At 45.8% G+C, this 288358-nt stretch overlaps 2 protein-coding genes across 2 annotated transcripts; both read right to left on the reverse strand.

The window, feature by feature from the left end:
• Window positions 1–4425: 4425 nt before the first annotated feature.
• On the reverse strand, window positions 4426–101135 carry LOC141111430 (uncharacterized). The gene is made up of 24 exons (XM_073603728.1): window positions 94799–101135; window positions 92891–93006; window positions 88431–88498; window positions 87875–88071; window positions 83175–83337; window positions 71462–80721; window positions 68684–68805; window positions 67624–67691; window positions 63432–63616; window positions 61188–61353; window positions 46364–59886; window positions 43350–43471; window positions 42288–42355; window positions 30716–30900; window positions 27300–27465; window positions 24455–25998; window positions 23202–23326; window positions 19401–19465; window positions 16472–16665; window positions 13967–14132; window positions 10941–11105; window positions 8204–8277; window positions 6605–6744; window positions 4426–5423 (listed from the first exon to the last, which is right to left on the reverse strand). Exons 1-24 carry the CDS (start codon window positions 101100–101102, stop codon window positions 5373–5375), a joined length of 33237 nt encoding a protein of 11078 aa, XP_073459829.1. The 5' UTR covers window positions 101103–101135; the 3' UTR covers window positions 4426–5372.
• Window positions 101136–101176: 41 nt separating this feature from the next.
• Window positions 101177–150240, reverse strand: LOC141109931 (uncharacterized). Its single transcript, XM_073601184.1, has 3 exons — window positions 149807–150240; window positions 101334–111757; window positions 101177–101218 (listed from the first exon to the last, which is right to left on the reverse strand). Exons 1-3 carry the CDS (start codon window positions 149886–149888, stop codon window positions 101177–101179), a joined length of 10548 nt encoding a protein of 3515 aa, XP_073457285.1. The 5' UTR covers window positions 149889–150240.
• Window positions 150241–288358: the final 138118 nt, after the last annotated feature.

Below are 288358 nucleotides of genomic sequence, written 5' to 3' on the forward strand. Positions count from 1 at the left end.
TTGGTGTCAGTGGGAGGAATATTGCCCCATTATTGGTGTCAGTGGGAGGAATAGTGCCCCACCATTGGTATCGGTGGGAGGAATATTGCCCCATTATTGGTGTCAGTGGGAGGAATAGTGCCCCACCATTGGTATCGGTGGGAGGAATATTGCCCCATTATTGGTGTCAGTGGGAGGAATAGTGCCCCATCATTGATGTCAGTGGGAGGAATAGTGTCCCATCATTGGTGTCAGTGGGAGGTATAGTGCCCCATCATTGGTGTCAGTGGGAGGAATAGTGCCCCATCATTGGTGTCAGTGGGAGGAATAGTGTCCCATCATTGGTGTCAGTGGGAGGTATAGTGCCCCATCATTGGTGTCAGTGGGAGGAATAGTGCCCCATCATTGGTGTCAGTGGGAGGAATAGTGCCCCATCATTGGTATCAGTGGGAGGAATAGTGCCCCATCGTTGGTGTCAGTGGGAGGAATATTGCCCCATTATTGGTGTCAGTGGGAGGAATAGTGTCCCATCATTGGTATCAGTGGAAGGAATAGTGCCCCATCATTGATGTCAGTGGGAGGAATAGTGTCCCATCATTGGTGTCAGTGGGAGGTATAGTGCCCCATCATTGGTGTCAGTGGGAGGAATAGTGCCCCATCATTGGTGTCAGTGGGAGGAATAGTGCCCCATCATTGGTATCAGTGGGAGGAATAGTGCCCCATCATTGGTATCAGTGGGAGGAATAGTGCCCCATCATTGGTGTCAGTGGGAGGAATAGTGCCCCATCATTGGTGTCAGTGGGAGGAATAGTGCCCCATCATTGGTGTCAGTGGGAGGAATAGTGCCCCATCATTGGTGTCAGTGGGAGGAATAGTGCCCCATCATTGGTATCACTGGGAGGAATAGTGCCCCATCATTGGTGTCAGTGGGAGGAATAGTGCCCCATCATTGGTGTCAGTGGGAGGTATAGTGCCCCATCATTGGTGTCAGTGGAAGGAATAGTGTCCCATCATTGGTATCAGTGGGAGGAATAGTGCCCCATCATTGGTATCAGTGGGAGGAATAGTGCCCCATCATTGGTGTCAGTGGGAGGAATAGTGCCCCATCATTGGTGTCAGTGGGAGGAATAGTGCCCCATCATTGGTGTCAGTGGGAGGAATAGTGCCCCATCATTGGTGTCAGTGGGAGGAATAGTGCCCCATCATTGGTATCACTGGGAGGAATAGTGCCCCATCATTGGTGTCAGTGGGAGGAATAGTGCCCCATCATTTGTGTCAGTGGGAGGAATAGTGCCCCATCATTGGTGTCAGTGGGAGGAATAGTGCCCCATCATTGGTGTCAGTGGGAGGAATAGTGCCCCATCATTGGTATCAGTGGGAGGAATAGTGCCCCATCATTGGTGTCAGTGGGAGGAATAGTGTCCCATCATTGGTGTCAGTGGGAGGAATAGTGTCCCATCATTGGTATCAGTGGGAGGAATAGTGCCCCATCATTGGTGTCAGTGGGAGGAATAGTGTCCCATCATTGGTATCAGTGAGAGGAATAGTGTCCCATCATTGGTGTCAGTGGGAGGAATAGTGCCCCATCATTGGTGTCAGTGGGAGGAATAGTGTCCCATCATTGGTATCAGTGGGAGGAATAGTGTCCCATCATTGGTGTCAGTGGGAGGAATAGTGCCCCATCATTGGGAGGAACTGTGCCCCATCATTTGGAGGAACTGTGCCCCATCATTGGGGGGAACTGTGTCCCATCATTGGGAGGAACTGTGCCCCATCATTGGTATCAGTGGGAGGAATAGTGCCCCATCATTGGTATCACTGGGAGGAATAGTGCCCCATCATTGGTGTCAGTGGGAGGAATAGTGCCCCATCATTGGTGTCAGTGGGAGGTATAGTGCCCCATCATTGGTGTCAGTGGAAGGAATAGTGTCCCATCATTGGTATCAGTGGGAGGAATAGTGCCCCATCATTGGTATCAGTGGGAGGAATAGTGCCCCATCATTGGTGTCAGTGGGAGGAATAGTGCCCCATCATTGGTGTCAGTGGGAGGAATAGTGCCCCATCATTGGTGTCAGTGGGAGGAATAGTGCCCCATCATTGGTGTCAGTGGGAGGAATAGTGCCCCATCATTGGTATCACTGGGAGGAATAGTGCCCCATCATTGGTATCAGTGGGAAGAATAGTGTCCCATTATTGGTGTCAGTGGGAGGAATAGTGTCCCATCATTGGTGTCAGTGGGAGGAATAGTGCCCCATCATTGGTGTCAGTGGGAGGAATAGTGCCCCATCATTGTTATCAGTGGGAGGAATAGTGTCCCATCATTGGTATCAGTGGGAGGAATAGTGTCCCATCATTGGTATCAGCGGGAGGAATAGTGTCCCATCATTGGTGTCAGTGGGAGGAATAGTGTCCCATCATTGGTGTCAGTGGGAGGAATAGTGTCCCATCATTGGTGTCAGTGGGGGGAATAGTGTCCTATCATTGGTATCAGTGGGAGGAATAGTGTCCCATCATTGGTGTCAGTGGGAGGAATAGTGTCCCATCATTGGTATCAGTGGGAGGAATAGTGTCCCATCATTGGTATCAGTGGGAGGAATAGTGTCCCATCATTGGTGTCAGTGGGAGGAATAGTGTCCCATCATTGGTGTCAGTGGGAGGAATAGTGTCCCATCATTGGTATCAGTGGGAGGAATAGTGCCCCATCATTGGTATCAGTGGGAGGAATAGTGTCCCATCATTGGTATCAGTGGGAGGAATAGTGTCCCATCATTGGTATCAGTGGGAGGAATAGTGTCCCATCATTGGTGTCAGTGGGAGGAACTGTGCCCCATCATTGGTGTCAGTGGGAGGAACTGTGCCCCATTATTGGTGTCAGTGGGAGGAACTGTGCCCCATTATTGGTGTCAGTGGGAGGAATAGTGCCCCATTATTGGTGTCAGTGGGAGGAACTGTGCCCCATTATTGGTGTCAGTGGGAGGAACTGTGCCCCATTATTGGTGTCAGTGGGAGGAATAGTGCCCCATCATTGGTGTCAGTGGGAGGAACTGTGCCCCATTATTGGTGTCAGTGGGAGGAACTGTGTCCCATTATTGGTGTCAGTGGGGGGGGAGTGTAAGTTCTTTTACCACCAATAATTACATTTTATGCTGACACTATAGATAATAATTTCAGCCACTTTGTAATATTTGCTGGTTACTATGAGATAAGTCCAACAAGGTTCATACCACCTCCTGGACTTACCTCTTTAGTTTACATCTGGCAGTTTTACAGAGCTCCGGAAGTATAGCTATCATTATACTCCCAGCACTCTAGCCGCAGAGACCCTGCCTTCTCACACACAGCGTTTCTGCTTGCCTTTCCCTTCCACTGTCCATTCACAGAAGGCTTTGTATTTTCTGAATAGGTCATACAAAGCACTCCGTGATTGGGAGGAGGAGGGGCGGGGCACAGCAGCTGCTGAAGCTGAACCTGGAAGGCTCACCGTAAGAGTGCTGAGAGTAAAGTGATAGCTACACTCCCAGCGCTCATTAAAAATGTAAATTAAAGAGATAAGTCCAGGAGGGGGCATGCATCTCGTTGGAATTGCCCCTAGTAATCCAGAACATTTTCCAAAGTAGTTAAATTCCTGGAGTTCAGCTTTAAATAAGACATTTTTATAGAGATCCATTCATCAGAACAAAAAAAAAAAGGGACAACTGAGGAGGAAGGAGGGAGATCGATTCCCACAGATAGATCGCTCCTCCAAATGAGGAAGAGTCGGTGTGCCGCCATGAGCTGGAATTTCATCACATTACCAATGCTATGGGTTATTATGGAGCTCCAGGAGTACAGCTATCACTACACTCCCTGCCTTCTAATACAGAACATCTCTGCCCTCCCCTCCCCGCTCCATTCACAGAAGGCTTTGTATTTTGTAAATGGGTTCACATCATACAACGTACAAAGCGCTCTGTGATTGGGCAGGAGGAGGGGCGGGCACAGTGGCTTCATGTGACTCTGCAGCTGCTGGACTGAGCCTGGAAGGTCCCTCATGGGCAGGGCCTCCAAATGAGGAAGAGTCGCTGTGCCGCCGTGAGCTGGAATTTCATCACATTACTAATGCTATGGGTTATTATGGAGCTCCAGCAGTACAGCTATCACTACACTCCCTGCCTTCTAATACAGAACATCTCTGCCCTCCCCTCCCCGGTCCATTCACAGAAGGCTTTGTATTTTGTAAATGGGTTCACATCATACAACGTACAAAGCGCTCTGTGATTGGGCAGGAGGAGGGGCGGGCACAGTGGCTTCATGTGACTCTGCAGCTGCTGGAGCTGAGCCTGGAAGGTCCCTTATGGGCGGGGCCTCCATATAAGGAAGAGTCGCTGTGCCGCCGTGAGCTGGAATTTCCTCGCTTGTTCATCACCTTGTTATAAGTAAGGACTCGGCACTCTGCTTGTATGAGGTATTTGGATTTATTTCAGTTATATAAATAATTTTCATTCAAGCATTCTTCTCCAGTGTAAACCTCTAACCACATTATACCAATATACAGTATATAGAATATATATCGCAATCATATGACACAAATTCCGCATAGTTCTCCCGGGAACTACACCTCATGTCTGTTACATAATATAAAAGTTTGAATGTTCACCTTCGATCACAGAACAGAGTGCTTAGGGAACACGCTTTGTTCATTATAACAATGTATCACATATAAAAGTATCATCTATTCTTATGAAAAATACATTTCAATAAAAGAATTAGGAGTAAAAAATGTGCAAATCAGTGCTTTCAATTTAATATATAATGAAGACGTTCGTCAGGAAAGTGCTTAGTTTAATTTTTTTTTATGGCTTCAATAAAACTCCCAATATAGAAAAGTGCTAGCGATTAACGAGGGACATTATTTCCTTTTTCTGATTTGTTATATCAGTTTGTTATTTCTTGTTTCAGAGGCTGCCTGCATGTATATTTTTGCTGAATGATTTCTGGAGGTGAACCACCTACAGGGTGGGCCCCACTATGTGGGTGACTATGGATGTAGATTTAATAGAGATGAGAGGAGCAGTAAAGTGCAATCACTGTATGAAGCATGGAGTCCAGCATGTATACTGGGAGAAGGAAATATGGCAACCTCTGCAGATATTTATAGTTCTGTATAACAATAAGTGCGTTTTACACCCGGACAGGTGGAGATCAGAGACGTTTGAAGTCGGGGATTGGCTGAGGGCAGTGATACAGGAAGTGTGCAGCGTATAGCAGAACATCTTCAGTTCAGAGACGGTCCGGAGACTCGAAGGAGAACCCCTTCCCCTTTAAAGCGACATTTGTAGAAGTGCGGTACAATACGACTGGACTTTGCTGCTGAGCCCCACGTGGCGCGGCGACATTCGTAGGACGAATTCCGATCACCTGTCCCCTGTGGGGGTCATCACCACCTCCGGCCTTTTAATCTTGAACTGTGAAGGAAAAGAACAAACTGTTAGATACTTCAGTTTAAACCCTATCTACTTGTTTATTGGAGCTGTAAGGCAGGGCTGGGGCAAGGGGTGGGCAAAAGGGGAAGCTGCCCTGGGCGCAGCGTGTATTGTAGGGATGAGGGCGCTTCAACTATAAGGCTGACAGGCATAGTGACAGCGGCATCACTACTTCTGTCAGCCCAGCGCTGGAAGCGGGAAGGAAAGGAGAAGAGAGTCAGGAGGAGGTGCAGACTCTCTCCCCCTCCTCCTCATACGCTCGCACATAATTAGGGGAGGGGGGGCATAATTTGGCATTGATGATCTGAGCTTGCCCAGACCACATCATCGGACTGTGCCTGGACCATGTGATCTGACCTCGCCTGGACCATGTTATCGGACTGCGCCCGGACCATGTGGCTGGACTGCACCTGGATCATGTGATCTGACTGCGCCCGGACCATAGGATTGGACTGCGCCCGGACCATGTGATCTGACTGCGCCCGGACCATGTGATCTGACTGCGCCCGGACCATGTGATCTGACTGCGCCCGGACCATGTGATCTGACTGCGCCCGGACCATGTGATCTGACTGCGCCCGGACCATGTGATCTGACTGCGCTTGGACCATGTGATCTGACTGTGCCCGGACCATGTGGCTGGACTGCACCTGGATCATGTGATTGGACTGTGCCCGGACCATGTGATTGGACTGCGCCTGGACCATGTGATCTGACTGCGACCGGACCATGTGATCTGACTGCGACCGGACCATGTGATCTGACTGCGCCTGGACCATGTGATCGGACTGTGCCCGGACCATGTGATTGGACTGCACCTGGATCATGTGATTGGACTGCGCCTGGACCATGTGATTGGACTGCGCCCGGACCATGTGATTGGACTGCGCCCGGACCATGTGATTGGACTGCGCCTGGACCATGTGATTGGACTGCGCCTGGACCATGTGATTGGACTGCGCCCGGACCATGTGATTGGACTGCGCCCGGACCATGTGATTGGACTGCGCCCGGACCATGTGACTGGGCCACGCCTAGACTATGTGATCCAAAAGTGATCCCACCAAAATTGTGACCAAATTATAAAGAGCATTTCGGTGTTCATATTCCACCAGCAAGAGACAAAACACGACTGACACAAGTTCACAGGAGATCATATTTACCGATTGGGTGGTGTCCACTTGATCAAGTTTGGGCACATACTTCCCTGAAGGCAAGGTCGCATAGGGGTTCTCCTTTAAGGTATATTTTCCAGTTTTGGGTGAAAACGCCGCCATGCTGGCTCTAGCCAACGCGTCCAGATCTGCAATAATCCAACAAAAAACGATCGTTAGTAATGGTTGTGTGGTGGTGGATGGGGGACAATGGTGAGCTCCTCAGACCATGGAGCTTTGTAGGACAGCCCATAGAGGAGTCAGTAGAGGGAGGTTTTGGCATCTTTTACCTTCAATAGTACTCAGTGTAGTCAGTCTAACGTATAGATGTGTAAGCGGGAGGACTAACCTCAGAGATCAGCAATACAATTATAACTCTCGGCCAATCAGAATTAGAGGGGTGAGGTCATTGTATCCAGGCGGACCAGAAATCAGCCTTCTGAAGGGAACATGCAGAATAGGAAGGGTCAATTTTAAATCTTCCCTCCGCCCGCCCCCCTTCAGTCTTGCACAGGTGTACCGGCTCCTCCCCTTCAGTCTTGCACAGGTATGCCGGCTCCTCCCCTTCAGTCTTGCACAGGTGTACCGGCTCCTCCCCTTCAGTCTTGCACAGGTGTGCCGGCTCCTCCCCTTCAGTCTTGCACAGGTGTGCCGGCTCCTCCCCTTCAGTCTTGCACAGGTGTGCCGGCTCCTCCCCTTCAGTCTTGCACAGGTGTGCCGGCTCCTCCCCTTCAGTCTTGCACAGGCGTACCGGCTCCTCCCCCTCAGTCTTGCACAGGTGTGCCGGCTCCTCCCCTTCAGTCTTGCACAGGTGTGCCGGCTCCTCCCCTTCCGTCTTGCACAGGTGTAGCGGCTCCTCCCCTTCAGTCTTGCACACTGTGAGCTTCTCACCATGTGCATTAGAAGCTGCACCAAGTCAGATAGAGCCCCGCCTCCTTTCCTGGCTGGAGGACGTCCAGCATCATCTAGCACTTTCCTCCCCAGCCTGAGTGTCCCTGACCCCGCCCCTTTGCTTCATTGGATTCAGCTCTTTCAATAATGGAGGTTCAGCATCACATGTGGGTGTTAACTATGCAAATACAGCCTGCCTAGGAACGCCCACTCCTCCAGACTGACACCCACCCATCAAGGCATTGTGATATTTGCATAACTCCTCCCACTGCTTCACGACTGAAGGCTCTGAAGAGGAGTACTGAGGCCGGGGCTGGGATTTCACAAAGTTATTTACCACCCCCCTGCCAGCCCCTCCCCCATCAGCCATAATCTGCCTGCATTGCATAGAGAAGTTCAGAGACCTGGTGATGACGTGACGGTCTAATATAAAGTATATAATGAAAACACAAAGGTTGTATTTAAACATTTCATTATCAATTTCATGATGGGGGGGAGGCAAAATATAAGCAGATTAACCACTTCCTTACTGGGCTATAGCCAAAAGACGGCTGCAGTGCGGCCCCATTGTTCTGGGTGGGCACATACGGGCATCTTCCCGGAACCACGCCCCCTGCGGGCGCCCCGCATCGCCCCGCATTGCCTTGTATTTCCCTTATGAACAGATAACATGAAATGTTCTGACTGGACAGGAGCGGGTCACATGACTTTTCTTACCGGTGTGCTGGAAGTTCGTTCGTTCTTCATCATATGTGAACCACGTCTTGGACTCGCGTCTCTCCGCCTTCCAACTGAAGAACAAAAAAAAACGCTTTACTACTAAATCAGCCGATCGTTCCTCCAGTCTTCAGAAATCTAATGTTGGGAGGATGCTAAAGTTAAATCACTATTAAGGTGGAGAAGAATTCCTGTGGGGGGCGTGGCCAGAATGTCCAGGTATGTACAACAACGTGATCACATGATGACACTTACCTCTGACTGTGCCCCTCCCAACCTCAACCCCTCCCCACTCAATCCCCGCCAGTCACTCATTGGGCAGACACTGATGATGTCACTCTGCACACTGGAGTGACATCATCCCAGCACTTGGCTCCTGCAGATGCTCGGACTGCACACCAGACTGCACACTGGACTGCTCATGTGCTGCATTCGGTGTGCAGATTGCAAAAAAAAAATTGCTAGCAAGAAAGTAAGAGTTTTTTGGCAGAAGAGGCTTATAAAGACTTCTACCTGAAGACCCGACCCGGCCCAACCTGACCTGAAGACTCGGCCTGAAGACCCAACTTAAAGACCCGACCTGAAGACCTGACCTGAAGACCCGACCCGACCTGAAGACCCGACCCGGCCTGAAAACCCTGCCTGAAGACCCGACACGACCCGACCCGACACGACCTGAAGACCCAACCCAACCTGAAGACCTGACCTGAAGACCCAACCCGACCTGAAGACCCGACCCGGCCTGAAAACCCTGCCTGAAGACCCGACACGACCCAACCCGACACGACCTGAAGACCCAACCCAACCTGAAGACCTGACCTGAAGACCCAACCCGACCTGAAGACCCGACCCGGCCTGAAAACCCTGCCTGAAGACCCGACAAGACCTGACCCGACACGACCTGAAGACCCAACCCAACCTGAAGATCTGACCCGAAGACCCGACCTGCTGGCAATTTTTAGTTTTGAAACGTATTTCCACTTTTACAGTCAAATTTGAGAAGACCTCACTATGTGATTGTTATGTGTTCCCATTCACACCATGCCTTAAAAACATATACCATTTTTAAATATTTCTTAATTATTAGCTGTTTCTCTGGAGGAGGTTCTGAACACTCTTATGCCCCGTACACACGGTCGGATTTTCCGATGGAAAATGTCCGATCGGAGCGTGTTGTCGGAAATTCCGACCGTGTGTGGGCTCCATCGGACATTTTCCGTCGGATTTTCCGACACACAAAGTTGGAGAGCAGGAGATAAAATTTTCCGACAACAAAATCCGTTGTCGGAAATTCCGATCGTGTGTACACAAATCCGACGGACAAAGTGCCATGCATGCTCAGAATAAATAAAGAGATGAAAGCTATTGGCTACTGCCCCGTTTATAGTCCCGACGTACGTGTTTTACGTCACCGCGTTCAGAATGATCGGATTTTCCGACAACTTTGTGTGACCGTGTGTATGCAAGACAAGTTTGAGCCAACATCCGTCGGAAAAAATCCTAGGATTTTGTTGTCGGAATGTCCGAACAAAGTCCGACCGTGTGTACGCCCTATTAGAATGAGCCTGTCCCAAGTCTGTCCTCATTAGCATACAATGCAAGAAGCCCCACCCCTACACCATTAACCCTTTGTTAGGACAGACAGTGTTCAAATCGAATTACAATTGGTAATGAAGATCTGCTAGCGCAGTACAGAGGGGGTTAGTTATGACAAACACAGCCGCCCCGCCTCCTTATAGACAAAGGGAACTATGTGGGATTTTTCCTTTTTGGAGGATCCAGAATAGAACATCGGTGATCGGCAATCTTTCATTTCTGCCATATGAATGGGAATATGTAAGAAATATAGAGTGGGTGTTGGGCTCCATTCACACTTGTGCAGCTTGTCATGTGACTTTGGACATATAAAGTCGCATGACAAGTGGCCACCCATTTATTTCAATGGAAGCCGTTCAAATCTATGCGACTTAAAAAGGTTCCTGCACTACTTTTATGTGACTTTCGTACAACTTGAGTGCCATAGACTGCAATGTAAACTCTCAAAAGTCGCATCAATACGACAGTAGTGCAACAGCCAAAGACACACCCATCCAAAGTCACACCCACCCAAAGTCACACCCACCCAAAGACACACCCACCCAAAGTTGCAATGGAAATCGCAGGACTTTGGAGTCGCATAGATGCCTTATACCATTTTGGCTGCAAAAGTGGAAATATACTTTTCGGGTTTACTTCTGCTTTAAGTTTCTGGTCCCAGCTCCGCCCTGATGGCCGTTACCATGGAGATCTTCTGTTATACTTTATGTGGAGTTCAGAAGAAGGAGGAAGACTTCCGTCGTGCGTTTTAGCACAATTTTCACGCGTTTTGTCACACAGAAATTCTGATTTTAAAAATGGCAAAAAAATGTTTGAAGTTCTTTTGGTGCCGTTCTTTCTTAATAGCAGACCAAACACGGTGCAAATTTTGCCACAATTGTCAGGCGTTGCCTAACGCTCGTGGCTCAGTGCCAAAATTTGCTGGGGGAGGGGCCTATTCAAATTTATGGTGCTGCTCCAAAATCACGCCACAATAACGTGCGACAAGACACGCAGGTCGCTCAGGTGTGAGCGGGCCTAAAGCAGAGAGTACAAAATCTGCGTTTTATTATTGTGACTTTTATCGGAATGTTTTCATTTTCTATATAAATAATAAAGATGGCTCCCCTCCCCCACCATGGTGTCATTGCTTCATACATACATGAACATCATCTTCTTCCGGACAAATATGGCGGTGAAGATCAGAACGATGAGAAGAAGGATCACTCCACCGATGAGGCCAAAGATCAGTCCATAGAATCCCGCACTCTGACTGTACAATTCGCACTGCTGGCCGCTGTACTGGTAGAAGTTATAATTGTAACACCTGAAGAAGAGAAATCCGTCATCAGAACATCAGTCCAGAGACTTCTCCACCACACTCAGCCCCCCGGGTCCCGGGTCAATGTATCCCTTGAAGGGCCGCTGTGGACAAACTTTGTGCATCTATGACATCATCGTGAGACACTTCTGACATCATTGAGAATTCATTGGCAGGAGGATTCGACCTGCTGGTCACCTCCACCTGACCTGCTATTGGCTTCCTTCTAGTGGGTTCTGCATCCCCATAGACTTGTATGGAAATGGGAACAAAAGTCAGTCCACACAGAGCCCACTAAAAGTCCACACAGAGCCCACAGATTCCACACACAGATCCCACAGAGTCCACACACAGAGCCCACAGATTCCACACACAGAGCCCACAGATTCCACACACAGATCCCACAGATTCCACACACAGATCCCACAGAGTCCACACACAGATCCCACAGATTCCACACACAGAGCCCACAGATTCCACGCACAGAGCCCACAGATTCCACACACAGATCCCACAGAGTCCACACACAGAGCCCACAGATTCCACACACAGAGCCCACAGATTCCACACACAGATCCCACAGATTCCACACACAGATCCCACAGATTCCACACACAGATCCCACAGAGTCCACACACAGATCCCACAGATTCCACACACAGAGCCCACAGATTCCACGCACAGAGCCCACAGATTCCACGCACAGAGCCCACAGATTCCACGCACAGAGCCCACAGATTCCACGCACAGATCCCACAGATTCCACACACAGATCCCACAGAGTCCACACAGATCCCACAGAGTCCACACAGATCCCACAGAGTCCACACAGATCCCACAGAGTCCACACAGATCCCACAGATTCCACACAGATCCCACTAAAAGTCTACACAGAGCCCACGCACAGATCCCACAGAGTCCACACACAGAGCCCACAGATTCCACACACAGATCCCACAGAGTCCACACACAGAGCCCACAGATTCCACACACAGATCCCACAGAGTCCACACACAGAGCCCACAGATTCCACACACAGATCCCACAGAGTCCACACACAGAGCCCACAGATTCCACACACAGAGCCCACAGATTCCACACACAGAGCCCACAGAGTCCACACACAGATCCCACAGATTCCACACACAGAGCCCACAGATTCCACACACAGATCCCACAGAGTCCACACACAGATCCCACAGAGTCCACACACAGATCCCACAGAGTCCACACACAGAGCCCACAGATTCCACACACAGAGCCCACAGATTCCACACACAGAGCCCACAGATTCCACACACAGATCCCACAGATTCCACACACAGATCCCACAGAGTCCACACACAGATCCCACAGAGTCCACACACAGAGCCCACAGATTCCACGCACAGAGCCCACAGATTCCACGCACAGATCCCACAGATTCCACACACAGATCCCACAGAGTCCACACAGATCCCACAGAGTCCACACAGATCCCACAGATTCCACACAGATCCCACTAAAAGTCTACACAGAGCCCACGCACAGATCCCACAGAGTCCACACACAGAGCCCACAGATTCCACACACAGATCCCACAGAGTCCACACACAGAGCCCACAGATTCCACACACAGAGCCCACAGATTCCACACACAGAGCCCACAGAGTCCACACACAGAGCCCACAGAGTCCACACACAGAGCCCACAGATTCCACACACAGATCCCACAGAGTCCACACACAGAGCCCACAGATTCCACACACAGAGCCCACAGATTCCACACACAGATCCCACAGAGTCCACACACAGAGCCCACAGAGTCCACACACAGAGCCCACAGAGTCCACACACAGAGCCCACAGATTCCACACACAGATCCCACAGAGTCCACACAGATCCCACAGATTCCACACAGATCCCACTAAAAGTCTACACAGAGCCCACGCACAGATCCCACAGATTCCACACACAGATCCCACAGAGTCCACACACAGATCCCACAGATTCCACACACAGAGCCCACAGATTCCACACACAGAGCTCACAGAGTCCACACACAGATCCCACAGATTCCACACACAGAGCCCACAGATTCCACACACAGAGCTCACAGAGTCCACACACAGAGCCCACAGATTCCACACACAGATTCCACACACAGATCCCACAGATTCCACACACAGATTCCACAGATTCCACACACATCCCAGAGATTCCACACACAGATCCCACACACAGAATCCACACAGAAATAACACTTTTTTTGGGGACTGAAATCTATGATAAGAATTGGGAGGGCTCATTAGATTCCTTGAGATAAGAAGTGTGCACAGGACCAGGGATCTGAAAACACAGCTACCCTCTTTCTGCCTACATAACGTATTGGTACCTCCCTGAGCAGCAGAGTGTTGTGAGTGTGAACACCCCTCACAATGGAGTCGGCACAGCGGAGGGCAGATAAGGGCTCAGACCTCACACAGCCCTTCCCTGTCCACACTGCTAACAAATGATGATCGGCCCGATTTATTCCTCATGTATTTCAATGCAAATAAAATGCCCTTCAATGTAAGAGGAAAGATTGTAACTCTTCAGTAGAGAACAGATGTGTTACCGACATATGGAGCCATAATACTTACTGACATATAGAGCCATAATACTTACTGACATATGGAGCCATAATACTTACTGACATATAGAGCCATAATACTTACTGACATATAGAGCCATAATACTGACATATAGAGCCATAATACTTACTGACATATAGAGCCATAATACTTACTGACATATGGAGCCATAATACTTACTGACATATACAGCCATAATACTTACTGACATATAGAGCCATAATACTTACTGACATATAGAGCCATAATACTTACTGACATATGGAGCCATTGGGCGCATTGTAGCAGTCTCCACGGTGATTGCAGTAGGCGGGGTCATTGAAGCACGGCCCGGTACAGAAGCAGGTCGTGTTGTCACATGTGACTTTGTACCCGGAGTAGCCCAAACTACAATTCACATATTCCTTCAGCTGGTCGACCTCTGAGAAGTGAGGGACACAATATTAGGAACACTTCCATGCATTGCACTTTAGCGCCAAACATATTAATATACTGTTTATATTGAACTATGACACATTGCACATATATACTGTATATAAAGGAGAGAGAGAGGCCTGATCATCATATAAGGTCCTCTGCACAGCTGGGACTAATAATGAGCTGAGATTTGGACCCAGGAATGGAGGCGTTATCCCACCCAAAGCTCTACAAAGTCTCTGGGCTCCAGGATCCAGGATAGAATGTATAGATATGAGAAAACAAAAAGTTTGCTTCCTCTATAACAAAAAGAATCAAGACCTACAAGTCAGTGTAAGAGGAACTGTTAGCATGGAAATCTTTATATCTTTATTATTTCACCCCCCCCCCCCAGGTACTGCAATGGTGAGATCTTCCCAAACAGAGTTCCAGCACTCCCCTCCCCCCATCCTCCCAAACTCCTCTGGCTGCACTTTTTACAATGTAATATAATGGAAACTCAACTCCAGAATTGTGTGAGAGACCCCCAACCCAATGGCTGCAGACGGGTGCCGGATCTCCCAGGCTTGGAGACCTTCCTCCCGGAGGACTCAAGGTATACAGTATCTCACAAAAGTAAGTACACCCCTCAGTGACATTTGTGTAAATCTTTTCTTCTATCTTTTCATGTGACAACACTGAAGAAATGACACTTGTCTACAATGTAAAGTAGTGAGTGTACAGCTTGTATAACAGTGTAAATTTGCTGTCCCCTCAAAAAAACTTAACACACAGCCATTAATGTCTAAACCGCTGGCAACAAAAGTCAGTACACCCCTAAGTGAAAATGTCCAAATTGGGCCCAATTAGCCATTTTCCCTCCCCGGTGTCATGTGACTCGTTAGTGTTACAAGGTCTCAGGTGTGAATGGGGAGCAGGTGTGTTAAATTTGGTGTTATCGCTCTCACTCTCTCATACTGGTCACTGGAAGTACAACATGGCACCTCATGGCAAAGAACTCTCTGAGGATCTGAAAAAAAGAATTGTTGCTCTACATAAAGATGGTCTAGGCTATTAGAAGATTGCTGAGACCCTGAAACTGAGCTGCAGCACGGTGGCCAAGACCATACAGTGGTATAACAGGACAGGTTCCACTCAGAACAGGCCTCGCCATGGTCCACCAAAGAACTTGAGGTCACGTGCTCAGCGTCATATCCAGAGGTTGTCTTTGGGAAATAGACGTATGAGTGCTGCCAGCATTGCTGCAGAGGTTGTAGGGGTGGGGGGGTCAGCCTGTCAGTGCTCAGACCATACGCCGCACACTGCATCAAATTGGTCTACATGGCTGTCGTCCCAGAAGGAAGCCTCTTCTAAAGATGATGTACAAGAAAGTCCACAAAGTTTGCTGAAGACAAGCAGACTAAGGACATGGATTACTGGAACCATGTCCTGTGGTCTGATGAGACCAAGATAAACTTATTTGGTTCAGATGGTGACAAGCGTGTGTGGGGGCAACCAGGTGAGGAGGACAAAGACAAGTGTGTCTTGTCTACAGTCAAGCATGGTGGTGGGAGTGTCATGGTCTGGGGCTGCATGAGTGCTGCCGGCACTGGGGGGCTACAGATCATTGAGGGGACCATGAATGCCAACATGTACTGTGATATACTGAAGCAGAGCATGATCCCCTCCCTTCAGAGACTGGACCGCAGGGCAGTATTCCAACATGATAACCACCCCAAACACGCCTCGAAGACCACCACTGCCTTGCTAAAGAAGCTGAGGGTAAAGGTGATGGACTGGCCAAGCATGTCTCCAGACCTAAACCCTATTGATCATCTGTGGGACATCCTCAAACGGAAGGTGGAGGAGCGCAAGGTCTCTAACATCCACCAGCTCTGTGATGTCATCATGGAGGAGGGGAAGAGGACTCCAGTGACAACCTGTGAAGCTCTGGTGACCTCCATGCCCAAGAGGGTTAAGGCAGTGCTGGAAAATAATGGTGGCCACACAAAATATTGACACTTTGGGCCCAATTTGGAGATTTTCACTTAGGGGTGTACTGACTTTTGTTGCCAGCGGTTTAGACATTAATGGCTGTGTGTTGAGTTATTTTGAGGGGACAGTAAATTTACACTGTTATACAAGCTGTACACTCACTACTTTACATTGTAGACAAGTGTCATTTCTTCAGTGTTGTCACATGAAAAGATAGAAGAAAAGATTTATAAAAATGTCACTGAGGGGTGTACTTACTTTTGTCAGATACTGTATATCTGAGAAAGCAACATCTGACTTGAAGCTCTGGCTTTACCATAACAAATACAAAAGCCACCATTTATTATTTCCAGTAACAATGACACTTACGTGTTACAGTTGTTGGAGTAGCGGACAGATTGCGCAAAGAGGCACTGGCGTTCACCGCTTGGCTGATGTCTGGTAATGAGCTGACCAGCGAGGAGTTCAGAGCTCCCTCCAGGCCGTTGTTGATGAAGTTAATTCCGGTCTGGTTATTGGGGTACGCATAGACTGCACTGCTATTCACAATCACACTTCCTTCACTGGGAAAACAAATAGAAAGTTCAGAGTCATTCACAGATGTGAAAACAAAACCCAATATAATACTTCAGGTAAAATAAAAATGGTTGGGTCATTTCTAGCTTAGTCAGTAAACAAGCCAAAGGTGGGTAACAAGTGGTGGCAGATTGGGATCAAGCAGAAGTGTAGTCAAGGAACAAGCCAAGGGTCGGCAACAAATGGCAGTGGCGATATGGACAGCTGCAGAAGTGACAAAGCGAGATACTGGCTGGAGACGAGCACAATAATCTGGCAAACAGGAAGTGCCAAGGCATGGCTTGCAAAGCGAGTTCATGGGAGGAGCAAAGAGTTCAAGCTTCACTAGAAACAAGAGACATGGAAAAGTTGTCTAAGGAATCAGGCAAGGTGATGTCCAGCAGCTCAGGTGGCACAATGAGAACAGATATAGCCAGACACTGCAGAGGTTACAGGTTCAGGGGCATTCTTCTCACTGATCACCAATGTAAGGAACATTCTTCCCACTGATCACCAATGTAAGGAACATTCTTCTCACTGATCACCAATGTAAGGAACATTCTTCTCACTGATCACCAATGTAAGGAACATTCTTCCCACTGATCACCAATGTAAGGAACATTCTTCCCACTGATCACCAATGTAAGGAACATTCTTCTCACTGACCACCAATGTAAGGGACATTCTTCTCACTGATCACCAATGTAAGGAACATTCTTCCCACTGATCACCAATGTAAGGAACATTCTTCTCACTGATCACCAATGTAAGGAACATTCTTCTCACTGATCACCAATGTAAGGAACATTCTTCTCACTGATCACCAATGTAAGGAACATTCTTCTCACTGATCACCAATGTAAGGGACATTCTTCTCACTGATCACCAATGTAAGGAACATTCTTCTCACTGACCACCAATGTAAGGGACATTCTTCTCACTGATCACCAATGTAAGGAACATTCTTCCCACTGATCACCAATGTAAGGAACATTCTTCCCACTGACCACCAATGTAAGGAACATTCTTCTCACTGATCACCAATGTAAGGAACATTCTTCTCACTGACCACCAATGTAAGGGACATTCTTCTCACTGATCACCAATGTAAGGAACATTCTTCTCACTGATCACCAATGTAAGGAACATTTTTCTCACTGATCACCAATGTAAGGGACATTCTTCTCACTGATCACCAATGTAAGGAACATTCTTCTCACTGATCACCAATGTAAGGAACATTCTTCTCACTGATCACCAATGTAAGGAGCATTCTTCTCACTGATCACCAATGTAAGGAACATTCTTCTCACTGATCACCAATGTAAGGAACATTCTTCTCACTGATCACCAATGTAAGGAACATTCTTCTCACTGATCACCAATGTAAGGAACATTCTTCTCACTGATCACCAATGTAAGGAACATTCTTCTCACTGATCACCAATGTAAGGGACATTCTTCTCACTGATCACCAATGTAAGGGACATTCTTCCCACTGATCACCAATGTAAGGAGCATTCTTCTCACTGATCACCAATGTAAGGAACATTCTTCTCACTGATCACCAATGTAAGGAACATTCTTCTCACTGATCACCAATGTAAGGAACATTCTTCTCACTGATCACCAATGTAAGGAACATTCTTCTCACTGATCACCAATGTAAGGAACATTCTTCCCACTGATCACCAATGTAAGGAACATTCTTCCCACTGATCACCAATGTAAGGAACATTCTTCTCACTGATCACCAATGTAAGGAACATTCTTCTCACTGATCACCAATGTAAGGAACATTCTTCTCACTGACCACCAATGTAAGGGACATTCTTCCCACTGATCACCAATGTAAGGAGCATTCTTCTCACTGATCACCAATGTAAGGGACATTCTTCTCCACTGATCACCAATGTAAGGAACATTCTTCTCACTGATCACCAATGTAAGGAACATTCTTCTCACTGACCACCAATGTAAGGGACATTCTTCTCACTGATCACCAATGTAAGGAACATTCTTCTCACTGATCACCAATGTAAGGGACATTCTTCTCACTGATCACCAATGTAAGGAACATTCTTCCCACTGATCACCAATGTAAGGAACATTCTTCTCACTGATCATTAATGTAAGGAACATTCTTCTCACTGATCACCAATGTAAGGAACATTCTTCTCACTGATCACCAATGTAAGGAACATTCTTCCCACTGATCACCAATGTAAGGAACATTCTTCTCACTGATCACCAATGTAAGGACATTCTTCTCACTGATCACCAATGTAAGGAACATTCTTCTCACTGATCACCAATGTAAGGGACATTCTTCTCACTGATCACCAATGTAAGGAACATTCTTCTCACTGATCACCAATGTAAGGAACATTCTTCTCACTGATCACCAATGTAAGGAACATTCTTCTCACTGATCACCAATGTAAGGAGCATTCTTCTCACTGATCACCAATGTAAGGAACATTCTTCCCACTGATCACCAATGTAAGGAACATTCTTCTCACTGATCACCAATGTAAGGAACATTCTTCTCACTGATCACCAATCTAAGGAGCATTCTCCTAATGGCCCCCCATGTATTTGTAGCTGGGGTTCTCTGAGACCTGAAACTTTTTACAGGTTCCTCCAGGGTGAGAAGGCTGAGAAAAGCTGTAGAAGGACTCATTGAAATGATGTAAATTCAAGAAAATGTTTTCAAAAGCCATCCTTAGCTGATGATTTTTACCTGAAACCGAAGATGATCACGTTCACAAAAAAATCAGGAGCGACTTTCCGGAAAATGCTGGTGAGCTGTGAAAACAGACAACAGAATGTGTGAGAAGACACTCCAGACAAGGCGTTTTCTTGTTTCTGGTGCTCAGATACAGTGTAGTTCTACTTCCAGCTGTCTGTGTGTAGACAGGTGCCTACAAATGTTGAGTTATTGTTTAGTTAGTTCTGGACTGTCCAGGTAGAGAGAGAGTTTATATGGGATTTGCATTTTCCTGGGCTTTTTGGGGCTTTGCCCTCTACCCTGTTCTGTAGATAAATAAGGGGAAGGCTGGGCTCGAGCAGTGACGGCTGGTGAGGTTTTTTTTTGGGGGGGGGGGTCGGCAAACAACCCCCCCTCCACGGCATGGCACACTTCCCCACCACCACTCGTTGTCCTTACCGTGGATGTGGGCGGTGAAAGCGTGGCGGGCTCGGGGAAAGCTGATCCGGTGCCCTCTCCTGGAGCAGCTTCCACGATGTCTCTTTCCTCCCGGCGCTAGGCATTCAATAGAATCACCAGACATTTTGGCCAATCGGGAAACAGGTTTCATACCTGCTTCCCGAATGGCGGGGAGGAGGATCAGTGTTGCCACAGCAAATTTTCATTCGCTGTGGCAACACACCGGGTAGGTTCCAGATGCAATGCTCTGCGTCCCGGGCCCACACTATTTTGAAACCTATTAGAGCCCATGGCTCTAATCATCGCTTCAAAAAAAAAAAAAACCCTGGCAGCTCTAATTCATAAGCTGGTGACCCGAAAGGGGCCAGACACATGAAAAAGGGCGGCCCTATTTATGCTATGCATGAATTTATCCATTGCATATAGGGGGTAGGGTTGCCACATCATCCCTTTAATCCAGGACACACATTAATTACATGGGGTTCTGTGGCTGATTAAGGAGGTAAATAAACTCACTTGGTGTCTTATCTGCATTAAATGAGCCTCAGAACCCGAGTAATTCATATGTGTCCTGGAGTAAAGGGATGAAGTGGCAACCCTAAGGGGGGTGGCGAGGAAAGAGGGGGTGCCCCTAATAGACGGACCGCCCCTGCTCAAGTGCCTCCAGGACTGCATGGGAAAGCGAGAAGGTCCAGTCCAAGGAGAAGATGTAGCCTGGAGCAACACTCAACTACCACCCTAGGGAATCTGCCTACAAGGACTTTACCAATGAAGGATCTCTACCTGCACCTGATTTTTGCACTATGAGAGCTTCAGTAAAGATTTTAAACTGTTCTAAGCCTGGTCTGAAGTTATTAAAAGGGGTGAATGGTGGTACTTGGTGTATCAGAAGAACAGGGCCCTTTAAAGCACACATGGGGTGCAAGAGAAAGGCCACCACAAAAGGGTGAGGAAGTCAGAGGAAGAGGATAGTTGCCACAGGTAACTATAGACTGGTGGAATGTGTAACAGCTAGTCCACAAAGCGTGGCATCTGGCGTATGTGACAGGTCTTCCGGTAAAGAAGGGGCCGGTGCTCTGGATCCCTCCCCAGTGGTTGGTCCCCTCCCGAAATATTTGGGACTGAACCTGCAGTATGGAGATCCCACATACCTGAGCACATGGTATGGGAGAATAGAAGGAGTTAATGAAGTGCACAGATGAGGTTCACCCTGGGTATACGGTGGGACCCCATTCTGTTCCTGGGAGTGAGGTGGCAGAAGTACGATGGACTGGTGGAGGGGGTACGGGCTCAGCAGGGACAGTGCGTTTTTACAAAGAGACTCTGTATATTGCCCTACTGTACACAGAGTACGGCTCATCTCTAAGCCGGGGTGCCACCATAATACTGACTTTCACATGAACGTGATCCCCGCCTGGTCCCGGGCATTAATGAGCGTTCACACAAGGAAGGTGCCCCCGGATGCAGGGAAAGTGGTCTCTGCCCACATGTGGAAGGTACTTATTCATTAGGTGACCCTACAGGGCAGATGGACCGAGGTCTATAGGAGATTTGTCATTGTATAAAGCGGTACTTGAGACAGAACATTGTTTTTGGCTTAGATACAAAATTAGCGAATCTGGAGTTGATTTACTAAAGGCAGAGAGGGAATTCTCCCAGAGCTTAGTGAATGAGGTGAAAAGTTACTTTGCAAACAACAAGTATTTTTGCTTGCACATGATTGGATGATGGAAGTCAGCAGATCTCATTCACTAAGTTAAGGGAAAATTCCCTCACAAAGTCTATTTAGGACTCCCTTTCAGGTGGCTTAACCCCTCCAGGACCAAAGTCCCTGTAATCAGGGATTGGGGGCTCTTTCCCACCCAAAAGTCTTTTGGAGCCTCTCCATTCCGGGTCCCAAATGAGGAATTACTAATCCAGAGTGTTCTGTAAATCAGTCGTTTCCCCCTGTTCTGCCTTCAGCGGGATATTAAAGAGGAACTGCAGTCTGCTCACATCATTTGTAATACAAACAGCTTTGCCATTCTGAAGCTTCCCTCCAACCACTTTGCATATTATTTTATATATACTGGGATTCTGTATTGCCAAATATGCTGCAGAAATCTCCCTCCGCTGAGTCTGGCTGCAGCCATTGTAACTGTGGGCAGCTGAAGCTGCTGCCTGTTCACTTCCTGGATGTACCCAGACACACAGAGGCACGCCTCCAGCTCTGCAGATCTCATTGGCCAGCCTATGACTCCCCCCCCCCCTCCATTCCTGGAAAACTCTCAGGAGAGTGAGAGAGAGAGAGCTGTGCATGATGTCATAAGCCTAGGCCAGACAAGAAACAGGAAGTGGGCTGTATAAGGGATTTACTGGCAGAAAAAAAAAATGTTTAACTATCCAAAGTTAAAACAACAACAACATGGGGATAAGATTTAATAGATGGAAAGATGAAAAAATGACTGAAGTTCCTCATTAAGTTGTTTTGCCAGCAATATCAAATTTGACCACAAGATGGAGCCAGTGGTACATTTACTGTTTTTGCAGAAGCTAGAAACTGTTCACCTTTAACAAAAGTTCCCATCATTCTTCAGTCTAAGGAAGGGGAACAGGTGCATCCTGGGAGCTCAGACTCCATCTTAGAGACTGAACGAAGGAACCCGCTATCAGATCAAACATTGGACTAAAACTTACACCTCCTAAATGCAGCATCGCTGGTGAGAATTACTTATCGCCATCTACAGCCTTGCTTATTCATTGTATTTCTGTATACTTCATATACTGATTATATGTATCTGTATTTGTTTTTTCTCAATAGTTTCACCCCGCTCTATTTTGTTAATAAAGCTTCAAAATGACAGTCTGGCTTATTGCAGGGTAGGAGGGTTTAGCCGCATGTTGAGCTGCACACAGGGAAACGTGTAGTGGGGACAGAACACCCCCGATCACCAGGCATGGGTGAGAACTACATAGAACTACAAGTACTATAAATGTCTCTTGAATTCTCCTTTAAAGGGACCACAACCCAAATAGTGGGGAAATATATGTCCCATCCAGGACCCATCCCCCGACATCTTGTACAAGGGACACAGACGGAATTAGAAATCTAACAAGGGTTCTGCATTTCCTCCACTCTACTAAAGAAAAGCATTTTTCTCATTTCTGTCTGGGTCTCAGGGATTTCCTTTCACTTCCTGTCTGGTAAAATGTTGTCAGAAGAACAGGAAGTGAAGGTAAATCTCTTTAAATGAGTCCATGATAGCAGAAAAAAACAACATAACTCTTAATTCTTCTGCAGTTTGCTGAAAACTAGAAAAAAACATAAAAATACTAGAAAAATACGCTTTACAGCAACAGTACATCCCGTCCTAAAAATAATAATGCCGTACTTACAACATTCAGCAATTTCTTTTCAAGGTTTATGTAATCTGTGGACGATGGGTCTAATAATTCTTTTTGGAAGGGCGTTTGTAAGGAGATGACTACATAGACGTCTCTTTTTGGTGCACGTTGTTTATCTAGAAAATATGTAGAAGAGAGATAAGGATCGTATTTTATTGTACAGAGATACAAAGTAATGCAACAATTTGAATGGCTCCCCAAAGCGCTGAAGTGTGGTCATTGGTGTGTTGGGGTGTGATAGTTCTGCCTCAACAAAATGAATGGCCCGCCTCAACACAACGCACAGTAACACATAACATAGCATGCATTAACGCGCCAAGTAGCTTGAACCCGGCTTACCAGGGATCAAATCAGAAATGAAAACCTAACAGGGGCTCTAATCCTTCCCAGCTCTATCCAAAGCAAAGAAAAAGGGTTTGACTAAATCTAGCTTTAATAGCTCTTATTTCTTTAGTACTCATTAGCCAAGTTCCTCACTGTTTTCAGTCCAGCCCTATGTAGGAGGGTTGGCAGAGGACTCCCTAATTCGGCACCCCTGTAGAGTATAAAAACTAGCATGATTGGGCATAGAGGAGAAGTTAGTGAGCACTGCAGGATGGGACGGAGCAGGTTCTGGCTGTGTTTGCCCCTGTGGGACTGTTGAGGGCCTACTTCATTTACTATGTAGCCAGTGAGAGGCTGGGGAATACCTGCTAAGGGGCTGTGGCCCCTGAGGAAAGAATAGGGACAGGACAGGTATGACTCGCAAGTAGGAAAATGCTGAGGAACCGCCATTGGAGCCAAATCATGCCCCTGAAATGTCTTCCCGGAGATTTATAATACTTCTGTATTACCTCCATGAAGTTTGTTAAGTAAAAGATTGGATAACGCATCAGCTGGTGTTTCCTTCCTCTAAGGCCTATCCAACAATCTGCTTCTGCTAGGAGGATAATGTGCAAGCACGCGATGTGATGGTAACTGTACGTCAATATGCTTCCTATGGGAACAGAGATCCACCTAGACATGGAAACCGTAGATTTGGTCGGTCTGTGGTGCCAGTAAGATCACACTGTACCCGTATCGGGCTGCACCCGCTAACACCTACACATGTGCACCTAAACTGGCACCAACTCAAGCAATGGCTGATAATGAGCCCATACAGCTCTACATTGCACGTAGCATTCAATGTGAACGTAGTTTTAGGTTTTAAGCAAAATACAATGTGTGAATATTATTGAAAAAAATAATTGATTTCCACAACTTACCGATAGTGGCAGCAGTCTCATTATTTCCGTATTCACATTTGTTGCCTACGTAATCTTTATTACAAGTACAGGAACACACACCATTGACATAAGAACATTGCTGACTCTCATCACTTATACACGGTGCAGCTGTAGAACCCGTAACATGTGCAGACGTCTTCAGAGTGGTTGTAATTGTTGTGTTTGTAGTCATTGTGGCTCTAGATGTTGTAGTTGTAGTCTTTGTGGTTGAAGGTGTCGTGGTTGTAGTCGTTGGGCTAGTTACTGTAGATGTAGAGGAATGCTGTGTATTTGGGGTTCTGGAGGTTTGTGTTGAGGTGGAAGTAGTAACTAATGTTGATGTAGGCCCTGATAACGAAGTCTGGCTTGTTGCTGATGTTGTAGGACTGGACATTTCCAAGTGAGGGGTTGTAGAAGATTGCCTTGTGATGCTTGAGCTTGTCCTTTGAACGGTATTAGTTTGGAAAGGCGCAGAAGTTTGTAATGTGGCAATTGACCCTTTGGTAGTGCTTTGTGCTTGAGAAGTAGGAAGACCTGTATTAGTAGTCAACATAGTGGAAACTGTCCCTGAAGTTGGTTTTGTTGAGTGTGGTGCATTGGAGGAGGGGGAGGTCACCTCAGATGTAGATGGTCTTGAAGACAATACAGTTTCCTCATTTGTGTTCAATGATGTTGCATGGGTAGAAACCCCTGAGGTAGAAGGACTTTGAGATTCTGGAAGCAAAGATGTTGGCTGCTTTGTAGTTGTTGAGAAGTTTCTTAATGGTGTAGAGGTGACTTCCTGAAAGGGTGTTGTTGTCACTGAGACTGTGGACAATGCTGATGTTCTTTCTGTCTCAGGAGTAGTCGCAGTATTCGTGGCCAGTCTTGTAGAAGATACACTTGTAAGTGAGGAATGTAATTCAGTTGTGGCCGCTGTTGTAGGAATGATGCCGGTTTCTTTAGTTATGTTAGGAGAAATGTGTGTAGGCAATGTAGACAATGGCTGGGTGGTAGTAGATTGCTGAGCTGCATTTGATAGGCTTGTAGTAACATCATGGGCAGGCAACGTTGATTGACCCGGTGTGCTTTGCATTGTGACTTTTGCTATCCCGGTAGTTCCTGGTGTCTGATATGTGTTAGCTGAAGAACTGATGAGCTGCTTTGTAGTTTCTATCTCTGAAGTTGGCTGTGTGGATCCTGTTTGTGGCTGCCTCGTACTCTGAGGCTCAGATGGGTTTGGTGTAGATTTTGTAACTGTTGAAGATGATGTTTCTGAGGTCGTCATTATGGATACTCTGCTGGTTTCTCCAGTTATTTCAGGAGATGTCATTAGCGAAGAAACCACAGGAGTGGAAGCTCTCTCAGATGATGGTTCTGTAGAAGTGGAATGTTGTGCTGATGTAGAAAGGTTTGTCACTCCAACAGTGCTGGTCTCATGCTCAGATGTGCTCTGTACAGTGGTTGTGGTTGGCTCAGTTGTACCTTCGGTTTCATGTTGTGTTACAGTTGAGGGGGTTGTTGCAGGAGACTCACATCTCTCTCCTGTATATGAACTGTTGCATCTGTAAAATAAACCGTTAAATGAAAGTTTTGTGTGTATCAAAGTCTAAGGCATGTGTTTCACAGTTAAGTGGCCATTAAAGCAGTATACAGAGTGTGCAAAATATTCATAACCATGTAAGCAGGGGTTAGTACCCTTTTTATAGGGACCCTTCTCCTGAGAGGGTATTGAGAGTGGGGCTAGATTAGATTTTGGAGCCGGTGGAGCTTGGGGCACAGGGTGATGGAGAAAGGCTACCGCTAGTATATTGCCATGTAAGCTTTTGGCCTTAGGAAGTGAACCCTTTGGGGTAGGCTTGGGACAGGCTCTGTTGGAGAACCCACCAACAGGGACCTACAGTGTAGACCATGGTAGGGCAGGGTGGACATCCTATGTTAATGTTGGACTTGCACTGCACAGAATTATTGATGTTGGGACAGAACTGGTGGAGGTGAAGGCTGTGGTTTCCAAAAATTGTTCATTTTGCTTCTGCTACAGTAAAACCTGTAAAGGCTGAATGTGTGGGCATTTCTTATTTCTGGAGGTGGGCCTTAGGCCTGGAGGATATGGGTGATCAAAAATGGTGGATTTCTTCACATTAGAGGTGTGCGTGTACCATATCTTGTTTCTAAGCAGGAGGACAGTGGGAGGGGCCCTTGGCCAGTGTGGTCATTGTTGGTGGCAAATTGGGGCCCTGCTAACAAACAAAAGCGTTCAAAAATTGTAGAGTTTAGGACTCAGTAATCCGGTTATGGAGGCAGAGGGCACATGTCAAATGTACCTTTGAAATAAGTAAGCTGCCATTGTTGATTTGTTTTTGGAGGTGCAGACCCTGGAGATGTCATCCTGGTCCTGGCTTTACAACTTAGTGGCTTAATAATTTGGAAGAAGTATACAGGATTAGAGGTCAGACTTTTCAGATTTCACCAGCTACATGTTGGCCAGTGACTTAAATAGTGGTAAAGCCAGTATGAGGATGAAAACCCTACAGACTGCACTCTTACAAAGAGTAAGCAGTGACAATTTCCATAGAATTATCTTACCAGGTTCAGTGTAATAACTAAAGAAAAGGCTCATTTTCAAGGAAATTGCTCTGGCAAGTGGCAACCCAATCTAATGTACTGCCATTCCACCCATAACTGATAAATAACATTTGGCAGATTTTGGCAGACACCTTTTATGTCTCTAGGGGACTCTGCACTGGGTTCTCAAATGTTATTATAACACTTTGTGGATATTACAATTTCCTCTTAGAAGTAAACAATATATGTTGACTAATTACATTTGCCCAATAAAAAATAGAAATGAGGTGAAAATACTTACACGCACACAGGTCCTTTCTCTTGGTTATAGCAGGTGCCGTTATTATAGCAGTACTCAGGATTCTGAGCACATGGTCCGATACACGTGCAAGATTCATTTCCACAGCTAAGATTGTAACCCGAAAAATTCAGATTGCAGGTCATGTACTCTTTAAGCTGTGCTACATCTGAAATGGGGGAAATGACATATATGGACATATTAATAATGATAACATTTTATAATTCAGCATATTGGTTCTTTCTGCACAGAAAATGTTGACCAATTTGGTCTCAATCACGTTCTTCTACTAGTGGCTCTATATATGGCCTTGGGAAGAGTGGAGTCTGAGCTGAGGACGAGGCTGCAGAGAGCACTCAGAGACCAAGCTTTCCAGTATTCTAATATGATGCCAAAGATATTTCTATAAGATGTATGTGTGTGTGAGGTTATCTCAGATGGCTTCCAGGTGGTTGCATGAAATGGGTGGTCACCAACCTCCCATTGTCTCTTCCACATACCTCAGGAATGAGTACGGTAATGGAGGTCACATGCTCTGGAGCTTCTCCACCACACCTTTCAGTCATTGGAATTTTTGTATAGTAATTGGAGAAAGAACCCATGTGACCCCGCCGCAGTCAGCCTATGTGTTCAAGAGGAAGCAGCTGCTTGGCTGCCACCATGGCATGAAGGAGATGGGACATAGTATTACAATGGGGACATGAAGGGTTCATCCACTCTGGACCCTCCCTAGACACCTTACATCTGGGAAAAGAAAAAACGCTTGATGCTGGTAAAAGTGTGTACCGTGTTTAGCAACATCAATTGCTTGGACGTTAATTCATTTCATTGGCCAGAATAAATTGGCCATTGAAATGAATTAACACTCAAGTGCTAAACACGCCTAGCGTTAACGCGCAATTAGAGGTGTTTCTACGCGTTTTTCCTGCGTCAAGCATCTTTCTGCCAAAACTCTCCCCTCCTAAATGCACTTCTTCTGCATTCAGGAGAGGAGCAGTTACTGCCTGTAAACGCTGCTTCTCCTAAACTCTGGTAAATGCCCGTGTGTCTGCATGGACTCATAGGCTTTTATTGAGTCACCAAAAAAATTACAGCTTCTTCTCACAAAGCAAGTCTACTGACTGTATGCATGTCAAAATGTAAAAGTCCAATGACTTCAAGATACACAATACGTGTCATAGCCCTCTCCTCTTCTGGGAGTGTCTGTGCTGGTCCAGCTCCTCCACTCCTCCCCTCATCTCCCTTCTCCCTCACCTTTCGTATAATTGATTAGCAATGTGTCTCTGAACCTGCTATAAAATGTGACCACTCCAGGAACAGACAATTCTTTATCATAGCCCTCTTCTCTTCTGGGAGGGTCTAATTCAGGGGTGGCCGGTCCATTAAGGGCGCTGCGGTGCCACCCCCCTAGTTTGCATGCAAGATGCATGCGGGGCACCGGACTCATATGTTTGTATGAGGTTTTTTTTTTCCAAGCACATGATTAGAGCCTGAGGCTCTAATTGGCTTGAAAAGGGTTGGGCTCGGAGTGCAGAGCACTGCGCCCCGAACCCACCCACTTGTGACAAAAGCAAATCAATTTTCGCTATTGTCTTCCGGCTTCTTCTCCTGGCCAATCAGGACATGAGGCAGATCAGGTTGGCCAGGAGGAGAAGCCGTGGAAGCAGCAGGGGGGACGTGCTGTGGAGCGAGTGCAAGGACCGTGGATTGGTGAGGGCAAGGACTGTGGTATTGGTGAGTGTGGTAGTCGTGGAGTGGTAAATGTGGGGATCGTGGAGGGGTGAGTGCGGGGACCGTGGATTGGTGTGTGGGGGGGCTGTGGAGTGGTAAATGTGGGGACCGTGGAGCGGTGAGTGCAAGGACCGTGGAGGGGTGAGTGCGGGGGCCGTGGATCAGTGAGTGCGTGGACCATAGATCGGTGAGTGCGGGGACCGTGGAGGGGTGAGTGAGAGGACCGTGGAGCGATTAATGCGGGGACCGTGGAGGGGTGAGTGCAAGGACTGTGGATCGGTGAGTGCGAAGACCGTGGATCAGTGAGTGCGAGGACTAAGGTAAGTGTGGGGGCCGTGGAGTGGTAAATGTGGGGACCGTAGAGCGGTGAGTGCAAGGACCGTGGAGGGGTGAGTGCGGTTTCCGTGGATCAGTGAGTGCGAGGACTGTGGATCGGTGAGTGCGGGGACCGTGGAGGGGTGAGTGAGAGGACCGTGGAGCGGTAAGTGCGAGGACCGTGGAGCGATGAATGCGGGGACCATGAAGGGGTGAGTGCGAGGACCGTGGATCGGTGAGTGCGTGGATCGGTGAGTGCGAGGACCGTGGAGCGGTGAGTGCGAGGACCGTGGATCGGTGAGTGCGAGGACTGTGGATCGGTGAGTGCGAGGACCGTGGAGGGGTGAGTGTGAGGAAGCAGCTGAGGAAGCAGCAGGGGGACCGTGCTGTGGAGCAGTGAGTGCAAGGACTGTGGTATTGGTGAGTGTGGGGGCCATGGAGTGGTAAATTTGGGGACCGTGGAGGGGTGAGTGTGGGGACCGTGGATCATGAGTGTGGGGGCCACGGAGTGGTAAATGTGAGGAACGTGGAGCGGTGAGTGCAAGGACTGTGGAGGGGTGAGTACGAGGACCGTGGATCGGTGAGTGCGAGGACCGTGGATCGGTGAGTGAGAGGACCGTGGAGGGGTGAGTGCGGGGACTGTGGAGCGGTGAGTGCGGGGGCCGTGGAGTGGTGAGTGCGGGGACCGTGGAGCGGTGAGTGCGAGGACCGTGGAGGGGTGAGTGCGAGGACCGTGGATCGGTGAGTGCGAGGACCGTGGAGCAATGAGTGCGGGGACCGTGGAGGGGTGAGTGCGAGGACCGTGGATCGGTGAGTGCGGGGGCCGTGGAGTGGTAAATGTGGGGACTGTGGATCGGTGAGTGCGAGGACTGTGAAGCACTGAGTGTGAGGACCATGGAGGAGTGAGTGCAGGGACCATGGAGGGGTCCGTGGGGGAGGTGTGGGGACCGTGGAGGGGTCCGTGGGGGAGGTGTGGGGACCGTGGAGCGACGAGTGTTGCCCTGGGGGGTTTGTTTGCCGCCCCCCCAAAAAAGTTTAGCACCGGCCACCACTGGTCTAATTATTGTCTGTGCTGGTCCAGCTCCTCCACACCTCCCCTCACCTCCGTACATAACCTTTTATGTAGCTGCCACTTGCGTCTGCTGACATCTCATCCATGATGACGTCAGCCGGCCGCAGTCTTGGTGTTTTTGGATGTCCACAGAAGGGGGGACGGGGATATTACAGGAAATAACATGAATAAAACACATTCTATGCACATATCATCTTATAGGAGGATGGTTGATGAAATGAATGGCTTGATGACGGGGTCTCTGATTCCTGTACACATCTTTCCATTAAATAATGAGGAATATTAAAGCTTTAAAGCTCACCCAATACGGGAGAAGAGTCGGAAGTCACATTCAGGACGGTCGCCGTGGCGTTCAGGTCTGTCGGGTCGATATAAGAAAATTCTTCTATAACATCATCTGTCAGATTGTAGTTGATATAATTGATTCCCGTCTGATTATTGGGGTAACTGTAGATCCCGGAGGTGTTCACTATGATGCTCCCTTTACTGAAGAGAGATAAGAATTAGCAAATGTTACAGGAAAGAAGAACATATGATAATAGATTTATTATTATAGTAATATGTGACAATGGACAGTTGTTTAATTTTTGGATTACAATTTCTATAAGGGTTTCTTTCTATTTCGGTCAGTGACCCCATTGGGGAGATTTTTCTCACTTCCTGCCCATCGCTCCAAGTCCTAAACTTAAGAAGGAGCTCATCCAGCTCAGTAAGTACAGCAAGGATAAAATACAAACCCGTTCTCCATGCAAGTCATTCCATGATATTCAATGAAAATAACCAACTTTGTCCCTTCCATAAGCCACGCCCTGCTGATGCATTTTACCCCCATTGGGCCTGTATGAATAAGCCCGATTGGGGTGAAACGCGTAAAAGGGGGCACAGATTACGGCAGGAACTGTGTTGCAGTTAGCTACTTTTATTAAATCTAATGGGATTGTGGGAAGGCGCAGCATGGTGCGGCGGCAGTAATCACAGAGAACAGAACTTGTATTAATGCAGAATCCGGTATTTTCAAACAAACCGGCAGGAATGTCATGGTTATACAATAGAGTTTCGTCTGTCAGCTTACCTGTCTCCATGTGTTCATCTCTAAAGACCAGCTGACTCTCACATGACTGCTTTTATAAACTCTCCTCTAGCATGGCTCCACCCCAGCTTCTATCAGAGAACTCTATATTGACCTCTGCACTGCAGGCCAGCCCTGCTGATCAACCTTTGTGTGTTTTGGCTTCCTGTTCCTGCCTGCCGTGTGCTCTACGTTTGTGTCTGTTACCGACCTTGGCGTGTTCTCAACTCTTCCTGTCTGCTCGTGACCCTGACCTTTGGCATGTCCCCGACTATCCCTGTTTGCCTGTGACCCTGAACCTTGGCGTGAACTCTGTTGTCCTTGTCTGCTTGTGGCCCTGACCTTGACTTAATCCCTTACTAACCCTATCCTCCTGTTGCCTACTGTGGGTGTGAGCTGGGGGACCCTGGGGGTCGCGACCTGGAGCTAGTTGCAGCCCAGTCCATCCTCACCACTAGAGGCTCTGGTGAACACCTGCTGGCTCTTAGACTCCGCGCCCCGGGGAATCCTACGCTCTAACCCCGGCGGGATCCGTGTTGGTGTTCCAGCGGCCCTGCCTTCCTTAAACCCGGACTCCCATCTGCAGCAGTCAGCCGTAGGGTCCACTGCCTTGTGGTGCACTCCTGATCCCAACGGTGTGCATCTGTCACCCAGCCTCTAGGTGACCTGACAGTTTGATCAGCCATGGACCCGGCTAACATGCTGCTTCCTGCAGCCGATCCATTACAGGGCATAGTTCGCAGACTCAAGACCCAGGAATCTAATCAGACTCTGGTGATGCGATTCCTTCAGGATCTGGCTTCCCGCTTTGAGCAGCTCCAGGCCTCCTTGGGAAACCCGAACTTACAGCCTCAAGTATAATCAGCAGCTGCACCTATCGCACCAGTCGCAGCCACACATTCATATTTACTGCCAGCTCCGTCCCGTTTCTCTGGGGATTCCAAGTCCTGCAGGGGCTTCCTCAGCCAATGCACCATTCATTTTGAGCTCCAGCCTCAAAACTTTCTGTCTGATCGGGCTAAGGTAGCCTATATCATTTCCCTCCTCTCTGGTGAAGCTTTAGCTTGGGCTGCCCCCCTGTGGGAGAAGAATGACCCGGTGGTTTCCAGCCTGTGCGACTTCTTGAAGCTGTTTCGTAATATATTCAAGGAGCCAGCTCGGGTTTCTTCAGCGGCTAGTGCCCTTTTATACCTTCGCCAAGAATCTTGTCCAGTGGGACAATATGTGCTTCAGTTCCGTATCCTCACAGCTGAATTGAGCTGCAACAATGAGGCTCTGGTCGCAACCTTTTTACATGGCCTCTCTGACCGAAGGACGAATTAGCAGGAAGAGCCATCCCCGCCGGTCTGGACGATGTAATTTCCTTGTGCAATCAGATTGACATTCCTTTCCAGGAGAGGTCCCTAGAAAAAAGATGCCAGCACCCCCTAGGTCCTAGTCAGCCAGAACTCTTCCCCCGTCGCCCTGTGGAACATCCTCTGCCTGCTGAGGAACCTATGCACCTGGGCCGGACCAGACTAACCCCCCGAAGAATGTGCTAGACGCAGAACTCTGGACTTGTGTCTTTATTGTGGGGGCAAGGGTCATTTTCGTGACTCCTGCTCGCTTCGTCTGGGAAACGCTCGGGTCTAATACATTTAGAAGGTGGAGTATTGGACCCAGAAACATCACCTTCTCGTCTTCTTCTTCCGGTGTTCCTTCATGTAGGCCCTTCTCCCCAATCGGTCCTAGCATATCTGGACTCCGGGGCTGCCGGCAATTTTATGGACTGGAGAACTGCTTCTTCTATGAAGCTTACCCTTTCTCCCCTCGCTACACCACTGGTAGTCTCGGCAATTGATGGCACTGTGCTCCCAGGGGGCCCTATCCCTTTCCAGACGCTACCTATTAGGATGTCGGTAGGGATACTCCACCAGGAGTGGATTTCCTTCCTCATTCTACCCAAGGCCTCTACCCCCATTGTATTGGGCCTTCCTTGGCTACAGCTCCACTCTCCGGACTGGTCTCTGGGAAGATCCTGGCTTGGGGTCCTTCGTGTTTCTCGTCCTGTCTTGGGGTGGCCCCCAAGGAGAGACTTCCCATTGCTACCACATCCGTATCTTCTGATCTTCCCGCGGCATACAGCGATTACCGGGATGTGTTCTGTAAGAAGTCTGCTGAGGTGCTTCCTCCCCACAGATCTTTTGACTGTGCCATTGACCTTGTCCCTGAAGCAACTCTGCCCAGGGGTCGTGTGACGGGAGGGCCCGTGGAACTCAGAATCCCTTGGAAAGTAGGGGATGTCCTTGTTTCAGCTCCCCATATACCTCTTATGTCTAAGTCACCCTGTGCTATCCTAGCACAGGGTGAGTGAGAAAATATATCTTGGACTACTTAAAATGGGACAGTAATATTTGTCCACAATATCTCCCAGGATGTATGTAGAGACTATTATTGGTTTGTTTGATTCTGAACTCAACCTGTTAATTGAGTGAGCTGATCACATTAGCCTCCAGGATTGGCTAGGAGACGAACTGTTGATGACTAGGCTGAGGAGGAGCGGGGAGATTGTTGTTTGTATTGTTAATTGTAATTAGCTCCAGCTATTGTGTTTATACTACTATGTGAAGCTCGGTGCCCACAAGTCTGTGTCCTACAGGTCATGTCTCTAAATCATCTGGTCTAGATAAATTTTTTAGTAAATTAGCTCATGTTAATTAGGTTAGCTTTGAGTCAGCCTGCTGTATAAATTTGTGTGAGATCTCAAATAAAGAGTTAGTCCTGATGTACTCCAAGACTGGTGTTGTCTAGTTCTTGGGGGTTCCTATAGCCAGATCCATTGGACTAGTGTTCCAAAACTTAGGAATCAGCATACTGACGGAGGCACTCAAGCGGAGTGTGGGACGTTCTGTGACATTGGTGGCAAGCAGCGGGAAGCTTCCTGCAGTCTGGGAAATCTAAACCTCCACCTGGATCCAAAATCAGGATAGCAGACTTCAGTCACCCCAGCGGAGATATGGACCTGGCATCAGAGTTCCCGGGGCTGCTGCGGATCATCCTTTCAACATACACCAGGACTGTGTCTGAGGATGAATACCTGGAGCTTAGGCAGCAAATTCGGGTGGAGCTCTGGATTGGAGCCCTCCAGCTCGCTGGTATAAAACAGGGCAAGTGCTTTCCAACCCAAGAGCAATGGGCCAGTAACCAACGGGCATTGCGGATGGCATTCCTGGGAGAGCGGCCCCAGGAGCAATGGGTGACTGAGTTGGACAGGCTGGTCCAGCAGGAGATAGAGCTAGACAATCATTATCGGGCTCTGCAATGGCACGCAGAGGAGGGATATTTAGGGGAGACAACAGAATGCTCTCCGGAGGGATATGACTTTGGAGGCCCTGGATTGCTGTGGGAGAGCCTTACAGATCATTTTATGTTTGGCGATGAAGGGAAGCCTACCCTTGAGGACCTGCAAGAATATAGAGAGGCTATGCTCGGTCTTGCAGGGGTCTCAGAGCTCAAACCTGATCTGGACCATTTGCTAAGGAAGGAACAGCATCTGGAAAGGGCATACAGGAAACTGCTAGAACACGTTCAGCAGCATGCCAGAGAATCGGCAATGGAAAATCTGAAGATTGCCGTCCCCAAACCTGAAGTGCTGACCACAGGGCAGAGCTCTGCTAACCTCTGCCCAGAAATGATAGTATCTTCTGGGTTCCATGGTCAGGAGATGGTGAACCTCTATCCCCAGACACCAGTTACAGAGATAGGGGATTTAATCGACTTTTCTGCTGAGGAAGAACAACCTGATGAGCCTCCAGCAGAAGAGCTGGTATTAGGGACAAACTTCACTGTGCTTTGCCCAGCACCAACAGCAGTATCTGTGGAGTTACAACAAACTTCTCCAGCTGAAGATCTGGTAACTGAACAGAGGGTCCAAGAACTGTGCCCCACACTTTTGCAATTCCAGAGACTGGGGATTTAATAGACGTTTGTGTAGAGGAGGAACCGCCTAGCAAACCCCCAGCAGAAGTGCTGGCAACCGGACAGAGGGTCCAAGACCTCTGCCCCACACCTGTGGCAGTTTCGGAGGCCCAGGGTGAGAAGGTGGCAATCACTTCCCAGCAGCAGATACAGGGGGAGAAGGGAGAGGAGGTGTGTGTTGTTCCTCCCCAACAGTTGGCCAGGGTGGAGGAAGCGACCTTCCCTCCCCAACAGCATGACAGAGTGAGCCCAGTCACCCTGTCTTCTCTCCAGCGGCAGAAAGGACTTCAGGGAGAAGGGCCAGTCCAGGCCTCTCCCCAGCAGCAGATATGTTCTCTGAGAGAGGCAGAGGTTGGCTGGGTGAGTAATGCTTTGTTTGGAACAATTTATTTGGGGTACTGTGTGGGTACAGGCATTAGAGGACTGGAACTACTTACTAACTTCGGAGTCAACCCGTCTGGGGTCTCCTCCTGTGTTAGTCTTCTGTCGAAAGGGGAGAGATGTGACGAGAGGTCCCATGGAACTCAGAATCCCTTGGAAAGTAGGGGATGTCCTTGTTTCAGCTCCCCATATACCTCTTATGTCCAAGTCACCCTGTGCTATCATGGCACAGGGTGAGTGAGAAAATATATCTTGGACTACTTAAAATGGGACAGTAATATTTGTCCACAATATCTCCCAGGATGTATGTAGAGACTATTATTGGTTTGTTTGATTCTGAACTCAACCTGTTAAACAGTTCAATCTCTGTATTTGCAGACGATACTAAGCTAAGCAGGGCAATAACTTCTCCGCAGGATGTGGAAATCTTGCAAAAAGACCTGAACAAATTAATGGGGTTGGCGACTACATGGCAAATGAGGTTCAATGTAGAAAAATGTAAAATAATGCATTTGGGTGGCAAAAATATGAATGCAATCTATAGATTGGGGGGAGAACCTCTGGGGGAATCTAGGATAGAAAAGGACCTGGGGGTCCTAGTAGATGATAGGCTCAGCAATGGCATGCAATGCCAAGCTGCTGCTAATAAGGCAAACAGAATATTGGCATGTATTAAAAGGGGGATCAACTCCAGAGATAAAACGATAATTCTCCCGCTCTACAAGACTCTGGTCCGGCCGCACCTGGAGTATGCTGTCCAGTTCTGGGCACAAGTCCTCAGGAAGGATGTACTGGAAATGGAGCGAGTACAAAGATGGGCAACAAAGCTAATAAAGGGTCTGGAGGATCTTAGTTATGAGGAAAGGTTGTGAGCTCTGAACTTATTCTCTCTGGAGAAGAGACGCTTGAGAGGGGATATGATTTCAATTTACAAATACTGTACTGGTGACCCCACAATAGGGATAAAACTTTTTCGAAGAAGAGAGTTTAATAAGACTCGGGGCCACTCATTAAAATTAGAAGAAAAGAGGTTTAACCTTAAACTACATAGAGGGTTCTTTACTGTAAGAGCGGCAAGGATGTGGAATTCCCTTCCACAGGCGGTGGTCTCAGCGGGGAGCATTGATAGCTTCAAGAAACTATTAGATAATCACCTGAATGACCGCAACATACAGGGATATGTAAGGTAATACTGACACATAATCACACACATAGGTTGGACTTGATGGACGTGTGTCTTTTTTCAACCTCACCTACTATGTAACTATGGAACTATGTAACTATGTAATTGAGTGAGCTGATCACATTAGCCTCCAGGACTGGCTAGGAGACGAACTGTTGATGACTAGGCTGAGGAGGGGGGAGATTGTTGTTTGTATTGTTAATTGTAATTAGCTATTGTGTTTATACTACTGTGTGAAGCTCGGTGCCCACAAGTCTGTGTCCTACAGGTCATGTCTCTGAGTCATCTGGTCTGGGTAAATTTTTTAGTAAATTAGCTCATGTTAATTAGGTTAGCTTTGAGTCATCCTGCTGTATAAATTTGTGTGAGATCTCAAATAAAGAGTTAGTCCTGATGTACTCCAAGACTGGTGTTGTCTAGTTCTTGGGGGTTCCTATAGCCAGATCCATTGGACTCGTGTTCCAAAACTTAGGAAGCAGTATACTGACGGAAGCACTCAAGCGGAGTGTGGGACGTTCCGTGACAGGTCGTAACTACCCTCTGTCCATTCCAGAGACCCAGGCCATGTCTGAATATGTCGCAGAGAATCTGGAGAAAGGTTTCATCTGGAAATCCTCGTCGCCTGCAGGAGCAGGGTTCTTTTTCGTTGCTAAAAAGGATGGTACCCTCAGACCCTGCATCGACTATCGAGGGTTAAACGCAGTGACTATCAAAAACCAATACCCCTTACCTCTAATATCTGAGCTATTCGACAGGTTGAAGGGGGCTTCCATTTTCATCAAGTTGGATCTCAGAGGTGTATACAATCTCATTAGAATATGGGAAGGTGACGAATGGAAGACTGCGTTTAACACTAGGGACGGGCATTACGAATACCTGGTTATGCCTTTTGGTTTGTGTAATGCTCCAGCTGTGTTCCAGAACTTTGTCAATGAAATCTTCAGGGATCTACTGTACCAGTTCCTTGTCATCTGTCTGGATGACATTCTCATCTTTTCCGAAAATCTGCTTGCTCAGAGAAACCATGTCCACACCGTACTTCAGCGCCTTAGAGAGAATAATCTCTATGCCGAGCTGGAGAAATGTTCCTTTGAATGTCCTGAGGTCCTGTTTCTGGGATGTTTTGTTTCTAGTTTGGGTCTTCACATGGATCCCGGAAAGATCTCGGCCATTACCAACTGGCCCCTTCCTGCTAGCCTCAAGGCCACACAGCGCTTCCTTGGCTTCACAAATTATTATAGGCAGTTCATAAGGAATTACTCTTCCATTGCCGCGCCTATTATCGCTTTAACCAAGAAGGGTGCGAATGCCAAAGACTGGCCTCCTGAGGCTGTCTCTGCGTTTCACGATCTGAAACAGGCCTTTGTTTCTGGACCTCTCTTGAGGAGACCAAATCCTGGGGACCCATTTTTTATTGAAGTAGACGCTTCTTCGATGGGGTGGGAGTTGTGCTTCTTCAGTTCTTTGAGAAGAGACGTCAACCATGTGCATTCTTCTCTAAAAATTTTGCTCAGGCAGAGGGAAATTATGCCATTGGTGATCGGGAACTTCTCGCAATTAAATTGGCGTTGGAAGAGTGGCGTCATCTCTTGGAGGGTTCCCCTCACTCCATTACGATCTTTACTGATCACAAGAATCTACACTACCTACAGAATGCTAAATGTCTGAACCCCAGACAGGCCAAGTGGAGTCTCTTCTTTTCTCGTTTTAAATTCACGATTACGTACAAACCTGGTTCCTGCAACGGTCGGGCTGATGCACTCTCTAGGTCATTTGACACTTTGGATGAGGAGTCCACCCCTGATCCTGAGCCGATCATTCCGACCTCATGCATTGTTGCCCATTCTACCACCCTGGAATCAAAAATTCCTCCAAGACCTTTGTTCCCACAGAGCTAAGAGCTAAGATCCTTCGTTGGGGACATGATTCCAAGGTCGTCTCTACTGGTGGCCTAATCTCCGCTCGGATGTTAAAGATTACGTTAAGGCTTGTCAGGTCTGTGCTCAAATCTTCCACACAAGCCCCTGCTGGTCTTCTCATGCCCTTGCCCATTCCTAAGGAGCCCTGGTCTCACATCGCCATGGATTTTATCACCGATCTTCCACTGTCGGAGAATAATACGGCCATTTGGGTGGTAATCGATCGGTTCTCCAATATGGCTCATTTTGTTCCTCTTCCTGGTCTCCCTTCTGCCCCTGCCTTGGTTCCCATTTTTGTACGAGAGATTTTCCGCCTTCATAGTGTTCCTTCCCATGTCGTTTCGCACAGGGGTGTTCAGTTTACGTCCCGTTTTTGGAGAGCCTTTTGCAAGTCCCTCAACATTACCTTGGATTTTACCTCTTCCTACCATCCCCAATCCAATGGCCAGACTGAGAGGGTTAATCAGGAGTTGGAGGTCTTTCTCTGTACCTTGGTCTCGGCTCATCACGATGATTGGGCATCACTACTCCTGTGGGCAGAGTTCTCCCATAATAATTATGTCAACGTCAGTTCTCAGAAAACACCCTTTATCACTGTTTATGGAAGACATCCTCAATTCCCTCTTCCTATGACCTGTTCTTCTGACATTCCAGCCTTGGCTACTGTTCAGGAATCATTCAATTCCATGTGGGCTGACGTTCATGATTCCCTCCAGAAAGCTGCCAACAGATTCAAGAGTTTTGCTGACCGTCGCAGGCGTAAGCTGCCTTCTCTTCAGCCAGGAGACAAAGTCTGTCTCTCCACCAGGAACATCAAACTCCGGATTCCTTCTCTCAAATTTGCCCCAAGATTCATTGGTCCGTACACCATAACTTCTAAACTGAATCCAGTTTGTTTCAAGCTCCAGATTCCCAAAAGCCTCAAAATCTCTAACTCCTTCCATGTTGCCCTTCTAAAGCCTTTAGTCCTCAATAAGTTCTCTCGTCCTCTATCTACCGCAGTGCCGGTCTCTGAGGGTAATCAGGAATATGAGGTTAGCCAAATTTTGCATTCCAGTACCTCGTGCATTGGAAGGGGTTTGGTCCTGAGGAGAGGTCGTTGGATCAAGGCTTCTGAGGTCTTTGCACCTTGTCTGTTGAGGAAGTTTCATTTGAAGTTCCCCTCTAAACCTGGTCCCAGGCGGGGAAGGGGGAGGCTTCGTAAGAGGAGGGGTACTGTCATGATTATGCAATAGAGTTTTGTCTGTCAGCTTACCTATCTCCATGTGTTCATCTCTAAAGACCAGCGTGTCCCCGACTATCCCTGTTTGCCCGTGACCCTGAACCTTGGTGTGAACTCTGTTGTTCTTGTCTGCTTGTGGCCCTGACCTTGGCTTATTCCCCTACTATCCCTATCCTCCTGTTGCCTACTGTGGGTGTGAGCTGGGGGACCCTGGGGGTCTCGATCTGGAGCCAGTTGCAGCCCAGTCCATCCTCACCACTAGAGGCTCTGGTGAACACCTGCTGGCTCTTAGACTCCGTGCCCCAGGGAATCTTATGCTCTAACCCCGGTGGGATCCGTGTTGGTGTTCCAGCGGTCCTGCCTTCCTTATACCCAGACTCCCATCTGCAGCAGTACGCCGTAGGGTCCACTACCTTGCGGCGCACTCCTGATCCCAACGGTGTGCATTTGTCACCTAGCCTCAAGGTGACCTGACAAGGAAGGCACCCAACTGGGACCACTAATGGCAAAACCGGCAACGTGTAGCAGAGCAGGTCTCAGATGTGCCGACAGAGTCTGTCTTGAGAGGCGGAATGCAGGATGGCCGGTCCGAGCTCAAGTTGGGAGATCTCCAGAAGGATGGAGATCTCCAGAAGGACTTCTCCCTGCTGCTAATCACTGTCCCTTTAAGACAGGTGATCTGTCCCTACCCTACACAAATGCAAAATGCGTGCCAGACAAAGGAGCCAGAGCCTGACCCAAGAAATTATACTGCACCTACCTACAGGATGACTTTCATGGAGTGCGGTTTTGTACTCTTCCCCACTTTACTGATATGGAGTCCTGTTTTTGTAGTGATCCCCCCTGGAAAGATGTCCAATCACTTCCTTTCTTTACAGGAAGAGATGGAGAAATCACCCCAACAGGGACACAGATGGCAATAAAAAAAGGAAACCACCCCCTGCTCCTCTATCCAAGATTAGAGAAACCGCTGTCACTGGAGTTGGGCTAAAAGACATGGAACACATCAGGGTGTCGGCTTATTACAATGTAACCTTAAGAGGGAAGTGATGGCAGCTGAATGATAAATCATTACAGAGCAAAGAGGCATTTATTAGATTTATGGAGCAAAATAAAAGTAATGACACCTCAGATCATCCGCATCCCATAATAATGTTCCATTCAGCCCATTGATCTCCCCGGAGGTTATATTGATATTTATTAGAGCCCATTGATCTCCCTGGAAATGATATTGATATTTATTAGAGCCCATTGATCTCCCTGGAGGTTATATTGATATTTCTTAGAGCCCATTGATCTCCCCGGAGGTTATATTGATATTTATTAGAGCCCATTGATCTCCCCGGAGGTTATATTGATATTTATTAGAGCCCATTGATCTCCCCGGAGGTTATATTGATATTTATTGGAGCCCATTGATCTCCCCGGAGGTTATATTGATATTTATTAGAGCCCATTGATCTCCCCGGAGGTTATATTGATATTTATTGGAGCCCATTGATCTCCCCGGAGGTTATATTGATATTTATTAGAGCCCATTGATCTCCCCGGAGGTTATATTGATATTTATTAGAGCCCATTGATCTCCCTGGAGGTTATATTGATATTTATTAGAGCCCATTGATCTCCCTGGAGGCTATATGTATATTTATTAGAGCCCATTGATCTCCCCGGAGGTTATATTGATATTTATTAGAGCCCATTGATCTCCCTGGAAATGATATTGATATTTATTAGAGCCCATTGATCTCCCTGGAGGCTATATGTATATTTATTAGAGCCCATTGATCTCTCCGGAGGTTATATTGATATTTCTTAGAGCCCATTGATGTCCCCGGAGGTTATATTGATATTTATTAGAGCCCATTGATCTCCCCGGAGGTTATATTGATATTTATTAGAGCCCATTGATCTCCTCGAAGGTTTTATTGATATTTATTAGAGCCCATTGATCTCCCTGGAGGTTATATTGATATTTATTAGAGCCCATTGATCTCCCCGGAGGTTATATTGACATTTATTAGAGCCCATTGATCTCTCCGGAGGTTATATTGATATTTATTAGAGCCCATTGATCTCTCCTGACCTTCAGACCCAGAAATCAGAGACTGCAGGTAAGTGTGCTATAAATCTGGGAAGTACCTGAATCCATGGACTACCATCCCCACGTAGTATGTTGGAGCCACCTTCTTGTATTTTCCATTGAATTCCTAAAACAAACCAGAGATGAAGAGTTAAAGTATGTGAACCCCAACCATCAACACCTCTTTTTTTTACAGTTAAAAAACACCTTTTATCTAAAGCTATTACCAGTTTTAAAGTTACAATGTAACAAAAAACAGAGACAAACAGTAACACAAATTATAGCCAACAAACAGAAAATAGTATGGAAAGAAGTCCAAAATCTGTATAGTCCTCACAGAAACCATAGATCAAGACATCTTGTAGGCCCAAATTAAAGGAGCCTCATCAACAATCTAGACATTTTAAAACCTGAAGAAATAGAAGAGGGAGGGAAAGGGGGGGGGGGACCAATCACCAGTAATTATAGGATGGTGGTGAGGAATTTCTATTTGGAAGAATTTCTCTTCCAGCATAAAAAAATGTGTAATTTAGCATGGTTTTTTTGAATGGAGAGATAAATGCCCAACAATCGTACAATAGGATATGTTGTTAGTACCTTGGACAGTCTGATTGCAATTTGATTCCAGTATTTAAGAACCTGGGGTCACCTCCACACCATACAATAGAAAGTGGAACATCTTTTTTTGGTCTATCATTCTATCGGTCTGTACATTGTAAATGAAAACCGGTACGATCCCCGTGCTGCCCCGGTGACCGTGTAATGTATGGACAATTGTATGAATGTCATTGGTCCCAATTGGAAGTCCTCACCCTGCTTTCCTCACATATGTACTGTACCGCCCTTCTGTTCCCGGGACGTTTCTCACAATAGTCGGTGTCACAAATAATTCTACTCATGGAATAAAACCCATCAGCACAGTGCTTACTTATTTCATTTGTATTCTCTTTTGATTTTAGTAGGCTGGCCTGAATGTGAACATTGGAAATATGATATAAAATGTGTTTATCTGGAAGACGTTATTTGATTCAGAAGCACAGATATCGACCGTTCCTTCATACAATGGGATCAGAACGTTTTCTATTCTCCGACTTTAAATAGAAATGTGAGTGGAGTCTTACCCGTGTAACAGCGGCGGATAGATTGGCGTACTCCGGGGACGTCTTATCTTCCAGTTCTGAAGTAAACATCATATTCAATGATACCCGCACATTTATAATCTTTGATGGCGCCCTTTTTTCGTCTGGAGGGATAAAATATACAGATAAGTCAAAGAGAAGACCTCCCATTCCTCCTCCGATCATAGAATGCAGGTAAAGGGCATGGCAACCTTTTATCTGGAATAGCGCCTGTATACGAGTACCACCAAATACCCACGTCCTGTGCCTTTCATTACACATTTCCCTGGTGCACTTGTGTGGTGAACCCTTCAAATTCCTGGTACTTATTTGCTGGCAGGTATCAGACCAGCACCCGGCCATTGCAAACAGCCATGAGAGCCGATGTCTTGCCGAGAAAGTACCCTCAGCGGATAAGGACTCCCCCTGTACTGCGCAGGCGAACTACTATCAGCCGCCGGAGATAGCCGAAGCTCAAAATCTTCAATCAGCTGTACACGGCGCCTGCGCCCTACGTCCAGGTTCCTTCCCCACCATCCAAGTGGACCTAGAGGGGGAATAAGAGCCAAGCGAAGCGAGGCCGTGCCCGAAGCGTGGCGAGTGAAGCGAGCCCGCGAGGGGCCCTCTTACAGGCGCCATCTACAGCTGTTTTTCACCTATTCACCTTTGGCTATTTCCGCCGGATCCTACTGCGCAGGCGCAGCGCCTGCGCAGTAGAGGGGGGTCCTTATCCGCCGATCGGAACTTTCTCGGCAGTACACCGACATCCACCTGGAGCACCATGTCTGAGTTACATAGTCAGGATGAAAAAGTCCTTCTAGTTCAACCAATAGAAAACCTCCATATACACCATCATGTACCTACAGTTGATCCAGAGGAAGGCAAAAAAACCCCACTAAAGCATGATCTAATCTTCTCCAACGGGGGAAAAAAATCCCTTCCTGACCCCTCAAAAGGCAATCAGATATTCCCTGGATTACCTTTACCTATAAATACAGTGCCTTGAAAAAGTATTCATACCCCTTGAAATTTCCCACATTTTGTTACAACCAAAAAACGTAAATGTATTTTATTGGGATTTTATGTGATAGACCAACACAAAGTGGCACATAATTGTGAAGAGGAAGGAAAATGATAAATGATACAAATAAATATGTGAAAAGTGTGGGGGGGAGGACATTTGTATTCAGCCCCCTTTACTCTGATACCCCTAACTAAAATCTAGGGGAACCAATTGCCTTCAGAAGTCACCTAATTAGTAAATAGAGTCCACATGTGTGTCATTTAATCTCGGTATAAATACAGCTGTTCTGTGAAGCCCTCAGAGGTCTGTTAGAGAACCTTAGTGAACAAATAGCATCATGAAGGCCAAGGAACACACCAGACAGGTCAGGGATAAAGTTGTGGAGAAGTATAAAGCAGGGTTAGGTTATAAAAAAATCTCCCAAGCTTTGACCATCTCACAGAGCTCTGTTTAATCCATCATCGGAAAATGGAAAGAGTATGGCACAACTGCAAACCTACCAAGACATGGCCGTCCACCTAAACTGACCGGCCGGGCAAGGAGAGCATTCATCAGAGAAGAGCCAAGAGGTCCATGGTAACTCTGGAGGAGCTGCAGAGATCCACAGCTCAGGTGGGAGAATCTGTCCACAGGACAACTATTAGTCGTGTTCTCCACAAATCTGCCCTTTATGGAAGAGTGACAAGAAGAAAGACATTGGTGAAAGAAAGTCATAAGAAGTCCTGTTTGTAGTTTGTGAGAAGCCATGTGGAGGACACAGCAAACATGTGGAAGAAGGTGATCTGGTCAGATGAGACCAAAATTCAACTTCATGGCCTAAAAGCAAAACGCTATGTGTGGGGAAAACTAACACTGTACATCACCCTGAACACACCATCCCCACCGTGAAACATGGTGGTGGCAGCATCATGTGGTGGGGATGGTTTTCTTCAGCAGGGACAGGGAAGCTGGTCAGAGTTGATGGGAAGATGGATGGAGACAAATACAGGACAATCTTAGAAGAAAACCTGTTAGAGTCTACAAAAGACTTGAGACTGGGGCGGAGGTTCACCTTCCAGCAGGACAACGACCCGAAACATCCAGCCAGAGCTACAATGGAATGGTTTAGATCAAAGCATATTCATGTGTTAGAATGGCCCAGTCACAGTCCAGACCTAAATCACATTGAGAATCTGTGGCAAGACTTGAAAATTGCTGTTAACAGATGCTCTCCATCCAATCTGACAGAGCTTGAGATATTTTACAAAGAAGAATGGGCAGAAATGTCCTCTCTAGATGTGCAAAGCTGGTAGAGACACCCCCAAAAAGACTTGTAGAGAAAGGGGGTTCTACAAAGTATTGACTCCGGGGGGCGCCATACAAATGCCCCCCCCCCCCACACTTTTCACATATTTATTTGTATCATTTATCATTTTCCTTCCACTTCACAATTATGTGACACTTTGTGTTGGTCTATCACATAAAATCCCAATAAAATACATTTATGTTTTTGTTGTAACAAAATGTGGAACATTTCAAGGGGTATGAATACTTTTTCAAGGCATTGTACATGGCTTTATAATTTTACCATAGCCCTACTTCAGATTTCTAGTGATGACCTAATAATAAAAATACTTAATTCTCAACATAGATGGCCTCAGTTTTGGATCTGCTCAGGAAAAAAAAGGTCAAGAATCTGATGCTTCTATGAGCTGTATAAACATTTTCATCCCTAGTCACATATCACCTACCACATCGAACGTATCAGATGTACCCATCTTCAATGTATTTTATTAGGAAAGCTGATAGACACAAAAGGCTTCACTTGCTGACCACCAGCTTCTCTTGCTTGTTATTCTAAAAGCTATCCTAATTATTTCCTATATTTTTTCCCCAGTCATATAAAATTATAATTTAAAACAACATTTAAATAATCATATAAATATATACTATAATCACTTTAATATCATATCTATCGATCTACTATATATGTAAAAATGAAACAACATTGTACCTATTGTGACATTGATTTGGTTCATTCCATCTTCACAGTTATCTCCGAACACAAACTCAGAACATTGCTTTACGGAGGTTTTGGGTATTGAAGAAGTCAAAGGTGTAGTTTTTGCTGATGATTGGAATGTACTCGTCTTCCTATGTGTTGTAAATTGAAGAGGAGACGTATCTACAACTTGGGATGATGTTCCAGATTCTGTTGCTCTAGAAGTTTCTGATGCTGGAACTGTTATTGATGTTTGAGATAATGTTGTTTCTTTTACTGCGGAAGTGTAAAGTGGAGACGTTTGCAAATTCAAAGAGGTAGGTGATATTTCTGAGAATGTTGATGGTTGTACGGTTGCAGTAAAAGTTGATGACTCGGATGTAGATAATGGTTTGGATGGAAGAGAAGTTATACTTGTACCAGAAACATGGGTTTCCTTCGTTGTTGAAAATACAGTTGAAAGAGCTGATTGAGATGTTTCAAACACAGCTGAGGATTTTGTTGTTGATGATGAGGATTTTATTGATGGTGAAGCTTCTGAAAGAGTTGATGGCTCATTAGAAAGACTTGTTACTTCCATTGGTGTGGACTTTCTTGATGGAACTAATTGTGATGTGTCCAGCACAGTGGAAGATGTCTCTGTTTGAGAAGCAGTAGATGATAAACTCACAGAGATTGGAGAGGATGTGCTAGGAGAGGCTGATAACTCTGCAGATTTTGGAGTTTCTGATTGACCAGTTGGTGGAAATGTCTTGGATGGACTTGAAGGTTCAGTTTCCTGAGAAGTGTGAAGTGTTTGGGTGTGAGGTGATGTTCTGTAAGTTGTTGATGCACTTGGTATCTCTGAGAATGCTGATGTTTCTATTGTTGCAGTAGAAATTGATGATTGAAATGAAGTTTGTGCCTCAGTTGTGTGAGACAAGGTTGACACTTCACTTTCTGATGTACCTAAAGAACTTGTTGGAAACACTGTTGTAGACATTGGTGAGTAAACCGATTGTGAAGTCTCCATCACAGTGGAAGACCCCGTTGTAGATAAAGAGGTCACGGAAATTGGAGGTAAAGTTTGTGAAAAAGTTACTTTCGATGTAGAAGCTTCTGATGTTGAAGTGAACAATGATATCTCAGATGGTGATGAGGTTTCTCTTGCTGGGGAAGTGTGAAGTGTTTGGACATTGACAGATGTTTCAGAAGTAAGACTTACACTTGATGTTTCCAAAAAAGTTGATGACTGCACAGAAGTAGTAGAAGCAGATAATCCCAATGAGGTTGATGCCTCCGTTGTATAAGGATTTGAGACTGTTCTCTCTGTAGTAGAAGCGAAACCTGTTTCTTTCATAGTTGAAAACTCTGTTGGTAGAGATGTTTGTGATGTTTCCAATGTACTGGAGGCTTCTGTTATTAGATAAGTAGTGGACGGTGTGGTAGAAGAAACTGGGTGCGATGTGCTAGGGAAGGATACTGATTCAGTTGATGTAGCAGTCTCTGATGTTACAGGTGACCGTGAAGTTTCAGATAAAGGTGAGGTTTCTGTTGCGGAGGAAGTATGCAATGTTACAGAATGGGGTGAGGTTTGTGAAATGAAAGAAGTCCTTGATATTTCTGTGAATGTTGATGGTTGGACTGTTCCAGGAGCAGTAGAGGACTCATGTGAGGTTGGTGCCTCGGTTGTGTAAGACAGAGGAGATGGTGTTGATGTTGAAGCAATACTGCTGGTTTCTTCACTTTTGGAGGTTGAAAATCTCTGTGTGTAAAATACAGAGGGGGAAACCCTTTCAGTTACTGGTTGGGTAGAAGCCGATCCCTCCGTTGATGGTGATACGATTGTTGTTCCAGCAGTGCTGGTCTCATGTAGAGATACACTTTGTGTTGTGACTGATGCTGGCTCAGTGGTACTTTCTGTCTCTAATGCAGTAGGTATAGTATTTGTGGTCTCTCTTGTAGATGATGATGTTTTTGAAGTTGCCAATGTTGATTCTGACAGACTAGGAGAAAAGGAAGTCAGTGAAGATGTGGCTACTGTTGGGGTGGAGACACCTTCAGATGTTGGCTGTGTGGAAGTGGAGATGCTCTGCATAGTAGATGTGTGTAGTTCTGTAGTACTCTGTGGTTCAGATGGGTTTGGTGTAGATTTTGTAAGTGTTGAAGATGATATTTCTGAGGTTGTCGCTATGGATACTCTGCTGGTTTCTCTGGTTATTTCAGGAGATGTCACTAGTGAGGAAACCACAGGAGTGGAAGCTAGCTCAGATGATGATTCTGTAGAAGTGGAATGTTGTGCTGATGTAGAAAGGTTTGTCACTCCAACAGAGCTGGTCTCATGCTCAGATGTGCTCTGTACGGTGGTTGTGGTTGGCTTAGTTGTACCTTCAGTTTCATATGTACTTATTGAAGTATTAGTGGTGGTAACTCTTGTAGATAACACTTCTGAAGTTGTCACTATGGATTCTGGTAGACTAGGAGAGAAGGAGGTAAATGGGGAGGGTGTTGAAGCAATACTGCTGGTTTCTTCATATTTGGAGGTTGATAATATCTGTGTGGAAAATACAGAGGGGGAAACCCTTTCAGTTACTGGTTGTGTAGAAGCCGATCCCTCCGTTGATGGTGATACGATTGTTGTTCCAGCAGTGCTGGTCTCATGTAGAGATACACTTTGTGTTGTGACTGATGCTGGCTCAGTGGTACTTTCTGTCTCTAATGCAGTAGGTATAGTACTTGTGGTCTCTCTTGTAGATGATGATGTTTCTGAAGTTGCCAATGTTGATTTTGACAGACTAGGAGAAAAGGAAGTCAATGAAGATGTGGCTACTGTTGGGATGGATATACCCTCAGACGTTGGCTGTGTGGAAGTGGAGATGCTCTGCATAGTAGATGTGTATCGTTCTGTAGTACTCTGTGGTTCAGATGGGTTTAGTGTAGATTTTGTAACTGTTGAAGATGATGTTTCTGAGGTTGTCGCTATGGATACCCTGCTGGTTTCTCTGGTTATTTCAGAAGATGTCACTAGTGAGGACACCACAGGAGTGGAAGCTATCTCAGATGTTGGTTCTATAGAAGTGGAATGTTGTGCTGATGTAGAAAGGTTTGTCACTCCAACAGTGCTGGTCTCATGCTCAGATGTGCTCTGTACGGTGGTTGTGGTTGGCTTAGTTGTACCTTCGGTTTCATATGTACTTATTGCAGTATTAGTGATGGTCACTCTTGTAGATAATACTTCTGAAGTTGTCATTATGGATTCTGGAAGACTAGGAGAGAAGGAAGTGAATGGCGATGGTGTTGATGTTGGAGGAATAGTGCTGGTTTCTTCAGTTTTGGAGGTTGAAAATGTCTGTGTGGAAAATACAGAGGGGGAAACCCTTTCAGTTACTGATTGTGTAGAAGCCGATTCCTCCGTAAATGGTGATACGATTGTTGTTCCAGCAGTGCTGGTCTCATGTAGAGATACACTGTGTGTTGTGACTGATGCTGGCTCAGTGGTACTTTCTGTCTCTAATGCAGTAGGTATAGTATTTGTGGTCTCTCTTGTAGATGATGATGTTTCTGAAGTTGCCACTGTTGATTCTGACAGACTAGGAGAAAAGGAAGTCAGTGAAGATGTGGCCACTGTTGGGGTGGAGACACCTTCAGATGTTGGCTGTGTGGAAGTGGAGATGCTCTGCATGGTGGATGTGTGTAGTTCTGTAGTACTCTGTGGTTCAGATGGGTTTGGTGTAGATTTTGTAAATGTTGAAGATGATGTTTCTGAGGTTGTCACTATGGATGCTCTGCTGGTTTCTCTGGTTATTTCAGGAGATGTCACTAGTAAGGAAACCACAGGAGTGGAAGCTCTCTCAGATGATGGTTCTGTAGAAGTGGAATGTTGTGCTAATGTAGAAATGTTTGTCACTCCAACAGTGCTGGTCTCATGCTCAGATGTGCTCTGTACGGTGGATGTGGTTGGCTTAGTTGTACCTTCAGTTTCATATGTACTTGTTGAAGTATTAGTGGTGGTAACTCTTGTAGATAATACTTCTGAAGTTGTCACTATGGATTCTGGTAGACTAGGAGAGAAGGAGGTGAATGGGGAGGGTGTTGAAGCAATACTGCTGGTTTCTTCATATTTGGAGGTTGATAATATCTGTGTGGAAAATACAGAGGGAGAAACCCTTTCAGTTACTGGTTGTGTAGAAGCCGATCCCTCTGTTGATGGTGATACGATTGTTGTTCCAGCAGTGCTGGTCTCATGTAGAGATACACTTTGTGTTGTGACTGATGCTGGCTCAGTGGTACTTTCTGTCTCTAATGCAGTAGGTATAGTATTTGTGGCCTCTCTTGTAGATGATGATGTTTCTGAAGATGCCAAAGTTGATTTTGACAGACTAGGAGAAAAGGAAGCCAGCGAAGATGTGGCTACTGTTGGGGTGGAGACACCTTCAGATGTTGGCTGTGTGGAAGTGGAGATGCTCTGCATAGTAGATGTGTGTAGTTCTGTAGTACTCTGTGGTTCAGATGGGTTTGGTGTAGATTTTGTAAGTGTTGAAGATGATATTTCTGAGGTTGTCGCTATGGATACTCTGCTGGTTTCTCTGGTTATTTCAGGAGATGTCACTAGTGAGGAAACCACAGGAGTGGAAGCTCTCTCAGATGATGGTTCTGTAGAAGTGGAATGTTGTGCTGATGTAGAAAGGTTTGTCACTCCAACAGAGCTGGTCTCATGCTCAGATGTGCTCTGTACGGTGGTTGTGGTTGGCTTAGTTGTACCTTCAGTTTCATATGTACTTATTGAAGTATTAGTGGTGGTAACTCTTGTAGATAATACTTCTGAAGTTGTCACTATGGATTCTGGTAGACTAGGAGAGAAGGAGGTAAATGGGGAGGGTGTTGAAGCAATACTGCTGGTTTCTTCATATTTGGAGGTTGATAATATCTGTGTGGAAAATACAGAGGGGGAAACCCTTTCAGTTACTGGTTGTGTAGAAGCCGATCCCTCCGTTGATGGTGATACGATTGTTGTTCCAGCAGTGCTGGTCTCATGTAGAGATACACTTTGTGTTGTGACTGATGCTGGCTCAGTGGTACTTTCTGTCTCTAATGCAGTAGGTATAGTACTTGTGGTCTCTCTTGTAGATGATGATGTTTCTGAAGTTGCCAATGTTGATTTTGACAGACTAGGAGAAAAGGAAGTCAATGAAGATGTGGCTACTGTTGGGATGGATATACCCTCAGACGTTGGCTGTGTGGAAGTGGAGATGCTCTGCATAGTAGATGTGTATCGTTCTGTAGTACTCTGTGGTTCAGATGGGTTTGGTGTAGATTTTGTAACTGTTGAAGATGATGTTTCTGAGGTTGTCGCTATGGATACCCTGCTGGTTTCTCTGGTTATTTCAGAAGATGTCACTAGTGAGGACACCACAGGAGTGGAAGCTATCTCAGATGTTGGTTCTATAGAAGTGGAATGTTGTGCTGATGTAGAAAGGTTTGTCACTCCAACAGTGCTGGTCTCATGCTCAGATGTGCTCTGTACGGTGGTTGTGGTTGGCTTAGTTGTACCTTCGGTTTCATATGTACTTATTGCAGTATTAGTGATGGTCACTCTTGTAGATAATACTTCTGAAGTTGTCATTATGGATTCTGGAAGACTAGGAGAGAAGGAAGTGAATGGCGATGGTGTTGATGTTGGAGGAATAGTGCTGGTTTCTTCAGTTTTGGAGGTTGAAAATGTCTGTGTGGAAAATACAGAGGGGGAAACCCTTTCAGTTACTGATTGTGTAGAAGCCGATTCCTCCGTAAATGGTGATACGATTGTTGTTCCAGCAGTGCTGGTCTCATGTAGAGATACACTGTGTGTTGTCACTGATGCTGGCTCAGTGGTACTTTCTGTCTCTAATGCAGTAGGTATAGTATTTGTGGTCTCTCTTGTAGATGATGATGTTTCTGAAGTTGCCACTGTTGATTCTGACAGACTAGGAGAAAAGGAAGTCAGTGAAGATGTGGCCACTGTTGGGGTGGAGACACCTTCAGATGTTGGCTGTGTGGAAGTGGAGATGCTCTGCATGGTGGATGTGTGTAGTTCTGTAGTACTCTGTGGTTCAGATGGGTTTGGTGTAGATTTTGTAAATGTTGAAGATGATGTTTCTGAGGTTGTCACTATGGATGCTCTGCTGGTTTCTCTGGTTATTTCAGGAGATGTCACTAGTGAGGAAACCACAGGAGTGGAAGCTCTCTCAGATGATGGTTCTGTAGAAGTGGAATGTTGTGCTAATGTAGAAAGGTTTGTCACTCCAACAGTGCTGGTCTCATGCTCAGATGTGCTCTGTAAGGTGGATGTGGTTGGCTTAGTTGTACCTTCAGTTTCATATGTACTTATTGAAGTATTAGTGGTGGTAACTCTTGTAGATAATACTTCTGAAGTTGTCACTATGGATTCTGGTAGACTAGGAGAGAAGGAGGTGAATGGGGAGGGTGTTGAAGCAATACTGCTGGTTTCTTCATATTTGGAGGTTGATAATATCTGTGTGGAAAATACAGAGGGAGAAACCCTTTCAGTTACTGGTTGTGTAGAAGCCGATCCCTCCGTTGATGGTGATACGATTGTTGTTCCAGCAGTGCTGGTCTCATGTAGAGATACACTTTGTGTTGTGACTGATGCTGGCTCAGTGGTACTTTCTGTCTCTAATGCAGTAGGTATAGTATTTGTGGCCTCTCTTGTAGATGATGATGTTTCTGAAGATGCCAATGTTGATTTTGACAGACTAGGAGAAAAGGAAGCCAGCGAAGATGTGGCTACTGTTGGGGTGGAGACACCTTCAGATGTTGGCTGTGTGGAAGTGGAGATGCTCTGCATAGTAGATGTGTGTAGTTCTGTAGTACTCTGTGGTTCAGATGGGTTTGGTGTAGATTTTGTAAGTGTTGAAGATGATATTTCTGAGGCTGTCACTATGGATACTCTGCTGGTTTCTCTGGTTATTTCAGGAGATGTCACTAGTGAGGAAACCACAGGAGTGGAAGCTCTCTCAGATGATGGTTCTGTAGAAGCGGAATGTTGTGCTGATGTAGAAAGGTTTGTCACTCCAACAGTGCTGGTCTCATGCTCAGATGTGCTCTGTACGGTAGTTGTGGTTGCCTCAGTTGTACCTTCGGTTTTATATGTACTTATTGCATTATTATTGATGGTCACTCTTGTAGATAATACTTCTGAAGTTGTCATTATGGATTGTGATAGACTAGGAGAGAAGGAGGTGAATAGCGATGGTGTTGATGTTGGAGGAATAGTGCTGGTTTCTTCAGTTTTGGAGGTTGAAAATGTCTGTGTGAAAAATGCAGAGGGGGAAACCTTTTCAGTTACTGATTGTGTAAAAGCCGATTCCCCCGTTGATGGTGATACAATTGTTGTTCCAGCAGTGCTGGTCTCATGTAGAGATACACTTTGTGTTGTGACTGATGCTGGCTCAGTGGTACTTTCTGTCTCTAATGCAGTAGGTATAGTATTTGTGGTCTCTCTTGTAGATGATGATGTTTTTAAAGTTGCCAATGTTGATTCTGACAGACTAGGAGAAAAGGAAGTCAGAGAAGATGTGGCCACTGTTGGGGTGGAGACACCTTCAGATGTTGGCTGTGTGGAAGTGGAGATGCTCTGCATAGTAGATGTGTATCGTTCTGTAGTACTCTGTGGTTCAGATGGGTTTGGTGTAGATTTTGTATGTGTTGAAGATGATATTTCTGAGGCTGTCACTATGGATACTCTGCTGGTTTCTCTGGTCATTTCAGGAGATGTCACTAGTGAGGAAACCACAGGAGTGGAAGCTATCTCAGATGATGGTTCTGTAGAAGTGGAATGTTGTGCTAATGTAGAAAGGTTTGTCACTCCAACAGTGCTGGTCTCATGCTCAGATGTGCTCTGTATGGTGGTTGTGGTTGGCTTAGTTGTACCTTCAGTTTCATATGTACTTATTGAAGTATTAGTGGTGGTAACTCTTGTAGATAACACTTCTGAAGTTGTCACTATGGATTCTGGTAGACTAGGAGAGAAGGAGGTGAATGGGGAGGGTGTTGAAGCAATACTGCTGGTTTCTTCATATTTGGAGGTTGATAATATCTGTGTGGAAAATACAGAGGGGGAAACCCTTTCAGTTACTGGTTGTGTAGAGGCCGATCCCTCCGTTGATGGTGATACGATTGTTGTTCCAGCAGTGCTGGTCTCATGTAGAGATACACTTTGTGTTGTGACTGATGCTGGCTCAGTGGTACTTTCTGTCTCTAATGCAGTAGGTATAGTATTTGTGGTCTCTCTTGTAGATGATGATGTTTCTGAAGTTACCAATGTTGATTCTGACAGACTAGGAGAAAAGGAAGGCAGTGAAGATGTGGCCACTGTTGGGGTGGAGACACCTTCAGATGTTGGCTGTGTGGAAGTGGAGATGCTCTGCATAGTAGATGTGTATCGTTCTGTAGTACTCTGTGGTTCAGATGGGTTTGGTGTAGATTTTGTAACTGTTGAAGATGATGTTTCTGAGGTTGTCGCTATGGATACCCTGCTGGTTTCTCTGGTTATTTCAGAAGATGTCACTAGTGAGGACACCACAGGAGTGGAAGCTCTCTCAGATGATGGTTCTGTAGAAGCCGAATGTTGTGCTGATGTAGAAAGGTTTGTCACTCCAACAGTCCTGGTCTTATGCTCAGATGTGCTCTGTACGGTGGTTGTGGTTGGCTTAGTTGTACCTTCGGTTTCATATGTACTTATTGCAGTATTAGTGATGGTCACTCTTGTAGATAATACTTCTGAAGTTGTCATTATGGATTCTGGAAGACTAGGAGAGAAGGAAGTGAATGGCGATGGTGTTGGAGGAATAGTGCTGGTTTCTTCAGTTTTGGAGGTTGAAAATGTCTGTGTAGAAAATACAGAGGGGGAAACCTTTTCAGTTACTGATTGTGTAGAAGCCGATTCCTCCGTAAATGGTGATACGATTGTTGTTCCAGCAGTGCTGGTCTCATGTGGAGATACACTGTGTGTTGTGACTGATGCTGGCTCAGTGGTACTTTCTGTCTCTAATGCAGTAGGTATAGTATTTGTGGCCTCTCTTGTAGATGATGATGTTTCTGAAGTTGCCAATGTTGATTCTGACAGACTAGGAGAAAAGGAAGTCAGTGAAGATGTGGCCACTGTTGGGGTGGAGACACCTTCAGATGTTGGCTGTGTGGAAGTGGAGATGCTCTGCATAGTAGATGTGTGTAGTTCTGTAGTACTCTGTGGTTCAGATGGGTTTGGTGTAGATTTTGTAAGTGCTGAAGATGATATTTCTGAGGTTGTCACTATGGATACACTGCTGGTTTCTCTGGTTATTTCAGGAGATGTCACTAGTGAGGAAACCACAGGAGTGGAAGCTATCTCAGATGATGGTTCTGTAGAAGCGGAATGTTGTACTGATGTAGAAAGGTTTGTCACTCCAACAGAGCTGGTCTCATGCTCAGATGTGCTCTGTACGGTGGTTGTGGTTGGCTTAGTTGTACCTTCAGTTTCATATGTACTTATTGAAGTATTAGTGGTGGTAACTCTTGTAGATAATACTTCTGAAGTTGTCACTATGGATTCTGGTAGACTAGGAGAGAAGGAGGTAAATGGGGAGGGTGTTGAAGCAATACTGCTGGTTTCTTCATATTTGGAGGTTGATAATATCTGTGTGGAAAATACAGAGGGGGAAACCCTTTCAGTTACTGGTTGTGTAGAAGCCGATCCCTCCGTTGATGGTGATACGATTGTTGTTCCAGCAGTGCTGGTCTCATGTAGAGATACACTTTGTGTTGTGATTGATGCTGGCTCAGTGGTACTTTCTGTCTCTAATGCAGTAGGTATAGTACTTGTGGTCTCTCTTGTAGATGATGATGTTTCTGAAGTTGCCAATGTTGATTTTGACAGACTAGGAGAAAAGGAAGTCAGTGAAGATGTGGCTACTGTTGGGGTGGAGACACCTTCAGACGTTGGCTGTGTGGAAGTGGAGATGCTCTGCATAGTAGATGTGTATCGTTCTGTAGTACTCTGTGGTTCAGATGGGTTTGGTGTAGATTTTGTAACTGTTGAAGATGATGTTTCTGAGGTTGTCGCTATGGATACTTTGCTGGTTTCTCTGGTTATTTCAGAAGATGTCACTAGTGAGGACACCACAGGAGTGGAAGCTCTCTCAGATGATGGTTCTGTAGAAGCGGAATGTTGTGCTGATGTAGAAAGGTTTGTCACTCCAACAGTGCTGGTCTTATGCTCAGATGTGCTCTGTACGGTGGTTGTGGTTGGCTCAGTTGTACCTTCGGTTTCATATGTACTTATTGCAGTATTAGTGATGGTCACTCTTGTAGATAATACTTCTGAAGTTGTCATTATGGATTCTGGAAGACTAGGAGAGAAGGAAGTGAATGGCGATGGTGTTGATGTTGGAGGAATAGTGCTGGTTTCTTCAGTTTTGGAGGTTGAAAATGTCTGTGTGGAAAATACAGAGGGGGAAACCCTTTCAGTTACTGATTGTGTAGAAGCCGATCCCTCCGTAAATGGTGATACGATTGTTGTTCCAGCAGTGCTTGTCTCATGTAGAGATACACTGTGTGTTGTGACTGATGCTGGCTCAGTGGTACTTTCTGTCTCTAATGCAGTAGGTATAGTATTTGTGGTCTCTCTTGTAGATGATGATGTTTCTGAAGTTGCCAATGTTGATTCTGACAGACTAGGAGAAAAGGAAGTCAGAGAAGATGTGGCCACTGTTGGGGTGGAGACACCTTCAGATGTTGGCTGTGTGGAAGTGGAGATGCTCTGCATGGTGGATGTGTGTAGTTCTATAGTACTCTGTGGTTCAGATGGGTTTGGTGTAGATTTTGTAAGTGTTGAAGATGATGTTTCTGAGGTTGTCACTATGGATACTCTGCTGGTTTCTCTGGTTATTTCAGGAGATGTCACTAGTGAAGAAACCACAGGAGTGGAAGCTCTCTCAGATGATGGTTCTGTAGAAGTGGAATGTTGTGCTAATGTAGAAATGTTTGTCACTCCAACAGTGCTGATCTCATGCTCAGATGTGCTTTGTACGGTGGTTGTGGTTGGCTTAGTTGTACCTTCGGTTTCATATGTGCTTATTGCAGTATTAGTGGTAGTCACTCTTGTAGATAATACTTCTGAAGTTTTCATTATGGATTCTGATAGACTAGGAGAGAAGGAGGTGAATAGCAATGATGTTGATGTTGGAGGAATAGTGCTGGTTTCTTCAGTTTTGGAGGTTGAAAATGTCTGTGTGGAAAATGCAGAGGGGGAAACCCTTTCAGTTACTGATTGTGTAGAAGCCAATCCCTCCGTTGATGGTGATACGATTGTTGTTCCAGCAGTGCTGGTCTCATGTAGAGATACACTTTGTGTTGTGACTGATGCTGGCTCAGTGGTACTTTCTGTCTCTAATGCAGTAGGTATAGTACTTGTGGTCTCTCTTGTAGATGATGATGTTTCTGAAGTTGCCAATGTTGATTTTGACAGACTAGGAGAAAAGGAAGTCAGTGAAGATGTGGCTACTGTTGGGGTGGAGACACCTTCAGACGTTGGCTGTGTGGAAGTGGAGATGCTCTGCATAGTAGATGTGTATCGTTCTGTAGTACTCTGTGGTTCAGATGGGTTTGGTGTAGATTTTGTAACTGTTGAAGATGATGTTTCTGAGGTTGTCGCTATGGATACTTTGCTGGTTTCTCTGGTTATTTCAGAAGATGTCACTAGTGAGGACACCACAGGAGTGGAAGCTCTCTCAGATGATGGTTCTGTAGAAGCGGAATGTTGTGCTGATGTAGAAAGGTTTGTCACTCCAACAGTGCTGGTCTTATGCTCAGATGTGCTCTGTACGGTGGTTGTGGTTGGCTCAGTTGTACCTTCGGTTTCATATGTACTTATTGCAGTATTAGTGATGGTCACTCTTGTAGATAATACTTCTGAAGTTGTCATTATGGATTCTGGAAGACTAGGAGAGAAGGAAGTGAATGGCGATGGTGTTGATGTTGGAGGAATAGTGCTGGTTTCTTCAGTTTTGGAGGTTGAAAATGTCTGTGTGGAAAATACAGAGGGGGAAACCCTTTCAGTTACTGATTGTGTAGAAGCCGATCCCTCCGTAAATGGTGATACGATTGTTGTTCCAGCAGTGCTTGTCTCATGTAGAGATACACTGTGTGTTGTGACTGATGCTGGCTCAGTGGTACTTTCTGTCTCTAATGCAGTAGGTATAGTATTTGTGGTCTCTCTTGTAGATGATGATGTTTCTGAAGTTGCCAATGTTGATTCTGACAGACTAGGAGAAAAGGAAGTCAGAGAAGATGTGGCCACTGTTGGGGTGGAGACACCTTCAGATGTTGGCTGTGTGGAAGTGGAGATGCTCTGCATGGTGGATGTGTGTAGTTCTATAGTACTCTGTGGTTCAGATGGGTTTGGTGTAGATTTTGTAAGTGTTGAAGATGATGTTTCTGAGGCTGTCACTATGGATACTCTGCTGGTTTCTCTGGTTATTTCAGGAGATGTCACTAGTGAAGAAACCACAGGAGTGGAAGCTCTCTCAGATGATGGTTCTGTAGAAGTGGAATGTTGTGCTAATGTAGAAATGTTTGTCACTCCAACAGTGCTGATCTCATGCTCAGATGTGCTTTGTACGGTGGTTGTGGTTGGCTTAGTTGTACCTTCGGTTTCATATGTGCTTATTGCAGTATTAGTGGTAGTCACTCTTGTAGATAATACTTCTGAAGTTTTCATTATGGATTCTGATAGACTAGGAGAGAAGGAGGTGAATAGCAATGATGTTGATGTTGGAGGAATAGTGCTGGTTTCTTCAGTTTTGGAGGTTGAAAATGTCTGTGTGGAAAATGCAGAGGGGGAAACCCTTTCAGTTACTGATTGTGTAGAAGCCAATCCCTCCGTTGATGGTGATACGATTGTTGTTCCAGCAGTGCTGGTCTCATGTAGAGATACACTTTGTGTTGTGACTGATGCTGGCTCAGTGGTACTTTCTGTGTCTAATGCAGTAGGTATAGTATTTGTGGTCTTTCTTGTAAATGATGATGTTTCTGAAGTTGCCAATGTTGGTTCTGACAGACTAGGAGAAAAGGATGTCAGTGAAGATGTGGCCACTGTTGGGGTGGAGACACCTTCAGATGTTGGCTGTGTGGAAGTGGAGATGCTCTGCATGGTGGATGTGTGTAGTTCTGTAGTACTCTGTGGTTCAGATGGGTTTGGTGTAGATTTTGTAACTGTTGAAGGTGATGTTTCTGAGGTCGTCATTATGGATACTCTGCTGGTTTCTCCAGTTATTTCAGGAGATGTCAATAGTGAAGAAACCACAGGAGTGGAAGCTCTCTCTGATGTTGGTTCTGTAGAAGTGGAATGTTGTGTTGATGTAGAAAGGTTTGTCACTCCAACAGTGCTGGTCTCATGCTCAGATGTGCTTTGTACGGTGGTTGTGGTTGGCTCAGTTGTACCTTCAGTTTCATGTTGTGTTACAGTTGAGGGGGTTGTTGCAGGAGACTCACATCTCTCTCCTGTATATGAACTTTTGCATCTGTAAAATAAACCGTTAAATGAAAGTTTTGTGTGTATCAAAGTCTAAGGCATGTGTTTCACAGTTAAGTGGCCATTAAAGCAGTATACAGAGTGTGCAAAATATTCATAACCATGTAAGCAGGGGTTAGTACCGTTTTTATAGGGACCCTTCCCCTGAGAGGGTATTGAGAGTGGGGCTAGATTAGATTCTGGAGCCGGTGGAGCTTGGGGCACAGGGTGATGGAGAAAGGCTACCGCTAGTATATTGCCATGTAAGCTTTTGGCCTTAGGAAGTGAACCCTTTGGGGTAGGCTTGGGACAGGCTCTGTTGGTGAACCCACCAACGGGGACCTAAAGTGTAGACCACGGTAGGGCAGGGTGGGCATCCTATGTTAATGTTGGACTTGCACTGCACAGAATTATTGATGTTGGGACAGAACTGGTGGAGGTGAAGGCTGTGGTTTCCAAAAATTGTTCATTTTGCTTCTGCTACAGTAAAACCTGTAAAGGCTGAATGTGTGGGCATTTCTTATTTCTGGAGGTGGGCCTTAAGCCTGGAGGATATGGGTGATCAAAAATGGTGGATTTCTTCACATTAGAGGTGTGCGTGTACCATATCTTGTTTCTAAGCAGGAAGACAGTGGGAGGAGCCCTTGGCCAGTGTGGTCATTGTTGGTGGCAAATTTGGGACCTGCTAACAAACAAAAGCATTCAAAAATTGTAGAGTTTAGGACTCAGCAATCCGGTTATGGAGGCAGAAGGCACATGTCAAATGAACCTTTGAAATAAGTAAGCTGCCATTGTTGATTTGTTTTTGGAGGTGCAGACCCTGGAGATGTCATCCTGGTCCTGGCTTTACAACTTAGTGGCTTAATAATTTGGAAGAAGTATACAGGATTAGAGGTCAGACTTTTCAGATTTCACCAGCTACATGTTGGCCAGTGACTTAAATAGTGGTAAAGCCAGTATGAGGATGAAAACCCTACAGACTGCACTCTTACAAAGAGTAAGCAGTGACAATTTCCATAGAATTATCTTACCAGGTTCAGTGTAATAACTAAAGAAAAGGCTAATTTTCAAGGAAATTGCTCTGGCAAGTGGCAACCCAATCTAATGTACTGCCATTCCACCCATAACTGATAAATAACATTTGGCAGATTTTGGCAGACACCTTTTATGTCTCTAGGGGACTCTGCACTGGGTTCTCAAATGTTATTATAACACTTTGTGGATATTACAATTTCCTCTTAGAAGTAAACAATATATGTTGACTAATTACATTTGCCCAATAAAAAATAGAAATGAGGTGAAAATACTTACATGCACACAGGTCCTTTCTCTTGGTTATAGCAGGTGCCGTTATTATAGCAGTACTCAGGATTCCGAGCACATGGTCCGCTACACGTGCAAGATTCATTTCCACAGCTAAGATTGTAACCCGAAAAATTCAGATTGCAGGTCATGTACTCTTTAAGCTGTGCTACATCTGAAATGGGGGAATGACATATATGGACATATTAATAATGATACCATTTTATAATTCAGCATATTGGTTCTTTCTGCACAGAAAATGTTGACCAATTTGGTCCCAATCACGTTCTTCTACTAGTGGCTCTATATATGGCCTTGGAGCGGAGTCTGAGCTGAGGATGAGGCTGCAGAGAGCACTCAGAGACCAAGCTTTCCAGTATTCTAATATGATGCCAAAGATATTTCTATAAGATGTATGCGTGTGTGAGGTTATCTCAGATGGCTTCCAGGTGGTTGCATGAAATGGGTGGTCACCAACCTCCCATTGTCTCTTCCACATACCTCAGGAATGAGTACGGTAATGGAGGTCCCATGCTCTGGAGCTTCTCCACCACACCTTTCAGTCATTGGAATTTTTGTATAGTAATTGGAGAAAGAACCCATGTGACCCCGCCGCAGTCAGCCAATGTGTTCAAGAGGAAGTAGCTGCTTGGCTGCCACCATGGCATGAAGGAGATGGGACATAGTATTACAATGGGGACATTAAGGGTTCATCCACTCTGGACCCTCCCTAGACACCTTACATCTGGGAAAAGAAAAAACGCTTGATGCTGGTAAAAGTGTGTACCGTGTTTAGCAACATCAATCGCTTGGGCGTTAATTCATTTCATTGGCCAGAATAAATTGGCCATTATAATGAATTAACACTCAAGTGCTAAACACGCCTAGCGTTAACGCGCATTTAGAGGTGTTTCTACGCGTTTTTCCTGCGTCAAGCATCTTTCTGCCAAAACTCTCCCCTCCTAAATGCACTTCTTCTGCATTCAGGAGAGGAGCAGTTACTGCCTGTAAACGCTGCTTCTCCTAAACTCTGGTAAATGCCCGTGTGTCTGCATGGACTCATAGGCTTTTACTGAGTCACCAAAAAAATCACCCAACCTAGGACACCCCCTGACCTAAAGGGAATGGATTGTATAGTCTGCTGGAATATTTTATATACAGGTAGATATAAAGGGTTGATCTTGATGTTTATTTGGTCAGTATATTCTTAAGTCTTAAAAATGTTCTTTCTATCATCAGCTTGTAATGATTCTGATGTATGGGGGCGGCCATGTTTTCTCTTTACATGCTCATGATCTGCATCCTCTTTACAATGCTACAAGTTCTACTCTATGTACTTACAGCTTCTTCTCACAAAGCAAGTCTACTGACTGTATGCATGTCAAAATGTAAAAGTCCAACCAATGACTTCAAGATACACAATGCGTGTCATAGCCCTCTCCTCTTCTGGGAGTGTCTGTGCTGGTCCAGCTCCTCCACTCCTCCCCTCATCTCCCTTCTCCCTCACCTTTCGTATAATCGACTAGCAATGTGTCTCTGAACCTGCTATAAAATGTGACCACTCCAGGAACAGACAATTCTTTATCATAGCCCTCTTCTCTTCTGGGAGGGTCTAATTCAGGGGTGGCCGGTCCATTAAGGGCACTGCGGTGCCGCCCCCCCTAGTTTACATGCGAGATGCATGCGGGGTGCCGGACTGTGGAGGGGTGAGTGCAGGGACCGTGGAGGGGTGAGTGCGGAGGTACCGTGGAGTGGTGAGTGCGGAGGGACCGTGGAGTGGTGAGTGCGGGGACCATGGAGTGGTGAGTGCGGGGACTGTGGAGAACCCACCAACAGGGATCTACAGTGAAGACCACGGTAGGGTGAGGTGGAATAAAGTTTAGCACCAGCTGGAGGTCTGGTCTAATTATTGTCTGTGCTGGTCCAGCTCCTCTGCACCTCCCCTCACCTCCCTACATAACCTTTTATGTAGCTGCCCGGGGAGGAGTGAAGGGGAATACTATAGAGTGCCGCTTGTGTCTGCTGACATCTCATCCATGATGACGTCACCTCGCAGCAGTCTTGGCGTTTTTGGATGTCCACAGAAGGGGGGAGGGGGATTTTACAGGAAATAACATGAATAAAACACATTCTATACACATATCATCTTATAGGAGGATGGTTGATGAAATGAATGGCTTGATGACGGGGTCTCTGATTCCTGTACACATCTTTCCATTAAATAATGAGGAATATTAAAGCTTTAAAGCTCACCCAATACGGGAGAAGAGTCGGAAGTCACATTCAGGACGGTCGCCGTGGCGTTCAGGTCTGTCGGGTCGATATAAGAAAATTCTTCTATAACATCATCTGTCAGATTGTAGTTGATATAATTGATTCCCGTCTGATTATTGGGGTAACTGTAGATCCCGGAGGTGTTCACTATGATGCTCCCTTTACTGAAGAGAGATAAGAATTAGCAAATGTTACAGGAAAGAAGAACATATGATAATAGATTTATTATTATAGTAATATGTGACAATGGACAGTTGTTTAATTTTTGGACAGTTATTTTATTTCTGTAAGGGTTTCTTTCTATTTCGGTCAGTGACCCCATTGGGAAGATTTTTCTCACTTCCTGCCCATCGCTCCAAGTCCTAAACTTAAGAAGGAGCTCATCCAGCTCAGTAAGTACAGCAAGGATAAAATACAAACCCGTTCTCCATGCAAGTCATTCCATGATATTCAATGAAAATAACCAACTTTGTCCCTTCCATAAGCCACGCCCTGCTGATGCATTTTACCCCCATTGGGCCTGTATGAATAAGCCCAATTGGGGTGAAACGCGTAAAAGGGGGCACAGCTTACGGCAGGAACTGTGTTGAAGTTGGCCACTTATATTAAATCTAATGGGATTTTGGGGAGGCGCAGCATGGTGCGGCGGCAGTAATCACAGAGAACGGTACTTCTATTAATGCAGAATCCGTTATTTCTAAACAAACCGCCAGGAAGGCACCCAACTGGGACCACTCATGGCAAAACCGGCAACGTGTAGCAGAGCAGGTCTCAGATGTGCCGACAGAGTCTGTCCTGAGAGGCGGAATGCAGGATGGCCGGTCCGAGCTCAAGTTGGGAGATCTCCAGAAGGACCTCTCCCTGCTGCTAATCACTGTCCCTTTAAGACAGGTGATCTGTCCCTACCCTACACAAACGCAAAATGTGTGCTGGACCAAGGAGCCAGGGCCTGACTCAAGATGGCTGCTAGGGTCACATGGGGTGGCAGCATCAAATGGGATAGATTCCCCGGTGACACTGGAAACCATAGAAGCACCAAGATCCTCTCGAATTCCTCTTCCCCTGCTACGCTGCTGCGGTTGAGCGCCATCTGCAGTGGAGAAAGTAGACTGCACCTGCCTACAGGATGATTTTCATGGAGTGCGGTTTTGTACTCTTTCCCACTTTTACATAGTTACATAGTAGGTGAGGTTGAAAAAAGACACAAGTCCATCAAGTCCAACCTGTGTGTGTGATTATGTGTCATATTACATTATATATCCCTTATGTTGCGGTCATTCGGGTGATTATCTAATAGTTTCTTGAAGCTATCAATGCTCCCCGCTGAAACCACCGCCTGTGGAAGGGAATTCCACATCCTTGCCGCTCTTACAGTAAAGAACCCTCTACGTAGTTTAAGGTTAAACCTCTTTTCTTCTAATTGTAATGAGTGGCCACGAGTCTTATTAAACTCTCTTCTGCGAAAATTTTTTTTCCCTATTGTGGGGTCACTAGTACAGTATTTGTAAATTGAAATCATATCCCCTCTCAAGCGTCTCTTCTCCAGAGAGAATAAGTTCAGAGCTCACAACCTTTCCTCATAACTAAGATCCTCCAGACCCTTTATTAGCTTTGTTGCCCTTCTTTGTACTCGCTCCATTTCCAGTACATCCTTCCTGAGGACTGGTGCCCAGAACTGGACAGCATACTCCAGGTGCGGCCGGACCAGAGTCTGTAGAGCGGGAGAATTATCGTTTTATCTCTGGAGTTGATCCCCTTTTTAATGGCAATATTCTGTTTGCTTTATTAGCAGCAGCTTGGCATTGCATGTCATTGCTGAGCCTATCATCTACTAGGACCCCCAGGTCCTTTTCCATCCTAGATTCCCCCAGAGGTTCTCCCCCCAGTCTATAGATTGCATTCAGATTTTTGCCACCCAAATGCATTATTTTACATTTTTCTACATTGAACCTCATTTGCCATGTAGTTGCCCCTCCCCCATTCATTTGTTCAGGTCTTTTTGCAAGGTTTCCACATCCTGTGGAGAAGTTATTGCCCTGCTTAGCTTAGTATCGTCCACAAATACAGAGATTGAACTTATTTATCCCATCCTCCAGATCGTTTATGAACAAATTAAATAGGATTGGTCCCAGCACAGAACCCTGGGGGACCCCACTACCCACCCCTGACCATTCTGAGTACTCCCCATTTATCACCACCCTCTGAACTCGCCCTTGTAGCCAGTTTTCAATCCATGTACTCACCCTATGGTCCATGCCAACGCACCTTATTTTGTACAGTAAACGTTTATGGGGAACTGTGTCAAATGCTTTTGTAAAATCCAGATACACCACGTCTACGGGCCTTCCTTTATCTAGATGGCAACTCACCTCCTCATAGAAGGTTAATAGATTGGTTTGGCAAGAACGATTCTTCATGAATCCATGCTGATTACTGCTAATGATATCGTTCTTATTACTAAAATCTTGTATATAGTCCCTTATCATCCCCTCCAAGAGTTTACATACTATTGATGTTAGGCTAACTGGTCTGTAATTCCCAGGGATGTATTTTGGGCCCTTTTTAAATATTAGTGCTACATTGGCTTTTCTCCAATCAGCTGGCACCATTCCAGTCAATAGACTGTCTGTAAAAATTAGGAACAACGGTCTGGCAATCACCTGACTGAGTTCCCTAAGTACCCTCGGATGCAAGCCATCTGGTCCCGGTAAATTATTAATGTTAAGTTTCTCGAGTCTAATTTTAATTCCGTAACCATGGAGGTGCTTCCTGTGTTGTGTCATGAGGATAAACACTGCAGTTTTGGTTACTAAAGCCCCCCGATTCACTCGTGAAGACTGAGGAGAAGAATAAATTCAGTACCTTCGCCATCTCCCCATCCTTTGTAACCAGATGTCCTTCCTCATTCTTTATGGGGCCAATATGGTCTGTCCTCCCTTTTTTACTGTTTACATACTTAAAGAATTTCTTGGGATTTTTTTTGCTCTCCTCCGCTATGTGTCTTTCATGTTCTATCTTAGCCGTCCTAATTGCACCCTTACATTTCTTGTTGCATTCTTTATAAAGTCTGAATGCTGAGGATGATCCCTCAACCTTGTATTTTTTGAAGCCTTCTCCTTTGCTTTTATATGCATTTTTATATTGGAGTTAAGCCATCCAGGACTTTTGTTCGCTCTTTTAAATTTATTACCCAATGGGATACATTGGCTAATGCCCTTATTTAATATGCTCTTAAAGCAAACCCATCTCTCCTCCGTATTCTTTGTTCCTAATATTTTATCCCAATTTATGCCTTTTAGCAAGGTTTGTAGTTTAGGGAAGTTGGCTCTTTTGAAATTCAGTGTCTTTGTGTTCCCTTCATGTTTCCTATTTGTGTGATTTATACTGAAACTAATTGACCTGTGATCGCTGTAATTGCCCCGTATTTCCGTATTTCCACATCCATGATCAGGTCTTTACTGATATGGAGTCCTGTTTTTGTATGTGACCCCCCCCCACCCCCCCCCCGGAAAGATGTCCAATCACTTCCTTTCTTTACTTTTCTTTACATTGATCTCCCCGGAGGTTAAATTGATATTTATTAGAGCCCAATGATGTCCCCGGAGGTTATATTGATATTTATTAGAGCCCATTGATCTCCCCGGAGGTTATATTGATATTTATTAGAGCCCATTGATCTCCCCGGAGGTTATATTGATATTTATTAAAGCCCATTGATCTCCCTGGAGGTTATATTGATATTTATTAGAGCCTATTGATCTCTCTGGAGGTTATATTGATATTTATTGGAGCCCATTGATCTCCCCGGAGGTTATATTGATATTTTTTAGAGCCCATTGATCTCTCCGGAGGTTATATTGATATTTATTGGAGCCCATTGATCTCCCCGGAGGTTATATGGATATTTATTGGAGCCCATAGATCTCCCTGGAGGTTATATTGATATTTATTAGAGCCCATTGATCTCCCTGGAGGTTATATTGATATTTCTTAGAGCCCATTGATGTCCCCGGAGGTTATATTGATATTTAATAGAGCCCATTGATCTCCCCGGAGGTTATATTGATATCGGAGTCTCATGCTGGGTCACACTTTGTTCTCAGCGTTTTCCTGACCTTCAGACCCAGAAATCAGAGACTGCAGGTAAGTGTGCTATAAATCTGGGAAGTACCTGAATCCATGGACTACCATCCCCACGTAGTATGTTGGAGCCACCTTCTTGTATTTTCCATTGAATTCCTAAAACAAACAGAGATGAAGAGTTAAAGTATGTGAACCCCAACCATCAACACCTCTTTTTTTTACAGTTAAAAAACTCCTTTTATTTAAAGCTATTACTAGTTTTAAAGTTACAATGCAACAAAAACAGAGACAAACAGTACCAAAAATTATAGGCAACGTATAGAAAATATCATGGAAAGAAGTACAAAATCTGTATAGTCCTCACAGAGACCATAGTTTAAGACATTTGTAGGCCCATATTAAAGGAGCCTCATCAACAATCTAGACATTTTAAACCCTGGAGAAATAGAAGAGGGAGGGAAAGGGGGGGGGGACCAATCACCAGTAATTATAGGATGGTGGTGAGGAATTTCTATTTGGAAGAATTTCTCTTCCAGCATAAAAAAATGTGTAATTTAGCATGGTTTTTTTTTGAATGGGGAGATAAATACCCAACAATCGTACAATATTATATGTTGTTAGTACCTTGGACAGTCTGATTGCAATTTGATTCCAGTATTTAAGAACCTGGGGTCACCTCCACACCATACAATAGAAAGTGGAACATCTTTTTTTGGTCTATCATTCTATCGGTCTGTACATTGTAAATGAAAACCCGTACGATCCCCGTGCTGCCCCGGTGACCGTGTAATGTATGGACAATTGTATGAATGTCATTGGTCCCAATTGGAAGTCCTCACCCTGCTCTCCTCACATATGTACTGTACCGCCCTTCTGTTCCCGGGACGTTTCTCACAATAGTCGGTGTCACAAATAATTCTACTCATGGATTATAACCCATCAGCACAGTGCTTACTTATTTCATTTGTATTCTCTTTTGATTTTAGTAGGCTGGCTTGAATGTGAACATTGGAAATGTGATATAAAATGTGTTCATCTGGAAGACGTTATTTGATACAGAAGCACAGATATCGACCGTTCCTTCATACAATGGGATCAGAACGTTTTCTATTCCCCCACTTTAAATAGAAATGTGAGTGGAGTCTTACCCGTGTAACAGCGGCGGATAGATTGGCGTACTCCGGGGACGTCTTATCTTCCAGTTCTGAAGTAAACATCATATTCAATGATACCCGCACATTTATAATCTTTGATGGCGCCCTTTTTTCGTCTGGAGGGATAAAATATACAGATAAGTCAAAGAGAAGACCTCCCATTCCTCCTCCGATCATAGAATGCAGGTAAAGGGCATGGCAACCTTTTATCTGGAATAGCGCCTGTATACGAGTACCACCAAATACCCACGTCCTGTGCCTTTCATTACACATTTCCCTGGTGCACTTGTGTGGTGAACCCTTCAAATTCCTGGTACTTATTTGCTGGCAGGTATCAGACCAGCACCCGGCCATTGTGAACAGCCATGAGAGCCGACATCCACCTGGAGCACCATGTCTGAGTTACATAGGTTGAAAAATGACACAAGTCCTTCTAGTTCAACCAATAGAAAACCTCCATATACACCATCATGTACCTACAGTTGATCCAGAGGAAGACAAAAAAAAGCCACTAAAGCATGATCTAATCTTCTCCAGCGGGGGAAAAAAATCCTTCCTGACCCCTCAAAAGGCAATCAGATATTCCCTGGATTATCTTTACCTATAAATACAGTGCCTTAAAAAATAATTCATACCCCTTGAAATTCTCCACATTTTCTCATGTTACAACCTAAAACGTAAATGTATTTTATTGGGATTTTATGTGATCGACCAACACAAAGTGTCACATAATTGTGACGTGGAAGGAAAATGATAAATGATACAAATAAATATGTGAAAAGTGTGGGGGGGGACATTTGTATTCAGCCCCCTTTACTCTGATAACTAAAATCTAGTGGAACCAATTGCCTTCAGAAGTCACCTAATTAGTAAATAGAGTCCACCTGTGTGTCATTTAATCTCAGTATAAATACAGCTGTTCTGTGAAGCCCTCAGTGCCGGTTCACACTACAGCAACCTGAAAGTCGGCACGACTTTGCCAGGCAACTTCGAGGCAACTTCAAGGAATTCCTGGGTAATCTTCCTGTAATGTTGGTTCCAAATCACATCAATTAAGATAAGGATCCGACTTGGAGGCAACTTCCATTGAAATCTATGGGTACAAGTCGGCTAGAAGTCGCCTAGAAGTAGTACAGGAACCTTTTCCGAAGTCGGAGCGACTTCAGTAGTGTGCATTAAGACAGCTCTCGTTCACTTCAATGGAATTTCTTATGTCGAGCGACTTGGGGCGACTTGAGGTCTGACAAGTCAGATCCCAAGTCGCTGTAGTGTGAACCGGAACTCAGAGGTTGGTTAGAGAACCTTAGTGAACAAACAGCATCATGAAGGCCAAGGAACACACCAGACAGGTCAGGGATAAAGTTGTGGAGAAGTATAAAGCAGGGTTAGGTTATAAAAAAATCTCCCAAGCTTTGAACATCTCACAGAACTCTGTTCAATCCATCATCGGAAAATGGAAAGAGTATGGCACAACTGCAAACCTACCAAGACATGGCCGTCCACCTAAACTGACCGGCCGGGCAAGGAGAGCATTCATCAGAGAAGAGCCAAGAGGTCCATGGTAACTCTGGAGGAGCTGCAGAGATCCACAGCTCAGGTGGGAGAATCTGTCCACAGGACAACTATTAGTCGTGTTCTCCACAAATCTGCCCTTTATGGAAGAGTGACAAGAAGAAAGACATTGGTGAAAGAAAGTCATAAGAAGTCCTGTTTGTAGTTTGTGAGAAGCCATGTGGAGGACACAGCAAACATGTGGAAGAAGGTGATCTGGTCACATGAGACCAAAATTCAACTTTATGGCCTAAAAGCAAAACACTATGTGTGGGGAAAACTAACACTACACATCACCCTGAACACACCATCCCCACCGTGAAACATGATGGTGGCAGCATCATGTGGTGGGGATGTTTTCTTCAGCAGGGAAGCAGGTCAGAGTTGTTAAACATACAGCCAAAGCATATTCATGTGTTAGAATGGCCCAGTCACAGTCCAGACCTAAATCTAATAGAGAATCTGTGGCAAGACTTGAAAATTGCTGTTCATCCAATCTGACAGAGGTTGAGATATTTTACAAAGAAGAATGTGCAAAAATGTCCTCTCTAGATGTGCAAAGCTGGTAGAGACATCCCCAAAAAGACTTGCAGAGAAAGGGGGTTCTACAAAGTATTGACTCCGGGGGGCGCCATACAAATGCCCCCCCCCCCACACACTTTTCACATATTTATTTGTATCATTTATCATTTTCCTTCCACTTCACAATTATGTGACACTTTGTGTTGGTCTATCACATAAAATCCCAATAAAATACATTTATGTTTTTGGTTGTAACATGACAAATTGTGGGGAATTTCAAGGGGTATGAATACTTTTTCAAGGCACTTTATATGGCTTTATAGATGTGGATGGCCAGATGGCCTCAGTTTTGGATCTACGCAAGAAAAAAAGGTCAAGAATCTGATGCTTCTATGAGCTGTTCAAACATTTTCATCCCTAATCACATATCACCTACCGCATCGAACGTATCAGATGTACCCATCTTCAATGTATTTTATTAGGAAAGCTGATAGACACAAAAGGCTTCACTTGCTGACCAACAGCTTCTCTTGCTTGTTATTCTAAAAGCTATCCTAATTATTTCCTATATTATTTCCCCAGTCATATAAAATTATAATTTAAAACAACATTTAAATAATCATATAAATATATACTATAATCACTTTAATATCATATCTATTGATCTACTGTATATGTAAAAATGAAACAACATTGTACCTATTGTGACATTGATTTGGTTCATTCCATCTTCACAGTTATCTCCGAACACAAACTCAGAACATTGCTTTACGGAGGTTTTGGGTATTGAAGAAGTCAAAGGTGTAGTTTTTGCTGATGATTGGAATGTACTCGTCTTCCTATGTGTTGTAAATTGAAGAGGAGACGTATCTACAACTTGGGATGATGTTCCAGATTCTGTTGCTCTAGAAGTTTCTGATGCTGGAACTGTTATTGATGTTTGAGATAATGTTGTTTCTTTTACTGCGGAAGTGTAAAGTGGAGACGTTTGCAAATTCAAAGAGGTAGGTGATATTTCTGAGAATGTTGATGGTTGTATGGTTGCAGTAAAAGTTGATGACTCGGATGTAGATAATGGTTTGGATGGAAGAGAAGTTATACTTGTAATTGTACCAGAAACATGGGTTTCCTTCGTTGTTGAAAACCCAGTTGAAAGAGCTGATTGAGATGTTTCAAACACAGCTGAGGATTTTGTTGATGATGATGAGGATTTTATTGATGGTGAAGCTTCTGAAAGAGTTGATGGCTCATTAGAAGGACTTGTTACTTCCATTGGTGTGGACTCTCTTGATGGAACTAATTGTGATGTGTCCAGCACAGTGGAAGATGTTTCTGTTTGAGAAGCAGTAGATGATAAACTCACAGAGATTGGAGAGGATGTGATAGGAGAGGCTGATAACTCTGTAGATTTTGGAGTTTCTGATTGACCAGTTGATGGAAATGTCTTGGATGGAGTTGAAGTTTCAGTTTCCTGAGAAATGTGAAGTGTTTGGGTGTGAGGTGATGTTCTATAAGTTGTTGATGCACTTGGTATCTCTGATAATGTTGATGGTTCTATTGTTGCAGTAGAAGTTGATGATTGAAATGAAGTTTGTGCCTCAGTTGTGTGAGACAAGGTTGACACTTTACTTTCTGATGTACCTAAAGAACTTGTTGGAAACATTGTTGTGGACATTGGTAAGTGAACTGATTGTGATGTCTCCATCACAGTGGAAGACCCCGTTGTAGATAAAGAGGTCACAGAAATTGGAGGTAAAGTTTGTGAAGAAGTTACTCTCGATGTAGAAGCTTCTGATGTTGAAGTGGACAATGATATCTCAGATGGTGATGAGGTTTCTGTTGCTGGGGAAGTGTGCAGTGTTTGCACATGGGCAGATGTTTCAGAAGTAAGACTTATACTTGATGTTTCTAAAAAGGTTGTTGGCTGTACTGATGTTGTAGAAGCAGATAATCCCAATGAGGTTGATGACTCCGTTGTATGAGGATTTGAAGCTGTTCTTTCTGTGGTAGAAGCAAAACCTGTGTCTTTCATAGTTGAAAACTCTGTTGGTAGAGATGTTTGTGATGTTTCCAAAGTACTGGAGGCTTCTGTTGGTAGATAAGTAGTGAATGGTGTGGAAAAAGAAACTGCATATGATGTGCTAGGAAAGGATGATGGTTCTGCAGTAGTCTCTGATGATACAGGTGCTTGGGATGTTTCAGATACAGGTGATCGCTCTGTCACAGAGGAAGTCTGCAGTGTTACAGAGTGAGGTGAAGTATGTGAAATTACAGATGTACTTAATGTTTCTGAGAATGTTAATGGCTGTACTGTTCCAGATGAAGCAGAAGATTCTGATATCAATATCTCACTTGTGTGGGGTAAAGTTGATGAATCGCTGTATGTTGTGCTGGAAGAACCTTTTACTTCCATTGGTGTGGTCTCTCTTGATGGAACTGATTGTGATGTTTCCAACACAGTGGAAGATGCCTCTGTTTGAGAAGCAGTAGATGATAAACTCACAGAGATTGGAGAGGATGTGATAGGAGAGGCTGATGACTCTGCAGATGTTGGATTTTCTGAATGAGCAGTTGGTGGAAATGTCTCGGATGGAGTTGAAGTTTCAGTTTCCTGAGAAGTGTGAAGTGTTTGGGTGTGAGGTGATGTTCTATAAGTTGTTGATGCACTTGGTATCTCTGAGAATGTTGATGGTTCTATTGTTGCAGTAGAAGTTGCTGATTGAAATGAAGTTTGCGCCTCAGTTGTGCGAGACAAGGTTGGCGCTTCACTTTCTGATGTACCTAAAGAACTTGTTGGAAACATTGTTGTGGACATTGGTGAGTGAACTGATTGTGAAGTCTCCATCACAGTGGAAGACCCTGTTGTAGATGAAGAGGTCACAGAAATTGGAGGTAAAGTTTGTGTAGAAGTTACTCTTGATGTAGAAGCTTCTGATGTTGAAGTGGACAATGATATCTCAGATGGTGATGAGGTTTCGGTTGCTGGGGAAGTGTGCAGTGTTTGGGCATGGGCAGATGTTTCAGAAGTAAGAATTACACTTGATGTTTCCAAAAAGGTTGATGGCTGTACTGATGTAGTAGAAGCAGATAACCCCAATGAGGTTGATGCCTCTGTTGTATGAGGATTTGAGGCTGTTCTCTCTGTGGTAGAAGAAAAACCTGTTTCTTTCATAGTTGAAAACTCTGTTGGTAGAGATGTTTGCGATGTTTCCAATGTACTGGAGGCTTCTGTTATTAGATAAGTAGTGGACGGTGTGGTAGAAGAAACTGGGTGCGATGTGCTAGGGAAGGATACTGATTCAGTTGATGTAGTAGTCTCTGATGATACAGGTGACTGTGAAGTTTCAGATGAAGGTGAGGTTTCTGTTGCGGAGGAAGTATGCAATGTTACAGAATGAGGTGAGGTTTGTGAGATGAAAGAAGTCCTTGATATTTCTGTGAATGTTGATGTTTGGACTGTTCCAGGAGAAGTAGAGGACTCATGTGAGGTTGGTGCCTCAGTTGTGTAAGACAGAGTTGGAACCTCAACTTCTGTTGTAGTCAATAAACTTGTTTGAACCATTGATGAGTGAACTGGTTGTGAAGTGTCCATCACAGTGGAAGACTCTATTGTAGGAAAAGAGCTAATTGGAACTGGAAGTAATGTACTGGAAGAAGTTACAGATTTTGTTGAAGCTTCTGAAGTTGACAATGATATCTCAGATGGTGATGAGGATTCTGTCATTGGGGAAGTTTCTGATATTTTTGAGTAAGGAGATGTCTGTGATATTTCAGAGGATGTTGATGGCTGTCCTGATGTAGTAGAAGTTGGTGACTCCAATGAGGTTGATGCCTCCATTGTATGAGGATTTGAAGCTGTCACAGAGATTGGAGAGGATGTGATAGGAGAGGCTGATGACTCTGCAGATGTTTGAGCTACTGAATGAGCAGTTGATGGAAATGTCTCGGATGGAGTTGAAGTTTCAGTTTCCTGAGAAGTGTGAAGTGTTTGGGTGTGAGGTGATGTTCTATAAGTTGTCGATGCACTTGCTATCTCTGAGAAAGTTGATGGTTCTTTTGTTGCAGTAGAAGTTGATGACTGAAAGGAAGTTTGTGCCTCAGTTGTGTGAGACAAGGTTGACACTTCACTTTCTGATGTACCTAAAGAACTTGTCGGAAACACTGTTGTGGACATTGGTGAGTGAACTGATTGTGAAGTCTCCATCACAGTGGAAGACTCTGTTGTAGATGAAGAGGTCAAAGAAATTGGAGGTAAAGTTTGTGAAGAAGTTACTCTTGATGTAGAAGGTTCTGATGTTGAAGTGGACAATGATATCTCAGATGGTGATGAGGTTTCTGTTGCTGGGGAAGTGTGCAGTGTTTGGGCATGGGCAGATGTTTCAGAAGTAAGAATTACACTTGATGTTTGCAAAAAGGTTGATGGCTGTACTGATGTAGTAGAAGCAGATAACCCCAATGAGGTTGATGCCTTCGTTGTATGAGGATTTGAGGCTGTTCTCTCTGTGGTAGAAGAAAAACCTGTTTCTTTCATAGTTGAAAACTCTGTTGGTAGAGATGTTTGTGATGTTTCCAATGTACTGGAGGCTTCTGTTGGTAGATAAGTAGTGGATGGTGTGGTAGAAGAAACTGGATGTGACGTGCTAGGGAAGGATGATGGTTCTGCAGTAGTCTTTGATGATACAGGTGCTTGGGATGTTTCAGATACAGGTGATCGCTCTGTTGTAGAGGAAATCTGGAGTGTTACAGAATGAGGTGAAGTTTGTGTAATTACAGATGTACTTAATGTTTCTGAGAATGTTAGTGGCTGTACTGTTCCAGATGAAGCAGAAGATTCTGATATCAATATCTCACTTGTGTGGGACAGAGTTGCTGCCTCGCTGTATGTTGTGCTGGAAGAACCTGTTACTTCAATTGGTGTGGTCTCTCTTGATGGAACTGACTGTGATGTGTCCAACGCAGTGGAAGATGCCTCTGTCTGGGAAGCAGTAGAGGATAAACCCACAGAGATTGGAGGGGATGTGCTAAGAGAGGCTGATGACTCTGCAGATGTTGGAGCTTCTGAATGAACAGTTGGTGGAAATGTCTCGGATGGAGTTGAAGTTTCAGTTTCCTGGGAAGTGTGAAGTGTTTGGGTGTGAGGTGATGTTCTATAAGTTGTTGATGCACTTGCTATCTCTGAGAAAGTTGATGGTTCTTTTGTTGCAGTAGAAGTTGATGATTGAAATGAAGTTTGTGCCTCAGTTGTGTGAGACAAGGTTGGCGCTTCACTTTCTGATGTACCTAAAGAACTTGTCGAAAACATTGTTGTGGACATTGGTGAGTGAACTAATTGTGAAGTCTCCATCACAGTGGAAGACCCTGTTGTAGATAAAGAGGTCACAGAAATTGGAGGTAAAGTTTGTGAAGAAGTTACTCTTGATGTAGAAGGTTCTGATGTTGAAGTGGACAATGATATCTCAGATGGTGATGAGGTTTCTGTTGCTGGGGAAGTGTGCAGTGTTTGGGCATGGGCAGATGTTTCAGAAGTAAGAATTACACTTGATGTTTGCAAAAAGGTTGATGGCTGTACTGATGTAGTAGAAGCAGATAACCCCAATGAGGTTGATGCCTTCGTTGTATGAGGATTTGAGGCTGTTCTCTCTGTGGTAGAAGAAAAACCTGTTTCTTTCATAGTTGAAAACTCTGTTGGTAGAGATGTTTGTGATGTTTCCAATGTACTGGAGGCTTCTGTTGGTAGATAAGTAGTGGATGGTGTGGTAGAAGAAACTGGATGTGACGTGCTAGGGAAGGATGGTGGTTCTGTAGTAGTCTTTGATGACACAGATGCTTGGGATGTTTCAGATACAGGTGATCGCTCTGTTGTAGAGGAAATCTGGAGTGTTACAGAATGAGGTGAAGTTTGTGTAATTACAGATGTACTTAATGTTTCTGAGAATGTTAGTGGCTGTACTGTTCCAGATGAAGCAGAAGATTCTGATATCAATATCTCACTTGTGTGGGACAGAGTTGCTGCCTCGCTGTATGTTGTGCTGGAAGAACCTGTTACTTCCATTGGTGTGGTCTCTCTTGATGGAACTGACTGTGATGTGTCCAACGCAGTGGAAGATGCCTCTGTCTGGGAAGCAGTAGAGGATAAACCAACAGAGATTGGAGGGGATGTGCTAAGAGAGGCTGATGACTCTGCAGATGTTGGAGCTTCTGAATGAACAGTTGGTGGAAATGTCTCGGATGGAGTTGAAGTTTCAGTTTCCTGGGAAGTGTGAAGTGTTTGGGTGTGAGGTGATGTTCTATAAGTTGTTGATGCACTTGCTATCTCTGAGAAAGTTGATGGTTCTTTTGTTGCAGTAGAAGTTGATGATTGAAATGAAGTTTGTGCCTCAGTTGTGTGAGACAAGGTTGGCGCTTCACTTTCTGATGTACCTAAAGAACTTGTCGGAAACATTGTTGTGGACATTGGTGAGTGAACTAATTGTGAAGTCTCCATCACAGTGGAAGACCCTGTTGTAGATAAAGAGGTCACAGAAATTGGAGGTAAAGTTTGTGAAGAAGTTACTCTCGATGTAGAAGCTTCTGACGTTGAAGTGGACAATGATATCTCAGATGGTGATGAAGTTTCTGTTGCTGGGGAAGTGTGCAGTGTTTGGGCATGGGCAGATGTTTCAGACGTAAGACTTACACTTGTTGTTTCCAAAAAGGTTGATGGCTGCACTGAAGTAGTAGAAGCAGATAACCCCAATGAGGTTGATGCCTCCGTTGTAGGAGGATTTGAGGCTGTTCTCTCTGTGGTAGAAGAAAAACCTGTTTCTTTCATAGTTGAAAACTCTGTTGGTAGAGATGTTTGTGATGTTTCCAATGTACTGGAGGCTTCTGTTATTAGATAAGTAGTGGACGGTGTGGTAGAAGAAACTGGGTGCGATGTGCTAGGGAAGGATACTGATTCAGTTGCTGTAGCAGTCTCTGATGATACAGGTGACTGTGAAGTTTCAGATGAAGGTGAGGTTTCTGTTGCGGAGGAAGTATGCAATGGTACAGAAAGAGGTGAGGTTTGTGAGATGAAAGAAGTCCTTGATATTTCTGAGAATGTCGATGGTTGTACTGTTCCAGGAGAAGTAGAAGACTCATGTGAGGTTAGTGACTCGGTTGTGTAAGACGGAGTTGGAATCTCAACTTTTGCTGTAGTCAAAGAACTTGTTTGAGCCATTGATGAGTGAACTGGTTGTGAAGTCTCCATCACAGTGGAAGACTCTGTTGTAGGGAAGGAGCTAATTGGAACTGGAAGTAATGTACTGGAAGAAGTTACAGATTTTGTTGAAGCTTCTGAAGTTGACAATGATATCTCAGATGGTGATGAGGATTCTGTCATTGGGGAAGTTTCTGATATTTTAGAATGAGGAGATGTCTGTGATAGTTCAGAGGATGACTGTCCTGATGTAGTAGAAGTTGGTGACTCCAATGAGGTTGATGTCTCCATTGTATGAGGATTTGAAGCTGTTTTCTCTGTGGGAGAAGAAAAACCTGTTTCTTTCATAGTTGAAAACTCTGTTGGTAGAGATGTTTGTGATGTTTCCAATGTACTGGAGGCTTCTGTTGGTAGATAAGTAGTGGTCGATGTAGTAAGAGAAACTGGGTGTGAAGTGCTAGGGAAGGATGATGGTTCTGCAGTAGTCTCTGATGATACAGGTGCTTGGGATGTTTCAGATACAGGTGATCGCTCTGTTGTAGAGGAAGTCTGGAGTGTTACAGAATGAGGTGAGGTTTGTAAAATTACAGATGTACTTAATGTTTCTGAGAATGTTAATGGCTGCACTGTTCCAGATGAAGCAGAAGATTCTGATATCAATATCTCACTTGTGTGGGACAGAGTTGCTGCCTCGCTGTATGTTGTGCTGGAAGAACCTGTTACTTCCATTGGTGTGGTCTCTCTTGATGGAACTGATTGTGATGTTTCCAACACAGTGGAAGATGCCTCTGTTTGAGAAGCAGTAGATGATAAACTCACAGAAATTGAAGAGGATGTGATAGGAGAGGCTGATGACTCTGCAGATGTTGGAGCTTCTGACTGAACAGTTGGTGGAAATGTCTTGGATGGAGTTGAAGGTTCAGTTTCCTGAGAAGTGTGAAGTGTTTGGGTGTGAGGTGATGTTCTATAAGTTGTTGATGCACTTGGTATCTCTGAGAATGTTGATGGTTCTATTGTTGCAGTAGAAGTTGATGATTGAAATGAAGTTTGTGCCTCAGTTGTGTGAGACAAGGTTGACACTTCACTTTCTGATGTACCTAAAGAACTTGTTGGAAACATTGTTGTGGACATTGGTGAGTGAACTGATTGTGAAGTCTCCATCACAGTGGAAGATCCTGTTGTAGATAAAGAGGTCACAGAAATTGGAGGTAAAGTTTGTGAAGAAGTTACTCTTGATGTAGAAGCTTCTGATGTTGAAGTGGACAATGATATCTCAGATGGTGATGAGATTTCTTTTGCTGGGGAAGTGTGCAGTGTTTGGGCATGGGCAGATGTTTCAGAAGTAAGACTTACACTTGATGTTTCAAAAAAGGTTGATGGCTGTACTGATGTAGTAGAAGCAGATAATGCCAATGAGGTTGATGCCTCCGTTGTATGAGGATTTGAGGCTGTTCTCTCTGTGGTAGAAGAAAAACCTGTTTCTTTCATAGTTGAAAACTCTGTTGGTAAAGATGTTTGTGATGTTTCCAATATACTGGATGCTTCTGTTATTAGATAAGTAGTGGATGGTGTGGTAGAAGAAACTGGGTGCGATGTGCTAGGGAAGGATACTGATTCAGTTGATGTAGCAGTCTCTGATGATACAGGTGACTGTGAAGTTTCAGATGAAGGTGAGGTTTCTGTTGCGGAGGAAGTATGCAATGTTACAGAATGAGGTGAGGTTTGTGAGATGAAAGAAGTCCTTGATATTTCTCCGAATGTTGATGTTTGGACTGTTCCAGGAGAAGTAGAGGACTCATGTGAGGTTGGTGCCTCAGTTGTGTAAGACAGAGTTGGAACCTCAACTTCTGCTGTAGTCAATAAACTTGTTTGAGCCATTGATGAGTGAACCTGTTGTGAAGTCTCCATCACAGTGGAAGACTCTGTTGTAGGCAAGGAGCTAACTGGAACTGGAAGTAATGTACTGGAAGAAGTTACAGATTTTGTTGAAGCTTCTGAAGTTGACAATGATATCTCAGATGGTGATGAGGATTCTGTCATTGGGGAAATGTCTGGTGTTTTAGAATGAGGAGATGTTTGTGAAATGACAGATGTACTTATTGTTTCTGAGAATGTTAATGGCTGTACTGTTCCAGATGAAGCAGAAGATTCTGATGTCAATACCTCGCTAGTGCGGGGTAAAGTTGGTGCCTCGCTGTATGTTGTACTGGAAGAACCTGTGACTTCCATTGGTGTGGTCTCTCTGGATGGAACTGATTGTGATGTTTCCAACACAGTGGAAGATGCCTCTGTTTGGGAAGCAGTAGATGATAAACTCAGAGAGATTGGAGAGGATATGCTAGGAGAGGCTGATGACTCTGCAGATGTTGGAGCTTCTGATTGACCAGTTGGTGGAAATGTCTCAGATCGAGTTGAAGTTTCAGTTTCCTGGGAAGTGTGAAGTGTTTGGCTGTGAGGTGATGTTATAAAAGTTGTTAATGTACTTAATATTTCTGAGAATGTTGATGGTTGTATTGTTTCAGTAAAAGTCGATGATTCAAATGAAGTATGAGCCTCAGTTGTGTGAGACAAAGTTGACACCTGATTTACAGATGTACCAGAAGAACTTGTTTCCAACATTGTTGATGAATCTGTTGTGTGGACTGATCGTGAAGTGTCCATTATAGTGGAAGACTCTGTTCTTGTAAAAGAGCTTTCAGAAATTGACGATGACTCTGTTGATGCAGCAGTCCCAGATGTTTCAGATTGGGTCACAGTTTCTGTAGTTGTCGAAGGTGTTCTAAATGAAAAAAGAGAGTTTAGTTATTCATGTATCAGACCCCTCCTGGAAGAAATACAGAAGTTGTTATTGACAACCTCATTCTGAAATTGCTTGTTGGTTATCTGTTATACTAACCCTTTGGATTCACTATTTTCTAATTGACTTATTAAGAACAATTATGTAGATCATTGTTAGTGTTACGTCAGAAATCCTTCTCTGTATGCTGATTCAAAATACTTTAGCAGTAGGGTCAGCATGAGAGCCAGGCAAATAGCAGCTACAGGATAAGTAGTTATCAATAGCAGCCTCCATTATTGTCTCAGAAAAGGTTTTTTTTTTTAAGCATTAATAAAGATAATATTTTTAATATGGTTTGCGGCATATGTGACAGTATTCCCTGGAACTGCTTTCAAGCCCCTCAATGCCCCTACTTCTCCAGCCACCCAGTGGTACAGGTCTCTCTCTGGGATAAGAAAACAGACTTCAAACAATAAGCCCTTACACCATATCCTCTGGAATTCCTCAGAAGACGAAGGTTTTGTGAAGACGGCATGGTATGTGGCCTTATTGCTTGAAGAAATGGGTCACAGCATGTTTATTGAACTATCTACTGGCCTCTTGCATTGTGCATGGAGTAGCAAGGCATGACCCTCTGACCAGAGTATTTTGTTATGCCTCCTCCATTGGGCATTGGATCACCCTTCTCCCATTACGTATAACAAATACCATAGTAAACATAAGAGGCCTTTAAGTGCTGAAGGAGATTTGAACAGGGAATTCAGTAGTAGAAGGATTCTTAGACCATTGAATACTCTTCAGTTTCATACAAATGTTGCTAATCTTTAGTTCTAAAGGGCCACCTACAGTTCATGTTTTATGCTTTATCATGAGCACATCTGCATAAATAGAAGACCATTATAAGAGCACCCCCCTCTGATCCTGAGAAGATAACTGAGAGATAGAAATGGTTGGTGGCCTTTGAGAAATGAGGTTGTACACCATTGCTCTATGTGTAACTTCAGAATGCTTAGTAAAGGTCAATCACAGTTATAAAGTTAGAGCGTAACCCTAGGCAGATATACCCCACCACCACCACCACCATCACCATTACCTCTTTAGTAAAGCTGTAATAAGCTTGTTAAGTCTAGGGGGCTATAACAAAGACTATAGATACTTAAATGACTCCTGGCTCTCATGCAGGTTTCTTCCCCACCGAATGACCAGTACCACAGAGCAGCTCCTCTTCACTGGTCTCCCAGCTGCCCCCTCACCAACGTTATCCTGTACAATGCTGGACCAGTGGGCCTGCACTGTATGTGAGGTCAAGAGCCCACCCACATTGTGGGAGCAAGGATGTTCTTCGGTTTCAGCACCCTAGACTTAATGAGCATTAGAGCCTTAATAGAGGAGAGGGGAGCCTACCAATAAGGAATTTTTACAAGCTGTTTGTTGTTTGACTTTAACATTATCAGATTATTATAGTACATGCAGCACCTACTTAGTGCAGAGCAGGCTGCCAGGTACATTTAGTTAGCTCCACAGTTATCAGAGGAGAGGGGGTTGATTATTTAGGGCTGTTCATTGTCTCACAGGCTGGTGCTCTGTTTCATTCCCCTGTCTTCTAGAGGATTCTAGAATCAGAGTGAGACTCCAGGGTGATGTGCCCACTAGATAGTTGGAGAGCCTATAAGTAGTCTGAGGCCTGAGGCAGCATGTGCAGATTTCCTGGGTCCAGTCCTCCTGGAGGAGACTCCTGGCTGGGCAAGGGGCTCTGCCTCGGGGGAATTTTCTTGAAGAAACCATCAGGAAGGCGCCAAGGTCCCAGCTAGGCTTAGCTCGAGGGCCTATTCGCAAGCTTAAGTCAAGTTGGGTCCGGAGAAGCTCACCGGAGAAAGCCAGGAGGAAGTTGGTGAGGAATAGTCCATCTATCCTATGGTGGTGAGTCTACAGCTCCCTCATTAGGAAGAGCCTCGTGGATATCAGCAGGAGGCAACCAGAGATCCCGTGCCTGTGTGAGTAAATGACCCCAGTGCTGAAGAGTTAGGGACTGTGTGGAGCTTTTAAACTCTGGAAGGAGTACTAGTCACTGTCAGCATAGAGATCCTGTAAGACTTTCCCTTTTGTACAGTGCAGCCAGAAAACTAAGGAGCCCTCAAGTTATTTGGTTCTGCAGTTTATTGGGGTATCTCATGCTCCCCTTATCCCTATCCAAGTACAACGTCCCAGAGAAAAAACCCAAAAAAGAAACCCCTAGATTTTTCTATGGAGCCAGGAGTAAAGAAGATTCTGTGTGCCTGTAGGAGCCGCTAGGGAATGTAGTCCTATTTCCTCACTGACAGTGCGCACAGTGCTACATTCACAAGCGGCTCCTATAGAGGTGTGTCACATCCATAAAAGATAGTGATATTAGATATACCAATCAATGAACCTAGTTGAATTAAACATATATTTTCAACAAAAAGTTCTCTTACATGCAAACTGATCCGTTGACTTGGTTGAAGCACTGCTGACCGGCTGCACAATTGCCGTTATTTTGAACGCACGGCCCGAGACACGCGCAGGACTCATTGCATTCCACCATGTAACCACTGAAGTTTGTGCTGCAATTTATATACAGCTTCATCTGATTTACATCTGAAAAGAGAAACAGAAGACTTTTTAGTTTTCTTTAAAAATGTGTGTCGCCTATTTTTGGGTTGCTGGTAGTCGGCACCAATGTGTAACGAGATATAATGAGAGATGACCTGTGTGCAGATATATGTTATATATGATATATGTTATATACTAATGTGCCATTCTAAGCTCACAAATATTGGTTTGGATCTGTTTGGGTGTGAAAAGGCAAAGATAAACTGAAAGGATGAAGATACACACAGGGTTTTATGATGTTTTTTATGGTGGTACCCATCTTTTGTAGTTGTGTTAGGCAAAGGCCTGCAGGTGCCGTATGGTAAATATCGCTTTAGTGAAAATCATAAACAGAATGAAAAAAGGAGAAATGGGGAAAAAAAATGGTCACTAGGACAACCCTTTACTTTCATTTAAAAAAAAAAAAAATTTCCCCAAAGGATAAGTGCCGTGGTTGTGTCTGTTTACAGAACTAGCATTGAAAAAATTCAGATACATGGCAGGAGCGGGGCCTGACTGGGAGGACATTGAAGAAGGGGCTATGTCACTGGTGGGCAGGAGCGGGGCCTGACTGGGAGGACATTGAAGAAGGGGCTATGTCAATGGTGTGCAGGAGAGCGGCCTTACTGGGAGGACATTGAAGAAGGGGCTATGTCACTGGTGGGCAGGAGCGGGGCCTGACTGGGAGGACATTGAAGAAGGGGCTATGTCACTGGTGGGCAGGAGCGGGGCCTGACTGGGAGGACATTGAAGAAGGGGCTATGTCACTGGTGGGCAGGAGCGGGGCCTGACTGGGAGGACATTGAAGAAGGGGCTATGTCACTGGTGGGCAGGAGCGGGGCCTGACTGGGAGGACATTGAAGAAGGGGCTATGTCACTGGTGGGCAGGAGCGGGGCCTTAGATCTCAATGGAGCTCTGACAGAAGGCGTGGGGTTACTATCTGTCAGGTTAAATCATTCAGAAGAGGTTGTAAAAACGTCCCGTGTACGTGAAGCCTTAAAGTATTCCTTGCCAGTTTCCGGAGGGCATCAGGACCAACTAAGGCTGAATTCACCATGAAATTACAGCTGGATCTCCCAATCACCCCATCTTTGGCACTATTGGGTATCATGAATGACGAACAAAGGTCTCCCCATACTAAGGTACTGATAGCATATCTCCTTTTATTAATGCGAAAAAAAAAATAAATTATGAAATGGTTGTCCCCATCTACCCCTGTAGTATCCTCCTAGGAGGACATGGTGGATGCTGCCCTCCCTATGTACAAAATGACATATATCAATCAGGGAAAAGTATGGTCCCTATGGATCTCTGATTAGCTGGCCAACATAAGGGACAAGGATGGTGCAGATGGTCTGGGTGAGGAGTTTTGCTCTATGTGAGTCCTTTGAGAACGTCCCCGGAGGACGGGACTTCTGTGTTGTTTCTATTGATGATGTAATACATTGTATATATCTTCTTTATGTTTCTTCTGTATAATGGTGAAATAAAGCCACCCCTGTTTGTGTAAGGCTGAATTCACTGGAAGCACAATTACTATTGTTTTTACTGCCACCACCACATACCTAATGTTGTTGGGGGCGGGGCAAATTTCATAAGCCGACTGTCAGAAGGAAGTGATCCGGCGGCTGTGCAGCCACTAGATTGCTTCCACTCACCCCTGTAAGTGTCAATCCCCTCCCCCCATGCATCACATGGAGGACTTTTTGTCCCCCTATAGAATGATAGAATGAAAAATAAAGTTTAGTGAAAGAAGTGTGAAAAATGAAAGTTCCATCCAAGCACGTAACCCCCCCTCCCCCCCAAAAGAATGCCCCCCTCACCCCCCCATATACGCACAAGAATGAATGTAATTTACACATGTCGAGGGTGCCTATGCACAAAAACGTTGCTTGTGATACACGTTACATATTACCCCGCATGCCAGACTGAGGTCAATAATTCTTGGCCTATTATTCACCGTTATTTCTAAACTGATGACCTGGAGGGGCTTTTAAAAACGTCCCCCATAGAAAATATAGTGTACCAAAGTTTGTCGCTGTTTCTTGGGAGTACAATTTTAAAGTTTGACACGTTCGGTATCTATTTGCTCTGCAACATCATCTTTTATATATTTTTTTACCAAAAACTTGGATAATATAATGGGGATGATTTACTAATAACAAATATACTGCGCACTGCGAGTGTACTCGCTTCTTAGCTTAGTAAATCAGATGAAGCTTCACATCCAAGGAAAATAAAAATAAAAACAGCATCTTTCAGTAGCGGCTGGTGGGCTCCCCCCCCCCCCCTCCAGGCAGCGCGGCACTGTCACCCAGCACCCCCTAACCCCCCCGGGAGGTCCGTCACTTACTATGTGGATGTGGCGGACTGCGTCCTCCTCTCCTGCTGTGTCCTCCTCTCCTCCTGTGTCCTCCTCTCCTCCTGTGTCCTCCTCTCCTGCTGTGTCCTCCTCTCCTGCTGTGTCCTCCTCTCCTCTTGTGTCCTCCTCTCCTTCTGTGTCCTCCTCTCCTTCTGTGTCCTCCTCTCCTCTTGTGTCCTATTCTCCTCCTGTGTCCTCCTCTCCTTCTGTGTACCCCTTTCCTCCTGTGTCCTCCTCTCCTCCTGTGTCCTCCTCTCCTTCTGTGTCCTCCTCTCCTCTTGTGTCCTCCTCTCCTCCTGTGTCCTCCTCTCCTCCTGTGTCCTCCTCTCCTTCTGTGTACCCCTTTCCTCCTGTGTCCTCCTCTCCTTCTGTGTCCTCCTCTCCTCTTGTGTCCTCCTCTCCTCTTGTGTCCTCCTCTCCTCCTGTGTCCTATTCTCCTCCTGTGTCCTCCTCTCCTTCTGTGTACCCCTTTCCTCCTGTGTTCTCCTCTCCTTCTGTGTCCTCCTCTCCTCTTGTGTCCTCCTCTCCTCCTGTGTCCTCCTCTCCTCCTGTGTCCTCCTCTCCTTCTGTGTCCTCCTCTCCTTCTGTGTCCTCCTCTCCTCCTGTGTCTTCCTCTCCTGCAGTGTCCTCCTCTCCTCCTATGTCCTCCTCTCCTCCTATGTCCTCCTCTCCTTCTGTGTCCTCCTGTCCTCTCCTCCTGTGTCCTATTCTCCTTCTGTGTCCTCCTCTCCTCCTGTGTCTTCCTCTCCTGCTGTGTCCTCCTCTCCTCCTATGTCCTCCTCTCCTCCTATGTCCTCCTCTCCTTCTGTGTCCTCCTGTCCTCTCCTCCTGTGTCCTCCTCTCCTCCTGTGTCCTCCTCTCCTCCTGTGTCCTATTCTCCTCCTGTGTCCTCCTCTCCTTCTGTGTCCTCCTCTCCTCCTGTGTCCTCCTCTCCTCCTATGTCCTCCTCTCCTCCTATGTCCTCCTCTCCTTCTGTGTCCTCCTCTCCTCTACTCCTCTGACCTCCTCTTCTGCTGTGTCCTCCTCTCCTCCTGTGTCCTCCTCTCCTTCTGTGTCCTCCTCTCCTCCTGTGTCCTCCTCTCCTCCTATGTCCTCCTCTCCTTCTGTGTCCTCCTCTCCTCTACTCCTCTGACCTCCTCTTCTGCTGTGTCCTCCTCTCCTCCTGTGTCCTCCTCTCCTTCTGTGTCCTCCTCTCCTTCTGTGTCCTCCTCTCCTCCTATGTCCTCCTCTCCTTCTGTGTCCTCCTCTCCTTCTGTGTCCTCCTCTCCTCTACTCCTCTGACCTCCTCTTCTGCTGTGTCCTCCTCTCCTCCTGTGTCCTCCTCTCCTCCTGTGTCCTCCTCTCCTCCTTCTGTGTTCTCTCCTCTTCTGCTGTGTCCTCCTCTTCTGCTGTGTCCTCTGGGCGGTGGCAGCGGTGGGTCCGGCTCCAGCGTGTCTCCTCTTCCACAGCGCTAAGCATCCAATAGGATTGCCCGGCACTTTGGCCAATCAGAAATCAGGTCTCACTGCCCTGTCTCCTGATTGGCGGGGAGTAACTGTAGTGTGAAAATAGCAAAAATTTGTTTGCTATGGTCACACAATTGGGTGGGATTGGAGCGCACTCTCTGCACCCAGAGCCCACCCTATTTTGAAGCCTATTAGGGCATCTGGCTCTAATCAGGGGCTTAAAAAAACACTCCCCCGACTATCCCCGCCATAGGAATGAATGTGTCCGGCATCCTGAAAGGGGCCGGGCACATGGACAGGGAGGGCAGAGGAGGTGCTTGGGGGGGCGGCACCCGTGTGCCCACAATGTACGGGCAGCCCCTGGCATTTTTGCTTGTAGATGATGATCAGCAGTGATCCCCCTCATTTCTGAGCTGCCCCTCAGATCACAGCAGTTGCAGTATACGGCATACTTGCCTTCAGTAAATCCACCTCATTGTGTTTGTGAGCCCTAAAATTGCCTTTAGCATATATTTTACTGAAATTTTGTGTTTTGTAAACTGCTGTGCTGATATCATGTAACATAAAACATTGGAACTAGCACTACTTTATTCTCCAGGGTCTCTGCTTTCAGAAAATATATCATGTTTGGGGGTTTTAATTAATCTTCAGGCCTAAAATGTTTTTTTGAAGCATGTGAGGAAAGAAAACCATGAAGAGGTCTCTGGCGGTGAGCGGGTTAATGTGAAGACATACCTGTTATGGGGGAGGGGCCGGGCGTGACGCTCACGTCCTTCACACTGGAGTTGAGGCTCGTGGTGTTCAGTTCTGTCAGATCGTTTGTAAAGATTGTATTGAGGTTGGTTGTCAGGTTGTTATTGATGAAGTTGATGTCCGTCTGGTTGTTGGGGTAGGTATAGTCACCGGTGGTGTTCACAATGGTGCTTCCATTTCTGGAAGAAGATTTATGAGAAAAGTGATCAGTAAATGTGCAATCCTACGGAGCTACAGAAACCTCGAGGGGGGAGGGGAGGGGGGAGGGGCAAATACCAATCCAGGGGCGGCTCTAATCCGATCAATATATCAACATTTGAAGATGTCAGGGGGGACCTTCACTAGTTCTTCTCCCACTTACCACCAATGTAAGTCCCTTCCGTCCAACAAACTTCATTCAAATGAAGGACACAGGCTGCCAGTCCCCGCCCAGGAACCTCCCCCAACTGACGCATTTCACTCTCATGGGCCTAATCCTAGAAATCTCTTCTTTTCTTTTTTATTGTTACATTTTATGAACATTGATGAGTCCACTTACCGGACGGAGATCACTCTCATCCCTGAAAAGTATTGCGGTGCCGCCTTCTTATATAACGGTGAGAAGACCTGAGAAGGGAAGCAGAGAATCTCTGACACAGAACACGATATTTTCTACTGATTGACAATGAAGGTCGTTCGTCCTCATTACTCGGCACTGATCCTCGCCAAAAAGTCTCAGTGCTCAAATCATTGGACACGTTTTTTGTTTTTTTTTATTTAAATCAAATGATTTTTATTCATTTTTTTTGTTGTAATACATATAATCAAAATATATCAGATTATTCCATTAGATATTTTTGTTGTAATCTATATATAAACAAATAATATATCAAGTTAATCCATAAAGTATTATAAAGTAAGAGAACACACAAAACAAACATCTTCCTTCTTAAAGTGTCTTTCCACTTGTGCAGTCCAATTAGAGAGAACCTCATTCTATGTATCTTTGTGTTCCCATTCATACAGAATACATTTAAAAAATATATAAAAAGTATCTCCTAACGTGTTGTAGCAACACTGTGTGCCATGGCGTCCCATCGCAAAAATCCATCTGTACCTTTTGTACGGATTAAAGCCAGAATCAATGCTATCAGCGGCATCCCGTCCATTAGGGGCACACGGGCGCCGCCCCCTCTATCCTGCCACCCCCTATATGGTTAAAGGATAGATTCATGCATAGCCACCCCCTATTCATGGATCCGCCCCCTTTCAGGATGCCGGGCGCGTGAATTACAGCGGCGGGGGTGTTTTTTTTGAAGGAGCCAGAGGCTCTAATAGGCTTCAAAATCAGGTGGACTTGGATCATTGGACATTGCGCTCGGAGCCCACCCAGGTGTGTTAGAAAAGCAAATGAATATTCACTCTTCTAACACTGAATTGCCTCTCCGCCAATCATGAAGCGCGGGTCTGTTACCTGTTTTCCGATTGGCTGAAAGGTCAGGCGATCTTTTTGGACGCCTAGGAGGAGGGGGGAGACACAGGCGGAAGCCGCCGTGATCTCAGAAGGAAAGATGACACAGGAGACGCTGCCAGATGCCTGTCGCAGCCTGTTTCCCTGCTCGATGTGCCCGCCGATCCTCGATGTGCTGCCGATCCCTGATGTGCCCACTGATCCCCAATGTGCCCGCCGATCCCCGATGTGCCTGCAGATCCCAGATGTCCCCGCCAATCCCCGATGTGCCCGCCGATCCCAGATGTGCCCGCCGATCCCCGATGTGCCTGCCGATCCCCGATGTGCCCGCCAATCCCCGATGTGCCTGCCGATCCCCGATGTGCCTGTGGATCCCCGATGTGCCTGCGGATCCCCGATGTGCCTGCCGATCCCCGATGTGCCCGCCGATCCCCGATGTGCCTGCGGATCCCCGATGTGCCCGCCGATCCCCGATGTGCCTGCGGATCCCCGATGTGCCCGCCGATCCCCGATGTGCCCGCCGATCCCCGATGTGCCTGCCAATCCCCGATGTGCCTGCCGATCCCCGATGTGCCCGCCGATCCCCGATGTGCCTACCGATCCCCGATGTGCCTGCCGATCCCCGATGTGCCCGCCGATCCCCGATGTGCCTGCGGATCCCCGATGTGCCTGCGGATCCCCGATGTGCCTGCCGATCCCCGATGTGCCCGCCGATCCCCGATGTGCCTGCGGATCCCCGATGTGCCCGCCGATCCCCGATGTGCCCGCCGATCCCCAATGTGCCTGCCGATCCCCGATGTGCCTGCCAATCCCTGATGTACCTGCCAGTCCCTGATGTGCCCGCCGATCCCCGATGTGCCCGCTGATCCCTAATGTGCCTGCCGATCCCCGATGTCCCCGCCAATCCCCGATGTGCCCGCTGATCCCCGATGTGCCCACCGATCCCCGATGTGCCTTCCCATCCCCACTGCCAATAGGGTAAGTGCCGGTGGACCGGCAGACAGGGTGATGGGGTTTGAAGTGCTGCCCCCCCCCCCCCAAACAAAAAAGCACCAGCCTCCACTGAATGCTATTATTTTTCACACTCATTCTGATTCCAATGCACCCCTTTCATGCATAATGGGATATCTGCTCTTCTATTTTCAATACAATAGCGGACTGATGTTTTTTATTACTTTCTGTTTATGTAAATGACCTATTATGGCATTGCTGACATGATGACGACTGATCTGTCTTATGTACCCTTTTTTTTAAATTTTTTTTGTATATTTTTTTATTTACATTTTATTTCGTGTTTGTTATTGAACATATTCTAGAACAAAAAAAAAAAATGCTTTCTCCGTTTGATCTACATTTATAATAACATTGTAATCTTATTGGCTCTTATACCTACTAAAGTTATACAACTTTTGTAAACATGGAAGTTTATATTTTGGAATCGTATCTAACATGCGATATTTTTCAATAAACAGTCTGTAAACAAAAAAGATTAAAAAAAGACCTCATGGCAGATTGCAAACATTTCTGAACAGTTTTATGCCGTGTACACACGATCGGACATTGATCGGACATTGATCGGACATTGATCGGACATTCCGACGACAAAATCCATGTTTTTTTTCCTTCGGATGTTGGCTCAAACTTGTCTTGCATACACACGGTCACACAAATCTTGTCGGAAATTCCGATCGCCAAGAACGCGGTGCTGTACAATACGTAAGACGAGCCGAGAAAAATGAAGTTCAATATCCAGTGCGGCTCTTCTGCTTCATTCCGAACATGTGTGGAACTTTGTGCGTCGGAATTGTGTACACACGATAGGAATTTACAACAACGGATTTTTTTGTCGGAAAATTTAAGATCCAGATCTCAAATTTTGTTTGTCAAAAATTCTGACGTAAAATGTCCGATGGAGCCTACACACGATCGGAATTTCTGACAACAAGCTCCCATTGAACATTTGTTGTCGGAAGTTCAGACCGCATGTACGGGGCATAACAGTGTCTTTGTCCCCACACGGCCTGGGGACACGCTGAGCCCTCCCTCCTTACCATACAATGCAGGTGGCCAGCTTCTAAATCTTTAACTCTTTGTGTCTAGTTTACAACTGATAATTAGCATGCATTAAAAAGGGAATTTACTCCAGAGATAAAACGATTATAAAACTCTGGTCCAGCCACACCTGGAGTATTCCATCCAGTTCTTGTCACCAGTCCTCAGAAGGGATGTGCTGGAACTGGAGAGAGTCTAGAGAAGGGCAACAAAACTAATATGGGGACTGGAGGATCTCAATTATGAGGAACGACTACAAGTGCTACATTTGTTCTTCTTGTAGAAGAGACGTTGAGAGGAGATATGATAGTGATATACAAATATCTCAATGGCGATCCCAGCGTAAGTATGAAACTTTCCAGTCTCAGGGAGTATAAGAAGACACGGGGCCACATGATGAGACTGGAGGGGAAGAGGTATAAGCTGTGTCGGGGGTTTGTCACTGTCAGGGCAGTAAGGATGTGGAACTCTCTTCCACAATCGGTGGTGTCAGCAGGAAGTATGGATAGTTTTAAAAGACTCTTGGACAGGCATTAATGAAAACAATATACGGGGATATGGGAAATAATTTTTCTACACATACACACCTACCAGTGGCGGCTGGTGGTAATTTTTTTTTGGGGGGGGGGGGGCAACCAGTACCACCCCTCGGCGGTTGGACGGTCAGTCGGCGGGCGGATCAGGTGCACTCACCCCTTTCCCTGCTGTCCACGGGCATCGTGGCGGCTTCTGTTTCCTCCCTCTACCTCGGCGGCCAATTGGGACTCTTTTCGGCAAATTGGAGAACGGGTCTCAGACCTGTTTCTGATTGGCTGGATTGAGGATCAGTGTTACAACAGTGAATATTCATTTGCTATTGTAACACCTGGGTGGGCTCATGGCTCAATGCTCTGTATCACGAGCCGCCCACCCTATTTTGAAGCCTTTTGTTAGGTGCTTCAAAAAAACACCCCCGCCGCTGTAATTCAGGCGCCCGCGGTCCTGAATGACGCCTGAATTGGGGGTGGATAGATGTGCTAAGCATGAATCTATCCATTATTCATATACGGGGGTGGTGTGGAGAGAGGGGGCGGCGCCCGTGCGCCTTTAATGGACGGGCCGCCGCTGACACCGACACAGACTGGACGGGATGGACTGTTGTCTCTATTCAACCTTACAACTATGTAACTACATGATTATGATAAGAAGATTTGCAGACAAGACGGGGTTAATTATGAACCCCCCCAATGCCCCACACACACATTCCTCAGGAGAATTCACTTCAGGGGTAAGCAAGTAGCAAATTTGAAACACTTTTTTAAGTTCTGCTATGTGAATGAGAAGATGTAACAAATATACAGTAGAGTAGATATTGTCTCAATTTGGCTACAAAAGTGGAAATGCTCTTTGAATCTCCATCTCTGATTTACCATTTGGATATATTTGGGGAAATGCTGGAAGACATTGAAAATGATCGATTCTTCTCTTCATTACAGGATGTCCTGACATTTACTCACCTCAATAATTAACGTTTCAAACTCTTTGTATTGTGGAGATGAATTGTTTTTCAGTTCTTCGGTGAATTCCCGACCTAATGAAATCACTGCATGGATTTCTTTTTTGGGAACATTTCCTGCAATATAAAGGCATACTCGTCACCCCAATGTGATCGTCCAGTGCACACCGTCACATGGCCAGCATAGTCATTCCGGGGGACCTGAACTCAGGTAGTCTTATAGGGAACATCTAGACATGGTAACTGTGCCTAAGAAGTACCCCGAAAGATTTACCCCCCTTCATCTTAGGTCAATGCTGTCTCTGACTCTCAGGGGATTTACAGCAGAATTTGGGTTGTCTCTTCTGTGCTGCTCACCGTTCTCCTTGCTGGAGGGGAAGCTGTTCCTGCCATTCTACAGTGCAAGGATCTCCCTGCTTCTGCTTCATTCTATCTATGGATCTGTGCTGACTGAATCTCTTCTGTCGTGGGGCAGCAATAGCGTGAGGAAGCAAATACCAAGATGGCCACCTCCAGGCAGAGGGACAGTGCGGAACAGGTGAGGACTGGGGAAAAGATAAGCTGCACGCAGATTAAACGCAATAATAATGAATAGTCTTTTGCCCTCTGCCCCTGATTTTTTTTTTACATAGATTCCACAGTTCATGTCCTCTTTAACCACTTCAGCTCCGGAAGGTTTTACCTCCTTCATGACCAGGCCATATTTTGATATTCAGCACTGCGCTACTTTAACTGACAATTGCACAGGCATGTAACGCTGTACCCAAACAAAATTTATTTCATTTTTTTTCACACAAATAGAGCTTTCTTTTGGTGGTATTTGATCACCTCTGCGTTTATTTTTTTTTTTTATATAAACGAACAATTCCTAAAATTTTGAAAAAAAAAATAACAATATTTTTTTACTATCTGCTATAAAACATATTCAATAAAAAATATAAAAAAACAAAATCAAATTTCTTCAAAATTTTTGACCAATATGTATTCTGCTACGTGTCTTTGGAAAAAAAATCCCAATAAGTGTATATTGATTGGTTTGCGTTAAAGTTATCACATCTACAAACTATGGGATGTTTACTAGAATTTTGCTTTTTTTTAATATTACTGATCAGTGACTTATAATGGGACTGCGATGAGCTATCTGACACTAACTTACACTTTGTGGGAACTGACATTGATGTCACCAGTGACACTAATACAGTGATTAGTGATAATACTATGCACTGTCACTGTACTAATGACACTGGCTGGGGAGGGGTTAACTTCTCGGGTGACCAAGGGGTTAACTTTGTGTCTAACAATGTTTAATCTGTGTACCTCCCTGCTGGCAGTAGAGAGCTCTGTGTTATTTTACAGACACAGGTATCTCTTCTGTGATTCGCTCAGCCATTTAGAGGGTCCTGGACCTGCTGATCGGCTTGTGCTGTAGCGAATGACAGCACAGCCGGGGTGGCGGGCATGTGCAGTCGCGTTCCCTCTAACCGGAAATGCATTACACGTATGAATCTGCACTTTATAAGTAAAGCTTGAAAAGTGGTTAAAGAATCTCAAATCTAATGGAAAACTTGTTGTTTTAAAATAACCATAATAAATATGGCCAGTCACTAGGTCTTAAAATGATCTGTAGGACAACCATTCTAGGTCTAGTCTGATATTTTCACTGAATATCTGCTGTGCTATGAACGTATACCTCCATAGCAGGATCTTCATCCATGAACAGCCTAATGAGTTAGGCAACAAAATCAGAAGAAAGTTATACCCCCCCCCCCCTCCCCCTCCTAATAGAGCCAGTGCTGTCTAGACTCCCAGGCTACAAGTCCAAAGCTAGAAGTGGGATTTCTTGGAAAGCGATAACAATAGTTTTATGTGATTTCACCCCATACATATCACTCACATCCCCAGCTCATACCTAAAACAACGCCAACTTCATCTTCTCCATTTTCACAGTTTTGACCAGTAGTGTGAGGAGGACATAATGTTGATGACCTGGATGTTGAAACCTTTAATCCAGTAGAACTTATTCTTCCTGTAATAAACTCTGAAGTGCTGGATTGTGAGGCTAATGTGACCTGGCCAGTCTGTTTATCATTTGAAAAAGATCTTTCAGTAGATGAACTTGGAATGATTTCCGATATTGCAGAAGTCGGCAAAGTTGGTATTGAATGTGAAGTCTCAGCCGGTATTGTTAGTTTTGATTCCACTGAAGAACTTGGTGTGCCTATTTCAGTTGTCAAGAATTCTGATAATGTTGTTTGAGGAATATTTGACGTTTGGACAATTGGCCTGGTTGAGGTAGACTTAGCAATACTTGACATCTCCAAAACTGTTGAGGAGTGCAGTGTTGGTTCAGAATGTAATGAAGTCCCTGATGTTGGTGTTGTCTGTAAAGTTCTGGATGGTGTTGAAGTACCCAGAGATATTTTTCGTTCTGTTGATGGAGAAACTTCTGATGTTGGAGATGAATGTGATGTTTCAGATGATAATGAGGTTTGTGATGCTGGGGTGGTGTGCGTTAGAACAAGAGGTGAAGTTGATGGAGATACTTCTTCAGTAGAAGCAGATAATTTAGTTAAAGTTGATGCCCCAGTTGTTTGAGAACTAGTCACTGATTCCATCTTCAATGTACTAGAAGGACTTGTGTCGGTCATTGTTGGAGACATTGTTGGTACAATTGACTGTGAGGTTTTCAGTGCAGTGGAGGATTCTGATGGTGTCTGAGTAGAGGATGTGGAGCTCACAGACATGCTGTGTGATGTGCCCATAGAGGGCGTTGATTCTGTTGATGCAGAAACTTCTGATGTTGGAGATGAATGTGATGTTTCGGGTGACATTGATGTTTGTGTTGCTGGGGAGGTGTGCGATGGAACAAGAGATGAAGATGATGGAGATACTTCTTCAGTAGAAGCAGATGCTTTGGATACAGTTGATCCCTCAGATGTCTGATAAACAGTAGATGTATCACTTTTCAATGTACTAGAAGGACTTGTGTCTGTCATTGTTGGTACAATTGATTGTGTGTTTTCTAGTGGAGTTGTGGACTCTGATGGTTGATGAGTAGAGGATGTGGAGCTCACAGACATGCTGTGTGATGTGCCCACAGAGGGTGTTGATTCTGTTGATGCAGAAACTTCTGATGTTGGAGATGAATGTGATGTTTCGGGTGACGTTGATGTTTGTGTTGCTGGGGAAGTGTGCGATGGAACAAGAGATGAAGTTGGTGAAGATACCTCTTCAGTAGAAGCAGATGCTTTGGATACAGTTGATCCCTCAGATGTCTGAAAAACAGTAGATGTATCACTTTTCAATGTACTAGAAGGACTTGTGTCGGTCATAGTTGGAGACATTGTTGGTGCAATTGATTGTGAGGTTTTCAGTGCAGTGGAGGATCCTGAAAGTTGATGAGTAGAAGATATAGAGCTCACAGACATTGTGTGTGATACAGCGGAAGAGGGTGTTGATTCTGTTGATGCAGAAACTTCTGATGTTGGAGATGAATGTGATGTTTCGGGAGACGTTGATGTTTGTGTTGCTGGGGGTGTGTGCGATGGAACAAGAGGTGAAGTTGATGGAGATACTTTTTCAGTAGAGGCAGATGGTTTGGCTACAGTTGATCCCTCTAATGTCTGATTAACAGTAGATGTATCACTTTTCAATGTACTAGAAGGACTTTTGTCTGTTGTTGGAGACATTGTTGCTACAATGGATTGTGAGGTTTCCAGTGGAGTGAAGGACTCTGATGGTTTCTGAGTAGAGGATGTAGAGCTCACAAACATGGTGTGTGATATAGCCGAAGAGGGTGTTGATTCTGTTGATGCAGAACCTTCTGATGTTGGAGATGAACGTGATGTTTCAGGTAACGTTGATGTTTGTGTTGCTCGGGAAGTGTGCGATGGAACAAGAGGTGAAGTTGGTGAAGATATCTCTTCAGTAGAAGCAGATGCTTTGGATACAGTTGATCCCTCAGATGTCTGATAAACAGTGGATGTATCACTTTTCAATGTAATAGAAGGACTTGTGTCTGTCATTGTTGAAGACATTGTTGGTACAATTGATTGTGAGGTTTCTAGTGGAGTGGAGGACTCTGATGATTGATGAGTAGAGGATGTGGAGGTCACAGACATTGTGTGTGATACAGCAGAAGAGGGTGTTGATTCTGTTGATGCAGAAACTTCTGATGTTGGAGATGAATGTGATGTTTTGGGTGACGTTGATGTTTGTGTTGCTGGCGAGGTGTGCAATGGAACAAGAGGTGAAGTTGATGAAGATACTTCTTCAGTAGAAGAAGATGCTTTGGATACAGTTGATGCCTCAGATGTCTGAAAAACAGTAGATTTATCAATTTTCAATGTACTAGAAGGACCTGTGTCTGTCATTGTTGAAGACATTGTTGGTACAATTGATTGTGAGGTTTCTGGTGGAGAGGATGACTCTGATGATTGATGATTAGAGGATGTAGAGCTCAGAGACATGGTGTGTGTTATAGCCAAAGAGGGTGTTGATTCTGTTGATGCAGAAACTTCTGATGTTGGAGATGAATGTGATGTTTCAGGTGATGTTGATATTTGTGTTGCTGGGGAGGTGTGCGATGGAACAAGAGGTGAAGTTGATGGAGATACTTCTTTAGTAGAAGCAGATGCTTTGGATTCAGTTGATGCCTCAGATGTCTGATAAACAGTTGATGTATCACTTTTCATTGTATTAGACGGACTTGTGTCTGTCATAGTTGAAAACAATGTAGGTACAATTGATTGTGAGGTTTCTAGTGGAGTGGAGGACTCGGATGGTTGAAGAGTAGAAGATGTGGAGTTTACAGACATGCTGTGTGATGTGCCCACAGAGGGTGTTGATTCTGTTGATGCAGAACCTTCTGATGTTGGAGATGAATGTGATGTTTCAGGTGACGTTGATGTTAGTGATGCTGGAGAGGTGTGCGATGGAACAAGAGGTGAAGTTGATGGAGATACTTCTTCAGTAGAGGCAGATGGTTTGGCTGCAGATGATCCCTCAGATTTCTGATGAACAGTAGATACATCACTTTTCAATGTACTAAAAGGACTTGTGTCTTTCATTGTTGAAGACATTGTTGGTACAATTGATTGTGAGGTTTCCAGTGGAGTGGAGGACTCTGATGGTTTCTGAGTAGAGGATGTAGAACTCACAAACATGGTGTGTGATATAGCCGAAGAGGGTGTTGATTCTGATAATGCAGAAACTGCTGATGTTGGAGATGAATGTGATGTTTCGGGTTGTGTTGATGTTTGTGTTCCTGGAGAAGTGTGCGATGGAACAAGAGGTGAAGTTGATGGAGATACTTCTTCAGTAGAAGCAGATGCTTTTGATACAGTTGATCCTTCAGATGTCTGAAAAACAGTAGATGTATTACTTTTCAGTGTACTAGAAGGACTTCTGTCGGTCATTGTTGGAGACATTGTTGGTACAATTGACTGTGAGGTTTCCAGTGCAGTGGAGGATTCTGATGGTTGGTGAGTAGAGGATGTAGAGCTCACAGACATGGCGTGTGATATAGCTAAAGAGGGTGTTGATTCTGTTGATGCAGAAGCTTCTGATGTTGGAGATGAATGTGATGTTTCAGGTTGTGTTGATGTTTGCATTATTGGGGAGGTATGCGATGGAACTAGAGGGGAAGTCGATGGAGATACTTCTTCAGTAGAGGCAGACGGTTTGGCTACAGTTGATCTCTCAGATGTCTGATAAACAGTTGATGTATCACTTTTCAATGTACTGGAAGGACTTGTGTCGGTCATTGTTGGAGACATTGTTGGTACATTTGATTGTGAGGTTTCAAGTGCAGTGGAGGATTCTGATGATTGATGAGTAGAGGATGTAGAGCTCACAGACATCGTGTGTGATACAGCGGAAGAGGTTGTTGATTCTGTTGATGCAGAAACTTCTGATGTTGGAGATGAATGTGATGTTTTGGGTGGTGTTGATGTTTGTGTTGCTGGGGAGGTGTGCGATGGAACAAGAGGTGAAGTTGATGGAGATACTTTTTCAGTAGAGGCAGATGGTTTGGCTACAGTTGATCTCTCAGATGTCAGATAAACAGTAGATGTATCACTTTTCAATGTACTAGAAGGACTTGTGTCTGTCAGTGTTGAAGACATTGTTGATACAATTGATTGTGTGTTTTCTAGTGGAGTTGTGGACTCTGATGGTTGATGAGTAGAGGATGTGGAGCTTACAGACATGCTGTGTGATGTGCCCACAGAGGGTGTTGATTCTGTTGATGCAGAAACTTCTGATGTTGGAGATGAATGTGATGTTTCAGGTGACGTTGATGTTTGTGTTGCTGGGAAAGTGTGCGATGGAACAAGAGGTGAAGTTGATGAAGATACATCTTCAGTAGAAGCAGATGCTTTGGATACAGTTGATCCCTCAGATGTCTGAAAAACAGTAGATGTATCACTTTTCAATGTACTAGAAGCACTTGTGTCAGTCATTGTTGGAGACATTGTTGGTACAATTGATTGTGAGGTTTCTAGTGGAGTAGTGGACTCTGATGGTTGATGAGTAGAGGATGTGGAGATCACAGACATGCTGTGTGATGTGCCCACAGAGGGTGTTGATCCTGTTGATGCAGAACCTTCTGATGTTGGAGATGAATGTGATGTTTCAGGTGACGTTGATGTTTGTGTTGCTGGGAAGGTGTGCGATGGAACAAGAGGTAAAGTTGATGAAGATACATCTTCAGTAGAAGCAGATGCTTTGGATACAGTTGATCCCTCTGATGTCTGAAAAACAGTAGATGTATCACTTTTCAATGTACTAGAAAGACTTGTGTCGGTCATTGTTGGAGACATTGTTGGTACAATTGATTGTGAGGTTTCCAGTGGAGTAGAGGATTCTGATGGTTGATGAGTAGAGGATGTAGAGCTCACAGACATGGCGTGTGATATAGCTAAAGAGGGTGTTGATTCTGTTGATGCAGAAGCTTCTGATGTTGGAGATGAATGTGATGTTTCAGGTTGTGTTGATGTTTGCATTATTGGGGAGGTATGCGATGGAACTAGAGGGGAAGTCGATGGAGATACTTCTTCAGTAGAGGCAGATGATTTGGCTACAGTTGATCTCTCAGATGTCAGATAAACAGTAGATGTATCACTTTTCAATGTACTAGAAGGACTTGTGTCTGTCAGTGTTGAAGACATTGTTGATACAATTGATTGTGTGTTTTCTAGTGGAGTTGTGGACTCTGATGGTTGATGAGTAGAGGATGTAGAGATCACAGACATGCTGTGTGATGTGCCCACAGAGGGTGTTGATTCTGTTGATGCAGAAACTTTTGATGTTGGAGATGAATGTGATGTTTCAGGTGACGTTGATGTTTGTGTTGCTGGGAAAGTGTGCGATGGAACAAGAGGTGAAGTTGATGAAGATACATCTTCAGTAGAAGCAGATGCTTTGGATACAGTTGATCCCTCAGATGTCTGAAAAACAGTAGATGTATCACTTTTCAATGTACTAGAAGCAGTTGTGTCAGTCATTGTTGGAGACATTGTTGGTACAATTGATTGTGAGGTTTCTAGTGGAGTGGTGGACTCTGATGGTTGATGAGTAGAGGATGTGGAGATCACAGACATGCTGTGTGATGTGCCCACAGAGGGTGTTGATTCTGTTGATGCAGAACCTTCTGATGTTGGAGATGAATGTGATGTTTCAGGTGACGTTGATGTTTGTGTTGCTGGGAAGGTGTGCGATGGAACAAGAGGTGAAGTTGATGAAGATACATCTTCAGTAGAAGCAGATGCTTTGGATACAGTTGATCCCTCTGATGTCTGAAAAACAGTAGATGTATCACTTTTCAATGTACTAGAAGGACTTGTGTCAGTCATTGTTGGAGACATTGTTGGTACAATTGATTGTGAGGTTTCTAGTGGAGTGGTGGACTCTGATGGTTGATGAGTAGAGGATGTGGAGCTCACAGACATGCTGTGTGATGTGCCCACAGAGGGTGTTGATTCTGTTGATGCAGAAAATTCTGATGTTGGAGATGAATGTGATGTTTCAGGTGACGTTGATGTTTGTGTTGCTGGGGAAGTGTGCAATGGAACAAGAGGTGAAGCTGATGAAGATACATCTTCAGTAGAAGCAGATGCTTTGGATACAGTTGATCCCTCAGATGTCTGAAAAACAGTAGATGTATCACTTTTCAATGTACTAGAAGCACTTGTGTCAGTCATTGTTGGAGACATTGTTGGTACAATTGATTGTGAGGTTTCTAGTGGAGTGGTGGACTCTGATGGTTGATGAGTAGAGGATGTGGAGATCACAGACAAGCTGTGTGATGTGCCCACAGAGGGTGTTGATTCTGTTGATGCAGAAACTTCTGATGTTGGAAATGAATGTGATGTTTCAGGTGACGTTGATGTTTGTGTTGCATGGGAAGTGTGCGATGGAACAAGAGGTGAAGTTGATGAAGATACATCTTCAGTAGAAGCAGATGCTTTGGATACAGTTGATCCCTCTGATGTCTGAAAAACAGTAGATGTATCACTTTTCAATGTACTAGAAAGACTTGTGTCGGTCATTGTTGGAGACATTGTTTGTACAATTGATTGTGAGGTTTCCAGTGGAGTAGAGGATTCTGATGGTTGATGAGTGGAGGATGTGGAGCTCACAGACATGCTGTGTGATGTGCCCACAGAGGGTGTTGATTCTGTTGATGCAGAAACTTCTGATGTTGGAGATGAATGTGATGTTTCAGGTGACGTTGATGTTTGTGTTGCTGGGGAAGTGTGCAATGGAACAAGAGGTGAAGCTGATGAAGATACATCTTCAGTAGAAGCAGATGCTTTGGATACAGTTGATCCCTCAGATGTCTGAAAAACAGTAGATGTATCACTTTTCAATGTACTAGAAGCACTTGTGTCAGTCATTGTTGGAGACATTGTTGGTACAATTGATTGTGAGGTTTCTAGTGGAGTGGTGGACTCTGATGGTTGATGAGTAGAGGATGTGGAGATCACAGACATGCTGTGTGATGTGCCCACAGAGGGTGTTGATTCTGTTGATGCAGAACCTTCTGATGTTGGAGATGAATGTGATGTTTCAGGTGACGTTGATGTTTGTGTTGCTGGGAAGGTGTGCGATGGAACAAGAGGTGAAGTTGATGAAGATACATCTTCAGTAGAAGCAGATGCTTTGGATACAGTTGATCCCTCTGATGTCTGAAAAACAGTAGATGTATCACTTTTCAATGTACTAGAAGGACTTGTGTCAGTCATTGTTGGAGACATTGTTGGTACAATTGATTGTGAGGTTTCTAGTGGAGTGGTGGACTCTGATGGTTGATGAGTAGAGGATGTGGAGCTCACAGACATGCTGTGTGATGTGCCCACAGAGGGTGTTGATTCTGTTGATGCAGAAACTTCTGATGTTGGAAATGAATGTGATGTTTCAGGTGACGTTGATGTTTGTGTTGCATGGGAAGTGTGCGATGGAACAAGAGGTGAAGTTGATGAAGATACATCTTCAGTAGAAGCAGATGCTTTGGATACAGTTGATCCCTCTGATGTCTGAAAAACAGTAGATGTATCACTTTTCAATGTACTAGAAAGACTTGTGTCGGTCATTGTTGGAGACATTGTTTGTACAATTGATTGTGAGGTTTCCAGTGGAGTAGAGGATTCTGATGGTTGATGAGTGGAGGATGTGGAGCTCACAGACATGCTGTGTGATGTGCCCACAGAGGGTGTTGATTCTGTTGATGCAGAAACTTCTGATGTTGGAGATGAATGTGATGTTTCAGGTGACGTTGATGTTTGTGTTGCTGGGGAAGTGTGCAATGGAACAAGAGGTGAAGCTGATGAAGATACATCTTCAGTAGAAGCAGATGCTTTGGATACAGTTGATCCCTCAGATGTCTGAAAAACAGTAGATGTATCACTTTTCAATGTACTAGAAGGACTTGTGTCAGTCATTGTTGGAGACATTGTTGGTACAATTGATTGTGAGGTTTCTAGTGGAGTGGTGGACTCTGATGGTTGATGAGTAGAGGATGTGGAGCTCACAGACATGCTGTGTGATGTGCCCACAGAGGGTGTTGATTCTGTTGATGCAGAAACTTCTGATGTTGGAGATGAATGTGATGTTTCAGGTGACGTTGATGTTTGTGTTGCTGGGGAAGTGTGCAATGGAACAAGAGGTGAAGCTGATGAAGATACATCTTCAGTAGAAGCAGATGCTTTGGATACAGTTGATCCCTCAGATGTCTGAAAAACAGTAGATGTATCACTTTTCAATGTACTAGAAGCACTTGTGTCAGTCATTGTTGGAGACATTGTTGGTACAATTGATTGTGAGGTTTCTAGTGGAGTGGTGGACTCTGATGGTTGATGAGTAGAGGATGTGGAGATCACAGACATGCTGTGTGATGTGCCCACAGAGGGTGTTGATTCTGTTGATGCAGAACCTTCTGATGTTGGAGATGAATGTGATGTTTCAGGTGACGTGGATGTTTGTGTTGCTGGGAAGGTGTGCGATGGAACAAGAGGTGAAGTTGATGAAGATACATCTTCAGTAGAAGCAGATGCTTTGGATACAGTTGATCCCTCTGATGTCTGAAAAACAGTAGATGTATCACTTTTCAATGTACTAGAAGGACTTGTGTCAGTCATTGTTGGAGACATTGTTGGTACAATTGATTGTGAGGTTTCTAGTGGAGTGGTGGACTCTGATGGTTGATGAGTAGAGGATGTGGAGCTCACAGACATGCTGTGTGATGTGCCCACAGAGGGTGTTGATTCTGTTGATGCAGAAACTTCTGATGTTGGAGATGAATGTGATGTTTCAGGTGACGTTGATGTTTGTGTTGCTGGGGAAGTGTGCAATGGAACAAGAGGTGAAGCTGATGAAGATACATCTTCAGTAGAAGCAGATGCTTTGGATACAGTTGATCCCTCAGATGTCTGAAAAACAGTAGATGTATCACTTTTCAATGTACTAGAAGCACTTGTGTCAGTCATTGTTGGAGACATTGTTGGTACAATTGATTGTGAGGTTTCTAGTGGAGTGGTGGACTCTGATGGTTGATGAGTAGAGGATGTGGAGCTCACAGACATGCTGTGTGATGTGCCCACAGAGGGTGTTGATTCTGTTGATGCAGAAACTTCTGATGTTGGAGATGAATGTGATGTTTCAGGTGACGTTGATGTTTGTGTTGCTGGGAAGGTGTGCGATGGAACAAGAGGTGAAGTTGATGAAGATACATCTTCAGTAGAAGCAGATGCTTTGGATACAGTTGATCCCTCTGATGTCTGAAAAACAGTAGATGTATCACTTTTCAATGTACTAGAAGCACTTGTGTCAGTCATTGTTGGAGACATTGTTGGTACAATTGATTGTGAGGTTTCTAGTGGAGTGGTGGACTCTGATGGTTGATGAGTAGAGGATGTGGAGATCACAGACATGCTGTGTGATGTGCCCACAGAGGGTGTTGATTCTGTTGATGCAGAACCTTCTGATGTTGGAGATGAATGTGATGTTTCAGGTGACGTGGATGTTTGTGTTGCTGGGAAGGTGTGCGATGGAACAAGAGGTGAAGTTGATGAAGATACATCTTCAGTAGAAGCAGATGCTTTGGATACAGTTGATCCCTCTGATGTCTGAAAAACAGTAGATGTATCACTTTTCATTGTACTAGAAGGACTTGTGTCAGTCATTGTTGGAGACATTGTTGGTACAATTGATTGTGAGGTTTCTAGTGGAGTGGTGGACTCTGATGGTTGATGAGTAGAGGATGTGGAGCTCACAGACATGCTGTGTGATGTGCCCACAGAGGGTGTTGATTCTGTTGATGCAGAAACTTCTGATGTTGGAGATGAATGTGATGTTTCAGGTGACGTTGATGTTTGTGTTGCTGGGGAAGTGTGCAATGGAACAAGAGGTGAAGCTGATGAAGATACATCTTCAGTAGAAGCAGATGCTTTGGATACAGTTGATCCCTCAGATGTCTGAAAAACAGTAGATGTATCACTTTTCAATGTACTAGAAGCACTTGTGTCAGTCATTGTTGGAGACATTGTTGGTACAATTGATTGTGAGGTTTCTAGTGGAGTGGTGGACTCTGATGGTTGATGAGTAGAGAATGTGGAGATCACAGACATGCTGTGTGATGTGCCCACAGAGGGTGTTGATTCTGTTGATGCAGAAACTTCTGATGTTGGAGATGAATGTGATGTTTCAGGTGACGTTGATGTTTGTGTTGCATGGGAAGTGTGCGATGGAACAAGAGGGGAAGTTGATGAAGATACATCTTCAGTAGAAGCAGATGCTTTGGATACAGTTGATCCCTCTGATGTCTGAAAAACAGTAGATGTATCACTTTTCAATGTACTAGAAAGACTTGTGTCGGTCATTGTTGGAGACATTGTTTGTACAATTGATTGTGAGGTTTCCAGTGGAGTAGAGGATTCTGATGGTTGATGAGTGGAGGATGTAGAGCTCACAGACATTGTGTGTGATATAGCCAAAGAGGGTGTTGATTCTGTAGATGCAGAAACTTCTGATGTTGGAGATGAATGTGATGTTTCAGGTGATGTTGATGTTTGTGTTGCTGGAGAAGTGTGTGATGGAACAAGAGGTGAAGTTGATGAAGATACATCTTCAGTAGAAGCAGATGCTTTTGATACAGTTGATCCTTCAGATGTCTGAAAAACAGTAGATGTATCACTTTTCAGTGTACTAGAAGGACTTGTGTCTGTCATTGTTGAAGACATTGTTGGTACAATTGATTGTGAGGTTTCCAGTGGAGTGGAAGACTCTGATGGTTTCTGAGTAGAGGATGTAGAGCTCACAAACATGGTGTGTGATATAGCCGAAGAGGGTGTTGATTCTGATAATGCAGAAACTGCTGATGTTGGAGATGAATGTGATGTTTCGGGTTGTGTTGATGTTTGTGTTGCTGGGAAGGTGTGCGATGGAACAAGAGGTGAAGTTGATGAAGATACATCTTCAGTAGAAGCAGATGCTTTGGATACAGTTGATCCCTCAGATGTCTGAAAAACAGTAGATGTATCACTTTTCAATGTACTAGAAGCACTTGTGTCGGTCATTGTTGGAGACATTGTTGGTACAATTGATTGTGAGGTTTCCAGTGGAGTAGAGGATTCTGATGGTTGATGAGTAGAGGATGTAGAGCTCACAGACATGGCGTGTGATATAGCTAAAGAGGGTGTTGATTCTGTTGATGCAGAAGCTTCTGATGTTGGAGATGAATGTGATGTTTCAGGTTGTGTTGATGTTTGCATTATTGGGGAGGTATGCGATGGAACTAGAGGGGAAGTCGATGGAGATACTTCTTCAGTAGAGGCAGACGGTTTGGCTACAGTTGATCTCTCAGATGTCTGATAAACAGTGGATGTTTCACTTTTCAATGTACTGGAAGGACTTGTGTTGGTCATTGTTGGAGACATTGTTGGTACATTTGATTGTGAGGTTTCAAGTGCAGTGGAGGATTCTGATGATTGATGAGTAGAGGATGTAGAGCTCACAGACATCGTGTGTGATACAGCGGAAGAGGTTGTTGATTCTGTTGATGCAGAAACTTCTGATGTTGGAGATGAATGTGATGTTTTGGGTGGTGTTGATGTTTGTGTTGCTGGGGAGGTGTGCGATGGAACAAGAGGTGAAGTTGATGGAGATACTTCTTCAGTAGAGGCAGATGATTTGGCTACAGTTGATCTCTCAGATGTCAGATAAACAGTAGATGTATCACTTTTCAATGTACTAGAAGGACTTGTGTCTGTCAGTGTTGAAGACATTGTTGATACAATTGATTGTGTGTTTTCTAGTGGAGTTGTGGACTCTGATGGTTGATGAGTAGAGGATGTGGAGCTCACAGACATGCTGTGTGATGTGCCCACAGAGGGTGTTGATTCTGTTGATGCAGAACCTTCTGATGTTGGAGATGAATGTGATGTTTCAGGTGACGTTGATGTTTGTGTTGCTGGGAAGGTGTGCGATGGAACAAGAGGTGAAGTTGATGAAGATACATCTTCAGTAGAAGCAGATGCTTTGGATACAGTTGATCCCTCTGATGTCTGAAAAACAGTAGATGTATCACTTTTCAATGTACTAGAAGGACTTGTGTTGGTCATTGTTGGAGACATTGTTGGTACAATTGATTGTGAGGTTTCTAGTGGAGTGGTGGACTCTGATGGTTGATGAGTAGAGGATGTGGAGATCACAGACATGCTGTGTGATGTGCCCACAGAGGGTGTTGATTCTGTTGATGCAGAAACTTCTGATGTTGGAGATGAATGTGATGCTTCAGGTGACGTTGATGTTTGTGTTGCACGGGAAGTGTGCGATGGAACAAGAGGTGAAGTTGATGAAGATACATCTTCAGTAGAAGCAGATGCTTTGGATACAGTTGATCCCTCTGATGTCTGAAAAACAGTAGATGTATCACTTTTCAATGTACTAGAAAGACTTGTGTCGGTCATTGTTGGAGACATTGTTTGTACAATTGATTGTGAGGTTTCCAGTGGAGTAGAGGATTCTGATGGTTGATGAGTGGAGGATGTAGAGCTCACAGACATTGTGTGTGATATAGCCAAAGAGGGTGTTGATTCTGTAGATGCAGAAACTTCTGATGTTGGAGATGAATGTGATGTTTCAGGTGATGTTGATGTTTGTGTTGCTGGAGAAGTGTGTGATGGAACAAGAGGTGAAGTTGATGGAGATGCTTCTTCAGTAGAAGTAGATGCTTTTGATACAGTTGATCCTTCAGATGTCTGAAAAACAGTAGATGTATCACTTTTCAGTGTACTAGAAGGACTTGTGTCTGTCATTGTTGAAGACATTGTTGGTACAATTGATTGTGAGGTTTCCAGTGGAGTAGAGGATTCTGATGGTTGATGAATAGAGGATGTAGAGCTCACAGACATGCTGTGTGATGTGCCCACAGAGGTTGTTGATTCTGTTGATGCAGAACCTTCTGATGTTGGAGATGAATGTGATGTTTCAGGTGACGATGATATTTGTTTTGGGGAAGTGTGCGATGGAACAAGAGGTGAAGTTGATAAAGATACATCTTCAGTAGAAGCAGATGCTTTGGATACAGTTGATCCCTCAGATGTCTGAAAAACAGTAGATGTATCACTTTTCAATGTACTAGAAGCACTTGTGTCAGTCATTGTTGGAGACATTGTTGGTACAATTGATTGTGAGGTTTCTAGTGGAGTGGTGGACTCTGATGGTTGATGAGTAGAGGATGTGGAGCTCACAGACATGCTGTGTGATATAGCTAAAGAGGGTGTTGATTCTGTTGATGCAGAAACTTCTGATGTTGGAGATGAATGTGATGTTTCAGGTTGTGTTGATGTTTGTATTATTGGGGAGGTATGTGATGGAACTAGAGGGGAAGTTGATGGAGATACTTCTTCAGTAGAGGCAGACGGTTTGGCTACAGTTGATCTCTCAGATGTCTGATAAACAGTGGATGTATTACTTTTCAATGTACTAGAAGGACTTGTGTCGGTCATTGTTGGAGACATTGTTGGTACATTTGATTGTGAGGTTTCAAGTGCAGTGGAGGATTCTGATGATTGATGAGTAGAGGATGTAGAGCTCACAGACATCGTGTGTGATACAGCGGAAGAAGTTGTTGATTCTGTTGATGCAGAAACTTCTGATGTTGGAGATGAATGTGATGTTTCGGGTGGTGTTGATGTTTGTGTTGCTGGGTAGGTGTGAGATGGAACAAGAGGTGAAGTTGATGGAGATACTTCTTCAGTAGAGGTAGATGGTTTGGCTACAGTTGATCCCTCAGATGTCAGATAAACAGTAGATGTATCACTTTTCAATGTACTAGAAGGACTTGTGTCTGTCAGTGTTGAAGACATTGTTGGTACAATTGATTGTGTGTTTTCTAGTGGAGTTGTGGACTCTGATGGTTGATGAGTAGAGGATGTGGAGCTCACAGACATGCTGTGTGATGTGCCCACAGAGGGTGTTGATTCTGTTGATGCAGAACCTTCTGATGTTGGAGATGAATGTGATGTTTCAGGTGACGTTGATGTTTGTGTTGCTGGGGAAGTGTGCGATGGAACAAGAGGTGAAGTTGATGAAGATACATCTTCAGTAGAAGCAGATGCTTTGGATACAGTTGATCCCTCAGATGTCTGAAAAACAGTAGATGTATCACTTTTCAGTGTACTAGAAGGACTTGTGTCTGTCATTGTTGAAGACATTGTTGGTACAATTGATTGTGAGGTTTCCAGTGGAGTGGTGGACTCTGATGGTTGATGAGTAGAGGATGTGGAGCTCACAGACATGCTGTGTGATGTGCCCACAGAGGGTGTTGATTCTGTTGATGCAGAAACTTCTGATGTTGGAGATGAATGTGATGTTTCAGGTGACGTTGATTTTTGTGTTGCACGGGAAGTGTGCGATGGAACAAGAGGTGAAGTTGATGAAGATACATCTTCAGTAGAAGCAGATGCTTTGGATACAGTTGATCCCTCTGATGTCTGAAAAACAGTAGATGTATCACTTTTCAATGTACTAGAAGCAGTCGTGTCAGTCATTGTTGGAGACATTGTTGGTACAATTGATTGTGAGGTTTCTAGTGGAGTGGTGGACTCTGATGGTTGATGAGTAGAGGATGTGGAGATCACAGACATGCTGTGTGATGTGCCCACAGAGGGTGTTGATTCTGTTGATGCAGAACCTTCTGATGTTGGAGATGAATGTGATGTTTCAGGTGATGTTGATGTTTGTGTTGCTGGAGAAGTGTGTGATGGAACAAGAGGTGAAGTTGATGAAGATACATCTTCAGTAGAAGCAGATGCTTTGGATACAGTTGATCCCTCTGATGTCTGAAAAACAGTAGATGTATCACTTTTCAATGTACTAGAAGGACTTGTGTCAGTCATTGTTGGAGACATTGTTGGTACAATTGATTGTGAGGTTTCCAGTGGAGTAGAGGATTCTGATGGTTGATGAGTAGAGGATGTAGAGCTCACAGACATGCTGTGTGATGTGCCCACAGAGGGTGTTGATTCTGTTGATGCAGAACCTTCTGATGTTGGAGATGAATGTGATGTTTCAGGTGACGTTGATGTTTGTGTTGGGGAAGTGTGCGATGGAACAAGAGGTGAAGTTGATGAATTTACATCTTCAGTAGAAACAGATGCTTTGGATACAGTTGATCCCTCAGATGTCTGAAAAACAGTAGATGTATCACTTTTCAATGTACTAGAAGCACTTGTGTCTGTCGTTGTTGGAGACATTGTTGGTACAATTGATTGTGAGGTTTCTAGTGGAGTGGTGGACTCTGATGGTTGATGAGTAGAGGATGTGGAGCTCACAGACATGCTATGTGATGTGCCCACAGAGGGTGTTGATTCTGTTGATGCAGAACCTTCTGATGTTGGAGATGAATGTGATGTTTCAGGTGACGTTGATGTTTGTGTTGGGGAAGTGTGCGATGGAACAAGAGGTGAAGTTGATGAATTTACATCTTCAGTAGAAACAGATGCTTTGGATACAGTTGATCCCTCAGATGTCTGAAAAACAGTAGATGTATCACTTTTCAATGTACTAGAAGCACTTGTGTCTGTCGTTGTTGGAGACATTGTTGGTACAATTGATTGTGAGGTTTCTAGTGGAGTGGTGGACTCTGATGGTTGATGAGTAGAGGATGTGGAGCTCACAGACATGCTATGTGATGTGCCCACAGAGGGTGTTGATTCTGTTGATGCAGAACCTTCTGATGTTGGAGATGAATGTGATGTTTCAGGTGACGTTGATGTTTGTGTTGCTGGGGAAGTGTGCGATGGAACAAGAGGTGAAGTTGATGAAGATACATCTTCAGTAGAAGCAGATGATTTGGCTACAGTTGATCCCTCAGATGTCTGATAAACAGTAGATGTATCACTTTTCAATGTACTAGAAGGACTTGTGTCTGTCGTTGTTGGAGACATTGTAGGTACAATTGATTGTGTGTTTTCCAGTGGAGTGGAGGATTCTGATGGTTGATGATTAGAGGATGTAGAGCTCACAGACATGGTATGTGATATAGCTAAAGAGGGTGTTGATTCTGTTGATGCAGAAACTTCTGATGTTGAAGATGAATGTGATGTTTCGGGTGACGTTGATGTTTGTGTTGCTGGGAAGGTGTGCGATGGAACAAGAGGTGAAGTTGATGAAGATATTTCTTCAGTAGAAGCAGATGCTTTGGATACAACTGATCCCTCAGATGTCTGAAAAACAGTAGATGTATCACTTTTCAATGTACTAGAAGGACTTGTGTCGGTCATTGTTGGAGACATTGTTGGTACATTTGATTGTAAGGTTTCCAGCGCAGTGGAGGATTCTGAGGTTTGATGAGTAGAGGACGTAGAACTCACAGACATGGTGTTTGTCATATTGTCTTCAGTGTAACTATTCTTTGTAGACTGGAATGCAGACGAAAGGGGTAATGAGGTAGATAGCTCCTGAGAAGTGCTCAGAACATTTGTAACCGCAGAAGTTGACACTGAGGAGTCACTGCGACTTAATGTGACCTCAGAAAGCGATGAAATTGTTGAGTCTGTCTGTTCTGAGTTGTGGACGGTTGTCTCTGATGAAAATGTTGGACTCTGAGTGGAAAGCGTTAAAGTCTCATTAGTTGTCACAGTAATAGATGAAGTATTATAATTTGTAATCCCAGTAGTGGCACCCTGAGAGGTAGGTGTCCAAGAATATGAACTCGTTACATCTGTAGATGACTTCATTTGAGTTGTTTCTGCAGAACTGGGAGAAGTCATTACAGTAGTAGAGTTTGTCGTAGAAGGTTTTGTCGTATTTGTAGCAGTGCTTCTACTAGTAGTAAGTTCTGATTGCGTTGTGGTAGCTTGTGTTCCTGCAGAGAGAAATTAAAGATATATAATTATATACATTGCAATATTTATGCTTAAAATGTATTTGAGAGTATAATATGTTAAAACAGAAGATTCCAACAATAGAATTTGGTGTGAATTACACCAAAAAATTATTTAAAAAGGACTTGAGACTCAATTTATGATAATTATAGTATGGCCACCATATCATGGGGAATGTATTATCATCCCTTATAAAACGTTTGTACATACCATTGCTCATATCACCTAGATCAGGACTATATCGGTACCTTAACCATTCTAAATGGTCAAAATTTACTTCGTATAAAAAAAAACATATTTTTTTTTTTAATTTCCAGTTGAAACAGCACAAATCTTGCATCGAAATTTGGGCCTGTGCAATATATACAGTATAACCGATTTAGAGGGCGCGTCCGTTACAAGTAGTCTTTTATATGTACGGGGGGTCTTCGAAAAGTTTCTGCACCTTTTTTATATTTACTAGAGTTAAGAAAACGTGTGGGAACTTTTTGAAGAACCCGTGTTTTTTTTTTTTCATGGGACAGTTGCTGGACTAATTGGTATATACAGTGACCACCATTACTAAGCTGTGGAGGATTCTTTGATGACCCCCTCTTATGCCCTATCTGTTGTGGGATAACGATGGCTTTTCGGGGACATCAAGTAAAGCGTGTGTTATACATAAACCAAGAGGGGCAATAAAAGACGAATTGTTGCTAGTTGTGATTCTACCTCTTGATATATTCCACTCGTAGCACTGTGATTGAGACTGATGAAGGAAGCAATTGGCTCTTTGGAAACGCATTCCGTGTCCACGCTGTGTTCATCCACTTCTGGTGTCTGCTCTGGGCAACCGGGTCCCCCCCCCCACGGCAGCTACCCCTGGCAGCAGGGCCAGCCCTGCCATGCTACTGTGACCACTGGACCCAGGCGGCACTTTAAGAGGGGCAGCAAATTAATGCCCAAGAACAGGAGCAGCCTGACCACTCGGGCATCTACTAGGGGACCCATGAGAGGCCCCTGTGCTGGACACTCCTACTAGTTCGTACAGAAAGAAACGAGTAGGAGCAGGGGAGGGCTGACATGGAATGGGGGATGGTGTGAACATGGAGGCATCCTGATGATTTCACTGCAGAGCTCCCTGTAGACAGGGGGTGGGGGGGCAGGGGACCTGCAAGCACCGGCACACTGGACAGGTACTAAACTGGTGCCCTGGAAGCCAGCTGGCTGGCCAGGTTGCTTTGCACTTTGCAGCTGGTGAACGGGGAGGCAGAGGTGATATGTCCATATACTACCATACACTGTCCATATACTACCCTAGCCTGTCTATATACTACCCTAGCCTGTCTATATACTACCCTAGCCTGTCTATATACTACCCCAGCCTGTCTATATACTACCCCAGCCTGTCTATATACCCTGTTTCCCCGAAAATAAGACCTAGCGTGATTGTTAGTGATGGCTGCAATATAAGCCCTACCCCCCATATAAGCCCTACCCTGTTTCCACGAAAATAAGCCCTACCCTGAAAATAAAACCTACAAGGACTTTATCTAGGGCTTATTTGGGGGGTAGGGCTTATATTGCAGCCATCACCGACAATCACACTAGGTCTTATTTTCGGGGAAACAGGGTACTACCCTAGCCTGCCCATTAGGGTTGCACTGATACCACTTTTTTAAGACTGCTCGAGAATGCCGATTACCAATACTTTTTTTTGTCAAGTGACAGTAGCACTGATGGGCACTCATAGGTGGCACTGATATGCAGCACTGATATGTGGCACTGACTGATTGGCACTGATATGCTGGCACTGATGGCTGGCACTGACTAATAGGCACTGATAAGCTGGCCCTGATAGGTGGCATTTATGGGCAATGATAATGATTTATGGGAAATAATAATAATATGTAATAATACATAAACATAATATTAATCAACCCCTAACCAAAAAAAACAAATTATTACTAATAATAATAATACTTAAACACCCAAACCCAAACAAAAAAAAATACTAATAATAATTATTATTATTTATTTATTTATTTTGTGTTAGGGTGTTTAGTTATTTAATATTATTTTTTTTAATTATATTTATTTATTTATTATTACTTAGTATTCATTTATTGAATGTATTTATCATTTATTTATGATTATTTTTATTTATTTGTATATTTATTTTACATTTATTTACTCATTTATTATTATTATTATTATTATTATTATTATTATTATTATTATTATTATTATTATTATTATTATCATGTATTAATACATAAATAAATACTAATCAACCCCCCAACCTTAAAAAAATATTAAATAAATTATTATTATATATTTATTATACATTTATTTACTCATTTGTTATTATTATTATTATGTATTAATACATAAATAAATACTAATCAACCCCTAACCTTAAAAAAATATATAAATTATTATTATTATTTTAATTATTAATAATAATAATAATACATAAACACCCAAACCCCCCAAAAAATACTACTAATAATAATTATTTATTTATTTGTTTTGTTAGGGTTAGGATGTTTAGTTATTTATTATTTTTTTAAATTATATTTATTTTTTTTTTATTACTTAGTATTCATTTATTGAATTTATTTATCATTTATTTATAATTCTTTTTATTTGTGTATTTATTTTACAATTATTTATTAATTTATTATTATTAGTAGTAGTAATAGTAGTAGTATTAATAACACCCTAACCCTAACTAAAAAATAAAAAATAAATAAATAACCCTAATCCCTAATCCTAACTCCAACCCTGACCTTAACTCTAACCCCTTACCCTAACGAAAAAAATAATAATTGATAATAATAATTGATAATAATTGATAATTGATAATATTGATACTAATAATAAAAAAATAGATAAAAAAAGAACATGAAAAAGCTAAAAAAGTTGAATGACCCAGCAACAAATGATGCAACAGATTCTAGTTTCCTCTATTGGCTAATAAAAAAAATGGTAAAGCTCAAAAAAATTTATAAAAAAACGTGCAAACCGCACACATGACCGTGCCAAAATTGTGCATAAAAACGCGCAAACCCCCCCTCCCCCGCCGGAGAAACACACATAGATGCTACGCTCAAGTGTGAATGCAGCCTAACGGCACAGCGATCAGTGACAATGGGGGCCGAGGTCATTAATGAAGGTGGAATTCCACTTTAAGGTTCTGGTGTTGTGCCAAGCAAAGCGATGTAAAATTGTATTTAAAGTAATAAATCCCCCCCCCCCGAGTGTCTTCTCACAAATTCGGTGATCTTCCCTCTTACATGGTACCAGCCGGACCCCCTTCATGCTGTGCACCGCTCCCCATTCATTCCTATAGCTGTACTCTGCGTGTCCCCCGGAGTACAAACCCCCCCCATAGAAATAAATGGGGAGGGGAACAGATCAATGCATCAATGGAGGAGAGGGCTAGGACCATGTCCCAGGAAAGATTGCTGTATCGGGAGGGGGGTATTATCCCAGGTGGGGGGAGTCAGAGGGGGGTATTATCCCAGGTGGGGGGTCTCAGAGGGGGGTATTATCCCAGGTGGGGGGACTCAGGGGGGTATTATCTCAGGTGGGGGGACTCAGAGGGGGGTATTATCCCAGGTGGGGAGACTCAGAGGGGGTATTATCCCAAGTGGGGGGACTAAGAGGGGGGTATTATCCCAGGTGGGGGGACTCAGAGGGGGGTATTATCCCAGGTGGGGAGACTGAGAGGGGGGTATTATCCCAGGTGGGGGGACTCAGAGGGGGGTATTATCCCAGGTGGGGGGACTCAGAGGGGGGTATTATCCCAGGTAAGGGGAACTCAGGAGGGTATTATCCCAGGTGGGGAGACTCAGAGGGGGGTATTATCCCAGGTGGGGGGACTCAGAGGGGGGTATTATCCCTGGTGGGGGGACTCAGAGGGGGGTATTATCCCTGGTGGGGGAACTCAGAGGGGGGTATTATCCCAGGTAAGGGGAACTCAGGGGGGGTATTATCCCAGGTGGGGAGACTCAGAGGGGGTATTATCCCAGGTGGGGGGACTCAAGGGGGGTATTATCCCAGGTGGGGAGACTCGGAGGGGGGTATTATCCCAGGTGGGGAGACTCAGAGGGGGGTATTATCCCAGGTGGGGGGGACTCAGAGGGGGGTATTATCCCAGGTGGGGGAAGTCAAAGGGGGGGTATTATCCCAGGTGGGGAGACTCAGAGGGGGGTATTATCCCAGGTGGGGAGACTCAGAGGGGGGTATTATCCCAGGTGGGGGGGACTCAGAGGGGGGGTATTATCCCAAGTGGGGGGACTAAGAGGAAGGGTATTATCCCAGGTGGGGGGACTCAGAGGGGGGTATCATCCCAGGCGGGGCAAGTCAGAGGGGGGTATTATCCCAGGTGGGAAGACTCAGAGGGGGGTATTATCCCAGGTGGGGAGACGCAGAGGGGGGTATTATCCCAGGTGGGGAAAGTCAGGGGGGGTATTATCCCAGGTGGGGGGACTCAGAGGGGGGTATTATCCCAGGTGGGGAGACGCAGAGGGGGGTATTATCCCAGGTGGGGGACTCAGAGGGGGGTATTATCCCAGGTGGGGAGACTCAGAGGGGGGTATTATCCCAGGTGGGGGGACTCAGAGGGGGATATTATCCCAGGTGGGGGGGACTCAGGGGGGGTATTATCCCAGGTGGGGGGACTCAGAGGGGGGATATTATCCCAGGTGGGGGGGACTCAGAGGGGGTATTATCCCAGGTGGGGAGACTCAGAGGGGGTATTATCCCAGATGGGGAGACTCAGAGGGGGGTATTATCCCAGGTGGGGGGGACTCAGAGGGGGTATTATCCCAGATGGGGAGACTCAGAGGGGGGTATTATCCCAGGTGGGGGGGACTCAGAGGGGGTATTATCCCAGGTGGGGGGACTCAGAGGGGGGTATTATCCCTGGTGGGGGACTCAGAGGGGGGGTATTATCCCAGGTGGGGGGACTCAGAGGGGGGTATTATCCCTGGTGGGGGACTCAGAGGGGGGTATTATCCCTGGTGGGGGACTCAGAGGGGGGGTATTATCCCAGGTGGGGGACTCAGAGGGGGGGTATTATCCCTGGTGGGGGACTCAGAGGGGGGGTATTATCCCAGGTGGGGAGACTCAGACAACTAAAGGCAAATCGTCCTTTAAACCCCCCCCCCACTGGAGGAAGTTTTTGGAGGTCGGGGGTTCCGCTTTTCCCATATTACGGTTCCGCACCTTTCAGAAGTCGGTGAAATCTCCCCAATCAGGATGTGATAAAATTCGCACCCGGGTTCTTTCCCTTCTCTGCCTTTTCAAAAGAGAAAAAAAAGACATTTGCCCGGAATTGGGTTCTAAAGCAGAACTAGCAACGCATTTCATTCCGATCCTTAAAGGTCATCGATTGATTTTCTGCACCTTTGTTTCCAGTGAAAGCAGTCCAGGAAAAGTGACAGGAAATAGGAACAAATATAACATTGTCAGGGGGGGGTTCGAGCAATTGTAGTAATAGTTCTATTCCAGTTGTTAAAAGGATTTTGTCCATGGAAAAATGGTGACAGTTGTTACCCCCCCCACCCCCCATCCCCCATCCTCCCTCATCCCTCCATCTGTCACCCCCCACTCAGAGCAGCATCTGCAGTGCAGGAAGAGATACAATGTTATTATTATTATTATTATTATTATTATTATTATTATTATTATTATACAATGTTATTATTATTATTATACAATGTTATTATTATTATTATTATTATTATTATACAATGTTATTATTATTATTATACAATGTTATTATTATTATTATTATTATTATTATACAATGTTATTATTGCTTCATTGTAACTTCTCTATTTATATATCATATATAACAAAGTATATTTAACTCCTTAGTAACTCTGGTCAGCTGAATATTCTCTTTGGTCCTCGTCGTCTCCTTAGCTATTTTTTTTTGCTGATTTTTTTATTACACAATATTGCCAGGAGAAAGCCTTGTTTCTACTGAAAAAACAATATATGTATTATTTTGTAAAATTAGGTAATGATAAAGCTATTAGCCAATCATGAGGCCCATAGTGAAATGCTTCATTGTGAGAGCTGAACCGGTTAAGGCCGCAATACCCCCAACAGTCCTCTAGGTGTCGTATGTGTCATTGATTTGGTAAAAGAGATGATTGCAGGTGTCTGGGCTCAGAGGAAGTCATTGCTGATCTCTAATCTGTATGAATTGATTAGGAAATACTACGAATATTGATAATATAACTAGTGCCAATGTGCCACCCCCCCCCCCCCACCATACAGAGGATTATTATTATACAGGATTTATATATTATTATTATTATTATTATACAGGATTTATATATTATTATTATTATTATTATTATTATTATTATTATAATACAGGATTTATATATTATTATTATTATTATTATACAGGATTTATATATTATTATTATTATTATTATACAGGGTTTATATTATTATTATTATTATTATTATTATTATTATTATTATTATTATACAGGATTTATATATTATTATTATTATTATTATTATACAGGATTTATATTATTATTATTATTATTATTATTATTATTATTATTATACAGGGTTTATATATTATTATTCAGGATTTATATATTATTATTCATTATTTAACGGATTTATACGGAATCAATCGATGGGAGAACGGCAATCAGCTGACAATCGATTTCCCTGGAAAACATTCTGTAGCGGGAGGGCAGAACGATCGATATAAAGATCACAGAGACCTCAGACACGGAGGAGGGAAATCCAATCATAGAAAGTGTTTCCATTTGGGATTAATAAAGTATTTGGAATGGGAATTTGTAGCATTTTTCTCCCAATCTTCTAGATGAAGAGATAAGAAGTGATTTATATCTGGAGGAAGGTGCGGCATCCCTGCGGGGTTTTATGGTCCTTCCTCAGGTATATAAATGGAAGGATATTATTGGTGGGATCGCCGATCCCCTCCCGTCATCCCCGGGTCCGGAGATAATCTACATGGAGATCCGGGTCCATCACAGAGGTGGGAAGAATGATGAATACGGTCCCCGGTATTGTTGGAGGGTTTATAGATATCACCATACAATGTAACATCAAAGAAAGATCGGACCTGGAAGGGAGATGGTGAAAGGAACGATCGATCGCTCACAAGATATGAAAGTATATAGAAAAAAAGGGGGGGATGAAAGTTGGAGAAAGGGAAGTTGGGGGGGGTACCTCTGGGGTGACAGGAGAAGGGTGGGGTGGTAGGAGGGATGGGGGGATATTGGGATACAATGTATGGAATACAGAAGAGCATTGGACGGGGAGAACATTTGGTGCATTCATGGTTTTGTACAGTGGCGTCCATAAGGGCCGCCCCCTCTCTCCAGCCACCCCCTCTGTGTAGAATGGATAGATTTATGCATGGCCACTGTAGACACCCCATTTTCGGGCGCCTGAATTCCAGCGGCAGGGGGTGTTTTTGATGCACCTGATTGGAGCCATAGGCTCTAATAGGGTTCAAAAAAGGAGACCTGCGAGCGCAGAGCATTGCACTCAGGTGGGTTAGCAAAGCGGCTGACCTGGGCACCGTGGTATCATTTGAAGTGGGGGGGCACCAGACTGGGGGGGGGGACTTGGTGGGAGAGGGAATTGGGTAGGGGGGGCGTCAGGGGGTAAGAATTGTTCTAGGAGGCAAAATTTGGGAAGGTGTGCTAGGAGTGGTGATTTAGGGATATGTGCTAGGAGGGGTAATTGGAGGGGTAGAGGGGATTTGTAATGGGGGCATTTGTGAAGAGAGAGGATTTGAGAATGGGGGGGGCAAAGATCTGTGCCAGGAGGGCGGATTTCAGTAGGGGGGTGTACTGAGAGGAAGGGGGATTAATGCTTAGGGGGGAGCATGCAGATTAGTGCTCAATTTTATTTGGGGGGGGTTTGCTGACACATAATGCATGGGGGGGGGGCACAATTTGGCATGTTTGCCCTGAGCCCCAGATGACCTTGGAGGATGTACCTTGTGTGGCATTGGCCCCCTTTTATTGCTCCGGTGCCTGCTCAGGGGGCCTCCTACTCATCCTCCATATACAAGGTGCGACCCACACGTCATTGATTTAAGCCCCGGTTCACACTGGAAGCAGCTTTGGAATCGCGCTACTTTGGAGTGATTTCAAAGCCGCCGGTCAGTGTGATTTTATGTGCGGCTTGCCGACATCTGTGCGACTTCATGCACAGACATCAATGCAAGTCACACATGAAATCGCCAAAAATAGTGCAGGAATCTTTTTCAAATCAGTGCAAGTCGGAGTCGCACCGATTTGAACAGTTCCATAGGCACAAATAGGGTGCGACTTGTCATGCGATTTTGAACTGTCAAATTTCACATGACAAGCCGCACCGGTGTGAACGGGGGCTCAGCGATGTATTATTTATTCAATATATCGTATAATCGTTATGTTTGTTTTTTTTTTTCCTATAGCAGTATTTCTTCATGAGTCCTGAGGAAGCTTAACTGAGAAACGCGTTGACCCAGAAGGAGACATTTGTACATTCAGCCTTCTATTATATATGCTGCTGTACAAAAACAAAGATTCAGCGTTTGTCACGCGGAACAAATATGACAACTCCTATTTTTGATACCTATATATTCTGATATGTCTTTAAGGCCGGGTTCACATCATCCAATTCGCAATAGCAGGAGACTTTGAGTGGCTCTCTATGGAGCCGGTTCATATATCTCGGCAGCAGGTCCGGTACGTTTTTTGGTCTGTTTCAGTTCCGAATTCAGCCCAAAATTCGGGCTGAAATCGGACCTAAAGCGGTGAACCAGGACGCACCAGACCCCCCCCACTGTGACCCGCATGCAGCTCATATGTGAACCGAGCCTTAATGTTGTTTGTAATAAAGATTTATATTTTATGATATTATTTAGGTGCTTCTTATCTTCCCAGTAAAGTCCAAGATACATACCGGGAGGTACAGGGTGTTTTATGGGGGGATCACTGGTAAGGTGGTTGTAACAATAGAGGGGCCTTTAGAAACATCCTATGACTTTGCCCTGAATAGTCCAGGCGACGTGTCCCTTTAATTATGGTCCTGATCGGCTTTACACGGGGCGGGTGAGCTGTATCCACACTCTATAGAATTACTGATCTCAATAAACCTCAGAAACACCATATGGGAAGCCCGGGCTGGCATGTAACCTGTGTACACATCCTATAAACCTACGAGGAGGGACACCTCCTCCGCTCTGTTGAAGAACTAGAAAGAACCGACACAAACTCTTCAGGGTGTCATATCTGAGGCTGCAGGTCAGAAGGAGGACAAAGTTATAACTTATGTTGAATGTTTCCTCAGCCTCATAGCTATATCTTCATTTCCGTTTTCATACCTGACCTCCATAGGAACCGCAATGTGCAGAGAGAACCAGGTAACCAACACATCTGGAAGTATACTCTAGACATGTGCAAATCGCTTCGTTCCGAATTTATTTTTTAATGAATTTCCCCAAATTCGTTAATTCAGAAACATCAGAATTAATAAAAAAACCTGTTTAACTACCGTATTTATCGGCGTATAACACGCACTTTTTTCCCCTTAAAATCAGGGGGAAATCGTGGGTACGTGTTATATGCCGATCCCCGCCAATCTCCACTGATTGTGAGCGGAGCGATCACCGCTGAGATACACATAGCCGAGTGTACTCGGCTGTTCTCGGCTCCGCTCAAAGTCACGACCCAGTCCCGCCATTGGACCTGTGTTATGTCCATCATAGGGTGGGACTGGGCATGACTCTGAGCGGAGCTGAGAAGAGCCGAGTACACTCGGCTATGTGTATCTTGGCTCCGCCCAGTCCCTACGATCTCGGCGGCGCTCGCTCCGCTCCACCGAGTCCCTGCAATCTTGGCGGCGCCATATTGAAATCTGTCCAAGGCTGCACTGACAAGGCTGCAATGACACTGATAAGGCTGCATTGATGGGCATTTAAATTTAAGTTTATTTTCCTCAAACTTCCCTCCTAAATGTTTTTTGCCTTAAAATTCCCTCCTAAATTTGGGGTGTGTGTTATACGCCGATAAATACGGTAATTTTTCTGAATATTCGAAATTAAAACATTCGTAAACTCAGGAATTCATAAGTTCAAAAATGTGTAAATTAAAAAATTCGTAAATTCGAAAGTGCGAAAACCCAAAAATGTGAAAATCTGATATAATCACTAATAAATTATAGGTATTGGAACTTCCTTTAAAACTTGGCTGTTAGTGAACGTAACAAATACAAATTTATCAGAAGTTACGAATTATCAGAAATAACGAATGCCGCATCTAGACGAATGGAACGTAATGAATTAAAAATAATAATAATTAAAACTTTTTATTATTACATTTTATTATTAATTTGTTCCGTTCCGTTTGTTTAGATGCGGGATTCGTTATTTCAGATAATTTGTAACTTCGGATAAATTCGTATTCGTTACGTTCACTAACAGCCAAGTTTGAAAGGAAATTCCAATACCTATAATTTATTAGTTAGTTATTATTAGTTAGTTAGTTATTATGTAGAATTTTTGGATTTTCGTTCTTTCGGATTTACTTTTTCATTTTCGCATTTTTGGATTTATGAACCTACAAATTTCCAAATTTCCGAATTCTCGAATCTTCGATTTTTTTGAATTTACGAATTGCGATCATAACGAATGACCCGGAAAAAAAAACTAAAAAAAAAAAAAAAAACGAATAAAAACGAACACATTTTTTCTGCAGTGCACATGTCTAGTGTACTCATTGCTGAAGGTTCTTCTACAGATGGAAGTGAAGTTCCAATCCCACCAGAGATGGAAGTACTAAGCTGCTTCTTTTGTAGACAATTTTTAAAAAATAGTTGTAAAATTTTGGACAGCATCAGAGTCTCGTTTAGTGTTCGCTGCACTACATGAAAGGTCCTCTTATTAATACAAGACCACACACACCCCAATACCAGAACGATGCAGTTTTATAATACAAAGCCAGTGGAGAAAAATGTACTTTCCATACCCCCAGTGACGGGTTCCATGGGATTGTATCCCATGAAAAGATGCCCAGCACAGTTGAGGCTTCTTGTGAGATCTGGAATACTCAGCATTTCCAGGGATTCCCCTGCCCTGGGGGGGGGGGGGTAAGGTAGGTATGTTTACTGACTTGTAGGGGGAGTGGTGCAAGGTCTTTATATTTTCTAATTCAAAAGTCAATCAAGTCCTCCATATGGATCCTGGGGGCTCATGGGGGGGGGGGGGGGGGGGAGTGACAGTGACTAAGCACCAGGATAGTGAAGCAGGAATCCTTGTTGCCAGGATTGGTTCCCAAAACATTAGAAGTACACGGCCACACCCACCTGTTATCTATGATTACAAGTACCGGATAACCATCCTACCTACAGAGAGACATCAAATATACATTGAAGAGTCAATATTGACTGATGATACGGGGGCTGACACAGACATGCTCCTCAGATGCTACGTACAAGAATTTGGACCTTGAACCTGGTACGGCGGAGCTCAGTTTGCCCATAAAACTCCATGAATTTGGGTTCTAGAGTTTTGTAGTTTTATAATTTTTAACTAACTAAATGAGAGCCTTCAAACAAGGCTGATGTTCAGGAATGAGGACACAGAGGAAAGTCTAGTCATCCAGAGAACCAAATAGCAAGACTAGATAGCCTGAACACAGAAAAAAAGCTGTTTCTATTTGCAAAGATCTTGATGAATGGATTAGTCTGGATGTCACAGAGAAGGATGGAAGCCGGTGGACCACTGACACCTTCTATTTCGTGTGTGTACCAGCAGTATGATGTTCCATCAGAGTTCCAAACTTTGGCCATCCCCATCATAGAGTGTCAGCTCCTATGTTGTATTTTAATGATTCTGCAGTATAATAAATTCAATGGAAAAGTACAGTAAGGACCACAAAACGAAAGCTGGTGAAGAGGTGGACAGGGTGGTCTCCCCTGTCTCCAGGAGATATAACATGTGAGTTTGTGACCCAACAGGTTTGAGTGGATTGACCATGGAAGATCTTTAATGATCTGTCTCCATGGTAGCTCTGGAATAGTAACTTTTAAATGGAAATGTTAACTGAATCTTCTGCCCACGTGTGATCAACCTTCCCGTAGGTGCTCCAGTTTCTTCCCACAATCCAAAAATGATATAAAGAAACAAGACTTTAGACTTTACCCCTCAGGAGACCAAACAACACTTGTGGACACAACTGGTTATAAAATCATCCAAATCTTTTATTATCGCAACATTAAAAAGCAGAGGTGTTTTTTTTTTTTCTTTTTATTTCTGTAGGCAACAACATATCTTTTTGGGGTTATGTTCTGATACGGGACATATAATAGGCATCTGTTGGAACTATCTTTTCAGACTTCAACAACACCGCTTGGTTTTGGCTATTATTTTAGTCATGATCATGCTTCTTTCTCGGATTACATGTTTTTTGCATAATATCTAGTCCCTTCAGTATGGACAGTTTTGTTTATTTTGAATACCCACTTGACCTCGGGAAAGGTTTTACCTCCTCCATGACCAGGCCCTTTTTTTTGCTGTTCAGCACTGCGCTACTTTAACTGCCAATTGTGCGGTCATGCAACACTGTACCCACCAAATGACATTTATATCATATTTTTCACACAGATAGAGCTTTGGTGGTATTTATAGATGTGCAATTCTTTTTGTTCCGAATTCGTTTTTTTAAAGATTTTTCGACAAATTAGTTATTTCGGAAATATCAGAATTAACGAAAACCCGTTTAACAAATTTTTCCAAATATTGGTAAATTTGAATATTCGGAAATTAGAAAATTAGATGATTCGTAAATTAGAAAATTCGTAAATTAGAAATTCGAAAGCCCGAAAATTTGAAATCTGAAATAATAACTAACTAATAATAAGTTCACTATTACTAACTTATAAATTATAGGTATTGGAATTTCCTCTTGAATTTGGCTGTTAGTGAATGTAACGAATACAATTTTATCCAAAGTTACGAATTATCCGAAATAACAAAGGCTGTATCTAATTCAATGGAACGTAACAAATTAATAATAATAAATAACAATAATAAAAATAAAAACTTTTTATTATTATTATTATTATTATTTATTATTAATTTGTTCCGTTCCATTTGTTTAGATGCAGTATTTGTTATTTTGGATAATTTGTAACTTCGGATAAATTTGTATTCGTTACGTTCACTAACAGCCAAATTTGAAAGGAAATTCCAATACCTATCATTTAATATTTAGGTATTATTATTTAGTTAGTTAGTTAGTCTTTTGAATTTTCAGGTTTTCTTTCTTATTTTTGGACTTTTGAATTTTTGAATTTATGAATTTTTTCGAATTTACAAATTTATGAGTTGCGATCATAACGAATGACCCGAAAAACTAAAAAAAAATGAATTAATTTTTCGGCAGTGCACATGTCTAGCGGTATTTGATCACCTCTGGGGTTTTTATTTATTGCTATATAAACAAAAGAATACCAAACATTTTGAAAACAAAAAACAACATTTTCTACTTTCTGTTATAAAGCAAATCCAATAAAATCAAATTTCTTCATAATTCTGCTACGTGTCTTGGTCAAAAAAATATCCCAACGAATGTCTATTATTGGTTTGTATAAAAGTTATATACAGTGTCTACAAACTATGGGATACGGCCAGTCTCATTTCTTGAAGCCCTAAAATGTCAAGATAGTACAAATACCCCCCAAATTACCCCTTTTTGGAAAGCAGGCAGACCAAGGTATTTAGGAAGAGGCATGGCGAGTTTTTTGAAATTGTAATTTTTTTGTCACAATTTTTTGGAAAATAAAAAAAAATTAAACATTTTCTGGTGTGGCAGTGATCAGTGACTGGTGACAGTATATTAAAGAAATAATAATAATTTTGCTTCCATTTTTTTTCTTCACTTTTTTACTATTTTTGTTACTATTTTATTACTTTTATACTTTCATCAGAGTAGTTCAATGTCACCATGGGGGGGGGGGGGTAATCAGGGATTGTTTTTACACTATGACTGCTGTTACAATGACCACATCAATGTTTTGAACTGTAATAAATGGGTTACATTCAAAACAGCTTTGATTTCTATAGTGATGCTGTGGTTGACCCACAGCTATCACATGTTACAGGGTGCTGTGATAGGCCCAGGTACCATGTGATAGATGTGGACCAATCACAGCATCACTAAAGAAATCAAAGCCGTTCTGAAGGAAATTCATTCATAACAGCTTTGTTGACATTGATGATCATGTGATCAATCACAATTGCAATAACACGATTTTCCAGCCTCTCAAAGCAGCCGGGTACTGGGAGCCACAATCCGATGTGTCTGGTGGATGTATCGGTCATGGGAGCAGCATATCTGCTCGGCTTGGTGATGTACATCGTCCAGCCTGCCCATGCCACCCTGCCGCAGTAAATGTACTGTGGTTTGGCGGCAAGCGGACACTGTACTTTGTCATCTTTACATGTATAGATATATGTATTTGCTCTTCTCTGGGGCACAGCGTGGACAACTTATGGGCCGTTGTGGACAGTCTTAGAGGCAGAGCGTGGACAACTTATGGGCCGTTGTGGACAGTCTTAGAGGCAGAGCGTGGACAACTTATGGGCCGTTGTGGACAGTCTTAGAAGCAGAGCGTGGACAACTTATGGGCCATTGTGGACAGTCTTAGAGGCAGAGCGTGGACAACTTATGGGCCGTTGTGGACAGTCTTGGAAGCAGAGCGTGGACAGCTTATGGGCTATTGTGGACAGTCTTAAAGGCAGAGCGTGGACAACTTATGGGCCGTTGTGGACAGTCTTGGAAGCAGAGCGTGGCCATCTTATGGGCTATTGTGGACAGTCTTAGAGGCAGAGCGTGGACAACTTATGGGCCATTGTGGACAGTCTTGGAAGCAGAGCGTGGACATCTTATGGGCCATTGTGGACAGTCTTGGAGGCAGAGCGTGGACAACTTATGGGCTGTTGTGGACAGTCTTGGAAGCAGAGCGTGGACAACTTATGGGCCATTGTGGACAGTCTTGGAAGCAGAGCGTGGACAACTTATGGGCCATTGTGGACAGTCTTGGAAGCAGAGCGTGGACATCTTATGGGCCATTGTGGACAGTCTTGGAGGCAGAGCGTGGACAACTTATGGGCTGTTGTGGACAGTCTTGGAAGCAGAGCGTGGACAACTTATGGGCCATTGTGGACAGTCTTAGAAGCAGAGCGTGGACCACTTATGGGCCATTTGGACAGTCTTGGAAGCAGAGCGTGGACAACTTATGGGCCATTGTGGACAGTCTTGGAAGCAGAGCGTGGACAACCTATGGGTCATTGTGGACAGTCTTGGAAGGAGAGCGTGGACAACTTATGGGCCATTGTAGACAGTCTTAGAGGCAGAGCGTGGACAACTTATGGGCCGTTGTGGACAGTCTTGGAAGCAGAGCGTGGACAACTTATGGGTTACTGTGGACAGTCTTGGAGGCTGCAGCGACTTTGAAAAAAGGTTTCTGCACTAATTTTTGGGGATTTCATTGTGACTTGCATAGAATTCTGTTAAATGAGCGGTCCCGATCCTCCTTTTCTGGGGTCCCCAGGTGGCGCTCCTGGCTCCTCCTCTTCATCGGGTGCCCCCCACAGAGACCCTCATTCCCTGGGGGCACTAGTGCGAGCGTGCTCCCGAGACCCGCTGCTGCGTCCATTGACACAGACAGTAATAGGAAACCTATTACACCAGTAAAACACCTCTAATATACCTTATCTATATTCTCAGGTTAAACACTTACCTTCTGTTCCAAGAGATACCGAGAGATACCGAGAGGTACCGAGAGATACCGAGAGATTCCGAGAGATACCGAGAGGTACAGAGAGGTACAGAGAGGTACAGAGAGATACCGAGAGATACCGAGAGATACCGAGAGGTACAGAGAGGTACAGAGAGGTACAGAGAGATACCGAGAGAGATACAGAGAGATACCGAGAGATACCGAGAGATACAGAGAGATACAGAGAGATACAGAGAGATACCGAGAGGTACCGAGAGATACAGAGAGATACAGAGAGATACAGAGAGATACCGAGAGATACAGAGAGATACCGAGAGAGATACCGAGAGGTACCGAGAGATACCGAGAGAGATACCAAGAGGTACCGAGAGATACAGAGAGATACCGAGAGGTACCGAGAGATACAGAGAGATACCGAGAGGTACCGAGAGATACAGAGAGATACAGAGAGATACAGAGAGATACCGAGAGGTACCGAGAGATACAGAGAGATACAGAGAGATACAGAGAGATACCGAGAGGTACCGAGAGATACCGAGAGATACAGAGAGATACAGAGAGATACCGAGAGATACAGAGAGATACAGAGAGATACAGAGAGATACCGAGAGAGATACCGAGAGAGATACCAAGAGGTACCGAGAGATACAGAGAGATACCGAGAGGTACCGAGAGATACAGAGAGATACCGAGAGGTACCGAGAGATACCGAGAGATACCGAGAGGTACCGAGAGATACAGAGAGATACCGAGAGGTACCGAGAGATACAGAGAGATACCGAGAGGTACCGAGAGATACCGAGAGATACCGAGAGGTACCGAGAGATACCGAGAGATACCGAGAGGTACCGAGAGGTACCGAGAGATACCGAGAGATACCGAGAGATACCGAGAGATACCAAGAGGTACCAAGAGATACCACACAACACAATATTAGTCGGCGTGATAACCATTGGTTTATTTCCATGATGAAACTTTTATACAAAACAAATTACAGGATACATAGATGACAGTATATGATATCATGTGATATAAAAGGTGGCTCCCACTCGTGGTCCAATCCTAACAGGACATATTTCCTTTCCTATGGGTGGATACAATTACCCCCTGGAATACCTCCCCTGTCTGTCCATCTTACCAGAAGTCTAAGTATATATTCTGATAAGTCCATAAAAGAGGCTGGGTATATACTGACGTGAACTAAGGCGTTGCCAGCCGCGGTTCAGATCGAGGCTTGGTTACTATGTTTGCTATTTAAGGAGGTGACGCAGCGTGCCGCCCGTGACCCTCTCTGATGAAACGCGTAGGGAGAGCAACGCGCTGACGTCACCTATTCCCTCGTATCCCAGAAGGACGGGTTTGTTTTGGTTGTGTGCCGGCCGGCACACCAGACTTAAGGCTTCTAGTCAACTTCATTTCTGTAAGTGAATTACTTTATATTTAAATAAACTCTTAAAAGGTTTTGTGCTATGTGGAGCCTTTGTTGTCTTTAGTACACCATCCATCCATATGAGCGAGTGACGCCCCGGGTCTAGGAGAACGGTATCAGCAGGAGAGGGGCCCAGGCTGGGTATAAGCCAAAGGCGCTGTTTGATCCTGTGTAATGGGGGATCATTGGGATCCGGTAAGCAGCTGATCTCATTATTGGCGGCGGCACTGGTCACATGATTGATGGTGGATTTATCCAGGGCCGTCTTTAATATTGATTGGACCCTGGGCAAAATTTTTCTTGGGGGCCCCCCCTCCATGCAATGTCACTCTTCACCTGCTCTGAGACATACAATAAATAGCAGCTAGATTTAAAATCAGTTACTGTATCAGATCAGGCAGCAATTGGGATTGGTTGGCAGCGGTTACAGCATATCATTACTGCTTACTGACTGGTTGCTAGAGGTTACAGCAAATTATTTCTGCTTGTTAATTGGTTGCTAGAAATTACTGTACAGTAATACTGATTGGTTGCTGGAGGTTACAACACATCATCTCCTCACTGCGGGTGCATATGAATGCCACCTTTATTTACATATCAATGCCGCCGGCCGCAGCTATTTACTTAGTAATGTCGCTGCTATTTACATATGAATGCCGGTTATTTACATGTAAACACGGGTCTGCAGGTAAGTCATCTGTACACAACAATAGGGCAGAGCTGGGCAGCATTAATAGCAGCACTTCACACTGAGATATCGGGACACAGCACGGGGCTGAAACTTCAAGGGATAAGGGAATTTAAACTGGGATAGTTGGCAAGTATGAGGCAGCTGCTTTGGGCCCCACAACAATGACAGGGCCCAGGGCAGCTGCCCCTTTTGCCCTGCCTTAAAGACGGCCCTGGATTTATCATCAGTGATAGTGAAGACTCACTGCTTGAACCACTGGTGGACCTGCATATGGACTTCATGTTTTTTATATAATAAAATGATTCAATTTTTATGCTCATTTGCGTTATTCTATTATTTTATTTTATTGCTACACTGTAATTTGTTATACAGGAGAATCGCTGCTCAATTTGTTATTTTGTTTTTCTTGTGTTCGTTTTGACCTTTTATAGCGCAGTTTTTTCTTCCCTTCTTCTTCTGATAACCAATATTTGCTTACTAAAGACGTTGCAAACCTCCCAACTTTATGAGATGGGAGCGATGGGACACCTATTAGCAAAAGTATGTAGGTATAGGACACACCCCCCTGCCACACCCTCTTAACCACTTCAGCCCCTGAAGATTTGGCTGCTCAATGACCAGGCCTTTTTTTGCGATACGGCACTGCATTGTTTAAATGACAATTGCGCGGTCGTGCGACGTTGTACACAAACAAAATTGATGTCCTTTTTTTCCCCACAAATAGAGCTTTCTTTTGATGGTATTTGATCACCTCTGCGGTTTTTACTTTTTGCGTTATAAACAAAAAAAGAGCAACAATTTTTTTTAAAAACACAATATTTTGTACTTTTTGCTATAATAAATATCTCCAATTTAAAAAAAAAAAAGCTAATTTTTTCCTCAGTTTAGGTCGATATGAATTCTTCTACATAATTTTGGTAATAAAAATCGCAAAATTGTATATTGATTGGTTTGCGCAAAAGTTATAGAGTCTACAAAATAGAGGATAGATTTATGTTATTTTTATTATTATTATTTTTTTTTACTAGTAATGGCGGCGATCTGCGATTTATTATCATGACTGCGACATTGCGGCGGACACATCGGACACTTTTGACACATTTTTGGGTCGATTGACAATTATACAGCGATCAGTGCTATAAAAATGCACTGATTACTGTATAAATGTCACTGGCAGGGAAGGGGTTAACACTAGGGGGGGGCGATCAAGGATTTAAATGTGTTCCCTCAGTGTGTTCTAACTGTGGGGGGAGGGGACTGACTATAGGAGAAGAGAGATCGCTGTTCCCAACTCGTAGTAACACACGATCTGTCTCTCCTCTCCTCACAGAACAGGGATTTGTGTGTTTACACACACTCATCCCTGTTCTGCCTCTCGATCCTGCGATCGCTCATGACCGGCGGTCAGAGCATCGGCACCCTCACTATGCAGCGGAAGCGTGCGCGCCTGCTATCCCGCTTAAAGGGACCGATGTACAGCTAGGACGGTTCACGGGATCGTGCCGCAGTATAATGATGGCGACTGGTCAGCAATTGGTTAAAGGAGAATTATACAAAAAAAAAAAGGTGATTAGTTAAACCTACAAGTGCTTTTTTTTTTTACCACTACTATTCCTTTATATTGGCTTTTGAAACTTGGAAATGCCGTCATTTAAAAATTGGATGAAAGGTTTTGCGCTGGGAAACACTTTTTGAAAGATAAAAAACTATAAATATCAGACCGACATGAGGGACAAATGAGAGGGACAGAGGGACATTGCTCCAAATCCGGGACAGTTGGGAGCTATGATTGTGAAATGATGTTCTTATGTGGTTAGCTTGTGCAGGACAACAGAAATATATGAGATTCGTTGCCTTTGTAGAGCAGGAAAAATAGCGAGAGACTCAGTATGCCTATATATCAAGAATAATGTACAAGTGAATGTGAGAGATGACATCACTGAGGGAGCTAGGGAGGAGGTGGAATCTTTATGGGTAGAGCTCCAAAGGGATGAAGCTAAGGGGAAAATAATACTGGGAGTATGCTATAGGCCCCCTAACCTGAAGGAGGAAGTGGAGACGGATCTCCTATCACAAATTGGATTAGCAGCAAGGATGGGAAGTGTTATCATAATGGGGGATTTTAATTATCCAGACATAGACTGGGCGGAGGGAACCACGCATTCATTTAAGGCTCACCAGTTCCTTAATGTCTTGCAGGACAATTTTATGGGTCAGATGGTAGACGCACCAACTAGAAATAAAACATTACTGGATCTACTGATTACCAACAATACAGACCTGATCACGGATGTGGAAATACGGGGCAATTTAGGTAACAGCGATCACAGGTCAATTAGTTTCAGTATAAATCACACAAATAGGAAACATAAAGGGAATACAAAGACACTGAATTTCAAAAGAGCCAACTTCCCTAAACTACAAACTTTGCTAAAAGGCATAAATTGGGATAAAATATTAGGAACAAAGAATACGGAGGAGAGATGGGTTTGCTTTAAGAGCATATTAAATAAGGGCATTAGCCAATGTATCCCATTGGGTAATAAATTTAAAAGAGCGAACAAAAATCCTGGATGGCTTAACTCCAATGTAAAAATGCATATAAAAGCAAAGGAGAAGGCCTTCAAAAAATACAAGGTTGAGGGATCATCCTCAGCATTCAGACTTTATAAAGAATGCAATAAGAAATGTAAGGGTGCAATTAGGATGGCTAAGATAGAACATGAAAGACACATAGCGGAGGAGAGCAAAAAAAATCCCAAGAAATTCTTTAAGTATGTAAACAGTAAAAAAGGGAGGACAGACCATATTGGCCCCATAAAGAATGAGGAAGGACATCTGGTTACAAAGGATGGGGAGATGGCGAAGGTATTGATAAGGTCAGGGATTTAATTTTCTCACTTAATATGATGCCTACATGTAAATCTGTTTTGAATGTAACTTTTTGGCTGTTAAACTCGATTGAAGCTGCTTTTGTTTTCTTGTAACTATATTGCCATGGTGTTGAAGCTTGTGTTCGTAGCCCAGGTGACTCCTGTTGTTGTTTACCCTTGCCCTGTGTGGGGGGGTTGTGCTAATGCTATTGTTTGTATAAAAGGCCTTGGAAAGATTAAAGAGCAGCAGTCCATTATGCTCAAGAACTGATACACGGATTTCTGACTCTGTGTCTTAATTCCTATATGAAGCAATAATTTGGCAAAGCAATATAAACTATAAGCAACTTATTTAACAGTTGCATTTAACATTTTGGCGCCCGGACGAGGAACTCACCGATGATACTACAAGAGGTGGATGAGCTACGCTGACGGAACAAAAGGCAGGCATTCCGGGAACCACAGATCAAAAAACCTGCGCAGGTAAGAAAAAGCTTTATTTTTCTTATATTCTGTGCTCCCCTGATTTGTGCCTATCCGTTCTGTCAGTTACGGTTCTCCTGGTTTTAAAACACCAGCCTCTGTAGTGGTGAGTCTAGAATTACTGCATATTTTCGTTTATATTGCTGGAATTATTTGTTTGTTTTTGTTATCTGTGTTTGTCTTGTCTGTCTTGTTGAGAAAGTGAATGAGCCTTGTCAAGGATGGTATGAGTTAGAAGGGGATTGCCGAACTAAGCAACAGAATGCGCCTTACCTCACACGATTGGGAACCTGAGGGCTTGTGAGCTTGGGGGTCTGACGCTTATGCTTAACCTCACATCTAACTCATAAACCATAGACGGGTTGAGAGTATAAGCCCTGTCTGCTCCATAAAGCAGGGATAAGAGTGTATGAGAGGGATTCCCAGATACGAGGGGGGGAATAAGGTCTCAACAAAGTCCCGAGATCTAGTCGGATACCTGGCCACTTAAAGGAATGCTTGTATATGTTGTAGCCGCGTTTTTGTATATGTTGTAGCCGCATTCTGGTTTGTTATTGGGCTAGCATATAAAGTAATTATTTATTTTTGGGCTAGCATATAAAGTAATTATTTATTTTTGGGCTAGCATATAAAGTAATTTGGTTTCAGAAATCTCATTCCGGAGAGGTTTCTAGAATTCTAGCACCCTAGGAGGAAGGCAACGAGGAACTAGTGTAACTTAGCTGGTTTGCTATAGGGCTAGCATATAAAGTAATTATTCATTCTTGTATATGTTGTAGCCGCATTATATTGTACACTAAGTGTCCCACACGCTACCTAGGCAGGACTGTTAGAATGGGCCAGAGGAACACAAAACCCCGTCAGGGAATTGTAGCACATTACACAGTGCCACAGATAATTAAAAACATCTGTGGAGAAGATGAAGCACGGGACTTAAAGGATGTCCTTTATAAATTTAAGGTGAAAGGAGCAGCGGGTTTAGACCCGGATGTATGGAGTGAAATAGTGAAAAAAAAAAAAAAAAAAAGTGAAATAAAAAGGGACAGACAAGGAGAGGTGTTAGAGAAGCAATGGATGAGTCAGGTTCAATGCTTAATTAAGGTTTCAAATAGAGAAAAAGAAGAGGGGTGGAAACATAATCCAGATTGTGATGGTTGGGATATGAAAGACAGAAGAACAAAAAATGTTGAAATTTTAAATAATCTTAGTTCAACCATCCCACCCCCATATACTGACATAGAACGTAAACCACACAAGATATGTCCTGTACTTAAGGGTAGAGAATGGGTTTTTTTTCAGGTTTGTGGAGTATAAGAATTTCATTCAGAAACTGTAGCTCCCGTACGCACTGATACATGCATTATAGTAAAGCCAGTTTTTTTTTGTAGATTTGTGACACAGTTAATGAATACACATGAAGCGACCTGGCAGGATGGGGAGGATCTATGCAGACACAAAATGACTCTTACCCTGTTTAACCAGTTTATGACAGAAATAGGTCCACACAGACCTGCAGGACAAGTTGATGGGGATGGCAATTTAGAGTCAGACATATAGACTCAAGGGCCCCTTTTATTGCTAGATTAGAAGCTTTTTGTCAGGCAAAACAACAGGAGGGGGGGTCAATATCACCCATGAAACAAATGCCAGGACAGACTGTATCAGAATTTTACTTGTCTATGGAAAGTATGATGGCAGATGAGAGAATGGATTTAGAGCTGCCAGTCACGATCCGAGCCTTCAGTAGACAGTTTATGGAAGGATTAATTCCACAGATAAGTGAAAGACTGAAAGCTTGCACACCACCCTTAATTTGTTGCGATTTTTGGCAGAAAAAGGTTGCAAGGTTAATAAGAAAAAGTTACAAGTGTGTCAGGAAAAAGTTATCTTTTTGGGACATTGTATATCACAAGGTACGAGACATCTCACTGAGGAGAGGGTTCAAGTGATAAAGGGAATGTTACCCCCACGGAATTTCAAACAATTGCGTATGTTTTTAGGTATTGTGTCATATTGTAGACAATGGATACCACATGCTAGCGCTTTGATGCAGCCATTATACGATTGTTTGAAAATTGTACCGTATATGCTTACAGAAATAGCTTATGAGTCGTTTATCACTTTGAAAAAGTTGTTGATTTCTGCCCCGGCTATTGGTATACCAGATTACACCAAGATATTTAATCTGTACATTGCTGAGATCACTGGACACGCCACAGGTGTTCTGACACAGGCACATGTAAAACAAAGACCAGTCGCTTACTTTTCAGCAGCATTAGATCCAGTATCTAGAGGTTCACCGTCTTGTGTACGGGCGGTAGCTGCAGTGTCAATTATCATAGATAAGTCATCAGAGATTGTTCTAGACAATCCAGTCGTAGTGCATACCACACATGACATACATGCAATCTTGTCTCAGGTACAGCCCAAACACATTTCAATGGCTAGGCAATTAAGATTACAGTGTACTTTACTCTTACCTCCAAATGTTACTTTTCAGCGCTGTACAACCTTAAATTTGGCCACCTTTTTGCCTCTTCAGTCACCAGATTTGGCAAGGGGGAATGATAGTGCTAATAGTACTAGTGAGAAAGGAAATGAGGTACCTGACACTCTTTTGTTTAAACAAGTAGATGAACACGATTGTTTTCAGCTCATGGAACAGGAGACAATGGGATTCCCACACGTTACAGATACACCAATTTTAAATGCTGAGCACACTTTGTATATAGATGGTAGTAGGTTTGCTGATGACAAGGGTAAATATCACACAGGGTATGCTGTAGTGACTGATACGCAGGTAATTGAAGCACAGGCCTTACCGGCCCACATGTCAGCACAGGAAGCAGAATTAAAAGCTTTAGAACAAGCCCTAGAATACTTAAAAGAACGAGAAGGGAATATTTACACTGACTCTGCCTACGCTTATGGTGTAGCGCATGATTATGGCCATATATGGAAGGCTAGAGGTTATCTGACAGCAGCAGGTACACCTGTAAAACATGGAGAAGGGATTAAGAGAGTCCTGAACAATCTTCAAAAGGTTAAACGAGTGGCCATTATGAAGATAGCGGCACACACGAGCGCAAAAACAATTGAGGCAAAAGGAAATGCATTTGCAGATTTGACTGCAAAACAGGCAGCTCTAGGGGAAGGAAGCCCTGAGACCTTAGCAGCGGTAGAGGTGAGTATCCCAGAACCAACATGGCAGCAGCTGAGTAAATTACAGGAGCAAGCAGGGGAGAGCGAGAAAGATAAGTGGGTCAGGATGGGAGCAGCACCAGACCTTGACAATGTATGGAGGGAAGGAGGCAAAATATGCCTACCTGCCTCTCTGTACCCAGCAATGGCAGCGGCAGTTCACCTACCCACACACGTCAGTTCCAATTCCATGTATAGGATTGTGAACCAAGGATGGCTCGCCCCTGGATTCAGTAGCACTGCAAGAAACTACTGTGCAGCCTGCCAAATCTGTCTCCTGAATAACCCAGGACAGAGAGTAAAAACCCCACGAAAACACCAGGTCCGGGCCCAATACCCCTTCCAGAGACTGCAAATTGACTACATACAAATGCCTAAGAGCGGCCCTTTTGAATTTGTCCTCGTGTGTATCGATTTATTCTCAGGTTGGCCCGAAAGTTATCCAGTAAAATCAGCTACAGCAAAAGCCACAGCCAAGAAACTGATCACTGAGTTAATACCTAGGTTTGGTCTTCCTGAAACCATAGAATCAGATAGGGGGACACACTTTACAGGAGAAATCATGCAGAATGTGATGACCATGTTAGGGGTTCAACAAAGTTTTCACACCCCTTATCATCCACAGAGTTCAGGATCAGTGGAGAGAGTAAATGGGACAATAAAGTTAAAAATACAAAAAGCCATGCAAGAGTTAAACAAGCCTTGGCCAGAATGCCTGCCTTTGGCTTTGTTCTCTATAAGGTACACTCCAACAGGAAAGACAGGATTATCCCCATATGAGATACTTTTTGGGAATGCACCTAGATTGGGTTTATACTTTCCACAGAGTATGCAATTGCAATGTGATAGTTTGACTGCATATGTGATACAATTACAACAACGTCTAACTAAGATCCACAAAAGTGTGTATTCTTCTCTTCCAGACCCTAATTCAATAACAGGTACACATACGCTGCTACCAGGGGATTATGTATATGTAAAGAAACACACCAGAAAGACATTGGAACCCAGGTTTGAAGGTCCTTACCAAGTACTCTTGACCACAGCCACCTCAGTAAAGCTGGAAGGAAAACCTACCTGGATACACGCATCACATTGCAAGAAACAACCCGAGAAAACAACATGATTAAATATCTACTTACATATTTTTTGTTGAAGATTGTTGGTTTACAAATATATGCATGGACTCCTGGTATTAATGTACTAGAGGTAGAAGAAACAATGACTTTTGAATGGAGTATAGATGATCCTAAAGTAGCAAATGTATCAGGATATGAGATAAATAAGGATTACACTGTGGGTAATTATACTGTTGAAGGACATAGGCGACCATTTCATGTAGATGTAGGTATAGCATGGATACAGGCAGACCCCCTCTCAGAAGTAACCGTAACTTTCCAGTGGAATGATAATATGGGTTTCCCCTTTAACAATAGTAAGAACCATAGGTGTCATAAAATATCCCTTTCACAGACATGGAAACAAGCCCGGGAACGGGTAGTGGGACAAATGTACCAAATATTAACAGTCATGGCAGAAGGAGGGAATATAACCGAAGGGATGTTTAATCTGACAGATATTACCGTTAATCAATCCAGTACTTTCCTCTGTGCCTCTTGGTGGAGGGAAGAGAGAAATGATGGGTGGTATTGGAGTGCAGAGGCCTATGGGTTTCACATACAAATGGAGGAAGAAGTAATGCCAACAATTGAATCTTCCATATTAACACCCGTACCAAACACTTGCATAAATGTATCAACATCACAACAGAAAACAAAAATAAAATTCAATATCACCTTTCCCTCAATACCAGAGTGTAAGTATAAGCGAGAATGGTACGACACACTATTGGGACTGACAGGTACAGGGATGGGAATTTTAAACTCGGTCGAGATAGAAGAAATGAACAACAGATGGAAGCATGCAGGGGGACACATAGCTGACAGCTTGACTATCACAAGCAAATGGTTACCCACCACTTTTGAAACCCAATTGCAAGAAATACCCCTATTACAATTTTTGGGAGGGTTAATAAATCACACGATAGGAGCAGAGCTCCAGCTGTGGAATCAAAATCAACAGTTTGTAAATTTCACACAGTGCTCTTTTAACCTCTTATCCTATCATATACAAATAAATAGGGCCAGGACTGAACTACAGTTGGGAAATTATCATACCTGGATGAAATATTTTAAGGGTTTAACTGACGATGGTGTATGGTTCCAAGTAAAAGGGGACAAGATAGAATGTGAGGAGAAATGGTGTGTAGGAAGGTTTGAAGCATACCGGGTAGCAGATGTAATGGAAATGTGTAAAATAGTGGTCATGCCACTAGTAATTAAAGACGAGTTTTGGTATCCAGAAATATATGGGAAATATGTAGATAAAGGAAACAGAACCCATGATTTAACTCTATGTGAAGGAACTAATAAGGGAATGGTATGCGGCAGAAGTTCCCCAGTATATGAACCTTGCTTGTTAAAATACCAAACTAGCATATGCAAAATGCAAAGAACACAGATAAATGTGAACAATAGATTCATAGAAATAGGACCCCAGCATATTTGTATCATTACTAATGATAACCGCACCATGTCAGCATTAAATAAATCGGCGCCGTTTGCAGGATGTATAAAAAAGATTAAAATATTACAATGGGGTAATGACACCTATCTTTTTGAACCAGACGCCGATAAGATATTCTCTTCAGTCTATGAGGTACATAATCTCACTGACACTACACCCTTTATAATTTCTTTAGACCCACTAAAACAGGTTTTGGAACAATCAGAGTTGTTAAGACAACACATAGAAACACTAGAACATACCCTACAGAATAACCTTGTATCCGCAATTATTGACAAAGGTAGACTAGTGCATCTTTCCTCACAGATACAACAGGATACTGCACCACATTGGTGGGATATATTTAGTGGAATGTCTTCTACAGCAACCAATACCTTTCACTGGTTGTTAAGTCCAATGGTAATTATTATTCTAATATTAATATCACTTACAATCACGAATATATGTGTATACAGGAAAATAAATAGGAAAATTAGGAGAATAGACAGGGCATACCGATAAATGTGTATTGACATCACCCTACTCCTATAAAACTCCTCTTCTTGAATTTTAAGATGTTGGTAATACCTAGGGGGATGGGTTCTACCCCTCTGACAACCCGCGGTCAGGGAAAGGACTCTGGGGAAAAACTGACTAGAACTTATTCATGAGGACCCAGGGGGAAGGAGAGGATGATGTCAAAGGGGGAAATTGATAAGGTCAGGGATTTAATTTTCTCACTTAATATGATGCCTACATGTAAATCTGTTTTGAATGTAACTTTTTGGCTGTTAAACTCGATTGAAGCTGCTTTTGTTTTCTTGTAACTATATTGCCATGGTGTTGAAGCTTGTGTTCGTAGCCCAGGTGACTCCTGTTGTTGTTTACCCTTGCCCTGTGTGGGGGGGTTGTGCTAATGCTATTGTTTGTATAAAAGGCCTTGGAAAGATTAAAGAGCAGCAGTCCATTATGCTCAAGAACTGATACACGGATTTCTGACTCTGTGTCTTAATTCCTATATGAAGCAATAATTTGGCAAAGCAATATAAACTATAAGCAACTTATTTAACAGTTGCATTTAACAGTATTGAATTTATTCTTCTCCTCAGTCTTCACGAGTGAATCGGGGGGCTTCAGTAACCAAAACTGCAGTGTTTATCCTCAGGACACAACACAGGAAGCACCTCCATGGTTAACAGAGGACAGAATTAAAATTAGACTTGAGAAACTTAACATTAATAAATCACCGGGACCAGATGGCTTGCATCCGAGGGTACTTAGGGAACTCAGTCAGGTGATTGCCAGACCGTTGTTCCTAATTTTTACAGACAGTCTATTGACTGGAATGGTACCAGCTGATTGGAGAAAAGCCAATGTAGCACCAATATTTAAAAAGGGCCCAAAAAACATCCCTGGGAATTACAGACCAGTTAGCCTAACATCAATAGTATGTAAACTCTTGGAGGGGATGATAAGGGACTATATACAAGATTTTAGTAATAAGAATGATATCATTAGCAGTAATCAGCATGGATTCATGAAGAATCGTTCTTGCCAAACCAATCTATTAACCTTCTATGAGGAGGTGAGTTGCCATCTAGATAAAGGAAGGCCCGTAGACGTGGTGTATCTGGATTTTGCAAAAGCATTTGACACAGTTCCCCATAAACGTTTACTGTACAAAATAAGGTCCGTTGGCATGGACCATAGGGTGAGTACATGGATTGAAAACTGGCTACAAGGGCGTGTTCAGAGGGTGGTGATAAATGGGGAGTACTCAGAATGGTCAGGGGTGGGTAGTGGGGTTCCCCAGGGTTCTGTGCTGGGACCAATCCTATTTAATTTGTTCATAAACGATCTGGAGGATGGGATAAACAGTTCAATCTCTGTATTTGCAGACGATACTAAGCTAAGCAGGGCAATAACTTCTCCGCAGGATGTGGAAATCATGCAAAAAGATCTGAACAAATGAATGGGGGAGGGGCGACTACATGGCAAATGAGGTTCAATGTAGAAAAATGTAAAATAATGCATTTGGGTGGCAAAAATATGAATGCAATCTATAGACTGGGGGGGAGAACCTCTGGGGGAATCTAGGATGGAAAAGGACCTGGGGGTCCTAGTAGATGATAGGCTCAGCAATGGCAGGCAATGCCAAGCTGCTGCTAATAAGGCAAACAGAATATTGGCATTAAAAAGGGGATCAACTCCAGAGATAAAACAATAATTCTCCCGCTCTACAAGACTCTGGTCCGGCCGCACCTGGAGTATGCTGTCCAGTTCTGGGCACCAGTCCTCAGGAAGGATGTACTGGAAATGGAGCGAGTACAAAGAAGGGCAACAAATCTAATAAAGGGTCTGGAGGATCTTAGTTATGAGGAAAGGTTGTGAGCTCTGAACTTGAGAGGGGATATGATTTCAATTTACAAATACTGTACTGGTGACCCCACAATAGGGATAAAACTTTTTCGCAGAAGAGAGTTTAATAAGACTCGTGGCCACTCATTACAATTAGAAGAAAAGAGGTTTAACCTTAAACTACGTAGAGGGTTCTTTACTGTAAGAGCGGTAAGGATGTGGAATTCCCTTCCACAGGCGGTGGTCTCAGCGGGGAGTATTGATAGCTTCAAGAAACTATTAGATAATCACCTGAATGACCGCAACATACAGAGATATATAATGTAATACTGACACATAATCACACACATAGGTTGGACCTGATGGACTTGTGTCTTTTTCAACCTCACCTACTATGTAACTATGACTCATCCTGGTTGTCCTTTCTTTGAATTAATGCCATCTGGGAGACGTTTTCGGGTGATTAAAACAAGGACAAATAGATTTAAAGAGAGCTTCTTTCAGGAATGAAATGAAAGAGGTTACATAGTTTTATTTTTTTGTCTTGTTTTGTTTTTTGTTTTTATATGAGGGCACTTTTATACCTTTTATAATATGGGCACAATTTTATATACTTATATATATTATACACTTTTTGGTATAATTATATCCCGTGTGGTAAATGAATGATTGAAAATTGTGATGTATGAATAATGTATGGAGTAGAAATGTAATGTCATTTCATTGTGATTTGTTTTACAATGACAATAAATCTTATCTTATCTTAACACTTCTGCAGCGTACGAGCGGACTTTTCAACCGGACTGGTCCGACGGACAATCCGACCGTGTGTGGGCTTCATCGGACCTGAAGAGGACTTTTTCGGTCGAAAATCTGACGGACTTTAGATTTGGAACATGCTTCAAAACTTTCCAACGGACTCGAGTCCGGTCGAAAAGTCCACTCGTCTGTATGCCGGTCCGACGGACGAAAACCAACACTAGGGCAGCTATTGGCTACAGGCTATCAACTTCCTTATTTTAGTCTGGTGTACGTCATCACGTACTGATCCGTCAGACTTTGGTTGATCGTGTGTAGGCAAGTCCGTTCGTTGGGAAAGTCCATCGGAAGTCCGCCGAAAGTCCGTCGGATAGACCGTTGGACCGGTCCGGTCGAAAAGTCCGCCCGTATGTACGCGGCATTCCTCTTTCTTATGTTAGTTTCCTGAGTTGTCTAGAAGAAAAGCCCCTCATGTCTGCCTTATAAGCTGTTTCTGCCTTTGTTCCATCAGTGCATACAAAAAATAACGTTTAATAGTAATGCCTTTGCTTTATTACTATCATTCAGGAGATCGGATATCCTATCAGACAGCAGGACTTGGCCCCGCCCCCGTCACTGGATTTGATTGACAGCAGCCAATGGCTCCCGCTGCTATGTCCAATGAGGACCCGAGACAGCAGCTGGGCTCGTTCTTGTTGCTAGAACGATCGGGTTCAGGTAAGTAAAAGGGGGGCTCTGGGGGGGGGGGAGCTGCAGCACAGAAGGTTTTTCACCTTAATGCATAGAATGCAAAACAACGAGACTTTACACCTCCTTTAATGTTTGCAGATCAACACCATTTGGTGCAACTGGTATCTGAGATGAGTTTCATTGAAACAATCTGCCAGCAGTCATATTGTTCTGTGTATGGTCCACCAGAGACAAATATCATTTGCTCTTGTATGTCTATGGGCAGCATTATGCGGGTCATACACACAATAATACGATCGCTTCCATGTAATGATCGTACAATGAAAATGTCTCCTCTCCCAGAAATAAAAAAAAAAGTGTTTCTACTGAAGAACATTCATTGAAGGTCCGCGGATCTGTCCAAACTCGTGACTTTATTTGAGTTGTCAAATGAGCATTTTAAAGTGAAATGTTTTTGTGGTCGCTTTGCTTCTGTAAGGGAAGTGGAAGGTCTAGGAACACTTCTTGAAGATGAATCTATGGTGGTCATTGCTGGAGTTCCCGGGAGAAGGAAGGCTGAGATCTGGGGTGGCTATATCTGTGTTCCTGTCTGCTTGCCCTGATGGAGATGTATGGAGATTGAAGGGTGTCCTTTTTTATCCAATGGTCATGTGACAGGAGTCACTTTGGGTGGGGGGTTTGTGGAACTCAAGGTCTAGGAAGACTTCTTGAAGATGAATCTATGGTGGTCATTGCTGGAGTTCCCGGGAGAAGGAAGGCTGAGATCTGGGGTGGCTACATCTGTGTTCCTGTCTGCTTGCCCTGATGGAGATGTATGGAGATTGAAGGGTGTCCTTTTTTATCCAATGGTCATGTGACAGGAGTCACTTTGGGTGGGGGGTTTGTGGAACTCAAGGTCTAGGAAGACTTCTTGAAGATGAATCTATGGTGGTCATTGCTGGAGTTCCCGGGAGAAGGAAGCCTGAGATCTGGGGTGGCTACATCTGTGTTCCTGTCTGCTTGCCCTGAATGAGATGTATGGAGATTGAAGGGTGTCCTTTTTTATCCAATGCTCATGTGACCAGGGGCGTTGCTAGGTCTACAAAAGATCTGGGAGCCCAAAGCAGCGTAGTAAAGAAAGTCATACGCTTGGGCGGGCATACACATGTATATACAGTAATATACGTGTGTGTGTATATATATCCCCAGAGAGCCCCCTACTTACATCAGGGTCCCCAGAGAGCCCCCCTCTTACATCACCTTACATCAGGGTCCCCAGAGAGCCTCCTCCTTACATAAGAGCCCTCAGAGAGCCTCCCCCTTCCATCAGGGTACCCAGAGGACCCCCCCCACTTACATCAAGGTTCCCAGAGAGCCTCCCCTCCCCTTGGGGACCCCTGCAGAGACTCAGGGCTATTGGCCTCAGATTCAGGGCTGTAGCTCCAAAAGCCACCCCCTAACAACGCCCCTGCATGTGACCTTTGTGAGGAAGGTCCGTTAAGGAGGGTAAGCAGCAGTGTTATCGGGTGCCGGTGATGGTTTCTTCCTCTTTCACCTTCTGCTCACCACCTTTTTCATGTGAATTGTGTTGAACACCATCTTTAGATTGACTTTCTATGGACTCATTTAACTTCTAAGCGCTGCACCACTTCCTCCTAAAAATAGTTTTGAAGCAATCGAAGTGATCATCGATCATTCTTTGTCACATGTATGGGGGGCACGAAGGCTACTCACACCATTCATGACTCCGGCTACTGGGAGTACTGACAGTCCTCTGATTCCCGGCATGCTGAAGATGAGATGACTGCTGAGGGGTGGAATCTGTCACCTGGATAACCCTCAACTTACCGTATACTATTCATTGGAGTTGTCTTGTGTGTGTGTGTGTGTGTGTGTGTGTGTGGGGGGGGGGGGGGGGGTGGCAGTAAAAAAAACACAGTTAAGCTTCATTTTTAACTGCCCCTCCCCAACTGCTCCCCCTTAGGCTACAAAGGCACGGATGGGGGGTTTATACATACTGTGAGGCTTTGGTGGGCAGCACTGAATGGGGTCATGCCACAACATAAAGTCCCCTCACCATCTGTCAAATGCTCTCTGAACAGCAATCCACCACAGATAACCTTATAAAGAGCATGGGCAGGAGGGTATCATGTGAGGTGGGAGGCGCCACAAGGAGATGGGGGGGGTGTTGGAAAAGGGAACTTTGCTTGGCGGCAGGGGGTAAGTATTGTTCTAGGAGGGGAAATTTGGGGCGTGCTAAGAATGGAGATCTAGGGGGGTTTGTGTTGGGAGGGGGGTGGGAGGAAGAATATTTGTGCTAGAAGAGGGATTTGAAGTGGGGGGGGAGAACGTGTACTAGGAGGGGAAATTTTAGGTGTCAAAGACTTGTACTAGGAGGAGTGATATTTTTTTGGGGGGGGGTATTTTAGCTAGGGGGGTATTTGGGGTATGGGGGTCAAGATTTGTGCTGAGAGAAAGGATTTAAGTAGGGGGTGGATTTGTACTGGGGGGAGGGGAAATTTATGCTCAGGGGGTAAGCATGTAGATGAGTGCTCAGTGTTTGGGGGGGGGGGCAATTTTTCTGACACATAATACTCATACAACTTGGAAGGGGGCGGGGGGATGCAGTTTGCCATGGGTTCTAGATGACCTTGGGCAGGCACTGGATATTAGTAGAACTTCAGAAAACGTTGGAGAAATGGTCCAAAGCTGGATCACAAAACTGCTGCATATTTAATTCTGATTCAATGATCTTTCCATAAACTGGGTTGAAGTTGTAAATTTATTGGCCAGTTTTGACGCCACAATTGACCAAATTCTGGTAAGTGGAAGAATGGCTTTGTTTCTGGTGATTAATGGAGATTTGAGGGGGCTTAAAGGTTGAAAGGATGAAGAATGATGAAGAATGATGTATGACCGGCTATAAGACTACGTGTACCCAAATGGAAGAGTCCCTAAAGGTTAATGGAGTGGCTGAGTATTGAGGAGCACCCAATACTGGGCAACACCCTCTCCAGAGTTGGGATCTACTGTGCGTTCTTCTGGAGGCACCAGGCAAGGTCCATCTACACCAAACCTTCATTGTACCCCTTGGAAGGAGGACTGACTTCTATGTTATATCCAACAAGATCAATATCTTGTGTTTCTTAGTCCGGCACCATCATATAGCCACGTCAGCTAAACAATAATATGGACACCCCATCCCTACAGTATATCAAAGCACTCTTCTATCTCCAATACACGAGACCTTTGAGGTGTCACACATACAATAGTAATATAGAAAAATATCATTATATTTAATTCGATCTCATAAATGATAAAAATCAAAGTACTCCCAGCAGTTATTGGTATACCATGATAGACAATCTAACTAATATGCATGACCCTACCAATATACACTACACCACCTATATACACTACTCTACCGATATACACTACACTACCTATATACACTACACCACTGATATACACTACTCTACCGATATACACTACACCATCAACATACACTACTGATATACACTACTCTACCGCTATACACTACACTACCTATATACACTACTCTATCAATATACACTACACCACCGATATACACTACACTACCGATATACACTACACCACCGATATACACTACACCACCGATATACACTACACACTACTCTACCTATATACACTACACCACCGATATACACTACACCACCGATATACACTATACTACCGATATACACTACACCATCGATATACACTACACTACCTATATACACTACTCTATCAATATACACTACACCACCAATATACACTACACTACCGATATACACTACACCACCGATATACACTACACCACCGATATATACGACACTACACTACCTATATACACTACACTACCGATATACACTACAGTACTGATATACACTACACTACCGATATACACTACTCTACCGATATACACTACACTACTGATATACACTACACCACTGATATATACTACTCTACTGATATACACTACACTACCGATATACACTACACCACCGATATACACGACACTACACTACCTATATACACTACACTACCGATATACACTACTCTACCAATATACACTACGCTACCGATATACACTACACTACTGATATACACTACACTACTGATATACACTACTCTACCGATATACACTACTCTACCGATATACACTACTCTACCGCTATACACTACACTACCGATATACACTACACCACCGATATACACTACTCTACTGATATACACTACTCTACCGCTATACACTACACCACCGATATACACTACTCTACTGATATACACTACTCTACCGCTATACACTACACTACCGATATACACTACACCACCGATATACACTACTTTACTGATATACACTACTCTGTCGATATACACTACTCTACCGATATACACTACACCACCGATATACACTACTCTACTGATATACACTACTCTACCGATATACACTACCGCTATACACTACACTACCGATATACACTACACCACCGATATACACTACTCTACTGATATACACTACTCTACCGCTATACACTACACCACCGATAAACACTACACTACCGATGAACACTACTCTACCGATATACACTACTTTACTGATATACACTACTCTGTCGATATACACTACTCTACCGATATACACTACACTACTGATATACACTACTCTACCGATATACACTACTCTACCGATATACACTACACTACTGATATACACTACTCTACCGATATACACTACACTACCGATATACACTACTCTACTGATATACACTACTCTACTGATATACACTACTCTACTGATATACACTACTCTACCGATATACACTACACTACTGATATACACTACTCTACTGATATACACTACACTACTGATATACACTACTCTACTGATATACACTACACTACCGATATACACTACTCTACCGATATACACTACACTACCGATATACACTACTCTACCTATATACACTACACTACCAATATACACTACACTACCGATATACACTACTCTACCTATATACACTACACTACCAATATACACTACACTACCGATATACACTACACTACCTATATACTACTCTCAGCCGCTCCCTATCCAGTTATTGTATTTGGAGACCAGGGGATCCTTCCAGAATATGCTGATGATCAAAAGATCTTTGGAGGACAGAAGTTTCTTGACACGTTTTGTATTGTGTCTCTTATAAAGGCAGAATGTATTTATCAGTTATAACAATCCGCCATCTATGTACAATATATACCCCAGAAAATACCACTTATGTATCTTACCCCACAGGGAGCCATTAGTTCTATGCTTAGCAATCCATTGCTATTCCTAGTGATAAATCATGATTGAGCTACTTAAAACCTCCTGTGTAGCTCCAACCCCCCTTTTCTTAACCTTTGTACTACAGAGGAACACCTAAAATAATCTTCGGGTTTCAGGGAAACCTTACTAAAACCATAGAGCCAACTCATTGTTGGTCAGTGGGATGAATTCCCCTTATATTGACAGTCAATGGAAAGAATGCCCCTTACATTGGTGATCAGTGAGAAGAATGTTCCTTACATTGGTGATCAGTGAGAAGAATGTTCCTTACATTGGTGATCAGTGAGAAGAATGTTCCTTACATTGGTGATCAGTGAGAAGAATGTTCCTTACATTGGTGATCAGTGAGAAGAATGTTCCTTACATTGGTGATCAGTGAGAAGAATGTTCCTTACATTGGTGATCAGTGAGAAGAATGTTCCTTACATTGGTGATCAGTGAGAAGAATGTTCCTTACATTGGTGATCAGTGAGAAGAATGCTCCTTACATTGGTGATCAGTGAGAAGAATGTTCCTTACATTGGTGATCAGTGAGAAGAATGTTCCTTACATTGGTGATCAGTGAGAAGAATGTTCCTTACATTGGTGATCAGTGGGAAGAATGTCCCTTACATTGGTGATCAGTGAGAAGAATGTTCCTTACATTGGTGATCAGTGAGAAGAATGTTCCTTACATTGGTGATCAGTGAGAAGAATGTTCCTTACATTGGTGATCAGTAGGAAGAATGTTCCTTACATTGGTGATCAGTGAGAAGAATGTCCCTTACATTGGTGATCAGTGAGAAGAATGCTCCTTACATTGGTGATCAGTGAGAAGAATGTTCCTTACATTGGTGATCAGTGAGAAGAATGTTCCTTACATTGGTGATCATTGGGAAGAATGTTCCTTACATTGGTGATCATTGGGAAGAATGTTCCTTACATTGGGGGTCAGTGAGAAGAATGTTCCTTACATTGGTGATCAGTGAGAAGAATGTTCCTTACATTGGTGATCAGTGAGAAGAATGTTCCTTACATTGGTGATCAGTGAGAAGAATGTTCCTTACATTGGTGATCGGTGAGAAGAATGTTCCTTACATTGGTGATCATTGGGAAGAATGTTCCTTACATTGGGGGTCAGTGAGAAGAATGTTCCTTACATTGGTGATCAGTGAGAAGAATGTTCCTTACATTGGTGATCATTGGGAAGAATGTTCCTTACATTGGGGGTCAGTGAGAAGAATGTTCCTTACATTGGTGATCAGTGAGAAGAATGTCCCTTACATTGGAGGTCAGTGTGAAGAATGTTCCTTACATTGGTGATCAGTGAGAAGAATGTCCCTTACATTGGAGGTCAGTGTGAAGAATGTTCCTTACATTGGTGATCAGTGGGAAGAATGTTCCTTACATTGGTGATCAGTGAGAAGAATATTCCTTACATTGGTGATCAGTGAGAAGAATGTCCCTTACATTGGAGGTCAGTGAGAAGAATGTCCCTTATATTGGTGATCAGTGAGAAGAATGTCCCTTACATTGGTGATCAGTGAGAAGAATGTCCCTTATATTGGTGATCAGTGAGAAGAATGTCCCTTACATTGGAGGTCAGTGTGAAGAATGTCCCTTATATTGGTGGTCAGGGTGCCACCCTTGCAGACAAAGCTAATATGTGTCTTACTGCTGGCTCTGCCAAGTGGCATCTGTAGCAAAAGATGCAAACCATCCATGTAGTTCTTCCCAAATATTGATCAATATTGGTTGAACTGGATGGGCTTGTATCTTTTTCCATCCAGATGAACTATGAAGCTATATCAAACACTAAAACATTAGATATTGATGAGCAGTATAAATACAACGTGTGCGAAAAGTGAAAAAGAAGTGGTCACCTACCTTGGGCTCCCCAGATCCATGGCAATGGCACAACCAGGAGGAGCAATATTAAATAAATCCAAAATTTCCAATGCAGTCCCATGATGGGGTCACCTTTTAGTCCAGCACAGCTCTGTGCACTGCAGCCACATTAATACCTTGGCGTAGGTATAAATAAGTGAATGGATGTTCTCTCTCTGTTTTGACTTCAATAAAAGTTCTCCAGGACAGAGGACAATGCTGGATGCTTCTGAGTTACAGTCACCAGCCCCGCAGGCTTGTCAGTAAACTCTGAAAACTGTTATCTGAGAACAGTTAGCATTGACAATGAACATGAAACGTTAAACACACCCTAAGCAAACTCATTCCCTGGCTTATTACTTAATATCGCAAAAGAAGTAAACAGTACAAGAGAAGGGATGTCCATCCCCCGTACCTCATCCTTAACATCGAGTTCCCAATGACGTCACCAACTCTTCAAGCTCAGGTGGTTATGAGATATTGGAGTTATTGGGAACCAGGGAGAGGTGAAGGAAAACAAAACAATGCAGAAAGATTATTAATAGCCTTTGGAGGACGGCTCTTGGCAAACATCGTGCCACTTTGCCAGGATTGTATTTATTGTGAAATGTTACCTCCATCAGGTTCATGACCAGGCGGAATTTACAGGTGTCACAAAAACTGATTAATACAGTGAGGTATTTCGCTTCAATCCCTCTATTCATACATGAACACCCACTAATCCTACAATGGGGTGATATAAAGGAGCAGAGAGAAGCTTACCATGTACGGTGAAACTATGATCACCTGAATGCTACAAAATAAAATAACAAAAAAACTAAAAATCAACACAGTTTTACCTCATTCAATAAAATACACAACATGACCAAATGTCTGAGGGCATCTGACTATTACACCGCCACTATATGGCCAAAATGATGGGGTTCAGGTGTCTCCAGTGAAGGGTAGCAGTAATCCTCCATCATACAAAGACACTGGAGACAATTGTGCTCTTCCAACCCTGTGGTAGCAATTTGGTGAAGACCCTTTTCAGTTGCGTGTACAAAGGCAGCTTCATCAATATATGACCGTGCCCCCCCTCCTCCATGTACAAAGCCAGCTCCATAAATACATGACTGTGCCCCCCCTCCTCCATGTACAAAGCCAGCTCCATAAATACATGACTGTGCCCCCCCGTGTACAAAGCCAGCTCCATAAAGCCATGACTGTGCCCCCCCTCCTCCATGTACATAGCCAGCTCCATAAAGCCATGACTGTGCCCCCCCTCCTCCATGTACAAAGCCAGCTCCATAAAGACATGACTGTGCCCCCCCCCCCCCGTGTACAAAGTCAGCTCCATAAAGCCATGACTGTGCCCCCCCCCCCCCCGTGTACAAAGTCAGCTCCATAAAGCCATGACTGTGCCCCCCCCCCCGTGTACAAAGTCAGCTCCATAAATACATGACTGTGCCCCCCCCCCTCCTCCATGTACAAAGCCAGCTCCATAAAGACATGACTGTGCCCCCCCCCCTCCTCCATGTACAAAGCCAGCTCCATAAAGACATGACTGTGCCCCCCATTCCCCCCCCCCCCCGTGTACAAAGTCAGCTCCATAAATACATGACTGTGCCCCCCCCCCCTCCTCCATGTACAAAGCCAGCTCCATAAAGCCATGACTGTGCCCCCCCCCCCTCCTCCATGTACAAAGCCAGCTCCATAAATACATGACTGTGCCCCCCCCCCGTGTACAAATCCAGCTCCATAAAGATATGACTGTGCCCCCCCCTCCATGTACAAAGCCAGCTCCATAATGCCATGACTGTGCCCCCCCCCTCCATGTACAAAGCCAGCTCCATAAAGCCATGACTGTGCCCCCCCCCCTCCTCCATGTACAAAGCCAGCTCCATAAAGACATGACTGTGCCCCCCATTCCCCCCCCCCCCCGTGTACAAAGTCAGCTCCATAAATACATGACTGTGCCCCCCCCCCCTCCTCCATGTACAAAGCCAGCTCCATAAAGCCATGACTGTGCCCCCCCCCCCTCCTCCATGTACAAAGCCAGCTCCATAAATACATGACTGTGCCCCCCCCCCCGTGTACAAATCCAGCTCCATAAAGATATGACTGTGCCCCCCCCTCCATGTACAAAGCCAGCTCCATAATGCCATGACTGTGCCCCCCCCCTCCATGTACAAAGCCAGCTCCATAAAGACATGACTGTGCCCCCCCCCCCCTCCGTGTACAAAGCCAGCTCCATAAAGACATGACTGTGCCCCCCCCTCCGTGTACAAAGCCAGCTCCATAAAACCATGACTGTGCCCCCCCCCCTCCTCCATGTACAAAGCCAGCTCCATAAAGCCATGACTGTGCCCCCCCCCCCTCCTCCATGTACAAAGCCAGCTCCATAAAGCCATGACTGTGCCCCCCCCCCCTCCTCCATGTACAAAGCCAGCTCCATAAAGCCATGACTGTGCCCCCCCCCCCTCCTCCATGTACAAAGCCAGCTCCATAAAGCCATGACTGTGCCCCCCCCCCCTCCTCCATGTACAAAGCCAGCTCCATAAAACCATGACTGTGCCCCCCCCCCCTCCGTGTACAAAGCCAGCTCCATAAAACCATGACTGTGCCCCCCCCCTCCATGTACAAAGCCAGCTCCATAAAGCCATGGTTTGACCAGTTTGGTGTGGAGGAACGCGAGTGTCCTGCACAGAGCCCTGACCTCAACTCTACCGAATGCTAATTGTGATCCTGGTCTCTTCTTCCAACATCAGTCCTGCTCTTGGTGGCTCACGAATAAAGAACTCCACCATTAATTGAAATGGGGTCATCCAACTCCAGTATGCCCCAGTGTACATGAACCCCCTTCAAATAATGGAGTTCAGTTGTCTCCAGTGAAGGGTCCCGCTAATACTCCATCATACAAAGACATTGGAGACAATTGTGCCCTTCAAACCTTGTGGTAACAGTTTGGTGAAGACCCTTTTCTGCTCCACCATGACTGTGACCCCCCCTCCTCCTCCTGTGTACAGACCAGCTCCATAAAGACATGACTGTGACCCCCCCCTCCTCCTCCTGTGTACAGACCAGCTCCAAAAAGACATGGTGTGACCAGTCTGGTGTGGAGGAACTCCTGTGTCCTCTACAGAGCTCTGACCTCATCCCTACTGATCACCTGACCTCATCCCTACTGATCACCTTTGGGAAGAATTGGAACACTGATGGTAAACCAGGACTTCTCATCCAGCATCAGTTCCTCACCACACAAATGGGCACAAATTCCCACAGACATCCTCCAAAATTGTGTGGAAAGACTTCCCAGAAGAGTGGAGGACGTTATATGGGGCAACTCTATAAAGACATGGTGTGACCAGTTTGGTGTGGAGCAACTTGAGGGTCCTGATCTCATCCCTACTGAACACCATTGGGATGAATTGGAATGCCAATGGTGAGCCAGGTCTTCTCATCCAACATCAGTCAATAATTGTAATAGGGACATCCCACTGCAACCTGATACACCATATAGCCCAAAGTATGTGAACCCCCCCCCCCAAATGAAGGAGTTCAGGTGTCTCCAGTGAAGGGTCCTGGTAATCCTCCATTATCCCCTTGCCGCCGAGCGTACACAGATATGCGGCCTCGGCTTTTGGGGGGTTATACAGGGATGATGCCCACAGCTGCAGGCATCACCCCGGTACCGTTTTTTAGAGCGGGCGATCGGCTATCCAGGGATAACAACCGATGCGGCTAAAAGCGAGAGGGGACATCTCCTGATCCCGCTGCCTTCTGCCGTTCTTACTGGGCCTCCCGTCCCACCGGGAGACCCAATCCTCGATCTGCCACTTCCGGCGGCTAGAGAGAGACTGGCACGAAGCCGGAAATGGCTTTGTGCCAGTCTGCTCTCTGTAAACATGGAAGTGACGTCACAACGTCACTTCCTGTTTACTCGGCTGCCAATGGCGCCGGTTTTAAATAATATACAGTATTCAGAATCGCTGTTTTCGGCGATCTGAATACTTTGAAGTGCAAAGGAGGGATGGGAGGTCTTTTAGACCCCCCATCCCTCCATAAAGAGGACCTGTCACCTCCTATTACTGTCACATGGGATGTTTACATTCATTATAGACCCCAGATCTCTCCATAAAGAGGACCTGTCACCTCCTATTACTGTCACATGGGATGTTTACATTCATTATAGACCCCAGATCTCTCCATAAAGAGGACCTGTCACCACCTATTACTGTCACATGGGATGTTTACATTCATTATAGACCCCAGATCTCTCCATAAAGAGGACCTGTCACCTCCTATTACTGTCACATGGGATATTTACATTCATTATAGACCCCAGATCTCTCCATAAAGAGTACCTGTCACCTCCTATTACTGTCACATGGGATATTTACATTCATTATAGACCCCAGATCTCTCCATAAAGAGGACCTGTCACCTCCTATTACTGTCACATGGGATGTTTACATTCATTATAGACCCCAGATCTCTCCATAAAGAGGACCTGTCACCTCCTATTACTGTCACATGGGATGTTTACATTCATTATAGACCCCAGATCTCTCCATAAAGAGGACCTGTCACCACCTATTACTGTCACATGGGATATTTACATTCATTATAGACCCCAGATCTCTCCATAAAGAGGACCTGTCACCTCTTATTACTGTCACATGGGATGTTTACATTCATTATAGACCCCAGATCTCTCCATAAAGAGGACCTGTCACCTCCTATTACTGTCACATGGGATGTTTACACTCATTATAGACCCCAGATCTCTCCATAAAGAGGACCTGTCACCTCCTATTACTGTCACATGGGATGTTTACATTCATTATAGACCCCAGATCTCTCCATAAAGAGGACCTGTCACCTCCTATTACTGTCACATGGGATGTTTACATTCATTATAGACCCCAGATCTCTCCATAAAGAGGACCTGTCACCTCCTATTACTGTCACATGGGATGTTTACATTCATTATAGACCCCAGATCTCTCCATAAAGAGGACCTGTCACCTCCTATTACTGTCACATGGGATGTTTACATTCATTATAGACCCCAGATCTCTCCATAAAGAGGACCTGTCACCTCCTATTACTGTCACATGGGATGTTTACATTCATTATAGACCCCAGATCTCTCCATAAAGAGGACCTGTCACCCCCTATTACTGTCACATGGGATGTTTACATTCATTATAGACCCCAGATCTCTCCATAAAGAGGACCTGTCACCTCCTATTACTGTCACATGGGATGTTTACATTCATTATAGACCCCAGATCTCTCCATAAAGAGGACCTGTCACCTCCTATTACTGTCACATGGGATGTTTACATTCATTATAGACCCCAGATCTCTCCATAAAGAGGACCTGTCACCTTCTATTACTGTCACATGGGATGTTTACATTCATTATAGACCCCAGATCTCTCCATAAAGAGGACCTGTCACCTCCTATTACTGTCACATGGGATGTTTACATTCATTATAGACCCCAGATCTCTCCATAAAGAGGACCTGTCACCACCTATTACTGTCACATGGGATGTTTACATTCATTATAGACCCCCGATCTCTCCATAAAGAGGACCTGTCACCTCCTATTACTGTCACATGGGATGTTTACATTCATTATAGACCCCCGATCTCTCCATAAAGAGGACCTGTCACCTCCTATTACTGTCACATGGGATGTTTACATTCATTATAGACCCCAGATCTCTCCATAAAGAGGACCTGTCACCTCCTATTACTGTCACATGGGATGTTTACATTCATTATAGACCCCAGATCTCTCCATAAAGAGGACCTGTCACCTCTTATTACTGTCACATGGGATGTTTACATTCATTATAGACCCCAGATCTCTCCATAAAGAGGACCTGTCACCTCCTATTACTGTCACATGGGATGTTTACACTCATTATAGACCCCAGATCTCTCCATAAAGAGGACCTGTCACCTCCTATTACTGTCACATGGGATGTTTACATTCATTATAGACCCCAGATCTCTCCATAAAGAGGACCTGTCACCTCCTATTACTGTCACATGGGATGTTTACATTCATTATAGACCCCAGATCTCTCCATAAAGAGGACCTGTCACCTCCTATTACTGTCACATGGGATGTTTACATTCATTATAGACCCCAGATCTCTCCATAAAGAGGACCTGTCACCTCCTATTACTGTCACATGGGATGTTTACATTCATTATAGACCCCAGATCTCTCCATAAAGAGGACCTGTCACCTTCTATTACTGTCACATGGGATATTTACATTCATTATAGACCCCAGATCTCTCCATAAAGAGGACCTGTCACCTCCTATTACTGTCACATGGGATGTTTACATTCATTATAGACCCCAGATCTCTCCATAAAGAGGACCTGTCACCACCTATTACTGTCACATGGGATGTTTACATTCATTATAGACCCCCGATCTCTCCATAAAGAGGACCTGTCACCTCCTATTACTGTCACATGGGATGTTTACATTCATTATAGACCCCAGATCTCTCCATAAAGAGGACCTGTCACCTCCTATTACTGTCACATGGGATGTTTACATTCATTATAGACCCCAGATCTCTCCATAAAGAGGACCTGTCACCTCCTATTACTGTCACATGGGATGTTTACATTATAGACCCCAGATCTCTCCATAAAGAGGACCTGTCACCTCCTATTACTGTCACATGGGATGTTTACATTCATTATAGACCCCAGATCTCTCCATAAAGAGGACCTGTCACCTCCTATTACTGTCACATGGGATGTTTACATTCATTATAGACCCCAGATCTCTCCATAAAGAGGACCTGTCACCGTCTATTACTGTCACATGGGATGTTTACATTCATTATAGACCCCAGATCTCTCCATAAAGAGGACCTGTCACCTCCTATTACTGTCACATGGGATGTTTACATTCATTATAGACCCCCGATCTCTCCATAAAGAGGACCTGTCACCTCCTATTACTGTCACATGGGATGTTTACATTCATTATAGACCCCAGATCTCTCCATAAAGAGGACCTGTCACCACCTATTACTGTCACATGGGATGTTTACATTCATTATAGACCCCAGATCTCTCCATAAAGAGGACCTGTCACCTCCTATTACTGTCACATGGGATGTTTACATTCATTATAGACCCCAGATCTCTCCATAAAGAGGACCTGTCACCTCCTATTACTGTCACATGGGATGTTTACATTCATTATAGACCCCAGATCTCTCCATAAAGAGGACCTGTCACCCCCTATTACTGTCACATGGGATGTTTACACTCATTATAGACCCCAGATCTCTCCATAAAGAGGACCTGTCACCGTCTATTACTGTCACATGGGATGTTTACATTCATTATAGACCCCAGATCTCTCCATAAAGAGGACCTGTCACCTCCTATTACTGTCACATGGGATGTTTACATTCATTATAGACCCCAGATCTCTCCATAAAGAGGACCTGTCACCTCCTATTACTGTCACATTGGATGTTTACATTCATTATAGACCCCAGATCTCTCCATAAAGAGGACCTGTCACCTCCTATTACTGTCACATGGGATGTTTACATTCATTATAGACCCCAGATCTCTCCATAAAGAGGACCTGTCACCTCCTATTACTGTCACTAGGGATGTTTACATTCATTATAGACCCCAGATCTCTCCATAAAGAGGACCCGTCACCATCTATTACTGTCACATGGGATGTTTACATTCATTATAGACCCCAGATCTCTCCATAAAGAGGACCTGTCACCTCCTATTACTGTCACATGGGATGTTTACATTCATTATAGACCCCAGATCTCTCCATAAAGAGGACCTGTCACCTCCTATTACTGTCACATGGGATGTTTACATTCATTATAGACCCCAGATCTCTCCATAAAGAGGACCTGTCACCACCTATTACTGTCACATGGGATGTTTACATTCATTATAGACCCCAGATCTCTCCATAAAGAGGACCTGTCACCTCCTATTACTGTCACATGGGATGTTTACATTCATTATAGACCCCATATCTCTCCATAAAGAGGACCTGTCACCTCCTATTACTGTCACATGGGATGTTTACATTCATTATAGACCCCAGATCTCTCCATAAAGAGGACCTGTCACCCCCTATTACTGTCACATGCGATGTTTACATTCATTATAGACCCCAGATCTCTTCATAAAGAGGACCTGTCACCCCCTATTACTGTCACATGGGATGTTTACATTCATTATAGACCCCAGATCTCTCCATAAAGAGGACCTGTCACCACCTATTACTGTCACATGGGATGTTTACATTCATTATAGACCCCAGATCTCTCCATAAAGAGGACCTGTCACCACCTATTACTGTCACATGGGATGTTTACATTATAGACCCCAGATCTCTCCATAAAGAGGACCTGTCACCCCCTATTACTGTCACATGGGATGTTTACATTCATTATAGACCCCAGATCTCTTCATAAAGAGGACCTGTCACCCCCTATTACTGTCACATGGGATGTTTACATTCATTATAGACCCCAGATCTCTCCATAAAGAGGACCTGTCACCTCCTATTACTGTCACATGGGATGTTTACATTCATTATAGACCCCAGATCTCTTCATAAAGAGGACCTGTCACCCCCTATTACTGTCACATGGGATGTTTACATTCATTATAGACCCCAGATCTCTCCATAAAGAGGACCTGTCACCCCCTATTACTGTCACATGCGATGTTTACATTCATTATAGACCCCAGATCTCTTCATAAAGAGGACCTGTCACCCCCTATTACTGTCACATGGGATGTTTACATTCATTATAGACCCCAGATCTCTCCATAAAGAGGACCTGTCACCACCTATTACTGTCACATGGGATGTTTACATTCATTATAGACCCCAGATCTCTTCATAAAGAGGACCTGTCACCTCCTATTACTGTCACATGGGATGTTTACATTCATTATAGACCCCAGATCTCTCCATAAAGAGGACCTGTCACCTCCTATTACTGTCACATGGGATGTTTACATTCATTATAGACCCCAGATCTCTTCATAAAGAGGACCTGTCACCTCCTATTACTGTCACATGGGATGTTTACATTCATTATAGACCCCAGATCTCTCCATAAAGAGGACCTGTCACCTCCTATTACTGTCACATGGGATGTTTACATTCATTATAGACCCCAGATCTCTTCATAAAGAGGACCTGTCACCTCCTATTACTGTCACATGGGATGTTTACATTCATTATAGACCCCAGATCTCTTCATAAAGAGGACCTGTCACCTCCTATTACTGTCATAAGGGATGTTTACATTCATTATAGACCCCAGATCTCTCCATAAAGAGGACCTGTCACCTCCTATTACTGTCACATGGGATGTTTACATTCATTATAGACCCCAGATCTCTCCATAAAGAGGACCTGTCACCACCTATTACTGTCACATGGGATGTTTACATTCATTATAGACCCCAGATCTCTCCATAAAGAGGACCTGTCACCGTCTATTACTGTCACATGGGATGTTTACATTCATTATAGACCCCAGATCTCTTCATAAAGAGGACCTGTCACCTCCTATTACTGTCACATGGGATGTTTACATTCATTATAGACCCCAGATCTCTTCATAAAGAGGACCTGTCACCTCCTATTACTGTCATAAGGGATGTTTACTTTCCTTGTGACAGCAATAAAAGTGATCACATTTTTTTTTTTTTTTAAACGCAATGTAAAAAAATTAAAATAAATGAAATAAAAAAAATAAAAATTTTTAAAGCGCCCCCGTCAAGGTGAGCTCGCGCAGCAAAGAAACCGCATACGGAAGTCGCGCCCGCATATGTAAACGGTGTTCAAATCACACATGTAGGTATCACCGTGATCGTCAGAGCAAGAGCAATAATTCTAGCCCTAGACCTCCTCTGTAACTCTAACCTGGTAATCGTTATTTTTTCTTTTAAATGTCGCCTATGGAGATTTTTAGGTACCGTAGTTTGTCGCCATTCCACGAGTGTGCGCAATTTTAAAGAGTGACATGTTTGGTATCTATTTACTCGGCGTAACCTCATCTTTCACATTATACAAAAACATTGGGCTATCTTTACTGTTTCGTTTTTTTTAAAATTCATGAAAGTGTCTTTTTTCCCCAAAAAGTTGCGTTTAAAAGACAGCTGCACAAATACCATGTGACATAAAATATTGCAACAATCGCCATTTTATTCTCTAGATTCTCTGCTAAAAAAATAAACATAATGTTTGGGGGTTCTAAGTAATTTTCTAGCAAAAAATACAGATTTTAACTTGTAAACACCAAATGTCAGAAATAGTCTTAGTCATAAAAGATTTAAACAAAGACATTGGAGACAATTGTGCTCTTCCAACCTTGTGGTAACAGTTTGGTGAAGACCCTTTTCTGCCCCCTCCCCCGTACAAAGCCAGCTCCATAAAGACATGGTGCGCCAGTTTGGTGTGGAGGAACTCCAATGTTCCACACAGAACCCTGACCTCATCCCTACTGATCACCTGACCTCATCCCTACTGATCCCCTGACCTCATCCCTACTGATCACCTGACCTCATCCCTACTGATCACCTGACCTCCTCCCTACTGATCCCCTGACCTCATCCCTACTGATCACCTGACCTCATCCCTACTGATCCCCTGACCTCATCCCTACTGAACCCCTTGACCTCATCCCTACAGATCACCTGACCTCCTCCCGACTGATCTCCTGACCTCCTCCCTACTGATCCCCTGACCTCATCCCTACTGATCACCTGACCTCATCCCTACTGATCACCTGACCTCATCCCTACTGATCACCTGACCTCCTCCCTACTGATCACCTGACCTCATCCCTACTGATCCCCTGACCTCATCCCTACTGATCCCCTGACCTCATCCCTACTGATCACCTGACCTCATCCCTACTGATCACCTGACCTCCTCCCGACTGATCCCCTGACCTCCTCCCTACTGATCCCCTGACCTCCTCCCTACTGATCACCTGACCTCATCCCTACTGATCCCCTGACCTCATCCCTACTGATCCCCTGACCTCCTCCCTACTGATCACCTGACCTCCTCCCTACTGATCACCTGACCTCCTCCCGACTGATCCCCTGACCTCCTCCCTACTGATCCCCTGACCTCATCCCTACTGATCACCTGACCTCATCCCTACTGATCCCCTGACCTCATCCCTACTGATCACCTGACCTCATCCCTACTGATCCCCTGACCTCATCCCTACTGATCCCCTGACCTCATCCCTACTGATCACCTGACCTCATCCCTACTGATCACCTGACCTCATCCCTACTGATCCCCTGACCTCATCCCTACTGATCCCCTGACCTCATCCCTACTGATCTCCTGACTTCATCCCTACTGATCACCTGACCTCATCCCTACTGATCACCTGACCTCAGCCCTACTGATCCCCTGACCTCATCCCTACTGATTACCTGACCTCCTCCCTACTGATCACCTAACCTCATCCCTACTGATCCCCTGACCTCATCCCTACTGATTACCTGACCTCCTCCCTACTGATCACCTGACCTCATCCCTACTGATCCCCTGACCTCATCCCTACTGATCCCCTGACCTCATCCCTACTGATCCCCTGACCTTATCCCTACTGATCACCTGACCTCCTCCCTACTGATCACCTGACCTCATCCCTACTGATCACCTGACCTCCTCCCTACTGATCACCTGACCTCATCCCTACTTAACACCTGACCTCCTCCCTACTGATCCTCTGACCTCATCCCTACTGATCACCTGACCTCATCCCTACTGATCTCCTAACCTCATCCCTACTGATCACCTGACCTCATCCCTACTGATCCCCTGACCTCATCCCTACTGATCCCCTGACTTCATCCCTACTGATCACCTGATCACATTGTGTGGAATGTCCTGCAGACAAAAGGCGTACCGAGGTTACAGTGGCCATTGGTATCCTACTTCAGAAAAAAATAATAATAATTTCATCGTATGATACTGATATACGGCTGTTACTGTTTCAAATTTTCATGTTCGATTAATTATAACGCACATACAGATCCAACTACTTTTAGCTGATCTCCTTGCATTGCAACTCTGCATTAGTCAGTGGTAAATGTGGTATACACTATATACAATCACCCGACACTCCTTAGTTTCCACAATCCAGGACTTAACACTTTTTCTTCTCATCAGCTGCCATTTTGGAAGTGTGGATCCTGAGGAAGCAATTACAGGGAAACGCGTTGATTTACATGCTTGTAACATCACTTCAGTATCTGTTGCACTTTTTATTTTTAACTGTGATTTTAACAAATGGCAGTTTTAATCATAAACTAATATTTTTTTTTTTTTTTTTTGGCATGGCCCTTCACTGTAACAGAAAAATATTTTTTACACCACCAGATATACACCACCCGATGTACACCACTCGATGTACACCACCAGACGTACACCACCAGACGTACACCACCCAATGTACACCACCCGATGTACACCACCAGACGTACACCACCCGATGTACACCACCGGATGTACACCACCCAATGTACACCACCCGATGTACACCACTCGATGTACACCACCAGACGTACACCACCAGACGTACACCACCCAATGTACACCACCCGATGTACACCACCAGATGTACACCACCCGATGTACACCACCCGATGTACACCACCAGACGTACACCACCAGACGTACACCACCCGATGTACACCACCAGATGTACACCACCCGATGTACACCACCCGATGTGCACCACCACATGTACACCACCAAATGTACTCCACCAAATGTACCCCACTAGACGTACACCACTCGATGTACACCACTCGATGTACACCACCAGACCTACACCACCAGACGTACACCACCCGATGTACACCACCCGATGTACACCACCAGATATACACCACCAGATGTACACCACCAGACGTACACCACCCGATGTACACCACCCGATGTACACCACCAGACGTACACCACCAGACGTACACCACCAGACGTACACCACCCGATGTACACCACCCGATGTACACCACCAAATGTACTCCACCAGATGTACCCCACTAGACGTACACCACCCGATGTACACCACCCGATGTACACCACCCGATATACACCACCAGATGTACACCACCAGACGTACCCCACCCGATGTACACCACCAGATATACACCACCAGATGTACACCACCAGACGTACACCACCCGATGTACACCACCCGATGTACACCACCAGATATACACCACCAGATATACACCACCAGATGTACACCACCCGATGTACACCACCCGATGTACACCACCAGACGTACACCACCAGACGTACACCACCAGACGTACACCACCCGATGTACACCAACCGATGTACACCACCAGATGTACACCACCCTATGTACACCACCAGATGTACACCACCCAATGTACACCACCCGATGTGCACCACCACATGTACACCACCAAATGTACTCCACCAGATGTACCCCACTAGACGTACACCACTCAATGTACACCACTCGCTGTACACCACCAGACATACACCACCAGACGTACACCACCAGACGTACACCACCCGATGTACACCACCCGATGTACACCACCAGATATACACCACCAGATGTACACCACCACATGTACACCACCCGATGTACACCACCACATGTACACCACCCGATGTACACCACCAGATATACACAACCAGATGTACACCACCAGATGTACACCACGCGATGTACACCACCAGATATACACCACCAGATGTACACCACCAGACGTACACCACCAGACGTACACCACCCGATGTACACCACCAGATGTACACCACCCGATGTACACCACCAGATGTACACCACCCGATGTGCACCACCACCACATGTACACCACCAAATGTACTCCACCAGATGTACCCCACTAGACGTACACCACTCGATGTACACCACCAGATGTACACCACTAGACGTACACCACCAAATGTACATCACCAGATGTACCCCACTAGACGTACACCACCAAATGTACACCACCCGACGTACACCACCCGACGTACACCACCTGATGTACACCACCAGATGTACTCCACCGGTCATACATCTCTGCCCCCTGCCGCCCATTCCCAGCCAGAACTCGGAACAATGTCCAAACTCTGGTATTCTCTCTGAAGTCCGTTCATAAGCTTCAGAGAGAATTCAATGTAAACGGGCCATCTTTAATATTGATTGGACCCTGGGCAAACATTTTCTTGGGCCCCCCCCATGCAATTTCGCTCTCCACCGTCCTGCATACCATGGACTGGGGAGGTGAGGGTCCTAGAACCCCTGGAATCAGTGGCAGTGCTGGGGGGAGGGGAAAGTGTGATCAATGGCAATGCTGATTTTTTTTTTCCGACTGCCAATATGAAGAGGAGTTTCAACACTGACCACCAATGTAATAGGGGTTTACACTGACCACTAATGTAATAGGGGTTTACACTGACCACTAATGTAATAGGGGTTTACACTGACCACTAATGTAATAGGGGTTTACACTGACCACTAATGTAATGGGGTTTACACTGACCACTAATGTAATAGGGGTTTACACTGACCACTAATGTAATGGGGTTTACACTGACCACTAATGTAATAGGGGTTTACACTGACCACTAATGTAATAGGGGTTTACACTGACCACTAATGTAATAGGGGTTTACACTGACCACCAATGTAATAGGGGTTTACACTGACCACTAATGTAATAGGGGTTTACACTGACCACCAATGTAATAGGGGTTTACACTGACCACTAATGTAATAGGGGTTTACACTGACCACTAATGTAATAGGGATTTACACTGACCACCAATGTAATAGGGGTTTACACTGACCACTAATGTAATAGGGGTTTACACTGACCACTAATGTAATAGGGGTTTACACCGACCACCAATGTAATAGGGGTTTACACTGACCACCAATGTAATAGAAGCATTCACAGTAATTTCACAGTAACCACCAATGTAAGGAGGGATTTACACTGACTACTAGTGTAAGGGGGACTTTCACACTAGACTTTCTACACCAAGCCCCAATGTAATGAGAAAATTTACACTGACCACCAATGTAATAGGAGCATTCACAATAATCACCGATGTAAGGAGGGATTTACACTGACCACCAATGTAACAGAGACATTTAGCCTGTGTTCACATTTGTGTGTGTCGGGAATACATGCAAAATCACTTTCCTGACACCACAGAAATGTGCCGCCCTTTAGCAGATACACAGAAGTGCCATTAATTGTTAATGACACCCTCACCCATCTGCTGACATGTGCCTTGACATCATGTGATTTTGAAGAAGGGTTTGGGACTTTCTTCCGCATTTCTAGCACATAGAGCCGGCCATTGAAATAATTGGGCTGCCCTACACATGACCTCCACCTTCATCCACCCTTTCAGTACACTTTTGTATCCTAAAAGCCCTGCTGACCTCTCCACCCCAAACCTTCCCCTATCCCCCCCACTCCAACCCTCCACCCTCCCTTTAACTCTACCTGCCCCCTCTGCTCATCTTTGCACCCACCTTCCTTACCTCTATACATCCCCTCCTTTCTCACCTGTGCACCCCAAACTAATTCTTTCTCTGCCTACCTCTGCGCACCCCACACTACCCCCCCCCCCCCCCCCCACTAATTTGCTGACCTTTGCAGAACAGGCTGTTAGGCTTAATGACCACAGTTGTAGGCAGGACTTTCAAGCATGTCCCTTTACCTCCCCAGTGGGCAGCATTCAGTAGAAGTGATGGTAGATATGACCTCAGGGGGGTATGATATACATATGAATACCGCCTCTGTTTACATATGAATGCCGCAGTTCCATCGCTATTTACATATCAATGTCGGTATTACATGTAATCACAGGGTCTGCAGCTGAGTCATCTGTACACAATAGGGCAGAGCTGGGCAGCATTAGTAGCAGCACTTCACACTGAGATATCAGGACACAGCACAGGACTAAAACTTCAAGGGACAAGGGAATTTAAACTGGGATAGTTGGCAAGTATGAGGCAGCTGCTTTGGGCCCCACAACAATGACAGGGCCCAGGGCAGCTGCCCCTTTTGCCCTGCCTTAAAGACGGCCCTGAATGTAATACATTATCATTATATTGTATTTACTTTTATTGTTTCACTTATGTGAGAAGATCTGCAAATTGTATCTCTCACAGCAACCTTAATCAAAAGAAAAGTTGCTTTTCTATTAAATTTGTTCTTATTTAACCTTTTATTAACTTATTAGAAGTCTCTCCCCCCCCACACACTTCTATTCACCTATTTCCAAACCCTTTGTAAACTCCGTATTGGAAGTTGTCAGAGTTTACACAAGATCTGATTGGCCACTTACATCCAGCATTGCATCCTGGGAGGAAAGGGGGGAGGGGTCGTTCTCCCCTATATTCACCAGGCATTACCCACAGGGCAGTGGGGAAGGATGGGAAGGTAAGTATCGGGGGGTTGGGGGTTTCCTTTTAAGGGAGTCCAATCACTGTGCTTTGAATGGATGAGGTCACAGACTCTATATAATACCCCCAATACTCATTCTTTTGTTTTTTTGGTGAAAACAGAACCTCGAATTATTTGGATCGGTAGCTGCCCCCATCCTTTGTGATCTCATCGCCTGTCCCAGCGGCTCCCAATATAAACAGAAACTTGTTTTTCCAGATTTGGCCACTCTATAAAGTTTGATCTGTTTGCCAAGGAGGCTTGGGCTTTTGTTAATCTGGGACGGGTATTTGCCAAAATTAAAAGGTGACCTCTCTCTGCAAGCAGCATGGAGGACAGCCTCTTGTTTGATGCTGGATGGTTGCTATTGTAGCCGAGTCTGTGAAGGGAGAGGCCTGAGATTGGTAAAATGCCAGGCAACGTTTTCCATGGCAGGTGCCAGCACAATCTCACCACTTACATGGGTACGGTGATAGGTGAGGCCTGGACTATGCCAATAGATAGGTATGTAAGTACACGCAAAGCAACAGCAGTAAACATCCAACGTCTCTAATACACAGCATCTCCCAAAAGTAAGTACACCCCTCACTTACATGTGTGTAAATCTTTTCTTCTATCTTTTCATGTGACAACACTGAAGAAATGACACTTGTCTACAATGTAAAGTAGTGAGTTAAGCAGGTGTGTTAAATTTGGTGTTATCGCTCTCACTCTCTCATACTGGTCACTGGAAGTTCAACACGGCACCTCATGGCAAAGAACTCTCTGAGGATCTGAAGAAAAAGAATTGTTGCTCTACATAAAGATGGCCTAGGCTATAAGAAGATTGCCAAGACCCTGAAACTGAGCTGCAGCACGGTGGCCAAGACCATACAGCGGTATAACAGGACAGGTTCCACTCAGAACAGGCCTCGCCATGGTCCACCAAAGAAGTTGAGGTCACGTGCTCAGCGTCATATCCAGAGGTTGTCTTTGGGAAATAGACACATGAGTGCTGCCAGCATTGCTGCAGAGGTTGTAGGGGTGGGGGGTCAGCCTGTCAGTGCTCAGACCATACGCCGCACACTGCATCAAATTGGTCTGCATGGCTGTCATCCCAGAAGGAAGCCTCTTCTAAAGATGATGTACAAGAAAGTCCACAAACAGTTTTCTGAAGACAAGCAGACTAAGGACATGGATTACTGGAACCATGTCCTGTGGTCTGATGAGACCAAGATAAACGTATTTGGTTCAGATGGTGACAAGCGTGTGTGGGGGCAACCAGGTGAGGAGGACAAAGACAAGTGTGTCTTGTCTACAGTCAAGCATGGTGGTGGGAGTGTCATGGTCTGGGGCTGAGTGCTGCCGGCACTGGGGGGCTACAGTTCATTGAGGGAACCATGAATGCCAACATGTACTGTGACCTACTGAAGCATAGCATGATCCCCTCCCTTCAGAGACTGGGCCGCTGGGCAGTATTCCAACATGATAACCACCCCAAACACACCTCCAAGACCACCACTGCCTTGCTAAAGAAGCTGAGGGTAAAGGTGATGGACTGGCCAAGCATGTCTCCAGACCTAAACCCTATTGATCATCTGTGGGACATCCTCAAACGGAAGGTGGAGGAGCGCAAGATCTCTAACATCCACCAGCTCTGTGATGTCATCATGGAGGAGGGGAAGAGGACTCCAGTGACAACCTGTGAAGCTCTGGTGACCTCCATGTCCAAGAGGGTTAAGGCAGTGCTGGAAAATAATGGTGGCCACACAAAATATTGACACTTTGGGCCCAATTTGGAGATTTTCACTTAGGGGTGTACTGACTTTTGTTGCCAGTGGTTTAGACATTAATGGCTGTGTGTTGAGTTATTTTGAGGGGACAGTAAATTTACACTGTTATACAAGCTGTACACTCACTACTTTACATTGTAGACAAGTGTCATTTCTTCAGTGTTGTCACATGAAAAGATAGAAGAAAAGATTTACACAAATGTGACTGAGGGGTGTACTTACTTTTGTCAGATCCTGTAAGTGATGCCAGGCAACCAGTGGAATGATTCAACATAAAACTTTGCCTATCCACAAACAATCGCAGATGGCTGAAGTCAAACAAACTACTCAGTATAAGCTGACTCTATAAACTGCAGTCTATGGAGAACAGCAGCCTCTGGTCACATGACTCTATATACAGGACAAACCTTATTCTTTCCTCCATATCCACTGCCTGCTGCTCAGAACATTCATAAAAATAGGATGTATAGTACTAAAGATTACATAAATCTTAACAGAATTCTTCGGGACCTATTTCTATTGGGGAGCAGATACTCTCTTCTAAGCTTCATTCACACAAGGAATGACACTGGATCTATGAATGGAGGGGGCGGAGCTATCAATCATTTGCCCCTCCCCCATTCGGTTGGCTCCTGACAGTCCATTAGCTGTATTACCCCCCCTTCCCCTGCACCAGAATGTTACAGGAGGCGGGGTTGGGGGCGGGAACAGGGATGGAGGAAGACTCATACAAAATGAAAATTCTGTCCCTTGTGCTGATTCTTCTCTTTGTAACTTTAGCTGAACTTGATGATGTCTTTTTGTAGATTTATTGCTTAAACAGGAGAGAGGGAGGAGGGTGCAGGAGACCCCAAAACAGTGCCGGGACAAGGTCATCTGGAGCCTAGGGCAAACATACCAAGCTGTGACCCCCCCAAGATTTATGCATTATGTGTCAGTAAAAATCCCCTTCCCACCAAAAAAACTGAGCACTAATCTGCATGTAAGTATAAACATCCCCCCCCGGTACAAATCCACCCTACCAGCACTAATCTCCCCCCCATCCCCCCTCCAAACTCAAGTACTTTCTCCAAATCCACCCCCCCCAAAAAAAAAAAACACCCCTCCTAGCACAAATCCTGTACGCCTCAAGTTTCCCCCTCCCCCACTCCAAATCCCCTTTCCCAGCACAAATTCTCCCAACAATTGCCCCTCCTGGCACAAATCCCCCCCCCAAAAAGCAAATATCCCCTCCTAGCACAAATTCCCCTCCCCTCTACCCTATCACCTCTTGTACCACAACCCCCCAAATCCCCCCTCCTATCACAAATCCCTCCCCTCATTTTGCCTCCCAACACAAATTCCCCCAAGTCCCCATTCCCAGCACACACCCCTAATTTCCCCTCCTAGAACAATTCTTATCCCCTGCCACCATCCAAATCCCCCTCTCAACACAAATCCCCCCCCAAACAAATCTCCTGGAGGTGCCCCCTCCCCCAACCTCACATGATACCCCAGTGCCCAGGGCAGATGCCCCTTCTGCCCACCCCTTGTCCCGGCCCTGCTCCATAACACAAAACAAGTGCAGGAGGACAGATTCTTGGGGACTAATCCTTTAGCAGCCGCCTTTGCTGGAGGCACAGTAGAGGAGATAGCCAGCTAATCAGAGAGTATATATGAGCAGTCCCAGTCCTTACAGCAAGCTCTGGTATTAACCCCCAAAGAACATGAACACCTGGAGTCCTAGGAAAAGTCCTTCTCACAATGTCCAAGGGCAGCTGTCATCCACCCAGCTTCCATGCATCACTCTTCAGTCCTTCTCCAGCTCGGCTCCCACACATGAAGTCTTCCATCAAGTGTCTATGAACCCAAGTTTCTTCAGGCCCTCAGCCAAGCACATGCTGAGGACCAGCAACAGTTCTTATACTGATTGCCTCCCAGGGGCAGCGCGAATAATAATTCTGAACAAGCCCCTCAAACATTTACCTTCACCCCAGCCACCTTCTGAGCGCCCCTTCCCAGGGATTGGCTGAGGTCAGATAAATGTTCATAGTTCACTGTTGCTCCATGGAATACAAATGAGTAGATATGACGATGAGGAGCATGCGCGGTGTAGTAGTAACAATGTAGAGGCTCAGTGAGCCCGTAAATCATTGCCACCACCACCAGGGAACTACGGGTGACTGCCAGGTTCAATTTATTCATAAGGAAAGATTTTATAACTCATCAAAAGTTTCAGAGACATTACATTTATTTGGAGGGTTTTACTTTTTGGGGGGTTTAGTGGCACCCCGTAACAGTTCTGTGCCCTGCATTCCCAAGAATGCAGATTGAGGGGCTCCAGAATGTTGGTTCTGAGTGGAGAAAGTTGGCTTTTCAGTTCTCTCCAGGTTTTTCATAACTCCTGGATGGGTTCTAGAGTCCAGAAGCTTTGAAGAGTCTTGGAAGGGTAGACTCCTCTAACTCTGTGTCCGGGTGTGTGCACAGCCTTAATAGTCAAGAACCTGACAGTGATACAGAAGGCCCCCTGCTCAGAGCAGTGGCATCGCTATGGGGGTGCAGATCACACCTGGGTGACCCCCCGCCAGAGAGGTGACACCATCAAGTAGGAAGCAGTTGTATCGGGTGCTGTCAAGCCCCCCCCTTCTGTCAGTGAAGCAGTGACAGCGGGCTCTCCCCCCCGCTCAAGCCGTGGTACTGTGACAGGGGAGAGGCGAGCTGCGGGCTGTCAGAGTGTTTGCCCCACTTGCCCCCCCCTTCTCCTGTCAGCAGCGCATTGGGTTCTCATTGGGTTCCCCGCCCAACTGGCTGCCCGCTCTGTTTACCTCCCTATTGGCCACAGAGGAGGGCCAATCAGAAGAGACTAGGGGAGCATCTTGGGACATGTAGTCTGTCAGGAAAGACGTTGGCGGAGTACAGCTGCTGTTTCCGCGCCAACCAAGAATGACCAGAACAACCACAGGTGCTTCTGTAGATGCGCATGCATGAACGCTTTCGCGCGCGCGTGCACACACCTGTCACCAGAACTGGCGCCAGTCGACTTATTTAAATGGAGCTTCAACGCTGACTGGTTGCTGCTTGGTCTACAGCGTTTACCTGAATCCTGATTCCTGTGTGTGCCAACTTCTGCTACCAATCAGCTTGTTGCTGACTACGCTTCTGCCTGCTGTTTATGTCTGATCTGCCTGTCTGTTGTCAAAACGGCTCGTCTGACCTGCTTCTAGCCATCCAGCCTGCTACAGTTCCTGCTGCCTGTGGTGCACCTCTGCTTGCCTATTGCCAAGTCTACTAGCCTATCTACCATCTCACTTGCCTGTTACCTGCTGGTTCCGGCTTCCTGTTTGTGGGTTCCCGGCTACTACTTGCACAGAATTCTGGACTGATCATAGGCACTCTTACCTCGCCGTGCTCCTGAGTCCACTGTCCCACTATCAGTGGATCACGAGCCAGAGCTGTACGAGAGGCCTTCCTCTACACGTCAGGCTCACCACCAGGTACATGACAGTACCAAGCAGCCATGACGAAGCCTGCAGGAGGAACCTCTCTTGTACCTGGAATCTGCCAGAGCATTGCAGGCCTGACACAAGCAATCAAGACCCTGCAGGAGAAGTTTGTTCAACTCGAGGAACGTGTGCAGGACCTGCCTTCTCCTGCCACTCCTGCAGCTGCATCTTCTGCAATTGTGTCAACCCAGACTGTGTCCAGTACTGGCCCTACCACAGTGATGACCTCTCCTGAGCCACGAGTGCCTTGTCCCGAAAGGTTCTCCGGAGACCGGTCCAAGTTTAGAGCATTCTGCAACGCCTGTCAGCTCTATTTTTCACTCCAACCACAGACTTTCTCTGCCGAGACTACCAAGGTGGGGTTCATCATATCCTTGCTCCAGGGTGAACCCCAAACCTGGGCTTATTGGCTGTTGGAGGTGAAGGACACACAACCTGATACCATGTCCTCCTTCTTCCAGGCTATGTCTCGACTGTATGAGGACCCCCAACGGACTGAATGCTGCTGCTGAGTCCTCTCTCCATGCACTCCAGCAAGGCCGCCGAGTGGTTGAGGACTATGTTACGGACTTCAGATACTGGAGTGCAGACACAGGTTGGAACACCGCAGCATTGCGACACCAGTTCAGCCTGGGGTTAGCGCAGGATCTGAAGGATGAGTTAGCTCGTGTGGGGGTGCCGAGTTCACTGGAGTTCCTTATCCATCCAGATCAACTGTCATCTTCGAGAACGCAGGCGAGAAAGTCAACGGGTCCATCTCAGCCTGTGTGGTTGATGCCTAAAGTCCCAGTTCGTGCCCAGCCAACACCTATTAAGTTGTCTTCCTCCGAAACGGCAACAGTGACATCCACACGACTAGGCCTGATTCGCCCGTCACTCTCCGTTGAAGAATGGTCACGCCGCTGTCAGGACAATCTCTGCCTCTACTGTGGAGGTGCCAGCCATTATGTACGGAATTGCCCAGCTAAAAGACGTAGATGTCTCACCGCTTCCTCGGTTACCCAGGCGGTCCTGCCAGCAACCTCCGCTCATCTAGCGCTCCCCATCACCTTCTAGATGCCAGGAAGAAGCGTGTCTACAACAGCAATTGTGGACTCTGGGGCATGCAGTTGCTTCATCGATTTGGCATTTGCAGATCAACAACATATTCCTCACCTACCCAAGAAGCAGGGACTTACTGTATTTCTGGCCAATGGCTCCTGTGTTAAGTCTGGACTGGTGACTAAGGAGACCCCTCCATTGCTGACTGTGACCCTTACCGATCATAAGGAACTTTTACTCCTAAATGCAATTTCCTCACCAGTGTTCCCTGTTATTCTGGGCCTACCATGGCTTCAGGCCCATAACCCGTTGATTGATTGGAGCTCTGGCAGTATCAAGTACCAGTCATCCTACTGTCAGGGACACTGTCTGTCTGAACCTATCATGCCACCCACTGCGCTACTGTGTATGGACATTGATGCGGAATTCTACCAAAAGGTGCCTGAATCCTATCATGAGTATCTGGATGTTTTCAGTAAGCAGGGAGAAGACACCCTACCTCCACACAGAGCCTATGATTGCCCCACCAAGCTCTTGTCAGGGGCTGCAATCCCGTTTGGTCGGATCTTCCCACTCTCCGAAAAAGAACTAAGCGCCCTGATAGAGTACATTGACGAGAGTCTTCAGAAGGGGTTCATCCACCCTTCTACTTCGCCCATTGGGGCAGGAATATTCTTTGTGGAGAAGAAGGATCATTCTCTACGGCCATTTGTAGATTACCGCAAACTAAATAAAATCACGGTGAAGAATCGTTACCCCCTTCCCCTGGTTCCAGAACTCTTCTAAAGACTTCGCTCTGCTTCCATCTTCACTAAACTAGACTTGAGGGGTGCTTACAACCTTATCCGCATACATAAGGGAGATGAGTGGAAGACTGCTTTTCGTACCCGTTTTGGCCATTACGAGTACCTTGTTATGCCCTTTGGTCTCTGCAATGCGCCAGCTACATTCCAGAATTTCATTAACAACATCTTTAACCACTTCCCGCCCACCCTATAGCGGATTGACGTCCGGGAAGTGGTTCCGTTATCCTGACTGAGCGTCATATGACGTCCAACAGGATAACATGTCGCCGCGCCCCCGCGGGGGCACGCATCGCGGCGATCGGTGGAGCGGTGTGTCAGCCTGACACACCGCTCCACCGATCTTGGTAAAGAGCCTCCGGCGGAGGCTCTTTACCACGTGATCAGCCGTGTCCAATCACGGCTGATCACGCTGTCAATAGGAAGAGCCGTTGATCGGCTTTTCCTCACTTGCGTCTGACAGACGCGAGTAGAGGAGAGCCGATCGGCGGTTCTCCTGACAGGGGGGGTCTGCACTGATTGTTTATGCAATGCCACCAATAAATTTTATCAGTGCCACCAATCAGTGTCATCAGTGCCACCTGTCATTGCCCGTCTGTGCCCATCTGTGCCCATCAGTGCCCATCAGTGCCCACCTATCAGTGCCCATCAGTGGCACCTATCAGTGCCACCCATAGTACCCATCAGTGCCACCCATATGTACCAATCAATGCCACCTACGAGTGCCCATTAGTGCCGCCTATGAGTGCCCATCAGTGCCACCTATGAGTGCCCATCAGTGCCGCAAACCAGTGCCACCTATCAGTGCCCATCAGTCCCACCTATCAGTGCCCATCAGTGCTGCCTATCAGTGCCCATCATCAGTGCCCATCAGTGCCACCTCATCAGTGCCACCTCATTGGTGCCACCTCATCAGTGCCCGTTAGTGCAGCCATATCAGTGCCCATCATTGAAGAAGAAAGCGTACTTATTTACAAAAAATTTTAACAGAAACAAAGAAAAACTTGTTTTTTTTTTTAAATTTCGGTCTTTTTTTATTTGTTGCGCAAAAAATAAAAACCGCAGAGATGATCAAATACCACCAAAAGAAAGCTCTATTTGTGGGAACAAAATGATAAAAAATTTGTTTGGGAACAGTGTTGCATGACCGCGCAATTGTCATTCAAATTGCGACAGCGCTGAAAGCTGAAAATTGGTCTGGGCGGGAAGGTGTCTAAGTGCCTGGTATTGAAGTGGTTAAGGACTATCTAGATATCTTTGTTATCGTCTACCTAGACGACATAATTGTGTTCTCCACTTCTGTGGCAAGTCATCGCTAACATGTCAAGAACGTTCTCTGTCATCTCCACTTACACGGACTCTATGCCAAACCAGAGAAGTGTGAGTTTGAGCAACAAAGTATTTATTTCTTGGGATTAATCATCTCCTCCGGTGGAATTGAGATGGATCCACAGAAAGTCTCAGCAATTCTAAACAAGAACTTTTCGGCTATCATCACACCCATCACACAACTTACCAAGCATTGTGTTCGTTTCCACTGGTCCCCCGAAGCCCAGGTTGCCTTTGAGACTCTTAAAGGACTGTTTACATATGCCCCTGTACTAAGCCATCCAGACCCAGCGCTGCCCTACATCCTGGAGGTAGACGCTTCGGAGAGTGCTGTCGGAGGCATTCTATCTTAGCGCTAAGGTCTCAAAAATCTGATTCACCCGGTACCCTTTTTCTCTTGGAAACTCGCCACTGCTGAGAGAAACTATGATGTTGTAGATCGTGAACTTCTTGCCATAAAAGCCGCCCTTGAGGAATGGAGGTATTTGCTAGAGGGAGCAGCACACCCAATACTGATATACACGGATCATAAGAACCTCGAGTATTTACGGACTGCTAAATGGCTGAAACCTCGCCAGGCCCGTTTCTTTACTTCTCGAGGTTTCTATGCCACATCACCTACAGACCTGTGTCTAAGAATGTCAAGCCCAACGCGCTGTTGCGCATGTTCGAAGATCCTAAGGAGTTACCAGGGTCAGACACTATCCTGTCAGCAGGAAACTTTCTGTCACTACAGACCGACCTTGTGTCACAACTGAAACAAGCTTCTACAGTTACCCCTGCTTCCATCGGGGATACCCTTCAGGCAAGGGAGGGTCTTCTGTGGAAGGGAAACTGAGTTTTTGTTCCAGAAGGAGTTTGGATGCCGGTGTTGGGTTTCTGCCATGACCATCCCTTAGCAGGGCACTTCGGGATTCGCAAAACAGGAGAACTGGTGCACATTCTGGTGGCCTAATCTGGAAAGAGACTGTAAAGACTACGTAAGTGCATGCACCACCTGTATCCGAAATAAAAGCACCCGAAACAAGCCCTGGGGCTTGCTCAGACCTCTGCTTGTGCCCGACAGGCCTTGGTCCATGATTCCTATGGACTTTATAGTAGAATTACCACCTTCTGAAGATTGTACGGCCATCTTTGTTATTGTTGATCATCTGTCCAAGATGACCCACTTCCTACCCTTAAAGGGTACACCATCTGCTGCAGAGACTGCTCGAGTGTTCATCAGTAAGTTTTGAGACTCCATGGGGTACCTGTTGATATCGTATCTGACCGAAGGGTCCAATGTACATCTAGGTTCTGGAGATCACTCTGCGAAACGCTGAAGATCAAACTCTCTATGTCATCCGCATACCACCCACAGTCAAACGGAACGGACTAACCAGACATTGGAACAATATATCCGTTGCTTCACATCATTTGTCCAGGATGACTGAGTATCTCTCCTACCATTAGCTGAGTTTGCTTATAACAACTCCTGACATACAGCCACTAAGCAGTCCCCGTTCTTCGCAAACTATGGCTTCCACCCCACCTTCTTGCCCGACCTTATTCCCGAGTCCTCAGTTCCAGCCATCCAAAATACAGAAGACTTCTTCGGTCGTAACAATAAATTGTTGCAAGAAGCCGTAACTAAAGCGCAGGAAGATAATAAAAAGGCTTTCGACAGAAGGAGGAGGGGGGAACTGATCCTGCAGCCAGGAGACCAGGTTTGGTTGGCCACAATCAATCTGAGATTGGCATGTCCATCAAAAAAGCTTGCTCCAAAGCTTCTGTAAAGAGGAAGATTAACAACGTTTCCTATGAACTGTCTTTACCAGACTCCTTCAGAATACATCCAGTGTTCCATGTGTCTTTGTTAAAACCCACGGTGCCGGATCCTTTTCCTAATTGGGAGACTAGACCGCCTGAACCGGTGATCATCAATGGGGACGAGGAGTTCGAGGTAGAGGCAATTGTAGACTGCAGGAGTAGAAGGAGTTGTCTGCAATACCTAATTAAGTGGAAGGGTTATGGGTCAGAGGAGAACTCCTGGGAACCTGAGCAGGATGTGTACACGCTATGGACTTGGTCCACGCTTTTTTCCACAGCCACCCCCAGAAGAAGAACCAACTGGGCATCCGGAGGCTGCCCGTAAGGGGGCGCAGTGTCAGGAAAGACATCTGCGGAGTACAGCTGCTGTTTCCAGGCGCACACCTGTGCGCAGGCGCCAACCAAGAACGATCAGAACAACCACAGGCGCTTCTGTGGACACGCATGCGCGAACGCGTCCACGCGCATGTGCACGCACGTGCACACACCTGTCACCAGAACTGGCGACAGTCGGCTTATTTAAATGGAGCTTCAACGCTGACTGGCTGCTGCTTGGTCTACAGCGTTTACCTGAGTCTTGGTTCCTGTGTGTGCCGACTTCTGCTACCAATCCGGCTTGTTGCTGACTACCCTTCTGCCTGCTGTTTATGCCTGATCTGCCCGTCTGTCAACCCGGCTTGTCTGACCTGCTTCTAGCCATCCAGCCTGCTACAGTTCCTGCTGCCTGTGGTGCACCTCTGCTTGCCTATTGCCAAGTCCTATCTACCATCTCACTTGCCTGTTACATGGTGGTTCCTGTTCGTGGGTTCCCGGCTACTACTTGCACAGACTTCTGGACTGATCATAGGCACTCTTACCTCGCTGTGCTGAGCTGTACGAGAGGCCTTCCTCTACACGTCAGGCTCACCACCAGCTACGTGACATAGTCTATCTAGTCTAACTAAAATTGTTTATTATTTTTATATAAAAATTACAATACAATAAAACATTCATTAAAGTGGAGTTCCACCCAAAAGTGGAACTTCCACTCATCAGATTCCTCCCCCCCTCCGGTGACACAGTTGGCACCTTTCAGGGGGGAGGGGGGTACAGATACCTGTATATTACAGGTATCTGTACCCACTTCCGGCATAGATAGCCGCAGAATCTTTGGTTATTTACGCCACTTCCTGCTCCCTCCCCGCTGCCTGCTGGGAAACACACGGGTCCCAGAGGCAACAGGGACCATCCGTATTGCGCTGCGCGACTCGCGCATGCGCAGTAGGGAACCGGGAAGTGAAGCCGCACGGCTTCACTTCCTGATTCCCTTACCGAAGATGGAGGCGGCAGCACCCGAGGACGGAGAGACAGTTCGGCCTCGGGTGCCGACATCGCAGGCGCCCTGGACAGGTAAGTGTCCATGTTTTAAAAGTCAGCAGCTGCAGTATTTGTAGCTGCTGACTTTTAAAAAAAATTTTTTTGGCAGCGCTCCGCTTTAATAATCAACAGAGTCTGCGTCTAGCATAGTACAGATTGCACAATCATCACACCATGAAACACAAAGATACAAACAGGGCTGGCCCAAGACATTGTGCTGCCTGGGTCCAAGAATAAAATGCTCCCCATCCCAAAAAAAACAAATGACGCCCACCAAAAGGCCCCCACATCCATTATTTTATATCATAATTAAAACTTAAATCAAATTTATCAGGAAGTCAGATTTAAATGTTACAGCACCTTGTCTATATGCAAAATTATATGACATTCCATTATGTTCGATTTCAAGAGGCAGGCTAGGGCACTATAGGGGCAGGCTAGGGTAGTATATTGACAGGCTAGGGTAGTATAGGAGTGGGCTAGGGCCTTATATAGACAGGCTAGGGTAGTATATAGACAGGCTAGGGTAGTATATTGACAGGCTAGGGTAGTATATAGACAGGCTAGGGTAGTAGAGGGGCGGGCTAGGGCACTATAGGGGCAGGCTAGTGTAGTATATTGACAGGCTAGGGTAGTATATAGACACGCTAGTGTTGTATATTGACAGGCTAGGGTAGTATATAGACAGGCTAGGGTAGTATATTGACAGGCTAGGGTAGTATATAGACAGGCTAGTGTAGTATATTGACAGGCTAGGGTAGTATATAGACAGGCTAGGGTAGTATATAGACAGGCTAGGGTAGTATAGGAGTGGGCTAGGGCCTTATATAGACAGGCTAGGGTAGTATATAGACAGGCTAGTGTAGTATATTGACAGACTAGGGTAGTATAAGGGCGGGCTAGGGCAGTATTGGGGCGGGCTAGGGCAGTATAGGGGCGGGCTAGGGCAGTATAGGGGCGGGCTAGGCCATTATATGGACAGGCTAGGGTAGTATATAGACAGGCTAGTGTAGTATATTCACAGGCTAGGGTAGTATTTAGACAGGCTAGGGTAGTATGTGGACAGGCTAGGGTAATATATGGACAGGCTAGGGTAGTATATAGACAGGCTCGGGCAGTATAGGGGCAGGCTGGGGTAGTATATAGACAGGCTAGGGTAGTATATAGACAGGCTAGGACAGTATAGGAGCAGGCTGGGGTAGTATATAGACAGGCTAGGACAGTATAGTGGCAGGCTGGGGTAGTATATAGACAGGCTAGGGTAGTATACAGACAGGCTAGGACAGTATAAGGGCAGGCTGGGGTAGTATATAGACAGGCTAGGACAGTATAGGGGCAGGCTGGGGTAGTATATGGATAGGCTAGGGTAGTATATAGACAGGCTAGGACAGTATAGGGGCAGGCTAGGGTAGTATATAGACAGGCTAGGACAGTATAAGGGCAGGCTGGGGTAGTATATAGACAGGCTAGGGTAGTATATAGACAGGCTAGGACAGTATAGGGGCAGGCTAGGGTAGTATATAGACAGGCTAGGACAGTATAAGGGCAGGCTGGGGTAGTATATAGACAGGCTAGGGTAGTATATAGACAGGCTAGGACAGTATAGGGACAGGCGCAGTGGCCTGGGAGGTGGTTGTCATCATGACACGCAAAACTGCTGGAAAAAAAACTTTGGTCATCAATTTGCTGGGTAAATAGAAGAGAAGGAGAGGTGACAGTGGTTCAGTTTGCTGCCCCTCTCAAAGTTCTGCCTGGGTCCAATGGACTCACTGGAACCCATGGTAGGCCGGCCCTGGGTACAAATTCAATGATTCATTCATTAAAGCAGATAAACCATAGAACGGGTCAGGCTGTGAGAAGAGATCCTGGACCCCACACTTTTTTCCAAGCAGTTTGGGGTACCCCCTGACAGTATATGTTGGTATAAAGGAAGTGCTGTGTTACCCAGATGTTTCCATTCATATAGAGTGGGGGGTGAAGGATCTCTTCCAAGCGAGTAAAGCTCTAAAGACACTAGCAGTTTTCATAAACTCAAAAAAAAGAAAAAAAGCACGGGATTAAAAAATAGCATTTTAGTCGTTTTTAAGAGCAATCAGGACCTTTTTTGCAGGAAGAAAAAAAACTAAAGAAAAAGCTGATAGTAGCATTTTAGTAGCAAGAAGCAGTCTGGAGAAAGATTGTCCGGTTGGCCATTTATTAACAAATGAAACCATTAACATTTCTTAAACAAAATGAATACATAATCCAGTGCCATAGTCCAGTAATCTAAAGGTTGCCGGCCTTGGGAGGCACCAAAGAACCCAATTCCAATTGTGTATCAGCGTTAATACTTAAACAGTCCCCAGCCACACAACACCGGCTGTCACTGCCAGGTGTTTTTTCACCTTAATGCGTAGGATGCACGAGGGTTACAACCTCTTTAAGCTTCCCAAACATATACCTGAACAAATAACGAATGACACCAATCTGGAGAAAAATTGGCCGGTTGGCCATTTATTAGCAAATGAAACCATTATCATTTCTTAAACAAGATTAATACATAATCCAGTACCCGTAATCTAAAAGGTTGCTGGTCTTGGGAGGCATCAAAGAACCCAAATCCGATTGTGTATCAGCATTAATACTTAAACAGTCCCCAGCCACACAACACCGGCTCAAGGACAAACACACTTTACCACCGATACTTCCTTGTTACCACTTCCCCATTAATCCACCATTAACTGAGGATCCCATAGACCAGTGGTCATCATCTCCTGTCCTCAGGGCCCACTAACAGGCCAGGTTTTATGTATTACCTTGGGGGGAGATGCAGACTAGAATACGGCAATCACTGAGCAGCAAATGATATCGCCTGTCGTGTATTTCAGTTATCTTGCAAACCTGGCCTGTTAGTGGGCCCTGAGGACAGGAGTTGATGACCACTGCCATAGAGGACACCATACCTTAGATGGAATTCAGTGATATAATTACTAAAGCGCTGAAGTGGAAATTATTCTACAAATTATGTGAGAATAAAATAAAATAAATAAATATCAAAGTAATACAGCTGCAATCAATCAGTGACACCCCACTTGTAAATGAATAAATAAATAAAGTGATGCGCTCGTATTATCCAATTGATATCATGCTACCTCATTGTGTTGACAAAACATATCCTAAAATAAGTGAATACATTGTTTAAAACTTGTTACAAATCATGAGCAGTGAAAACCAAATCAAAACATATAAACATAAAATAACAAAATACAATGTGTTCGGAACCTTCATGTAAGATTCCCTTATTAGTGAAAGACCTCCCGGGGACCTTATTCCAATAAATAATGTTATATAACCAATGTTCTTGTGAGATTGTGATAAAAAAAAAAGAATAAAAAATATATAAAATCCAATACACCTCAAATAATGGTTGTAATTGGTGCACTAATTAGAAGCAAAATGATACCTCCTCTTCGCTTTAGATCAGGGCTTTGTGAGTTTAGATGGATCAGCGGTGGATAAGCTCAATCCCGTTCATCCGCCAGCATGGATCGATTACTTTCCGGTTTTAGTGTTCTCCCTCATATGAAACATAAGAATGGGAAAATACCATTGTGCAAATATCAGCTAACATATACATGAAGCAAAGACCCAAACTCACATGATCCCTAAAACATAGATCGCATTTCCAGTTATATAGTCAGTTTACACTCAGCTCCGTGCTGCTCCGTGCTGCTCCGTGCTGCTGCTGATTGAATCACTTGCAGACTGCACACTACCAAGAGCGTCACAGGCTCCTTCTCCCTAAGGAACCCCCGCCCACATTGCCCAGGAACCACAGGTCCGTCCCTGTGGTATTCAAGTGGACCCCATCGCTCCGCAGATACCGCCAGGTATTATCTACCTTCAGATGATGTGCCTGACAACAAAACCACCATTGTGCATAACAAAACGACTAACCTCCTTATTGACTTTGATGTGCACCTTTGATGCATGGGAATGTAGTGCGCAGTCTAAGAAAATCAAATTTAATATCTCAGAGGAGATGGCGCTTCAAAACAGACTCATCCAAACCCCACTGAGCGGCTTCCACAGCCGCTCCAATGTGTGAGGAGTAATTCTGAGTAGGGATTAGCTCGATGTTCGGGTCGAACGTAAGTTTGACTCGTACAACGGGTGTTCACCGAAGAACGAACATTATGGGGCGTTCGTGGCAAATTTGAGCGCCGCGGAACGACCCAAAATGCACTGCGAGATTGCAGTGCATTGCTGTATGATGATTGGCCAAAGCATGCACCTGACGTGCATGCTTTTGCCAATCCCAGCGCCCTCTGCTAAGAGAGCCATAATTGGCCAAAGGCAGGGTTCCTTTGACCATTCATGGCTCAGGGGGACTAATTCCACGCTCCCACACTATATAAGGCTGCCTACACGGCGGCCCTGTGTAGTAGTATCCCCCTTGTTGGTGTGGATGGAGAGATAGCTTGATTTAGATTGACCACTTCCCGCCCGGCCTATAGCAGATTGACGGCGGGGCGGTGGTTCAGTTATCCTGACTGGGCGTCATATGACGTCCAGCAGGATAACATGCCGCCACGCGCCCGTGGGGGCGCGCATCACAGCTATCGGTGGAGCGGTGTGTCAGTCTGACAGAGGCTCTTTACCACGTGATCAGCTGTGTCCAATCACAGCTGATCACGATGTCAATAGGAAAAGCCGTTGATCGTCTTTTCCTCACTTGCGTCTGACAGACGCGAGTAGAGGAGAGCCGATTGGCGGCTCTCCTGACAGGGGGGTCTGCGCTGATTGTTTATCAGTGCAGCTCCCCTCAGATGCCCGCACTAGACCACCAGGGAAGCTGCCAGGACCACCAGGGAAGGGGGCAACATGTGGATGGCCAGGTATGTACCCCATGGCCATCCACATGTGCCCAGTCTGTGCCCAATCTGTGCCAATCAGTGCCCACAAATGGGCACTGACTGGCACCATTATATTTCAGTGATGCCCAGCAATGCCACCCGTTAGTGTTATCAGTGCCAACAGTGTCATCAGTGCCACCCATCAGTGTCCATCGGTGCCCATCAGTGCCCACCTATCAGTGCCCATCCATGCCACCTATCAGTGCCACCCATAAGTACCCATCAATGCCACCTACGAGAGCCCATCAGTGCCACCTACGAGTGCCCATCAGTGCCGCATACCAGTGCCACCTATCAGTGCCACCTATCAGTGCCAATCGGTGCCGCCTATCAGTGCCCATCATCAGTGTCCATCAGTGCCACCTCATCTGTGCCACTTCATTGGTGCAGCCATATCAGTGCCCATCATTGAAGAAGAAAACTTACTTATTTACAAAAAATTTTAACAGAAACAAAGAAAAACTTGTTTTTTTAAAAATTTTCAGTCTTTTTTTATTTGTTGCGCAAAAACTAAAAACCACAGAGGTGATCAAATACCACCAAAAGAAAGTTCTATTTGTGGGAACAAAATGACAAAAAAATTGTTTGGGTACAGTGTAGCATGACCGCGCAATTGTCTTTCAAAGTGCGACAGCGCTGAAAGCTGAAAATTGGCCTGGGCAGGAAGGCATCTAAGTGCCCGGTATTGAAGTGGTTAAGCAGGCAGGTTATTCAGTTAGTGGCAGTGTATTTAATATATATATACAGTCAGTCTAGTGTGTAAATATATATATATATATAAATATATATATATATATATATATATATATATATATATACTCTGCATCCATTGTAGCCTATATCTACAGTGCATTTCGTGGTGTACTGTTTCTACTACTTCTCTGGTGGTGTACACAGTACACAATACAGTGCAGCCGCTACTTCTTTTCTGCTGGTGTACACAATACACAATACAATGCAGCCATAGTGCAGTTGCTACTACACTTCTGGTGGTGGTCACATTACACAATACAATGCAGCCGCTACTTCTTTTCTGCTGGTTTACACAATACAGTGCAGCCGTAGTACAGTTGCTATTACTTCTCTGGTGGTGTACACAGTATATAATACAGTGCAGCCGTAGTGCAGTTGCAACTACTTTTCTGGTAGTGTACACAGTACACAATACAGTGCAGTGTGGTGTTGCAAAACAAAATATACATCATGTCCGGAAGGCCACCAAGGAGAGGCAGACACTCACAGGCCACTAAAAGAGGGCAAGCAGGCTCTGTGTCTATAGTCAACAGTGCTGGTCGTGGACATGGTGCATCTTCTGCACGTGGCCGTGGGGCATGCTTGTCCCCTTTTTCTGCTGCTGGCCGTGTTATGGAGCCAGAATATGCAGAAGAGTTGGTGGAGTGGATAACAGAGCCGTCCTCATCCTCCTCATCCTCTGTCACCCAGGCTCAGAGAAGTTTGCCTTCCTATGCAGCTGCCAAAGCGGCCTATTCCACCGGCTCCTTGACCCCAGTCATTCCTTCTGTAGCCCCACCATCATGCACGGAGGAGTCCCCCAAACTATTTGACCACAGTGTCGGGTATATGCTAATGGAGGTTGCGCAGCGATTAGAAGGCTCCGATGTTGGTTCCCAGGATGAGGAAGGGAGTAACATGAGCCTAAAGAGAGGGGGTGCCCAAGAAGGACAAGAAACTGGCAGTCATGTCTCCAAAAGCTGCGGTATACTGCCAAGTTTGCTCCAGTGACAAGGAGGGAGGGGATGATGAAGTCACTGACTCTACTTAGGTGCCTGATAGAAGAGAGGAGGAGGAGGAGGGGCAGCACAACTCTGAGGCAGGATGTCCTCTAGGGGGCAGCTTAAGGGCAGCCACCCTACTGCATCACACCGCAGAGCTCTGCAGGTGGAGGGCGCTGCTGACTCTGATTTTGAAAAGTTCCTTGGTGTGGGCCTTTTTTGACACGTGTGCAGCAGATTGCACCGTTGCTGTTTTCAACCTATGTCTGAAGCGGATCAAGCATGGCCAGAACAGCAGCCGCTTGGCCACCACATGCTTGACCAGACATATGAGGACCTCCCATGCAGTCCGTTGGCAACAGCACTTGAAAGACACACATCAAAGAAAAAGGCGGACTTCTCCTTGTGCCTCATCTGGGATCTCCAACCCCACTATACCTCCAGTTCTCTCAAAAACCTGCACTGAGAGGAATTTAGGTATAGCAATAGGTGACCCACGTACTTGCAGCCAATCTGCTATCAGTACATCTCCATCTGATTTTAGCAGGCAAAGTTCCCTACTCCAATTGCTAAACTGTAAAAAGAAATTAGGTCCCAGCCATCCACATGCTCAGTGTCTGAATGCTAGCTTGGCCAAATTGCTAGCACTGCAACTGATGCCTTTTCAGCTGGTAGACTCTGCCCCCTTTTGTGAAATTGTGGAACAATTTGGACGGGGACAGGGCGGTCAGCAGTAAGGTACATATTACCGCTGACTCATGGTCCAGCAGGCATGGACAGGGACATTACTTTTCCTTCAAAGTGCACTGGGTAACTCTGCTGGCAGCTGGGAAGGATGCAGGACATGGTTCAGTATTGTTGGAGCTTGTTCTGCCACCATGCCTCCATAATGCTAGTGGTGATTCTGCCACAGCTCTTTTCTCCACCCCCTTCTCTTCTTCTTTCTCTATGGCCTCTTCTGTAGATTTGTCCTCTGAACCAGCGGTGCTCCATAAGTGTTCAAGGGCTTACGCAAGCACACATGCAAAAAGATGCCATGCGGTGCTTGGGTTGGTCTGCTTAGGGGACAGGAGCCACACTGGGGCAGAGATTCTGTCAGCTCTGCAGGGGCAGGCTCAGAGGTGGTTGAAGCCATGCCAGCTTCAGCCAGGAATGGTTGTATGCAACAAATGGCACCAACCTTCTCTCCACCTTCCGATAGGGACACTTGACCCATGTCCCATGTTTAGCACACGTCCTGAATTTGGTAGTGCAGTGGTTCTTGAGCAGGTACCCTGGCCTACAGGATCTCCTGAGGCAGGGCAGAGAAGTCTGTGGTCATTTCCACAGGTCATACAATACCAGTGCTCGGCTGGCTGACATTCAAAGGGAATCCAACCGCCTCATTTGTGACATGCCCACCAGGTGGAACTCAACGTTGGCAATGCTGCAGCGGCTGCACACACAGCAGAGGGACATCAATGAGTACCTGTGTGAGTATGGCACCAGGACAGGGTCAGGGGAGCTTGGCTTCTTTTCACCAAGCCAGTGGCTACTGATCAAGAATGCATGCACTGTCCTGTCACCATTTGAGGAGGCCACAAGGATGGTGAGCAGCGACAATGCATGCATCAGTTATACTGTCCCCCTTGTCTTCCTGTTGGAGCACAAGCTTCGTGGAATAATGGACAGGGCACTTGAGGACGAGGAGGACTTCCTTACCTCTCAAGGCCCCCTTTATCCAGATAGTATTCCTGCGGGCCCACCAAACACACAGGAAGAAGAGGAGGAGGATTTTGTCAGCATGGACGTGAAGGATAACACTCAGCAGCAGTCTTCAGGGGGTGGTTTTCAGTCCCCAGAAATCCAAGGAGTTGTACGTAGCTGGGTGGAGGTTGTTACGGATCATGTAATCCTTAGTGACCCAGAGGACTCAGAATCGAATGCCTCTGCAAACTTACGCTGCATAGCCTCCCTGATTCTGCAAAACCTGCGAAAGGACCCTAGGATTTGTGGTATCAAGGAGAGGGATCATTACTGGCTGGCAACCCTTCTTGATCCACGTTACAAGGGTAAGGTTGCAGAACTCATCTTGCCTTCGTAGAGGGATCAGAGGATGAAACACCTTCGGGAGGCCTTGAAGAAAGGTTTGTGCAATGCGTTTCCAGACCTTGGGAGGTTACAGTTTCCTGGTGCTGGACAACATGTTGCTGAGGCTTTGTTCAGTCAGAGGAAGAGTGGTGGGGAAGGTGGTCGGCTGACCGATGCCTTTAGACAATTTTTCAGTCCTCAGGGCCAAGGTCTGATCGGTTCAAGCAACCATCGTCAGCGTCTGCATTACATGGTGCAGGAATATCTAGGGGCAAGAGCAGACTTGGAGACCTTTCCAACAGACCATCCACTGGGTTACTGGGCTTTGAGGATGGACCACTGGCCAGAACTTGCTCAATATGCAATTGATCTACTGGCCTGTCCTGCATCCAGCGTTCTTTCTGAATGCACATTCAGTGCTGCTGGAGGGTTTGTAACGGATCATAGAGCACGCCTGTCCACAGACTCCGTTGATAGGCTCACATTCAAGAAAATGAATCAGTCTTGGATCTGCAGCTATCAAGCACCTGATGATGATGTAACTGATTGATTTTTCCATAGATGTGGGATCCCTTGAAGGCTGCCTATGCTGAGTGACTATCCTATTTCTCCTCAATCTTGATGATGCAAGCTTCCTACAATATTTTTGGTTTAGGGTACCACCAACACTGTCTAAGGCCCAATTTTTCTGCCCCTGTTTAACAGGGGCATGTAATTACAATTTTTGATCAAATATTTCACAGCAGGGCCCGTTCCTGTGCCCAACAAGATTATAAGTGAAGGATTACAGTGTTGTAGCACCACCATCACCACAGGCCCAATTTTTCTGCCCCTGGTTAACAGGGGCATGTAATTACAATTTGTGATCAAATATTTCATAGCAGGGCCCGTTCCTGCGCGCAACAAGAGTATCTATGAGGGGGTTAGAGTGTTGTGGCACCACCACCACCCAAGGCACAATTTTTCTGCCCCTGTTTAACAGGGGCGTGTAATTACAATTTTTCATCAAATATTTCACAGCAGGGCCCGTTCCTGCGCCCAACAAGAGTAACTGTGAGGTGTTACAGTGTTCTGGCACCACCAACACCTAAGGCCCAATTTTCTGCAGAGTATATAAGGCAGGCCCTATAGTATATATACTTCTGTTCAGGGTATTTACTGCCTTGGGGCCCTCCATGCCATTTAAAATTTGGGGTTCCCCTTAATATCTATACCAGACCCAAAGAGCCATGTAATGGGCTGGGGGGGGGGACCATGCCATTTTTCTCAATAATTTTCATCTTTATTGCCAGGACCTGACAATACATTACAGCCGCAAAGCAGTGTTAAATTACTTTTTTTCCTTTAGAAATGTAATTTTGCTGTGGTATTGTTCTTTACACGGGAAAACGGCGCCACTTTACAGGCATAACATAGACACCCCCCAGGCACGTTATTTGAAGGAATATTTCATTTTTATTGTTTCACTTTAAGCATTAATGCATTCACCTTAAGCACTTTAAGCAGTCCCCAAACACTTTTTATGACAATAACTTGCATATAAGCCTTTAAAATGAGCACTTTTGATTTTCCATATTCGTGTCCCATAGACTTTAATGGTGTTCGCGTGTTCAAACAAACTTTTTGCATGTTCGCATGTTCTGCTGCGAACCGAACTAGGGGGGTGTTCGGCTCATCCCTAATTCTGAGCATAGAAACCCGCTGCAGTCAGGCAACCCTGAAATACTGATACAAACTAGAATTTTTACAAGGCTGATCTGTCCAGATGCATCAGAAAGGCGCCTTCCCGCTGCGGATGCAAACGCCCGAATTCCTCTACTGCAGCAACTGGACAAATAGGGGGACCTAACATTCTGCAAAGGTGCAAATACGTACCTCTCCCCACTTGGTCAGTCTTGGAACTTCTAATGAAGAATTGGACCAACTCACTTCCCTCGCCAGCAGCCCACCATGCACAGTTTTAGAAGGACTAACCAACTTGTTAATCCAAAGAGCCCCAAAAAATGCCAACATTAGGGATGGGCCGAACACCCCACCCGGCTCGGTTCGCACCAGAACATGCGAACAGGCAAAAAATTAGTTCGAACACACAAACACAGTTAAAGTCTATGGGACACGAACATGAAAAATCAAAAGTGCTCATTTTAAAGGCTTATATGCAAGTTATTGTCATAAAAAGTGTTTGGGGACCCGGGTCCTGCCCCAGGGGACATGGATCAATGCAAAAAAAAGTTTTGAAAACGGCCGTTTTTTCAGGAGCAGTGATTTTAATAAAGCTTGAAGTGAAACAATAAAAGTGAAATATTCCTTTAAATTTCGTACCTGGGGGGTGTCTATAGCATGCCTGTAAAGGGGCGCATGTTTACTGTGTTTAGAACAGTCTGACAGCAAAATGACATTTCAAAGGAAAAAAAAGACATGTAAAACTACTATCGCTAGCGCCGGCTATAATGAATTGTCGGTCCGGCAATACACATAAAAGTTCATTGATAAAAACGACATGGGATTCCCCCAAACCAAAGTTTAAAAAAAAATGGGTGCATGGGGGTCCCCCCAAAAATTCAATACCAGGCCCTTCAGGTCTAGTATGGATTTTAAGGGGAGCCCCACACCAAAATTTTAAAAAAACGGCGTGGGGTCAGAGCACGCAACCTGGCAGGCTGAAGGAAAAGAGGGGGAGATGAGAGAGTGCCCCCCCCTCCTGAACCATACCAGGCCACATGCCCTTAACATTGGGCCTCATCCCCACAACCCTTGCCCGGTGGTTGTGGGGGTCTGCGGGCGGGGGGCTTATCGGAATCTGGAAGCCCCCTTTAACAAGGGGACCCCCAGATCCCGGCCCCCCGCTGTGCGAATTGGTAATGGGGTACAAATGTACCCCTACCATTTCACAAAAAAAGTGTCAAAAATGTTAAAAAAAGACAATAGACGGTTTTTGACAATGGCTTTATTAATGTCTTCTTCTTTCCCTGCTTCTTCTTCCATCTTCTTCTGGTCTTCCTTCGGTGTTCTTCTTCTTCCTCCATCTTGTTCTTCCTCCGCTTCTTCCTCTGGCCTTCTTGTCCAGCATCTTCCTCCGGCTCCTTCTTCTCCGCTCCGTCCTCCGGACGATCCGCCTCAATGGGAGTCTCCCGCTGTGTAACGCTTCTGTTCAGGTGACAGCTCTTATATAACAGAGCGCCCGCATATGAAAACAGTGTTCAAACCACACGTGAGGTATCGCCGCGATCGGTAGAGTGAGAGCGATAATTCTAGCCCTAGACCTCCTTTGTAACTCCAAACATGCAACCTGTAGAATTTTTTAAACGCCGGCTATGGAGATTTTTAATGGTAAAAGTTTGTTGCCGTTCCACGAGCGGGCGCAATTTTGAAGCGTGACATGTTGGGTATCAGTTTACTCGGTTTAACATTATCTTTCACAATATAAAAAAAAATTGGACAAACTTTACTGCTGTCTTATTTTTTAATTAAAAAAAATTGTATTTTTTCCCAAAAAAGTACGGTTGTAAGACCGCTGCGCAAATACGGTGTTGACAGAAAGTGTTGCAACGACATTTTATTCTCTAGGGTGTTAGAAAAAAAAATGTTTGGGGGTTCTAAGTCATTTTCTAGCAAAAAAAAACCTGTTTTTAACTTGTAAGCAACAAATCTCAGAAAGAGGCTCGGTACTTAAGTGGTTTTTAACCTAGTTTTTATTTACATTTTTTACCTTTTTGTTTTCTTTTTCTTTCTGTCCTTTTTTTGTATGTTCCTCTTATTCTATATAGATATAATGTGAATAACTTACACGTAGATGTGCTCCCCACCATACGAATGGAATATTTGATTATTTAAAATCTAACTATAATATCTGAATTGTATTAAAAGCTGATATAGAGCACTCTTTTTATATCCTCGATAGGGAATATATGTGATAAAAGGAAGGTGGACATCGTACCCTGAAAATATATGTAGATGCTTTTATATACACATCTCTTTTGTATACTGTAAATTTTTGTTTCATATATTTGAAAACATTAATAAAATAATAATGAAAAGAAGATTTTCCTGTATTGGAAGATTAATTCCGGGGCGATCGATTATCCCGTCCTCATAATTACTGATTCCATCTAAGGCACATTATAGACGTATCCTTGTCACTTTCCCTTCTCTTTCCCTCTATCTCTGTATATGATACATTGTTACCCAGTTTTGTAGTTCTTTTCCTGACACCCAGCATATGATTCACACAGAATCCTCGCCGATCACATTCCTGAGGGGTTAATGATGTTTTCTTATCATTTGTCACTAATTATCATCTTATTATTCATCGGTTTGCAGTCACACATTGTGGGTTGGAGTGGAGTGACTCTGCAATTGTTTGTTTGACATTCGGCTCCAATATTTCTACTAATGGAATGTAATAAAGTCATCAATTCTGCGCTTTTCTTTTGTTTGCTATTCAGTTTTTAATTTCCATTGATTCCCAATGCATGTTATTGTTGATATTGTTTTCTTCTAATGCTGTAAATGAAGAAGTCTTTCAGAAATCAAAGTGTTAATAGTTTATTTTTATCAATTAAGAAAAAGGAAAGTAAATGATTCCCCCAATTCAAACAATATTTGGGGCGACCTCCCCCCTCCCCCCCTCGCCTTCTTCTAGGTGGACTTGCACACATTGGCGTACATAGAGAATTTGGCACCTGGGGCGGATCCTATATCTACCCCCCCCCCCCCCCCAACTTTAAAATGTAAAAACACCCAAACAATTTCTAATGTTTTCAAGAATATTTATTGCACTCATTTTTGTGCGTCTTTATGTATTTTACTGATCATTATGCAGGAACTTTTCTCCTAGTAAACACATGTGTAATGCCATCAGTAAACATCCTGTGAATGAAGACTTCAGCCCTCGTTTACATTGGAGCCGGTTGGACGGGTCAGAACGCATGACAAGTCGCATCCTATTGCCGGCAACCGCACTGCTCAAATCGATGTGACGCCAACTTTTGGAAAAAGTATTTCCTGCCCTACTTTTGGCGATTTCGGGTGAGACTTGCACTAGACATTTGTGCATTAAGCCGCACAGATGTCTTCCAAGTCGCACCCCAAGTTGCGCTGACATGCAGCTTTGAAATTGTGCGATTTCAGATGAAGTTGCATGATTTCGAGGAACCTTCTATAGGTGTAGGTGAGGAACACACAGTACAGAGAATACAGAACACATTTCCAGGAGTCTGCAGCTGAGGGCTGTAATAGCACTCCTACAGTGCAGGAACCTGTCATAGGTGTAGATGAGGAACACACCGTACAGAACACATTTCCGGGGCTCTGAACTTCTTCAGTGCTATCACAGCCCCTGGAAGTGTGTTCTCTACAGTGTGTTCCTCATCTACACCTATGACAGGTTCCTGCACTGTAGGAGTGCTATTACAGCCCTCAGCTGCAGACTCCTGGAAATGTGTTCTGTATTATCTGTACTGTGTAAAGGATTATAATCAACAGGGGAGGTAATGATGAAAATGACAGGTAAGGGCCACAGGGGGCCCCTCACCTGCAGCTTCTACAATGTGGCCTGTCAGAGATCTGGAACTCACCTGTCACTCTCTACCAGAGGCGGCTCTAGGCTTTGTGAGGCCTTAGGCAAAAACTTACACATGAGGCCCCACGGACTGGGACGCTCCGTGATGAGGCCGCTATTCCTCAGGCTGCGGGCAGTATCTGATTTGTCCGTCAGCTCCTAAGCCACAGAGTCCCAGTGGGGGTAGGCGGAGCCGGCGACGTCAACTTCAGTGATTGAGAACAGGCAAATTAGGAGGCCGCGAGGCCCCTGCGAGTGCGAGGCCTTAGGCGACCGCCTAATTTGCCTAATTAGAGAGCTGCCTCTGCTCTCTACCTTCTCCCTGTAGGTCCAGCAGGCCAGTCAAAGGGGCAGGGGCAGCCCAGGCACAGGCAGATCCTAAGGGCCCCTCTCTTACACATTGGCCCCTGCACTGTTCCTACCTGCTAGGTGAAGTCCTGTGCTGGACACACTACAGGGGGCACTCAGGAGGCCGCTAGGCAGACCTGTCTGGGTTTGGGGCAGTGCTGGAGTTGGACGGGCAGAGGAGGATTGGCCTGTGTATCAGGCTGGAGGCGGAGTGGCACCAACCTGACACCCCTAAGCGGTGCTGGCCTGACCCCCCTCCCTCCCAATGTATGCCACCTGGGGAGGACCACCCCCCCCCCCCCGCGCCTTTGGTACGGCACAGCTTGCACACAGTTGTTGAAGGAACTCAGCAGGTAGGTTGTTCTATGTACATCTTGGAGAACTAAGCACAGATCTTCTGTGGATGTCGGCTGCCTCCAATCCTTCATCCCACACAGACTCCATGATGGTGAGATCAGGGCTCTGTGGGGGCAAAATCACACCTTCCAGGACTCATCGTTCTTCTTTACACTGAAGATAGTTTCCTAATGACATTGGCTGGATGTTTGGGGCAGTTGTCCTGCTGCCGAATAAATTTGGGGCCAATCACAAGCCTCCCTGATGATATAACATGATGGAAAAGTAGCTGCCTGGATTTCTCAGCATTGAGGACACCATTGAATCTGACCAATCTCCAACTCCATTTGCAGAAATGCAGCCCAAAACTTGCAAGGGACCTCTACCATGCTTCACAGTTGGCTTCAGAGACTCATTATTGTACTGCTCTCCAGCCCTTCCCGCAACAAACTGCCTCCAGCTACAGCCAAATATTTCACATTGTGACTCATCAGTCCAGACATTCTTCTGCACCCGTTTCCTATGTTTTCCTGCATGGTTGAGTGGCTAAGCCTTGTTTCCGAGTCAGAGGCTTTTTGGCTACAATTCTTCTATGAGGACCACTTCTGACCAGACTTTTCCGGACAGTAGATGGGTGTACCTGAGTCCCACTGGTTTCCTCCAGACTTCTCCGGACAGTAGATGGGTGTACCTGGGTCCCACTGGTTTTCTACAGACTTCTCTAGACAGTAGATGGGTGTACCTGGGTCCCACTGGTTTTCTCCAGACTTCTCTGGACAGTAGATGGGTGTACCTGGGTCCCACTGGTTTCCTCCAGACTTCTCCAGACAGTAGATGGATATACCTGGGTCCCACTGGTTTCCTCCAGACTTCTCCGGACAGTATATGGGGATACCTGACTCCCACTGGTTTCCTCCAGATTTCTCTGGACAGTAGATGTGGTTACCTGAGTCCCACTGGTTCTTTCAAACTTCTCCAAACAGTAGATGGGTGTACCTGAGTCCCACTGGTTTCCTCCAGACTTCTCCGGACAGAAGATGGGGGTACCTGAGTCCCACTGGTTTCCTCCAGACTTATCCAGACAGTAGATGGGTGTACCTGGGTCCCACTGGTTTTCTCCAGACTTCTCCGGACAGTAGATGGGTGTACCTGGGTCCCACTGGCTTTCTCTAGACTTCTCCAAACAGTAGATGGGTGTACCTGAGTCCCACTGGTTTCCTCCAGACTTCTCTGGACAGAAGATGGGGGTACCTGAGTCCCACTGGTTTCCTCCAGACTTATCCAGACAGTAGCTGGGTGTACCTGGGTCCCACTGGTTTTCTCCAGACTTCTCCGGACAGTAGATGGGTGTACCTGAGTCCCACTGGTTTCCTCCAGACTTCTCTGGACAGTAGAAGGGTGTACCTGATTCCCACTGGTTTCCTCCAGACTTCTCCCTGGACAGTAGATGGGTGTATTTGTGTCCCACTGGTTTCCTCCAGACTTCTCCGTACAGTAGATTGGTGTACCTGTGTCCCACTGGTTCCTCAAAGTTGAGTGTTTGTGCTTTGAAATCTTTGCCTGGGAGTGACCTTGCTGATGCAGTATAACTACCTTGTGTCTTGTTGCTGTGCTTAGTCTTGCCATGGTGTATGACTTGTGACATGAAATTCTCCTCCACAACCTCACCTTAGTAGCAGAGTTTGGCTGTTCCTCGCCCAGTTTTAAGCCTCCTACACAGCGGTTTCTGTTTCTGTTGACTGTGTTTGACTGTGTTTCAACCTACATATGAGATTAACCCAATGACCAAAAAGGGAACACACTGGACCCTGAAGAACCAATGGAGAAGATGACGGGGAACACAGCAGAGCACAAGAGTGGGTCATTCAGCACTGGAGGAGAACAGCCTAGAACAGGCTTTCTTTGCCTTTTTACCCCAGAGGAACCCTTGAAATTATCTTCAGGGAACCCCTTCTAAGATTAGTCTATAAGGGGGCAATGGGAAACTGCTCCTTACATTGGTGATCAGTGGGAAGAATGCTCCTTACATTGGTGATCAGTGAGAAGAATGCTCCTTACATTGGTGATCAGTGAGAAGAATGTTCCTTACATTGGTGATCAGTGAGAAGAATGCTCCTTACATTGGTGATCAGTGAGAAGAATGTCCCTGTAAGACAGGTTACCTTGGTGGACGTGGTGTTGCTCGCCTTGGTGCGCGCCGGGGTGCGGGGGCGTTTCTGTTCGTGCTGGTGTGCGCGCTCCTGTGGGCACTAGTGTGCACAATCCAGTTGGCCCTGGTGTGCGCGCCGGTGTGCGTGTGCGCGCGTTCCTATGGACACTGGTTTGCATCATCCTGTGGGTGCTGTTGTGCGTGCCGGTGTGCGTGCGCCTGTGCGCGTCGCTGCCCTTCCGCGCGCGCCGTTTGGCGCCAATCTGCCTATTTAGGTTAGCTGCACACTCTGCTCGGTGCTGCCTGATCAACAGCTCCCCCGTGCCTCGTTCCTGTTTCCTGTATCTGTGTTTTGGATCTCCTGACAAACCCGGCTTGTTTCTTGGACTCCTCTGACTTCTGCCTGTACCTGACCCTTGGCTTGTTTAACTCCGCTTCTGCCTGCTCCACTGTACCTCTTTGCCCGCCTGTTGCCGAACCCAGCCAGTGTCCTGACCATCCTGCTCTGCTCCTGCTCAGCACCTGCTTGCCTGTGATCCAGCCTACACCTTTGCTGCTGAAGGACTGCTTACCTACCAACATCTGGATTCTACTACCAGGCTCCCATACCTGTTTACTCCACCAGGGGCCGCGAGTCGGACACGTAAGGGAGTCTACCCTCTGCCCAAGTGGACTCACCGGTCAGGTACGTAGAAGTCTGATAGTCCCTTACATTGGCGATCAGTGAGAAGAATGTTCCATACATTGGCGATCAGTGAGAAGAATGTTCCTTACATTGGTGATCAGTGAGAAGAATGTCCCTTACATTGGTGATCAGTGAGAAGAATGTTCCTTACATTGGTGATCAGTGAGAAGAATGTTCCTTACATTGGTGATCAGTGAGAAGAATGTTCCTTACATTGGTGATCAGTAAGAAGAATGCTCCTTACATTGGTGATCAGTGAGAAGAATGTTCCTTACATTGGTGATCAGTGGGAAGAATGTTCCTTACATTGGTGATCAGTGAGAAGAATGTTCCTTACATTGGTGATCAGTGAGAAGAATGTTCCTTACATTGGTGATCAGTGAGAAGAATGTTCCTTACATTGGTGATCAGTGAGAAGAATGTTCCTTACATTGGTGGTCAGTGAGAAGAATGTTCCTTACATTGGTGATCAGTGAGAAGAATGTTCCTTACATTGGTGATCAGTGAGAAGAATGTTCCTTACATTGGTGGTCAGTGAGAAGAATGTTCCTTACATTGGTGATCAGTGAGAAGAATGCTCCTTACATTGGTGATCAGTGGGAAGAATGTCCCTTACATTGGTAATCAGTGAGAAGAATGTTCCTTACATTGGTGATCAGTGAGAAGAATGTTCCTTACATTGGTGATCAGTGAGAAGAATGTTCCTTACATTGGTGATCAGTGAGAAGAATGTTCCTTACATTGGTGATCAGTGAGAAGAATGTTCCTTACATTGGTGATCAGTGAGAAGAATGCTCCTTACATTGGTGATCAGTGAGAAGAATGCTCCTTACATTAGTGATCAGTAGGAAGAATGTTCCTTACATTGGTGATCAGTGAGAAGAATGTTCCTTACATTGGTGATCAGTGAGAAGAATGTCCCTTACATTGGTGATCAGTGAGAAGAATGTTCCTTACATTGGTGATCAGTGAGAAGAATGTTCCTTACATTGGTGATCAGTGAGAAGAATGTTCCTTACATTGGTGATCAGTGAGAAGAATGTTCCTTACATTGGTGATCAGTGAGAAGAATGTTCCTTACATTGGTGATCAGTGAGAAGATTGTTCCTTACATTGGTGATCAGTGAGAAGAATGTTCCTTACATTGGTGATCAGTGAGAAGAATGCTCCTTACATTGGTGATCAGTGAGAAGAATGTTCCTTACATTGGTGATCAGTGAGAAGAATGTTCCTTACATTGGTGATCAGTGAGAAGAATGTTCCTTACATTGGTGATCAGTGAGAAGAATGTTCCTTACATTGGTGATCAGTGGGAAGAATGTTCCTTACATTGGTGATCAGTGAGAAGAATGTTCCTTACATTGGTGATCAGTGAGAAGAATGTTCCTTACATTGGTGATCAGTGAGAAGAATGCTCCTTACTAGGGATGAGCTTCGTGTTCGAGTCGAACCCATGTTCGACTCGAACATCGTCTGTTCGCCCGTTCGCCGAAATTCGTGTGGCGCGTCACGGCCCATAATTCACTGCGGCATCGCAGTGCATTGCTGGCTGATGATTGGCCAAGCATGCACTATGACCCGCATGCTTGGTCAATCACAGCGCCGCCTGAACAGAGAGCCGTAATTGGCCAAAGCCAAGGAGGCTTTGGCCAATTATGGCTCAGGGGATTTAGTACACGCCCCACACTATATAAGGCCGCCTGCACGGCGGCCCTGTGTAGTGTGTGTTCCGGCGTTTATTGAGTGAGAGAGAGAGAGACAGTGTCATTTGATTTGAGTTAGATAGATTAGGCAGAACAGTCAGTCAGTTAGCTGCACTTACAGTGTATTGTGTATATATATGCATCCCAGGTGTTGCATATATATATATATATATATATATATATATATATATATATATATATATACACTGTATTCAGTTTAGCTATATCCGTTCCTGTTATCTTCCTACTGACAGGCAGGCTTGTCTTGTTACAGTATATACAGCTACCTGAAGAAAATTACTGGTGTTCTTTTGATCCTATTAGTACCACAGTCAGGCAGCTAGACTATTTACAGTTAGTGCAGTGCGTCCTCCTCACAGTGTTCAGCTAAACCTACAAGTTAGTGGGGTGCGTCCACCTCACAGTGTTCAGCTAAACCTACAAGTTAGTGGGGTGCGTCCTGCTCACAGTGTTCAGCTAGATCCGTTCCTGTTATCTTCTTACTGACAGGCAGGCTTGTCTTGTTACAGTATTTACAGCTACCTGAAGAAAATTACTGGTGTTCTTTTGATCCTATTAGTACCACAGTCAGGCAGCTAGACTATTTACATTTAGTGCAGTGCGTCCTGCTCACAGTGTTCAGCTAAACCTACAAGTTAGTGGGGTGCGTCCTGCTCACCGTGTTCAGCTAAACCTACAAGTTAGTGCGGTGCATCCTGCTCACAGTGTTCAACTAAACCTACAAGTTAGTGCGGTGCGTCCACCTCACAGTGCTCAGCTAAACCTACAAGTTAGTGGGGTGCGTCTTGCTCACAGTGTTCAGCTAAACCTACAAGTTAGTGGGGTGCATCCTGTTCACAGTGTTCAGCTAAACCTACAAGTTAGTGGGGTGCGCCCACCTCACAGTGTTCAGCTAAAGCTACCTGTAGAAGGTTGGTAGTGTTCTCATACTACAGGCAGGCAGTTGATTTTGCTAGCTGCAGTATCAGTACATATATATATCCCAGCTTAGTGCAGCTACAGGCCATTAGTATGTCTGGAAGGCCAAGAAGGAGAGGTAGACAGTCACAAGCCAATAAGAGAGGGCAAGCAGGCTCTGTGTCTAGTGCTGGTCGTGGAGACGGTGCATCCTCATCAGCACGTGGCCGTGGGACACGCTTGGCCTTTTTTTCGGCAGCTGGCCGCGTTGAGCCGCAACATGCGGAAGACTTGGTCGAGTGGATGACCAAGCCGTCCTCATCCTCCTCATCCTCTCTCACCCATGCCCAGGGTACTTTGTCTGGCAAAGCAGCGGCCTCTTCCCTCGGCTCAATGTCATCAGTGACTCCTTCCCTAGCCCCACCATGTCCTCCTGAGGAGTCCCTCAAACTGTTTGACCACAGTGTTGGGTACATGCTCCAGGAGGATGCCCAGCGTTTGGATTGGCTCTGATGATACTGAGCTCGATGAAGGCAGTAACATGAGCACGGACAGAGGGGGTGCCCAAGAAGGACAGCAATCTGGCAGTCATGCTCCCTCTGCTGCAGCATACTGCCAGGTTTGCTCCAGTGATGAGGAGGGAGGGGATGATGAGGTCACTGACTCAACGTGGGTGCCTGATAGGAGAGAGGAGGAGGAGCTGGCACATCATAAGGGCAGCACATTGACTGCATCACACCCCAAAGCTCCACATGTGCAGGGCGCTGCAGTCTCTGCGCGTTATTCAAAATGTTGTTTGGTGTGGGCCTTTTTTGAGACGAGTGCATCAGATTGCACCACTGCTATTTGCAACATATGTCTCAAGCGTATCTCGCGTGGCCAAAACATCTCCCGCTTGGGTACCACATGCTTGACCAGACATATGTTGACCTGCCATGCAGTTCGTTGGCAAGCGTATCTAAAAGACCCACACAAAAGAACAAAGAGGACCTCTCCTTGCTCCTCATCAGCTGAGATTTCCAACCCCACTATACCTTCAGTCCTCTCTGAGACCTGCACTGAGAGGAATGAAGGTGTAGAATTAGGTGTGTCACAGCCAAGTACTTGTGGGCAATCTGCTTTTGGTACACCGACGTCAGATTGTACCAGGCAAATTTCCCTGCCCCAGCTGCTGCACCGCCGAAAGAAGTTTGCTCCCAGCCATCCACATGCCCAGCGGTTGAATGCTAGCTTGGCAAAATTGCTAGCACTTCAACTGCTGCCTTTTCAGTTGGTAGACTCTGCCCCCTTCTGTGAGTTTGTGGAATGTGCGGTTCCTCAGTGGCAGGTACCCAAACACCACTTTTTCTCACGGAAGGCGATTCCGGCTCTCTACCGGCATGTGGAAGGCAATGTCCATGCCTCGCTGGACAGGGCGGTCAGCGGTAAGGTGCATATTACCGCTGACTCATGGTCCAGCAGGCATGGACAGGGATGTTACCTAAGTTTCACGGCGCATTGGGTGACTCTGCTGGCAGCTGGGAAGGATGCAGGACAAGGTGCAGTAGTGTTGGAGGTTGTTTCGCCACCACGCCTCCAAAATGCTAATGATTGTGACACACCTCTCTCCTCCACCTCCTCCTCTTCTTCTTCCTCCATGGCCTCTTCCTGTGCTTTGTCCTCGGAACCAGCGGTGCTCCGTAGCCGTTCAAGGGGCTACGCAAGTACGCAGGCCAAAAGATGCCATGCGGTGCTTGAGCTGGTGTGCCTAGGGGACAGGAGCCACACTGGGGCAGAGGTTCTGTCAGCTCTGCAGGGGCAGGTTCAGAGGTGGTTGACGCCACGCCAACTTAAGGCAGGAATGGTGGTTTGCGACAATGGCACCAACCTCCTCTCTGCCCTCCGACAGGGACAAATGACCCATGTGCCCTGTTTGGCTCACGTCCTTAACTTGGTGGTGCAGCGGTTCTTGGGCAGGTACCCGGGCTTACAGGAAAGTCTGTGTGCATTTCCGCAGGTCATATAATGCCAGTGCTCGGCTGACGGACCTCCAAAAGGAGTTTAACCTGCCCAAGAACCGCCTAATCTGTGACATGCCCACCAGGTGGAACTCAACGTTGGCCATGCTGCAGCGGCTGCACATGCAGCAGAGGGCCATCAATGAGTACCTGTGCGACTATGGCACCAGGACAGGGTCAGGGGAGCTTGGTTTTTTTTCCCCATGCCAGTGGGCCATGATCAGGGATGCATGCACTGTCCTGTCACCATTTGAGGAGGCCACGAGGATGGTGAGCAGTGACAGTGCATGCATCAGTGACACTGTCCCCCTTGTCCACCTGTTGGAGCACACGCTGCGTGGAATAATGGACAGGGCACTTGAGGCAGAACAGAGGCAGGAAGAGGAGGACTTCCTTAGCTCTCAAGGCCCCCTTTATCCAGACAGTGTTCCTGCGTGCCTGCCGATCACACAGGAAGAGGACGAGGAGGAGGAGGAGGAGGAAGATTGTGTCAGTATGGAGGTGGAGCCTGGCACTCAGCATCAGCAGCAGTCTTTAAGGGATCAGTCCCAAGAAACACATGGACTTGTACGTGGCTGGGAGGAGGTGGCTGCGGACCATGTCGTCCTTAGTGACCCAGAGGACTCCGGACCGAATGCCTCAGCAAACCTACGCTGCATGGCCTCCCTGATCCTGCAAAGCCTGCGTAAGGATCCTCGTATTCGTGGTATCAAGGAGAAGGACCAATACTGGCTGGCAACCCTCCTTGATCCACGTTACAAGGGTAAGGTTGCGCACCTTATCTTGCCATCGCAGAGGGAGCAGAGGATGAAACATCTTTGGGAGGCCTTGCAGAAAGGTCTGTGCAACGCGTTCCCAGAGACTGGGAGGTTACAAACTCCTGTTTCTGGACAACGTGTTGCTGAGGCTTCGGTCAGTCAAAGAAGGAGCGGTGGAGAAGGTGGCCGTCTGACCGATGCGTTCAGACAATTTTTTGGTCCGCAGCCCCAAGGTATGATCGGTTCCAGCAACCATCGCCAGCGTCTGTTTTACATGGTGCAGGAATACCTAGGGGCAAGATCAGACTTGGACACCTTTCCCACCGAAAATCCTCTGGGTTACTGGGTCTTGAGGATGGATCACTGGCCAGAGCTTGCACAGTATGCAATTGAGCTACTGGCCTGTCCTGCATCCAGCGTTCTTTCGGAACGCACATTCAGTGCTGCTGGAGGCGTGGTAACCGATCACAGGGTGCGTCTGTCCACCGACTCGGTCGATCGACTGACCTTCATAAAAATGAATCAGTCTTGGATCAAGCACCTGATGCTGATGTAACCGAATAATTTTTTTTGAAATCTCAGATCCCTTCAAAGACTGCCTATACTGATGCTGAGTGACTATCCCTGAGTAATTATCCTCTTCCTCCTCAATCATCACGCTGATAGCTTGTAAGAACATTTTTGGTTCTGGGCGCCACCACCAGTGCCTAAGGCACAATTTTTCAGCCCCTGTTTAACAGGGGTGTGTAATTACAATTTTTGATGCAATACTTTGCAGCAGGGCTCGTTCCTGCGTTCCAACTAGAGTGTTTGTGAGGGGTTGCAGTGTTGTGGCACCAGCACCACCACCAAAGGCCCAATTTTTCTGCCCCTGTTCAACAGGGGCATGTAATTACAATTCTTGATCTAATATTTCACAGCAAGGCCCATTTCTGCACCCACCAAGAGCGAGTGAGGACTTACAGTGTTGTGGCACCAGCACCACCACCACCACCACCAAAGGCCCAGTTTTTCTGCCCCTGTTCAACAGGGGCATGTAATTACAATTCTTGATCTAATATTTCACAGCAGGGCCCTGTGAGGGCTTACAGTGTTGTGGCCACAACAACACCTAAGGCCCAAATTTCTGATGATTATATATGGCAGGCCCCTATTTTCAAACATCTAACTTACAAACGACTCCTACTTGCAAACGGAAGGAGACAACAGGAAGTGAGATGAAATCTACCCCTAGGAAGGGAAATTCTCTCCTGTAAGAGTTAATATGGGGAAAACATTTCTCCTTTCCACTGATGCTTTCCAATCCTTGTTTCACAAAAAACCCCAAATTCTCAAAAAACATTTGTCATTGGGACAGAAAGTGAGGTGAAATCTTCTAAAGAGGAGGAAAGACAGCAAAACAAATGTCACAGGGGTGATAACCCTTCCCTATGTTTTCCAAAAAAAGATATTTTGGCTGGAGCTAAACACGTTAAAAATGTACCCATTCAAAATGACAAAGAGATTCTACTTAACAACAAACCTACAGTCCCTGTCTTGTTTGCACCGCCTGTATACTGCTGTTCAGAGTATATAGGGCCTGGTGGCCCCACACCTTTACTTATTTTAATTTGGGTGCGGGGTTCCCCTTAATATCCATACAAGACCCAAAGGGCCTGGTAATGGACTGGGGGGTACCGTTTGTCTCACTGATTTTCATCCATATTGCCAGGACCCGACATTACATTAAACCCGCAAGCAGTTTTAAATGAGATTTTTTTCCTTTAAAAATGACATTTGGTGCAGGGACTGTTCTAAACACGGGAAACATGCATCACTTTACAGGCATACTATAGACACCCCTCAGGTACGATATTTAAAGGAATATTTCACTTTTTTTTTACTTTAAGCATCATTAAAATCACTGCTCCCTAAAAAACGGCCGTTTTTAAAAGTTTTTTTTGCATTGATACATGTCCCCTGGGGCAGGACCCGGGTCCCCAAACCCTTTTTAGGACAATACCATGCAAATTAGCCTTTAAAATGAGCACTTTTGATTTCGAACGTTCGAGTCCCATAGACGTCAATGGAGTTCTAACGTTCGTGCGAACTTTTGGTCCGTTCGCAGGTTCTGGTGCAAACCGAACCGGGGGGTGTTCGGCTCATCCCTACTCCTTACATTGGTGGTCAGTGAGAAGAATGTTCCTTACATTGGTGATCAGTGGGAAGAATGTTCCTTACATTGGTGATCAGTGAGAAGAATGTTTCTTACATTGGTGATCAGTGAGAAGAATGTTCCTTACATTGGTGGTCAGCGGGAAGAAGGTTCCTTACATTGGTGATCAGTGAGAAGAATGCTCCTTACATTGGTGATCAGTGGGAAGAATGTTCCTTACATTGGTGATCAGTGAGAAGAATGTCCCTTACATTGGTGATCAGTGAGAAGAATGTTCCTTACATTGGTGATCAGTGAGAAGAATGTTCCTTACATTGGTGATCAGTGGGAAGAATGTCCCTTACATTGGTGATCAGTGGGAAGAATGTTCCTTACATTGGTGATCAGTGAGAAGAATATTCCTTACATTGGTGATCAGTGAGAAGAATGTTCCTTACATTGGTGATCAGTGGGAAGAATGTTCCTTACATTGGTGATCAGTGAGAAGAATGTTCCTTACATTGGTGATCAGTGAGAAGAATGTTCCTTACATTGGTGATCAGTGAGAAGAATGTTCCTTACATTGGTGATCAGTGAGAAGAATGTTCCTTACATTGGTGATCAGTGGGAAGAATGTTCCTTACATTGGTGATCAGTGAGAAGAATGTTCCTTACATTGGTGATCAGTGAGAAGAATGTTCCTTACATTGGTGATCAGTGAGAAGAATGTTCCTTACATTGGTGATCAGTGAGAAGAATGTTCCTTACATTGGTGATCAGTGAGAAGATTGTTCCTTACATTGGTGATCAGTGAGAAGAATGTTCCTTACATTGGTGATCAGTGAGAAGAATGCTCCTTACATTGGTGATCAGTGAGAAGAATGTTCCTTACATTGGTGATCAGTGAGAAGAATGTTCCTTACATTGGTGATCAGTGGGAAGAATGTCCCTTACATTGGTGATCAGTGGGAAGAATGTTCCTTACATTGGTGATCAGTGAGAAGAATGTTCCTTACATTGGTGATCAGTGAGAAGAATGTTCCTTACATTGGTGATCAGTGGGAAGAATGTCCCTTACATTGGTGATCAGTGAGAAGAATGTTCCTTACATTGGTGATCAGTGAGAAGAATGTTACTTACATTGGTGATCAGTGAGAAGAATGTTCCTTACATTGGTGATCAGTGGGAAGAATGTCCCTTACATTGGTGATCAGTGAGAAGAATGTTCCTTACATTGGTGATCAGTGAGAAGAATGTTACTTACATTGGTGATCAGTGAGAAGAATGTTCCTTACATTGGTGATCAGTGGGAAGAATGTCCCTTACATTGGTGATCAGTGGGAAGAATGTTCCTTACATTGGTGATCAGTGAGAAGAATGTTCCTTACATTGGTGATCAGTGAGAAGAATGCTCCTTACATTGGTGATCAGTGAGAAGAATGTTCCTTACATTGGTGATCAGTGGGAAGAATGTCCCTTACATTGGTGATCAGTGAGAAGAATGTTCCTTACATTGGTGATCAGTGAGAAGAATGTTCCTTACATTGGTGATCAGTGAGAAGAATGTTCCTTACATTGGTGATCAGTGAGAAGAATGTTCCTTACATTGGTGATCAGTGGGAAGAATGTCCCTTACATTGGTGGTCAGTGGGAAGAATGTTTCTTACATTGGTGATCAGTGAGAAGAATGTTCCTTACATTGGTGATCAGTGAGAAGAATGTTCCTTACATTGGTGATCAGTGAGAAGAATGTTCCTTACATTGGTGATCAGTGAGAAGAATGTCCCTTATATTGGTGATCAGTGAGAAGAATGTTCCTTACATTGGTGATCAGTGAGAAGAATGTTCCTTACATTGGTGGTCAGTGGGAAGGAGGATGGACACACCTAAGGAGCTCTCTGAGAACCAGCCTTTTTTCAAGCCTGGGCCTTGCCTGCTAGCTTGGCCCAGGAACAATGCCTGATCCTGGGGGAGGTCCTGGGAGGGATCCCCCTGATGACACGGGGCCTAGTGAGGAGGAGGTGGAGGATCTGACTGTGGGTCCAGGTATGGATGCGAGTATCTTCAGACAGAAGATTGTTGATCGTTTTAGGGAAATGAAGGGCTGAAGAGAAACTTCAAGTTTTGAAAACTGAACATAAGAACTTCAGAGCCAAATACTTCCAGGCCTGGAGTAGAAATCGCACAGCCATGAAGCCTGAGTTACAGGAATTGGAGGAAAAGGTAAAGCAGCAAACTTTATTGTTGGAGAAGTTAAAAGCCAGAAGTGGAGCTTTTAAAGAAAAGTTTGACAATGAGAAGAGATTTGCCAGCCAGTCGTCAGTAAGTCGCATGGATCAGCAGCCTCAGGTTATGGATGACCCGGGTCCATCTGCCTCTGCACCTCTCCCCCCATGTAAGGCCTTGGAATCGCCAGCGGCAACCAGCCAGGGGGTTGAGAGTGAGCATGGCACCCTGACCTTCATCCAGCAGATGGAGTCACCCCTGAGAGCAGACAAGGTTGCCATATTTGATGATCCATCAGAAACCCCTGAGGATGAGAGGAAAAATAAACCAGGGAATGAAGATGGACCTGCACCAAACACCCTGAACATGGATGTTTCTACTCCTGGATTTGCTGAGACCAGTAGTTCCTCTACCAAGTTTGCTGCATGTGTTTCACACAGTATGGCTGACACCAGCAAAGAGATTGCCTCACCTGAGCCTCCCTGTGTTCCAGCAGAGCTGATTGATGGTGATGGGGGAGGGGATCAGCACATTGCACCATGTGTAGTGGAAGCCATGGAGGTGTCAGACCAGCCTGCTGAAAGTCCTGTCCTGATGGAAGAGAACAGGCCAGCTGAAGATTCCACCAGCACAGCAGTGGGAACTGACACTGTTGGGAAGACTGCAGGAACTGTGAATATACCAGCAAGTATTAAGAATGACAGTAATGATAAAACAATGAATGTGGTGGGTGGTGGTGAAGGGGTTAATACTGCTGGGAAAAATAAAAATGACATTTCTCTCCCTGCTCAGCAGAGGAAAGACTCATCGATTGTTCAGACCAAATCTGTACAATCGATATCTGCTAGGAATGTGACAGACGGTTCAAAACTCACAAATGTTTCTTCTGCTGGGAGAAATGTGGGCAGTTATGCATCTGTTCTGGGGAGTCGCACCAAGGAGGGTGGAGGGAATTTTGTAAATATTAGTGGTCACAATTTGGGGAGGCTTGGTGGTGGGATGGTTGGTGGTGGGATGGTTGGTGGGTACAGGAGAAGGAATGTGGTTCAATTGAAGTGGGAGGGGGAGGGGACCCCACCAGTAAGGGGGAGGGTGGCTGAGTTGGTTCTGGAAATGGGGTTTAAAGCATTTTTATATCTTTGCTTTGATTTGCCCAGTGGGGAGTTATGAATTTGATTTGTCCTTTGTAAAGCCTGAGGGTCTGGATTTATTTTGGGAGCGATATAGTAGGTGCGGGGGCCTTCCGCAGTGGAGTGGTTTGGTGCCAAAGGTGATTTCCAGGCAGCCTCTGATAAAGTCGGTGACGATCCTGGTGCGTAACGAATCCATACCAGAGGCTGATTTGATAGTATGGCTACGCCGATATGGTGAGGTCCTCGCTCCACTGCGGAAGGTCCTTGATGAGCATGGGATATGGACAGGGGCCTGGACAGTGTCACTAAAATTGGGGGTGCTTGGAAATGTAGTTCAACACCTTCCCTGTTCAGCTTTTCTGGGGAGGGATAGGCTGACTATTTTTTACCAGGGTCAGCCTAAAGTCTGTAACAAATGTGGAGACAAAGGCCATTTTGCATCTACTTGTACCCGTAAGAAATGCTCACTATGCCAGGATCTGGACCATTTGGCTAAGGATTGTACTGAAATTCGGTGCAATTTGTGCCAAAAGCTCGGTCATCCTTATAGCCAGTGCCCGGAGGCATTACATAACTTGCCAGGATTGGAGGCTGAGTTGCAGAGACTTGATAAGGAGGATGAGGCCGCTAAAACTGTTATTGCCCCTCCTGTTTCTGTTACATCTGTTCCGGATTCTGTTTCCCCTAGTGATGTGGTCCCTGAGTCTGTCCCTCCTGTGTCTGTTACATCTGTTGTTTCGGATTCTATTTCCCCTAGTAATGTGGTCCCTGAGTCTGTCCCCCATGTGGTGGTCCCTAATCCTACTGTACGTAGATCCTCCAGACTAGCAGAAGCTGCTGGGGGGGCAGGTTTGGCAGATCTTCCCTCTCGGCCTCCAGTCCCTGTCCCTCAGCGGCACAAACGTGGTCAGGGGAATGTGGGGGTGCTGGATGGGGGAGGGGTTGAGGGAAAGGTGTCCATATCCCATGTCTCACCCTCTGTTGAGGGGGATTCGGATGATGAGGGGTGGGAGAAGTTTAGGAGGAAGAAAAAGAAGAAGAAGAGGAAGACAAGTAAAGTGGTCATTTCTTCCTCAGGGTCGGACCCAGGAGGGGTTCCTCTTGGTAATACTTTTTCAGTTTTGTCAGGTGATGATATGTCTGATATATCTTTCTCTTTATCATCCATGGATGAGGGGGAGTCACGTAGTCTGAAGAGAGCTGTTTCTGGTGATGAGAGTGCGGCAAAGGTTAAGAAACGACTACCCCAATCATCCTGATGGCAGTTCCCACTTCGATAAAGGTGGCGACCATTAATGTCGCCAGCATTAAATCTGCAAGAGCTCGTGATATTGCCTTATTTTTGTTCAGCGAGTTTGATGCCGAGATTTTATTTTTGCAAGAGACCTGGCTCAATACTTTGGCCGATGTCCATCTAGCAAAAAGGGAGTGGAGATGCGGTCCCTCCTTTTGGTCTCTTGCGGCTGAGCCCTGCAGCGGAGTTTGCGGTCCTTTTTAAAACCGATATGGTAACGTGCCGGCGGGTAATTGAGGTAGAAATGGGGAGATGCATGGTCTTGGACGTCTCTGTTAGGGGGCAGGACCTGCGCCTAATCAATATCTATGGACCGCAGTCAAAATGGGGCAGGAAATGCCTCCTCACAGAGATCAAGCCCTTCCTTTTTACGTCCCAGCAGGTTGTCTTTGGAGGTGATTTTAACACCATAATTAGGCCTGAAGACAGGAGAGGCTCCATAGACAGGCTGGGTTACGAGAGCGTTTTTCTTAGAGATATGGTGAGACAAGCAGGCCTGGTAGATGTGCATATTAAGCACTGCCCTGGCAGCACGGGATTCACATTTCAGAGAGGGAATAGTCAGAGTAGGATAGATAGGTTTTTTTAAAGGAGAACTCTGCTTTCTCGGCTCCTGAGTTGAGGGCGGTGGAGTTCTCTGACCACTGTATGCTGTCTGTGACTCTGAATGCCTCGGACACTCCACCCAGGGGAAGGGGTACCTGGAAACTGAATTTGGCTCTCCTGGAAGATGTAGAGGTAAGACAATCCTTTGAGGATTTTTTTCAGGCACAGGTTTCTATTCTGGACTTTTGCAGCAGTAAGTCAGAGTGGTGGGAGCTTGTGAAACAAAGGGCAATTGGACTTTTCAAGGCCATAAGTAAGAAGAAGCAGCTTGGTATGTACATTGCCTACCAGCATTTGCGGAGGAAGCTTGATCGTCTTGTCTCGTATAGAGGAGATCCAGGGGAGATCTCTGAGGTGAAGTTTCTTCTTAGGAAGTGTCAATATGACCGGCATGCCTCCTTGGTTCTGGAGAGGGATTATGGAAAATATCACTCGCCTGATCCTTACCAGAACTGTAAGCAAGGCATAGCAGTTAAGACAGTCATAGGCCTGAGGGATAGTACGGGTTCCCTGGTGAAGTCCAGATCAGGAATCCTGGAGATCTTCAGATCATATTACGCAGACCTTCTGGGAAGAAAGGACCTTTGTCGGGACAGGATGGAAAGCTTTCTGGATTCTACTCCAGGATTGGGAAATGGTACGTTGCCTTTGATGGATTTGACAGAACCAATTTCAGTGGATGAGGTAGTTAATGCTATAGAGAAGCTGGCTACCACAAAATCGCCTGGGCCAGATGGGTTGACAGCTGAATTCTACAAGTGTTTTAAGTCCATTCTGGCTCCCTTTTTAGCAGAGGTTTATAACAGCTGTCTAGAAGAGGGTTCGCTCCCTCCCTCCATGAGGCAATCCGCTGTGATTCTTCTGTCAAAAGGTAAAGACCCCTCAATGATTGACAATGACGATCTCAATGTTGATAGAAAGATCCTGGCGAAGATTCTTTTTTGGCGCTTGTCGTCAGTAGCAGGCGATTTGTTGTCCAGTCATCAGCACTGCTCAGTCCAAGGTAGAAGTACCTTTTCAGCGGTTTTAGCTGTCCGGGAGGCTTTGGAACGATGCAGGGCTACTGGATGGAGAAAGTACTTGCTGGCATTGGATCAGGCGAAGGCTTTTGATAGAGTCAATCACGAGTACCTGTATTTGCTACTTGGTAGATACGGCCTGCAGGGGAGGTTTATAGATTGGCTGAAGACATTATATAGAGGGGCTGAGAGCTTCCCACTGGTTAATGGTTGGGTTGGACGGCCCTTTGAGGTTGGCTCTGGTGTGCGCCAGGGATGTCCTCTGAGCCCCCTGTTATATGTATTCGCAATCGACCCCTTCATAAGAAGGCTAGAGAGTGGATCTTTGTGCGGGGTGCCTTTGGGCATTGCTGGTGTGCCGCCTCTGAAGGTGGTGGCCTATGCCGATGATGTGTCTGTTATTGTCTCTGGGACAGAGGAGGCTCAGGAGGTGGTCTCTATGATAGAGCAGTACACGGAGGCTTCTGGTTCTAAAGTCAACCATGAAAAGAGTGAAGTTTTCTGGATGGGTGAGGAGGGTGAAAGCTTCGAACTTCCGGATGCCTTCCCAGAGCCCCAGCAGGAAATTAAAGTGTTGGGCATCAAATTTGGTCCTGGTGACTATGGTCATCGAAATTGGGAAAGCAGGTTGGTGGGTGCCAATGCCAAAGTAGCAAGCTGGAAGAAATGGAAGCTTTCCTTGAGGGAGAGGGTTGACTTGATCAAAACGTACCTGGTCCCAATCTTTTTATATGTCAGCTTCGTCTGTATCTTGCCAGCATCTCTCTATGAAGGGTGTACAGCTGTTTTTTCCAACTGTTATGGGGAAGTAGGCTGAACCTGATCAAACGCAATGTAACTTACCTGTCTAGGCGGGAGGGTGGCCTAGGAATGGTCAACCCAATAGTTTTCTTTTCTCTGCTCTTTTTAAAGTACAATCTTGGTAACATGCTAGCAGAGAACCCGCCGGGATGGGTGGGCATTTTTCAATCTTGTTTTAGACCTTTTCTGCGATGCTGGGAAGATGGCGGGCCAGTGAAAAGTCTGAGAGTCCGACATGGCAAGCTCCCGGCTTATGTTGCCCCGTGTCTGAAAATACTTCGGCAGTGGCAGGTGACAGTGGAGGATATCAAGTCCCTCCCCAGAAAGCTTCTGGAGAAGAGGATTTTGAGCTCTGCTTTCAGTGTGTCACTGGCCTTAAGGGATTGCCCAGGCTCTGTAATGAGGGAGGGGTTGCGTTTAATCAATTTAGAAAGAATTCCCTTGAAGTTTAGGGATCAAGCCTGGCTCGCTTTCCATGGAAGGCTCTATGTCAGAGGGAACTTGAAGCATCGCCCTGTGGATGATCAGGATTGTCCTAGAGCGGAGTGTGTTGGTAAAGTGGAGTCTATGGACCACTTTTTGCTGCAGTGTCCCTTTTAACATAGAGGTGTATAAAAGGGTGGGGAGGGCTCTAGGCATCCCCTTTTTCTATTGCATGAGTTATGCGGAGTGGGTGTACGGGGCATTCCCGACTTGCTGGGATTTGGATACACTGTTTTTAGTTAGTATAGTTGTCCGTTACTTCACATGGAATGCACGGTGCCAGATTACCCTGCGGAAAAAAGTCCTCTCTGTTGAGGTGGTGGTGCACGATATTCTGGGTGAGGTTGGGAAAATTCGGGGTCTTGAGAGGGGCAGGGAGCCTCGGGCGGTCTGGAAAAGGGCGTGGAGGAATATCAGACCTGCCTTTGGTGAACTGCCCATCTCTGGGTGAGGTGCTCTTTTCTTTTTCTGTTTCTTTCACTCCCTTAGCTTTTGTTGGTTAGTATCTTCTTTTTGAAGAAGGGCTGCATGCATAATGGGTGCGGGTTTGTTTCTTGACCTCACAGTTTGGATGTCTGGTGTTGGTGTGAGTTGTAGTGAGATTATCCCCAATAATGACATGTTCATGATGAGTTTTGTTTTTGCTGTAAAGTCATTTTTTGTTTGAGAGCAGATTTGCTATACCGTATTTATCGGCGTATAACACGCACCCCAATTTAGGAGGGAATATTAAGGAAAAAAAACTTTTAAGAGGGAAGTTGAAGGGAAAAAACTTACATTTAAATGCCCTTCAGTGCAGCCTTGTCAGTGCAGCCTTGTCAGTGCAGCCTTCCCCAGTGCAGCCTTGTCAGTGCAGCCTTGTCAGTGCAGCCTTGTCAGTGCAGCCTTGTCAGTGCAGCCTTGCCCAGTGCAGCCTTGTCAGTGCAGCCTTGCCCAGTGCAGCCTTGTCAGTGCAGCCTTCCCCAGTGCAGCCTTCCCCAGTGCAGCCTTCCCCAGTGCAGCCTTCCCCAGTGCAGCCTTGTCAGTGCAGCCTTCCCCAGTGCAGCCTTGTCAGTGCAGCCTTCCCCAGTGCAGCCTTGTCAGTGCAGCCTTCCCCAGTGCAGCCTTGCCCCAGTGCAGCCTGGGATCCCCTGTCCCTGCTTCCAGGGCTTCAAAATCGCGGTCCGCGATTTGAAAATGGCGGCGCCGAAGTACACAGAGCCGGTCCTCGGCTCTTTCAGGCGGCTCTCGTTTACTTTCGGCTCCACTCATAGTCCCGAGTGGAGCTATCCGAGTAGGTTCGGATAGCTCCGCTCGGGACTACGAGTGGAGCCGAAAGTAAACGAGAGCCGCCGGAAAGAGCCGAGGACCGGCTCTGTGTACTTCGGCTCCGGCGGTCCGCGATTTTGAAAATGTGACACCTTGGGATCGGCGGGGATCGGCGTATAACACGCACCTGCGACTTTCCCCTGATTTTAAGGGGAAAAAAGTGCGTGTTATACGCCGATAAATACGGTATTTATTTTCATTTATGCATATTATATATAGTGATTTTATGCTTATTGATTGCAAGACTTTTAATAAAGAAAAATTGGGAAGAATGCTCCTTACATTGGTGATCAGTGAGAAGAATGTTCCTTACATTGGTGGTCAGTGAGAAGAATGTTCCTTACATTGGTGGTCAGTGAGAAGAATGTTCCTTACATTGGTGATCAGTGAGAAGAATGTTCCTTACATTGGTGATCAGTGAGAAGAATGTCCCTTACATTGGTGATCAGTGGGAAGAATGTTCCTTACATTGGTGATCAGTGGGAAGAATGTTCCTTACATTGGTGATCAGTGAGAAGAATGCTCCTTACATTGGTGATCAGTGGGAAGAATGTTCCTTACATTGGTGATCAGTGAGAAGAATGTTCCTTACATTGGTGATCAGTGAGAAGAATGTCCCTTATATTGGTGATCAGTGAGAAGAATGTCCCTTACATTGGTGATCAGTGGGAAGAATGTCCCTTACATTGGTGATCAGTGGGAAGAATGTTCCTTACATTGGTGATCAGTGGGAAGAATGTTCCTTACATTGGTGATCAGTGGGAAGAATGTTCCTTACATTGGTGATCAGTGAGAAGAATGTTCCTTACATTGGTGATCAGTGAGAAGAATGTTCCTTACATTGGTGATCAGTGAGAAGAATGTTCCTTACATTGGTGATCAGTGAGAAGAATGTTCCTTACATTGGTGATCAGTGAGAAGAATGTTCCTTACATTGGTGATCAGTGAGAAGAATATTTCTTACATTGGTGATCAGTGAGAAGAATGTTCCTTACATTGGTGATCAGTGAGAAGAATGTTCCTTACATTGGTGATCAGTGAGAAGAATGTCCCTTACATTGGTGATCAGTGAGAAGAATGTTCCTTACATTGGTGGTCAGTGAGAAGAATGTTCCTTACATTGGTGATCAGTGAGAAGAATGTCCCTTACATTGGTGATCAGTGGGAAGAATGTTCCTTACATTGGTGATCAGTGAGAAGAATGTCCCTTACATTGGTGATCAGTGAGAAGAATGTCCCTTACATTGGTGATCAGTGGGAAGAATGTTCCTTACATTGGTGGTCAGTGGGAAGAATGCTCCTTACATTGGTGATCAGTGAGAAGAATGTTCCTTACATTGGTGATCAGTGAGAAGAATGTTCCTTACATTGGTGATCAGTGAGAAGAATGTTCCTTACATTGGTGATCAGTGAGAAGAATGTTCCTTACATTGGTGATCAGTGAGAAGAATGTTCCTTACATTGGTGATCAGTGGGAAGAATGTTCCTTACATTGGTGATCAGTGAGAAGAATGTTCCTTACATTGGTGATCAGTGAGAAGAATGTTCCTTACATTGGTGATCAGTGAGAAGAATGTTCCTTACATTGGTGATCAGTGAGAAGAATGTTCCTTACATTGGTGATCAGTGAGAAGAATGCTCCTTACATTGGTGATCAGTGAGAAGAATGTTCCTTACATTGGTGATCAGTGAGAAGAATGTTCCTTACATTGGTGATCAGTGAGAAGAATGTTCCTTACATTGGTGATCAGTGAGAAGAATGTTCCTTACATTGGTGATCAGTGAGAAGAATGTTCCTTACATTGGTGATCAGTGAGAAGAATGTTCCTTACATTGGTGATCAGTGAGAAGAATGTTCCTTACATTGGTGATCAGTGAGAAGAATGTTCCTTACATTGGTGATCAGTGAGAAGAATGTTCCTTACATTGGTGATCAGTGAGAAGAATGTTCCTTACATTGGTGATCAGTGAGAAGAATGCTCCTTACATTGGTGATCAGTGAGAAGAATGCTCCTTACATTGGTGATCAGTGAGAAGAATGTTCCTTACACTGGTGATCATTGAGAAGAATGCCCCATACATTGGTGATTAGTGGGAAGTCACCCTTACAGACAGATAAAAAGATCATTGATGTCATGCCATTGGCTCTGCCAAGTGGTGTTGGATCTGGAACTCTGCTGGCACCATTAGATATTAGTTTATTTAGTGGCAGCTCACAGAACCTCTGTCACCCCCTGAAGGAACCCGGGTTGGGAAAGGCTGCTATAGACCATCGGTGAGATATAATGTACAAGTCAGGCCAGCTCCTCCTCTGAAACCTGCACTTCACTTCCACATTAGGGCAAAGCGAAGGTAACGCATGGTATAGTAAGTGCAGAATGAATCTCTATTCCTGAACGTTCCTCCATCACTTCTCATACATGAGTGATTTCTTCATAATTTCACAAAGTCCTCCAATGCTGTGATCCGAGTCCCAGGTGACAGGGTCACTTATTGCCTAAAAGTGAAACCTCCACACCCATCATGAAACTCGAGCTCCCTATTACCGATCATCCCCATAAATCCAAAACAAATACAAAGTAATCCGACTGTTCAAACAACCAATAAGATATTAATACCACAAACAGGAACACAATGAGAGCAACGAAAGCAGTAGCTGAGAAATCTCGGAGGAGGGGGAAGGACTCAGCACTTAGCTATTCATTCATTACCAACGTCAAGATATCAGAAAGAAAGTCCCATGTACAGTGGAACTAAACCTCCAATATTTACCACCAATGTGACGTCAATGAGCTCCCTCACTGGTGCCCACATCTTTGTCTGGTCTTCTTTTTTTGGTTCAGGGGGTCTTACCAATGGCTATGTATTGGCCCCAATAGCTCAATTCCCTGACCTGCTTCCTCTCCTGCTAGAACAGCGACCCTCCGCCATCTTGTGCCCTCTCAATGCCAGATGTCTCCTCTCAATATCCCTGGATGTTAACCTTCATAACATCAAAGGAAGGAATGGCCACACAAAGAGAGTTGCTGCACTTTACTGGTGGAACTTGGAAGAGGGCACAATCAGTCACATCACACCAACATACTTTCCGGGGTCACTTGGCAGACTATTGTCCATCACATTCAGTGGACGGTCCACAGTAGTGACATGTGAAAGCATCACGCAGCACCTTCAGTAAACCATCTTCCCTTCTCAGTCCCTCTCCACCCAGAGGCCATTAGTACTCACTGGAATGGGATCTCTGCAGTCACCTCCTCCATGCCATCTCCCAGGGGGATAATCTCATTCCAGGAACTCTGGGCCAGGTCTAAGGCTCCATTCACACTAGCGCGTTTTTTGATGCATTTTGCAGAAATGCATGGGAATTTTTTAACATGGGTTCCTATGGAACATGTTCACATCAATGCCTTTTTGTTTCTCTGCATTTTTGGAAAGGGTCGGGGACTTTTTTTCATGCAAAAAGCAGCGTTTTGCATGTAATGGATTTCAATGGACAAGCATCAAAAACGCAAGTGCACCGTTTTTGCACCGTTTTTGCAGCGTTTTTGCCGTTTTTTGTTTTTTTTTTAATTTTTTTAAAATTTTTTTTTTTAGACTGTAAAAAAAAACTGTAAAAAAAAAAAAAAAAAACGCAAAACGCAAATCGTGGCAAAAACGCGGCAAAAACGCCACAAAAATGCTGCTCAAAAACGTGGCAAGCATGAAAAAAAAACCTCCAAAAACGCTCAATAGCAACATGCATAGGTGTGAATCGAGCCTAAAAGGCCTTTCACTACTCGCCCCTCCTATAAAGGGTCAGGAAGTCTGCAGCCGGCTTTTCTGGGTGCATGTCTACCAGTCCTCGGCCTCCAAGTCAGTGGCGGCTGGTGGGTTCTTCTTTTGGGGGGGGGGGGCAAACAAACACCCCCCGGCAGCGTGGCACAGTATCCCGGTCTAGGTGTTCGCTCCTCCGTCTTCTTTCTGGCACTCTTTCTTTCCATGTATCAGTATTTATTTTTTTTTTGTGCTAGAAAATGACTTCGAACCCCCAAATATTATATAGCAGAGGTCCTGGAGAATAAAATGACGGGAGTTGCAATTGTTTTGGAAATAATTTGGAATTTTAATGAAAAAAAAACACAATATATAACCCAATTTTTGGTAGATTATAAAAGATGATGTTACTCCGACTAAATAGATACCAAACATGTCACACTCCAAAATTGCGCACACTCGGCGAAAAACAACGTAAATGTTATTGCTATCCATAGGCAACGCTTTAAAGGCCTTTACAGGTCACCACTGTAGATGTACAGAGAAAGTCTGGGGGGAGAATTACTGGCCGTGGTCTGACGTTCGCGGTGATACCTCACATGTGTGGGGCGATCGCTGTCTGTGTGTGAGTTGGGAACAAAGCGTGCATACGCCTTTGCGTGTGAGCGCGGGGGGAGGAGGGGGGGGATCCTTTCAAAAAGATTTTTTATTATTTATTTACTATTTTTACACTGTTGCTTTAATTATTTTCTTTATCACTTTTATTGCTGTCAGAAGGAATGTAATCATCCTGGTGACATCAATAGGGAGTGACAGATCCCTATTACTGTCATATAAAGAGGACCCGTCACTCCCTATTACTGTCATATAAAGAGGAGCTGTCACTCCCTATTACTGTCATATAAAGAGGACCCGTCACTCCCTATTACTGTCATATAAAGAGGACCTGTCACTCCCTATTACTGTCATATAAAGAGGACCCGTCACTCCCTATTACTGTCATATAAAGAGGACCTGTCACTCCCTATTGCTGTCATATAAAGAGGACCCGTCACTCCCTATTACTGTCATATAAAGAGGACCTGTCACTCCCTATTACTGTCATATAAAGAGGAGCTGTCACTCCCTATTACTGTCATATAAAGAGGACCCGTCACTCCCTATTACTGTCATATAAAGAGGAGCTGTCACTCCCTATTACTGTCATATAAAGAGGAGCTGTCACTCCCTATTACTGTCATATAAAGAGGACCTGTCACTCCCTATTACTGTCATATAAAGAGGACCTGTCACTCCCTATTACTGTCATATAAAGAGGACCCGTCACTCCCTATTACTGTCATATAAAGAGGACCCGTCACTCCCTATTACTGTCATATAAAGAGGACCTGTCACTCCCTATTACTGTCATATAAAGAGGACCCGTCACTCCCTATTACTGTCATATAAAGAGGACCTGTCACTCCCTATTACTGTCATATAAAGAGGACCTGTCACTCCCTATTACTGTCATATAAAGAGGACCCGTCACTCCCTATTACTGTCATATAAAGAGGACCCGTCACTCCCTATTACTGTCATATAAAGAGGACCCGTCACTCCCTATTACTGTCATATAAAGAGGACCTGTCACTCCCTATTACTGTCATATAAAGAGGACCCGTCACTCCCTATTACTGTCAAATAAAGAGGACCCGTCACTCCCTATTACTGTCATATAAAGAGGACCTGTCACTCCCTATTACTGTCATATAAAGAGGACCTGTCACTCCCTATTACTGTCATATAAAGAGGACCTGTCACTCCCTATTACTGTCATATAAAGAGGACCTGTCACTCCCTATTACTGTCATATAAAGAGGACCTGTCACTCCCTATTACTGTCATATAAAGAGGACCTGTCACTCCCTATTACTGTCATATAAAGAGGACCCGTCACTCCCTATTACTGTCATATAAAGAGGACCTGTCACTCCCTATTACTGTCATATAAAGAGGACCTGTCACTCCCTATTACTGTCATATAAAGGGGACCCATCACTCCCTATTACTGTCATATAAAGGGGACCCGTCACTCCCTATTACTGTCATATAAAGGGGACCCGTCACTCCCTATTACTGTCATATAAAGGGGACCCGTCACTCCCTATTACTGTCATATAAAGAGGACCTGTCACTCCCTATGTGCATACCGCGGGCACATTGTGTCGCATTATGTGGCACATTGAGGTTGTGCCAAGGTGGTCTGACCTGCCCACACACCAATGGACACAATCTGGACAAACATCACATTATATATATATATAAAATGTAGCGCATAAACGTGGTAAGTATTCTTCACAGAACACCTCAATGGTGAGGACCAAGTGTAGTAAATACCAAAAAAGGGGAGTGGGGGTAAAGGTGAAGTCCTTGTAAATAAACTTGAAACACATAAAAGTCTCAAAGCAAATGTGCACAAAAGGAATCGCTGGCTGTGAAAGTGTTCGTAGTACAGACTGAAGACTAAGTTGGTCAACACATGGATGCGGCTTCCCCCTATAACTGCAACAAATCAAGACAGAAGTAGGCTTGGACTCTTACCAGATCCTGTGGACTCCCCTGTCAAAAAGATACCACCGTTTTTATCTGCACTATGGAGAAGCTCTTCTTTTCTTTTCACATATTATCGGGAGAGGAGTAATATACCCCATCTTTGCCACATATTACATACTCCAGTCGCCAGAACTCCATCCATATCCACTACAAGGATTGGTCTGATGACCCCGTGAAGCCCTGGGGAATCGACATCTGTGACCCTTGAGGATCTGGATATCGATATACATGCCCGGAGTGGCGAAATGCGTATATGACTCCATGTCATATGACAGGGGAGTCCACAGGATCTGGTAAGAGTCCAAGCCTACTTCTGTCTTGATTTGTTGCAGTTATAGGGGGAAGCCGCATCCATGTGTTGACCAACCTAGTCTTCAGTCTATACTACGAACACTTTCACACTTTTGTGCACATTTGCTTTGAGACTTTTATGTGTTTCAAGTTTATTTACAAGGACTTCACCTTTACCCCCACTCCCCTTTTTTGGTATTTACTACACTTGGTCCTCACCATTGAGGTGTTCTGTGAAGAATACTTACCACGTTTATGCGCTACATTTTATATATATATTTCGTATCGTTGTTTGTCACACTGTATGTAGCCGCTTTATGTATTAGCCTAGCGCAGTGTTTTTCTGTTTTTGCAAACATCACATTAGGCAGGCCTTGCAGTACATAGTTGTTGGTAGATCTAAAGGAGATTGTACAATCTGATTGTATAGCATATGATCACTCAGCTTAATATTGCCTTGCTACTGATAGCTCATAGCTCCGCCCACTTCGCGCTGTGAGACCCCCGATGTCAGCTCCGTGGTCTCCACTAATGATCAGGAACGGTTCCCAGTCATGTGGTCAATATGTCAGCAATGACCCGGTGATCACCACGTATCTCACAGTTTTCTACAATGTAACAATTGTATCGCTGTTATCTGCCGCAGACCGACATCCCCACATCAATCGCCCCAATGCCACAAGAGGGTTACATTGGCAAATGGTCAGAATAGCAGTTTTGTTGATTGACTTTTTTAAAAAGCTTTCCTTTAAAATGCAAAAAAAAAAGTCATGGCTGAGCGGAGTGCTCCTTTAATGGATTTCTTCAGCCGGTGATTTTCTAACAGAAGAAATTGTAGGTGGAAGGTTTGTATGGGGGGGGGGGAAACCAGAGCCGGGGGGGGGGGACCAGAGCTGGGGGGGGGACCAGAGCCGAGGGGGGGGAGGCAGGGTATCCAGAGGGCAGTTATTCTCGTGACAATGCTAAGCCACTCATTGTGGTGGATATGAGTAATGGCCTCCCACCCATCACATTTGTCACCCGTCACCCGGCCACTCATCCGTAAAAGTAACAAAGACATCAAACATGGACCAGAATGTCTGTCATCTCCAGCGCAGTACAAGGCTTGTCAATGGCCTCATCTAACCTCAGATTTCAGGAGGGGAACCAGAATGGGAGAATCTGATTGGCTGAGGGCCCTGAACACCAACACAAAGAGACTCAGATTATGGGATTTCTTTTACAGCAATTCTGTCATTAAACATAACAGCCTTTTGTAAAAGGGACTCAACTGACCTCCTCCACTCTACTGACCTCCTCCACTATACTGACCTCCTCCACTATACTGACCTCCTCCACTCTACTGACCTCCTCTACTCTACTGACCTCCTCTACTCTACTGACCTCCTCCACTCTACTGACCTCCTCCACTATACTGACCTCCTCCACTATACTGACCTCCTCCACTAGACTGACCTCCTCTACTCTACTGACCTCCTCTACTCTACTGACCTCCTCCACTAGACTGACCTCCTCCACTATACTGACCTCCTCCACTATACTGACCTCCTCCACTAGACTGACCTCCTCTACTCTACTGACCTCCTCTACTCTACTGACCTCCTCCACTAGACTGACCTCCTCCACTCTACTGACCTCCTCCACTATACTGACCTCCTCCACTATACTGACCTCCTCCACTAGACTGACCTCCTCCACTCTACTGACCTCCTCCACTCTACTGACCTCCTCCACTATACTGACCTCCTCCACTATACTGACCTCCTCCACTATACTGACCTCCACCACTAGACTGACCTCCTCTACTCTACTGACCTCCTCCACTCTACTGACCTCCTCCACTCTACTGACCTCCTCCACTCTACTGACCTCCTCCACTCTACTGACCTCCTCCACTCTACTGACCTCCTCCACTAGACTGACCTCCTCTACTCTACTGACCTCCTCCACTAGACTGACCTCCTCCACTAGACTGACCTCCTCCACTCTACTGACCTCCTCCACTCTACTGACCTCCTCCACTATACTGACCTCCTCCACTATACTGACCTCCTCCACTATACTGACCTCCACCACTAGACTGACCTCCTCTACTCTACTGACCTCCTCCACTAGACTGACCTCCTCCACTCTACTGACCTCCTCCACTCTACTGACCTCCTCCACTATACTGACCTCCTCCACTAGACTGACCTCCTCCACTAGACTGACCTCCTCTACTCTACTGACCTCCTCCACTAGACTGACCTCCTCCACTAGACTGACCTCCTCCACTAGACTGACCTCCTCCACTCCGACTGACCTCCTCCACTAGACTGACCTCCTCCACTAGACTGACCTATTCCGATCTACTGACCTCCTCCACTAGACTGACCTCCTCCTCTAGACTGACCTCCTCCACTAGACTGACCTCCTCCACTAGACTAACCTCCTCCACTAGACTGACCTCCTCCTCTATACTGACCTCCTCCACTAGATTGACCTCCTCCACTGGATTGACCTCCTCCACTCTACTGACCTCCTCCACTCTACTGACCTCCTCCACTAGAATGACTTCCTCCACTAGACTGACCTCCTCCACTAGACTGACCTCCTCCACTAGACTGACCTCCTCCACTAGACTTACCTCCTCCACTAGATTGACCTCCTTCACTAGACTTACCTCCTCCACTAGACTGACCTCCTCCTCTAGACTGACCTCCTTCACTCTAGTGACCTCCTCCACTCTACTGACCTCCTCCACTCTAGTGACCTCCTCCACTCTACTGACCTCCTCCACTCTACTGACCTCCTCAACTAGACTGACCTCCTCCACTAGACTGACCTCTTCCACTAGACTGACCTCCTCCACTAGACTGACCTCCTCCACTAGACTGACCTCCTCCACTAGACTGACCTCCTCCACTCTACTGACCTCCTCCACTCTACTGACCTCCTCCTCTATACTGACCTCCTCCACTAGATGGACCTCCTCCACTAGACTGACCACTTCCACTCTACTGACCTCCTCCACTCTTCTGACCTCCTCCTCTATACTGACCTCCTCCTCTATACTGACCTCCTCCACTAGACTGACCTCCTCCACTAGACTGACCTCCTCCACTAGACTGACCTCCTCCACTAGACTGACCTCCTCCACTAGATTGTCCTCCTCCACTAGACTGACCTCCTCCTCTATACTGACCTCCTCCACTAGACTGACCTCCTCCTTTCTACTGACCTCCTTCACTAGACTGTCCTCCTCCTCTATACTGACCTCCTCCACTAGACTGACCTCCTCCACTAGACTGACTTCCTCTACTCTACTGACCTCCTCCACTCTTCTAACCTCCTCCACTCTTCTGACCTCCTCCACTCTTCTGACCTCCTCCACTCTTCTGACCTCCTCCACTTTTCTGACCTCCTCCACTCTTCTGACCTCCTCCACTAGACTGACCTCCTCCTCTGTACTGACCTCCTCCACTCTTCTGACCTCCTCCACTCTTCTGACCTCCTCCACTCTTCTAACCTCCTCCACTCTTCTAACCTCCTCCACTCTTCTAACCTCCTCCACTAGACTGACCTCCTCCACTAGACTGACCTCCTCCACTAGACTGACCTCCTCCACTCTTCTGACCTCCTCCACCCTTCTGACCTCTTCCACTAGACTGACCTCCTCCACTCTTCTGACCTCCTCCACTCTTCTGACCTCCTCCACTCTTCTGACCTCCTCCACTATACTGACCTCCTCCACTATACTGACCTCCTCCACTATACTGACCTCTTCCTCTGTACCTGCTTCCTCCACTATACTGATCTCCTCCACTCTACTGACCTCTCCTCTGTACCTACCTCTTCCACTCTACTGCCCTCCTCCTCTGTACTGACCTCCTCCACTCGACTGACCTCCTCCATTAGACTGTCCTCCTCCTCTGTACTGACCTCCCCCACTCTACTGACCTCCCCCACTCTACTGACCTCCCCCACTCTACTGACATTCTCCACTAGACTGACCTCCTCCACTAGACTGACCTCCTCCTCTGTACTGACCTCCTTCACTTGACTGACCTCCTCCACTCTACTGACCTCCTCCTCTGTACCTACCTTCCTCCACTCTACTGACCTCCTCCTCTGGAATGACCTCCTCCACTAGACCGACCTCCTCCTCTGTACCTACCTCCTCCACTCTACTGACCTCCTCCTCTGTACCTATCTCCTCCACTCTTCTGACCTCCTCCACTCTACTGACCTCCTCCTCTGTACCTACCTCCTCCACTCTTCTGACCGCCTCCACTCTACTGACCTCCTCTGTACCTACCTCCTCCATTCTTCTGACCTCCTCCACTATACTGACCTCCTCCACTCTACTGACCTCCTCCACTCTACTGACCTCCTCCACTCTACTGACCTCCTCCACTCTACTGACCTCCTCCACTCTACTGATCTCCTCCACTCTGCTGATCTCCTCCTCTCTGCTGACCTCCTCCACTCTACTGACTTCCCCCGCTGTAGTCTTAGTCTACTAACGCTTCCACCAGCTTATAATGAACCCCCCCGCTTAGTCTACTGACACTTCCACAAGCTTATAATGAAACCCCCCTGTACTCTTATGCCCAGTACACACGGTCGGATTTTCCGATGGATAATGTCCGATCGGAGCGTGTTGTCGGAAATTCCGACCGTGTGTGGGCGCCATCGGACATTTTCCATCGGATTTTCCGACACACAAAGTTGGACAGCAGGAGATAAAATTTTCCGACAACAAAATCCGATCGCGTCAATTCCGACCGTGTGTGGCCTGTTCCGACGCACAAAGTGCTACGCATGCTCAGAAGAAATTCCAACACGGGACAGCTCGTTCTGGTAAACTTAGCGTTCGCAATGGATACAGCACTTTCGTCACGCTGCAATGTTAAAAATGGTTTAATACAGCGCACTCTCTTCTTCTTTATAATGTGACAAGAATTAGGTCGTTTTGATGCTCATATTCACACACACTTCTCACAAACTTTTATTTGTGTTGTTTTAGTGGGATTCCCTGAATATATTGTTATTAGTTGTCACATCTGACAGTTTTATATATTTTTTTTTTTTTTTTTGGATTTTAAGCCTTTTTTTTTTATTTAATGTTTAGATTTTTTCCAAGGCTGATCTTTGTTCAATGTTATTTTTATTTTTACTCCAGAATATTTTTGTGTGTGTTTTGTGTGTCAAGTTACCCCAACACCATTGATATCTTTTATTATTTAATCTCAAGGAGATTGTTTGTTGTTGGTGTCCATGTTCATTTCACATTGTATATTTGAAATGTACCTGAATCCTCACAAACCAACTGTCATTTTTGAAGTAAAACACATAGGAGAGTATAATTCAAAACAAAAATCCTTTATTAAGGGATCAGAACCAAACAAAGAGGAAGGCAACACTGGATCAACAGGAGAAATTAGTGAAGCCTGGGACCCCCACGGCAGACATCAATTCTTCAACATCAAAATTGGTGGCCTGAGGAGTCCATATGTAAGGGAGGGCAGTCTGGTCCGGGATTCACAGAGATCTGGATAGCAGCAGATGACATCTGTGTCCGCAGGCTGTGGTACCACAAGAGGCTGCATTTTTTTGCCCAACAGACTGGATCCAGGATCCTCACTGTCTGGTCTTCCTTTCACGCTTCATTCCCGGCTGTGGCTGTGCAGTTGGAGATGTGGCAGGAGGAGGAGTAGGACCTGGAGGAGGAGTAGGACCTGCAGGAGGAGGAGGAGGACCATCCCAAAGCTGTGTGTGAGGTGTAATTTGGCCCCTCATACCTTTCGCCAGAGCCTCCGATATGAGGGCCTCACACATGGCTTTTTGGCCCTCCTCCATCCTCTGCATTTTATAGGCTATGAATGCAGCAATGTTCTCCTGCCTGGTGTGTGGTGCTCCCAGGACCTCTGTAGCCCTCCAAAAGAATCTGATAGCCGCCTCCTCTAGGCCACTCATCCTACTGCCACTTTCTGTTTTCAGGGGGGGTGGAGGGACCTTGATATCAGCCAGCCGGCTCGGCCCGGCCACCTCCTGGCTGAGACTTCCCTGTGTATGAAAAAGGGACATGGTTGTAATGTTTTGCATCATCAATCACAATCCTTAATTAGTACTCCCAACTAACATATAGTTCACATCATTGATTGGACAAGCAGAAATATTTAGAGGAATGCTATACCTGGCTCAATCTGGGCTCCTCCACATGTGGCCTGGAAGGCCCAGGTTGGGCGTCAGAAGCCTCAGCCGGGGGGGAAGGAAGCGTGGAAGGAAGACTGGAGAGGGATGGCCTGGGTTCAGTCTGGCCTGCCAGAAAGTGCAGCCTGTCGTAGTACAACATCCTGGGGACATAGATGTCACCTGCTGCTCCGGATCTCTGCGAATCCAGGACTTTATTGCGCTCCCTCAGATATGTGCTCCTCAGGCCACCAATGAAAATCTTTAAATAAGTGATGTCTGCCGTGGGGATCACCTGCTTCACAATTTCACACAATTGCTCCAGTGCTGCCTTCCTCTTTGCTTGGTTCTTGTAATGGGGGTGGGTAATCTCCCACAGACAGGGCAGCTCACTTAGCATCTCTATGAAGACTGAAATGAAGTCCTTATCTTTCAGTACCATATCCATGTTCACTGCAAGACACAACACAAGACAAAGCCTAATGTCACACAAAACTCTCCTAATCTTGTTACAATATAGGCCTCAATCTAGAAGCAGTATAGGCACAAGTTTGTCTCTTACCTTCGTTCTTACGATCGCCGCGTCCAATGCTCCTTCCTCCACTCACAGATCAAACGTAATACGCACGCGTGTTACGCTTTATATACACTGCGCATGCGTGTAACTCCGCCCGCCCCTGACGTTCTTTCTAGTGTATTCCCCGCCCCTTTTCGTTCGGCGCAGTGGGTGAAGAGCATGATGGCGGAGTTAAAGCAGGTGCGGGCAAATTGTAGCAACGAGGAGGAGGAGGAGGAAAGCCCGGATCCAGGCACGTCCCGATCCAGAAGGAGACGTTTTAAGGCCACAAATATGTCCTTGGGGGAGATGTTGGAGATGGTCGACATCATGAGGAAGTCCGACTATGACGGAAAATATGGGCCTTACCCCAACCCGAACATCCGAAAGGCCAAGATCATGGCGAAAGTGGTCAGGAGTCTAGAGCGGAATTTTGGGGTACGAAGGTCTAAAGATCAGCTCAGGAAGCGGTGGTCGGACCTCAAGTTGAGAGAGCCAGAGCAGTACCGAAAGATCCGGAGAGTGCTGCAAAAAAGTAAGTAGTTGTGCTGTGTTCCTATTCTTTCTGTCTTTATTCCGTTCGTTCTGCTCCATATGCTTTTATTAGTTGTAACGTTTCAAAAGGTCAACTTTAATGTTCATGGGCCCATTATTCGTTCGTATGAAACATTTTTCTTTCGGCCTCTAGAACACCATTGTTTAGGCCATATGCATTTTCACACATTTTTTAGGGCCTACTTGGATGCCAAATATTTGTTTGTGTAGATGGGTTTGTTACTAGAATGAAATGCAAACTAGATTGTGTGTAAGGAGAGGATACTGAGCAGCTGTTTTCACATCTGGACACTGGAGCACTAGTGTGGGACCCCAGAACACCATTTTTATTAGGGGGGGGCACACAGGTGCTCCAGTGTATACTATAGGGGGGTCTCCATCTGTGAAGCTTGTACCAAACAGGTAAAGTATTGCAGCTTGACAAAGGGCAATAAAAAATATACATCTTGGAACTCGGCTAAAATAGACAATTGTACCCCACTTCCGAGCAATGTTTCCTATTTATAGTTCTGCCATCAAATATCTGTGTGCTAAGTATACCATTTTTGTTTTACATAGGGGAGAAAAGACTCGGAGGACACCCCTCATCCCAGGAGAACAGAGACCCCCCCCCCTCTGGAAGAAGGGGAAATACCAACACAAGAAGAAGAGCAGGAGGAAGAAGAAGACGTGGTGGAGATTGGCACCACAACAGGTGAGTGTCTGCGACCACAGGCTCAGGTAAAAGAGATGGCTGGTGGCAGATTTTTGAGACCTTTTTTTTTGTTCTTTATCTCTTTTTAGGTGATCGTGATCCAGAACGCTTTACATCTGAAAGTGCCCAGATACTGATCGGGGAGATCATGGGGTGTAATCTCCAATTGCAAAACATCCAGCAACAAATCAGTGATGTTATTAAAAAAAATAATAACATCATTGATGTTTTGGGGCGAATTTAAACCCCACAAAATCACCTGTTTTATCGTACCAAAATTTTTTAAATGTTTAGAAAAGCCAAATTTGGAGGATGCACACAGTGTGCCAACATGTGCTATCTGCCATCACGGGAGATCAATGGACGCGTTTTGGGGGTGCAACCCCTTCCTCAATTATAAAGTAGTGTTGAGGAAGGGCTTGCTCCCCCAAAACACGTCCCTTGATCCCCCCTGATGGCAGATAGCACATGTTGACATTCGTAAATTGGTGTGCATCTTCCAAATTTGGCTTTTCCAGGGGTGATTTCCCCCTATCTGAACGCTATATCAAACACAGTTCATAAATACTCATGTCTGATATAGCCTTCAGGTTTTACCTAATGTGAACTTTGTCAGTTCAAGTTTTTTGGCTTTCTTGTTGGTTTTACACAGGCCTGTTTTATCTGAAATGGATATTTCGATTTTTGATAATGCTACTGCAAACATTGTTATACAACAAACATGTTGGTTTGTTTTAAAAACCTTTGGGAAATGCACATGTGATTGTGCAGGTATAAAAAAGTGCCTTACTCAAGAATGTGTGGATTATTGTCTCAACACTACAACACTTTTGGGGTGATGTAATTGCTGTTTTATGCAAAAATGGGGGTTATTTCCTAAGGGCAAATCCTCTTTGCACTACAAGTGCAGGTTCAGTGCAGTTGCAAGTGCACTTGTAGTGAAATGTGTTTTTGCATTTAGGAAGTACCAGCCAACACTGTTTTTTATAAGGTTACCCAATCACGACATTTTCTGCACTCAACACATTTCTGTCAGGGTCAGCTAAAACAAACACAAGCAGTAAATGTCCACAAAGAATTTCTTTTGGTTGTTTTTTATTTGAAAAAGGTGTCACAGATTGTCTGGCATATTGATAGCCCCCCTACCCGCAAAGAACTCCAGATAGCGTAACCGGACATCACGGGCATTCAGGGAGGGCAAGCCAGGACGGCCACTTTCAAGCGCCGTCAGTGTTGATGGATTAGGGATTCCGGCCTCAGGCCCAACTGAGCCAGCATAGTTGGCTGAATGTTTTCTTAAAAAATTATGGAGAACACAGCTGTCAGGACCTTGGTAGGAGACCGAGTTGCTGAGAGGGCTCCCCTTGCGGCCGAGTGCAGCACAACCCTGAATATGGTACAGGGATGTGGTGCTCACAGAAGCACGGGTTGCCTGGAAGTAGGAGCCGGTGTTGGTGGCTTGATAGAGAAAGTCCGTAGAGGCAACGTGCTTAGGGTCCAAGGATGGGACCAATGGAAGTCCAATAGGAAAATCAGAAGCCAGGCCAGGGGGTCAAACACAGTAAGCAGTCCGAGAATCAAAGCAACAAGTCCAGGTACAGGAGACAGAGGAATGCGGAGTCCGTTTAGCCAAGCCGGGGTCAGATGCAGGAAGCAGGCAGGGAGATTCAGAAGCAAGCCGGTTGAATAAGCCAGGAGGTCCAGAGGAGTCGATAACAAGCCGGGTCGGTGCACAGGAAGTCAGGACAACAGGAAGTCAGGATAACAGGAAACACAATCACAGGAACACAGGAAGAGCTGACGATAATCCAGCAATGTGGCACCATCAGTGGGACGTTTAAATAGACAAGGCGTAGTATCACGTCGTACGCACACCGTTCCGTTCGTGCGTTCGTAACATCGCGACGTTGCTACGCACGCGCATTCGTCCGAATTTGGTGCCAGGCGTCCGCCTAGTAGAAACATTGCACACCCGTGTGCGTTGATGCGCGTTAGCGCGGCCTTGCCTGTGCTGGTTTGCTAGCCTATTTCCCTGACAGTGCCCCCCCCCAAGGGGCAGCCTCCGGATGCCTAAACGTGCCCATTTTTCGGGGTACCTACTGCGAAATCTCTGAATTAGCCTAGGAGCGTGTACATAACTTGCGGGCTCCCAAGAGTTCTCTTCTGCAGAATACCCCTTCCACTTGACTAGAAATTGAATTGTCCTACCTCTCCGACGACAGTCAAGGATAGATTCAACTTCAAATTCTGCTTCATCTCCAACCTGGACCGGAGGTGGGGGCACTTCTTCTCTCCCTGGAAAAGGACTAGAAACAACATGTTTAAGAAGTGACACATGAAAAACAGGATGGATCTTGAAAGATTCGGGTAAAGTGAGTTCAAAGGCTACAGGGTTGATTTTGCGTTTGATCTCGAAAGGGCCCAGGAACTTGGGTCCCAATTTCCGAGATGGGCATGGTAGCTTGAGATTTATAGATGAGAGCCAGACCTTGTCCCCTATCTTAAAGGTAGGGCTCGCTCTTCTCTTCCTATCGTACTGCTTCTTATATTCTTCTTGGGCCTTCTTCATGGTATCCTGGAGTGTCTGATAATTAGTATGGATGAAATCCACTCTGTCCTGAACCGCCGGTACTGAAGATTCTGGAATGACGTTGGGTAGGAATGAGGGGTGGAAGCCGTAATTCGCCCAGAAGGGTGATTGGTTGGTAGAAGAGTGTATTGAGTTATTATAAGCAAATTCTGCACAAGGTAATAGTTGAATCCAGTCGTCTTGAGAAAAGGAACAGAAGCACCGCAGATACTGTTCCAGCGTTTGGTTGGTCCTTTCGGTCTGACCGTTACTCTGTGGGTGGTAAGCTGTGGACAAACACATTTCAATAGAAAGTAATTTGCAGAGGTTTCTCCAAAACCTAGAAGTAAATTGTACCCCTCTATCTGATACGATGTTATTTGGTAATCCGTGTAGTCGAACAATTTCCTTAATAAAGATTTTTGCTGTATCTAAGGCAGAGGGGGTACCTTTCATAGGTAAAAAATGCGCCATTTTGGACAGGCGGTCTACTACCACCAAGATGGTAGTAAATTCTTCTGAGGGGGGTAACTCCACGATAAAGTCCATGGAAATCTTCCTCCATGGTTGTTCTGGGACTGGCAAGGGTCTTAACAAGCCCCAAGACCTGGCGTTGGATCCTTTGTTCCGTTGGCAGATGATGCAGGAGCTGACGTAGGTTTTACAATCAAGTTTCAAAGTGGGCCACCATAGGGACCGCTGAACTAGCTCAGTTGTTTTTCGAACCCCAAAATGACCAGCTAGCTGATGGTCATGAAAGGTCTTCAACACTTGTAATCTGGCTTGCTGGGGAACGAAAATCTTATCTTGGTGCCATAGGAGTCCCTCTTGGCTTCTCAGGGAGGAGACTTCCGCTTCAGTACACTGACTAGAGGCCTGCTCAATAGAGGATCTTAGGTCGGGTTGGATCAGTAGGAAGTTTTGGGGAGACAAAATTGTACTGGGGGCAATTTCTTCAGGCGTGTCCAGAAACATCCGGGATAAGGCGTCCGCCTTTCCATTCTTCGACCCTGGGCGATAGGTTAAGTGAAAATTAAACCGAGAGAAAAATAGTGCCCATCGAGCCTGTCGGGGTCTTAGGCGTTTGGCCGTACGGAGATATTCTAAGTTCTTGTGGTCCGTAAAAATCAGGATGGGATGAGTGGCACCTTCCAGGAGATACCTCCATTCCTCGAGAGCTGTCTTGATTGCCAAAAGTTCCCGATCCCCCACATCGTAATTCCTCTCAGGAGGGCTCATTTTCCGTGAGGAAAAGGCCACGGGATGCAGCAGTGCTTTGGGACCCTGACGCTGAGATAGAATCGCCCCTGTGGCGACTTCTGAGGCATCGACTTCCAGGACGTAGGGTAGAGCAGGGTCAGGGTGTTGCAGAATTGGGGCAGAAGTGAAGAAGGTCTTAAGCTGATCGAAGGCGGACTGTGCCGCTGCTGACCACTTAAACTTGGTATGCTGGCGGGTTGTCTGAGTAATAGGTGCTACAATGGTGGAGAAATTCTTTATAAACCTTCTGTAGAAGTTGGCGAAGCCAATGAATCTCTGTACACCCTTCTTGTCAGAAGGGGCCGGCCAATCAAGGATGGACTTTACTTTTTGAGGATCCATGGCGATTCCACCTGTGGTGATGATAAGACCCAGGAATTGAATTGAAGTTTTTTCGAAATCGCACTTTTCAGATTTGACGAATAACCCATGGGTTCTGAGGATGCTCAGTACCTTCTTCACGTGTATTCTATGGAGTTCCAGAGTGGCAGAAAAAATAAGAATGTCGTCAAGGTAGACAACAACAAAATGATCTAAATGTTCCCGGAAGATGTCATTTATGAAATGCTGAAAGGTCGCCGGGGCATTGCACAACCCAAACGGCATGACTAGGTACTCAAAATGTCCAAATCTTGTTCTGAAAGCCGTTTTCCACTCGTCCCCCTCTCGGATGCGGACGAGATTATAGGCACCACGGAGGTCGAGTTTGGTAAAGATGTGTGCTGTGCGGAACCTTTGAAAAAGCTCAGGGATGAGCGGGAGTGGGTAGCGGTTCTTAAGGGTAATTTTGTTTAACTCCCTGTAGTCCACACATGGTCTCAGTGTCTTGTCCTTCTTCTCAACAAAGAAGATTCCGGCACCTGCAGGGGAAGAAGAAGGACGGATAAAACCTTTTTCAAGATTCTCATCAATATATTGTCTCAAGGTCTCAAGCTCAGTCTCGGAGAGGGGGAATATACGACCAAAAGGAATAGTAGCTCCTGGTAGTAATTCAATGGGGCAGTCGTAAGGACGGTGTGGCGGTAAGGTGTCTGCTTTCTTTTTATCGAAGACATCAAGAAATTCCAGGTAAGCTGCTGGTACATTAGGATCCGGACTCGGTGTGGATTGTACAGTCAGGCAACTGGAAAAGTCCTGGAATTCGGGGGTCAAACAATGTTGTTGGCAATAGGGAGATGTAAGGAGTACCTCCTTCTTGGACCAATCAATCTGAGGATTGTGTGCTTGTAGCCATGGGATTCCCAGGATGACTGGGAACATAGGGGAACTTAAGACATCAAATCTGAGAAACTCCTGATGACCAGAATTGGTAGTGGTAAGAATAGGTATGGTTTCCTGGGTGACATGACCCGAGCTTGGCAAGGAGCCGTCAGCCAGATGAACTGTTAGTCTCTGTTCCTTATAGTTTAACGGAATAGCTAGATCTTTAGCCAAGGCCAAGTCCAAGAAGCAACTACACGCCCCGGAATCCAGTATTGCTTGGAGGTGGATCTCCTTACCTGCCACTAGCAATGTAACAGGAAGTGAGATATGGGCAGAGGAAGACCTGGATACTTGAAGGTGAGTACGGAGGGTCGGTTTTCTTGGTCTTATAGGGCAGTAATCTATGAAATGTCCTGATTCCCCGCAGTAGAAGCAAAGTCTCGCCTGCCGGCGATAAAGTCTCACCCCAGGAGTTAATGCTGGATGGAACATGCCGACTTGTAAGGGAGCTGATGCAGACTGAACTTGGGGCAGGTTCCGAGTGGAGCAAGAGGCCTGGTCACGTTCACCCTGACGTTCCCGTAAACGTCTGTCAAGCTGAATAGTTAACTGGATGAGATCTTCAAGTGTGGCCGGACCCTGTAACCTGGCTAACTCATCCTTGAGGGCCTCTGATAACCCCATTCGATATTGGTATTTTAATGCTGCCTCATTCCAACCAGAATCCATGGACCATGTGCGGAACTCCACTGTATAGTCCTCCGCAGGGCGCTGACCCTGACGGAGGGAATGTAGATTTGCTTCGGCAGAGGCTACCCGTAGGGGATCATCATATAACCGAGCCATGACTTCAAAGAACTGATCCATAGTGTTGATGGAGGGACTGCTTCGTTCCAACAGGCCATGGGCCCAGGTCTGTGGTTCACCACGTAATAGGGAGATAGTGAACCCCACCTTGACTATTTCACTGCAAAAAGTCTGTGGTTGCAAGTCAAAGTATAAGTAGCAGGAGTTTTTAAAAGACCTAAATTTTCTTCGATCGCCACGGAAACATTCTGGCATTGGGACACGTGGTTCTGGAGGGACCATGATCCCAGCAGCTGCCGCTGGAGGTGGACCTTGAACCGAGGAGGAGGATGACTCAGGTAGGTGCTGCAGACGTTCCTCCAACCGGAAGTATTCCTCCTGAAGCTTCTGAATGACTGGGGTAAAGGCCGTGATTTGCTGGAGAATGGCCTTCATCGGGGAGTCACCTCCGTCGGTCTCTGACATGGCTGGATTATACTGTCAGGACCTTGGTAGGAGACCGAGTTGCTGAGAGGGCTCCCCTTGCGGCCGAGTGCAGCACAACCCTGAATATGGTACAGGGATGTGGTGCTCACAGAAGCACGGGTTGCCTGGAAGTAGGAGCCGGTGTTGGTGGCTTGATAGAGAAAGTCCGTAGAGGCAACGTGCTTAGGGTCCAAGGATGGGACCAATGGAAGTCCAATAGGAAAATCAGAAGCCAGGCCAGGGGGTCAAACACAGTAAGCAGTCCGAGAATCAAAGCAACAAGTCCAGGTACAGGAGACAGAGGAATGCGGAGTCCGTTTAGCCAAGCCGGGGTCAGATGCAGGAAGCAGGCAGGGAGATTCAGAAGCAAGCCGGTTGAATAAGCCAGGAGGTCCAGAGGAGTCGATAACAAGCCGGGTCGGTGCACAGGAAGTCAGGACAACAGGAAGTCAGGATAACAGGAAACACAATCACAGGAACACAGGAAGAGCTGACGATAATCCAGCAATGTGGCACCATCAGTGGGACGTTTAAATAGACAAGGCGTAGTATCACGTCGTACGCACACCGTTCCGTTCGTGCGTTCGTAACATCGCGACGTTGCTACGCACGCGCATTCGTCCGAATTTGGTGCCAGGCGTCCGCCTAGTAGAAACATTGCACACCCGTGTGCGTTGATGCGCGTTAGCGCGGCCTTGCCTGTGCTGGTTTGCTAGCCTATTTCCCTGACAACAGCAGGCAAGTATTATATGGTTCAGTTTATACTCCGCCATATGGATGGGTGTCAGAAATAATCGGAACCGGCTGGCCAGGATTCCAAATGTGTTCTCCACCACTCTTCGGGTTCTGGCCAGCCGGTAATTAAAAACCCTCTGTTCCGGGGTGAGGGTCCTCATCGGGAATGGCCGCATCAGGTGGTCCCCCAGCGCAAATGCTTCATCAGCAACAAACACAAATGGGAGACCTTCAACATTGTCCTCTGGAGGTGGCAAGTCCAAGCTGCCATTCTGGAGATGCCTGTAGAACTCCGTCTGGGCGATCACTCCACCATCGGACATCCGGCCATTCTTCCCCACGTCCACATACAAGAACTCGTAATTAGCCGACACCACCGCCAACATCACTATACTATTAAACCCCTTGTAATTATAATAGTACGACCCCGAGTTGGGTGGTGGGACGATGTGGACGTGTTTCCCATCAATTGCCCCTCCGCAGTTAGGAAAGTCCCACCGCTGGGCAAAGTGGGAGGCCACAGTCTGCCATTCCTGTGGCGTTGAAGGAAACTGTTGAGGAAAAAAAAATAAACATTACTATTTTTTCACAGAAACATGGCAAGCAGATTAGACACAAACATTATGGGGCAACCTCCAGATAGCATTTACTAAGGGGAATTTAACAAGGCCAAAGTATAAGGTACACCTATCATATTCCCCCTCCCCCCCTCTCATGGGCCATTTCTAACATTATAGGGGGGGGGGAACTCTTGGACAGGTAACCCTCTTCACTTCGTTGAGAGATGAATGCCTAAATACAGGGTATTACTTGGAACAGCCCCTCCTTAGTTACACTATTGGCAGCCCACTGGACAGGTAAGAAGTGTCATAATACAAAGATATAAATACACATTGTACACATTTGAGGACATTTGAACATTCTGCTATTACCTATCAAGATAATAATAGGATACAAAAACTTTAAACAGTACCATTGGAAAGTATACAGGCAGGCCCTTGCACTACATGCTTTGGGGAATTCATCCATAAATCTGACCAGTAAAGAGGTGGGTATAGTGTGTATGGGTTTGGCAAAGTCAGCAGATAGATGATTGAGGATAGAGAATTGGGATCAGCTGACTTAGCAGTTGGGGGAGGGAGGGTTAAAAAAAATTTGGGGACACCACAAAAAAAAGCCTCTGGCACTCTGCCTGAATTTAAATCAAAAATAACATTTCCAAACATTTTAGGGGGTGTTTGGGGTAAAGCACTACTATGGAGCTGATAAAATACATTAAGTGACTACATGAGGTGAATATAGGGCCAGGAAAGACCATGCTGGGGAGGTTAGTGAAGGGCAAATATGTATGAAGGACATAAAATAATAATGACATAAAAATCCAGCATGCATGAGAACAAAGGGGACATTCACAGCATATTACAATCATGGTAATTAGGGAATGAGGGAAGAAATACAATATATTATCAAACATTCAATACAATAAAATGTGATATAAAAGGATAAAAATCTTACCTTAATATACTCCTTCTGTAGGACCTGGATGATGGCAGAACAGGTCTCTGGGATAATGATCCCCAGAGCCTGGGGGGAGATGCCTGTCGAGAACTTCAAGTCCTGCAGGCTTCTCCCCGTCGCCAAGTACCGCAGGGTAGCGACCAACCTCTGCTCCGGAGTGATGGCTTGCCTCATGCAGGTATCCTGCCTGCTGATATAGGGGGTCAGCGAAGCCAACAAATGGTGAAACACGGGGTCCGTCATCCTGAGAAAGTTCCTGAAATCATCAGGATTATTCTCACGGATCTCACGGAGCAAAGGCATATGACAGAACTGGTCACGCTGAAGCAACCAATTCTTGGTCCATGAACTCCTCCCCACCCTGTTCATGGACTGGACTTGTGTCAAGGTCAAGACCCCAACACCAAGCCCCTGCACAGCACGAACTCTACGAGGAGTACGTATACGCAACATGGCTAGAAAACGGTCGGCTGCTCAGAACGAAGTAACAGAACGCACTGAAGAACAGCAAGGCCTGTGAAGAGCGACCTGAAAAACAGCAACGAGCGGGCAAGATCACACAGAAAACTCCGATACGAACTGACTGCACGCACTGAAGAGCAGATACAAACCCACAAGCACAAACTGAACGGCAGAAAACGATCTGAAAGCCACGAGTCTGAAAAAGCGCGAATCGTCTCTCACCAAACTTTTACTAACACGAGATTAGCAAAAGGAGCCCAAAGGGTGCCGCGCTTGGTTCTGAACCGGCCTTTTCTAGTCTCGTCGTACGTGGTGTACGTCACCGTGTTGTTGGCGATCGGAAATTCCGACAACTTTGTGCGACCGTGTGTAGGCAAAACAAGTTTGAGCCAACATCCGTCGGAAAAAATCCTAGGATTTTGTTGTCGGAATGTCCGAACAAAGTCCGACCGTGTGTACGGGGCATTAGTCTACTGACACTTCCACCATCTTATAATGACCCCCCCTGTAGTCTACTGACACTTCCACCCGCTCTTAATGACCCCTCCGTAGTCTGCTGACACTTCCACCATTTTATAATGAACCCCCCCATAGTCTACTGACACTTCCACCATCTTATAATGAACCTCCCCCATAGTCTACTGACACTTCCGCCATCTTATAATGAACCCCCCCCATAGTCTACTGACACTTCCGCCATCTTAGAATGAACCCCCCCATAGTCTACTGACACTTCCACCATCTTATAATGAACCCCCCCATAGTCTACTGACACTTCCGCCATCTTAGAATGAACCCCCCCATAGTCTACTGACACTTCCACCATCTTAGAATGAACCCCCCCATAGTCTACTGACACTTCCGCCATCTTAGAATGAAACCCCCCATAGTCTACTGACACTTCCACCATCTTATAATGAACCCCCCCCCATAGTCTACTGACACTTCCACCATCTTATAATGAACCCCCCCATAGTCTACTGACACTTCCACCATATTATAATGAACCTAATGAACCCCCCCATAGTCTACTGGCACTTCCACCATCTTATAATGAACCCCCCCATAGTCTACTGACACTTCCACTATCTTCTAATGAACCCCCCCATAGTCTACTGACACTTCTACCATCTTATAATGACCCCCCCCATAGTCTACTGACACTTCCACCAACTTCTAATGAACCCCCCCATAGTCTACTGACACTTCCACCATCTTATAATGAACCCCCCCATAGTCTACTGACACTTCCACCATCTTGTAATGACCCACCCCATAGTCTACTGACACTTCCACCATCTTATAGTGAACCCCCCCCCCATAGTCTACTGACACTTCCACCATCTTATAATGAACCCCCCCCCCCAAGGTCTACTGACACTTCCACCATCTTATAGTGAACCCCCCCCCATAGTCTACTGACACTTCCACCATCTTATAATGACCCCCCCCATAGTCTACTGACACTTCCACCATCTTAGAATGAACCCCCCCTTAGTCTACTGACACTTCCACCATCTTATAATGACCCCCCCCATAGTCTACTGACACTTCCACCATCTTATAATGCCCCCCCATAGTCTACTGACACTTCCACCATATTATAATGAACCTAATGAACCCCCCCCCCCATAGTCTACTGACACTTCCACCATCTTATAATGACCCCCCCCCCATAGTCTACTGACACTTCCACCATCTTATAATGACCCCCCCCTTAGTCTACTGATACTTCCATCATCTTATAATGACCCCCCATAGTCGACTGACACTTCCACCATCTTATAATGACCCCCCCCCCCTTAGTCTACTGACCCTTCCGCCATATTATAATGAACCTAATGAACCCCCCCCCCTCCATAGTCTACTGACACTTCCACCATCTTATAATGCCCCCCCCATAGTCTACTGATACTTCCACCATCTTATAATGAACCCCCCCCATAGTCTACTGACACTTCCACCATCTTATAATGAACCTAATGAACCCCACATAGGCTACTGACACTTCCACCATCTTAGAATGAACCCCCCCATAGTCTACTGACACTTGCACCATCTTATAATGAACCCCCCCCATAGTCTACTGACACTTCCACCATCTTAGAATGAACCCCCCCATAGTCTACTGATACTTCCACCATATTATAATGAACCGCCCCATAATGACCCCCCCATAGTCTACTGACACTTCCACCTTCTTATAATGAACCCCCCATAGTCTACTGACACTTCCACCATCTTATAATGACCCCCCCCCCAAGGTCTACTGACACTTCCACCATCTTATAATGACCCCCCCCCCATGGTCTACTGACACTTCCACCATCTTATAATGACCCCCCCCCCCCCCCATGGTCTACTGACACTTCCACCATCTTATAATGACCCCCCCCCCCATGGTCTACTGACACTTCCACCATCTTATAATGAACCCCCCATAGTCTACTGACACTTCCACCATCTTATAATGACCCCCCCCCCAAGGTCTACTGACACTTCCACCATCTTATAATGACCCCCCCCCCCATGGTCTACTGACACTTCCACCATCTTATAATGACCCCCCCCCCCCCCATGGTCTACTGACACTTCCACCATCTTATAATGACCCCCCCCCCATGGTCTACTGACACTTCCACCATCTTATAATGAACCTAATGACCCCCCCCCCATAGTCAACTGACACTTCCACCATCTTATAATGACCCCCCCCCCCCATAGTCTACTGACACTTCCACCATCTTATAATGAACCCCCCCATAGTCTACTGACACTTCCACCATCTGATAATGACCCCTCCCCCCCCCCCATAGTCTACTGACACTTCCACCATCTTATAATGAACCCCCCATAGTCTACTGACACTTCCACCATCTTATAATGACCCCCCCATAGTCTACTGACACTTCCACCATCTTAGAACTGAAAGCCTATACAGAGGTAGGGCAGGAAAGCTAGAGTAAGAGTCGGCAGGAGCCTGGCATTACACGGGACATCCACTGATAGGGGTGCAATGCTCTGCAGGCTCCTGTCAACAATAAACAAACAATTAATGTGCATTTATTATTCTTTTTTAATGAAGTTAAGTTGAAGCGGGCCGGGTGCCATGTGAGAATCGTTTTATTATACAGAAGGGGTTGAATTAGTTCATTTGGCTGTCTCTGTGCCCAGCAACCATTCCAGGTTTTATTTTCTTATCGATGGGCAAGAAGACAAATGTTCATATAAATATGGAGAGATCATAAAACAGAACGAGCGAGTGAAGCCAACGATCACTCCCTTCTTCCAGCAGAACTCCGGCTTATTTGTATTCAATGGATTGCAGAGACGGAGTTCTGCTTTAAAGAAGATCTAACCCCTAACTGGACGCCAGTCAGCTCTCTAAGCCAATAGAATAATCTGCCATTGCACTCCAGCTGAATGTCATTTCTCAGGGCAAGCTTCCCGATTGGTGAAAACACAGGAAGGCTGGCCATACATTATGCAATTTTCTTTCCATCAACCAAGAGAAGAAAGAAAGAAAATCGCTTGTTTCCCCTCCCCCATCAACACAGTCAGTGGATGAATCTCTCCCACTGCGCTAATGTATTCTGACTGAGGGAGGTTTCCCCACCATCAGAATACAATGATCCCTGCTGCCGGCTACAGCCTCCAGCGGTGATCAAATGGGAAAAACCCAACAGGCTGGATGCACTGAAGTTGATCAATAGATTGGCTTCAGTATAACCAGCCTGCCCATAGATGGATCGATATTCTCCCAGTTCCTGCTGAGTTAAAGTGATACTAAAGTCTTGCTTTTTTTTTTTGTTTAAAAATAACAAACATGTTATCATAGGTGAGTGGAGGGGGTGTGCCAGGTGTGCCTGGGCACACCCTAATCACTATGTGTGGTATAGATTCCCCCTACTGCCTGGGCTTCCCCCCGTGTTGTGCATCTGCAGTACTGCTGGCTTCCTTCTCTCCTCTCCCCCCCATGGCAGTATTTTAGGATGAAGAGCGGGGGGAAGAGGATAGTCAAAATGTCATTCACCAGCCCCTAATGAACTGTGTTTACTATGCATTAATTTGTGAATGAACAGGAAGCCTCACAGCACAGAGCACTTCCCATTCATTCCTTGCCCAGTGCAGCTGAGGCTGCAGAGTAAGGCGTGTGTGATTGAGTTTTGGGGTGTTGAGTTTTGGGGTGCACACCCTAAGCATGTTATACGCACCGGCCCTGCAATTGTTTTGCACTAAGCAGTCTGGATCCTCCTCTTCTCAGGTAACCCCCCCCCGCCTGCGCTCCTGGCCCCTCCCTCCTGCCAAGTGCCCCCACAGCAAGCAGCATGTAATGGGGGTACCCGAGCTGAGCTCGGCCCCACCCCTTTCCCCTCCTCATTGGCTCTCTGACTTTGAAAGCAACAGGAGCCAATGGCACCCTTTGTCTGTCTCAACCAGTCAGGAAGGAGAGTCACGGCTGCCGAGGCTCTCCTGCAACATGGCTGGATAGCAATGGGGTTCAGGTAAGTATTATGGGGGCTGAGGGGGGCTGCTGCGCACAGAAGGATTTGTATCTTAATACACAGAATGCCCCTTCTGCCTTTATTAAGAGGAAGCACATGTGATAGATTACAACCAGGGTTTCTACCTGTCTAGGATTCACCCGGACAGTTCGGGTTTTGAATCTTGTGTCCGGGTTTCAGGCGTACTGAAACCCGGACATATTATTCAGACCGGGCTGTGGCTCCCCAAGTAACCAAGATAGCTACACACAAATCTGTTGCCATCCGGGAGCTGCGGGTGGCTGTCTGGGGGGCAGGTTTGGCATCATTGGGGGGCAGGGCACTGTTGGCTGTGGCACGCTATGCGCACCGCATTACTACTCTCCTTGGGGCACCCCAAAGCCGCTAAAGTGTTCGGATTTGGCTTGAAAAAAAGGTGGTAACCCTAATTACAACACAGAAAAGCATTCAAGAGACAGAACAGGGTGATGTCACCTTCAGTGGCGGACACTCCATACGGGGCGCAGGGGGGCCGCCCCCCAATCCATGCGCCCGGCCCCTAATCTACATGCAGGGCGCCGGACGCATGGATTCCAAATGGGGGATTTTTTTTTTTTTTGAAGCACATGATGAGAGCCTGAGACTCTAATTGGCTTGAAAAAAGGATGGGCTCGGGGGGCAGAGCACCCAGTTGTTTGTAAATACCGTATTGATATTCTCCATTGGCCGAGAGGGGAAGCAATCGTATTGGCCGGTACCGGGGAAGATGTACGGTGAAAACCGGAAGATGGCCGCTGTCATCTGGTGGTTTGTTTATTTTACAGCGCCACTGGGCGCTCACGTGACCTCCTGCCGCTCTCCTTCACCGCTCTGAGCACTACAGCGGGAGGGGCTGAAATTCCCCCGCTGAGATCAGCTGGGAGAAGAGTGGCGGGAGGCCACGTGAACATCCAGCAGAGCAGTAAAATACGCCTACTTTCAGCTGCTGCAGGAGGAAACTACAGATCAGTTCTACTAAATTCTACCCGGGGGGGGGGGGGCCTGGGAAGATAGTGGTGTGAGGGGAAGAACCTGGGAAGATAGTGGTGGGAGGGGGAGAGCCTGGGAAGATAGCGGTGGGAGGGGGAGAGCCTGGGAAGATAGCGGTGTGGGGGGGGAGAGCCTAGGAAGATAGCGGTGGGAGGGGGAGAGACTGGGAAGATAGTGGTGGGAGGGGGAGAGCCTGGGAAGATAGTGGTGTTAGGGGGAGAGCCTGGGAAGATAGCGGTGGGAGGGTGAGAGCCTGGGAAGATAGCGGTGGGAGGGGGAGAGCCTGGGAAGATAGTGGTGTGGGGGGGAGAGCCTGGGAAGATAGTGGTGTTAGGGGGAGAGCCTGGGAAGATAGCAGTAGGAGGGGGAGAGCCTGGGAAGATAGCGGTGGGAGGGGGAGAGCCTGGGAAGATAGCAGTAGGAGGGGGAGAGCCTGGGAAGATAGCAGTAGGAGGGGGAGAGCCTGGGAAGATAGCGGTGGGAGGGGGGAGAGCCTGGGAAGATAGCAGTAGGAGGAGAAGAGCCAGGGAAGGCAGCAGTGGGAGGGGGAGATCCTGGGAAGCATCGGTAGGAGGAGAAGAGCCTGGGAAGGCAGTGGTGGGTAGGGGAGAGCCTGGGAAGGCAGCGGTGGGAGGAGAAGAGCCAGGAAAGGCAGCGGTGGGAGGGGAGAGCCTGGGAAGGCAGTGGTGGGTAGGGGAGAGCCTGGGAAGGCAGCGGTAGGAGGAGAAGAGCCTGGGAAGGTAGCAGTGGGAGGGGGAGAGCCTGGGAAGGTAGCGGTGGGAGGGGGAGAGCCTGGGTAGATAGCGGTAGGAGGAGAAGAGCCTGGAAAGATAGTGGTGGGAGGGGGAGAGCCTGGGAAGATAGCAATGGAAGGGGGGAGAGCCTGGGAAGGCAGCGGTGGGGGGGGGGAGAGCCTGGGAATATAGTGATGGAAAATGGAGAGCCTGGGAATTCAGCGGTGGGAAGGGGAGAGCCTGGGAAGGCAGAGATGGGAGGCGGAGAGCCTGGGAAGGCAGCGATGGGAGGGGGAGAGCCTGGGAAGGCAGCGGTGGGAGGGGGAGAGCCTGGGAAGGCAGTGATGGGAGGGGGAGAGCCTGGGAAGGCAACAGTGGGAGGGGGAGAGCCTGGGAAGATAGCGATGGGAGGGGGAGAGCCTGGGAAGGCAGCAGTGGGAGGGGGAGAGCCTGGGAAGATAGTGATGAGAGGGGGAGAGCCTGGGAAGGCAGTGATGGGAGGGGAAGAGCCTGGGAAGGCAGTGATGGGAGGGGGGGGAGCCTGGGAAGGCAACGGTGGGAGGGGGAGAGCCTGGGAAGATAGCGATGGGAGGGGGAGAGCCTGGGAAGGCAGCGGTGGGAGGGGGAGAGCCTGGGAAGATAGTGATGGGAGGGGGAGAGCCTGGGAAGATAGTGATGGGAGGGGGAGAGCCTGGGAAGGCAGTGATGGGAGGGGGAGAGCCTGGGAAGATAGCGCTGGCAGGAGGAGAGCCTGGGAAGGCAGCGGTGGGAGGGGGAGAGCCTGGGAAGATAGCGGTGTGAGGGGGAGAGCCTGGGAAGGCAGGGGTGGGAGGAGGAGAGCCTGGGAAGATAGCGATGGGAGGGGGAGAGCCTGGGAAGATAGCAATGGAAGGGGGGAGAGCCTGGGAAGGCAGCGGTGGGAGGGGAGAGCCTGGGAATATATCGGTGGGAGGGGGAGAGCCTTGGAATATAGTGATGGAAGATGGAGAGCCTGGGAATTCAGCGGTGGGAAGGGGAGAGCCTGGGAAGGCAGTGATGGGAGGCGGAGAGCCTGGAAAGGCAGCGGTGGGAGGGGGAGAGCCTGGGAAGGCAGTGGTGGGAGGGGGAGAGCCTGGGAAGATAGTGATGGGAGGGGGAGAGCCTGGGAAGGCAGCGATGGGAGGGGGAGAGCCTGGGAAGGCAGCGATGGGAGGGGGAGAGCCTGGGAAGGCAGCAATGGGAGGGGAGAGCCTGGGAAGGCAGCGGTAGGAGGAGAAGAGCCAGGGAAGGCAGCAGTGGGAGGGGGAGAGCCTGGGAAGGCATCGGTAGGAGGAGAAGAGCCTGGGAAGGCAGTGGTGGGTAGGGGAGAGCCTGGGAAGGCAGCGGTGGGAGGAGAAGAGCCAGGAAAGGCAGCGGTGGGAGGGGAGACCCTGGGAAGGCAGTGGTGGGTAGGGGAGAGCCTGGGAAGGCAGCGGTAGGAGGAGAAGAGCCTGGGAAGGCAGCGGTGGGAGAGCCTGGGAAGATAGCGGTGGGAGGGGAAGAGCCTGGGAAGGTAGCGGTGGGAGGGGGAGAGCCTGGGAAGGTAGCGGTGGGAGGGGGAGAGCCTGGGAAGATAGCGGTAGGAGGAGAAGAGCCTGGAAAGATAGTGGTGGGAGGGGGAGAGTCTGGGAAGATAACAATGGAAGGGGGGAGAGCCTGGGAAGGCAGCGGTGGGGGGGGGAGAGCCTGGGAATATAGTGATGGAAAATGGAGAGCCTGGGAATTCAGCGGTGGGAAGGGGAGAGCCTGGGAAGGCAGTGATGGGAGGCGGAGAGCCTGGGAAGGCAGCGATGGGAGGGGGAGAGCCTGGGAAGGCAGCGGTGGGAGGGGGAGAGCCTGGGAAGGCAGTGATGGGAGGGGGAGAGCCTGGGAAGGCAACGGTGGGAGGGGGAGAGCCTGGGAAGATAGCGATGGGAGGGGGAGAGCCTGGGAAGGCAGCAGTGGGAGGGGGAGAGCCTGGGAAGATAGTGATGGGAGGGGGAGAGCCTGGGAAGGCAGTGATGGGAGGGGAAGAGCCTGGGAAGGCAGTGATGGGAGGGGGAGAGCCTGGGAAGGCAACGGTGAGAGGGGGAGAGCCTGGGAAGATAGCGATGGGAGGGGGAGAGCCTGGGAAGGCAGCGGTGGGAGGAGGAGAGCCTGGGAAGATAGTGATGGGAGGGGGAGAGCCTGGGAAGATAGTGATGGGAGGGGGAGAGCCTGAGAAGGCAGTGATGGGAGGGGGAGAGCCTGGGAAGATAGCGCTGGGAGGAGGAGAGCCTGGGAAGGCAGCGGTGGGAGGGGGAGAGCCTGGGAAGATAGCGGTGGGAGGGGGAGAGCCTGGGAAGGCAGGGGTGGGAGGAGGAGAGCCTGGGAAGATAGCGATGGGAGGGGGAGAGCCTGGGAAGATAGCAATGGAAGGGGGGAGAGCCTGGGAAGGCAGCGGTGGGAGGGGAGAGCCTGGGAATATATCGGTGGGAGGGGGAGAGCCTTGGAATATAGTGATGGAAGATGGAGAGCCTGGGAATTCAGCGGTGGGAAGGGGAGAGCCTGGGAAGGCAGTGATGGGAGGCGGAGAGCCTGGGAAGGCAGCAGTGGGAGGGGGAGAGCCTGGGAAGGCAGTGGTGGGAGGGGGAGAGCCTGGGAAGATAGTGATGGGAGGGGGAGAGCCTGGGAAGGCAGCAATGGGAGGGGGAGAGCCTGGGAAGGCAGCGGTGGGAGGGGGGAGAGCGTGGGAAGGCAGTAATGGGAGGGGGAGAGCCTGGGAAGGCAACGGTGGGAGGGGGAGAGCCTGGGAAGATAGCGATGGGAGGGGGAGAGCCTGGGAAGGCAGCGGTGGGAGGGGGAGAGCCTGGGAAGATAGTGATGGGAGGGGGAGAGCCTGGGAAGGCAGTGATGGGAGGAGAAGAGCCTGGGAAGGCAGTGATGGGAGGGGGAGAGCCTGGGAAGGCAACGGTGGGAGGGGGAGAGCCTGGGAAGGTAGCGATGGGAGGGGGAGAGCCTGGGAAGGCAGCGGTGGGAGGGGGAGAGCCTGGGAAGATAGTGATGGGAGGGGGAGAGCCTGGGAAGGCAGTGATGGGAGGGAGAGAGCCTGGGAAGATAGTGCTGGGAGGAGGAGAGCCTGGGAAGGCAGCGGTGGGAGGGGGACAGCCTGGGAAGATAGCGGTGGGAGGGGGAGAGCCTGGGAAGGCAGGGGTGGGAGGGGGAGAGCCTGGGAAGATAGCGATGGGAGGGGGAGAGCCTGGGAAGGCAGGGGTGGGAGGGGGAGAGCCTGGGAAGGCAGCTCTGGGAGGGAGTGGCTCCCACCCTTCCACCGTTGCCTTCCCAGTCTTCCCCCCCCCCCCCCCCCAAGGGTCCCTAGCAGTTTTATATGTAAATGTTTTAAATATTGCCTGGAATTTAAAGCCTGTCACATGGTGTGAACTGAACTTCACTGAACTTATTCTCTCTGGAGAAGAGACGCTTGAGAGGGGATATGATTTCAGTGTATAAATACCAGACTGGTGACCCCACAATATATAAATACCGGACTGGTGACCCCACAATATACAAATACCGAACTGGTGACCCCACAATATATAAATACCGGACTGGTGACCCCACAATATATAAATACTGGACTGGTGACCCCACAATATATAAATACCGGGCTGGTGACCCCACAATATATAAATACTGGACTGGTGACCCCACAATATATAAATACCGGACTGGTGACCCCACAATATATAAATACCGGACTGGTGACCCCACAATATATAAATACCGGACTGGTGACCCCACAATATATAAATACCGGACTGGTGACCCCACAATATACAAATACCGGACTGGTGACCCCACAATAGGGAGAAAACTTTTCGTGGCCACTCATTAATATTAGACGTTGGTAAAGTGGTTTCAATATCCTGACCGGACGTCATATAACGTTGCCAGGATATCACGCCGCTGCACGCCCCCAGGGGCGCGCATCGTGGAGATCGTTGTTGCGGTGTGTCAGTCTGTCACACTGCAACTTCCATCTAGGTAAAGAGTCTCTGACAGAGACTCTTTACCATGTGATCAGCCATGTCCAATCACAGCTGATCACGATATAAACAGGAAGAGCCTTTGATCGGCTTTTCCTCACTCGCGTCTGACAGATGTGAGTAGAGGAGAGCCGATCGGCTGCTCCTCTGACAGGGGGTGTCTGTGATGATTTATTATCAGCGCAGCCCCCCCTAAGGATGCCACCAGGACCACCAGGGATGCCCACCACTAGTCACCTCAAGGTATGCCACCCATGGCCACCAGGGATGCCAATCAGTGCCAAACAATAATGCCTGCCAATCAGTGATGCCCATCAGTACCATCCATTAGTGTACACCCCATGCCACCTTTCAGTGCCCATCAGTACCATCCATTAGTGTACATCAGTGCCACCTATCAGTACCGATCAGTGCCCATCAGTGACGCCTTTCAGTGCCTATCAGTGCCGTATATCAGTGCCCCATCAGTTCCACATATTAGTGCCCATCATCAGTGTCACCTTATCAGTGAAGGAGAAAACTTACTTATTTACAAAATTTTGTAACAGAAACAAAAAAATATATATTTTTTTTTAATTTTCGGTCTTTTTTTTATTTGTTTAGCAGAAAATAAAAATCCCAGAGGTGATCAAATACCACCAAAAGAAATCTCTATTTGTGGGAACAAAATGATAAAAATGTAGTTTGGGTACAGTGTTGTATGACCGCGTAATTGTCATTCAAAGTGCGACAGCGCTGAAAGCTGAAAATTGGTCTGGGCAGGAATGTGTATAAGTGTCCCCCGGTATTGAAGGGGTTAACCTTAAACTACGTAGAGGGTTCTTTACTGTAAGATCGACAAGGATGTAGAATTCCCTTCCACAGGCGGTGGTCTCAGCGGAGGGCAGCGATCGTTTCAAGAAACTATTAGATAATCACCTGAATGACCACAACATACAGGGATATGTAATGTAATATGACATATAATCACACACATAGGTTGGACTTGATGGACTTGTGTCTTTTTTCAGCCTCACCTACTATGTAACTATGTGTGTTGGGTCCTATTCAGTCTTTATCCAGCGGTGGGGGGTCCTCGGTGTTGCATTAGTTGCACATTCTGCACCTTTACACTGTGAATGGAGGACACCATGGTAACACCCCCTCAGGGGCGGGCCCATGACCCCCAGCACAATATTCTCAGTCTTCAGAGCTGAGGGGGCGTCATTCCCCTCAGGAGACTGATGACATCTTGTGGCGAAAATCTAGTACTGCTGTGGACATCTCTGAATTGAAGGTAAGTATTGTAACTTTTTTTTACCTATTATTATATTTCAGAAATAAGCCTGTAGTTTGTCTTTAATATTACTAGAAGGATTGTGTGATTATTAGTTCACATTGGATGGTATTAGAAGCAATCTCTGTATGGTATAATGATGACATTGGCTGAAAGGGGGAATGTTCTCTGATAAGTCAGTATTTGTGACGTGATTATTGGCAGGTGTCGGTGAGGGTGACGTATCCGAGTTCCAGGTAAATGTTGATTGTTGATAATCATAATAATATATATTTTTATTGTTCAGTAGAATTATTATCATACTATATTAGGAGGCGCCGTAATGTCATTCCCAGTTGCTCGCGCGTCAGCCTAGGAACGATTGTTTATGTCTTGGCGTTGTCTCCACAATGATAACGGCTAATCGGCTAGTAATCACATAAACTGTTCTGGCAGCACGCTCCTGAGAAAGGTGCAGCTGAAGTCAAATAGTTTTGTTTGAAGTTTGTTGTTTTACCAGGAGGAGGAGGCATACCAATGATGGGGCACTATTCCTCCCACTGATACCAATGATGGGGCACTATTCCTCCCACTGACACCAATGATGGGACACTATTCCCCCCACTGACACCAATGATGGGACACTATTCCCCCCACTGATACCAATGATGGGGCACTATTCCTCCCACTGATACCAATGATGGGGCACTATTCCTCCCACTGACACCAATGATGGGACACTATTCCTCCCACTGACACCAATGATGGGGCACTATTCCTCCCACTGATACCAATGATGGGGCACTATTCCCCCCACTGATACCAATGATGGGACACTATTCCTCCCACTGATACCAATGATGGGGCACTATTCCCCCCACTGACACCAATGATGGGACACTATTCCCCCCACTGACACCAATGATATGACACTATTCCTCCCACTGATACCAATGATGGGGCACTATTCCTCCCACTGACACCAATGATGGGGCACTATTCCTCCCACTGATACCAATGATGGGGCACTATTCCTCCCACTGATACCAATGATGGGGCACTATTCCTCCCACTGATACCAATGATGGGACACTATTCCTCCCACTGACACCAATGATGGGACACTATTCCTCCCACTGATACCAATGATGGGGCACTATTCCTCCCACTGACACCAATGATGGGACACTATTGATCTTTTATTGAAAAGAATCAAGCAACCAATTTTATACAAAAGTAAAAAACAAAACCATAGTATAAAACTTCAACAGAAATCCAAGGAATACACATCCATGTTCAGAATATTTACAATATATACATAATCCACTACGAACACATTTTTAGAAAACTATTTACATAAAGCAGCAGAGAGGGCCTAAGAGGCACAACCCATCACCTATGTACGCAGCCATTTATCAAAAATTAATCCAAAAAATAATAATCTAGGGTGATAAGAGACAGACAGCCACACCCGGGAAAGAGACTCCTGGCAGTCAGGGAGGCTTGAAACCCCTCCACGCCTTCAACCAAGCCCCCTGACTCCGCTTGTCCCTCTCAAGTACCCGAATCTTCTCCACCTCATGCAGAATGTCATACACCACCACCTGAACAGGAAGGATTTTATGCCGAATGCTGACCTGACACCGTGCGTTCCAAGTGAAATAACGGACTACTAGGCTAACTAGAAAAAGTGTATTTAAACAAAAAACCCCACCAGTATTGAATGCTCCGTACACTCACTCAGCATAACCCAGCCTGGAGAGGAAAGGAACACCGAGGGCCCGCCCCACCTGTTTGTACACCTCTATGTTAAAGGGGCAATGAAGCAGAAAATGGTCCATAGTCTCCTCCTCACCTGCACAATCCTCCTGAGGACAGCTACGATCCATCCCACTGCGGAATTTCAAATTGCCCCTAACATAGAGCCTCCCATGGAAGCACAACCAGGCCAGATCCCTAAATTTAGGGGGCACTCTGTCCAAATTAATAAGTCTTAACCCTGCCCTCAAAACTGGGCCTGGGCAATCCCTTAAGGCCAGTGGGTCATGAAAGACTTTGCTCAAGACTCGACTCATAAGGACTTTCCTCGGAACCGATCTGAGATCTTCAGCCGACAATCGCCACTGCCGTAGTAACTTCAGGCACGGAGCGACATAGGCTGGTAGCTGACCACGATGACCCCTGAGATTCTTCACTTGGCCACCTTCTTCCCAAAGTCACAGAAAAGGCCTAAACCAAGATCTAAAAATGCCTACCCATCCAGGAGGTTCCACTGCAAGCATATTACCAATGCTAAACTTGAGAAAAAGCAGTGAAAAGAAAAGAACTGGGTTGACCATACCTAAGCCACCCTCCCTCCTGGATAGATAGGTGACATTCCTCTTGATGGGGTTCAGTCTGTTCCCCCACAACATCTGGAAGAACACACTACTGACCCTAGCATAGAGAGACACTGGCAAGATGCAGACAAAGCTGACATACAAGAAGATCGGAATCAGGTAAGTCTTAATCAGATCAACCCTTTCCCTCATAGATAACTTTCATCTCTTCCAGCTGACCACCTTAGTATTGGCAATTTCCAGTCTGCCTTCCCAGTTTTTGAGGCCATAATCGCCGGGTCCAAATTCAATGCCTATAATCTTAATTCTTTCCTGGGGCACTGGAAAGGTGTCCGGGAGATCAAACCCCTCACCTTCCTTTCCCATCCAGAAAACTTCACTCTTTTTCTGAATGATCTTGGAGCCTGATGCTTCAAAATACCGTGATGTCAAAGAGACCACCTCCTCTGCTTCATCCGCCCCGGTGACAATCACCGACACATCGTCTGCATAGGCAACAACCCTCAAAGGTGGCTCACCCGGGAGCCCCACTGGCACCCCACACAACATGCCGCTCTCTAGCCTCCTGATGAAAGGGTCGATTGCAAACACATAGAGCAGGGGACTCAGGGGACAACCTTGACGCACTCCAGAGCCAACCTCAAAGGACTGCCCAACCCAACCATTAACAAGAGGAAAGCTTTCTGCCCCCTTATAAAAGACTTTCAACCAATCGACAAAACCACCCGGCAGACCGTACTTACTAAGGAGCAACCACAGGTACTCATGGTTAACACAATCAAAAGCCTTTGCCTGATCCAATGTCAGCAAATACTTTTCCCAGCCTGCAGCCCTGCATCGCTCCAAGGCCTCCCGGACAGACAAAACCGCTGTGAAGGTGCTTCTACCCTGGACCGAACAGTGCTGATGGCGAGAAAGCAAAGACTCTGCTACTGACGATAGGCGCCAGAAAAATATCTTTGCCAGTATCTTTCTATCGACATTAAGAAGGCTGATGGGGCGCCAATTCTCAATCATCGAAGGATCTTTACCCTTTGAAAGAAGAATTACAGCCGAGTGCCTCATGGAAGAGGGAAGTACCCCCTCTGCAAGGCAACTGTTAAAAACCTCTACCAAATGTGGGGCCAGAATAGACTTAAAAGCTTTGTAAAACTCAGCCGTCAAGCCATCCGGTCCAGGTGACTTTTTGATGGCAAGCTGTTCAATTGCCCTCATCACCTCTTCAACTGTGATCTCCTCTGTCAAATTCATCAATGGGACATCTTCATCATTTAGACCTGGAGTAGAGTCCAAAAAGCTTTCCATCTTGTCACGGTCAAGCTCTTTCCTCCCAAGAAGGTCAGCATAAAAGGACCTCACGACCTCCAGAATCCCTGACCTGGACTTTGTCAAGGAACCTGTATTGTCTTTAAGGCCAATGACCGTTTTAACTGCTACACCTTGTTTGCAGTTCTGGTAAGGTTCAGGCGAGTGGTACTTCCCATAGTCCCTCTCCAGAACCAAAGAGGCATGCCGGTCATATTGACACTTCCTGAGAAGGAGTTTCACTTCGGTGATTGCCCCAGGATCTCCTCCTCTCGAGACAAGAATATCCAGCTTCCTCCGTAAATGTTGGTAGGTCATGTATTTATTAAACTGCTTTCTATTGGCTAGGCCCCTGAAGAATCCAGCGATCCTCTTTTTGGTCAGCTCCCACCACTCAGCCTTGCTGCTACAAAAGTCCAGGATGGTCACCTGTGCCTGAAAGAATTCCTCAAAGGATTGTCTAACATGTTCTTCCTTGAGTAGAGTCGAATTCAATCTCCAGATGCCCTTACCCCTCTGAGGGGTGTCTGAAGCATTCAGGACCACAGATAGCATACAGTGATCAGAGAACTCTACTGCCTGCACCACTGGGGGCGAGAAAGCAGAGGTCTCCGTAAAAAAAAAACCCTATCTATTCTACTCTGACTATTACCTCGATGAAAGGTGAACCCAGTGTTATCCGGGAGGTGCTTAATGTGCACATCCACAAGACCAGCATCCCTAACCATACTATTTAAAAAAACGCTATCATATCCCAGCCTGTCCTTGAAGTCCTTCCTGTCCTTGGGCCTAGTTACTGTATTAAAGTCACCTCCAAAGACCACTTGCCGGGATGTAAAAAGAAATGGCTTGATCCTTGTAAAAAGGCATTTCCTGTCCCACTTTGTGTGCGGCCCATAAACATTAATTAGGCGCAGGTCCTGCCCTCCCACAAGGACGTCTACGACCATACATCTCCCAATCTCCACCTCAATAACCTGCCGGATAGTTACCATGCCGGTTTTAAACAACACCGCCACACCGCCGTAAGGCTCGGCCGCAAGAGACCAGTAAGATGGACCATACCTCCACTCTCTCTTGGCCATATGAATATCTGCCAAGGAGGTGAGCCTAGTCTCTTGCAAAAATAAAATTTCAGCATCTAATTGGCTGAACAAAAAGAAGGCCATAGAACGAGCTCTTACTGACTTAATGCTGGCGACATTTATTGTCACCACTTTTAGCGGAGGGGGAACCGCCATTTGGGTTATTGGGTGGATTGCTTCTTAGCTCCCCTCTGCTGCTCATCACCAGAAGCCTCTCTCTTTCTTGAGGCCGCCTCAAACTCCATCTCAGAATCGGAACTTCGCTCCGAAGAAGCTCCAGATGAGGAAATATCCCACTTAGAGGACCTATAAAGGTTGGAGACAGGCACTGGAGCCTGTTCCGTCCTCACCACCTGCTTCTTCCGCTTCCCAACTTTCCTTCTCTCCTCCAGGTACTGCAGGTCCGCTTCAGAGATGCCCTCATCTCTTACTTTTTTCTGTGAAGTCTTTACAGAAGACTTCTTTATAGAGGAAGAAGCGACCTTTTTAGTACCCACTACCACTCCTGGTGGGGGGGATGCTCCCTTTGAGTCAGACTTAGGAGGGGTAGACTCCTGGGGGGTAACTGACTCAGGGGGCACAGACTTGGAAGGTTCTGACACAAGAGGAGAGGGTGCAGTAGGCTGGTGGGACACAGAGACAGATACAGAAGGAATACTTACAGACACAGGAGGGGTGGCCACAGGAACTGGGGAGGGACCCTGAGCAGGACCAGGGGAGTCAGTCACCGCAGAGGAGGATGGTACACCAGGGGCCTCACCCTCCATCCTGTCCAGCCTTGACATGTCATCAATTACCTCCTTCTCCATATTGTGCCAGGCTTCAGGACATCTGCTGTAGGGTTGGCCAAGGCGCAGGCACAGGTTGCACCTGATCATCTCGGTGCAGTCCTTAGCCATATGACCCTGACCCCGACACACTGAACATATCAAGGCTGAACAGGAAGAGCTCAAATGCCCCTTTTCTCCACAGCGGTGACACAGCTTCGGCTGACCAGGGTAGAAAATAGTCATCCTATCCCTCCCTATAAAAGCTGAGGAGGGCAGGTGACGGACAACATTCCCATCCCTGGCCAACCTGACCAACCCCCAGTCCAGATGTTACATTCATCAAGGATTTTGCTGGGCTTAGTCAAAACTTCACCATAGTTCCTTAACCAGACCTCTAGGTCCCGAGCAGGAACACTCTCATTGGTGAGTATGATGGTTATCTTTTTCACCGTTGACCTTTGCGAAACCGCAACTGGGGCCAGACCTTCCCATTCAGGTCTTGACCTGCACCGAGCCTCATATCGCTCCCAGAACAGGTCAAGACCCTCTGGCCTGGTGAAGCTAATGGTATAATCCCGTGTCCCAGCTACATGTATAAAGGCATACAGGTCATTTGCCCCAAAACCCATCTCCAAAATCATGTCCACCACTGTACGCCATGCTGGAGGGATTGCACCACCTTCCCATTTGAGAATTACCACATTTCTTCTTGGACCCCCAGCAGAAGCCAGAGACCCAAGACCAGATCCCGGGGTGCCCAAAGTGGTAGGCTGCAGGGGGAAAACCCGCTTGGGGGCGGAGCTACCAGGAGCAGAGCGTACCACCTGAGCAAATGTAGGTTTATCAGGGCCAAGGCCCCACACTGATGTCACAGTAGTCTGTACATTACTATTATTATTTACTTGGACTGAGCTGGGACGATTGTCCATCACACTTGTACAATTGCTATCAGTCACACACACGTTCAATTTCCCATCAGGAATAGTCACAGTTGCTGCAATACCAGCTGTCTCCTGAAGCTGCACTGTAGAGTCTCCAGCAGCTGTGGGGCAAACAGCTTTAGACTCAGCCAAAGGAGAGTTAATAGGCTCTGCTGACACCTGTAGTTCCTTTTCAGAAATTTCATTTTTTAAATGCAGCTCTTGCTGCACTGCATCATCAGAAGGTACAACATTGCTACACATAGCATTAGAAACTTGATTGTCACTGGGCACACTTTCAACATTGCTCATGGTGTTAGATGGTACAAAAACAGATTCATCCCCTGCTTGGGGTTTGACATTATCAGGCACATTATCAGTTATGTCCTCATCACCAAACGCCAACTGATCCCCCCGCACAGGAGACTCCATTACCTGGATGGTCCTGAGCATGCCTCCTGAGTCCTGGGAAGGCATGGGGCTGCTTACCTCTCCCTGAGGGGGCAGGGGGTCAGAACTGGGGGTCTCCTCCTCCACCTCTATCTTTGTCATTCTTTTATCATTGCAAAACTTTTCTTTAAATGGCCCATCTCTGCCTTCCATGATGGACACAATGGTCTCCTGATGTTCAACCCGGACCTTGGCCAGTTACATAGTTACATAGTAGGTGAGGTTGAAAAAAGACACAAGTCCATCAAGTCCACCCTATGTGTGTGATTATGTGTCAGTATTACATTACATATCCCTGTATGTTGCGGTCATTCAGGTGATTATCTAATAGTTTCTTGAAGCTATCAATGCTCCCCGCTGAGACCACCGCCTGTGGAAGGGAATTCCACATCCTTGCCGCTCTTACAGTAAAGAACCCTCTACGTAGTTTAAGGTTAAACCTCTTTTCTTCTAATTGTAATGAGTGGCCACGAGTCTTATTAAACTCTCTTCTGCGAAAAAGTTTTATCCCTATTGTGGGGTCACCAGTCCGGTATTTGTATATTGTGGGGTCACCAGTCCGGTATTTATATATTGTGGGGTCACCAGTCCGGTATTTATATATTGTGGGGTCACCAGTCCGGTATTTATACAATGAAATCATATCCCCTCTCAAGCGTCTCTTCTCCAGAGAGAATAAGTTCAGTGCTCGCAACCTTTCCTCATAACTAAGATCCTCCAGACCCTTTATTAGCTTTGTTGCCCTTCTTTGTACTCGCTCCATTTCCAGTACATCCTTCCTGAGGACTGGTGCCCAGAACTGGACAGCATACTCCAGGTGCGGCCGGACCAGAGTCTTGTAGAGCGGGAGAATTATCGTTTTATCTCTGGAGTTGATCCCCCTTTTAATGCCAATATTCTGTTTGCTTTATTAGCAGCAGCTTGGCATTGCATGTCATTGCTGAGCCTATCATCTACTAGGACCCCCAGGTCCTTTTCCATCCTAGATCCCCCCAGAGGTTCTCCCCCCAGTCTATAGATTGCATTCAGATTTTTACCACCCAAATGCATTATTTTACATTTTTCTACATTGAACCTCATTTGCCATGCAGTCGCCCACACCATTAATTTGTTCAGGTCTTTTTGCAAGGTTTCCACATCCTGCGGAGAAGTTATTGCCCTGCTTAGCTTAGTATCGTCTGCAAATACAGAGATTGAACTGTTTATCCCATCCTCCAGATCGTTTATGAACAAATTAAATAGGATTGGTCCCAGCACAGAACCCTGGGGGACCCCACTACCCACCCCTGACCATTCTGAGTACTCCCCATTTATCACCACCCTCTGAACTCGCCCTTGTAGCCAGTTTTCAATCCATGTACTCACCCTATGGTCCATGCCAACGCACCTTATTTTGTACAGTAAACGTTTATGGGGAACTGTGTCAAATGCTTTTGCAAAATCCAGATACACCACGTCTACGGGCCTTCCTTTATCTAGATGGCAACTCACCTCCTCATAGAAGGTTAATAGATTGGTTTGGCAAGAACGATTCTTCATGAATCCATGCTGATTACTGCTAATGATATCATTCTTATTACTAAAATCTTGTATATAGTCCCTTATCATCCCCTCCAAGAGTTTACATACTATTGATGTTAGGCTAACTGGTCTGTAATTCCCAGGGATGTTTTTTGGGCCCTTTTTAAATATTGTTGCTACATTGGCTTTTCTCCAATCAGCTGGTACCATTCCAGTCAATAGACTGTCTGTAAAAATTAGGAACAACGGTCTGGCAATCACCTGACTGAGTTCCCTAAGTACCCTCGGATGCAAGCCATCTGGTCCCGGTGATTTATTAATGTTAAGTTTCCCAAGTCTAATTTTAATTCCGTCCTCTGTTAACCATGGAGGTGCTTCCTGTGTTGTGTCATGAGGATAAACACTGCAGTTTTAGTTACTGAAGCCCCCCGATTCACTCGTGAAGACTGAGGAGAAGAATAAATTCAATACCTTCACCATCTCCCCATCCTTTGTAACCAGATGTCCTTCCTCATTCTTTATGGGGCCAATATGGTCTGTCCTCCCTTTTTTACTGTTTACATACTTAAAGAATTTCTTGGGATTTTTTTTGCTCTCCTCCGCTATGTGTCTTTCGTGTTCTATCTTAGCCATCCTAATTGCACCCTTACATTTCTTATTGCATTCCTTATAAATTCTGAATGCTGATGATGATCCCTCAACCTTGTATTTTTTGAAGCCTTCTCCTTTGCTTTTATATGCATTTTTACATTGGAGTTAAGCCATCCAGGATGTTTGTTCGCTCTTTTAAATTTATTACCCAATGGGATACATTGGCTAATGCCCTTATTTAATATGCTCTTAAAGCAAACCCATCTCTCCTCTGTATTCTTTGTTCCTAATATTTTATCCCAATTTTGCTTGGGATCTCCGGATCCATGGACCCGCGTCTCTGGCTATGCAAGCCCTCACGCTGCCTTCTCAGGCGCTTCAGCTCCACTCTGAGCTTGTACAGCTTGTCTCTCTCCTTATTCAGGACCTTATTCCCGGCCACCACTCGCTCCCGGATGGCCCCGGAACCTTCATCCTCACCAGGGGTAGAGAGATCCCCATCCATGATGTGTACAGGGGCAGGTATGTTACCTGATGGCCCAGGAGATGGCTGAGAGCTTCCAGCAGGAGAGACCCCGCTGTCCTCCATGGCTTCCCCAGAAAGGGGCCAGGAGAGCTGGGAGAGATTTCACCACCACTCCCCTCTCACACGGATCACCTGGAGGAGCTTCAGAGACACCTTCCTCCTGACACACCTGTGCTCCAATGATGGGTGGGGCACTATTCCCCCCACTGACACCAATGATGGGGCACTATTCCACCCACTGACACCAATGATGGGGCACTATTCCTCCCACTGACACCAATGATGGGACACTATTCCTCCCACTGACACCAATGATGGGGCACTATTCCTCCCACTGACACCAATGACGGGAACACTATTCCTCCCACTGACACCAATGATGGGGCACTATTCCTCCCACTGACACCAATGACGGGGACACTATTCCTCTCACTGACACCAATGATGGGGCACTATTCCTCCCACTGATACCAATGATGGGGCACTATTCCTCCCACTGACACCAATGATGGGGCACTATTCCTCCCACTGATACCAATGATGGGACACTATTACTCCCACTGACACCAATGATGGGGCACTATTCCTCCCACTGATACCAATGATGGGGCACTATTCCACCCACTGATACCAATGATGGGGCACTACTCATCCCACTGACACCAATGATGGGGAAGTTTTTCCTCCACTGATACCAATGATGGGGCACTATTCAGGACAATTTCTAATCTCAATGGTCGCAGTGTGACCCCCCTTAAAGTCTGAAGGACAATAAACTGGTTCTTTGTTTAAAAAGTTTGGAGACCCCTTTTTCTGTATTTACATGGAGTTTCTGAGACAGAATATCTTGGTTGTTTCTCATTACTTCGATCTCTTACAACAAGCCCTGTTATGACAGCAAACATTTCCCTCATAGAAGGTGGACTTGGCACACAGGACTTCTCTGTACGATCGACAAATACCCACAACCAGGCGGTTCTGTGTCCTCTTTGTCTAATAAACTTGTAGTGTTGACTCCACGAATCTTCGGGAACAAACCTCCTATTTTTCTTGGATTAGACTCTTCAAATCCACAGCCGCCTCAGAGTTTACCATAAACAAAGCCACCTATTAATATTATTATTATACAGCATTTATATATCGCCAACAGTTTGCTCAGCACTTTACAACATGAGGGCAGACATTACAGTTACCATACAATTCAATAGAAGAGGAAGCCCTGATCCTGAGAGCTTACAATCAAAGAGGGAGGGTCAAGTGATAGAAAAGATAATAACTGTGAGGGATGAGCTGATGAAGAAGTAAAGTTCAGCTTATTAACTAGAAGCAGGATAGACCTCTCCGAAAAGATGGGTTTTCAGGGAATGCCTAAAGGAAGATAGTGTAGGAGATAGTTGGACAGATTGGGGTAGGGCGTTACAGAGGAGGGTGGAAGCTCTGGACAGATTGGGGTAGGGCGTTACAGAGGAGGGTGGAGGCTCTGGACAGATTGGGGTAGGGCGTTACAGAGAATGGTGGAGGCTCTGGACAGATTGGGGTAGGGCGTTACAGAGGAGGGTGGAAGCTCTGGACAGATTGGGGTGGGGTGTTACAAAGGAGGGTGGAGGCTCTGGACAGATCGGGGTAGGGCGTTACAGAGGAGGGTGGAGGCTCTGGACAGATTGGGGTAGGGCGTTACAGAGGAGGGTGGAGGCTCTGGACAGATTGGGGTAGGGCGTTACAGAGGAGGGTGGAGGCTCTGGACAGATTGGGGTAGGGCGTTACAGAGGAGGGTGGAGGCTCTGGACAGATTGGGGTAGGGCGTTACAGAGGAGGGTGGAGGCTCTGGACAGATTGGGGTAGGGTGTTACAGAGGAGGGTGGAGGCTCTGGACAGATTGGGGTAGGGCGTTACAGAGGAGCGTGGAGGCTCTGGACAGATTGGGGTAGGGCGTTACAGAGGAGGGTGGAGGCTCTGGACAGATTGGGGTAGGGCGTTACAGAGGAGGGTGGAGGCTCTGGACAGATTGGGGTAGGGCATTACAGAGGAGGGTGGAGGCTCTGGACAGATTGGGGTAGGGCGTTGCAGAGGATGGTGGAGGCTCTGGACAAATTGGGTTAGGGCGTTACAGAGGGGGGTGGAGGCTCTGGACAGATTGGGGTAGGGCGTTACAGAGGATAGTGGAGGCTATGGACAGATTGGGGTAGGGCGTTACAGAGGAGGGTGGAGGCTCTGGACAGATTGGGGTAGGGCATTACAGAGGAGGGTGGAGGCTCTGGACAGATTGGGGTAGGGCGTTGCAGAGGATGGTGGAGGCTCCGGGCAAATTGGGGTAGGGCGTTACAGAGGGGGGTGGAGGCTCTGGACAGATTGGGGTAGGGCGTTACAGAGGATAGTGGAGGCTATGGACAGATTGGGGTAGGGCGTTACAGAGGAGGGTGGAGGCTCTGGACAGATTGGGGTAGGGCGTTATAGAGGAGGGTGGAGGCTCTGGACAGATTGGGGTAGGGCATTACAGAGGAGGGTGGAGGCTCTGGACAGATTGGGGTAGGGCGTTACAGAGGAGGGTGGAGGCTCTGGACAGATTGGGGTAGGGCGTTACAGAGGAGGGTGGAGGCTCTGGACAGATTGGGATAGGGCGTTACAGAGGAGGGTGGAGGCTCTGGACAGATTGGGGTAGGGCGTTACAGAGGAGGATGGAGGCTCTGGACAGATTGCGGTAGGGCGTTACAGAGGAGGGTGGAGACTCTGGACAGGTTGGGGTAGGGCGTTACAGAGGAGGGTGGAGGCCCTGGACAGATTGGGGTAGGGCGTTACAGAGGAGGGTGGAGGCTCTGGACAGATTGGGGTAGGGTGTTACAGAGGAGGGTGGAGGCTCTGGACAAACTGGGGTAGGGCGTTACAGAGGAGGGTGGAGGCTCTGGACAGATTGGGGTAGGGCGTTACAGAGGAGGGTGGAGGCTCTGGACAGATTGGGGTAGGGCGTTACAGAGGAGGGTGGAGGCTCTGGACAGATTGGGGTAGGGCGTTACAGAGGAGGGTGGAGGCTCTGGACAGATTGGGGTAGGGCGTTACAGAGGAGGGTGGAGGCTCTATGATTAGTCCTGGAGGGAGAATGGATTGGAGATAGGATTGCTACTTTTTCTTCAAGCCAAACCTGAACACTTTAGAGGCAAAGGAGGTGAACAATGACTGGACAGCAGAGGAGGTAGACAATGATTGGATAGCAAAGGAGGTGGACAATGATTGGATAGCAAAGGAGGTGGACAATGATTGGACAGCAAAGGCGGTGGACAATGATTGGACAGCAAAGGAGGTGGACAATGACTGGACAGCAGAGGAGGTAGACAATGATTGGATAGCAAAGGAGGTGGACAATGATTGGATAGCAAAGGAGGTGGACAATGATTGGACAGCAAAGGCGGTGGACAATGATTGGACAGCAAAGGAGGTGGACAATGATTGGACAACAGAGGAGGTGGACAATGATTGGACAGCAAAGGAGGTGGACAATGATTGGAAAACAGAGGAGGTGGACAATGACTGGACAGCAGAGGAGGTGGACAATGACTGAACGTCACAGGAGGTGGACAATGACTGGTCAACAGAGGAGGTGGACAATGACTGGTCAACAGAGGAGGTGGACAATGATTGGACAGCAGAGGAGGTGGACAAACATTGTCCACTTCCTTTGTTGTTCAGTCATTCTCCACCTCTTCTGTTGACCAATCATTGTCCACCTCCTCTGCTGTTCAATTATTGTGAGGTGCGCCTGTGGGATTACTATGCATGCCCCCAAAGGTTTTTATAGCGTCCCCTCTCTGCCCCCCGGGCCCCCTGCAGAATGTTACTGGAGGGCTGGCTCTACCCCCCCTATGGATGGCCCTCAGTTCAAGGAAAGATAAGAATTGGGTCACAGAGAGAATTAGATGAGTATTAAAGGAAGGGATACAGGGATTATTAGTGTGAAGATTCCAGGGTTACAGTGTAATATAAGTAGTGTAATACTCATCCATGCCTTGTAGTGTTTAAAAAAGTTATAAAGTAATCAATTTAAAAAAACATTTTAATAACATACTTACAATGTATATACACACAATATAAAACTCGACTAGAGTTTCCCTCTCAACACTTTGACAGCTGAGGTTCAATACATGACGCATTGGTCTGCATTATCTGCTAATTGTGAGGCTGCCAGAAGTTCTTAATGTTGTTTGAAGGCCAGAAAGGAATTCAATATTTTTCTTTATTTGCTCAGAATGTTAACACACCTGAGCCAAGACACACAGACATTGGCTTTAGAAATGGAAACTCAGGATGAGGAAAAACTGCAATGCTTTCCACATGTACCAATCAGATTGAAGCTTTCAGAACTCTGCAGGGGACAGAAAATGAAAGGAAGAACCCAATTGTCTCAGAGGGTCTGCGGACAGGGCAGTCTCTGTGCATTAGTAGACCTTCCAAGGCCTCACCTAGAAGAAGGTTCAATTGTTTCTTCTACCACTTGCCTTCCTGACACTTTCTAAATCCCCCCCCCCCCCCATTTTTCCTGCCCAGACCAATTTTCAGCTTTCAGCGCCGTCACACTTTGAATGACAATTGCGCGGTAATGCTACACTGTATACAAATTACATTTTTAGCTTTTTTTTTTTTCACACAAACTTTTTTCATAGTTTGTTATAACATTTTGCAAACAGGTAATTTTTATCCTTCACTGATGTGCGCTGATGAGGCTGCACTGATGGGCACTAAAAGGTGGCACTGATAGGCTCTGATAGGTGGCACTGATGGGCACTAAAAGGTGGCACTGATAGGCTCTGATAGGTGGCACTGATGGGCACTAAAAGGTGGCACTGATAGGCTCTGATAGGTGGCACTGATGGGCACTAAAAGGTGGCACTGATAGGCTCTGATAGGTGGCACTGATGGGCACCAAAAGGTGGCACTGATAGGCTCTGATAGGTGGCACTGATGGGCACTAAAAGGTGGCACTGATGTGCTCTGATAGGTGGCACTGATGTGCTCTGATAGGTGGCACTGATGGGCACTAAAAGGTGGCACTGATAGGCTCTGATAGGTGGCACTGATGGGCACTAAAAGGTGGCACTGATAGGCTCTGATAGGTGGCACTGATGGGCACTAAAAGGTGGCACTGATAGGCTCTGATAGGTGGCACTGATAGGCTCTGATAAGTGGCACTGATAGGTGGCACTGATAGGCTCTTATAGGTGGCACTGATAGGCTCTGATAAGTGGCACTGATAGGTGGCACTGATAGGCTCTTATAGGTGGCACTGATAGGCTCTGATAAGTGGCACTGATAGGTGGCACTGATGTGCTCTTATAGGTGGCACTGATAGGCTCTGATAAGTGGCACTGATGTGCTCTGATAGGTGGCACTGATAGGCTCTGATAGGTGGCACTGATAGGCTCTGATAGGTGGCACTGATATGCTCTGATAGGTGGCACTGATATGCTCTGATAGGTGGCACTGATAGGCTCTGATAGGTGGCACTGATGTGCTTTGATAGGTGGCACTGATGTTCACTAAAAGGTGGCACTGATGGGCACTAAAAGGTGGCACTGATAGGCTCTGATAGGTGGCACTGATAGGCTCTGATAGGTGGCACTGATAGGCTCTGATAGGTGGCACTGATAGGCTCTGATAGGTGGCACTGATAGGCTCTGATAGGTGGCACTGATGTGCTCTGATAGGTGGCACTGATGTGCTCTGATAGGTGGCACTGATAGGCTCTGATAGGTGGCACTGATAGGCTCTGATAGGTGGCACTGATAGGCTCTGATAGGTGGCACTGATAGGCTCTGATAGGTGGCACTGATGTGCTCTGATAGGTGGCACTGATGTGCTCTGATAGGTGGCACTGATAGGCTCTGTTAAGTGGCACTGATAGGCAGCACTGGTGGACACTGATTGGCTTTATTCATTGTAATTGTTTTTGGGTCATTTTATTATTTTACTGCTTTATGTTTTTATACCAATGTTTTATATATTTGTTTTACTGTTTTTATATCATTTTTGTTGACACACAAACATTTAATATGAGGAAAACGATCATTTAAAAGAGTCTTCACAGAGGGTAGAGTATGGGTTGCTTGCTTTCAGCCAGTCTGTCTGCCAGCCTGATTTGGAGCAATGTCCCTCTGTCCTCCTCATTTGTCCTTCATTTTGCGCTGATCTATATAATTGTATATAAAATGCACTTTTTATCTTTCAAAAAGTGTTTTCCAGTGCTAAATCTTTCAAACAAATTCCAAATTGCTGCATTTGTAAATTTTAATTTTAAATTTTAAAAGCCAATATAAAGGAATAGTAGTGGTAAAAAAAGCCCTTGTGATTTTATTTAACCTTTTTTTTGGTTAATTCTCTTTTAAGGGTTAGTGAACCAAAGTGCAGCCAATAATCCCCCCCAATGTTAGTTCTAAGGAAGGATACAATTTCTTTTCCTGTTTAACAGTTTTATTTGTTTCTATGGCGGTCTCAGGATTCAATTCCTCCTTAGGTTGGTCAATTTTGGGACCCACATAAGGAGGTGGAGCAGATTCATAAAAAGGATTACAAGCCTTTGGAGTATCTAAAAGTGGGTCGGGTGCGGTGGGAAAATGTGAGGTCGGGTTTTTGTATATAGTCTGTGGAAATTTCTTTTTATATTCCTTCAGTGCTTTAGACCATATTTTATAACACTCTTTCATATAGTCATTGTTAGAAGGAAACGGTGGATAATTATACTGTTTATTTTGGCTACACATTTTAGTAACTTCTTCCCAATCATTCCGGCTACAAGGGCCATAGGGAGTTAATCCCGAAATGTGCAGACTATGTGACCGTTTTAATATTTGAGACCAAAAAGGATCAGTATAATATTTTCCACAGTTTCCAGACACAAAATCAATTGGGGTGGGTTGTTCTGACTTACCACCAGAATTCGCCTTTTCCAAATGATTTCCCATTATTTATACAAATCTCTACGATCACAGACCAACAATGAACAAATTGTATAAGTTTGTTTAAAGAAATGCTCAATAAGACTCCTTACACCACCTACTATCAAATTTGGTCTTAAAGGAACCTGATTATAAATGTTAAATCTCAGAGTCCAAACCTTTGGATCTCCTTCTTCAAAATAAGGTCCCTTTCCAATTCTATGCACGTAACCTCCTGGACAAGTTGCTTTCAATATTGCCCTAGATCCTTCATACACAAATAACAATCCAAGACTACAATTATCGCAGCGTACTGCGTGATACCTCTCACTCTTGGTGGCCACCTTAGTTTTATCAGACATATCTCAATACTACACCATAGACGTTCTTTGATGTCCAGTCCTATTTCTTAGTAAAATGTTTACAATATTCTACCAGTCCTAGCCAACCTAGCGGGGACACTTATACAATTATTATTCCTATTATATTTTGACGAGCTACTTGACCTTACCAGATTCTGGAGTCCGGTCAAGCACAAGACCTCTTTGTGCCATATGCCTACATACGTTTGCTAGTAGGTGTCCCTCATTCCCATCTCAGAATGTTGGGAGGTATGCATTGTCCATCTAGCCAGCCATGTTCACAGCGCAGGAAACATGGCTTCCGGGAGACTGAGGGATGTTCTTGACAATGAAGAACTTGCACTTGAGCGTCCTGCAATTTATGTAACAATGGACCCTACTTATAAAGACAAAGCCATAGCTAAAGTTGCAGAGCATCAAAGTGGCATGAAAGTCACAATGAAGTTGCAATGCAAAGTCACATGACTTTTCGGTCACAGCAGTGTGAACCAAGCCCAAATGGAAGCCAAGGTCAGTATGGCACAAGCAGGAGACAATACTAAATGATAACCAGGATGTGGAGTCAAGAAACGAGCCAGAAGTCAGATCATGGAGAGATTAAGATCAACCGGAATCAAAAGGAAAACCGGGAAAAATACAGGAACCGGCAAGGTCTGGTAGAGGAGACAGAGGAATGGCTGATCGGGGTCAAGAGCTAATGACCACTCAGCAATGATCTGGAACTTTGCAGTGTTTTAAACAGGCTACCGGGTGCCAAAAGTCACTTCCAGCGCGTCTCAGGGCGGATGCACGCGCGGCCCTTACCCTATGCACAGACCATTCCCTGCTCAGGCACAGATCTGTGGTCATCACATACTCGGCTGTCCTGACACAAAGTCTGTGAACAACATGCACACACAGATCCACAGCTCTGCTCAGAACTGGTCTCCCTTGTATATGGACAACCTGGGTTCTGACCGCAGCAGTCCGCCTCCCCTCTCCACTGACATGAAAGAACGGTAGCCGCACTCCACTTATCTTTTCTTGCAGTATTTTAATCAATAAATTGACTCCATACGCCGATATATCTCCACCAAGCCAGAAGTGGCAAAACGCGTTGAGGAGGGCTGGTTTTATGGATGGAGATATCCCTGTATACAATCAATTAATTGATTATTAAACAATACTGCAAAAAGAGCGAAGTGAAGTGCGACTGATGTTCTTTCATTGTCTCATTAGGACTTTTTAGCTAAACAAATAGTTAAAGACAAGTAAGAATTATCCCGCAGCACAACCTGCTCATATTCATATGAACTATTAATAAACTCATCCTATTGACATATTTCTATATAGGAAGAATCTGCACTCCATTTATCAGAGGCATTGAGTGGGGGTGTAGATAAGTGTGGGGCGAGTCTCGTAAACTAGGAGCTGAGGAGTCAGCTGGGGAATGCAGAGAGAGACCGAGATCAGATAAGACGTCTTCATCCGGCATTTCATTGGAGACCTCTTGGCTCTCACGTATGGGTGGAGGTTAGAGTTAGTTGGTTGGTTGTAGCTCCTGAGTTAGGTAAACTATTATGCTCAGCTCTCAGGTATGGGTGAAGGTTAGAGTTAGATTGTTGGTTAGCAGATTGGAGCTCCTGAGTCGGGTGAACTATTATTCTTGGCTCTCAGGTATGGGTAGATGTCAGAGGTCAGAGTTAGTTGGTTGGAGCTCCAGAGTCGGGTGAACTATTATTCTTGGCTCTCAGGTATGAGTAGAAGTCAGAGGTCAGAGTTAGTTGGTTGGAGCTCCAGAGTCAGGTGAACTATTGTTCTTGGCTCTCAGGTATGGGTGGAGGTCAGAGGTCAAAGTTGGTTGGTTGGAGCTCCTGAGTCAGGTGAACTATTATTATTAGCTCTCTGGTATGGATGGAGGTCAGAGTTAGTTGGTAGAAGCTCCTTAATCGGGTGAACTATTATTCTCGGCTCTCAGGTATGGGTGGAGGTCAGAGGTCAGAGTTGGTTGGATGGAGCTCCTGAGTCAGGTGAACTATTATTCTTGGCTCTCAGGTATGGATGGAGGTCAGAGGTTAGAGTTGGTTGGTTGGAGCTCCTGAGTTAGGTGAACTATTATTCTCAGCTCTCAGGTATGGGTGGAGGTCAGAGTTAGTTGGTTGGAGCTCCTGAGTTGGGTGAACTATTATTCTCGGCTCTCAGGTATAGGTGGAGGTGAGAGGTCAGAGTTGGTTGGTTGTAGCTCCTGAGTCAGGTGAACCATTATTCTTGGCGATCTCCAGCTTCCATTCCAGAACGGCTAGAAACTCCAAATCTTCCTATGCCCAGAGCACTTCCGAGATGTTCAGCATCCGGTCTCTGTACTCCAGGATTTCCTCCAAACGCCAATCCAGATGGATCCCAAAGTCAGGGTCCTTGGACAGCCTCCCATATAATAGCCCCAGGCTGCCGTAGCCAAAGCCTTCTATTGGGCTATGGTCCGCTGTCCACAGGCACACTTGTTCTACATACCATAGGAGGGCTCTGTAGCTCTCATCCAACCGCATGTCTGCTCGCCTGCTTAACACAGCTGTCCACTCTTGGTTCGGTTGTTCCCCCATTAACAGCACTTCATACTGCGACCAGTACCTCACATGGATGGAGGAGAGAATTTTTCCCTGGTGGCGCTGCTCACAGGCTAGCGCTTCCTTCCAGAGTTGCCCACAGACAGAATCATACCATCCCAGCAGGACCTGCTCTGATACTGGTCCCCTGTGCTGTATCCGCATCTCTCGCAGCCTCCTTCCGAATTCCTCTTCCATGTCAGCTTATATCTGTACCTCTCCTCTCCTGCTATCCAGACCTCAGATCCTGGTGGTGGTTTGGATGCCCCAGACTGCAGGAAGCATCCAACCGCTGCCACCAATGTGATGCAATGTTTGGCACCCCCGCTTAGGTGCTTCTGCCAAACAGTGCCTCCTGCCCTCCAAACCGTTCCAGCAGACTGAGAGCTAATACCAGCCCTGTTACCCCAATCATCATCCACAGACAAGATGTTGGGATAGAACCAAAGGATTGACTGTTTATTGAACAGAAATACAGGTCTTTATAGACTTCAAAAGTAGGTCAGTCACCACATGAACAATAAATCTAAATATTACTCAAAATATCACAAAAATGGTTAGATAACGAGGTAGAATTGCCACCAGACTAATTCATTTGATTAATCCGGGATCCCAGACTGTCCAGCAATAGTATTCAAGAAGACCCAGGGCTGTCCAAGTCTCATTAACCAGCTTTCTTTTCACATACAGTACATCTGCTTACTGAGTTCTAGGTTGGCAGAGACCATCGTGGCTTCCTTGACTGTTAAATGTAATAATGTCCTCTTGCATTATGTAACTGGACATCTTCCTGAATTCTTGTAGCTCCCTCAAATGCCAGGGCCCATAGTCAGTAGGCAAGAGGCAACCCTGCAGTCCCCTCCAAAAGCCCCTGTCCCCCCATCCAAAGTAGACTAACAAGGTCCCAGACCTCCACCTGGTCTGGACATGGGTTAGTCGGGCAGAGTGAACCCACATAGTCGGTCCAGATGGTTTCCATTCTGGGCTGCAGGGAATATTTGTCATCGGAAGATTTCTTCTGGTGGTATTTTACCACTACTGGGGGGGGGGGGGGGTTAATTTCATGCTGATTAAATTTAAAAAAAAAAAGTTTGAAGTTTGCTTCTTAGTTTCTGTTATAACATTTTGCAAACAGATAATTTTTATCCTTTACTGATGAGGCAGCAGTGATAGACACTAATAGTAATGGGCAGCACTGATGGACACTGATGGCCACTGATGAGGTTGCACTGATGAGGCTGCACTAGTATGCGGCACTGATGGGCAGCACTGATGGACACTAATAGTAATAGGCAGCACTGACAGGCACTGATGAGGCAGCACTGATGGACACTAATAATAATAATAGGCAACACTGACAGGCACTGATGAGGCTGCACTAATATTCGGCACTGATAGGCAGCACTGATGAAGAGGCACTGATTGGCAGCATTGATTGACAGCACCAATAGGCACTGATTAGCAGCACTCATGGTAGTAAAGAGCCACTGTGATTGGCTTATTACCCCGATCTATTGACATTGACCCAAAACTGGACGATCGAGCTTTAGCAGTCATTCGGCTATTGCATGGTCGGGAAGTAGTTAATTGAACAAGCTGAAGTGAGGAGCTGATTGGCTGTCATACACAGCTGCTCCAGATTCTGAGTGCTCCAGTGTTAGTAAATCTCCTCCATGTCTTCTCATGTGGAGGAATTTTGTATTTTCAGGTGACTCTGGCGCCAATGTCACTCCTGAGGCCGGGTTCCCACTACTGTGGATTGGGTGATGGTTTCCCCGCATCCATCCCCCATGTCAGGAGACTGTGACCGGCTCTCTATGGAGCTCTCTATGGAGCCGGTTCAAATATCTCCGCAGCGGCTCCGGTGTGAATTGCACAGTCCTGTGCCTCTTCTGGTTTGTTTAAGGTCCAAATTCAGCCCCAAAATTCGGGCTGAAATTGGCCTGAAACGCTGAATGGAGGTGCTCCGGACCTCTGCTTTGAGCCGCTGAGTTCCCCAGTGTGAACCCAGCCTCAGCGATTACTAGAACAAACTATTATCCTCCTCAATGTATCTTTGCCTGGGGTGAAACGTGATAATTAGCACTGTCCCATGAGATAATGCTTGGCTGGGGTACATAGTTTTAAATGTCAGCGTCTGAATTTGGGTGGAACTCAATTTCAGAGTGTCATTAAGGATCAAAAATAAAACAATGGAAGACTTGTGTAGACGATCGCTCTATGGCAACCTGAATACAGTGACTCAGGAGTGCTAGGGACATCCAATACAAACCACCCAAACCCATTGCCTTTGCTCTGCTTATAATTTACTGCTTATGATTATTGTTTAACATGGCCTATTAATTTCACCTATGAGGGTAATAAAAAGATACCAGCATGACTCAGTGTTATGTAAGAGAAGTCACGCATTGTACAACGACTTCTCCGGAGGCTCCTACGTTATACTGATCGGCTTCTGTCATAGAAGTGGACCCAAAAGTCGCCGGCACACCATAAAATCCTGCATAAGTTAAGCTTTATTGTGCAGGACAGGAAAGATGAAGCCCAGCCTAGGACCAACTGGCCTTTATTGTAGAGAAGAGGGGGAGGAGAAGACATCAGGGAATGCATTAAGGTTAAAATTTTCCTTCCTCTAGAATCACTTTAACCTTTTGGGTGTTGGAGAATAGGGATGGGCCGAACAGACCACTGTTCAGTTTGCACCAGGAATTCCGAACACCGCGAAAGTTGGGACCAGAATAACGAACCCCATTAAAGTCAATGGGACCCGAATGTCAAAAATCAAAAGTGCCCATTTTGAAGGCTTATATGCAAGTAATTGGGCATACAATGGGTATAGGGGTCCGGGTCCTGCTCTGGGGGACATGTATCAATAAAGAAAAAGTTTGTGAAAAATGTCATTTTTAAATGAGCAGTGTTTTTTTTTATTTTTAAAGTGAAAGCCTAAAAATGAAAAATTCCTTCCAATATAGTGCCAGGGGGGTCTCCTTATTCTACCTGTAAAGTGGCAGATCTGTACCATGTCTAGAATCTGCTGCAGCAATAATTGCATTTATAAAGCCAAAAAAATGACATTTTCCCTGCAAGCTGCCTTTATTTTGCTCAGCAACAGCTGGGAAGCCAGAAGTGTGTATGATGAGGAGCCAGTGTGTATGATGAGGAGCCAGTGTGTATGATGAGGAGCCAGAAGTGTGTATGATGAGGCCACAATGTAGTGCACTGGGAACAAGATTAGAGATTTTTTGGATACTTTCTGGTGTCACTTTGACTTTAGATAGAAGTAAAGGGTGCGTAAAAATTGGTGTTTGGGTGTCGGTGGCGCCTTCTCACCATAAACCTATAGAGGTACTCTTGATGAAGGCAAAAAAAATTGCAATGATATTCACCTGTCAAACAGGTGCTGAAAAATTGGTGTTTGGGTGTTAATTGTGCCCATGAAACCTATACCAAAAACATTCTTCCAGATGAAATGATTGAACACCCTCAAAGCAAGGCAGCCTCGAAGTCCTGCAGAGATTCCACATCCCAAAAAGACTTAATCAGTGACATCGGCATCAGGGGCTTCATAGCTGGTAATTCAGGACTGATTCATTTTTATAAAAGTCAAACGGTCCACGGAGTCTGTGGACAGACACGTTCTATGATCAGTAACGAAACCTCCTGCAGCACCGAATGCCCGTTCTAAAAAACATGCTGGATGCAGGGCAGCCCAACAACTCAATAGCATACTGGGCAAGTTCTGGCCAGTGGTCTATTCTCATGACCCAGTAAGCCAGTGGATCGTCAGCTGGAAAGCTCTCCATCTCTGTTTTGGCCCCGAGGTAATCGTCCACCATGTGATGCAGACGGTGCCGATGGGATGTGGAAGATGACAGCACTGGGCGGCGAGGACTAAAAAAATTCCGAAATGCCTCACTTAGGCAGACGCCTTCTCCAACGCTCCTCTCTTGACCAAAGGAAGACTCAAATGTTTTCCACGACACTGTAACCTACTGGAGTCAGGAAAAACCCTCAAAAAAATCCTCTTTAACATGTCTTCAAGAGATTATATCTTCTACACTCTCTGTGGGGATGGGATGAGTTCTGAGACCTTCCTCTTATAACGGTGGTCAAGGAGGGTTGCCAACCAGTAATCATTCTTCTCCTATGCCACATATTCTTGGGTCCTTTCGCAGGCTTTGAAGCATGAGGTTGCCCATGTGCCTCAAAATTGTTATATAATAAATGGTGTTTTAATTGTTATCATTCTTTATTTCCATTTACCGCTGTATTTCATTTACTAGTTTAGATGTATGCTCTTTTGCCATGCTTGCTCCTCTATTTGTGGACTATTGGTATGTGGTCACTGGCCTCAAATCTATGGTTGGTGTCCCTGCCGTGTCAGGTCTTGTCCCTGTCTAATGGGTATATCCTGCCCTCCCTGGGAATTGGGGCACATCTGCGGTCATATGGACGCCGAGGGGTGTTTCCCCATTCGGCGCCCACTTCACGCCCCTGTCCTTCTCGCATGGTCCCACCCAGCTGAAATTTGCCTCTTAGGTACCTTTTCTTCCCTCCACTCTTTTCCAGCTGGGTGTTGGGCTTATCTCTCTTCCTTCATCTACCCCTCTGCGTTGGGGGCGTGGCATGGTTGGGGCTGTTCAGTGAGCGCGGTGCTTGTTTGGTTCACCTTCTCGCATCTGTGCCCTCGGTCACACCCCCTTGCCTTTCACCGCTGAGCATTGTGGTTGCCATAGTTTGGGAGACTGGTTAGGACTCCCACGTATGCGCATGGGCGTCATCACATCCGCATCTGGTCGGTGACATCAGACGCCGACCAGATGGAAGGCGCACCTAAGCCGGCTTCTCGAGCCATACATCTGCCAGAGACAGAGGGCGACTGTCTCACTACATCTTAGTGCTGCAGATAATACTATGTATTTCTGTCTTTTCAACGAGATATCTCAATTTCTTACCTTATTATAGCCGGTCTCTTAACCGGTGTTGTTTTCATTATTCTGAGTTTTGCATCACTCTACTTGCACTGCTTATTTTCCATGCCATTAGATTTGCTTCCATTCACGTATCCTCATATACCTTTTTTATTTATGGTCATTTTATATGTTTACTTCATTTGTTCATTTTCATACCCCCTTTTTTCTTACAATATATTCAGTCCCTTCTTTTTTGTTTTCCTCTATTAACATTTTCTATGATTTTAAACCTCTTTTGATCGTATTGAGACATTTGTCTCTTGCATCCTTGTATTTTTGGATGCATTTTTGATCTTGTTGCTGATAGTCTTCAAACATTGATTCTGGCCTCATTGGTCAAACATCCTCTTTTTTCTTTTTATTTTGACTTCTCTTTTTTATAATTTGATCATTCAATACGTATAATTATTAGATACCCAATTTATTTTCACTCTATATTGTTATTATTTATTCAGCACTCTTTTGTTTTCCTCTATTTCCCCTTTATTTACTGCTTTTTTCTTTTTTGCATTTATTTTTATTTTATTTTTATTTTATTATTATTCTGACGCTATTATTCATTTTTCTTGTCCTCCTTTAGAGCTATTTAGCCTATCCTTATTGGATCTAAATTCCTCCTATATCTCAGACGCCCTCCACCCCATGCTCTGAAATTATCCATTTTAAGTGAGAATTCATTTTCTATTCTCCATTCTTATTCTCCTCACATTTTTTATCCTTTTGTATTATCACTTTGGCCCTTTACAGCCATTTAGTTGCCATTCTATATGGTTAACTTTACAAATATATGTTATATATATTTCATAAACTTATTTTTCTTTTCCTTTTTGATGCACTCGCAGCCTGGTCACTGTGTGTCTTCTGTGGCCACACAGGGCCCCTTTCCCTTGGGTCGACTGGTTCCCCGTGGCGGTGGTTGCCTCCGGGAGGTCTGGCGTGGTAAGTTCACCTTCCTCAAGGACGGCCATTGGCAAGAGATACATATCTTTATTTTCTATGATATTTATGTTTTGTATTTTTTGTACTTATTTCATTTTCCTTTTGTATTTTTGTACAGTTTTATGTTTTTTTGATTTGTATATCCCCTGATGAAGCTAATAGGCGAAACATGTCGGGCTAATATACGAAAAAGCAATTTTTGTCAAAGCTGAATACTCGCTAAATGACCACTTTCACTATGAATTGATGATTATCTGTGAACAAAGTGGCCCTGTTCTGTTTTTACTTTATCCTCATTAAAATTATTATATATATTTTTTAAATCAATGATTTCCATTATTATTTGTAAGCACCGCAACAATCCCCCTATTTTCTTTTCACTCCACTGACACTAAACTAATATTCTACACTGACAATTGAAGCAAAATAGCACAGTATAGCACACTAACTAACTAATAGCACTGAACAGAGCCCTGTTCTATCTCTCTCCATGCCGAAATCACACTGAAAATGGCTGCCATTGAAAGAATACTTGACCAGTGTAGCCCAGATGTACCCAACCTTCTTAAACTGCCCAACCACTCATACTCCACCATCCCCCTCTTACCATTCTAAATTAACGAGACCACACCTGAATTTGAAGTATAAATGGCCATAGCAGCCTTTTATTAACAAAATATTAATAATTTAAAAACTTTTAACATATAACATGACACCATCAAAGACCACCATCAAAGACCAAAAACTCGTTACTCCGCTGCTACGACGAAACCGATTTCCACTGCACCTGAAATGAAATAAAAACAAACCGACAAACCAACAACACAGGGCGGGGGGGGTAACTGCGTCCTCCTTTCTGCCCCTTCCTCTGCTGCCCGGAATTCCTGCCACCCCCTTGATAATAAAGTCCCGCCTCCTCCCACTCTGTCTTCTCCAAGCCGTACCATCCCCTTCCTTTCACACTTTCCTGATTAACCATTTGTTGTCTCCCCTCTACACACTGTCATGCCCAGCCCTGCACTACTTTCTTCTTTACACACACCCCAAACGATCCCAGCAAAGAGTCCACAACAGCATGAGGCAACACACAATATATACATGTATACAACATTCCAGTGTGGTACAGTGAGTCCGACTAGCACAGATCATAGTGGGGTTCTCGGTCACTCTGTGCCCCTAATTACACATAGGAGGGGCCGGGGAAGCTGGACACGGAGTTTCCAGAGCTCTCCAAGGTAAGCTGAGTTGCACCAACCCCCCACCCAAAGTGACTCCCGTCACAATTATTATTTGGAAAGATGGATAATAGACAATTGCAAGCCAACAACAATTACATTTAGACAATTCAGCAGACTGGATAGTAAACAGTCAGGAGGGGGGAAGGACGGGCATATATGGCGTAATAGCCCCAAATCAGCATAAACAGTAGCAATACCACCCAGAGTACCAGGCAGGCAATGAGTAGATCTTATTTATCGATGTCTGGACTATGTTGTCTGTGGCTGTGCTAGGCCTAGACTAGTTGGGAGAACATGATTAGTGTAAAACGGCATAAACAACCAAGTAAAGGGGATTATAACTTAGCAAGAGCGGCAGTGTCTAAGTTTAGCCGGCTAACGTTGGGGCCCTGTAGGTTGGTAAATCTCAACCCGTAGTAGGCATAGCCCTGGGGTACATGCACCAAGGGCAGGGGATACGCCACCAAGAGCCGGAGCCACCAGCTGCGTTAAAAGAGAGGGGCGGATGGAGCTGACTACCCGGTGTTTTCTGCCAAGAACTCCAACTCGCCTTCGGCAGAACACCGGCACAGCCCAGTGACATAGAAGTCCCGGCTCCGACTCCTATGAGAGACCTCACACTGGTCCAATACCTGGACTTGAGACATCCATCGAAGGAGTCGCAGGTCCAGGAGGCAGGACTTAGTGGACACTGCAGTGGAAGATCCCTGCTCTGCTCTCCTCTCCCCATGGTGTCGCTGATGGGCAATAGCGACTGCCATGGCTGCATGGGCACTGGTGACTGGCAAGGTTGCATTGATGGGCACTGGCAAGGCTTCGCTGATGGGCACAGGTAAGTCTGAGATGATGGGCACTGATCAGGCTGTATTGATGGGCATAGGTAAAGCTGCATTGATCAAGCTGCATTTATGGGCACTGATCAGGCTGCATTGATGGGCAAGGCAGCGCTAATGGGCACTCGTGACTGGCAAGGCTGCACTGAATGGTCAGGGGTGGGTAGTGGGGTTCCCCAGGGTTCTGTGCTTGGACCAATCCTATTTAATTTGTTCATAAATGATCTGGAGGATGGGATAAACAGTTCAGTCTCTGGGGTCCTAGTAGATGATAGGCTCAGCAATGACATGCAATGCCAAGCTGCTGCTAACAAAGCAAACAGAATATTGGCATTAAAAAGGGATCAACTCCAGAGATAAAACGATAATTCTCCCGCTCTACAAGACTCTGGTCCGGCCACACCTGGAGTATGCTGTCCAGTTCTGGGCACCAGTCCTCAGGAAGGATGTACTGGAAATGGAGCGACTACAAAGAAGGGCAACAAAGCTAATAAAGGGTCTGGAGGATCTTAGTTATGAGGAAAGGTTGTGAGCTCTGAACTTATTCTCTCTGGAGAAGAGACGCTTGAGAGGGGATATGATTTCAATGTGTGAATATCGGACTGGTGACCCCACAATATACAAATACCGGACTGGGGACCCCACAATATATAAATACCGGACTGGTGACCCCACAATATATAAATACCGGACTGGTGACCCCACAATAGGGAGAAAACTTTTTTTGCAGAAGAGAGTTTAATAAGACTCGTGGCTACTCATTAAAAGTAGAAGAAAAGAGGTTTAACCTTAAACTACGTAGAGGGTTCTTTACTGTAAGAGTGGCAAGGATGTGGAATACCCTTCCACAGGCGATGGTCTCAGCGGGGAGCATCGATCGTTTCAGAAAACAATTAGATAATCACCTGAATGACCACAACATACAGGGATATACAATGTAATACTGACACATAATCACACACATAGGTTGGACTTGATGGACTCTTTTTTCAACCTCACCTACTATGTAACTGCTGTAGATGACGGTTGGTGCACTACAGGTGATCTTTATATCCTGCAGACAGTAAGATGCCATTGTAACTAGGCAGTGCAAAATGCTCGTTAGTCAGGGGTGTGGCAAACTGTAATATAACTGTACCCTGGGATGGCAGTAATGTGAACTGAAGTCAAGCAATAGAAATCTCAACTGAAGGGATCTGAGTACAAGAGGAAAGTGATTGGTATTCTACCCTCAGCTCCGTGGTACATCAGTATTAAGTGTAGATGATCTGGTAGCCCACTCACCAACTCCTCATAAAGTGGCGAAGTCTTGCAGTGGAAGAGGGCCCCTCTCTTGAGCTGGTTTCCGAAGTGGCAGTGACTTGATTGGCTGTTCAGCTAATCTGGAGGATACACACATCCCATGCCGCCATCTTCTTCTGACATCACCGGGGGGGGGTGCTGACTGTCTCTTCCAAGTTGTGAAGTGGCCCCCATGATGACACACATGCACCACGCCATGTCATCAGGAAACAGCAGCTGCAAAAACCACGAATAGACGGTCGGCCCCCCTTCTGACACAAACAAAGGAAGAAGGCGCACCAGCCTAGTGTATTACTTTGTAACTTGTTTAATAATTGATAAAAGCCAAATGTGCTCACAAAAGAAGAAAAGGCACAGGCTTAACGTGAACAAATGCCACCCAATGTCAGTCCATCGAGTAGGGCACAGCTAACACGTTTCGAGGACCATGCCCTCTACCTTAGAGCTGCTAAAGGAGTTATACAGTACTGCTCTAGGCTGGTGCGCCTTCTACTTTTATTTGTGTTTTAGTTTTGGTTACACTGAACCAAAGAGGGCAGCAAGGCAATTTGTGTAGTGTACAATCTGGTGGTTCCAGTCGGTGAATACCTTTAGTGGGCCATTTGGTGGTTCAAGATGCTAAAAGCATCCTTTTGGGTTCCATGAGGCTGGGCTGCCAGGAAGAGCAACATACCCGTAGCGCGGACTTGGTTGACAATTTATTGAGCCCCCCTTATAATACTGTGCGGCACATGTGCCGTATAGTACCCTGTGGTCTCCTGGGATTGTGGGCAATGGACATGTCATTCTGGTCTAGGCCAATTATAAGGAAGTGTGGGGTGTCCGAAAAAGTATTTCACCCCTATAGAAAAATGTAAAAAAACCTATTCAAATCTGGTGGGGAGGGGGAGCCGGAGATGGTGGGGAGGGTCAAGCAGATAAAGAGAATGGAAAATGTCAATTTTACAGGCGACTCCCATTACCACTAATAAAGGCCATTGTGATGTCAGTAAACTGCAGGTGACTAATAACAATGGTTCCTTCCATGGCAGGTGATAAACACCATTGTACATGTTATCATATAGCTTGAGTTTTCTAAGCTGTCACTTTGATTTATTTCTTACTTTGGTTGATGTTAATCATTTTACTCATAAATTTCCACTTAAGAAGCATTATTTGGTCATAGACCTATCGGTGACTGATGACAACGGTGATATGGCACGTTATTCAATAAATAATGAAACAAGTTGGTCACGTATTCCTTCTAACACTAAGAAGAGGTTTAGTTTTTAATATATGTGCTTTATACATGAGGAGTGTGCATTATGAGGAATGTCCATTAGACCCCGGTGATTGCCAGGGGATGAGGATAGGACACTAAGTAGGTGAGCCTGACCATCCCACGTTATCCCCCAAATCCTTCTCAACCACCATATGAGGAACTGGTGATCCTCAAACACAAAACCTTATCACATCGCAGTGTTCTTCACCTCCAGAATATCCAAGTAACAAATCTATGCGAGTAAAATGAGGTTGTCAGACATATCAACACATGCAACCGAGAAATTAAACAACCAAAAATGGGAACATGTAGATATCTAACTTCTCTATTATATATCAATTTCCCATAAAAACAGGAAGTCCGTCTCACTTCCCCGTAGTATAAAAATGACCTTCCTGGCTGGATTTTCTGATACATGTCTACAAACAATTGTATTGTAATATATGGACATAAATAAAATGCATCTCCATCCACAGACCGACAACCCACAGAGGGAAAATGGTCCTACCTGGATAGATGGCCGTAACAGGTCCTCAATGAGAGCCTCTCTCCCAGCCTGGAGGAAAAGACCACCAAATATACAGTAAATCAGATTCTTACCCAACCAATGAGAGGGGACAATGTTCACATTTTTTTCTAAAGTAGGCTAAAAGGATAAAAGAGAATTCTAAAAGCATCGAAAACTTTTAAGGAGAACCCCAAGGAGGGGAGGGTTTAGTAATGGTCTTAATGTCTACTGATTACCATTTGGAAGCCATAAGGAGTTAGATCCCATCATCAGTCTTGCAGTATCAATAGGATTTACCAGAGACTTTGACACTTCCTGTTACTCTAGTATTCCACCATTTCCGAAAGATACACAACTTAACCTCATTGCTGGTTGGTAGCCAGCATGGGGTCCCTTTATGAGCCCTTGGGAGATTTGATGGACAGATTACTCCTCATCTTATTATATAAGGGACACAAAAGCACAAAGACAGAACACGGGACATCAACCTTAAAGAGTTGACACGTAGTACCTCAGCTTCATTTTTCACATTCCTCATAAATTGGGTCTTAGAGCTTGACATTAACATTTGGAGTATTATACTGAATATGTAACATTTTATTTAGTAAGAAATGCATTTTTTGTTGACTAACAATTACTTTTTGTTTATTGGCGATTGGTATCTCCAGGGTACTTCCATGAGGGCCAAGCTTGTCCCCACCTGTGCTGACCTTTACATAAGTTGGTGGGAGGAGAGCTACATTTATGAAGATGACAGAAATTAGGGGTGCTCCCAGGGGCCCATAGCCTCGGTTCTCGTGTTTCCTGCCTTCTGAAAAGACAATTTCTCCCCCTATTTGTTGTTTTTTTCCCTGGGGGTAGTCCGCAGATATCAGAGACCCCCACCTCAGCAGCCAAGTAGCAGGCTGGGTGGTCCTGCAGATCTAAGGCAGAGGGGATCACAAGAAGGGTATATGGCATTGTGGTCTCCCTTAACAATACCCTTCCTTCCTTTAGGGATCTGCAACCTGCCCTCTAATCGTGTATTTTTGTGTTCAGAGGTAGTGAGCCTCACTCCAACCCTCCTGCTCTCTTTCTCTCTGCCTTTAAATAGCAGACCTTCAGGTGAAGGGTTTGTGCTTCTTCCTAGCCCCCCATCTGTTGGTTCCTTAACACCCCTTCCCCCAGACCCCCTCTTTCTTCTTGTTTTGGTACTAACTAGAGGGTTGCAGTCTGGTGGCATTTGGTGGTGTAGCTCCCGCCAGATGTCCACGTTGGAGAAGCAGGGCGGTGGCAATTCTCCTTGTGCAGCAGGATCAAGTATGTCGCCCAGTTCTCAGAGGAGGTCATGGACTGCAAATGGGAGCTTTCTGTAGGAATCAGGACTTTGATGTATTTCCTGTGATTTGAACAAACATGGTGCCTGGAAGCAGTTCCGGGAAAAGGTCATCCAGTGCCCAGGGCAAAGATGCCAAACTACGCTCCCATCCCCTGTTCATTATGTGCAAGTTTGGGGGAATCCTACACCCAGCAATCACTTGTTAAAATCACTGCCTCTGTCACTACTCCTTCCAGCCATGCAACAGAAGGAAGGTGCCCCCACCCCCCCAGTAAACCATTCCGCCCAGGGCAGCCGCCCCTCGCACCCACCCCTTGTCCCGGCCCTGCCTGGAAGCTACATGACATTCCCTCAGACCTTCCTGCTGAGTTCCTGAGAACAGGGTTACAACAACCTCCCCTAGTGGGGGACTTCTGGTTTCGGAGGTTGGCTCTGGTTCTGCTCCATGGTCAAGTAAACTTCAGCAAAATCTGCCCCATGGAGGATGGGAAGGGTGCAGAATCTGTGGGGCTGGGGACCAGTCTTGTAGTGGTGAGTGCCACTGTGTCCCTGCCCCCCCTCTTTTCTCTGGGGTCCTGGGGGAGGGGGGGATTTTCAAGCTGTGGGAGCTTATCAGAGAGTTTGTCAGGGTGTAGGGATGTCAGGATGTATCCAGAGGAAGGGAACCGCTAATTCCCAAAACTGGTAGATGAACGAGAGCTGACAGATCCAACCATGCATGCGCCGGCCGCAGGGAAGCCAGCGTCCCCCAACCAACATCTAAGCTGCCCTGTAGAATTGTGTTAGAATGTTCAATTAAATGATCTAAGTGTCAAAGAGGACAAATCGGCAAAATCAGCTTCAACCGCAGCAAGCAAAAAAATTAGGGAAAACACTGTAAAATTTTTGGCAAAATCCAATAGGAATGAATTTCTGAAACGAATGAAAGATTGTATCTTGTCTTATGCGCACACACCTATCAACGTTAACATTCGTTCTACGAAAATCCGAACTTTGACATCTCACCAGTGTTCATTTTTAAGTCGAATTTGGATTTAGATTGTCGTCGTCTTTTAACTATTTTACTAGACTAAAATCTGCAGAAAATTTTAGTCAACTAAAATCGAATGTGTTTTTTGATTTTTTTTTTAAAATAACAAACATGTTACACTTACCTCCTCTGTAATGGGTTTGCACGGAGCAGCCCCGATCCCCCTCTTCTCAGGTCCCCCCGCCAGCGTTCCTGGCCCCTTCCACCTGCCGAGTGACCATTCACACACAGAGCTGTGGCTTGGCCCCGCCTCCTCTCTTTCCTCATTGGCTCACTGGCTGTGATTGACAGCCAACGAGAAGTGAAAGTCCCCGGAGAGCTGAGCCTGTCATGCACATCGCTGGATCGGGATGGGACTCAGGTAAGTATTGGGGGGGGGGGCTGGTGCACAGAGAAGGTTTTTTACCTTCATGCATTCTATGCCTTGAGCCTTTACAACCACTTTAAATTGTAACGTATTATTGAAGCATTTCTCTAGAACTTCCAAACTGCTTACAGTAATACCTTGGATTACGAGCATCATTTGTTCCAGAAGAATGCTTGTAATCCAAAGCACTCGTATATCAAAGCCAGTTTCCCCATAGGAAATAATGGAAACTCAGATAATCTGTTCCACAGCCACTGCGGGTCTATGCAGTACTGTATGTGGCCAGAGATGCGGGGGCACTGGTGTATGCAGTACCGCATGTGGCCAGAGGTGCGGGGGCGCCGGTGTATGCAGTACTGTATGTGACCAGAGGTACGGGGGCGCCGGTGTATGCAGTACTGTATGTGACCAGAGGTGCGGGGGGCCCTGGTGTATGCAGTACTGTATGTGGCCAGAGATGCGGGGGCGCCGGTGTATGCAGTACTGTATGTGGCCAGAGGTGCGGGGGCACTGGTGTATGCAGTACTGTATGTGACCAGAGGTACGGGGGCGCCGGTGTATGCAGTACTGTATGTGACCAGAGGTGCGGGGGCGGCGGTGTATGCAGGACTGTATGTGGCCAGAGGTACGGGGGCGCTGGTGTATGCAGTACCGCATGTGGCCAGAGGTGCGGGGGCGACGGTGTATGCAGTACTGTATGTGGCCAGAGGTACGGGGCGCCAGTGTATGCAGTACTGCATGTGGCCAGAGGTAAGGGGGCGCCGGTGTATGCAGTACTGCATGTGGCCAGAGGTAAGGGGGCGCCGGTGAATGCAGTACCGCACGTGGCCAGAGGTATGGGGGCGACTGTGTATGCAGTACTGCATGTGGCCAGAGGTGCGGGGGCGCCGGTGTATGCAGTACCGCATGTGGCCAGAGGTACGGGGGCGACGGTGTATGCAGTACTGCATGTGGCCAGAGGTAAGGGGGCGCCGGTGTATGCAGTACTGCATGTGGCCAGAGGTGCGGGGGCGCCGGTGTATGCAGTACCGCATGTGGCCAGAGGTACGGGGGCGACGGTGTATGCAGTACTGCATGTGGCCAGAGGTGCGGGGGCGCCGGTGTATGCAGTACCGCATGTGGCCAGAGGTACGGGGGCGACGGTGTATGCAGTACTGCATGTGGCCAGAGGTTCGGGGGCGCCGCTGTATGTAGTACCACATGTGGCCAGAGGTTCGGGGGCGCCGCTGTATGTAGTACCGCATGTGGCCAGAGGTACGGGGGCGCCGCTGTATGTAGTACCGCATGTGGCCAGAGGTACGGGGCGCTGGTGTATGCAGTACTGTATGTGGCCAGAGGTACGGGGGCGCTGGTGTATGCAGTACTGTATGTGGCCAGAGGTACGGGGGCGCCGCTGTATGTAGTACCGCATGTGGCCAGAGGTTCGGGGGCACCGCTGTATGCAGTACTGCATGTGGCCAGAGGTACGGGGGTGCCAGTGTATGCAGTACCGCATGTGGCCAGAGGTACGGGGGCGCCGGTCTATGCAGTACCGCATGTGGCCAGAGGTGCGGGGGCACCGGAGACACTCGGAGACACTCAGAGACACTTGGGAAAAGGGGGCATAGTCAGGCTCTCACGACAGCCCCTTAGCTATAATAATCCCCAACACCACCAGTGGGGGGAGGGGTTAGCACAGAGGAAGGTTTCTACTGAAACAACAAGAATCAACACAAAGGAAACGTCATACTATCTGTAAGTTTTGTCCCTTGTGCTGATTATTAGGTTTTTATTTTTACTTAAAGTGTCTGTAAACCCAACATTTCCTCTTCCTGATATGTGGCGGCTGTTCCATTTACTGGTGTGAAAAAGTTTCCTGTTCTCTTTGTATTGCATCCTTTATGTGAAATCCCCGGTGATCCTGCCAGTCCCTCTGCTTTCCTATTAAAAACTGACCACACTAAGCAGCAGAACACACTGTGGTCAGTTCTCTAGCTATGCTGGGAACTCAGCCTGCTTTCCTCCAATGATCGGACTTGCCCTGACACCCCCCCCCCCTTTGCACAGCCATTCACTGGGAAGATCAGTGTGCTGCAGTTTCTCCTCCCCCAGCTCTTTTGCACGTGAGAATAGAGGGAATGTGATTAATGTTTTTAAAAAAGGGAAAAAAGGTATTTATAATGTTTTTTATCTCTATACACAAATGTTTGCCTTTCATTTCTATTTTTAGAAGGCGATCGTTTATCACTCATACACGTTGCAGCAAGTAAATGAAATTTCAAACATCATTTTTGTTTTTTTATTCTTTTTATTTGAAATCTGCAGCTTTTATTTAAAAACGATTCCTGGTGATCCTGCCATGAAGGTCCTTGTTCAGGCATTTCCTCTGAGCTTCTCCCCTGATAGTTCTCCTGCATTGCTACCTTGTCAGAAGGACGTCCAATGGAGACAATGAGCCGCGGCTTCACCACACAACCCCCAGGAATGATATACGGTTGTCACCATCAGGAGACCCGTCCTGAGAAATGCTGCGCAGCCAGGTGGGGGCGCTACAGAGAGACCGGGGGCACTGAGATGTAACAAAGGGTTAAAGGAAAGGGAAAATTATTATTTTATATATCAAAAATGATTCCAACAGAGAGACTTTCTACAGCCAGGACCTTCATAGCGGTGTATCCCCGGCATTGTTTGGCTCTCAGATAAGAAAGGATTTGTGCCGTGACACACCGGTTATTACCGCAAGTAAAGCGGCTAGGAAGGGCCGACAGGAACAAACAATCAGCTTTGTTACCCAACTCTACAGTACAAACAGAGTTCTCATGGCATTGTGAGATGTTAAAAGTGACAATCCCTCAACTAAAGAACGTTGGATGCCAAGCCTTCCACCCACAGCAAACACATCGATTGAACACAGAGACGCATCAAACATCACTGGTCCATCACAGATACTGTATACTATAAATAACCTACATGGGGGAAAATAACGATTGGCTCCCCTGCAGATTGTGTAAGTTTTGCCCCCTTACATAGAAATGAAGGGTCTATAATTTTTATCATAGGTGCATTTTATATGATAGAGACAGAATATCAACCAAAAATCCAGAAAAAACACACAATACAAATGTTATAAATGGAGTAAAATAAGTATTTGATCCCCCCCCCCCCCCCCCACTGGCTACATTCAAATCTCACCATCATGGGGAAGACCAAAGATCTGTCAGAGGACGTCAGGGAGAAGATTGTAGACCTGCACAAGGCTGGAATGGGCTACAAGACCATCAGCAAGAAGCTTGGTGAGAGGGTGACAAGTGTTGGAGCGATTATTCACAAATGGAAGAAACACAAAATAACCATCGATCGTCCTCAGTCTGGAGCTCCATGGAAGGTTTCTCCTCATGGGGTGAGGATGGTCATGAGAAAAGTGAGGGATCCGCCCAGAACTACACGGGAGGAGCTTGTGAAGGATCTCAAGGCAGTTGGGACCACAGTCACCAAACAAACCATTGGTAACACAATACACCACCATGGATTGAAATCCTGCAGCGTCCACAAGATCCCCCTCCTCAGGAAGACACATGTAGAGGAACGTCTGAAGTCTACCAATCAACATCTAAATGATTCAGAGAAGGATCGGGAGAAAGTTCTGTGGTCAGATGAGACCAAAATTGACCTCTTTAGTATTAACTCAACTTGCCGTGTTTGGAGGAAGAAAAATGCTGACTATGACCCTAAGAACACCATCCCTACAGTCACACATCATCCCTACAGTCACACACCATCCCTACAGTCACATCATCCCTACAGTCACATCATCCCTACAGTCACACATCATCCCTACAGTCACACACCATCCCTACAGTCACACTCCATCCCTACAGTCACACCCCATCCCTACAGTCACACATCATCCCTACAGTCACACACCATCCCTACAGTCACACTCCATCCCTACAGTCACACATCATCCCTACAGTCACACACCATCCCTACAGTCACATCATCCCTACAGTCACACACCATCCCTACAGTCACACACCATCCCTACAGTCACACACCATCCCTACAGTCACATCATCCCTACAGTCACACATCATCCCTACAGTCACATCATCCCTACAGTCACATCATCCCTACAGTCACACATCATCCCTACAGTCACATCATCCCTACAGTCACACATCATCCCTACAGTCACACCATCCCTACAGTCACACACCATCCCCCCTACAGTCACACCCCATCCCTACAGTCACACATCATCCCTACAGTCACATCATCCCTACAGTCACACACCATCCCTACAGTCACATCATCCCTACAGTCACACACCATCCCTACAGTCACACATCATCCCTACAGTCACATCATCCCTACAGTCACACATCATCCCTACAGTCACACCCCATCCCTACAGTCACATCATCCCTACAGTCACACATCATCCCTACAGTCACATCATCCCTACAGTCACATCATCCCTACAGTCACACACGGAGGTGGAAACATGATGATTTGGGGCTGTTTCTCTGATAAAGGTTCAGGCCGACTTTGCCACATTGAGGGTCCAATGGATGGGACCATGTATTGTAAGATCTTGGAGGAGAACCTTCTTCCCTCATCCAGAACACTAAAGATGGGTCATGGATGGGTCTTCCAGCATGACAATGACCCAAAACATATCACCAAGGCAACAAAGGAGTGGCTCAAGAAGAAGCACATGAAGGTCATGGAGTGGCCTATCCAGTCTCCAGACCTTAATCCTATAGAAAATGTATGGAGGAGCTGAAACTTTGAGTTGCCAAGAGACCTTCAGGATTTAGAGAAGATCTGTAAAGAAGACAAAATCCCTCCTGAGATGTGTGGAAACTGATCACCACCTACAAGAAACGTCTGACCTCTGTGATCACCAACAAGGGTTTCTCCACCAACTACTAAGGGGAGCAAATACTTATTTTACTCCATTTATAACATTTGTATTGTGTGATTTTTCAGGATTTTTGGTTGATATTCTGACTCTATCATATAAAATACACCTATGATAAAAATTATAGACCCTTCATTTCTATGTAAGGGGGCAAAACTTACACAATCTGCAGGGGAGACGATCGTTATTTTCCCCTCTGTACATCTCCTAAACACCACTTACCTGAAAAATGTTTCACTATATGAATGGACCAATGATAACATTTATAACTGATGGAATACATGGGTGCAAAGCTCAGTGAGCCATATCAACCAATTTAGAATTAATTTACAGATCTGACCACAATAATCTGGGATGTCATAGAAGATAGAGAAGTAGAGAGCCAAAAGAAGAGCCAATAGAGTGTCACGTCCTTTATTTCCACTTTATTTATTGTAGGAAAATTCCAAGGAGTTTTAGGAGTCATACACCCCCTTCATCAGGTCTATGATAGAACATTCCAATGGGTTTTGAGGGTCATATGGTCCCTTCATCAGGTCTATGGTAAAAAAATTCCAATGGGTTTTGGGGGTCGCACACCCCCTTCATCAGGGCTACAGTAGAAAATGCCAATGGGTTTATAGGGTTACACGCCCCATTCATCAGTTCTATGATAGAAAACTCCAAAGGGATTTAGGGGTCACATGCTCCCTTCATCAGGGTATGGCAGATAATTCCAATGGGTTTTGGGAGTCACACACCCCCTTTATCAGATCTATGATAGAAAATTCCAATGGGTTTTGAGGGTTACACACTCCCTTAATCAGATCTATGATAGAAAATTCCAATGGGTTTTGGGGGTCGTGCACTCTCCTCATCAGGGCTATGGTAAATAACAAAACAAAAACATGATACAAAACAATACGAATAGTATCTAAAGCATCCAATGATAGCTGCAAGCAAAAATAAAATGTATAAAAAATGATGATTAGTCCTAGAAATGTAATACCTTCACTACCCATGATCCAGACAAGACCCCCTGCTATGATAGTAAATACGAGACCTTCAGACTGGTTTATCACCATACAGCTTTATTGTTTCATTTTCAAATTTAAGTGACACTTGCCAATACCACGGATACACTCCAAACTCAAAGTCCAACCTTTTAACCCCTCACAACCTACCCATATGGCTTCACAGGTTTAGCATATTTTGAGAGAGGGGTCTTCTGGAGGTAGACCTCCTCTCTTTTCTAAGTGGGAACACAATCTATACAAAGCTTTCTCTGATGGTGATTGGTGGAATTGTTTTTAGATGTCACACAAAAATTATCCATGTCTTCATATTTTCAGGAAAAAAGCTACAAGACTGGTACTAAACTCCTGTTAAAATAAATCATATATGCCCTGTAACCCCCCGCCTGGTACCTACCTACACATTTGATGGGGTTGTCCCCTAATATCACTCTATTGGGAAACCATCAACCTTTTGTTTTATCTGTCTACAAAACAATGTGCATCTCAAACGTCAGGGCTCCCTCAGGTGTCTCTCTTGTCAATAGTACCCAGGTCCCTCTATAAAGCCAAGAAGGACATCTTGAGACACTGCCTGCTCACGCCACTGGAAATCAACACCACCCCCTCACATAGTGGAATGGGCACAAATCTTAATGTTATGACCGTGGAGACACTGGTTTCCACCAACAAGAATGGCCCTGAAGAAACCCACCAGGCTTGGACTTGCTGGGTGGTAGATAGAGATTCTGACTCATTTAAGGCCCTGGCAGACACCCCACCAAGCACTTAATGGACTACCTACTTGGTTTGTTTGGCACACTAAGGTATGACTATTGGTTTATCGCATTACATATTCCATTTTTCTTGCTCCTTTCTTTCCCCTTCTGGTTTCCTCTTCCTCAAGTCCATTGCTCCATCCTACTAACTCTTGATAATCTGGGATGTGACTGCTTGCTCTGAGTACTGTGCCTGTAGGTGGGGGAGAGGACCTATGCCTCCAGTAGGTCTGTTATTGCAGCCAGAGGGTAAAAGTAACCCTGAGAGCCGTTCATATTCTTTATAGTACATTCTACAAAACAAAAGCAGAACTCCAGACAAAAATAACAAAATGAAAATGAATCGCCCGTTAACATGGAGCCAGAGATTTCCATTACAGTACATTTTTCTGCCACTGGAGTTCCATGGCCAGCAGGGGTATTGCTAGTTCTACAAAAGATCTGGGGCTAGAGCTCATAGCGGTGAAGTAAAGAAAGTCATATGCTTGGGTGGGCATACAGGGAACCCCCCCTAACATCAGGGTCCCTAGAGAGCCTCCCCTTACATCAGGGTCCCAAGAGAGCCCCCCCTTACATCAGGATCCCCAGAAAGCCCTCCCATTTACATCAGGATCCCAAGAGAACCTATCCCACTTACATCAGGATCCCCAGAGAGCCCTCCACTTACACCAGGATCCCCAGAGAGCCCCCCACTTACGTCAGATCCCCAGAGAGCCCCCCCACTAACATCAGGATCCCCAGAGAGCCTCCCCCACTTACATCAGGATCCCTAGAGAGCCCCCCCACTTACATCAGATCCCCAGAGAGCCCCCCACTTACATCAGATCCCCAGAGAGCCCCCCACTTACATCAGATCCCCAGAGAGCCCCCCCACTAACATCAGGATGCCCAGAGAGCCCTCCACTTAAATCAGGATCCCCAGAGAGCCCCCCCACTTACATCAGGATCCCTAGAGAGCCCCCCCACTTACATCAGATCCCCAGAGAGCCCCCCCACTTACATCAGGATGCCCAGAGAGCCCCCCCCACTTACATCAGGATCCCCAAAAAGCCCTCCCACTTACATCAGGATCCCCAGAGAGCCCTCCACTTACATCAGATCCCCAGAGAGCCCCCCACTTACATCAGGATCCCCAGAGAGCCCTCCACTTACATCAGATCCCCAGAGAGCCCCCCCACTAACATCAGGATGCCCAGAGAGCCCTCCACTTAAATCAGGATCCCCAGAGAGCCCCCCCACTTACATCAGGATCCCTAGAGAGCCCCCCCACTTACATCAGATCCCCAGAGAGCCCCCCCACTTACATCA

Source organism: Aquarana catesbeiana, linkage group LG10, assembly GCF_042186555.1.
Source record: "Aquarana catesbeiana isolate 2022-GZ linkage group LG10, ASM4218655v1, whole genome shotgun sequence".
NCBI lineage: Eukaryota > Metazoa > Chordata > Amphibia > Anura > Ranidae > Aquarana > Aquarana catesbeiana.

Coding starts and splice junctions, on each gene's coding strand:
- LOC141109931 (XM_073601184.1), bottom strand. CDS start 149,888: ATGGGACTGCATTGGAAATTTTGGATTTATTTAATATTGCTCCTCCTG. Junction 111,758..149,806: donor ATGGATCTGGGGAGCCCAAG/GTAGGTGACCAC, acceptor TTCTCTCTGCAG/GAACACAAGCTACCACAACG. Junction 101,219..101,333: donor CATCTGCTTCTACTGAAGAT/GTATCTTCATCA, acceptor CTGCATCAACAG/AATCAACACCCTCTGTGGGC.
- LOC141111430 (XM_073603728.1), bottom strand. CDS start 101,102: ATGTCTCCAACAATGACTGACACAAGTGCTTCTAGTACATTGAAAAGT. Junction 88,072..88,430: donor ATGAGAGTGATCTCCGTCCG/GTAAGTGGACTC, acceptor ATCTTCTTCCAG/AAATGGAAGCACCATTGTGA. Junction 30,901..42,287: donor ATGGTAGTCCATGGATTCAG/GTACTTCCCAGA, acceptor ATCTCTCTTCAG/TAAAGGGAGCATCATAGTGA.